This window comes from Haliotis rubra, unplaced genomic scaffold (genome assembly GCF_003918875.1).
Source record: "Haliotis rubra isolate DU_JTF1 unplaced genomic scaffold, ASM391887v1 Scf402, whole genome shotgun sequence".
Lineage (NCBI taxonomy): Eukaryota > Metazoa > Mollusca > Gastropoda > Lepetellida > Haliotidae > Haliotis > Haliotis rubra.
This window is the reverse complement of record NW_025767083.1, coordinates 524,024-808,230: the sequence shown is the minus strand read 5'-3', so window position 1 is coordinate 808,230 and position 284,207 is coordinate 524,024. Positions and strand designations below refer to the sequence as shown.

Sequence of the window (284,207 nt, the reverse complement as noted above, 5' to 3'; positions counted from 1 at the left end):
GCTGGGCCCAAGATCTGTCACAACGATTTGACTCCCTCACTCACCCTGTGTCTGACATTTATCGCCTGACAGATTGACAGGACACTTGCAGGATCCATCCGGTTGTGGAATCACCCCGTGTTTACAGGAGGCACCGCTTCCGTCTGCAACACGGAGACATTTCCCATTGTTATTTGTAAATCGTTGTCCACAGTATACCAGACGAATGTGACAAGTAGGAACAACAGGAGAGTATATAGAATTTAAACTATTGACACATTTCCCACTGAATCATGTTCAGACCCGCAGCTTGCAGCAGTTGTCATCCAATCAGCATGTAAGTTATGCAGGACATCTCAACACCAGGCGGACATGGTCTAATACTTAGATCAGCTGACGGGAAAGTATTTACAGTGGTAATCGTTCAACTGTTTTTGCTATAACTGCATTGCGAGTTATTCCACGGTAGTTGATTGGTGAACTACGAAATGTCGTTAGTTTCAATAAACTGACAAAAAGAAGACCATGCCCCAAACAGACTATGTTTTTTTGATTGGCTGTTGATATACGTGGCTTCAATTGCAATGTGGTGATTTCCTGTCGAGGTAAGAGCTCCATTTGCGCAATTATAGACAGTCAATTATTAAATGTATTAGATATATTTGACATACTTTCCTCAGATGAATTCTCTACAAAGAAGATGACATGGTTCGCCTTATGTTTTGAATAGGTAGTCTCAGATATGGTTAATTAGATCTGTGTCACAACGAATTGACTCCCTCACTCACCCTGTGTCTGACATTTATCGCCTGACAGATTGACAGGACACTTGCACGATCCATCCGGTTGTGGAATCACCCCGTGTTTACAGGAGGCACCGCTTCCGTCTGCAACACGGAGACATTTCCCATTGTTATTTGTAATTCGTTGTCCACAGTATACCAGACGTATGCACTGTGACAAGTAGGAACAACGGGAAAAGTATATAGATTTTAAACTATTGACACATTTCCCACTGAATCTTGTTTGCAAGCTATTCGGACCCGCAGCTTGCAGCAGTTGTCATCCAATCAGCATGTAAGTTATGCAGGGCATTTCAACACCAGGCGGACATGGTCTAATACATAGATCAGCTGATGGGAAAGTATTTACAGTGGTAATCGTTCAACAGGTTTTTCTATAACTACATTGCGAGTTATTCCATGGTAGTTGACTGGCGAACAACGAAATGTCGTTAATTTCAATAAAGTAACAAAAAGAAGACCATGCCCCATACAGAGTAGTGTATCTAAAGTGACTTGGGGCGGTGGGGTAGCCTAGTGGTTAAAGCGTTGGCTCGTCACGCCGAAGACCCGGGTTCGAATCCCCACATGGGTAAAATGTGTGAAGCCCATTTCTGGTGTCCCCCGCCGTGATGTTGCTGGAATATTGCTAACAGCGGCGTATAACCAAACTCATTCAGTCAGACTGTTGGACGGTATTTCAGGAACATCATAGCCTGTTGACAAGAAAACTGGTGGTGGTGGTCATGGGCGGATCCAGGAATTTTGAAGGGGAGAAGGGGTGGGGTGGGGGTTTCAAACCCTGAACCACCTTTGGTTCCGCCAACGCAAAATAAAATCTTCAATGTGGTCTTAAGTCATGTTCAAAAGGGGAATATAACATTTATCTCTGATGAAGACACTGAACCGCCAGAACAAGGTATACAGTAATTTAATAGTAAAATACATGAATTTAACATACTGTAGACTTACATTTTACTCGCGAGATCATTGGATTGGGTTGCAAATCAAACCTGACAATATCATATTCATGTGTACCGCAACGTTAGGAAAGATAGGATATTTGACTTACGAAATACCCACAAATCACAGTAAAGATCAACTTGAACAGGTCTATCGTGTATATTGTTTACCTTGAGAAGCAGCCAGCTGAAGGGAGGCAGCGATGACAATAAGGATAAAGAGTCTCATGATTATGGTGTCTACACCAGAGGATGTATGTAACCTGTACATATATACCCAGTTGAGCTCGACATGAGTAAGCCCATGACAATGCTCGGATACAACCTTCATTTCGTCTTTCAAAAACAGCAAATTACTTCAAAACAAGCCTACAATTGACGTGGGTTCTCAGTATTGTGTTGTCCTTCTGATCCACACAAAATCAGCGTTAAAATTGGCACGTTAGTAACTCTTTAAACAAAACAAGGAGAACAACATTGTTTTTCTGTTATTGAAAACAGATGTGATTTGCATTTACGCTGTTTGTTTGTGGTTTGTTTGTTGTACGGATGGTGACGTGAAGGTGACAAATACTGTCACAATGCAGACATTCCAGGGCTTGTTGCTGTGTTGAGGTCAAATGTGGCAAATAAGGTAGGGTCGTTAATTGATATGAACTCATGACGAGACACCGTGAAGGTAAGACAGAGAGACTGTATTGACGATTTCGAATTCCCCCATTACACATTAACACAATAAATACGTCTCTGAATGATCTTTACATTTCTGACTTGATGTCTAGCCTGATTAAGAAAGTAACCGAGGCGGGTTATTCTCTGGTTTGACCGGTTTCATTTTTAAATATTTTCTAAGATCCGAAGGGTGAAATCTATATTTTGTCCAAGAAACAAAACAGAAGAATATAGGAACGACTTGAAATATTCTGTCGAAGAAATTAGAAAAGAATAAGTTTGTCTTTTAATTTACAAATCATTTGAATAGTGACGTCAAAATGCATCAGATTAAATGTTTGCAACATTGGCTTCAATTGGGTTTTCAGCCAACGATCACCGTTTGCTGCCAGGGATACAGCGGTGGATAACAGGTAGACAGATCACTGAGATTATACTCAAATGATCCACTGTATATTCCATTTTTCTTTATTATCTTAAATAATAATGTTTGTTAATAATTCAGAAAAAAGGTGTTTGTTACATGAGTTAACAAAACAACATAATGTAAATATTAATGTATTGGGCATATTTATTCTAACACCATTCATAACGTAAAATGAATGGGATAGAGCTCGAGGCTTACAATGTAAAGCGAACAAGGAAGTTTACTACTAAAGCTTTGTTTACGTGTATACAGACAATACCATTCATAGTTTCCATGCAGGGACGCCAACAGCAGTGAGATAGTTACATGCACGCTGTCACGTAGTACACGCAGCGACTACTTCACGACATCGTCACTCGATAACATCATATGTTTTCTGTCTCATAAGACATGAGTAGTTTATTTGGGTCGAGTATCGTGTCAGCGGCTCAGCATTCGACCTATGAATGAATAGGTGATTTTGAAATCAGCAATAGACAAAGCACCTGACATGCTTGAAACGTCTTTGTTCAATGTGGATATATTCAAGCACGTTTACAATAGAACACTTAGGGTCTTTCCTTCCCATAATAAATGTTACATCCACACGGATCATGAAATAGACACATCTAACACACCGAGGACACCATCAAAGTTTATCAGATATGCAAACATCGTAATAGAGTTATAACTATAAAACTACCTGATAAATGAATGTGTCCACCAAGGTTTCATGTTTGGCTGGACAAAAAATGGATTTTCTGTAGTGATGTATTCAACGTTTAGAATTGTTTGATCAAATTACATTTTCAGGGTATACTTCATTTTGTCATATACAACAAGGTGATAGTTACATATTACAAGGTAACATTCATTGACAGGGTAACAGTTATTGACAATTGGGTGACTGTAACTGACAACATCGTGAAAGTCACTAACAGTTGGGTGATAGTTATTGGTAGTTGAGAGACAGTAACATAAAGCAGGCTGACAGCCACAAACAATAGTTAAAGTCAGTTATAGAATAGTTATAAGACAGGGTGACAGTGATAGCAATAGGGTGACAGTGATACACTATCAGACACAGATACAAACACACACACACACACACACACACACATTCACACACACACACACACACACACACACACACACACACATTACAGCGTGTAAAACCTGTCGAACGCAATTTGTGGGACAAAGAAAACTACAAGTGTCTGCCTGAGTATTGTCACTTGTTTGATGTTCAGCTGAAAATATCTTAGCAATGCTATGCTACGTGTTGGCAATGCTATGTCAACAAAATAACTGTACAGCCTTACTGTACTTTACAGCATACAGAATACTGCCACATGGGGTTTTAAGGGGGGGTTTGTTTCCAAAAATATAATTTTATTGAAAACATATACATCATCTGTAAGTTATCGCATATTACACAACCGCCAAGGACGTCTTAAACATTATACTTTTGAAATTCAATAATCATACTTTATCGGCACAAATTTACCTTTCCAAAATGTAGTGGGCATGTGGATGCAAATTCATTTCTGACCCCAGTCTTTACTTAACCAAATTATTTTAACACGAAATTACCTTGCCACAGATTACTTTCTTACAAACTGTTGCAGCGATGGTTGGTTAAATAGACAATGTTATTATTTCTATTTCCAAATACGTAAACATAAAGTCGGTATACTTTCTTCACCCCTCAGTGTACAATTCTGTATCAGTATCTTGTATTCTTGTTCCAGATTCCAGAAACACGTTGTTCCGGATGCTACTCAGATAACAATTTGACATTGTTACAACGTTATGCTTTCGCTGTCATAAGGTTATTCTGTGGACTCCCATTTACGTTGTGAGAACGTTGTGGCCTGACGTTGTGATACGTCATTTTTACGTCGCCACAAAGTTAAGGTTATTTGATGCTAACGCATTTCGCGTTGTCTTAACGTTCTATTTAACGTTAAAATTTGAATAGTTTTACATGAGAAACAAAACAGAAATTCACTTCAATGTTTATTCTCCAATTTGCATGTTGTTTTGGTCGCGTGTCTTCTGAAGCTGTAGCTGAATAGTGAAGAATCAAAAAGTGAATCTCAAAGTGAAACGTTTTCCAGAAAACTCTATCCTGATATGTTATAAGAAACGTTGTTATAACGTTCTGAGGATCCCAAAGCATAACGTTTCCTCAACGTCAATTTGCAACGTTGCTATTACGTTGTGACATAACGTTATGAAATGACGTAATACTAACTTTGTGACAGCGTTGTATCATGACGTTACCAATCTACAACCTCCTCACAACGTCGCGAAACGTTGTGTGTTAGCTGGGTCGAAAAACCTACCCTGATTAACCATCGATCCCGGGGCAACATCACGATACACTGGCTGCTCACACATTAGGACATTAGTTCATGCTAATAGGTCACCCTTGAATACATAAAAATGTTACAACTCTATTATTAAGCATCATATTTCTTTTACACAGCCATGACTTTGAACATTTATTTTAACGCAGTTTATATTTCCATCTGAGGCCCGATTAGGCACAAAAACGTTAAGACAAGAACGTTAAGACATTCCATTGAGGTAGGCTCCGAGATGTTGCTGAGCTGAACGTGTTGTATTGTCGTCACTGACAAAGAAGTATTTGTTCATGAAATCTATAACACCTGTAATCTAGATCTGCCACTGACAGGTGTTATGATGTATATAGTCGACCAGTGTGTATAGTACAGACGTATCAAGGTACCTTGTACATAAGTGGCTGTTCACATGGCCGAATGTCCACGTCGTCGTATACACACCGTGTCACACAATGCTTGAAGCGTATGTAAGGGCTTGTCCAAACATTTTGAGAAGCATTATTCGATTTATACTGACCGCAACAATGCTAGTAACGTGTGTACAAGACTTACACGGAAAGTCGAGTGTATCCTGTCCCACTAAACAGCGGGCGTCACAAACATGCAAAGGCAAGACTGTTAGATTCAGTGGCTTGGTCAAAACTGAGCGGCTCTTGGAATAATCACTGTCTATGGGTATCCACCGTTTTGGTGATTATAATGTCAAAGTGATCTTGTCTTATCTGGTATCCACCGTTGTACCCCACATGGCACAATGCAAATTTCGGTGATCGTTATTGCTGGAATATTGCTAAAAGCGGCGTAAATCAATCACTCACTTGATCAAACTTCCCGAACAATACCCATGGGCTCCATCTGCATCACTGAGACCTTTGCTTCCTACTGAATCTCTTACACGTTGGCACGTAACTGATAGATTGTTCAATGCAGCGCTGAATTAAACTCAATCACATTATATTGGTTTACATTCAACTGACGTTAAACGGTAGTATATATACGTATCCATCATGAGGTTCTACCTATGTCCTCTTCATCAGTTCGTTCAGCAGCAGATGGTGATTGTACTGATGGGAATATTTGATCTAGATCTCTGTAAACAAACACACGTGTATAACTTGCTTGTGTATATAACGTCATATGACCCTGTGTAACGTCCTATGCGTCTACCTGCCGTAAAGACAGGGACAATGCAGGCAGCACGTCTATTATCTCTCTATGTGTACGTGCTATACGGATATGGACACATATATGGTAGGACTCAAATTGTCCGATATTTGTACCATCCTTTATCTATTTGTATTGATTTTAGAATAACCAATCTATGTTGCTTGCATGTTTTCATTTCCAGGCCAGGAGAGTCATGTCCGGTATAAAAGAGCGGTACGTCTTTCATATCTATCACTTGTAAATCTACATAATTTGACGATGACGTGTAATGGTATGGTGTTCCTTACCGCCGAGCTAAACGTTTATTTTGCTGTGTAAAAGAATGCCTTAAAGCATTGCTTGGTAAAAGACATAATTATATTTTACATGTGCTCAAATTACATTTAGATGGATCATTCTCCCGAGATTGATGAAATAAACATCATATCAACATGTTTGGCCATATTGGCAATGATTAACTGCATCTAGAGAATATTGAAACTTGTATTCGCACGATTCGCGTAGCTTAAATATGGCTTTTCACCGTTTCATATTGTATTTGGCGTGCATTGGGTCGCGTACATGTGGCAGGATGTCCTGAAACTTGTCGTCTGCTCTTCCATTGATACGAAACGACACTTATTACATCGTGGGTCGGTAATGTAACGAATTCAGATGTGAAAGATTTAAAGATTTAGAGGTGAAGTTACTAGAAGAAGGGGAATGTTGATAAATAATAGATTTACTGGTGCTGGGTGACGCGTGTATGTACGTCGACCGAGTTCATTCTAGGCATGCTCAATTGGGTTGAGGTCTGGCGAGCATGCTAGCCACTGGTTATCTCCCAATTGACAGACGCACATTTGACAGACACCCATTTGACAGACACTGAACTAGAATGTTAATTAGGGTAACACCTACGGGTATAATAGAACAGTCCACTGTCTAGTGAGTAGAGCAGGGTGAGCCTGAAACAGGTTCGTTACTGCGAAGTTTGATTGTGGGCAAATAGAACTTTGTTGTGATTAATGATAAACGATTTCTCTTCCCAAAATTGATTTTACTATCAATTACTATCGAATATAAAAACAGGTTTGTAACTGAGAAGTTTGATTGAGTTTATTGATATAAAGGCCCCCTCCCAATCATAGTATATGTACAACAGAAGTTAACTGAGAAAACGTTTTGTTTGAGAGATATAGACATGTACATATTTGAAAACATTCAGATTTGCAGTAAATGAGACACCTGCATTGCCATGTAAGATACGATTAATACCAATCGGTGTTCTAATTTTAACAATAGTTTCTAAAGATTGTAACAGTTTATGTCTTTGAGTAGTATACAATAGACATTCAAGGAAGTAATGAAAAACATTCTCACACCCATGGCCACATTGACATGATGCGTCATATTTTGAATATTTATTCTAAATAAAACGTAAATAAGTGCACTCGTCATACGTCATAATATTGTGTGCAAAACATATAACTTCTTTATTCCATATGAATAATATTTAGGTTCACATTTGTCTTTATTTGATTCATATGATACAACAGTGTCGCAATTTCTAATAGCTAAGCTAATGTTTTCAATATGATGATGCCGACGCCCGTTAGACTAGAAGGTTAAACCGAAATGTTTATGAAAATAAATTGTGTTTATATTGCAGCAATAAAAATTCAAATAACTGTCTTTTCGTCCATCTTTCAAAATAAATACTATAGCTTCAGTTTGTTCCTGTGTTTTTATTTGGACTATTCCATTATAATGTGTAGGTAACAGATAGTAGATAATCTGTTCACTGAACCGTAAATGGTGTTGGTTTAAGGTGTCTGCAAACTGGCTGTCTGCGTAATGGGAGGACACCTTGCCACTCCATCCGCTGTACACCTTACTGCCTAAGGAACTCCGTGACAATCCTGGCCCTATGAGGCCTAGCTTTGTCGTCTTGCAGTAAAGAGGGTCGACCATAAAAGTCATGCTTAGCTTGCAGGAATGGTACTGCTATAGGAGCTAGAATGTCGTCCCGCTAACGGTGTCCGGTAGGATTACCGTCGACCACGTTCAGTTGAGTTCGTCCAGTGGGTTATCCCTGATGTGACAGATTTAAAGATTTAGAGGTGAAATTACCAGACTGGGAAGGTTGCTAAATAATAGATGAATTGTTGGGCGTTCCAAAGTCTAATGTGAGAAAGCATTGTCAACAAATGTCATAGTGTTCGGCTAGAAACCTCGCGTGACATGCATGAACATCGTTGACAGACCGAGATCGTACCGTTTTGTTTGGAAATACAGAAAGAGGCCTTTGAAAGACAAAACGTATGAGTTTATTATTAGAGATAGAAGTCTCTCACAGATAACACTGGTTGTGAAACGCGTTGTCTAGTGTCGACAAATACGGAATCGACCTGTAAATAGATCCTTGAAGCTACGTGATCACGTGATAATTAGCAATACTAACCTCGTTTTCATATGGTGCAAGGACAACGAAGCAGACTGACCCGAGTGTGTGTGTCAAACCTGGAAGTTAGGTTGATGGTCATGGTGATGGTACTCCGGTTCGTGTTGAGGGCAATATTAATGCACAGAAACATGTAAATCTAACTGAGTCAAAAAAGAAACTTCACAAAATGTAATTTGAAAAATAATGAATATTTTTTCTCTGATGACGATCTTCGCATCGAAGTTTTCTTCATGTGCACGTGTTCGCATTGGCCTCAAGAATTGAAAAAAAACACACACTTTTAAACCACAGTTCTAACGGTACTTGAAATGCCACGATTGTCAAATGTGCAACGTGAACGTGCCGTTGGCATGTTGCAAGCGGGAAGATCAGTTATTGACGTCGCAAGAGCAATGGGATGCAGCCGTCGTACTGTGTATGACTTGCGAGGTCGTCTACAACAAACTGGCACTACTTCTGATCGCCCAAGGTCGGGTCGTCCGCGTGTGACGTCACGAGCAGAAGACCGTCAAATCGTCCTACGTCACCTACGTTACAGATTTCTGCCGGCTACACGAACCACGGCTGAGATGTTTAGAGGTCGACTGTCCTCACAGACCATTCGAAATTGGTTGTGGGCTGCCAATCTCCATTCTCGACGTCCATATCGTGGGCCAATATTGACGCCGTTTCATCAACGTCGTCAACGTCTGCTGTGGGCCCAACGTCACCTCCGATGGACCCAGAGAGACTGGAATCGAGTCGTCTTTAGCGATGAATCCAGGTTTACCCTCAGATTCGCGGACGGCAGGCATAGAGTCTGGAGACGACGTCGTGAACGGTATGACCAATGTTGTGTACAGGACGTCGACAGATTCGGGGGCGGAAGTTGCTTGGTGTGGGGTGCTTTCTGTGGAAACAACCGTTCCCGACTTCTGGTCATCCGTGGAAACCTCACAGCTGCTGCTTACCACGACCAGGTGCTCACCCCTGAACTCGTTCCTTTCATGGCGGCTCATGGCCCAGGTCTACAGTTCCAGCATGATAATGCTCGGCCGCATACCGCGATGTTGACACGAAATTTCCTTCAAAACGCTGGAATCAACGTCATGGACTGGCCATCGAGGTCCCCTGACCTTAATCCAATAGAGCACGTTTGGGATGCACTTGGGAGAAGGCTTCGTGGTCTTAGGAACCAACCTCAGAATTTGCAGGAACTTGGCGCTGCCTTGCAAGAGCAATGGCACAGAATCCCCAACCACGTGTTCACAAGCATCAAGCAGTCGATGAGGAGACGGTGTTTGGCAGTGTTGAATGCGCGGGGTGGCCATACATGATACTGAACTGAGAAATTTCGCATTTTCATTCTTGTGACTTGACATTCTGTATACCCATGTTTTGGAACGGCGGTGTAGCCTAATGGAACTGATTATGGCACGGTCAGTGTATCGAGTACATCACACAGATCTCAGCAATGAAATAATAACAATTTAACCATCTTACCATCTCTTGTTCTTTTATAGTGCCCTGAAGAAAGAATGTGAAGTTTCTTTATATCGCTTACAATTGCTTGTGACCTATTGAAGCCAGATATTTTCCAGACAGTCATTGTTTATTTCAAGATGACATTTCACAGAGCCAATATCGTCAAACGATTCATTAATGCCGTTGAAGGGGTCGTTATCGGCACATACCTGTCATGAGTCTGCTATGTATGTCGTAACCACTAAACAGAATCTAACTGTATTCTTCACGGACTGGTTGTCTTTGCACACACTGAATCCAGACATGTGACCCCATCTACTCCCCCATCACCCCCACCATACCATGTGTCTTAACGACGCCCCGAGGAGAAACATGACATGGTGGATCAACTTCAGGGCCAGGTGGAGGCAGGGGGTATGTTGAGAGTGGTAAGTGTCACTGTCATATGAAAACCCCTTATTGTGTGATTCCAGAGTAGTAGGTTGAAAACCCCTCTTGTGTGATTCTAGAGTAGTGGATTGATAACCCTTATTGTGTGATTCTAGAGTAGTAGGTTGGACTGGTTGAAAACAAAACCTTTATAGTGTGATTCTAGAGTAGTGGGTTGAAAACCTTTTTTGTGTGATTCCAGAGTAGTAGGTTGGAATGTGTGTAAACCTTTATTGTGTGATTCCAGAGTAGTAGGTTGAAAACCAGCTTAGTGTGTTTCTAGAGTAGTAGGTTGGACTGTGTGAAGACCTTTATTGTGTGATTCCAGAGTAGTGGGTTGGACTGAAGGAAAACAAAACCCTTATTGTGTGATTCTAGAGTAGCAGGTTGGACTGAGTGAAAACAAAACCTTTATTGTGTGATTCTAGAGTAGCAGGTTGGACTGTGTGAAAACCTTTATTGTGTGATTCCACCTTTATTGTCTGTTTCTAGAGTACAGACAATAGTAGGTTGAAAACCCATTTAGTGTGTTTCTTGAGTAGTAGGTTTGCCTGTGTGAAGACCTTTATTGTGTGATTCAAGAGTAGTAGGTTTGACTGTGTGAAAACTTTTATTGTGTGATTCAAGAGTAGTAGGTTGGACTGTGTAAAACCTTTATTGTGTGATTCAAGAGTAGTAGGTTGGACTGTGTGAAAACATTTATTGTGTGATTCAACAGTAATAGGTTGGACTGTGTGAAAACCTTTATTGTCTGTTTCTAGAGTAGTAGGTCGTTTGCACCGCGTCAAAAAGCCTTATTGAATTATTCCAGACATTGTTGGAAGATGTATGTTCCATAAACTATGCATAGTAAACGGAGAGTTAGACATCAAACTGACAGGTCGTTGCTACACGCCTGTCTGATTAATACACTGACACAGAGTTCGGAACAGGTGCTTGTGAGACATTCTTATAGTTATACAAGTAGCATTGATACAGATAATACCCTGACATAATACTTTGACGCTGTTTACGAGCAATGTTCGGCAAGTGTCAACACTACAATGTATTGTAGGGCTCGTTGCTAACACCTGTAGTTCAGAAGTCCTAGGTGTATGTCAACTCGGCTGGACATTGGATTAATCCTGTTTACCTCGGCCTTTTCAACAAGTCTGTAAATAACCATTTCTAGTTTTGGATTGCAGTGCCTGTCTGAAGGACCCTCCGCGGCCGTTACACGTCTAGTGTTTAACAAGGAGTTCCGTAATTTAAAGTTCAACGTGGTCGACATTTAACCTATACGACCCTGTGCTTTACCCACATACTACCATTGGTACATAGTACATAACACTATATGGAAGACCTCTTCAAACTAGCGTTCGCAAATACAACAATTTTCATGTTTATTGAACGCTAAGTCGCATATATGGCTAAATGTTTCACCTATACCGATCATGGTATCACTCATGTCAAGCAAGGTGTTCACCTATGTCATATATTCCACCTAACACGATTATCAATCTACAACACTGATTACAACACAAAAACTACGTATGGGTGAATATTGCTGGGTGTGACATTAAACAACAACCAAACCGAACCATCCTGGCTTCAACCACATTACAAACCCAACCAAATACATTCAAAAGCCAAAATCATCGGCCGTAGACGATGTCGCAGCTTCCCCCAATGTTTTCTATGCACTCTGTATGTTGTACTGTCGTTAGTGTATAGTGATGCAGAGTTCATACAGCGTCTTTACAGTGTGATGATAAAAATTGGCTGGACAGTTAAAATCTACTAACATGAACAGGTTCGTTCACCAAAGGTCTTGGTGAAATACTTCCTGTTAAAGAACGTGCTAGGCTGGTACTTGATTTTTCTCAGTGTCAACGCGTACCGATGGTCGACTGGGGAATTAGCTCAGGATTGTACGTACAATACGTTGACAAAGACGAAGGAATAGTTGAGTTCAAACTTCTTTAGTTGGCTATACAGAACATGATAAACAAGTATACAAGAATGAGGTGAGCGGGGTTGCAGAAAGTGGCAGTGTGGTACAGGGTGGCTGACAAGAGAATGTACGCTGCGACAGTGATAAGGATTAAGTATGCAGGTTAGCGTCATATAAATAATTACAATTAAGTCTCATGTGGCTTTCCAATAGTTTTTTGGCTTTTAGAAATATTTGGACGATGGCTGTCCGGAGTTAGACGTTATGACAATAGTAATTAACTGTCATATGCGGTTTTCGTATGTGGGTTGCCTCTACATCTCCAAGATATTTTTATTGCCTGAAAACACGTTTAACTTCTATTCACAACATATAAAAGCACGAACGGTGAAATCACACCCTTGTATTCTTACAACAAAGGTTACGGTTTGTAGAAATGAACTGGAAATAGTTCTTATACGAAAATTCTATACTCCCCATCAAAAGTTTAGACTCACTAGTGTATATATAGCCACTTACTTAAGTCAACTGATCTAAACTAGATTTTGCAAAATATTCTATACAGTTTAAGGGTACTGTTTACACATGAACTGATGCATTGTAAAACAAATTCGTAACGTTGAACAGATCATTTTCATGAGTTCAATAAATGATGAAACTTCGTGAAAATTAGTGAATTCTCAACAAAACTTCACACCAAAACGCAGCTGTTCACATGCGCGATATTTGCACATGCTTTTCAGCAGTTTGGTTCATGATCTTCATGCAAGTCATCTGCATAAGGTTTGCAGTTGGTTCCCCCAAGTTAGTGGACAAATTCATTTTCAACGTAACCACATATTTATACTTAACATATAGTGAGTGCTTTAAGTGAGTCTAAACGTTTGATGGGTAGTATAGTTACGGTGACCGTTACTGTTGTAAACTGATGCCGCTAGCAAATGCAGTTGTTTAATTTTTCAGCGAGAGAAGAAATTTAATTCAAGATGAAAAAAACAACATAAGAGGTTTAACGTAAGAAATATACAAAGCATAATTTCCATTAAAGCTCTTCTGGGTGTGAACAGAGACTAGAACGTGGCAGAGAGTTTTGAGTACGGCACCGAATCCAAAAATGGCGGCGTGATCGGCCATTGCACACGGGTATAGGCTCCCTTGTTTACTGACGACCAACAGCGATAAAGTACAGCAGTCTATGAAACGCATTTGTAATGTATTGATGACATTTGTCTTTATGATCACATTCACAGAGTAAATAACACGACTCGAAATTCATTTGGTGAAAATATCACTGCAAATTATAAGCAGGTTGGCAGATTCGATATACCAATATCTTACATTTGGATCTCAATATGAACCCCTTCAATTTCCGGAGTTGCATGCTCTGAGTATCTAGTGATTTAATATCCGGTGCAGACCCCAGGGGTATAATTCATAGTCCTATTAACTCAATAAGCCCGAGAGTCACCTCACTACTCAACACCTGGAACCCCTCGCTGATTGTCCACTTGCTGTGCCCAGACTAATTAGTGCTAATCACACCTTATTTCCCTGGCAAGTTTCGGGGATGACAGGAAACTGTCTAGTCGTACAAACAAGTCCTGATGGTTAATTGTGTCGTAAAGATATATATTGGAAGAAAGCAGGTGTGAATACATATCGTGTATTGCAAAGTTTTATGCAATGTTAATGCAAGCTTCTCTTGTAGACCTTGGTGGCTTGTACATTTATATTTTATCACAATATGCGTGTATTCTTTGTATGTAAGAGATGAGACACAGGTAAACAAATTCTCCCTCTCATATCATTGTGTGAGGTTTAATTTTACAAAACATCTATGACAATGACATACTGTAAAGAAGAATTTACTTACATACTTTATCATCTTCGACGAAATTAGCGTTTTTGCCGATAGATTTCTAGTGTATACGAATTATTTTAATGAAAGTACTATTACGCTAGTCCGTGACTAACATAGAGCATATTCATAGCTTGGCACTTTGTTTCATCTAGATTTAATGCAGAAAACATACGTGGCCATACAAACATACATATAAAAAAATGTGTACTACATATTCCTTGCATAGAAATTAAAAAAAGAGAGTGACGTGATAGGGCGTCATCAAATTTCCCGAATAGAACGTTCGGTATCTCAACTGTTCAATATAGTGGCTGGTCATATGTTATCTGTGACCAATCGTATCATGAGATACCTATCACAGAGGACAGGACAGGTGATGGGGCGTGGGCGAAATTTCTGAAGAGCACGTTTGATTATTGGCTATATCCTTGACCAGTCGATATGCTGGGTTTCGGCTTTATCAACTCCAGCTATCATGTAACAGTTTGTGTATTGTAAACATACACACTGGTAACGAGGTATGAAATATACACATGAGACATATAGGAGTAGACACTTTGGCGAGTTCATTTGTACTTATTTTAGTGTTTTTCGATACGTAAAACAAAGCGATTGAAATCCAACTATTGAGTGGAGATAGTATATATTTTCATATAGATTTTACGCACACAACTAGTACATAAAACATAATGGTCTGCTGTACATATAAATATAATCTTCACCTTGATAGGAATGAATATCCAAACTAAAGTACACGTATTACAGAATTCACGAAATGACACTATACTGAATTATTATAGTGTATAAACTTGCAGTTGAACACACACACACAAAATAGTTATGAAGATGGGCGTACCTATATTTATACTGAATGCAAACGAGGTTCATAAGATAACAGATGTGCCTGCATGCATAAACATTAGGGGCGTGACTCCATAAAGCAAGTTATCCAATGATCACAGCGCATCTGTTTATTTTACACTTGTCACGGGACAAACCTTTCAACAAGGACGTAACTACATATGCATTCTACCGGAAGCTGTTATTTCAAGGTCGAAAGAGGTGTTCAATTATCTCATTACTCTTATCTGATTGAATGATTATACTCATGTGTATCGATACCGTAGCTGATATACTATCCAGCTTTTATTGACGATGTATCGATAGAGACTGAGTTAATTGATACACGTGATAATTACACCGGATTTGATAATTACAGAGATCAAATACAAATGTTTTACACAATGCTCATGTAAATTGCATAGAAAACTGACAATTCAAATCAACATGAAACTTTCAACAGCTTGAACAAAAATGCTTGAAATACCTTTGAATGGTTTACATGTTTACACTTATGATATTACTGCTGTCTATGTGTGAGAATGTTTTGAATTACCAACTTACTGTGTATTGTAACAAACGTAGTAAAATATTTCATTGTTGTAATAACACTGACATGTATTATATTCGATGTAAAAACGCGATATTCGATCAGGTAACATTATCAATATTAGATTATGGAAAATAACTAGTTACAATTCTGTAAGCTTCAAATTAGTAAGTTAAATTATGTATAATCTATTCGAGCTTGGATGTATAATTATTTGTGTTTATACACTATGTTTCATTATATGAAACATGACAACGTAATAATATCTAAAATATAAATTCAAACTACATGTATTCTATTGTGTTTGAATTCTTTGTATGTCCTTGAAATTTCGTATATTGTTTCCTATTAATAAGGAAGTATTTTAGTATGAAGAATACCAGACACTTACCTCTGTAAAAACATCATAATCCCCTTTCTCGCCGACATGTGTTCATTTGCCGAACGCTGTACAAGCCTATGATAATGATTAGCAATTGTTATCAAAACACTTTAAATACTTCTTCTGATTGATACTAAAGGTGGGATCTCTCGTAAGAAAAGCTAATATTTGCTCAGTACTACTAAATTGGTTGAAATAATAGGTACAGTGCGATTTTTAAAAGTACAGCACACACGTGCGCCTCTCGCTGAATAAGAGGTGCTTTCTGTTGACGAATATATGTGGCTCTCGCTGTGAGAAACTGCCATTTACCTGCCCCATCAACACGTCATTCGCTGTGAGCAGCTGATTTTTCCCCATATATGCGATTCTCGGCCTTAATGAGTTAATGGTTGGATGTTGTCAGTGCAAGACGAATCAACACCCTCCTACTTTTTGGATAATTGTGGAAAGTGTTTTGTCGTTTTTCTTATTTTATTCAGGTTGTTCTGGAGAAAGTGACACGTATAGGGTGTGGTCAAGCGAGCTGTGTGGAGGGAAGTACAACATAGGAATACATCGTCTCTAACGATGGCGTTGGTCTGGTGGAGGGCGTCAGACAGTGAGTGGGCCAGGTTTACGTCGCGTTTAGCAAATTGAATATACCAGCAATAGTGCGACGGGGGACACCAGAAATGGGCTGCACACATTGTACCCATGTGCTGAATCGAACCTGGTTCTGCGGCGTGACTAGTGAACGATTTAACCACAAGGCTACCCTACCGGCTATCTGGTCGAGGGATGATCAGTCGGCAACATGAGAATGAATAACATGGATATATCATACTGGCAGTTTGTGGACAGCGACTGACTAAGGCATGGGCAGCTTGTTGGTTCCGTCTTCATAACTGAAATAACATACTCAATTGTAATTCCCTATGTTTGATATAGCCACATTGTCTGTCGTCGTATTTCTTTTAAAATTTCAATAATTTGATGAGGTTAAACTCACAGGAAATGTTTTATTATTCCATAGATGTTATATCTTATTAATTACGCGTGAAGAACATGTAGACAGAACCCGGACGACAAGAAGACATCCTTTGCCATCTGCACATCTCCCTCCTGTCAGACCCAGTGTGAGACCCAGTGTCTTTTTTATATTTTCACAATGTGCAATTTAGTGAATCTCGACGTACATTGGTCGATCGTATATTTGTACATTTTTATGGGCCTACTTCCGGCATACTTTAGAGTTATCGTTCCTGACAAGGACACTGACGCGCGCCAAAACTAGGTCACAGTCCGTTTCAGTAAAAGGTTGACAAACGCTCATAATTGTGTACTGCTTTCTTAAAAGAAGGCTCACCATTCTTGCGCTTTAAAACACATATTTTTACCTTGCAGATTTTCACTGTTTTATGAGTTAACCTAAAAATATTTGACAGATTATTGCGCTTTTGTATCCAACCACAGTCATCCACTTTCTGGCACGAGTTGATCTATGACTGAATATTGAATATGTGATTGTTGTCGTTAAATAAACTGAATCTGTACAAGGGGGTGTGGTTAATAAAATCGCTATCAAACGAACTTGGAAACTGTGGAAATGTGTTGTTTTTCATACCGTTTTCTATAGTACTATATTGTGGTTCGTATGCGATTCCATTAGGCTTGAGCAGTTTGGTTTCATCCGCGCATTAATGCAGATCAGCTGATTTAGTTGTAAACACTTAAAGAAGAAGATACCGTTTTGAGTTCATAAATATTGGTTTACGGTTTAATTACAGAGTGGATGAATTAAAGCTCGGGACAGTGAACATTAATTTCACTCGGGACATATATCCGGTAAACACTCGTACCTCGTGGGTTATTCACCATAGGTCTGTATGGACAAACGATTCCCCTATATGTGTTGATTGTTAGTTACGAAACCAATTAAATACAGAAACCACATTCTCATGGCATCAATAAGTAAAAAAAAGCACAAATATCATCAATAATTTACATTCTTCCTTCCTTTACACTTCTTAATTTTGGACTTCAAAATGGGTTTACGCAGCATTCAGATTGCTAAAATCAACAACGGAAAATCTGGCACCAATATCAGGTGAGAAACGTTCTACGTTTAACAACTGTGACGTACAACTTGGCAGTTCCTGGGTTCGAATCCGACAATCGCCCTTACTCTGATCTTTAATGTGTCCTAGGTATACATTATATGCGTCACTTCGAGCCTTCCTTCAGCTGTCACGCTGCAGGTCATCACAAGTTGTTTGTTGTTCATAATCTCAGTCATAAGTATTCCAGTCTGTACCAGACAACCGAGTGATTGACATTATGAGCATCTATGTAGACAAGTTGGATACGAAAACAAGCATCGACCACCAAATCCCTCTGTCACTGCTTTCGACAAGCATGGGTTGCGGAAAAGGTAAACGATCTTAAAAGGCACTTGTCATCGGAATAACGGATGTGTATGACGCACAAGACACTTTTAAAGCTCTTTTTCATATGAAGAGACACCGTCTTCTATTCATTATGTAAGCATGTGTATTAGCTACAAAAACACCTTTTACTCTGTCTTTAAACCTGTGAAACATTACAATGTGTTATCCTCCCTGTGAGAATGGTGGAATGGTGGATATGGTCACTTGTTCTTGCTGGGCTGGCTGGCTGGTGGTGTTTCCTGGTGGAAACGTGGGAAAATGTATTTACAGTCGGTGTTTCACCTGTAACACACCTAGTTCGCAACCCAATTAACCACCGACACGGATTTTGTTCTTGTTCGAATCATCCATCGGTAACAGACCTTTCTTGATCCAATCATCGGTAACAAACCTTGTTCTTGACACAATCATCCATCGGTAACTGTATGTTCTCTATATCATTCTGTATGATTTTCGAGAATAAACAATTCTTCGTCGGTAACACACCTTGTTCTTGATCCTATCACCTATCGGTAACGCACCTTGTTCTCGACCCAATCATCCATCGGTAACACACCTTGTTCTGACCCAATCATCCATCAGGAACACACCTTGTTCTGACCCAATAATCCATCAGGAACATACCTTGTTCATGACCCAATCGACCATCGGTAACATACCTTGTTCTTGACCCAATCGACCATCGGTAACACACCTTGTTCTGACCCAATCATCCATCAGGAACATACCTTGTTCATGACCCAATCGACCAACGGTAACACACCTCGTTATTGACCCAATCATCCATAGGTAATACACCTTGTCAGAATCTTAACAATGCATTAACCTAGAAAGCTCGCATATGCAAAACAAATCAGCATGAATCCAACAAAGAAAACAAGAATTGTCATGCAATTAACAATTGTATTATAGCATTAACAACATTTACAATGCAGTAGAACAACGGCGATACAAAACTCGACACCAGGATAGAGATACGTCGAAATATTTGTATTTTCGTGTTGATGTCACAAGAAATACATGTTTATGGATTTTGTAATGTTGTTTGACCCCATTGCTGATTTCGCACAGAAATGCAAAGCAACTAGTTTCTTGTACTTAACTTATCAGTCTAAATAATGCTAAAACATCATAGCCTGTCATCCTCCAGAGGAGACCGTAGACATAATTCGAGCATAACTGGAGTAGAGGAATTAGGAGCTATACTGAGTAATGTGACGTGTGTTAGACTCAGTGTTATCCATATTGCAATCATATCACAACGGGGAATAGATTCATCACATAAAATGTTTATAAAGTGTTACTGACCTTATGATAACGATATTTTGCAGATGTCGCTCTATGCAAATTATCATTTAGTATGGCCTCATATAAAACGCTTTCAAAATGATGAAGGATCACAGAGTACATGAATCATTATACGGATGTGTATCAAATGGAAGGAAAGGCTTCACTGTGCAACCTTCGGGTGGTGAACCTTGTGGAACTGACACATACGGACATTAACAGTGTACAAGGCTAGTTACTAACAGGAATGTCAAACAAAGAGTTGATAAGCATATATATTTGTTACCAGATGACGTTGCAAAAGATACCTACAAAGTACAAGCTTTCTAAAGGAAAACAACGATACTATATTCCTAAAAGTTATCATACAAATACACGCTAACACATGTGAAACAAATACAGTATTGAAAATAATGGTAGGATGTGTACAAACAAGGTAATGCACAACGCGTACACTAGCTGCTTAAACACAAAGCTCCACCCATCGACAACAACATCGTTTACACACAGTTTGAGGTTCGATTCCTGTCTTCCTGTCGATTCGGGTCTTCCGCTGTCATATTCTCTCGGTTAGCAGCAATATCTATTGACGTCATATAACACAGACAAAGTAATTAATGGGCAAGCTGGCGGAACGACAGGGAAGCCAGGAAAAACAGGGGGGAGTTTAAACACGGTGTTCGAAAGGTACACCAACTTCGAGAAACCCATACAAGTAACCCATATCGTCTCGTGTTCAACGTCCAATGGAAGCTAGCTGCTGACTATTATGGTCAACCAAAGAGGTATGGATGTTGCGATGAAGAATGTACTCACATATAGAACGCTCTTTGCCTGACGAACTCAGACTGTGACAGACTGCGTTTGGATTACCCCCGTTGTTTCTCGTATGACGCCACATGCGGATAATGGATACTGACATGAGACTCAGAGGAAGGATGACGGTGACGAGAGCAGGGAGAACTATGAACTAGAAGTTCTGTGTATCTGTAGTCATGGAACTCATGGACACGTCAAATGAGGGAAGGGGAAAGCGTTCAGGCAATAACGTCAGTCGGTAGCTTAGTGTAGTCACTAGCCAGGACACAAGCAGGAAGACTACGATTGTGCATCGTTTGTGGTATGTCTAAGAGTATAGGATGGCAGACAGCCATGTGGAGGCAGAACAGCGTCGTGGCGAGCGTGAGAGAAGATTCAGCATACAGAATAAACAGGAGGAGTCGCAGGCCGAGGAGGAGTCCTTCCAGACTGTCGGTGGCAGGAAACGAGTACTGGACTACTGCAATAGTGAGAAAAGCAGACCAAAAAGTGCACCAGCAACTGCCTGGTTCGTGGGGAGTTGTTTTGAGCCTTCCCCAGTGACGTCGATTTTGAGATCAACACCATCAAGACAACATTTCCTAACATCGTCACAGCTTCAAGGAACGCGAGTACAATCACCAAAGTTTCCATAACGTAAAAAGTGGAGTCAGCTGTTTTGTTGCACGCACTGCTCTCCGTTGACGCTTTAGTAATGTTAACACCGCAGTTAACCATTACCTGCACAGGTAATCTTTCTGAGGAATTGCCGTCGACCATGGTAGAGATATTCGCCATGCTGCAGTGGTGTGAACGGATTTTCCTGAAGTGGAGAAGATCTGAACATGCGCTGCAGTCAATGTTTTTAAGAATTGAATGTCACTTTGTTTGTTTGCACTGAAAAATGAACGATGTCAAAGCGTTGTTCAAACTCGAGCGAGTTTACGGAAATTTTAAAATTAGGTCGCACTGGCTGGGAAATGTTGTCGGACGCGTTGTCGGTAAGATTGTTGCAAAACTGTGCTCAGTTGGTGCTATGTATAAATTGAAAAAGAGTGTGAATGCAAATGATATATATCGTTTACGTCAAGCTGGACAGCGAGTATCCTGGGGAAAACCCGGAAAGTAGTTCCGGCAAAAGTTCACATGACCCAGATCGGCTCGAAAACGTTCACACACGTATGAACGATGTTTACACACGTATGAACGGTTTGAAGGGTTCAAGGGAAATGAACCTTGAAATTTAGATCACATGACCGCTCTCTCAACCAACCAACGTTCGGGAATCTGTGTAAACTTCAAAGTACGAAATTATTATTCGATGATTGGATTAGTTTGGTGTATCTAACCAATGACAAAAAAAGGTAAACGCCTTTTATTCCTGGACATTTTTCTGACCAATGGACAATGCGGCTGACCAAAAACTCTGTACTCAATACGATATGTTGGTAACACCATCACACGGGGTTACAGCATGTACTCGGTAATAAGCAGCAGAATAAATAGCGATGTCTTTTTTGTGGCGTCATGGTAACCGATGACTTTTATTTATTATACACAGTGGTATTATATATTTCATCATCAATTAAATTACCTTAACAAGACGAGATCGTTCAGAAATGAACAGTAATGGCGCTTGTTGAGCACACGAAAAATACCGCTACGTGTGTATATGTTTTAAAAATACAATTATGTTTTAAACCTTTTAAACAATGTATGTAACAAATACTGCGCAACTGCTGATGGGATTTAAGTCATATTATCTTAAAAAATACATGTAAATGGATTTGTAAACATTCAAACATGTGGTTGCAAATTCATTTCTTACGTCTGTCTCCTTGCACAGATTGATTTCTGCACTACATTGCCCAGTTCATGATTACCTTTTCCAAAGTGTTGCAGGAATGGGCAATCGTTAAATAGGCATAAACATATTGATCAATAATTGTGTCATTTTCGATGAGATGAAAACAGACTTTCTCTGCCCGCCAGCCTGCACTCATACAGTTGGTGTTTTAACATTTCTCTTGCGATAAGACACAGTCTTTGTGTGGACTGCTTTTGCACAACGTAAATAAAACCCGAATCTATAATGCCATTTCTAGAAAGTGCTTAAATGCCACAGTTGTTATATTTTGAAGTACATTTTCTAAGTAAAGGACACAAACTAGTAGTTACTGAGAACGTGTAATCACAAATACAACGTTGCATTTTACCGCTTTCTAAAAAGACATTGTGGACTCCTAGCATTGGAGTACCTCAGAGACGTACCCACGTGTGATCTGGACTACCAGCTGTGAGTCTTACCTGTTTTGTGGGAGCTGCGATGGCGGAGTGGGTTAGATCGCTGACTTTGTGTGCTGGTGACCATGTGCCTCGTTCTGAAAGTGTGGCTTCGATTCATGGATGGATCTCAGCCCCATAATCATACTAGATTCTCTACGTTACTGAGAAAGTGCCATCCCAAGTATTCCATATGCTGCATGAAAGAACGGATAAGCCTTATCTTAACACTATCTGTACTACAAGCACTTTTGTGAGTGTACCTATTTGTGTTTTATGTTAAAACAATTTCACTTATATATCCGATGTTAAATACAATGTAATTTAATGACGATGACGTCTTTGGGCTACTGGGGCGGTGGGGTAGCCTAGTGGTTAAAGCGTTGGCTCGTCACGCTGAAGACCCGGGTTCGAATTCCCACATGGGCACAATGTGTGAAGCCCATTTCTGGTGTTCCCTGCCGCGATATTGCTGGAATATTGCTACAAGCGGCGTAAAACCCAGCTCACTCACTCCCTTTTGTGAACGTATGTCCGAAACGTTGTCATAAAGATGCGAAATACAATCGATCCCTGTCGAACAGGGCCGGTTGTCTGAGGAGACGAAACAGATGGCTGACTGTTACATGTGTAGATCGATGAGCGAAATATCAGCGAAGAAACACCCCAAAACACTCACTCACCCCTCACATTGTAGTAACGTAGTTGTAATGTTGTATTTTTACGTCACGGTTACGGGATAAAGGTTCGGCATCATTCCTCCAGCCCCCGTCCCCCTAGCCCCCGGTTGTTACAAGCCACTAATTAGTACCTCTAGCCCCCTGTTGTTACAAGCCACTAATTAGTAAAACTATACTCACTCAGTCTAAATGAAGGTTCAGGCTCATAACGCCGACCTTTCGATGAAACTTTACGGTTGAGTGAAATATAAAGGTCGACGTCCTGAGACTAGTTTCATTTTGCCAATTAATAAAGGGTTACGAGGACAATGAAGGATCAACGAGTTGTTAGAGGAGGATAATCCGAATTATTCGGATGAGAGCGCACCTAATGAGAAGATGACAGCAGTTTAGATTTTTATCACTTTATTTCCATACTTGAAACACTCACTTCAGGCGTGAATGCCACCCTTCAAGGTGGTTGTTGGTTCTTGGCCCATCTGAGTTGTGGTGGTTCCATTGCGTCATGTGCAGATCTTCCTCCGACCAGAAGTTGGTCACCTGGATCTTCTGTGGATCAAAATGATGACCCCTGGTCGCGGCTGCATCGACAAGTAGTCTAGCGTCTCCTTCCCCAACAAAAAAGCAAAGAATTATTAACCATTTGGGTCCAACAAACAAACAAGGAATCATTAACCATATGGTTCCAAACTTTTCCATTTATTAAGCAGCTTACTGAAACACTGTTATAAAATGCGACAACAATGTGGCAATTGATTTATACATATATAAGAATTTATGCTCTTACCTTAATATCACTCGTGACAGTGTGATGATTGCGTTCATCTTTCACCATTCTGACGATGTCATTCGTTGTTGATGCAGTGGATTTGCAGTCTTTTGCAGTACATATCCAAGGTATCCAGTCTCGTTTTCTCTTGCTGACTCAGTACGTGAACCCCCCAACAACCAAGTAACGACTGCCGCGAGCTGTAGGGATGAATATCTGTGAATCCATTGACCATTCCATAGACATTTATACCAAAGATATGAACAGTGTTCAATATTGGCACTCTGCTAAGTGTTATTTTAAACTTTTCAATCATTTGGAAGTTACATGTGCGACGAGTTCACCTTATCAAAACATCTAGAGTAGATTATCTGCAAAGCTAATTAAGCCTAAACAGAACCTAAACTTCAAAGGAAACCGCAGGTCGACGTCCTGAGACCAGTGGAAAATCGAAAGGTCGGCGTCCTGAGACTAGTGGAAAATCGAAAGGTCGGCGTCCTGAGACGACACCTAAATGATCCTGGTTCCCGGAGTGTGATGCGCTGCCGTACGCTTGTACGTAGTTCTGTATACCCCACTGCCACTGTCCTCAGTCCTCTGAATAGTTGTATCTGTACTCATGTTTCTTGTTCACGATGATGGGGATCATATCTATCTTATGAAGCTACGTGACCCTGTTGCTAGGGACGCTTTTCGTTTTGGCACCTTAATACTAATGAAAGGCGGAAACAGCTCTACATATCTCATACATTGGACAGATCATTGTCTTCATGGAAGCTGTCATAATGCAAGATTGTGGTGTAGAAAAGATCCAATTATTTGTGTTCTTTGACTCCCCTATCTGTACGGGTGAGAGATGATACTCTGACAATTACGGTTTAACAAATGATGAATGTATAGGAAGTAAAACATCTCCAGAACTAATTAACTACTGGCTTCCCTTAACTTGTTATCTTATCACTGTTGTTGATTCGCATGTACTTATAATAGCTGATAGTATCTGTTTTCTAGGTTTTCATTCACCTGACGAAGGAGTAGGAATATACTTAGAAACGTCGTTTTCCTTAAATATATACAGAAGTTGACATCCAAAAATGTTCGCCTTTAAAGCATCTCTGAATTGCTTTTCTGACGAACTCAAGCTGAGTTTAATAAAACAATACTATTCATTGGACTATACTAGTCAAGTCAACTGTACGACGTGCACATGATGGTCGCAACAACGTTTCAAAAACCGAGAGCAATAGTTTTGCACGTTTTCACATCGTAATTATGAAACGTAGTTAGAACGTTGTGAAATAACGTTACAAATGTAAAATTAATAACACCGCCATGCACCTTACACAACATCGTTACCAATCTACAACCTCACCTCGTCGGTAAAATGCAGTCAGCTGTTTTATAGCCCCAAAGACTGTTATTCATACTTATGTTACTTCATACTGATTCCTAAGTCCAGTACATGGTGTAATTGTTCAATGAGGGGGGAACGTTATTTATATTGATTCTAAATTCTGTTCAGTTTGGGCAACTGACAAGGAGTGTTCGTTAGCTGGGACATTGGCCACAGTTCAGTTTGAGAGAACAGCTGACAAGCAGTGTTCTTTAGCTGGGACACTGGCCACAGTTCAGTTTGACAAGCAGTGTTCTTTAGCTGGGAGAGCAGCTGACAAGCAGTGTTCTTTAGCTGGGACATTGGCCACAGTTCAGTTTGAGAGAACAGCTTACAAGCAGTGTTCTTTAGCTGGGACATTGGCCACAGTTCAGTTTGAGAGAACAGCTGACAAGCAGTGTTCTTTAGCTGGGACATTGGCCACAATTCAGTTTGAGAGAGCAGATGACAAACAGTGTTCTTTAGCTGGGACATTGGCCACAGTTCAGTTTGAGAGAGCAGCTGACAAGCAGTGTTCTTTAGCTGGGACATTGGCCACAGTTCAGTTTGAGAGAACAGCTGACAAGCAGTGTTCTTTTGCTGGGACATTGGCCACAGTTCAGTTTGAGAGAACAGCTGACAAGCAGTGTTCTTTTGCTGGGACATTGGCCACAGTTGAGTTTGAGAGAGCAACTGACAAGCAGTGTTCTTTAGCTGGGACATTGGCCACAGTTCAGTCTGAGAGAGCAGCAGTGTTCTTTAGCTGGGACATTGGCCACAGTTCAGTTTGAGAGAGCAGCTGACAAGAAGTGTTCTTTAGCTGGGACATTGGCCACAGTTCAGTTTGAGAGAGCAGCAGTGTTCTTTAGCTGGGACATTGGCCACAGTTCAGTCTGAGAGAACAGCTGACAAGAAGTGTTCTTTAGCTGGGACATTGGCCACAGTTCAGTTTGAGAGATCAGCTGACAAGCAGTGTTCTTTAGCTGGGACATTGGCCCCAGTTCAGTTTGAGAGAACAGCTGGCAAGCAGTGTTCTTTAGCTGGGACATTGGCCACAGTTCCGTTTGAGAGAACAGCTGACAAGCAGTGTCCTTTAGCTGGGACATTGGCCACAGTTCAGTTTGAGAGAACAGCTGACAAACAGTGTTCTTCAGCTGAGAAACCGCCCTTAGATCAGTAACATCGTCGAAATATTTGACTGTTCAGAAAACAATGAACCAATCAAAAATCGTTATCGTAGATACGAAATGAGACAATACAAGAAACAGCTGGGCTACTCCACACATACCAATCCCATCATCCACGTGACACGTGGGTAATCTCTTTGGTCAGGTGAACAAGTCGTCCCATCCAACACCATACGTGTCTCTTTACGTGACAGTTACAGTTGTCAACATGTTAAGGTAGTGCCGCTGTTTGAGGCTTTGAATGTAAATGTGATTAAGATTGTTAAATCTAAACATATAAAAAGCCCAAGGATCTCACTATATTCTTCATGAACAGGAACGAGTTTGCATGGATAGACAACTTCTTTATTGCATGGATGCAACGTTTCGGTGAAGATGCTAACACCGCCATCAAGCAAGTGATGAACATGTAGAAGATAAAATGCATCTACACCAAAATGTATTAAAGCGTTATAGCGTAATTATGTCCTTTCGTAGATCAACAGGCTGAATGTGCGTGTCCATCACAACTACCGTAATGTCGTCAGCGCCCTACGCGTCAATGACAAGGAGCAAATATTATCCCCTCCGAAACCGATTCTACAGGGCACAAAAGGCAGAATGTCAATGATAAGATTAGTATATATTTTCAAGAAAACGTTTAAGCATCTAGAAGCACTATATATATAATTTGACACAGAAGTCTATCAATCAGATTATATCCCATTGAAGTCCATAAACCAGATTATTTACCACTAAAGTTTATAAACCAGATTATTTCCCTCTGAAGTCAATAAACCAGATTATTTACCACTGAAGTCTATAAACCAGATTATTTCCCACTGAAGTCTATAAACCAGATTATTTCCCACTGAAGTCTATAAACCAGATTATTTCCCACTGAAGTCTATAAACCAGATTATTTCCCACTGAAGTTTATAAACCAGTTGTCCCTGACCACGTAACCCTTGAAAAGCCGTGGTTACCAATGATGAAAAAAACATAAAGAAGGAAAGAGATTAGTATGTGAACCGATCACTGAATATCAGTGATAGACCGGGTAGTCAGGAAGCGGGTACATCCCTCACGCACAATGTGTATACAAATGTCCGCTTGTATCCCTTCTCCCAGAACAGTATTTCTGACATACACCCGCGGTCTGAACTGGACATGACGGTTTTCTAACTTGACTGATACTAAAAGTAATTGTATAATATCCAACCTGACTTACTTGTGTGTTGTGACGTCTACCGTGAACCTTTAAACAGAAGTCATAAAATTCTGGATATAGTCATAGGAAATAGATGCAAATAGCAGAGTTCATTGTACGACCCAGACTATAACCTGAGCATGTTTCTGACAATACCAAGCATCACCCATCACAAACACATTTAGATGCAGCTGAATTGTTCATCAGAAGAAACATTATAGGGGCGGATACAGCTTTTTGAGAAAGGGAGGGGGTGGGGTGCACACTATTGAGAAACGGAGGGGTGCACACTGCATTTTCCCTCGAGTTTCAATTGTCATTTAAGAAACTTTCAGCACAGAAGGGGGGATGCGCACCCCTGCACCACCCCGCCTCCTTCTCTCTCTCTCTCTCTGGAATTTCACCGAGCGCCTCTTTAATCACTGACTCGGCAAGTTTGGAGACACGGCAACAACAAACTATAGGATACAGGTCTAGAGGAGTAATGTGGACATCCGTTCAGAAACCATACATGGATCAGTAAAAAAGATCATTCGATTTTCTAATTGAACCAATAAGTCAACCCAGAAATGCTAAGCTAAAAGAATTCAGAGTGAAACTAACAAACGATAAAAAATTGTTTTGCATTTAGGAAATGTATTTAAAAATGAACTTGTTTGAACTTCACTTATCAAAATGAATTTCAATTAAACTGGCAGTCTAAGATATCACAGCAGTGGCGATGAGGGAAAGTCGGTTATACAAATATTCTGTCAGCAGTGGTCAGTTGGTGACAATAGCTTATAAAACACACAAAGACATTGAAGAAAGAAATGTTTCATTCATTGACATCCTAGTTATCTTGTCAGTTGTCTTATATCGACCAGTTAGCCATCTGGTCATGTAATATAACCAATGTAACCAAACCCATCTGGACCTGCTATAATATCCCGTCAGTGTTCGTCAACTGTTTCCATTGTTATTTATGTACATGGCGTCAGGATATTCAATTTAATATTTACTTTACACCAGTCTGATTTTTATAAATACCTATAGCGAGTGACACAAGTAGAGTATTTTCTGAAGATGAAGATGTTTTCTCCGAAGTACCTGTCCGCGTCATCACTCCTTGTGTTATTTCTCTGTATCCTGGTCGCTCACTGCCGAGGTAAGTTCACACTCCAAAATTTCCTATAATTCTGGAAATAGACTCGGCTAATTTTAGGATTAATATTCCTCCAACAATTAGGCACGAAATGCTAACTATGTTCAGTAATCCATACATACAATATTCACAGCTATAGTTTCCCTTTATACCAAAAGGATTTCTTTTTTAGTAAGATTTAAGGGCTGTGGTGTAGCATAGTGGTTAAAGCGTTTGCTTGTCAGGTCGGATACCCGGGTTCAGTTCCCCACATGGGTACAATGTGTGAAGCCCATTTATGGTGTTCCAAGCCGTGTTGGAGCGGTGGGGTAGCCTAGTGGTTAAAGCTTTCGCTCGTCACGCAGAAGACCCGGGTTCGAGTCTTCACATGGGTACAATATGTGAAGCCCATTTCTGGTGTCCCCCGCCGTGATATTGCCGGAATATTGCTAAAAGCGGGGTAAAACTAAACTCAGGTTCAGGTTCAGGTCCAAGCCGTGTTATTGCTGAAATATTGCTAAAAGTACTCACTACTCAAGACTGGGTATTATTTTGCACTGATATGTTTTATTTGTTTGATGTATTATTTTCTCTGATTATGCATCATATAGAACATTTAAGCGTATTTATGCATGATTACTTCTAATACCACGTGTTAATTTATTCGATATCAGGACACAGACAGCCAGTGTGTGTGAATGCATCTCACTACATTACCGGTTGTAGGTTGTTTATATTTTTAGGTTTATCTTTATATTTTATCTGGGAGCACATGGTATCAGTAATAGCAAATAAGGTCATATAATCTAGTTTTCCTTTCCCCGTTCGAATCCTTGTTTCAGTACCTAGAATGACATTGCACTTTTGCTTACTCGGCTCATACTGACACTGTATTTCCTTGTTTTTACATACAATGCGTTCAGTTATGCACGCATAATTATTTTGAAGAATTTACATTATATTTCCCCCATATATTTTGGGAGAATGAGAAGTATTTTATGGAGATTGTTTGCAGTATGTTTGAAAGCAACATGTATCATTTTTCCTTCAGGGCTATCCAGGAGCAAGAGAGCGGTAAGGCCTCATTCTGGTAGTTCATATGCTCATGTATAAGGTATATTCATTATCTACAGCAATGTAAAACAACAGATGACAATATAGCTTCATACTACGATTGCTTAAGTATAACCAAGTTTTATCAGCCCCTGAAATCATATCAATAATAAAAATCATCGCTTCTGAATCAGAACAAAGACTAGAAAGATTCAACATGTAACAGCCATTCCATATATTAAAAACAAAGGAGAAGACGGTAAACTCAATTTGGTAGTGGTACGTCATATGTGTAGGTGTAGACGTGTAGGGGAGAAATTCAAGTCTGGCGTCCTCGCCGTAATATTGGGGTATATAATACGAGAGGCGGCAAAAGCCTCACTCACTTGTAGTTTTTTTTGGTACAGATATGGAAAGTAGTTTTGTTAATATGATTTACACAGACATGTGACCCCATCTACACGGCACTCTCCACCGACCACAGCATGTGCCTCGACGGCGCTGCCAACTCCACCCCAGCTCCCTTCAGCGCAGAGGAGGCGAAGGTTCTCGTTGATCAACATAATGCTTTCAGGGCCCAAGAAGCAAACGCTGCAGGGATGATGAAAGTGGTGAGTCAGGGCTTTGGTTGATCTTGTGGACACGTGGCGTCTTCAGACAACGATATGTCGGTATTATCGTGAGTTGGAATTATGATGATTTGACAAACCTGATTAATATAACATGATAAGTATTCAAGGTAAAATGATAAGTTGACATGTCAGTTATGTTAAGCATACTACAGGTTTAGAGGTGGGAGGTTATCTGAGGCTTTGTAATAGAGTTGTGTCCCTTTTACACGCCAGAATCCTGTGATCTGGAACTAGAAAGCCCTGGTATCCACTGCAGTTACGTTGTTGAAGTAGCTTCGTCATAGGATAACTTCTGCTGCTGAACAGCTGTCAAGATACACACTACAGTTCTCGAGTAGGCTAATATACAGCTGTTTATTTAATGCAAATGTTACATCAATATCCAAAAGCAAGCTTTAAGGAATTTTTTAAAAACTCCGAAACCCAAACCTTTAAAAATCATTTAATAGTTTTACACTAGCTGATGAATAACCAATCAAATAGTCAGAGAGGGATTTTTGAATTTGCAATTGCTTGTATTTATTAGGCTGGTTCAATCATACCTTTGGTTTATGACAAATTGAATTCTAACATCGTTCTTAGGGATTCCAAGTCGGCACCAATGGCGTCCCTTGGTGATTTGTTTCTATGTAGATACCAATCCTAATTTCTAGTCGGATTTGGGAGATCAAAAGCACGGAATCACACCGAGAAGTTCGACCCTTTGCAGACATGGAAGACGCATCGAAAACAAAATAATTTCCGATGCAATTTCCGATTTCGACCATTTTTTGCAAGTGAAGAATTTTCGGGTGCCACTGGGTAGAAGCAGCTTTTTGCAAATACATATTAACGATAGCTATCCATAAACCCATAAAGGCAGAACCGGAGAGCATCACGCGATTTGTCACTAATGTTGTCAACCCTGCAGGTATGGGACGCTGACATCGCCGCCGTGGCACAGAAATGGGCTGAGCAGTGTGGACTGACAGGGCCGCACGAATCTGTCTCCAACAAGCGATCTGTACCAAGTAATATCTTCAACTTATGTTCTTTACATGTTTGCGTGATTGATTAATGTTTAAAACGGCGTAAATCCCAAACCACATTATCATAAGAAAATATGTGATTAATTGCCCAGATCTAGCTATCAATGTACTGGCATGGGTAGCGTATTGTTACCGGATTCTTTACGTTGACTGTGTGTACTGCAAGTCACCAAACCGTATGATGAATATACGTATCAGTCATCTTGACCTCAGTCCTTCTTCACTAGCACTCATTGTAGCACTAAGTCCTTGTTCACTAACACTTTGTGTATCCTAACACTCACCACATCCCTATGTCCTTGTTAGCTAACACTAAGTGTATCACAAAGTTCGTGTTAGCTAAAACTCAGGGCATTACTAAGCCCTTGTTTGCTAACACTTACCATATCACTAAGTTTCTGTTAGCTATTCAATGACTCCTTCATCGTATGTATCAGCCTGTGGTTCTACTTCCAGGTCTTCACGGTATCATCATGGGCCAGAATGCTGCCACATTGCCCATACCCTGGTATTCTTACAAAGATGCTACTGACCTCTGGCACGCTGAAATAAAGGACTTCAAATATGGAACCGGATCTATCAATGGAGGCGTCATTGGCCATTACACACAGGTTAGTACACTACAATGTAGTTTCTCTGATCTCAATCCGATTATCAGCAATATCCGACATACGTCTCCAGTGATGTCGAGTGCGAGAGTATCAGGGATGACAGAGAGTGCTGGTCTGGTGGCCAGACTCTCTCGTGGGTTAGTTATTGGCAACATCTCCTCGCGTAACTCCAAAGATACTCTCACAGGGGTTTACGCGACGTAGAAATGTGTGTCCAGTACGCACAAATGTAGAGAATGGACACAGAAAAAACACTTCACTACGTCCAGAAGGACGCACAATATCATCCATTGTACCGGCAACACACCTACGACTTGGCTAAGTGTTTGGTTGTATCTCTCTCAGCAATATGTGTATCGTTTCATACATCAGTCCACTAAAGGACACGGGGCGTCCTAAAGTAATTATCAATAGGTACAGTTGTCTACATATTTACTTCACAGGACCCTCGTTTTGCCGTTAAAACTAGTAAGACACACCCCAACCCCTCCCCCGGATTTGTGAGTCGAGGTTAAACACGGTTCTGATCTTCACCATTTTCATATTTTTCCAATACATCGCACAAGTCGGCCCAGTATATAGCATACTTTTATTACACAACAAAAGACGTCTAACATTTAGAGAAATAGAATCCATGTTCAATCTTCACAAAAATGAAATGATGCCCTTCGTGGTCTAAATGTAATGGAACATGAACTAACCTCTTGTCCTATATGATATACACATCACACAGATGTATGTTGACGATGAAGGGACGTGCTACGATGGATGGAGAGCCTGTTCTATATGATATGCACATCACACAGATGTATGTTAACGATGAAGGGACGTGCTATGATGGGTGGAGAGCCTGTCCTATATACACCAACTGATTGAGATTGTCTCTGAGCTTTCGACAAACTATGCCCACAGAATGCACAGTATGGCAACATCATATACCAATATAATTATAACCCTTCCCGTGATTAGTATGCAATTGGTTATAAGTTTAAACATCTGCATATATCCAATCATGGGACATTTAAAGTGATGGAACGAGCTGTCAGTGTTGACAATACCCACTCAACTTCACACACTTGAGGAATGGTACACCACAGTTCACTGACTGTCAAGACCAGGGCCTAGATTTTCGAAGCTCTCTTAGCGCTAAGACAGTCGCAAGTGCCATACATTAACATTAACTTACGACTATCTTAGCGCTAAGAGAGCTTCGAAAATCTAGGCCCTGGGCCCCGTTCCTAAAAGCGATCGTAGCGCTACGACAGTTGTAAGTCTATGTTAAAGTATGGGAGTTACGATCACCTTAGCGCTACGATCGCTTTGAGAAACGGGGCCCAGGACCTGTCTCCGTTGTAAAACCGAAGTATTACAGGTAGAATAGGACACCCTGACACCTTTCGTAGACACCCGGTGTCATCATTGTTTTAGAGCAACCTATTCATATAATATTTACCTCGGTTTTGTTTAAACGTCTGATGGAGTATATTCTTCGTCAGATAATCTATCAAATCCATTCTGTGGCATTGATGTGTGATGGAGTGTACATTCGACTAACGAATAGCATTGACTGACTGAGGTTCAGACTTCGGTGTAAACGTTATGCAAATGAACATGTAATCACAAAACTGTGTCTCTTTCTCTTGATGTGACCGATGTAGCCTGTCTTGTGTACAGGTGATGCTTGAGGACGTGGCACGTATAGGATGTGGCAGAGCCAACTGCACCGTGGGCGATGGCGTCTCGGCGAAGGTCGTATGCAACTATGCAGGAGGGTATGTTTAGACTGATGCATTGAAACAAACACTGAGGTTGCTGCATAGAGCATCAACTCAGGACATTCACATGTTTCGAAGTAGGAGGCCAGTTCGTTCACAGATTACAGATCTAATATAGGATATCAATAGGTAATTTTCCATAATTTGATAAAACATGAGGCAAAACATATTGCCAGCATTTTCTTGAACACAGTATATGTATCAGAAAGGTCCTGTACCCTCCCAGAATATCCCAACGCCAAGCCGTATAACGTTTATGCCCCTTAGGAATTATATATAATCTAATAGCAGTACTCGAACTGAAATGTACGTATTCTATGCTCCCGAAGATATCAAGTTCACTGCACGCCATCACCAGTGGTAAAACAATATGGACGAACCAATCAAATTCTCGGTAATATCGTTGCTAAATCATGTATCTTTTTGGTAGACAAACGTCGTCGGACATGCAACAGCCGTACACCTTTTGTGCTAATGACACCTGCAAGACGGACTGTTTGGCAAGAGATGCTGCCGGCCTTTGTGGTAAGCGAAACTGCTATCATTTGTTCTCACAACACACTTTGTGAAACATGATGCTTTTGAAACAAAGGCATTGAGACTGTATGGCCAACGCAATGTTCGGGTCATCATCAGTCTCACAGGCGGTATGTCCCTTATATCGATCATTGTTTTTTTCAAAATCAGTTGTTAATACACGATAACATTTACATTTGACTTTGTTCGCGCTGTTTACTGATACGCTGCTACATGTGAGAGTATCGTCTTCAGACTGCGGGGGCAAGGTGTGCCTGAATGGAGGAGTACTGGACAAAGCGACCTGCACCTGTACCTGCCCAGACTTCATATCCGGAGACTCGTGTGAGACAGGTGAGATAACAAGACAGGTCAACCTCCTAATGAAATGTTACCAAATGTTAAGTGACGTACTTCACCACTTTATTACGTGTCTCTCTGATATGTAGCTGAAATCAAGCTGGTCGTGCCATACAAGAATTAATCGCTGTCTCCCTGATGTGTCTCTGAGACTGAAATAAACTTTTGTCTGTCTGTCTGTCTGTGTAATTTAAATGCAGCTATAATTTTAGTGTTAATGTACACCAACAATGGTTCATCGTCTCTCTGATGTGTAATGAAATGAAAGCAAGGTCTCTGTATAAACACTCGATGATTGCAGTTGCCTGTGGATCAGTGAAAGACAAGAGCTACTGTACCGACAACACGCCAATATGCATTCTACCGACAACACGAAATGCCAATATGCATTCTACATCACCAACTGCCCAGGCATGTGCACATGCAAGTTACGGACACCTGGTACGTGTACAGTCTATGTTACAGGTGTACAGTCTATGTTACAGGTGTACAGCTCATGTGATGGACTTAGTTTGGATTACTTTGCAAATCGGAGTGTAACACGACGCAGCAGATATGGACGTGTGTTTGATATATGGTATCTATTTACAGCGTGTTCCAAGGTGTGTGAAAATGGGGGGACACAGAACACCCTCTCCTGCACCTGCAACTGCCTGGACGGCTGGACTGGCGACGTGTGCGAGGTTTCAGGTAGAGTCAATTTGTCAACAGTACAGCTGCTTAACTCTCTTGTAAATATTCAAGATTCTCAAATCTTATATATGTTTGTTTCCATATACTCCTAAGGTACTAAGAACATTGCAATAAACAAGCGGTATGTTTTATTGCATTGGACGTTAATTCCTTGTATGTACACAGAGCGTTGCCTCATCTCCTGACAAGGGCGTAACGAATGTACCATTATCTGGCCTCCGTCTTTACAAGCCTGGTCCCTGCCTGTATTTGCGTAGCGACACATTCAGGGTATATAGTGAAATAATTTTTCAATTTTAGTCCTCTGTCATGTTTTGAGATTAGACCAATAAAACGAATGTCTCTGCTGCTTGGCCGACAGTAAGCTACTGTGTGGGTTACGTAGCGTCATTGATGCTGGCATAACCGCAGCGTCGTCGGCAGTGAATAAGTCTCAAAGGTGATTACATTTATATCATTTTCATTTCAGCTGCAACAACAAGTACGACCACGACCACGACCCCAACCACAACAAGTATTACAACTACACCCACTACCACACCTACAACTACAGCTACCTCTGCAACAACAACCCCTACAACCAGTACAACTACAATAACTACAACTGCAACTACAACTGCACCCACTACAAGTATAACTACAACTATCCTCTACAACTACGAGTACAGCAGCGAAGTCAACAACAGCCCCAGCCACAAGCACCACTACAACACCTCCAACGACTGCTAGTACAACTACCACTACTACTACCACCACAACTCCAACGACAACAACGCCTACAACGACAACAACTCCAACGACGACTACACCTACTACGACCACTACATCAACAACAACTACCACAACTACGACTACGACGACTACAACGACGACTACAACAACTACAACACCATCTGGTATGATATATAAGTTAGCCATGTTTATCTAATAATCGTGAATATGTTTCTCCTTAAAAGTTAACTTATGTACATATACCCTACATATAACATTTATCATTCCAAAATTACAGTCGACTGTTCCACTAGGTACTAGTGCAGTAACGTGGACTTCTGAATATCCTTCAAACCAACTTTGTCACAGGGGAGGGAGTGAAAATGGTACTGTTCCCGGGATCCGTGAAACTCGGTTTCGGTTTCAAAATAAAGACTCGTAGCTTGCGAGATGGACTTAGGATGGGGTGGGATATCACAGAATTCAAAACAAAGTAATTTAAGGCCCCGTCATTCTGCTACAGATGTGCGTACCTGAGCTGAGAAAAAAGCCTGGGATCCCATATGTGCTCCTATTACGTGTCTTAGTGTGCAGGAACATGCACTAACTAATTAATTCCCTAACGTAATAAGCGTCAGTGGCGTCTTTCCTCCCTCATGTCGTGAGTGAGTGAGTGAGTGAGTATGGGTTTACGCCACTTTTAGCAATATTCCAGCAATGTCACGACGGGGGACACCAGAACTGGGCTTCACGCATTGTACCATTGTGGATAATCGAACCCGGGTCTTCAGCGTGACGAGGGAACGGTGTAACCTCGAGGTTCTCTCCAGGTGATGTTAATCAATGCCCACACACTAACTATAACACTGTTTATCTTCCCCCTGTCAGCCTCTGACTGCTACACCAAGGAAGGTGGCACAGCCGTGTACAGCGGCACCGTGTCCACCACCAGGAGTAACTACCCTTGCCAACCATGGAGCAGCCAGACCCCCAACCAACACAACTACATTGACGCGTACTTTAGCGTTGCGTCCGGCGGCGTGACGGTAAACCAGGCGGACTCGGGCAACTACTGTAGGGATCCTTCAGGGGGGAGGGTCCAGCCAGATGGAAGACTGTGGTGCTACGTCGCTGATCCCAGTGGTCCCCGATGGGATTACTGTGATGTCCCAGAGTGTCCCTGTGACGACCCACCCGAGGTGCCTAACGCTGAGGTGACGGTATCTGGCGACACTGCAACCTACACGTGCAAGGCAGGCATGGCGAGCACTGGAGGGTACATCCGTGTGTCGAAGTGCCAAAGCAGTACCTGGTCGCCAACCAACATTGAGTGTACTGATGGTGAGATACATCATACATGTCTTCACAGTTCACTTCCTTATCATGTTGATAGCGTCTAAACATCTGGTCATTGACATTTCTGAACACGACTAGTCTAACCAGATAACATATTTTAAACATTAGGATTGCCAATTTGTCACTCGCAAATGCTCTTTGAGCTGTTTCCTCATGTTTTATGTGAACGTCTTCTGCCGATTATGCCGACTGGTGCAAAGACGTTGACATTAGAATTATTTCTCCGGAAGGTATTTAGCTATTCAGGTGTGTTCGTGTGTTTTTATAGAACCAGGCCAGACAGATCATGTCAGCAAACACGCAAATAACATTGTCTTCTTGAAACAGCTCCCTGATTCTTAAATTCAGTACAGACATACAGAAAGAAACAATGATGGTTCAGTGTTTTCCTATTTTCGTATTTGCTAAACATGTTTTCACTCAAGGTGTAATAAATATTTTGTAAAGATAAAAGTTCCAGTAAAATACAATGGTTCTAATTCCAGCTTCGTCCTATTCATGTTTCGTGTTTATCAACTTTGGAAATGCTAACACCTTGGGATGACCTCCGAGAAGAATCTGACAGGTCATGGTACAACTGAAATACCCTCAAAACGGTTTTAAACCTAACTCACTCACTCACTCACTCTTCAATCTCATTCCAGTGTCCACCTGTTATGCAAGGCAAGGCGGCACTGCTGTGTACACCGGCTCTCAGTCAACTACCGTAAATGGCTACACATGTCAAGCCTGGTCCAGCCAGTCTCCCCACAGACACAACTACTTCGATGCCTACTTTGGCATCGCAAACGGATATGACGCCACTCCCACCAAGATCGAGAACAGCAACTACTGCCGAGATCCGTCATACGGAAGAACTCGCCCTACTGGTAGACTCTGGTGTTATGTTGGCGACAGCGCTTCCCCGAGGTGGGACTATTGTGACGTTCCTGCATGTTGAGTAATGTACAACAGGACTTAATAAAAGAATAAATATCTGATTGTCTTTTCGTGACTCTGTAAGTTGTTATAGGTGAGGTGAGGTGAAATTGGGTTTTACGTCGTACTTGAGAATATTTCGCTCATATGACGACGTGCATGCGTGTGTATGTGTATGTGGGGCTGCTTGAACTAGCCCAGACTTAAGCTGGTTTTATAGTGCTAGCCCACTGAGATACCATGCCGCAGTGAAGCATGAATACCCCACTCAGACACATTATACTGACTCCCAGCCGACCAGTCCTTGTTGTACCCATTAATGCCGAGCGCCAGGCAGGGATCAATAAGTACCCTATTTTAACGTCTTATGACGTATGACGCGGTCGGGGATCGAACCCGCGACCTTCCGCTCTCCGGGCGGACGCTCTAACCACTACACCACGGAGGCGGTCTAGTTGTTATAGAGAGACAGTGTCTGTAGAGAGAAGGCGTCTATATGTTAACGCAGTCTCCTTTAGCCATCGGCCAGTTTGCACTTCTGAAGACATGGTGCCTGTATTGAGAAGCATCACTACAGTCTTCTTGAGACCTCAATGTGTTAGTTGTTCAAAACATAGTGTCTGTATAGGGAGCCTGGCCATCATCTAGCACTGTCTCCATGGGACCTCTTTGTGTTATGAAGACACATTGTCTGTTTCTATGTTGAGGTATACAACATTATTCCACCCAATACACGTTTAGTGACCCGCAGGTTTGTTCAAGGAATTAATGAAGTAACCCTCAAGATAGCATCAAGAAATATTTTCGCCTAATTTATCCTTTTAATGAAAGAGACCATCAAAACACATGCATAATATACATCGTCTGCTGGATATTCCCTGTAGTCTGCAGTTCTTGCAAGAAATCTTCCAGTAGAACAGATTTATGTTATAACTTTACAATACATTCCCAACATGTGACAAAAAGCGTGACCCTCAAATATGTTACGTGTTGCACCACGTATCATTAACGTTTTCTCTATTTAAATATGACTGTGGTGTTTATTCTGCTGATACTGGGTGAGGTGAGGTGAAATGGGGTTTATCGTCGCACTTAAGAATATTTCGCTCATATGACGACGTGCATGCGTGTGTATGTATGACAGCTTCCATTGTACTAGCCCAGACTTAAGCTACTTTTATAGTGCTAGGTCACTGAGATACCATGCCGCAGTTAAACATGAATACCCCACTCAGACACATTATACTGACACCGAGCCGACCAGTCCTTGTTGTACCCATTAATGCCGAGCGCCAGGCAGGGACCAACAAGTACCATATTTTAACGTCTTATGACGTATGACGCGGTCGGGGATCGAACCCGCGACCTTCCGCTCTCCGGGCGGACGCTCTAGACCTACTACACCACGGAGGCGGTCTCCTTTAGCCATCGGCCAGTTTGTACTTCTGAAGACATGGTGCCTGTATTGAGAAGCATCACTACAGTCTTCTTGAGACCTCAATGTGTTAGTTGTTCAAAACATAGTGTCTGTATAGGGAGCCTGGCCATCATCTAGCACTGTCTCCATGGGACCTCTTTGTGTTATGAAGACACATTGTCTGTGTCTATGTTGAGGTATACAACATTATTCCACCCAATACACGTTTAGTGACCCGCAGGTTTGTTCAAGGAGTTAATGAAGTAACGCTCAAGATAGCATCAAGAAATATTTTCGCCTAATTTATCCTTTTAATGAAAGAGACCATCAAAACACATGCATAATATACATCGTCTGCTGGATATTCCCCTGTAGTCTGCAGTTCTTGCAAGAAATCTTCCAGTAGAACAGATTTATGTTATAGCTTTACAATACATTCCCAACACGTGACAAAAAGCGTGACCCTCAAATATTTTACGTGTTGCACCACGCTTCATTAACGCTTTCTCTATCTAAATATGACTGTGGTGTTTATTCTGCTGATACTGGGTGAGGTGAGGTGAAATGGGGTTTAACGTCGCACTTAAGAATATTTCGCTCATATGACGACATGCGTGTGTATGTATGACTGCTTGCATTGTACTAGCCCAGACTTAAGCTACTTTTATAGTGCTAGCTCACTGAGATACCATGCCGCAGTGAAGCATGAATACCCCACTCAGACACATTATACTGACACCGAGCCGACCAGTCCTTGTTGTACCCATTAATGCCGAGCGCCAGGCAGGGACCAACAAGTACCATATTTTAACGTCTTATGACGTATGACGCGGTCGGGGATCGAACCCGCGACCTTCCGCTCTCCGGGCGGACGCTCTTACCACCCTACACCACGGAGGCGGTCGATTTGGCACTGGGAGTTCTTGTTATCACTCTTTTCCAACGCAGATATAATACGCTGTATTCATGACCGTGTGCTTTGCAATGTCAGTCACCACCTTTCTGTGACTGTTTGAAACTATCCCAGTCAGTATTTCACACTTCAGTAGATGATAAATTACATATCATCAATTTGGTCTGTGTGTACTACTGATGAGGATAAAGAGCGCGTAACTTTCGGCGTCTCAAATATATATATATAACCTGGGTCTGACCTTGAGTTGCTGTCATCTATCTTACAGATCATCTGATACCTCATGTCTTGGTCGACTATATACTCTGAAGGTCGCTGATGGCGATGTGGTGATAACGTCGACGGACAGGTCGATGTGATGTCTGCTTTGCTGATATGCGTTAGTGCAAACTGCCGTTGGTGAATCAAAATAAACACCTGTGCGCATCCGCTGTACTTACGAACACACACATATATAAATATATGTGTGTGTGAGTATGTGTGTGTGTGTGTGTGTGTGTGTGTTTTGCAGGAAACAAGTATAATCAGTGATTATGTATAACCACTGTCACGAAACTCTAAGATGTCAGTGACTTTGACACAGATCAAACAGTTGAACTTGAGAGTTTGTGGTGTCCAAGGATTTGCGAGATGCAACTGTGCTGGGACCAAACGGTGTCAAACCAACCGCTGCAAATGTTTCAAAGCAAAGCTGGAGTGCAATTCCAGATGTCACTCAAGTCTGCCACGTACAAACAAACACTCCTAAATGTCCATATTTACGAGTATGATGTAATGTTAAATACTGCCAAGTGTGGAATGTTAAATGAAAACTGTTTCCGTGACCAACATGATCTATGTATCGTTCCACAGTCTCTCTGGGCCAATGACTCTTGTCTTGTAAATTAAGATTAAACCTAATCAACATGGTTCTTCTTTGTTACAGTATTATTTCATATAAGGGATCATTGTACAATATAAACACAAGGAGTTATACCCAAGAATATGCTTTCAGTAAACAAGTATAATTTTCATTTCAGCGATTATCTCTAATTACTGAAAATTTCAGTCATTAGACATAACCACTGCATGAAACAGGCATTAGACATAATCATTGATTATATACTCAGCAGCAAAATACCAACGTCGGTACGAATTCAAAATTCGATAGGCACTGTAATCAAATCATTACAGAAATGGACATAATAAACGGATCAAAAACATTTTTTGTGTACAATATCTTGACACATCAATGAATAACTCAGCACAATAACCCACCACGAGCGGAACTAACTGCAGCACAGCTTCTATGCATGGAGTGCACCAATCGATTGATGAAGGCCATTGGCACCTGGAACTACACTCTGAGAAAGGCCTGGCGCAATATATCGGCTGTGTTCGGCCTTGGTATGACATTATTCAGTCTCCGCTGAATTTCATCCCAAAGATTTTCAATCTGACTCTCATCTGTGAACAGAACAGTTCTCTATTGCCTGTATCGGTGTATTGGTGTTGTAGGGCAAACTGTAGACGTTCACGCCGATGACGAGGGGTGAGGATAGGTCCACCGTAAGGTCTACGGTAATGGAGGTTCCCGCTGTTAGGACGTCGGCGTACTGTATCAGTACTGGTTGGTCTTTCGTGTGTTCCCAATGTCTGGCGTGCTGTTTCGGATGCCTGCATGAAGGGATTCTGTACATGCTGTCACACAACATGACGGTCTTGTCGTCTTGTGGTCACCCTTGGTCTGCAAGTACGGGGTCGATCATTTGTGGTCTTGGTGGCCCGGAAACGTTGCTTCAGCCTGTAGATGGTCCGAACGTTCTCCTGGAAGTGACTGACAACGGCTTGTGCAGTGTGGCTAGCTTCAAGTCTTCCTAGCGCCTGGTTCCTCTGAGCTGTCCTGAGTCGCGGCATCCTGCTGACGTTGTAATGTGAATGTTTCAACCAGGTTTGGGGGTGCGTTTTCTAGGGCAGCATGAGTTGCATGAACAACATGGAGAACACCGTACCATCTCCGAGATCAGGGTGCGTTTTCGAGACCATTTTCTGGGTTCCATTCGGAAGGAATGTCTTTGCTTAGGTAAAGTTGTCAAAATATACAGTCAAAACATTAAATGAGTTTACAGTAATCCGTTTCTGCGAAGGAAAATTCCAAACTGACGTTTCTTTTGCTGCTTTGTATACTTGTTTCCTGTAACATATATACATATATAAGTAATTTGTGCAGGTGTATAAGCAATGAATATATATAAAATATGAGTCCAGATATTTCTTCTTGCCAAAGCTCCTATATCAGGACAAGATCTTTCGCTGTTCAACGGCTCGACAGGTGCACAATGAGTGACTCAACTTTCATTTCACATGTGTACAGGCAGACACAAAGCTGCTGGTGGCATGAAATGGCATGGAGCTGGCGCCAGTCAAACAACAGAGGATCGATGTGTGACTGGTACATATAGATATAACGACAATGGCAGATGGATGTTTGTACTTACGTATCATGAAAACATGCCATACCTTCCATGCGCCTTTGCTTACAAACATTCTTTTAGGCTTTTGCAATCTTGGTACTGGCTAGTGTATGAATGTGCGTGAAAATCGTTTTCCAGTTCCTTGTTTTGAAAAAGAGTCTCTTTCGCACGTGTTAAACGCTATTTATCTTCAACCGTTTGACATTATGTTTTACTGACGTTCCTCTAAACACACCGGTACCAAAAAGGAAAGCATTTCTGGTGGCATGCAACACCCCGCGCAAGGCAAAATTACAAACAAAAGTAGTCATACGTATTTATTTTACACATACGTCAATACAGAGTAGGGATCAGCAGTGAGGATGATGAGTATTTCATACACCAAGACCAATCCTGGAAATCCTGGCACTGGGCAAAGTGCTGCAGTAATAAAGGTATTAGAGTTTGCACCAGCCAGGTGTCCACGTGTTGCCGTATTTTCTGGGATCGCTGTTAGGGTTCGTAGCAGGGTAGTTAGGAGCGACCATCTGCTTCTTGTACTCCAGAAGGCGAGATTTCAGCTTGGCGACAACGTCTGGTAGCTTGGAGGCGAGGTCATGTCTCTCTGTGGGGTCATCTGAAGGATAAAACAGTGGAGACAAGGTCAAGGTTAACTTGTAGGATGTTTGATACCGCAATCAGCAAACATTACAGATATTTGATTGTATTGTGTATGCAGTCGATAAAACCAGTGGTTAAAAGGATGAATATCGTCCAACCTTTCGGACACTAAGACACCCAGTGTAATCACCAAACACATTAACTCAGCTCCTGCGACGTGCAGTTTGTTCGTTCGTTCATAACTTCAATCACTGAATTTTCACCACACTCCTTACACTTAAGGTTCTGCAGTAAGTTCATATTTAAATACATACCCATCACGTTAAAAAGTTGCAGTTTATCTGGGTTGAGATCATATATAGTTGTTTCATAAATATCATCGGCCGTGTTGTTCATAGGTCGATGCCAGCCATCTTGTGTTCCCGGGAAACCCATTAGCAGCTTGTAATCACCAATCCTGAAACAAAATATATAATAGCCTTGTTTGTCGTATCTAGATTCACTAACCGAGTAAGTAAATTCCACATGCTCTGGACAGCGAGCGTTTATCATATTTGTCAGTGACATACATCGAAGAACTAAGGCTAAGTGTGATGCCTTCAGTCACTTCCCTCGTTAGCACCACAGCAAAAACAAATATGTTTATAGAGATAACGGGGTGAAAATAATCACAGGATCAGTGAAGTAGAATTCAAAATGCTTTCAAAGCTTTTTATCTTTGTGTGTCAGCTTAATGTGGGAGGAAGTCCCGGAGCATGTGGTTGACAAACCTAGACACTTAATAATCAGGATGAATCTCCAACCACGATCAAGGGATACTGCCCCAGGGTTTGCACAATTCAGCGACATGACCATCCTTGATCTTGACTGTAAAGTAACTATGGTGATATTCATGTAGTTATATCCACTGCAATATCTATCTACACATCTCGTTGTCATATTTCTTTTGTTTGAACAGTACATATAGATGTACTCACTGATACATCAGTTCTTGGCAGGCATACTTCTGTGAATATTTACTTTTTAGGCACAATGTGTAAATACCAGTAGAGCAGGACAAGCTTATCCTTACCTAGAACGCCTCGTGTCATCGATTATTCTAGCGGTCCATTCATATAATTTCTACAGATATTTGTCCCTTACACTAAATGGGTTCTAAATATGGATTGTCAAGACTGGGTATCTCACTCATAAGTATTTCGCAGTTTCGGACAGGAATGACAATAGGAACATATAGTAACAGTGACGCTTTTAGCATCGACTTCAATAGCACGAAGGACAAACATGATTTCCTGGAAAGTATTGTTTCAAAATTATTTGACTTTATTAAGTAATAAATGCTTTTTTTTGCATTTTTTGCATTTTTTGGCAGTATAGATAAGGGAGCGTATAATCGCATTCACAAGGGATATATATATAAATCCCTTGTCTATACTGCCAAAAAATGCCCAAAATGCCAAAAAAAGCATTTATTACTTAATCGCCGGGTATGACGACCACACATATTATAATGACACCTCTGTATCAAGGCCAATATAGCAGCGGTTGTGTTCACTGAAACACAAGCACTGAAGGTTTCTTGACCGAGACACATGGAGAACGTAGTACACCATACGTATAATTTGCGGTGGATATTTGACTTGCCTGTGCTTGTGTTTCTTCCGCATGTCTGCGATGGAGCAGGACACGTTCACGTCTTCCCAACACCCCAATATCGTCATTGGATAGCATGGTCGACGCTGGACATTTCGGACATATTTTACGATTGTGAAGAATCTTATTGCTCTTGATTACCTAATAGCGGCCTGGCCTTCCTTCGGTATGATAAGGTCGTACAGATTGTAGATGAACTCGGTTCTCTTTGACGGGAGGCCATTCCTGATAGAGTCCCACTGATCTATTCCATCTCTGTTGGTCACTGCAGCATATTGACCAAATTATAGTTATAACACGACGGATCATCATGATAATAGGTATATAATAATTAAAGATGTTGTAACAGAAGACGTACACTGACGCGACGTATGAAAAACAATGACACTCAAGATATGCCATTTATGAAGAGCATTTATGTTTCCAATAACCGAATTGTCCTTACACCACGCCCATTAACGGGCAACTTTTTTAATTGGATAATAACTGAATGGGTGGAGCCGGAGTTGCATTATTTCTCTGAATGACGTCACTGTTAACTGAGGGGCGTTATCCTTGCCGGCATGTATAAATATTTAAAATAATTTGCTTTCACGGGGATCTTCACTTTAAAAACGATGCGCTAAAACGGTGTGCACCCTTTGCGCAAACCCGTTTCATTGTCTACATCGATTGATACGCACAAACGTCAACATACACTGGAAGGCATTACAGTCATACATTATATAATATATTAATTCAACAAACCTACCTGGCGTTCCTCCAGCCGCTGAAACCAAAGTCGGCAGCCAGTCTACGGCGTGGATCATTCTGGAGAGAAAGATATGGGTTCGAAGAATGGAAGTAAAATGAAGGACAAGGAATATTGTAGTACCTGTAATTTTTAGCATGAATACAGAACTGCGGTCTCTTTCTGTGTTCGTATCCACACATACAAAATTAAGCATCTCACCTATCTTTGCGTATCCGATTTGCAAGTGCAGAAGATAGTGTAGAAGATAATATGTCCGTCACGGGAATTGTGGGTACCTAATGTTCTCTTTACTTGGGCTATTTATGTATATCTGGTGTACACGGGATAAAGAGAGGAGGACGTGTTACATTTGTCTTTTTCCCATTGTACTGCATAGTAATTCAGCTGTTTATACGATCTTACCCATCATACGTGTAGCCTGTCTTCTGAAGTCCCGCCCCTGCCATTAACGCCGTCACCCTCGTACCCCCCTCCCACAGAGAGTGTTTGCCTCCTCTCAGGGGCCAGTTGTTGCCGTGGCTGAATATCTCACCTCCGTTCTGCAACAACACACATCGAGGATACATCAACAAGTAGATATTGTACGTTCCTTTGCTGCTTGTGCACTCACACAATATTCCAGTTATATGAAGGTGGTCCAAAGTAATCAAGAGTGGATTGGATATCATAAGCAGTGAACTATTCTCTCTGGATACGATGACAGCCATCAATAAAGTCAATAAGCCTACCCACCTGATCAGTCGCCTCTGACGACAACCATGGGTTGCTTATAAGACTCATTCTAACATGAAAACAGCAAAACACCCAAACACAGTCACGTACATCAGCTGTAAGCAGGAACAGCGTGTTGTCGTACAGTCCCTTCTCCTTCAAGGCGTCGGTCACGTTCCCTATAGCTTCATCAAGGGCGTTCACCATCCCTGTAAGGTTGGCAAACATGCGTAATGATAAGTCAATATGTATGGCTGATCACCACTAAACACTACTCATATAGAACATTTAATCTGAACGTTCACGATACAGTGTCCTACTAACGTACTGGACATACAAATGAACTTTTACTGATTGCTCTTTTGTCACAACACGCATCTTTACTATTTAAGGGCGTCCGCCGCCATATAGCTGGAATATTGCTGAGTGCGGCGTAAAACTAAACTCACTCACTCACTCACTTTTAAGGGCGTGGGTCTACTTCTTGTAAATGTTTCCACCTTTACTCACCGTCGAAGATCCGCCTTCCTGTATTCACAACATGTGGGAACTTGTCTTCATATATCTTGGGAACCTGAATCACAACCCAATAACTTTGCTGTTGCATAAGACAAACAGAATTGGTCCCCATAACCGTCCTTTGTTTAAATACCCTCCATATCAACATGTCCATCATATAGATACGAACTCAAACAGCCAAAGAGAAAAGAAACTCTCATCATCACAGCTCATACATTCCTAATACAACTGGCTTTGCTTTCAGTAATAAACTTGGTTTTGTCGGTCATTTCATTCTTTTTATAGATTCTTCTCTTCAAGCAGTGTTTTACTATGACTCACTCAAGGGAGACAATCCAATAGTCAGAAAGGTTAAGGCAACCATGGATGAAAACATGACTGACCTCTGTGGGGAAGTGGACGTTCTGGAAGGGCAGATACAGGAACAGCGGCTGCTCCTTGTTGTGAGCGTTTATCACATTGACGATCTTCTGTGTGAACACCCACTGGAAACCAACAAGAAACAAAATATATATGTATGTATGTATGTGTGTGTGTGTGTGTGTGTGTGTGTGTGTGTGTGTGTGTGTGTGTGTGTGTGTGTGTGTGTGTGTGTGTGTGTGTGTATGTGTGTGTATGTGTGTATGTGTGTATGTGTGTGTGTATGTATGTATGTGTATGTATATTGGGTGTATGTGGGGGTTGGGTGGGTGGCGGGGGGATGGATGGATGGATGGAATTTCCAGTCCAAATATCAACCTTACTAAACCTTCAAATAACCTGCAAACACAGCAGTGTCTCACCGCAGAATATTGTCCCTCGTAATCCCATTCCGCTTCTTGATTGTTCCTGAAGTCTAGAAACCCGGCTGAAACATACATGTGGAACAATTAGAAGATAAAGCTACTCTGTTTTAAATTTTGCGGTCCTTTATCGTTGATTTAAGACCGCTAAATTAAACATTTAGTAGTCTTTATCTTCATTCTAGCACGACTGATAAGCGTTCTAAAACCGCGCAAGAACACAAGGCGTGAAGGGGCTTTTCCTGGAAATCGCTTGGAATCGTCCCGTTGAGGGACAGGTTGTGTAATGAACAAAATAAGACATTTTCAACAACATAAATGCTTTATTTCAGGAACCAGTATGCTTGAATTTGTAAGAAGTAGCACACACAAATGAAAAAAAATACAGTTTATACTGTGAGCAAGTACAATTATTTGATTTTTCTAAAGTGAATTATTGATCTCCCCTACTGTATGACAATCGACTCGCCCCAATTCAAGCCGTGAACTCGCTAAGTTTAGTCGCCGCTAACTTTATTCACGGAAATAATTGTTGATAACCACCCTACTATTCCCAATTTGGAAAAGACCTGACATGCCACGTTTTGTGTGGGATACATGGACAGTGGAAGTGGAAGGACTGGGCATTACGGCCGGGACGGAAGCGGTCAGGTTTGGACGTGTGGGCCGACGTGTGTTGTCGACGTCATGCCCGCTAGATCTGTACCCGGTTTGAATATACTGACGCTTTTGCGCTGCTGACGGATTTTCCAGCTTCGTAGTTTCTTCACTGGGATACTTCTTCAAACCATTCGCTTTTTACTTCAAAAACACCAAAGATGCTGCCGAGATAGAAATTGCCGATGTCCGACATGTTTGTTTACAAACAATAGGGTCAACGAGTTCGTTGTATTCATACGCGGTGAATCGTTCACTTTAATTAGCGGTCTTTAACTGCTATTTAAGTACGGTTTTGATGAGCTCTCAGCCAATCAGAATCGAGTATCACACCATGTCGTGCTAGAATTATGCAATTATGCATGTCACATTGCTGATTTATAAACACTGCAGGACAAATGCGCAGCTATTAGAGGCGAATGTACAAGAAACGCAGTTCAATGATTATTTTCAATAGATATGTTGCTCTCAGGTTTGGAAGTCGTATTGTACTTTATGTGAGGTCGGTCATATTGGTTACAATTTCTTAAATAACAGTATATGTTTACATTAAAGTAAATGCTGTTGAGTGACCTTGAATGTAATAGTAATATACTTCTCAGGACATGTTAATGAAGACAAGCATCGGACGACTGTGTACTGTAATACCCACCACTGTGATAGGTTAAGTACAGTCACATAAACAACGGGCGTTGTGTAGTAGAGTGTTTGGATTATATGTACACTATAACTAGGAATTCCCTCTGTTCGCATGAGTGAGTGAGTGTATTACACTGCTATGAATATGTTTTTTCTAATACGACGACGCTACAAGAAAGGCAAATGGCAAAGACCTGACAGATCCCTGTCCAGTTTGCGGTGAATCAGGACCTAATGAACCTGGAAGTACATCCGTATAGTACGTTAGACAACTGTAGTATGGTGTTGTACAGGACTCTAAAACGTGGATTTAATAAAGGTATTCAAACTATCCTAAAATAAACGAGAGAATTCCTACTTTTACTTTCAGTATTTCTCGTGTAGCTGGATGAACTTTGTACTCACACATATTATGCATATAATAGTCTTCCTCTGAGTTATAGTAGCCGAAGAACGAGTCGAAGCCCCGGAAGGTTGGTGTGCATGCCCAGTCACAGAACCCAAGGTGCCACCTGAAGGTACACAGTCATCAGTCTCTGGCAGGACAGGTGAGTGCATCTGTACTCAGCACGCTGACCTGCTTCATGTTAAATGCGAACCAACGTTCATTTATGAATGTTGCTGAAGCTAAGTTGAAAGTAGGTCCCAGTTTAAAACTAAAGAGGGCAAAGCTTGATGGAGACTCTTTCGTGTTTTGTTTTAATAGATTCACTGATGAGCATTGTTGTTATGTCGCTGTTAACAATATCGGGACACCATAAACGAGCAAAACACATTGTGGTCATGTGATAGTTGTGTGGACTTTAACAACAGGTCTACTGTAACTCCCTGTAGTAAAGGAACAGATGAGGACTAGTTCTGTTGCACGTACTTGCCCACCATGTGCGTGGCGTATCCCAGTCTCTTCATCTCCTGGGGAATGATGGTGTAGTTCAGGGGCAGGCATACCGACTGCCCGGCTTGTATGACGTCATGCTGTAAATAGAGAACATGATATGAGTTTGGTTTTGTTTCGGCTCACTTCTATTCATCAGGTTTTCTCGGTGACAAGTGAGAGGAATCTATGTTGAAGGTACAATCTTCAGTTAAGTGGTTCACAAGACTATCATTAAACACCTCGGTATGGCAACGGTCGTGACATTAACTTCTTTATTTTCTAAATATATTGTAATATTCACATATCTGAGTATATCCAGAGTGGTCTGCTCCTGTACAGTGGGGAATCCAAGTGAGATTAGGTCAATACCTGGCTGTCCGCGCAAGACGAGATTATTTACAGACAGTGCCCATCTGCTGTTCCAGATATCAGGTAACGGAAATTGTCGAGCTGACTATGATCCTCTTTGCCAGATAGAAACTTAAGACATTTGATTCTGCATAGCAATGCCTAGATCCAAACTGGACGAAAGGTTTATATATCTAATACTATGGAATCCTAGAATGGACATTGTCTCTTTCTCGCCCATGCCAATATTTACGAAATCGCCACAATGCGACAACAAGACTTTCAGGCCATTTGTCGGACTGCAGCATTGACGAATAACATTGTTTATTCTACAATACCCTTACAGCCCAGATTTATTACTTCTGTACTGTTCATATCCACACCTTAAGAGGTGTAGATATCCCCTACAGGTGTGCAGTGGATATTTTATGTCCATTTCAGAATATTGCCTGTTATGTCAACAGACATAAACTACCGGGCAAAAGAAAGCTATCACTTTTAAAGTAATTATATAAAAAAACAAAAATGCTTGTACAGGTTTGAACCCAAGTAGAAAACATTCGCCAAACCGCAACATAGTCCCGTTAACAACGCAACTGACTGAAAATTTCGTACGAGTTGTGAATCTTCCAAAACGTGTAATTGTGGTAGAGTGGTCAAAATGCACATGCATAATTGTGGAATAAATACCGATGATGCACAGAGGAAGCATGTAGTAACCCGAAAAAAAAACACCCCGACGATTATGAGGAACATGAAGTTAGAAACGGATTGGGGATTGGGGATTGGGGATGGGTGTATCGAGTCCCGAATTTGAAAAGAAATATTCAGATTCGGGATTCGAATCCCGAATATGAAAAATATTCAGATTCGGGATTCAAATCCTGAAACACGAATGTTAAAAACCCCTCAGATTTGAGATTCAAATATAAAAAAAACTGTAGTTTGGTTGTTTATGTTTTAAGTTAACCAGGTATACAACAAGCACCTAGTACATTAGAAGGGGGGCAATAATGAATATTGACATTGTTCGTCTTTCTTCTATCGTCATCGAGGGCTGACGCCTGCAAGCAGGGAAGAGCTTCAGGACAGTTCACTATCTCCGAGAGTGCACGGCAACGTCGAGGATAGATACGTTCCGAATTCCAAATGTGTAAAAGAAATGCTTAATAAGAGTTGAAATACCGAATGCCGAGTGCCGTATCTGCTAAATAAAAAGAAATTCTGGATTCGAATCCCGATTATCGAAAAACAAATCAGATTCGGGATTTGAATCCCAAATGTGAACAAAAAATTCAGATTCGGCATTCGAATCCCGAATGAGAAACAAAATTCAGTCCCCAATCCCGAATCCGTTTCTAACTTCATCTTCCTACGACTATGCCAAGATTTACGCGATCGCAACGTGACTGGGCGATCGGTATGGCCAATATCGGGGCTTCACATAGTCAGCTGGCAACAACCTTCAACTGCAGCCAGGCCACCATCAGCAAATTGATAAACCACTAGTGGTGTTCCGATTAATTGAAATAATCGAAGATTGGTCGCAGTGACCAAGCAACCAAGCAATCGATCACATTTTCTCATAATCGAACATAAACGATTTTGGAACTACTGTTTTAGTCTTTGAAATACTTGACAATGGAACATATCTTAGAAGTTGTCAGGGCCTGGAAACATGTTTATTTCTTAGAAAACTCACTTCACTAACTGAAAAGCCATGACTGAATATTTCTCTAAGACTCCAGGAAGTTTATGTTCATAATATATTAGTCATCACTTTAAAGTAACAAGTTTCATCATGTTATACTTTTCTGCAGTAACAACCTGGATAAGAAAATCTGAAAAATGACGCTAACCAATGTTTTTCGATGATTGTTCGTTGGTAATGAAGCAATCATCGATTGTGGGATTTCAACCAATTCCCAACACTATAAACCACTAATAACAAACAGACCAGACGAAAGACGCCCAAGATTGGGAAGAACAAGAGTCACGACACAGGCCGAAGACCGCTACATCCGGCAAATCCACCTCTGGAACACATTCGTGACGGTACCGAACAGTCCCGAACAGCCCCAGCTACCGAACAATCCTTCGACGATTTTGTATGGCTGGTATACCAGCCTACCGCCCCTTCCGTGAAAGGGCCTTGACACGTCTACACCGTCAACGCAGACAGCAATGGGCATGAACTTTACGGCAGTAGCAGCGACGTGACTGGGAGAGAGTTGTCTTTAGAGAGGAAAGTCGATTCAGTCTGTTCTGAAACGATGGCAGAGTTCGAGAACTGTTCAAGAATAACTGCACAACGTTAACGTCAAGGCATTGCCTTGGCCAGGGCGTTCTCAAGACATGAACCCCATTGAACATCTGTGTGATTATCTTGATCGTCAGATGAGACAGCGTGTATCACCTCCAGCGAACTGCCTCTTTCTTAGTGAATTGTGGGAAAGGCAAGAGTAGCATACAATGAATGTTCAGTCAAATTATTGGAAAATACTTTCTGTTTGTAAAAGTTTTAAATTTCACATAGGTCTTTGTTTCTATTTTTATTTCGTGAAGTCAATGATAACTTTGTTTTTTCCCGGTAGTTTAGACACTCGCTTCCGTTATCAGTTTCTGGCATTACGGAGAAGATATATCGGCCAGATAGAGATACAGTCAAGGCAACAAGACTTCGATATATCGGTCAAGGTTTGTTAAGGTGATGTTAAAGTTTGAGGGTATAAAATGTACTGTTATGTTTCAATTCTATCCCTTCCCGAGCAGGGCACGATGAGGTTACCTCGAGGTTACACCGTTCCCTCATCACGCCGAAGACCCGGGTTCGATTACCCACAATGGTACAATGTGTGAAGCCCAGTTCTGGTGTCCCCCGCCGTGACATTGCTGGAATATTGCTAAAAGTGGCGTAAAGCTAAACTCATTCACTCACTCACTACACAAGTACTTACCTGAAGGCCAGATTTGAAGGGATAGACACCTGACATAAAGGCACTCCGGGATCTGAAAAGTATTGACAACATGGCGAGATTTTAACATTTGTGAACGTCATCACAGAAGAACATGAACAGCCAATCTGGAAGAAATTATTTTGTAAGATCTTATAGGATAGATTGATACATATCATGACTGTACAATAAACATTGAACAGAACAAATCTAAATATTATGCAATGTCAGATTTCACTCACGGACTGCATAGCGGCTGCACGTAGTGTCTGTCCAGTATCACGCCTTCTCGCGCCATTTTGTCCATATTAGGTGTCAACATTTCGCTGTTCCGAAACCCAACATCATTCCAACCTTAAAATATCAATCGAGTCAGAACATGCATACACAGGAAATACTGCTTTATTATCACAACTGTTCTTAACAATGAAACCAATCAATTTTAGAATCACTATTGGTGGTAACATAACCAAAGGGATTTGAACCATGTCACACAACGTTTTGGATCCCCAAAGGGTGCAACTTTGCACAGCGAAATACGTTGACGACTATCTTCACCCTAACCCTTACAAACCAATTTGACATGAATATATATACAGTGACACCCTAACAACGTTTACATTGTACATTGTATAACATCTACACCAGGCCAAGATCTTTGCAGTTAGATCAAAGAAGGTATGTCAACAAAGCCTCATGTCATGTAGAACTTCCACACCAACACGCAAAGGACAAAACTAGTCTGAAGTGATTTTAGTTTGTCAATCAATCTTTTAACCACAAATCAACAAGCATTCATGTTTAATACTAAATTACCTAGATCATCTGCAACGATGAATACAATATTTGGACGCTGTGAGAGGGCGCTACCGATGAGGGAAACGAGGAGGAAGGTCTTAGCCGTTGTCGCCATGATAGTGTTGTCCATACACCTCTAGTATCGAGTACAAAATGCTTAGAAATCCTGAGATATACGTACACACATTATGAAATACCACGTCTTGACCTTGTGATCTTCTTCAGCTGATAACACCCAGAAGGAATTCTACAACAGGCTGACACTGTAGACGCTGATAATATTATAGGGTCAATAATAGAATACGGGAATATAGGGCACAATGTACATAGTCTGCTGAGTATGATTAAAATGCAGTAACTATATTTGTCTTTTGCACCCACTGACACGGTATTCGGTAATTCAGGGCCACCCGTACGAAATAAATAAACGGGTGGGCCTTGTGAACCAGGTATAACGTGTGTGTGTGTGTGTGTCTATAAATACGTTGGGGGTGGTGGGGGTGGGGGTGTGTGTCCGGTCGTTTCACCCCAAGTCGTTTCATCCCAATTCCAGTCTAGGTCAATCCATCACACATTAGGGGTTGTTTCACCCCAACTAAGTGTGTACACATGGAGAATGGTATTAATGCTTTAATCTGTTAATCCTAATAAGGTAATGTTTCACACCAATCAGGTAAATGCTACTGTGTTTGTTTTGAGATGGCATCGGACTCAAGCTTATATCTCATCTCATCTCATCACGCTTAAAATTTGAATGAACATTTAAATAAGTCGACATTGAGTTAGACATTACACTTGCATTTGTGCCATGGCGACTGCATGTTTGGAAATCTGCCTCAGCTGCAAGAAGAGAGTAAGACCGCATCAAGATGGATTGCAGTGTGAAACTTGTCATCGACATCAACAGGGAATATGTAGCACAGGTAATACTTAGTCGTAACAACTGTTTGATGAGAATCTTGCATGCATGTTAGTACGCAGCGCTTGATAAATAATGTTTAGTTGATACCTTTTAAATATCCAATCAGTAAATGTAATCGGTAAATAGTTATTATTCAATAAAATGAATATTTACTTGTCTATATTGTCTGTATAGGAATACTTTCAACCAACAGGAAAATCAAGACCTGATTACCGGATAATGCGTAGTGAAGCAAATAACAGCTGGATTTGTGATGCGTGTTGCAAGCCGGTATGGAGAGTTCCTTCGCCAGACCCGCAGCAGAGAGTACACGAAGCTTAATATTGGAAGAAGAGATGGATACCCAAAGGGCTGAGGTACAAAGACCTTCAGTTTACCTTATTATGAAAAGATGGATATTATGAAAGGAAAACACCTGATGTTTGCATGTGTTACTTATTGACAGGTTGATGAGAGCATGACAGAGATCTCAAGAGATACCGATGAACATGAAACATCTGCTGCAACTGACCCATCAGCTTCTCTGAATGACTCGTTTCACATCAGCCACTACAGACATCCAGGAGGTCATTGAGAAGGAAGTGTTTTTGAAAAGATTTCAAATAAACTTTATGTCACATATATACCAACGTTAAATGGATATTGAAATATTGTCTTTACATGTTTTAGTCCATTACCAGAGCCACTGATGACGGAAACATTCATTAAAACTCCAGAAGGAGTGACGTTTGCTGTTGTTGCAAACGGTACCAGGAGGGAAGGTGCAACACTTGTGTCCTTGGATGGATATGCCTATATGGTGAAGGTATGTCCATCTTAAATTGAAGTTCTTGCGTGTGAACATTTCTATTTGCAGGTTATAGAAAATTATGTAAGTAAATAGAAATATGATGTTTTTGGCAGAGAAAAGAACAAAGATCTTATGGACGTGCAGCATTAAGAACAACACGGACAGGTGCTATGCATCTGTTTCACAGAGTAGCGATGTCTTTGAAGCAAGAGGGGAACCCACTCACCAGTCTGACTCCGGTGTTTGGAAGAAACTCGGATACTTATGCTGCGATAAGTAGATATTTCTGTAAAGAAAGTATACATATACAACTCTTACCACGAGACAATAGAAAGAAATTCAAGAAGATATCGTCATACTGTCGAGAAGCACATGCAGACAGAGAGACACATAGACACTTGCTATCCTCCGACATAGACACACACACACCACAAACAGATAGTGGGATATACACGAGCGGGTGTGTGTGTGTGTCTGTGTGCATGTGCTTCTACTACAGTATGTCGGGTTTATAATACTAGCCCACTCGCAAAACATGGATAAAGCACTCAAACACGGTATACTGACACCGAGCCGACCAGTGTAACATGGATACCCCATTCAGACAAGGTATTGTGACCCAGAGCCAGGGTTAAAACAAGCACCATTTGCTGACGTCCTTGTCTATGGTGCGTCCTCCGGTGGTCGACCCCCGACATTCCACTGTCAGGTAGACTACACCACACAGCTGGACCGAGATAAGGTGACAATGGGGTCAAAGTGTCCAGGAAATGGAGTCAGGGTTAAACACCGTTGTACATTCCAGGAGATAAGACGGGCATAGAACACGTGATACAGTCATTGTGAGAACAGGATCATAACATTCATTTTATTTTTACATTTACAGATACGTGACAGATAGATGTAACTATTAAACACAATAATTGAACACAGACTGAAAGGTTCTTCATTAGAGACTCAATGTTTAGCCATGCAGACCTGTACACATATCATACTCTTACTACATCATATCACGCGTTCAGGGCAAAACACAAAGATGGAGCCTTTAAATAGGGATTAATATATGAGAATGTGAATGATATTAGTTAAGCCGACTGTGGGCTGTAACTAAGCGCCGGTAACAGATAAAATGTAGCTATCATGGGTCAGAACGTATCATCAAGTACACCTGTACTCTGCACGGGACCAAAAGCTGGATAGTACATGGTTGAAAGAAAGGGACATACAATAGGAAGTACATCATGCTATGACCGGATTTGCGTACGTTTCCGGATAGTTTCTAAATTTGGGCGCTTTTTTATAGGAAGCTGCACCTTTGAAAGCATATGCTCATCGTATATTGCCGCATGCAAAAGCACCGTTTTCTTGTATGCTTGGACCGGATTTCAGACGTTTCCAAGTATCACTTCAAAACTTGATACCTCAGTATAACGTATGATCAGTTCAGTATCAGTTGTAGTGTCTTTATTCATAAAGTTCATATTGACTTAAAGAAAAAACGATGCATAAATGTCGGTATGAAACGGTGATTGAGTATACTATTAAACGTGACAGCGACAAATGAACTACGTCTATGGCAAGAAAGAATAGTGTACTTATGAAGCCTTGGTGCATTCCAGTCAGAATACATCTGTGAATACACAAGCAACGGAGCATATTTTGAACATAGATACGTTTATGAAAACTCTGGGATACAGTTAATAGCGACATTTCTCAGTTACAAAGTACCTGATATACTGTTGTAAAAATGGTTGTCCGCCCTGGGGCAATGGAATCAAACGCTTCTAAAAAAACATGGACAAAGTGAAAATTGCCGCGTGAGAGTGGACGCCAGCAGTGAGGATGATGAGTATTTCATACACCAAGACCCATCCTGGAAATCCTGGAACTGGGCAAAGTGCTGCAGTAATACAGGTATTAGAGTTTGCACCAGCCAGGTGTCCACGCGTTGCCGTATTTTCTGGGATCGCTGTTAGGGTCTTTAGGAGGGTAGTTAGGGGCGACCATCTGCTTCTTGTACTCCAGAAGGCGAGACTTCAGCTTGGCGACAACGTCTGGTAGCTTGGAGGCGAGGTCATGTCTCTCTGTGGGGTCATCTGAAGGAGAAAACAGTGGTGACAAGGTCATGGTTAACTTGTTGGATGTTTCATACGGTAACCGATATCTGCAGCATAGCAGATATTTGGTTGCAGTATGTATGACACAAACCAGTGGTTAATAGAATGACAATCCCACCTTTCGGGACACGGTGACACACATTCTGACGCCACCCAGTGTGACCACCCAATCCACTAGCTCGGACGTTATTTACACAGTTTGCCTTTATCTATTGTAACTGTTAATCTCAATCGGGAGGTAAGTATTGGTTGTAAGGAACCTGTTCTGCCTCGGACCACACAATATTCACGGTTACTGAAGGTCTCTCATGACCACTGCTACCTGTTTCTACGCGGAATGTGTATTGTGTTACTTGCATGGTAACGAGCGTATGTGGTCTATGAACGTAACTCAAAATGTCCAGCTATGTCAAGGTCCATATAACCCGCATCAGTTCTGGACCAGGCGAGCCAGTGACTAAAACAGAAGCAGCGGTCAACGTCACTGGGTACGAAAAAACACAATGAAATACGTCATACTGCCTAAAAGGGCTATCCAATGAACTTCGTATGATCACAAATTTGTGTTTCTTGCTTCCAAAGGGTGAAGACAAAGGTAAATGATGCTGACATATGCAACTAGATGTTGTTGCTATAGCTCGTGATACCAATTGTATTTAATTTAGTTTAAGCTCATCAGGCTACAATGTTCAAGAAAGACACGCTTGTCATAAGAGACAACTTCATGAATCTGGTAGCCTGTCTCAGAGTCCCTGAACCGCTTTATTTTCCCTTCTGCCTTGCTCTTTCTGCAATGCTAAAACTCTAAATGAAGCGAGTCTAGATTTCTTCAGGTACTCAATCTCCCTTTACACTGGGGCTCCTCTTCAATTCAAAATGAATTGTTTGTTTTCAAGGATTAAAATTATATATTCATGGACTAAGGCTTAATCGACGAACTGGGCGGTCACACTTGTTTGTTTAGTTCATTCAGCGTTAACATAGCGTGGACTCTAGTTCATAACACCAGTCGGGCGGTGGGGTAGCCTAGTGGTTAAAGCGTTGGCTCGTCACGCCGAAGACCCGGGTTCGAATCTCCACATGGGTACATTGTGTGAAGCCCATTTCTGGTGTCCCCCGCCGTGATGTTGCTGGAATATTGCTAAATGCGGCGTAAACCCAAACTCACTCACTCACTCATAACATCAGTCACTAGATTTCCAGCACGACTTCCTTACACTCAAGGTTCTGCAGTAAGTTCATAATTAAATACATACCCATCACGTTAAAAAGTTGCAGTTTATCTGGGTTGAGATCATATATAGTTGTTTCATAAATATCATCTTCGGTGTTGTTCATAGGTCGATGCCAGCCATCTTGTGTCCCCGGGAAACCCATCAGCAGCTTGTAATCACCCATCCTGCAACAAAATATACAGGAGATCCTTTTCGTGTCGGATTTAGCTTCACTCAAATTTCACATGCTCTTGAGTATGGATAGTGAGCATCGATCTTATTTGTCAGTGACGTATATCGAAGAGCTCAGGCCTCTTCAAAGTCGTTCCTCGTCAATAACCACACCAAAACACAGTTTTTAATAAAGAGAATATGATGTTTTATCTTATTCTAAGTGATTTTCGATTATCGTGAAGCACAAAAATGGGGACGTATAATCACATGAAAAAAAAGATATAAATGTTTATTCGCCATTTGTTTATATAACCACACCTCCTCTGTATCACGGCCAATATAGCAACGGTTGTGTTCATTGAGAGACAGGCACTGAAGGTTCTTGACCGACACATATCGAGACAGGTGGAGAACGTATTATTTATGCTTATAATTTGCGGTGGATATTTGACTTGCTTCTGCATGTGTTTGTGCAGCATGTCACTGATGGGGCGGAACACGTCACGTCTTCCCAACACCCCAATATCGCCATTCAATAGCATGGTTGACGCTGGACATTTCAGATATATCTTATGATTGTGAAGAATCTTATTGCTCTTGATTACCTAATGCCGGCCTGGCCTTCCTCCGGTATGATGAGGTCGTCCAGATTGTAGATGAACTCGGTTCTCTTTGACGGGACACCATTCCTGATAGAGTCCCACTGATCTATTCCATCCCTGTCGGTCACTGCAGCATATAAACCACAATACAGTTGCCATAGCAACTCATCATGGGAACAGGTAAATAATAATATTAAGGTGTTATAACTACCACACAGAACACGTACCTGACACGACGTAAGAAATGCATTAACGCCCATGTCATACTTTATTAAGAAGCATTCATGTTCCCAACAACCGAATTGTGTTTAAACCACGCCCACTAACGGATACATTTCATCTGATAAGGTGGCAACTGAATGGTTTGGACATGTGTTGTATTATTTTTCTGAACTACGTTAAAACCGGTATACACCCTTTGCGTAAATCCTATTCAGTGTGTACACCCATAGATACGTACATAGGTCGACATACATTAGAAGGTATTGCAGTCATTTATTACGTAATACGTTAATTCAATAAACCTACCCGGCGTTCCCCCTGCCGCGGAAACCAAAGTCGGCAGCCAGTCTACGGCATGGATCATTCTGGAGAGAAAGATATATTTTTGAAGACTGCCAGTGAAAATAAGTGCAGATGAGTGTCGGGTCTGTAGGGTTTTGCAGGAATACGAAACTGTGGTTTCTTTTTTTCGTATCCACAGATACGAAATTAAACATTTCACCTGTCTTTGCATGTTTCACCTATCTTTGCGACTTGAAACTGCTGAAGATAATGAATTAAACATTCAGTGTCCAAAATAGGTTTTGTGTTTACCTGACCACACTTCTGATGATGATGATGATGATGATTTGGGTATTTAAGGAGCGTTTTCCGACACAATGCGTATTGATTACCAGGGGAATTCATTTGTCTGATGTGCACGTGGTAATGAAAGGACGTATTAATTTTGTATTGTTCCCATTTTACTCCATAGAAATTCAGCTGTTCTTCTTGTATTAAGTGCTTAATGACGGAGGTACGTTCCTTGTGCATAAGGAAAGTCCGCGGCGGTTATCGTCATGGTAACGAAGCAGATTTGGAAACTTTTGGAAACCTGGTTTAACAGCATCAACCTATAACATATAGGGGGAATGTGTGACCTTCGAGCATTAACAAATGAATACTTTTCATATTTGTCATATTTCCAAATGAGCGGGGTGTACCGGATGGGAATTACGATGTACTTAAACACAGTTTCTATATTGCGTTTATACGATCTTACCCATCATACGTGTAGCCTGTCTTGTGGAGTCCCGCTCCTGACATGAACGCCGTCACCCTCGTACCCCCCTCCCACAGAGAGTGTTTGCCTCCTCTCAGGGGCCAGTTGTTGCCGTGGCTGAATATCTCACCTCCGTTCTGCAACAACACACATCAAGGATACATCAACAAGTAGATATTTGTACGTTTCTTTGCTGCTTAACATTGCACTCACAATATTCCATTCATATGAATGGTCTGAAGTATTCGAGTATGAATTAGACAATCAAGTGATATACATCATAAGCTGTGTGCTATCTTCTTTGGATACGACGACAGTCATCAACCAAGCCAGTAATTCTGACCATCCGATCAGTCGCCTATCGCGACTCATTCTAACACGCATCTTCACGTCGTTATCAGCATGAAAACAGTAAAACACAGTCACGTACATCAGCTGTAAGCAGGAACAACGTGTTGTCATACAGTCCTTTCTCCTTCAAGGCGTCGGTCACGTTCCCTATAGCTTCATCAAGGGCGTTCACCATCCCTGTAAGGTTGGTAATTGTTCACATAATGCGTTATGATAAGTCAATATGCATGGCTGATCACCATCAAACACTGCTCATATGGAACATTAATATTATTTAATTTGAACGTTCACGATACAGTGTCCTATCAACGTACTGGACATACAAATGACCTTTTATTGATTACTCTATGAGTGTCCTTCCACTTTATGTTTCCACCTTTACTCACCGTCGAAGATCCGCCTTCCTGTATTCACAACATGTGGGAACCTGTCTTCATATACCTTGGGAACCTGAATCACAACCCATTAAACGTACCGTTCCGTGAGAGAAACAAACTTGATCCCTGTCACCGTCCTTTGTTAAAATACCCTCCATATCAACATGTCCATGTTATAGATAGGAATTCAAACTGCCACAAAGAAAAACACTCTCATCATTACTGTTTGTTAATGATGTGATATATACACATGCTTATGTATTCTTACAAGTGGCTTTGCTTTCGGCAAAATGTATATTGATCCGTGCATAAAATAAGCACCACCTGTATTTTTGCCAATTAATTTTGTCTGAAATAAAGGCTAAACTCTTTCTAAACAATAACCTTTATAATTTGATAGAGCAAGCATTTAACATTTCAAAACGAAAACATCATTGAAATTACCATGTACTTTAATTAGGATAATTGCCTATATAAAACAGGTGTTTTTCTGTCCTAAAACACGTTAACATATTTTGAAAAGTGAAAGTAATAATTGATTGTTATGTGGCCTATAAATTCGTTATTTATTCTGAATGGATGAAAGTTTGTAAACTAAGATTTAGGAAAAGTTACAGTCAAACTAAATAAAATGTTAAAATGCAGTAACAGTTGCTTTACAAACAAAACAAACATGTTTTAGCTGTAATTATCAGTATCCGACAAGGAGAAGTGTTTATTCAATACAAATAAACTCAAAATCATGAAAGATTTATTCCAAAATCTTATTAATGTTGCCTTTTTCAGTTGTCAGTTAGCAGTCTGAATTGTTGGAAAAAGGTCTGAATCTTTGACATTCGGGTTCTTCCTGATTATGCATAATTAAAGCTTACTTGATGTGTAAATGTCATCTTGGTATATAACAGAATTGTTAGTTTTAGTCAAAACTTAATTTAATTGTGTAATTTGAGCAGGAGGGGAATAGTTATTTTGGGTAAAAATTCACTCCCATCACATTTTCATCAACATATTCTTTCATAAAGAATAGAAAAGATTATGGTATTTGTAAAACTGTCAATGGATAAAGCTTCTTTAACTATAGGTTGATTAAATTGATGGCTATACCCTAACTTTTCTGTAGCATCACATCTTATTTTCAAAATAGGGTGGTGCTTGATTAATGCACAGGTGCATATATACTTTGTTTAAATGTATGCGTTATTTTCAAACAGTGTTTTACTATGACTCACTGAAGGGAGACAATCCAGTAGTCAGAAAGGTTAAAGCAACCATAGATGAAAACATGACTGACCTCTGTGGGGAAGTGGACGTTCTGGAAGGGCAGATACAGGAACAGCGGCTGGTCCTTGTTGTGAGCGTTTATCACATTGACGATCTTCTGTGTGAACACCCACTGGAAACCAACAAGAAACAAAATGTATGTATGTATGTATGTATGTATGTATGTATGTGTGTGTGTGTGTGTGTGTGTATGTATGTATGTATGTATGTATGTATGTATGTGTGTATGTATGTATGTATGTATGTATGTATGTATGTATGTATGTATGTATGTATGTATGTATGTATGTATGTATGTGTGAATGTATGTATGTATGTATATTGGGTGTATGTGGGGGTGGGGTGGGTGGCGGGATGGATGGATGGTTGGATGGAATTTCCAGTCCAAATATCAACCTTACTGATCCATCAAATAACCTGCACAGGCAGCAGTGTCTCACCGCAGAGTATTGTCCCTCGTAATCCCATTCCGCTTCTTGATTGTTCCTGAAGTCTAGAAACCCGGCTGAAACATACACGTGGAACAATTATGCATGTCAGTGAGTGTTGCACATTGCTGATTTATAAACACTGCAGGACAAGTACAAGAAACGCACTGGGGTAATGATTTTCAATAAATATGTTGCTCACGGGTCAGGAAATTGTATGTACTTTGTGTAAGGTCGGTCATTTTGGTGACATTTTTTAAATAACAGTATATGCTTACATTAAAGTAAATGTTGAGTGACCTTGAAAGAAATAGTTACAATCGTAAGACTGCGTACTGATATACCCACCACTGTGATAGGTTAAGTACAGTCACATTAACAACGGGCGTTGTGTAGTAGAGTGTTTGGATTGTATGTACATTATAGCTAGGAATACCCTCTGTTCATGAGTGAGTGAGTGTATTACACTGCTGTGAATATGTTTTACTAATATGGCGACGCTACAAGTGAGAGGAAAGTGCGCGTTTGCAGATTTAGGGAAAACTAACAAAATGGCAAAGACCTGACAGATCCCTGTCCAGTTTGCGGTGAATCAGGGACCTAATGAACCTGGAAGTACATCCGTATAGTACGTTAGACAACTGTAGTATGGTGTTGTACAGGGCTCTAAAACGTGGATTTAATAAAGGTATTAAAACTATCCTAAAATAAACGAAAGTATTCCTACTTTTACTTTCAGTATTTCTCGTGTAGCTGGATGAACTTTGTACTCACACATATTATGCATATAATAGTCTTCCTCTGAGTTATAGTAGCCGAAGAACGAGTCGAAGCCCCGGAAGGTTGGTGTGCATGCCCAGTCACAGAACCCCAGGTGCCACCTGAAGGTACATTGTCATCAGTCTCTGGCAGGACAGGTGAGTGCATCTGTACTCAGCACGCTGACCTGCTTCATGTTAAATGCGAACCAACGTTCATTTATGAATGTTGCTGAAGATAAGTTGAAAGTAGGTCCCAGTTTAAAGTTTAACAAAGAAATGCTTGATGGAGACTCTTTTCTTTTGTTTCAATAAATTCACACATTCATTCAGTTGCAGAAATATGCATGATGAGTGAGCATTATTTTACGCCTGTTAACAATAGTCCGGCAATATCGCGACACCACACCAAAATCATTAACATGCGGTCATGTGTTCGTCTTGTGAGCTTCAACAACAGGTCTCCCCAACTTCCTGTACTAAAGGTACAGATGAGGACTAGTTCTGATGCACTTACTTGCCCACTATGTGCGTGGCGTATCCCAGTCTCTTCATCTCCTGGGGAATGATGGTGTAGTTCAGGGGCAGACATACAGACTGTCGAGCTCCTATGACCTGATGCTGAAAATAGAGAAGATGGTATGAGTTTGTTTTCTTTCGGCTCACATCTATTCATCAGGTTTTCTCAATCACAAGTGAGAGGAATCTATGTTGAAAGTACATTCTTTAGTTAAGTGGTTTACAAGACTACCATTAAGCAACCCAGTATGCTGACGGTCTTGAAATTAATTTCTTTTATTTTCTGAATATATTGCATGTAATGTTGACATATCTGAGTATATCCAGAGTTGTCTGCTCCTGTGCAGAATAGGTCAATACCTGGCCTGTCCGCTCAAGACAAGAATATTCATAGATAAAGCCCATCTGCTGTTCCATTATAGTAGGTACCGGAAATTGCTGAGTTGACTATGATCCTCTGTTTGCCAGACAGGCACTTGAGATATTTGATTCTGCATAGCAATGCCGAGATTCAATCTGGACGAGAGGTTTCTATATTTAATACTATGGAATCCTCTAATGGACATTGTCGCGTTCTCACGCATGAAAAGACTCTCAAAATTAAAGAAAGCGCGACAATGCGACAACGCGACTTTTTGGCCATTTGCCTCACTGTCGCACTTTCGCACTGACGATCTCTGAATAACATTGTTTATTCTAAAATGCCCTTACAGCTCAGATTTATAACTTCTGTACTTCATACATATGCATATTTTACTTGGTGTAGGTACTCCTCGGGGAATACAATAAATATTTTATGTCTGTTTCAGCAGTTATGTGACATGGACACACGCTTCCGTTTGGGTGTGAAGCGCTTTTCACCGGTTTCCAACAATTGGAAAATTGCTGGTGCGACGTAAAGCAATATCCATCCGTTTCTGGGCACACTTCCAGATGACGACCACACATGGGTACGGTCAAGACAGCACGACTTCGATATATCGGTCAGACAGAGATACAGACAAGCCAACAAGACTTCGATATATCGGTCAGATATGGTTACTGTCAAGACAGAAAGACGTCGATATATCGGTCAGATATGGTAACTGTCAAGACAGAAAGACGTCGATATATCGGTCAGATATGGTTACTGTCAAGACAGAAAGACGTCGATATATCGGTCAGATATGGTTACTGTCACGACAAGAAGACTTCGATATATCGGTCAGATATGGTTACTGTCAAGACAAGACGGCGATATATCAGACAGATAGGGATACAGTCATTCGATATATCGGTCAGATATGGTTACTGTCAAGACAAGACGGCGATATATCAGACAGATAGGGATACAGTCAAGACAACAAGACTTCGATATATCAGACAGATATATCGGTCAGATAGGGATACAGTCAAGACAACAAGACCTCGATATATCGGTCAGATAGGGATACAGTCAAGACAACAAGACCTCGATATATCAGTCCGACAGAGATACAGTCAAGACAACAAGACTTCGATATAATCGGTCAGATAGGGATACAGTCAAGACAACAAGACCTCGATATATCGGTCAGATAGGGATACAGTAAAGACAACAAGACTTCGATATATCGGTCAGATAGAGATACAGTTAAGACAACAAGACCTCGATATATCGGTCAGATAGGGATACAGTCAAGACAACAAGACTTCGATATATCGGTCAGATAGAGATACGGTCAAGACAGCAAGACTTCGATGTATATTGGTCTGATAGAGATACGGTCCAGACAACAACACTTCGATATATCGGTCAGATAGAGATACGATCAAGACAGCAAGACTTCGATACATCGGTCTGACAAGGTTACTGTCAAGATGATGTTAAGGTTTGAGACTGTAAAATGTACTGTTGAATTTGAAGCCTGTACCTTCACGACTAGGATACGGTGAGGGAGCATTGAGGTTAAAGCGTCCGCTCATGAACCCAGCTTCGATTCCCCGCTAAACTAAGCTAAACTCACTCACTCACTCACTACACGAGTACTTACCTGAAGGCCAGATTTGAAGGGATAGACACCTGACATAAAGGCACTCCGGGATCTGAAAAGTATTGACAACATGGCGAGTTTTGAACATTTGTGAAGGTCATCACAGAAGAACATGTACAACCGATCTGAAGGAAATTATTTTTTAAGATCTCATAAGATTGAGTGCTAAATATCATAACTGTAGAATAAACATTGACAGAACAAATACAAATATTATGCAATGTCAGATTTCACTCACGGACTGCATAGCGGCTGCACGTAGTGTCTGTCCAGTATCACGCCTTCTCGCGCCATTTTGTCCATATTAGGTGTCAACATCTCGCTGTTCCGAAACCCAACATCATTCCAACCTTAAAATATCAGTCGAGTCAGTACATGTATACACAGGAAATACTGCTTTATTATCACAACCAATTTTAGAATCACTACCATGGCCAAAGGGATTTGAACCAAGCCACATAACCTTTTGGATCCCAAATGGGTGCATCTTTGCGCAGCGAAATACGGTTTCCTTGATGACTGGCTTCACCCTCCCTTTTACTGAGCTACTGTACATGAATGCATGAAGTGACAACATAACAACATTTACATTGTACATTTTATAAAATATAGGTTAGGCCAAGATCTTAGCAGGTAGATCAAAGAAGTATGTCAACACCAATACACATCAGGTAAAACTAATCTGAGGTGAGTTAGTTTGTCCATCAATCTTTTAACCACAAATCAACAAACATTCCTATTAAATACCAAATTACCTAGATCATCTGCAACGATGAATACAATATTGGGACGCTGTGAGAGGGCGCCACCGATGAGGGAGACGAGGAGGAAGGTCGTTGCCGTTGTCGCCATGATAGTGTTGTCCATACACCTCTAGTATCGAGTACAAAATGCTTAGAAATCCTGAGATATACGTACACACATTATGAAATACCACGTCTTGACCGTGTGATCTTCTTCAGCTGATAACACCAAGAGGGAATTCTACAACAGGCTGACACTGTAGACGCTGATAATATTATAGGGTCAATAATAGGATACGGGAATATAGGGTACCCCCTGAACCAAAACACTTCGTTAATGTATAAGGGCCACGTCAGGGCTACTCCTGCGAAATAAAGTCTTGTGACACAGGGCAACACGTAACGTGTACACTTACACTCTGTTTCACAAGGCATGCACACACACCACCACCACAAACAAATAGTGGGATATACAGAGAGAGGTGTGTCTGTGTGTGTGTGTTTGTGTGTGTGTGTGTGTGTGTTTTCTTTCTGTAGACCCACTGGAATAACATAGATACCCGATACTCCGAGCTGACCAGTGTAAGATAGATACCCAACTCAGATACAGTATACTGACACCGAGCTGACCAGTGTAACACAGATACCCCACTCAGACACAGTATACTGACACCGAGCTGACCAGTGTAACACAGATACCCCACTCAGACACAGTATACTGACACCGAGCTGACCAGTGTAACATAGATACCCCACTCAGATACAGTATACTGACACCGAGCTGACCAGTGTAACATAGATACCCCACCACTCGGACGCAGTATACGGACACCGAGCTGACCAGTGTAATACAGATACCCCACTCAGACACAGTATACTGACACCGAGCTGACCAGTGTAACATAGATACCCCACTCAGATACAGTATACTGACACCGAGCTGACCAGTGTAACATAGATACCCCACTCGGACACAGTATACTGACACCGAGCTGACCAGTGTAACATAGATACCCCACTCAGATACAGTATACTGACACCGAGCTGACCAGTGTAACATAGATACCCCACTCGGACGCAGTATACTGACACCGAGCTGACCAGTGTAACACAGATACCCCACTCGGACACAGTATACTGACACCGAGCTGACCAGTGTAACACAGATACCCCACTCAGACACAGTATACTGACACCGAGCTGACCAGTGTAACACAGATACCCCCACCACTCAGACACAGTATACTGACACCGAGCTGACCAGTGTAACACAGATACCCCACTCTCGACACGGTATACTGACACCGAGCTGACCAGTGTAACATAGATACTCCACTCGGACGCAGTATACTGACACCGAGCTGACCAGTGTAACATAGATACCCCACTCCAGATACAGTATACTGGCACCCAGCTGACCAGTGTAACATAGATACTCCACTCGGACGCAGTATACTGACACCGAGGCTGACCAGTGTAACACAGATACCCCACTCGGACACAGTATACTGACACCGAGCTGACCAGTGTAACACAGATACCCCACTCAGACACAGTATACTGACACCGAGCTGACCAGTGTAACACAGATACCCCACTCAGACACAGTATACTGACACCGAGCTGACCAGTGTAACACAGATACCCCACTCGGACACAGTATACTGACACCGAGCTGACCAGTGTAACATAGATACCCCACTCAGATACAGTATACTGACACCGAGCTGACCAGTGTAACATAGATACCCCACTCGGACGCAGTATACTGACACCGAGCTGACCAGTGTAACACAGATACCCCACTCAGACACAGTATACTGACACCGAGCTGACCAGTGTAACATAGATACCCCACTCAGATACAGTATACTGACACCGAGCTGACCAGTGTAACATAGATACCCCACTCGGACACAGTATACTGACACCGAGCTGACCAGTGTAACATAGATACCCCACTCAGACACAGTATACTGACACCGAGCTGACCAGTGTAACATAGATACCCCACTCGGACGCAGTATACTGACACCGAGCTGACCAGTGTAACACAGATACCCCACTCAGACACAGTATACTGACACCGAGCTGACCAGTGTAACACAGATACCCCACTCAGATACAGCTGACTGACCAGTGTAACACAGATACCCCACTCAGACACAGTATACTGACACCGAGCTGACCAGTGTAACACAGATACCCCACTCAGACACAGTATACTGACACCGAGCTGACCAGTGTAACACAGATACCCCACTCAGACACAGTATACTGACACCGAGCTGACCAGTGTAACACAGATACCCCACTCAGACACAGTATACTGACACCGAGCTGACCAGTGTAACACAGATACCCCACTGACACCGAGCTGACCAGTGTAACACAGATACCCCACTCAGACACAGTATACTGACACACCGAGCTGACCAGTGTAACACACAGATACCTGACCACTCTCAGACACATTATACTGACCCCACCGACACAGCTACTGACACAGCTGACCAGTGTAACACAGATACCCCACTCAGACACAGTATACTGACACCGAGCTGACCAGTGTAACACAGATACCCCACTCAGACACAGTATACTGACACCGAGCTGACCAGTGTAACACATATACCCCACTCAGACACAGTATACTGACACTGAGCTGACCAGTGTCAGTATGTCGGGTTTATAATACTAGCCCACTCGAATAACATGGATAAAGCACTCAAACAGGGTATACTGACTCCGAGCCGACCAGTGTAACATAGATACCCCACTCGGACAAGGTATTATGACTCATAGCCAGGGTTAAAACAAGCACCATTTGCTGACGTCCTTGTCTATGGTGCGTCCTCCGGTGGTCGACCCCCGACATTCCACTGTCAGGTAGAGGCTGTGTGTACTACACCACACAGCTGGACCGAGATAAGGTGACAATGGGGCCAAAGTGTCCAGGAAAGGTTGTCAGGGTTAAACACCGTTGTGCATTCCAGGAGATAAGAGGGGCATAGAACACGTGATACAGTTATTGTGAGAACAGGATCATAACATTCATTTTGTCAGTATTTACAGATACGTGACAGAAAGATACAACTATTAAACATTATAGCAGACACCGAGACACAGACTGAAAGGTTCTTCATTAGAGACCCAGTGTTTAGACATGCAGACCTGCACAACATCTCACAACTTACCACACCATGTAAGAATCTACAACACGCGTTCAAGCAAAACACAAAGACAGAGCTTTAATATAGGCTATAAATATGCGAGAATCAATCGACAGAAGGCGACAGGTGACTGTGGGCTGTAACGTGGCGAGGTTGCAGATACAACTATACTTTGAGGACCGCAGCTGTCTGGGTCACAACGCATCACGAAGTACAGCTGTACTCAACACACGGCCAAAAGCCGGATAGTACACCATTGAAAGATACGCAAATACGATAGGAAATACATGCTATGACCAGATTTGCGTACGTTTCCTGATATTTCCTTTAAGTGCATTATATATATGAATCGCACCTTTGAAATCATATGCTCATCGTATATTGCCGTATGCACAGCAGCCTTTAACATGTCTGCTATGACCGGACTTGCAGACATTTCCAAGTATGAATTCAAAAGTTGATAACTTTAACAAATGCTCAATGGTACAGAGTTTCCAACACACTCCTTTCAGTTGTAAAAAGTGCTCTTATGTCTGAATCTATACTAATTTACTAGGTTTGAAATATGAAAATTTCCTTAAGTGGGGAAAGTTTTGTAAATTTGTAAATTTTGGAATGTTTCCATGCCTTAGAAATATATTCGCCATTCTTAACATCGAGGGTATGTATTTACCAGTTTTATGTGTTCACATTATAGGCACTAAAACAAAATGATCGCTATGGGTTATGCTGGGATCACATTGTTCTATTTTCACAAATACTCACGCCTTTGACAGGAAGCATCACATGACCTGACTATGCTTCAACCAAAACGTGCCTGGCTAAGCATAATAGTGTTATGCAAGCGGACACGTTTCTACAAGGTCACAAAGCAAGCTTAATGACTAGTACTTCCCTTCAACCAATTATCAGCTCTTTCGACAAATGTGAGAAGCTAAAAAGGGCTTCAGACATTTTAGCCGTTAAGTGTTTGCATAAATGTTGTAAGGCTGGGATTTGATTTTCTGTCGTGTATAACAGGTAACTTATAGTTTATCGAACTGCGCTATTAAGGAAACATTGAGATGAGATAAACATTTAGTAAGCACCAAAACAATGAAGAGTAGAATGAACATGTCAACTTAGTGTCAATAGTCCGTTTGAATAAAAATGTTGCTTAAGAAACGAGGGCAGTGGGGTAGCCTAGAGGTTAACGCGTTCGTGCGTCACGCCGAAGATCCGGGTTCGATTCCCCACATGGGCAAAATGTGTGAAGCCCATTTCTGGTGTCCCCCGCCGTCTGGAATATTGCTGAAAGCGGCGTAAAACCAAACTCACGAACGAACGATCATTATTTTGTTGTCACTTTTCGCTATTTCTTACGAGGGAGAACCACTTGCTCTTAGAACAGCCAGGTAATCAACAAGCTTGTGTAATGACTGTTTCTTAAACAACCTTTTCATTCTTGTCCAAACCTATCTTTTGAGACAAATCATCAGAGTTTTCATATGACTTTGCAAAATTTGGTTTTGTTGCTATTATAAGATTTTGTGTTAGAGGGCAATTCATGGGTCTCAAATGAAACGGTCTATAGAGCTCGCTTTTCGGCATGTTCACACATGAAAATGAGTGATGTATGGAAGTCAAACTATCAGACATTATTTATTTGGAGTTATAAAGCTACTCGCTGTCCAAAACGTTTGCTTCTGTACAAACAACCCGTACATTCTAGTGTCATTATTTGTGAGTGTGTGTGTGTGTGTGTGGGGAGCGATTTGCATGTACGTTTCCCTTCCTTGCACTGAATCATCTTTGAAAATTTGACGAAAAATCAATGTCAGAACCTTATTTCAGCGTGTACGATTTCCGGTAAAGATCACGAAAAAAACATACACATTTGTCAATTTTATTTGCGATTGCACTTCGTGACTCGACGTGAGCCAGGTAACTAAGCCAGAAGCCGATATAAAATATCCAGGCAAGATAACTGAAGTCAGAATTGTTATACATTGCTTAAACTGCATGGAATGAGAGATCAGTTATGAAATGAAAGTAAACTGAACAAGACCATACGGAGTCATTTTACACGTCAAACACCACTCATTTACAGAATGGCGAACTCTTGTACGACCGTTATAAAACACAAGTTAGAGTTTGCACCAGCCAGGTGTCCAAGCGTTGCCAAACTTCCTGGGGTCACTCTTTGGGTCACGATTGGGGTAGTTGGCAGGGACCATCTGTTTCCGGTACTCTAGTAGACGAGACTTGAGCTTAGCAGCAACGTCTGGTAGCTGGACAGACAGGTCACGTCTTTCTGTGGGATCCGCTGGACAGAGGAAAAATCACATGGGTAGGTCAAGTGATTGACATAGCGAGCATCAGCCAAGTCAGTGACCCTGATCACCCGATCAGTTAGTTGCCTCTTACGAAATGCATGTGTTGTTGCAAACCTGTTTTGACCCGGATCTTCAAAGGTATACATATTTTCATAACGTTAGTTTTGTAATATACTGAACATCATTGAAAACGCATCACCTGTAAATTTTGAAATATGGTAATAGGACTGTTTTGAGAGTGAAAATGAACGTTGGAAATGTTGTTAATAACACAAAAGACAATAAATAATGGTGTACAGTAAAGAACGGATTGCCCGAACACATCATGGAACACATCACGTGACAACAACAAAATTCATGCACAACACACACGAAAAGCGCACATTGCATGCGTAAAACATGCTGATTAGGGGTATAAATGACCGTCGGCAAAAAACCGTTCTCATTTTAGCTGTACCTCCGCAAGTAAAGTTTATTTTGCAATGCCATGATTATCACCAGAGGAACGAGAACGGGCGTTGGGCATGTTGCATGTTGGCACATCAAGCAGGATTATTGCCAGACGATTTGGCTGCCATCATTCCACCATCATAAGACTTGCCAACAGGTACCAACAAACAGGAACTACCAGGGACCGCCAACGTCCTGGCCAGGCGCGTGTTACCACCCCCTCGCCATGATCGAGACATTGTTCGGCGCCATATTCGGGCCAGAACCGCCAACGCTGTCCAAGGCCGACGTGGTTTGATCAGTGCTTCCACCGTCCGAAGCCGTCTCCGTGCGGCAGGATTACGGTGTCGACGCCCTTATGTTGGACCCATCCTGACTGATAGACATCGCCGTGAACTCCGACGATGGGCTGAACAGCATCGTTTGTGGTTGTTACGACTTTGGCATGGTGTTCTCCGACCGACGAGTCACGTTTTCACTTGCGAAATGATGACGGGCGTCTACGGGTATGGCGTCGACGGGGAGAACGTTACCATCAGGACTGTGTTGTGCAAACAGATCGGTGGGGTGGAGACAGCATTATGGTGTGTGTGTGTGTGTCAGTTATCATCACAAATCCGCTCTGGTAGTTTGTCGTGGCAGAGTGAATGCCCTTCACTACCGTGACACCATTCTTCAGAACAACGTCGTTCCCTTCTTTAACCAACATCAAGATCTGCACTCATTCCAGCAGGCCAATGCTCGAGCGCACTCTGCACGTGTTGCAACACAGTTTCTGGCAAACAACAACACTCCTCTACTTGCCTGCTTTGTCACCAGATTTGTCTCCCATTGAACATTTGTGGGATTACATAGGCCAACGCCTCTCACGTCGCCCACAGATCAACAACCTTGGGGAGCTTGAGAATGCCTTGCAACAAGAGTGGAATGCATTGCCTCAAAACATTATTCAGAGACTTATCAGTTCCATGAGGAGACGTTGCACAGCTTGTGTTGCTGCTAATGGTGGTCATACACGTTACTGACTTTCATGGTCAGCTGAATTAAAACTTCACTGTTTTGCTGGGTTGGTTCTTGTTTTTTATCTTTACCAATCATTGGACTACAAAAGTATGTAAAATTTACACCGATTGTTCATTTTTGCTCTTGGAAATCCAAACTAATACAGGTGGTGGGTTTTCAATGATGTTCAGTATATTTATATTACACGAAATCGTTCAAATGGATATTTGACTGTCATCAATTGTGTAGATAAGTATTTTCTCTTACTGTAACATAACGTTGTGAGAACAGATACGCACCTATGACATCAAATAACTGTACTTTTTCAGGGTCAAGGTCGTATACTGTCTGTTCGTAGATGTCATCTTTAGTGTTGTTCATGGGACGATGCCAGCCATCTTGCTGTCCAGGGTAACCAAGCAACAATTTGTAATTGTCCATCCTGAAAAGGCACATGATGCAAACTATAGAACTACTGCAAGATATTTTCTATGACATAAAATGTTAGCGAATAAATTGAAAATCTGCATGCCTTTCGTCACATTGCCTTTCGTGCCTTTTTGGACATTTTCTCTTCTCTTAAGGCTGCAGATGTATCGTGGGGTCCGGTTGCTTAAAGGGGGAAGACTCCTAACTGGGGACTATTGATGTAATACACCGAAGAGTAACTCCTTTGAGTGGCATATTTAGAAGCTGGTGAATCAGATATAGACAAACGTTATGGATGAACAACTTCTTTATTCGGGAAATGCGACGTTTCGATACAGAATCTTGTATCGCTTTCAAGCATGTATGCATGTGTCGAAACGCCGCATCTCCCGAAAAAAGAAGTTCTTCATCTGTAAAGATTGTCCTTATCTACACCGAAGAGCTCAGACACTATAGCTTTCAGCAGCGAAACGCTTAGCAAGCACTCGAAGAATGGTCGTATTTTAAAAATATAACTTGATTTAGAAGAAGGAATATACACCTGCGGATCTTTCACTAGTCATCTTACCTTTGAAAATCAATAAATATGCTTTCCTTTAGATTTTATTGCTTACAAATACTATCTTTAGTCCTTCAGTTTATGCAAGATCTACTTACTTCCTGTGATATGTATCAAGCCCTTACCTAATGCCAGCCTGACCTTCCAGCGGAATGACAAGATAGTCCAGATTGTAGATGAACTCCGTTCTCTTTGACGGGAGACCATTCCTGATTGAGTCCCACTGATCTATTCCATCTCTGTCGGTCACTGCAGCATATAAACCACAATACAATTGCCCTGACACGACGGCTCATCATGGGGGCATCGGAGAGGTTTTTAGTGGATAGGAACTTGACGATTAGGTAGCACCAGTACAGATTCAAAGGACACGCATTGGGGTGTGACCTGTGGACGTGACTTGATGCTCGCTTCCTGGCAGCAGGTACACACAAGGTAATGTTGACACGGCACATACAGTCCTGTAAGTCCTGTCCAGAACCTGTCTAACTATCGGCAGGGCTAACAGTGCTTTTCTATCAAGTGTGAGGATGTTTAAGCTTCCAATACTCGGAACCATCCTAAAGTGTAGAAACTTGTTAGAGTTGTGTGGTAATAATGAAGGAATGGGAAACACATGATCGCCAGCGACCTTGACGGACGATAGGGAAGATGGGAAAATCTGGAAGTGACATTTTTATATCAGTAGTGGTTTTAAGTTTTACAAAACTACACATGTTTGTGTAGGGTGTTTGCTGTCCAGCAATTATCTTTTTAATAATGATTGTAATAAAACTTAATTAGATTTCGTCTTCCCCTATTTTATTTGAAGAGTGCACAGTATTTCATGACACGTACCCGGCGTTCCCCCGGCGGCAGAAACCAAAGTGGGCAGCCAGTCTACAGCGTGGATCATCCTATATAGGAAGTGGCATAGTTGATTTGAGAAAAGGAAGTCAAGCAATATTTTCTAAAATGACCTGAATCTTTTGTTCATCCAGAGCTTTAAGCCGTAAGTATTACTTAAACATCCATAATGCTACTAAAACTGTCATCTTATCAAGAGTATTTGACTTTCTGCTTAGACAGATTTAACATTGCACATTTCAGGATCAACCATCAACATACATTACATCGACTAGCAACATGCATGACGTCAACCGGAAAGATAGATGACGTCAACCAGCAACATACATGACATCAACCAGCAATATACATGACATCAACCAGCAATATACATGACATCAACCAGCAACATACATGACGTCAACCAGCAACATATATGACGTCAACCAGCAATATACATGACATCGACCAGCAACATACATGACATCGACCAGCAATATACATGACATCGACTAGCAATACACATGACATCGACCAGCAACATACATGACATCGACCAGCAACATCCATAACATAGACCAGCAACATGCATGCCATCGACCAGCAACATTCATGACAGACCAGCAACATACATGACATCGACCAGGAACATACATGGCATCAACCAGCAACATACATGACATCGACCATCGACATTTCAAGTTTAAGCATTATATGCTGTATAAAATCGATGCGTAACATCGACCAGCAACCATGTAGATATCATTCATGGCCAACAACGTATGCATGGATTAAACCAGGAATTGTGTCCAAACATTGTTCCCCTGTTAAACAGGGTGCTCGGCGTGACGAACACATCAACTAACTCTCTGATTTCTAAATCTTGTTGTGACACCTGCGAAGCTCTCTTACCCATCATACGTGTAGCCTGTCTTCTGGAGTCCCGTCCCCGACATGAACGCCGTCACCCTCGTACCCCCTCCCACAGAGAGTGTTTGCCTCCTCTCAGGGGCCAGTTGTTGCCGTGGCTGAATATCTCACCTCCGTTCTGCAACAACACGCGTCCAAGCTTACACACTTACAACATCAATAACAACATGTACAGTATGTCATAGTGAATATGGCAGCTATAGATAATAGTTCGCTCATTCATTAGTAGCCTGAATATAAACATCTTGTTGCCTATGTTATGTCGACTATTTACTGGGTTTAACGTTTGGCGGTTTAATCAAATACTGTGAGAGTCTCTACACTAGCAGGAGACTGTCCTAACATTCTGTTTCGTGTGGTTGTAACTCTTGACTACCTCTTGTAAGATATCCATGTATCTATATGTAAAATGTTTCAACATATATCGGGCGGTGGGGTAGCCTAATCGTTAAAGTGTTGGCTCGTCAGGCCGAAGACCCGGGTTCGAATCCCGACATGGGTACAATGCGTGGAGCCCATTTCTGGTGTCCCCCACCGTGATGTTGCTGGAATATTGCTAAAAGCGGCGTAAAACCAAACTCAGTCAGTCAGTCAGTCAGTCAGTCAGTCAGTCAACATATATCTGTATAATTTCATTTTATTGGTTTTAATAACTCTCTCAGCATTAGAGGCCTTGGTTTCATTCAATGTAAAAAGTTGGGCTATATTGTGCTCTGAACCACCTATTCTTAAATTCGGGATCCATGTTGGATTGAGAAATACCAGGCCGACGATCTTGTGTCTTCCATAACTCATTCAATGCTTTCACCACTTCAAGACCTTATTTAGACATGAGTGGAAGTACCCACAAATAGCATGAAAATAGATCTATGATGACTATTAAATGCTACACACCATCGTTGTACTTTGCCAGTGAAACCATATCCATGAGATCTGATTGCCAGTGGCTTTCAAGACTTTCGACCACATAATCATTTCTTGGAAACGTTCTCCTAGCTTGGTGAGTCATGGTATTGGTGTCTTGACCTTTCAACCATTTCTTAATTCTATGTTAACCAATTTTAAACTGACTCTCAGCTTTCACAGCTTGGTATAACATCTTGGGTCCAGCATAACAAAACAATTCAAAGACAATATTTACAACAAATAACCTTCAGAATGGGTCAGGATATATTTTGTCGATATAACGATCTAAGGAGCCCCTTGAGGTATTATCAGTGTACTTCACATCAACTGTGTTAGGAAGTTAACAATAGTCTGGCTGCAGACAGTGACCCCAACATGAATTTTATCTCTCTACTGATGTAACACTTTCAAAGCTGGACATGGCCGAGACAGCTACTTGTCCAGCCACTTGACTCTTCATCCTACTTTAGTTATTCAGTGTAGTGACCACCAGTCCTCAACTGCATATTATTTCCTGTCTTTAATTCCGGTCAGACACTTCTCATCCTACATAACGGAAGCTGCCCACTTGTGAGTTGTTCCTTGTATGAAATCGCGAGTAGTTAAGAATGAGATCTGCAAAGGTTTGATTTAACAAAATGCGCTCTGATATTGCACATTGAACAAGACTGGCTTTTGACCTAATAAATAGCATCTTTAGCACCTAATATTCATAGTGTAATAGTAATTCTACGTTGATCAAACTCATACCACTCTTATTCATAAAATAACTGAATAATAATCACAGACCACTAAGGTCAACCTAAAGGTCACACACCTGGGAGGGGGTGGGGCTTAAGGGTCCAAAACTCACTGTCCAAATCGATTAGGTCACAAAAAGGTCACACACTTGTGTGATGACGTCATAAAACAAAATGGCCGTCTTTTTCTCTATTTACTCAGGTATACAACATATCGAGTTTTTGCCAAAGACAAACATAATCATACCCTGCACAGGGAAACCGTGCTATGGCCAACATAATGCACAAATGCAAAAGTTCACAGAAACATGTACGTTTTGGATTGGAACCAGTCTAAAATTGCCGGAAGAATAGCAAAGAACATGTTGCGTTTATAACACTAAATATTACGCATACAAGCTGTAGAAATGCCTTCATATGGCACCGTACATTGTCGCTGCTGTTTGTCTATAAAAACTGCTGGACTATACAGGTTACTGCGGTAATTAACACACACGTAATGACGTACATCAGCTGTAAGCAGGAACAGCGTGTTGTCGTACAGTCCCTTCTCCTTCAAGGCGTCGGTCACGTTCCCTATAGCTTCATCAAGGGCGTTCACCATCCCTGTAAGGTTGGCAAATATTGACATCATGCAGCACGTGAATGAATATCAACGGTGTTTATGTCTCATGAACCTGAATCACTGCACAATGCTAAACAAACAGGAAATCTACAGGTTTCTGATACACGGTCATGTTAAATCCTCTCATCTGAAAGATTTCTGAGTAGATATATGCAAAGCACCCCATCTCATGGTCATGTTTACTCTTATAAAGACTTCCACTTCCTATCTTGTCTGTTCCACTGTATGTAATGCATACCCCGTGGTCACCTATTCGTCCCTCTTCTTTTTGTGAACAACTTAAGAGAAATTAGCCTGTATGATAATTGTTACTATGTATGTGTATGCCACATTGCCTGATTTTAAATCTGTTGTCACTTTTCCAATTTGTATATAATAATGTAAGAAATATATATTTTAATACACCCCTTTAAACGTTGTCCTTAAGATAGATTTGTGTATGTGTGCTGCCTTGATTTCGTCGCTATATGGCTGAAATAATGCAGATGCGACGTAAAACTTAAACTCACTCACTTGCTGTTCCCTATTCAGTTAAGTCAATTGTGTTCAACCATTTAAGTCTGGCCATAGTCCTGCGAGTTGGCTTTAACGACACTGAATCGTACATCTTGTTTCATTTCACAGCGTGCAGGCTTACTTCAGTGGTGGGGAAGGACTAAAGGTCACGGTGAAACCTACGAGCTCGAATATGGTGCTGTCACCAGGGACCATGACAACGGTCTCCTGGTACGTGTAAGGGATGTAACTCTACGTGGAGAGATGCAGCATGGTGGATGACAATGCGACTCAAGCAGTCTTATCATAGACTAGGTTATCATATCTTGTCTGGTGACATGTCTTCACGAGCTTGTACTCACCACTGAATACACGCCTTCCTCTATTCACAACATGTGGGAACCTATCTTCATATACCTTGGGTACCTGCAATTCAGAGTGCTGAATGTGAGCTGAACATACATGCAGGTAAATAAATCTGTATCCGATAACAGGTGAATAACATCTGTATACAGTTGTCATCTGAATAACATCTGTATACAGTAGTCATCTGAATAACATCTGTATACAGTAGTCATTTGAATAACATCTGTATACAGGAGTCATCTGAATAACATCTGTATACAGTAGTCATCTGAATAACATCTGTATACAGGAGTCATCTGAATAACATCTGTATACAGTAGTCATCCGAATAACATCTATATACAGTAGTCATCTGAATAACATCTGTATACAGTAGTCATCTGAATAACATCTGTATACAGTAGTCATCTGAATAACATCTGTATACAGTAGTCATCTGAATATACAGTAGTCATCTGAATAACATCTGTATACAGTAGTCATCTGTCATCTGAATAACATCTGTATACAGTAGTCATCCGAATAACATCTATATACAGTAGTCATCTGAATAACATCTGTATACAGTAGTCATCTGAATAACATCTATATACAGTAGTCATCTGAATAACATCTGTATACAGTAGTCATCCGAATAACATCTGTCATCCGACATACAGTAGTCATCTGAATAACATCTGTATACAGTAGTCATCTGAATAACATCTGTATACAGTAGTCATCTGAATAACATCTGTATACAGTAGTCATCTGAATAACATCTGTATACAGTAGTCATCTGAATAACATCTATATACAGTAGTCATCTGAATAACATCTGTATACAGTAGTCATCTGAATAACATCTACCTATGTCTATTACATAACAGGTAAATAACTTCTATGTCAAATAACAAAGGATTAACTCTTTTATGACAGCTGGATGTGTTGGCTTTACAAAGCATCTGAATACCGTTTACATGTCTATGTGAAATATCTGAGTGGTAACATAATTGTACTTCTTTTTCGTATAACAGGCGAATGACACATAAATTATATTATAACGACACCAGTAACACAGAGTATGTGAATGAAAACAATCCTATTATACAACCTAATCTATTTGGATTCCCCCAATATAGGCAGCCTATTATCTACAAGCTTGATCAACGCTTCTGGGCAAAGGAAGGTCTTCACTTGCAATTGGGATTTGACAACAATAACAAAAAGTAGGTTGAAAACACAAGGTCCAAAACACAACCATAACATCCGCATAACATGTGTCACCATTTTCACTGTTTCTCTGTTTTAGCCATCATAACGCACGGCTGTTTTCGCAGTGCACGTCACCTGCTCCCTGTCAACAGGTTTTGTACATACAACGGAAGTCTCACCTCTGTAGGGGAGTGAACGTTCTGGAATGGCAGGTACAGGAACAGCGGCTGGTCCTTGTCGTGGGCGCTGATAACATCCAGGATCTTCTCTGTGAAAACCCACTGGATCGCCACAGGAAACAAAACAAAAACAATAACCACCACGTGCACAGGCCTTGATCGCCGAAACATGTTATATATGCGCCTATCAAACCCTCGGATCCCCCCTGATACGAATCGGGTCTTATATTGATCAGTACTGGCCAAATGCAGGTATGTTCCCTGTTCACTTTCTAGCACCATTTCATTGTCAGAAGGTGGACACAGTGACAGAAGCATCTGTTGTGTGATGTTTTTTTGATGTGAAACATTGATAGACCTCATCCTTCGTATTACTAACATAAAGTGTTAAAACTGATGTCACCAAGGTATCTCTTTGTTTTACTGAAAGGTTTACGTAAAATTGTCTCACCGCAGAATATTGTCCTTGGTAGTCCCATTCCGCTTCTTTATTGTTCCTGAAGTCTAAAAACCCGGCTGAAACATACATACATACAAATACTTGTATAGCGCCAATATCCGTAAACCGCTCAAAGGCGCTTTGGCTCTAAGATGGTTTAGATATCACATAGAGTTCAAGTGCTTCAGCAAAGAGACACGTCTTTAGATTTGATTTAAAAACAGCTAAATCTGGTTGTGTTCTGAGGTGAGATGGAAGATTGTTCCAGAGATGAGGGCCAGTCGTCTCGAGTGACCTGTCACCATATGTTTTTGTCCTAGTCACAGGAATTGTCAAAAGACACTGGTCATTTGATCGGAGTGAACGTACAGTAGTATAACGGTGGAATAGATCACAGAGGTACTGAGGAGCTAGACCATGTAAACTTTTGAAAACAAGGAGTAGAGTTTTGTTTTATGCGGTAGTGGACGGGAAGCCATATGCAAGTAACTTTGTAAAGATGTTGGCTTGTTCATTTGATTGTCGATGGAAGTGTGAAAAAATAGGAATAAGTTGATTTCAGATTTGCCAATTCTTTCCATAATTGATTTGATCGTTTCGAAGGAAGCCTACATGCCAAGTAGGCCAAACTAATGACTGGATAGACAAGTGTGTTTCCGGATCAAGTGCGATTCCAGTCGTGCAAGTCCCGAATACAAGTCCCCATCACACCAATACCTGGACTCACCCCTGCGAGTGAGTGAATATGAATACAGTTTTCGATTTATCATTTCAAGTTGTTTTATGTCCATTAGTTGTATGTGCTTGGATTACTTATCAAAGCAGTTGGTCTGTTTAGGATGGACATGTTATTTCATTCCCGCCTCTCGATTTTAATACAAAAGCCCTCGGCTTCCTATTTGATTTCTTCCAAAGCATTTGCACACGTTTCTGATCAAACTGCTTACAACTCTGCACTGGACAAGACACTCAGCCTAGCTCAGGTTAGATATTTACTTTATATTTACCTAAAGAGAATTCTAACCTATCCATTAAATATGTTATAAATAATATAAAGTTTAATATTAATATTTCTATCAAGAATGGTCGCCACCGTCCATCTATTTCACCCGATCCAATTACTCAAATAACTGTTCCCGCTACTGCGAGTGAGTGAGTTACCTGGGTTAAACGTAGTATTTCAATAACATCACGATGCGTAAGCATAATTTGGGAGTACAACCCGAAGTGAGGCGAGTCGTGTACCACCCGAAGTGATGCGAGTCGTGTACCACCCGAAGTGATGCGAGTCGTGTACCACTTGGGCAAATTTCAGGTGCACGGGTACGATGCTGGCAAGAATTGAAACATAATCGAGGCGAACCCTCGATCTTATCTCTGGCGTGCCGAGATGACGCAACACAGCACACCGATTTAAACGCCCTTGGCGACAGGGCACCTGCTGAAACTACTTGATCTTTGTGGCTTTAGTGCATCTTTGTACTTACAAATGTTATGCCTGTAATAGTCCTCCATTGCATTATAGTATCCGAAGAAAGTATCGAAGCCTCTATAGGTCGGTGTGCAGCCCCAGTCGCAGAAACCAAGATGCCATCTGAAGTGAATGAGAGGTTAGTCATTATCATGGAACTCTTGGAAAGACTGAGAAACATGGACGTAACTCAAGCTTCTAAAATGGTTATGGGGCAAATATGCTTCAGTCCCTTTAAACGTAAAATTATTCAAAACTCGTTTGACATGTTGTCTGGTGAGGTGTTAGGATGGTGTACTCACTTGCCAACCATATGAGTGGCGTAGCCGAGATTCTTCAGCTCTTGTGGAAGGAGGGTGTAGTTTAGAGGGAAACAAACAGACTGTGAGGCGCCAATGACTTGATGCTGTAAAGGGAGGTTACTCTTACCACACGTGCATGAGGTTGTGTCACATGTTTTAATATTGGTTTCCTTTTCAATGGCTTACCACAGGTGAACAAATCTAGCTCAAACCATTGCTGAGTCTTGACGGTATATGGTTTAGGGCTGTGTCTCGTCTGGATGGGGATGAAGATTGGTCCTTGGTAAAATGTGTGAATGCATGTGCATGTGGTGGACTAGAAAACGAGTAGTTTAGTTGGAAACACACACAGCCTGGTTCTGATCTATAACCTGGTGCTGCAAAGGGAGATAACCCTCAGTCTAAGAGGCAATGTGGCATTGTGCAACGTTGTTTGTAACAGATTTTTATATAATTATCACTGCTGAACAGCCACAATGACACTTTCTATCAGCTGCTCATAAACACGTATTTTCGCTTACGAAATACTATGGCTTGTTTAAAATCAGCGTCTACGCGCCGTCGGCATGCTGAAAACATGCTGGCGCCTAGCAAAATTACATCAAAACACAACATCATCTCTGGGAGACGTTTTCTACAGCTGGGCGATACTCATGACTTGCCACGACTCCGTCAACCGCGTGTCACGACGTCACGTCAACGAGAATAACCAATTTGGAAGGTGCACCAACGAAATTAAAAGCTGTTAAGCTGTCAGCTTATTCCTTTCCTTAATTATTGGCAGAATACAACCGCTTGAAGGAGCCCAACGTTAACATTCGGTCCCGACGTCCAGCAATATGTCCTATGTTGCTTCCAGGACACCGTTAGGCACCACTAGCGTGTTGAAGACAGCGTCTAAGGTTGAGTAGAAAGGATTGGGACAGTGTACTAAATGGGTCCCGGTTTCGTCTGGACCGCTGCGGTGGCCGTTGTTGGGTCTACAGGCGTCCAGGAGAACGTTTACGTATCATGAAGTTTTATGGAATGACATCAAAACTCATGGCGAAACACAACTCATCTCTGTAAATGGTAATTTGCTTACGGTACTAGAGGGACATGGATTGTCTTCCCTTTATGCAAATGTGAGGACATAACGTCACGTTGCCGGAAATACCACGCGGCATTTTATACCCGTTAACAAGTTGTACTTGCTTCAAGACACATTTTGGGGTGGCATGACATTGTTTAACTGCCATGCTTTTTCTCGAGAATTCTTTTCAAATCTCTTTTCAGTTATCTGATGTTTACAGTGCACCCTCGCTATCTCCCCTTTCTTAACACACAATCATGGTGGTCACAGCCGCTACTGGTATCAAAGGTTGATATGTTCCGATAAACCTCTCTCAGAGTGCGTCGCTCTGTCTCCGGCCACCAGTATAGGTTTTGTCAATAAAGATTCGTAGCACCTACCTCACTCACTAGCTCCATCGTCCTCCCAGTACTTACCTGGAGACCAGATTTGAAGGGATAAACTCCGGACATAAAGGCACTTCGGGATCTGAAACATACGACACTCGTCATGAACCATCAGTTGTTATTAATGACTAGTTCTTTGTACTGCGAAGTAGGTGTTATGGTTTTGAAGGTCACCATCTGCGATTTGAAAGAATCGCATGCAATTTAATATACTAACTTTGAATAAACCTTATAACTCTAGGTTAAAGTGGGTAGAGTGTTTGAATATTCTTATATGTTTGAGTCACTCACGGACTACATAGTGGCTGCACGTAGTTCCTGTCCAGTATCACGCCTTCTCGCGCCATTTTGTCTATATTAGGTGTCAGCATGTCACCGTTCCGGAAGCCAACATCGTTCCAGCCTGCAACAACCAACATGTTCTTACAAACCTTAACTTTGATTAGCTATGTCAGTTCACTGCCGAAAGAAACGTTAACCCTTAAAAAATGAAATATCAAGTATTTAAAAACACAAATACACACTAGACCAAGACAAAACATATATCGTCCTAGAACAACAATGTTCCATGCAGAAAAGGTGACAAGCTACATGCCTTGGGGCACATGGTTACTCGACTGACAGCTCAGCGTTACATAGACGTCATTCTTCATCCAAATGTTCCATCATGTCTACATATTTGACGGGGATGTCATGGATCGTGTATAACAGCGACCACACACTTCAGACAACCAACAAGAACTGATCCAGGCACTCCAAGACGATTATCGACATATACCACGTGGCCTCATTAAAAGACTGACTTTGTCTTTTCGCTACAGAGGTTTTGCGTGTATGGTCGGAGTGGGTGGCCATGCACGATATAAATGTGATGTACCATTGACCTTGATCAATTTGTGCACTATTTCCATTAAACTGACAGCTTGTGTTTGATACCCTAACTTGGACAACTGTCATGCCAAGACCGTTGTTGTAGGACTGTACTCATGAATACCTTCTTACAGATTTCATTGTGATTTTGATCTTTCAAATGCATTTTACATCATGCATCTATCTTAAATGGGGATTTTTATAAATTAGACTAAAGTAAATCGATTTATGTTGTCAGTTTAACACGTAACATATGTCATATTTATTATTACACTTTTTTAGTAAAGTACAGATTCTAGTACTTTTTTGGGTTGAGTCCCATCCGGGGTTCGAACCACACCCTCAGAGTTAGGCACCTAATCGCCAGGACACAAAGTCAGCCGCTTCCAAGGCACCACGGCTTCAAAGGCCTTAGCCGCTCCCAAGCCACGGTGGCTGAGCTGGTAAGGCGGCTGAGGGTGTTAGTTCGAATCCCGGATGGGACTCAACCCAACAAAAGTACTAGAATCTGTACTGTACTAAGAAAGTGTAATATAACATATGTTACATTTGACCAGTTTCTATATGACATTGTGTACTCAGTTTTACACGACAGTTTGTATTACACTGGTCAGGAGATTGTACTGCTCGTTGAATACTTTGACTACATGATTACTGTCATACGACGGCGGCAGTACTCAACAAGTTACATTCTCCTCAATGCATTCCACAAGCATTACTCCTCCTGCAGCACGGATTATAAATTCACCAATACAGAATAACATTCCGACACCAATGACGTGAATCAGGCAGGTCTCATGGCCATTAGTCGCCTTGAGACATACATACAGCTAGAAATATCACGTCCAAATCATGCGGGTGACGTAATAGGATTTGTGACCAACAATGCACTTGAACAATCGCACAGAGGCCGATCGCGAGATTATTGAACCACTGCACTTTCAGACTGCCAGGGTGCATCTACAGATAAAGGGCAACCTCTGACTGCAACATTCTGTTCACCAAACACCGATACCGTGGTCAGTGTGAGCGGAGTGTGTTTCATTGCTTACAATTTGGCAATAAAAACTGGTCAGTGTTGTTGGGTTTTGACTTCCTAAAAGGGATATAATTTGGTGGAACGGACGGAGAACTTTAAAAGGATGTGGTTCACACATAGCGGCTTGTTCAGGGATACACATAAGAATAACGACTTCCCAAACGTTTTCCTTTCCTCATTTTCCTTATTAATCGAACCATGAAACATGCGATGAGACCGTTAAATGGAAGCAGTGGGAAAAAAAAGAAAATATGCACTTGAAACTTGGAATTTGCCAAACGTTATCAAAACGCCCCTAACCTGAGGGAGTATCGGCAATATTGCAGCCACATAGCGATACCTAACCTGAGTGAGATTCGGCAATATTGCAGCCACATAGCGATACCTAACCTGAGTGAGATTCGGCAATATTGCAGCCACATAACGATACCTAACCTGAAAACAATCGCCGAAACATTGCAAACTTAAGGTCCCAAAATCCATATCCAGTCCATCACCATTGAGTAACCATGACTCGTCGGTTTCAAATTCTACCATCACCTATGTGTGTGTACAGTATACATTCTATTGCCACTAAGTTTATGTTAAGTTAAACACACATACTAATCGAAGATACAGATACAAAGAACTTGTCACGAACATGTTTCCGATTGATAAACTTTTTACCTAGATCATCCGCGACGATGAATACGATATTGGGTCGCTCTGTGAGGACAACGCCGATGAAAGCGAAGATGAAGGCTGCCACTGTTGTCGACATTATGGTGAGTTCACCTTCACCGTCCAGGTCTCAAATGAATATGTCTTCAAGCTTTTGCAAATTATCTCGGTGTCGTGTGATGTGGTGCTATCGGGGCAGACACCGTATGAAGTGTATGTTGTAGGTGATAAATCAGCTGATATATACTGACAACCTTGACACGGTTGATATTAAACAAAGATAACACAAGTTGTTATCATCGCTGAAAGGGGAATATACAGGTCGTAGTTAAACTGACATTCGTAATTCCGATTTTAATAAACCAGATTGTAGATGATGAAATTATGATTATCTCAGAAAAATACGATTATCTGTATGTTGCCACTGAGACCGAAAGATCAGTTCAATTTGTTATCGTCCCTAACACCAACACTGAATGACTGTCATGCTTTGTAAAGTCGAAACTTCGATGTCCACACGACCAGCATTGTGTCAAGGTACACTCCTCAGAGGGGTACACAAAGTCCGTGGTCTAGACCATCACTTGTCCGACTTCCATTTTTATGTGGAAGCCGTGGTGGCTGAGCTGGTTAGGCATCTGACTTTTGTGCTGGTGATTAGGTTTCTAAATCTGAGGGTGTGGGTTCGAATCCCGGATGGGACTCAACCCAACAAAAGCACTAGACTCTGTACCTTACTAAGAAAGTGTAATAATAAATGTAACATATGCACTTCAAAATGTCAGTTGTGTCACAGCTTTTAATGGCACAGGGAGGGAGTTCCAAAGCACAGGTGCAGAGTAAGAGAAGGAGCGTATCCAAAGGATTTCAGTTTGTAGGAAGGGATGACCGGTAGAATTTATGTGTTTGAGCACAAGTTGCTACATCTGTCAACAATTGTGCAGATAAGTATTTCCTCTTACTGTAACATAACGTTGTGAGAACAGATACGCACCTATTACATCAAATAACTGTACTTTTCAGGGTCAAGGTCATATACTGTCTGTTCGTGGATGTCATCATTAGTGTTGTTAATGTGGCGGTGCCAGCCATCTTGCTGTCCAGGGTAACCAAGCAACAATTTGTAATTATCCATCCTGAAAAGGCACATGATGCAAACTATAGAACTACTGCAAGATATTTCTATGACATAAAATGTTAGGGAATAAATAGAGAATCTGCATGCCTTTCGTCACATTGCCTTTCGTGCCATTTTTTGGACAGTTTCTCTTCTCTTAAGGCTGCAGACGTATCGTGGGGTCCGGTTGCTTGAAGGAGGAAGACTCCTAACTGGGGACTATTGTTTTAATACACCGAGGAGCTCACACACTATAGCTCTCAAGAAATGTAACTTGATTAAGAAGTCATTATATATATATATATATAATAATAATAATAATAAGTCTATTTGTATAGCGCCGTATATATATATATATATATATATATATCTGCGGATCTTCCTTCAGTCACTTTAACTTTGAAAATCAATAAATCTGATTTCCTTTCAATTATAATTGTTTAAAAATACCTTCTTTAGTGCTTAAAGTTATGTAAGATTTACTTACTTCCTGCGGAATGACAAAATAGTCCAGATTGTAGATGAATTCGGTCCTCTTTGACGGGAGACCATACCTGATAGAGTCCCACTGATCTATTCCATCTCTGTCGGTCACTGCAGCATATAAACCACAATACAATTGCCCTAACACTACAGCTCATCATGGGGGCATCGGAGAGGTTTTTAGTGGACAGGAAACTTGGCGATTAGATTGCACCAGTACAGATTTAAAGGACACCCATTGGGATGTGACCTGTGGACGTGACCTGATGCTCGATTCCTGGCAGCAGGTACACACAAGGTAATGTTGACACGGCACATACAGTCCTGTTAGTCCTGTTCAGAACCTGTCTAACTACCGGCAGGGCTAACAGTGCTTTTCTATCAAGTGTGAGGATGTTTAAGCTTCCAATACTCGGAAGCATCCTAAAATGTAGAAACGTGTTAGAGTTGTGTGGTAATAATGAAGGAATGGGAAACACATGATCGCCAGCGACCTTGACGGACGATAGGGAAGATGGGAAAATCCATTGTGACATTTTTATATCAGTAGTGGTTTTAAGTTTTATATTTCCCCTGCTATAAATACGGGCATGGAAAACTGCTCTCCATTCGTTTTCAGTGCGACCACTGGGGAGTCATCCATGCCGAAAGCCAAGGAGAAGGGTGGCAAGAGAGGGAGATCCCCCACACCAGAACCATCACAAGATATAGATCCCATGCATATTCCTGAGCATGATGCAGAAGATGATGGAGAGTTCGACATTGCTGCTGTTGTTGATACTGGTGCTGCTGCTGCTGCTCCAACCAAGAAACCCTGAGTCTACGTTAAGCTAAACGACACCGAAGAAGAGCTGATGGTTGAGTTTGTCAAGGCCAATGAGTGTCTCTACAACAAGAAGCTCCGATCCTGAACAGACAAGCACCTCAGAGCAAAACTGTGGGCTGACCAGGCCGGGCGTATGAGGGAAAGAGAAGAGGAATTAAGCCAGTGATTCCACAGCGTCCGGACGAGACTGGGGAAACTAAGACGTTGGAAATCCGGGCAAGCGAACATGCAGCTGTCTGACAGGGATAGCCTGATATATCGGGTTTCAACTTCCTCTGCCCACACATTGTCGAGGTGCAAAGGCGGAACGTTGTCTCCCTCAAGGCTAAGATTGCTGCTGCTGCTGGTTCAGGGGCGTCCACCCCTACTGAGCAACCACCCCTGCCTTCAACATCGCAAGAGATGGAGGAGATCCACATTGACATAGAGCTGCCACCCATTGACATGTCCATGCCAGTCACCAACACCGTTCCTCCAACGCCTCCTACACCAGTATCTACCTCAACTGTAACTGAAAGCAGTCGAAAGAAACGGAAGTCGGGTGGATCGGATATGTCATACTTTGACGAGAGGGCCGACAGATTACTAACAGCAGCAGAGCAGCTGGTGGACCAGAAGAAAGAAGTACTGTCAATCCACGACGCAGAGAGGGCGTCCTTCGCAAAGTGGGTGGCATCTATCCTCAAGACCTTGCCTAAACCGATAATGCAGGTAATGGATGGCTGCTCTGACAGAGCTGAAGCCCTGGAAAGACAGCAGCAACCACCCCCCTCTACATCATCAGCAGTATCAGCAGCATCAGCAACACTGGCAGCAGCAATAACAACAGTACTGGCAGCCACCACCGTCGCAGTGGCCCACACAGGTCTCCAGTCCACCAATGTCTGTGTGGGGGTGCCCAACAGTGCCCTCAACCCTCGACGTCGTCAGAAGCAGAGCAGCAAGAACAGCAGCAGAGTGAACCCCAACAGCAGCCCAGACCTGTGAGTTGCCCCCCGGTGACGTGTACCTCATCGCCAGCATCGACCCCAGCCGGGAGAGACAACGCAAGTGGGAGTGAGCCCAATCTGTCGAACATTTCCAGTGTGCTACGGCGGTTCGAGGAATACGTAGGTGAAGATTCATCTGGGCCAAGCTCTGCTGAACCCCAGCACCATGCCATGGACGTTTAAAAACTATGCGTTAGTTGTGTAAATAGTGTTACTACTTTTTCATTGTTCGCTGTTACTTTCAGGAATTAAAATGTCTTAAATTATTCAGTACTTGTGGATTCTACATGGACGTCGACGCCTGGATATTTTTACCCCAAACATGAGATACTTACCGTTATTCTTCCCAGAGTGCTAGAGTTGCACTATTTCAGTCATATAAAAACAATCAGGAGTTTTACCCGAAGCATGAGGTACTGCGGAGCTATTCTTCCAAGAGTGCTAGAGTGGCACTCTCTCCGGCCACCACATTGGTAATAAGTGTATGCATCCCCACAGGGGTTACATCTTGCAACCCCTTGAAAATGCATGTCACGCTTGAAACTTGGAATGAAAACATGACACAGTAAACATTCAACATAATTTAATAACAGAAAGAGTCCACGCATCAATAACTAAAAAGTGATCAGTGTTACAATATTAAAAAACAAGAATAGAAAATAAAGAAGAAGCCATGGAATGAAGTCGGACTGAGAGAAATACAGAGATCATACTTTCAGTCATGTCACTGCTTCGCAAATAAAATTTACAGTACAGCTGCATCTCCCTCTTCATGTTACTCCCGGAGTACAGTACATGTCACTTGTTAGCACAACGGAAGTAGTGTCCAGCCACCTGTCGCTGTTCACGTTCACATTACACAACACACAGTTAGTCCAATGTGACTTCAGTTGAAGATGTAAGGGCAACTTCACACTTGGGTCTGTCTTATGATGTAGGGTTGCCAAGCGACTTTTCCAACTTCACTGTTGAAGTAGAGCTTGAGGTGCTCCCGCTGTTTCTTGGCTTCTATAGTGTCTCTGTTGGGACCCACCACATTTGCCAAATCATGCATGTTGGCCGTCTCAGGCCACTTCCCCCCGGATGATGTTGTGGTTGTGATCTTCGTCATCTTTGTCGAAAACTGCATCCTGAATGCCAGTGTACCTCATCCTCAGTATGTTGTGAAGACAGACATCAGCTCCAACCATACTTCTGACGACATCTGGTCCCTGGTACAGTGTACCTCATCCTCAGTATGTTGTGAAGACAGACAGCAGCTCCAACCATACTTCTGACGACATCTGGTCCCTGGTACAGTGTACCTCGTCCTCAGTATGTTGTGAAGACAGACAGCAGCTCCAACCATACTTCTGACGACATCTGGTCCCTGGTACAGTGTACCTCGTCCTCAGTATGTTGTGAAGACAGACAGCAGCTCCAACCATACTTCCTGACGACATCTGGTTGTGAAGACAGACAGCATCTTCAACCATACTTCTGACGCATCTGGTCCCTGGTAGTGTACCTCGTCCTCAGTACAGACAGCAGTCCTCACGTATGTTGTGAAGACACGCAGTAGCTTCAACCATACTTCTGACGACATCTGGTCCCTGGTACAGTGTATCTCGTCCTCAGTATGTTGTAAAGACAGACAGCAGCTTCAACCATACTTCTGACGACATCTGGTCCCTGGTACAGTGTACCTCATCCTCAGTATGTTGTGAAGACACACAGCAGCTCCAACCATACTTCTGACGACATCTGGTCCCTGGTACAGTGAACGTCGTCCTCAGTATGTTGTGAAGACAGACAGCAGCTCCAACCATACTTCTGACGACATCTGGTCCCTGGTACAGGATTTAGTGCGGCCCTGAAATTGATGTCCTTCTTTGTGTTAGTCGAGGAGCCAAGACCATCTGCAACTCGTCCAAGAGGTTAGGTGGCACCAGGAGATAGTTGAAGAGGGACTGTTGAAGAGCTCCTCCATCAGATTGTCATAGTTACCAAGACCAATTCTTTGCTCCACTCTCAGCCATGGACGCACCCGGAACCGTTTGGAAGTGCATGTCCTTCATCTTGTTCGTCTTCTGTTGTTGATGGCAATATTCGTTGCAATTCATTGTATTCAAGTAGCAGCAGCAGCAGGTGAAGCAGTTATCTAACGTCTTTTCCATGTGCAGGAGTTCCAATTTTTCCATGTTCCCAGAAGGCTTTTCCATGGTGGAATGAGCTTCCATGGTCGAAATAGCGTTTTTATAGGCGGACTCCTTTAAACTTTACCAAAATTTCCGCAGAAATGACGCGTTCATTCCGAAATCGAACGTGATTTACGTGGTGTATACACACTTATTCTGCCCTGAACGCAAATATTCCGTGCTTATTCCGCATGTTTCCGCAGTGCTTCCAAAGTACTTCCCCACCATCTGGATTAGTACCGTAACCTGACGTAGCTATTCCTTGCATGTTCCACGGTTTTCGAGTGTGTTCTGCAAATTGTCCGGAGGTTTTCCGTTGGAATCTGTACTCGTTCCTAGGTATTCCATAGTTTCTCCTTGGAATTTTCCGTCGTTTTGCCATATGTGTTCCGAAGAATCCGTAAATGTTCCGAAGGAGTATCAGTTTCCATTTTTCCGTGGCATTTTGTCCAATTTTCCGGGCAAAACTACCGAAACTCGTCCATAGACTCCATTCCACGCACGTCCGCGAAGTTCCTTCCATGCCTCAGCCCAGTGAAGTGCGGGTATTACCTGGCGGAAACCAAAGTGAGCAGCCAGTCTACAGCATGGATCATCCTATACAGGAAGTGGCATAGCTTGCCAAAGGATTGTACAAAAAGAAACACAGAGCAGTGAATGTTATGGATGGGATAGACACAGCACTCGTTACAGCCAGCATATGGGACTTGGTGCGACCAGCATCAGTTTGTTATCAACTATCATAGCCACACTCGTCGTCCTGGGGTTAGAAATAGGAGCCGGATTATCGCGGCTGGCGGGAATAGCTTTTCATTTCATTTCACATCAGCTGCAACATAAAGGGCTGAAGCACGAAGAGATTAGGGTTTTAGCAGAAGCCAAGTTGAACACGATCGATGATCATGTATCAACAGCACTCCCAGACAGCAAGATCAGGGAGGAAGAGTTCCGTTTGGTCTTAGCAGAAATCGCCAAATACCACAGAATGAAACAAAAGATTCGAACCAAGTTCGCAAGACGAGGGACATCGGGGAACAGGAGAAAAACAAGCTTATAGAGCAGGGCGTACAACAGGCCCGGCAAGCATTCCTTTCCAAAATCAAAGAGATAATAGGAGAATCACGCTAAACTGTTTCCTCGATATCAATGTATACTAAGCAGCAAAGGAAACGTCAGTTTGGAATTTTCTGTAATGATTTGATCTAATTTTGATTTCGTACTGGAGTTTTTTGGGCTTCTGAGTATAAATCTATAAAAAATCCGATGCTTTTATTGTAGCCGGTTAAACCGTTAAGGTGGTCGGATACCAAGCTATGGTGTCGAACTTGCCCATGTCTCTCGTTATCCAGCTAATTTTTCGTTCCCAGTCTATGAATGATTCCGCATAGTGAGACTTCTCTTTTAACACCAGCTCCAATCTTTCGTTTGCCCAAACAACGGTCCCATCTTTAAGCACAACTCTACTGGATCTTTGTCCTGCCCACTTACGCCAACCCAGAATGTCTGTCTTCTCTTCCAATTATGACCGGCAGGGGCGGTAGTTCACAAAAAAATATCGCAATATTGCACCTGTCATCGGACTGTCATTCTCTATACTACTCCTGACCAAGCAGAAGAGGTTTGCATGTAATGTTTCCCTTCTGTTCTGAATCATCCTTGTAAATTTGACGAAAAATCAACGACATAAGCTTAACTATTTGAAATCTGAGAACAAATTTTCGAAAATAATAAACTGTTTGTTCCCGAGAGACAGAATACAGACCCCCACCCCCACTCAGCCAGATGCGTCGTCTGCTACTGGGCCCGGCCCAGAGCCCCCCACATCAAGGAACGAGAAGCGTGGACCCAGTCTACACCCTAGGCCCTATGGGCAAGAAGGACAAGAGGAGATACGGGTGTAGCCAGGACCCAGATGGAAGTGTCCACACCATCAATCATCACTCATTTGTATTCTGGAATGTCGACGGACTCTCCTAAATCTTCGGATACCGACTTTGTGAGCTATCTTGAAAGCTTCGATGTAATTGGTATGTGTGAGACCTGGTATACAAAAGATCATGGTATGTTTTCGTATGAGTTTATGTGCAACGCCGCTTTGAGCTTTGTGTTTCGCATGACTGTCCGATGATTGTTTCCTGTTTTCCTGAGCTATACATAACATACGAGGGGAGGTCAAAAAGTTTCGAGAACTCACAACCTAAAGTTGTGAAACAGCTATGCCGCTAGTAGTATTGCATACACTGATCATTCATGAGATACCTATGAAAGTTTCAACATCTCGCAACAAACAGTATTAATATTGTGATAACTGGAAGAGAGATACTCTACTGATATCATGGAGAATTCTAAAACTGAGTACAGAGCTCTAGTTCATGTCCTCACACTAGAAGGCACCAACTCAAGCAGAATCCACGAGTACAGTCCTGGCCTGGCATCCAGTGATTATAACCTGTTTCAACATTTGAAGTCTCATCGCATGGAAGACATATGCGAGTTATACACTCAAGGCTACAACAGAAGCTTGGTTTAGGGACCAGTCAAAAGACTTCTATTTCCAGGGCATTGCCAGCTTGCAGCATAAATGGGTAAAGTGTACTGAACTGAAGAGAAACTATAGTGAAAAATACGAAAAGTGCTCAGACTGTTGATTGTATATCAAGTTCTCAACACTGTTGGACCTCCCCTCGTATGTTCTCATACGAACTTACACATTACCAGTTGTCTCTGTTACACTCACTATACAGGAAGCTACAACAGGAAGTTATTAACACGTCATTATATACCGCGTCATTATATAAGTAGAGAAGAAAGGCCTCACTCTCTGTGACGAAGGCATTGTTTACATTCTCCTCCCTAATGGATACTTCTGGGAGGTTTGTTTTCTGTGGTCCACGCCTCTGCCACATGTTTCCCCGACCGACCCACCACAGAAATACCGAGCTGTTTATCAATTTTAATTTCACCGATTAAGCATTATGAAATGTTTGGTGGACAAAATGTTCCCACTTTCCCGCGATATTTGGCTGAAGAGATACCTATTGCCTAAGAGGTTGACAACAGTTTTACCTGCTTGGGTCCAAATCGCATCAGACAACCTTGCCCGAAAAGCCAACAAGGCCTTTATGGTCTCGAGTACACATAACACAAACGACTCAGGGTACGTTTCTACTTTCGGCGTGTACGATTTCCGGAAAAGATCACGAAAAAAACAAACACATTTGTCAATTTTATTTGCGATTGCACTGTAACTCGACGTGAGCCAGGTAACTAAGCCAGAAGCCGATATAAAATATCCAGGCAAGATAACTGAAGTCAGAGTTGTTATACATTGCTTGAACTGCATGGAATGAGAGATCAGTTATGAAATGAAAGAAAACTGAACAGGACCATACGGACTCATTTTACACGTCAAACATCTCTCATTTTCTGAATGACGAACTCTTGTACGACCGTTATAAAACACGAGTTAGAGTTTGCACCAGCCAGGTGTCCAAGCGTTGCCAAAGTTCCTGGGGTCACTCTCTGGGTCACCTTTTGGGTAGTTGGCAGGGACCATCTGTTTCCGGTACTCTAGAAGACGAGACTTGAGCTTAGCAGCAACGTCTGGTAGTTGGGCAGACAGGTCATGTCTTTCTGTGGGGTCCGCTGGACAGAGGAAAGTCATTGGTAAGTACATGTTTAGGTCAAGTTATTGACATAGCGAGCATCAGCCAAAACAGCGAACCTGATCAACCGATCCCGTTAGTTGCCTCTTACGAAATGCATTTGTTGTTGCAGACCAGTTTTGACCCGGATCTTCGAAGGTATACATATTTTCATAACGTCATTCTTTTTAATGTTCATATAACACGAAATCGTTCAAATGGAAATTTTGATTGTCACCAGGTGTGTGGATAAGTATTTCCTCTTACTGTAACATAACGTTGTGAGACCAGATACGCACCTATTACATCAAACAGCCTTACTGTTTCAGGGTCAAAGTCATATACTCTCTGTTCGTATATGTCATTTTTAGTGTTGTTCATTGGACGATGCCAGCCATCTTGCTGTCCAGGGTAACCAAGCAACAATTTGTAATTGCCCATCCTGAAAAGGCACATGATACAAACTATAGAAGTACTGAACAACGAGGAGAGTTCTATGGATATACAACTTCTTAATATAATATGAGTGACGCTTCGGTGTAGCTACTAACACCATTGTCAAGCAAGTGATGTACAATACTAGAGGCAAGGTCGCAAGGAAACGTCGCTCATATTATATTAAGAAGTTATATACCCATAAAACTCTCCTCGTTGTTCACCACACCAACTTCTAAATGCCACTCAAACAAGTTATAGAAGTACTGAAAGATATTTCTATGACATAAAATGTTAGGGACTCAATTGAGAATCTGCAAGCTTTTGGTCACATTACCGATCGTGCCTTTTTTGGACATTTTCTCCTCTCTTAAACCTGTAGACGTATCATGGATCCGGTTGCTTGAAGGAGGAAGACTCCTTATTGGGGACTATTGATTTAATACAACATGGAACTCAGGCACTTTATCTCTTAAAAAATATAACTTTATTTAGAAGTCGTAATATACATCTGCGGATCTTTCTCAGACACTATACCTCTCAGTAGCGAAACGCTTAGCCAGCATTCAAAGAATGTTTCCAATGGTTGTATTTAAAAAATATAACTTGATTTAGAAGTCATTATATACATGTGCAGGTCTTTCTTTAGTCACTTTAACTTTTAAAATCAATAAATATGCTATCCTTTCAATTATAATTGCCTAAAATTACCTTCTTTAGTCCTTCAGTTTATGCAAGCTCTACTTACTTCCTGTGATGTGTACCAAGCCCTTACCTAATGCCAGCCTGACCTTCCAGCGGAATGACACGATAGTCCAGATTGTAGATGAACTCGGTTCTCTTTGATGGAAGGCCATTCCTGATAGAGTCCCACTGATCTATTCCATCTCTGTTGGTCACTGCAACATATTGACCAAAATGCATTTGCCATAGCACAACGGCTCATCATGGGGACATCGGAGAGGTTTTTAGTGGATAGGAACTTGACGATTAGGTAACACCAGTACAGATTCAAAGGACACCCATTGGGATGTGACCTGTGGACGTGACCTGATGCTCGATTCCTGGCAGCAGGTACACACAAGGTAATGTTGACACGGCACATACAGTCCTGTAAGTCCTGTTCAGAACCTGTCTAACTACCGGCAGGAATAACAGTGCTTTTCTATCAAGTGTGGGGATGTTTACGCTTCCAATACTGGGAACCATCCTAAAATGAATGAATGAATGAATGAATGAATACTCTTTATTTCCCCCAATGATTTGGAGAGTACATTAGATTGTTGGTACGTTAACGCTTCACAAGATGTAGTGAATACTCGGAACCATCCTAAAATGTAGAAACTTGCAAGAGTTGATGGTAATGATGAGCACATGGGAAACACTTCACCGCCAGCGACCTTGACGGGGTAAGATGGAAAATCCAGAAGTGACATTTTTGTATGAGTAGTGGCACATGTTTATTGTCAACAATTATCTTTTACATAATGCTTGTTATCAAACTTAACATTTCGTCTTCCCCTATTTTATTTGAAGAGTGTTTCAAGACACTTACCTGGTGTTCCCCCGGCGGCGGAAACCAAAGTGGGCAGCCAGTCTACAGCGTGGATCATACTGAACAGGAAGTGGCATAGTTTGGAGGAGGTCAATCATTCTTCTGATATGACATGAATCTTTTGTTCATCAAGAGCTTTCAATTTTAAGCATTACTTTAGATCCATGATACTACTAAAACGGTATGCTGTATAAATTCGATACATAACGTCGACCGGCATCCATGTTGACCCCATTCATGGCCAGCAACATAAGCTTGGATTACACCAGGAATTGAGTCCAGACATTGTTTCCCTGTTAGACAGGGTGCTCGGCGTGACGAACACATCAACTAACTCTCTGATTTCTAAATCTTGCTGTGACATTTGAGAATCTCTCTTACCCATCATACGTGTAGCCTGTCTTCTGGAGTCCCGCACCCGACATGAACGCCGTCCCCCTCGTACCCCCCTCCCACAGAGAGTGTTTGCCTCCTCTCAAGGGCCAGTTGTTGCCGTGGCTGAATATCTCACCTCCGTTCTGCAACAACAAGCGCCCAAACTTCAACACTTACAACATCAATAACAAAATGTAGAGATATCAAATCCTTTATAAATGCCCTAAAGTTATCCTGCCTCAGAAGGTATGTAAAGAAAACGTCAACGCACAATCCAGGTTTATTCCCATTCAACAAAATATTTCTTCTTGATGCACATATTCACAGTCATGCAGGGATTGATAACCCATTTGGGAATGATGTTTTATCTATTTGGAGTAAGTATTATAAACAACAATATAAGATAAATACTTGTCAACCAGAAGAGATTTTGGCTGAACCATTGTGGTTGAATCACCAATTTAGAAATAGATATATTTTTATATAAGTTTGGTTTAACAGAGGTATTCTACAATAAGAGACATACGGGGTGAAAATTGTTTTTGTCTTTCAATGAAAAAAAGAAGCTTTACTGCATCAGAGGAACAATTTTAGAGAACAATAAAATCATTTTAAATATCCCCAAATCGTGGGAAAATACTCTTTTATCTGATCCCGTAGGTACTCAAAACCTTTCACTAAACTCAACTCTTCAAGACCTACTTTCTCAAATGAAGGGATGTAGAATTTTCTATGACAAAGTTATAGAAAATGACACTCCACCTACAGTTTGTCTGAAATGGCAGAATGAACTAAATACAGACATTTCATGGAACATTTTGTGTGTTTTGGATTTTCAGTATAGATTTATAAACAGAGCAATACTAGAAAAGAGTTGTTGCAAATGAAGATAATTGAAACAAATATACTATCCCAAAAAAGAAAGGCATAGGCTTTTTGTATTTTTTAAAATCTATCAATTACCAATTCTGTTCAAACAATCGTCAAAATATGTAACAAAAGTGTTGATAAAATGATTTTACACTATTGCACAAGTGAAAAATCGACTTCGCCTGAAAATGTTGATTTTGATGAGATTTCTTACAAGAATTAAGAAAGCATGGGCACAACGCAACAGAAATCACCTTCCAGTTGAAATTGTGCAGCAAAGAGCATGCACTGTCTGGCTATAAAAATCCAGATTACTTTCTGAAATCGGCATTCGTTGTGAAGGAGTTTCAAGGTCAAATCACTACGCCACGTCTTGACGCTGCGACACGGAACATCGCCATTGAAGAAATGCACGCTGGAGATTACCAATCTTCTGTTGCCAGCCGTCTGAATGTTAGTCTGAGCACGATATCACGGCTTGCAGCTCGTTACAACCAAACAGGTATAACAAATGACCGTCCCCGTACAGGCAGACCTCGAGTCACCACTACAGCCCAAGATCGGTACAATCGGGTACTATTTTTGCGTGATCGTACTGCCACGGATGAAAGCACCGCAGCCAGGGTGCCTGGACTGTCAAACTGTACAGAACAGGTTGAGAGAGTTTGGACTGAGAGCCAGGAGACCCGACGTCGGGACCATGCTACGTGGTCACCATCGCGCTCAGCGTCTCCGTTATTTAAAATGATCCACTTGGTTGTATAGACATTACCTTCTTCTAAACTGATGTAAAAATTCATGTACCAAAGTCTATTTGTGGACGAGTTATACATGTTTGAAAATACAACATTTTCGCAACAGATTTCTGGGTTATGCGTTTCTTTTTAGGAATAGTTAGATTTGCTCTTTTCGTCAATCTGAACCAGAAAGCTTCCAACATGTATTCATAAAATGTAATCTTGTACAGGAATTTTGGAGAAAAGTTGAAAACTTTATTAATCCTACACATTGTGATGTTCCCATTTCTGATCAATACATCCTCTTTTTGCAACAGTTCAGTTAGTCTACTACTTGCAATACACATTATCCTGTTGGCCCAAAAAAATGTATTCATACTTCAAGTATAAAACAGAATAAACTATCCATTGATTGTTTTGCTAATATCGTCAAGGATGCGTACAAAGTAGAAATAATTATTGCTTGTAAGAACAATGTTTTGCCTAAATTTCATTCCAGATGGAAACCCCTGAACAACGTATTATAGATATAAGTATACACCTGACATGTCCATCATTTTATGAGCGCTTCATTGTATATGTTCTGAAAAACAATGATCAATGTAATCAACTGTACACCTGCTGAACTGAAATGAATAAAAAGATTTTGAGAAAAAAACAAAAACAAAATGAACACTAGGTCATACATTGTAGAGAATATGGCAGCTATGGCATAATAGTTCACTCAATTCTGGTAGTCTGAAAATAGACTTCTTGTTGCTAATGTTCTGTCGACTATCGAAATATTGTCTTTGTTGTTATAACTGAATGTAATTTATCACTTATCTTATTTGCAAGGCAGTTTTGTCTAAACCAGTGTGCTTATAAATTGTTATACTTACATCGTCTAGGAGTTATTGTGTAAGATTTAACTGACACATGCTGATAGATATATCGAGTTTTGCCAAACAAGGAATAGCAAGCCAAACATGTTCGTAGTGCGTATATAACGCTTGACGTAAGGTATATACGGGGTAGATTTCAAATGACACCGTACACTGTCGCTATGTTTATCTGGTCTATATATGGTTACAGTTCACATTGCTGGACTATACAGGTTACTGCGGTAATTAACACACGTAATGACGTACATCAGCTGTAAGCAGGAACAGCGTGTTGTCGTACAGTCCTTTCTCCTTCAAGGCGTCGGTCACGTTCCCTATAGCTTCATCCAGGGCGTTCACCATCCCTGTAAGGTTGGCAAATATTGATATGATGCAGCACGTGAATGATTAACAATGGTGTTTATGCCTCGTGAACCTGAATCACTGCACAATGCTAAACAAACGGGAAATCTGCAGGTTCCTGATGTTAAATCCTCTCCTCTGAAAGGTTTGTGAGTAGATACATGCAGAGCACCCCATCTCATGGTCATGTTTACTCTTATAAAGATTTCAACTTCCTATCTTGTCTGTTACGCTGTATGTAATGCATACGCCGCGGTCACCTTTTCGGCCCGCTTCTTTTAGTGAACAACTTAATCATAATTGTAACCATGTATGTGTATGCCACATTGCCTGATTTTTAATATGTTGTCACATTTCCAATTTGTAAATAATACTGTAAGAAATATATATTTTAATAAACCCTTTTAAACTTTGTCAATACTATGGACCTGTGTATGTGTGCTGCCTTGATCTCGTTGCTATATGGCTGAAATAATGCAGATGCGTCGTAAACCTTTAACTCACTCACTTGCTCTTCCCTATTCTGTCAAGTCAGTTGTGTTCAACCATATCAGTCTGGCCATAATCATGCGAGTTGGCTTTAACGACACTGAATTGGTATATATTGGTACATTTCACAGCATGCAGGCTTACTTCAGTGGGGGCAAGGACTAAAAGGTCACAATGGCATCTAGAAGCTCGAATATGCTGCTGTCACCACGGACAAGACAAGAGTCTCCTGGTACGTGTAAGGGATGTAACTGTACGTGGAGAGATGCAACATGGTGGATGACAATGCGACTCAAGCAGTCTTATAACTAGGTTATCATATGTTGTCTGGTGTCTTCACGAGCTTCTACTCACCACTGAATACACGCCTTCCTCTATTCACAACATGTGGGAACCTATCTTCATATACCTTGGGTACCTGCAATTCAGAGTGTACTGAATGTGAGATGAACATACATGCATGTAAATACAATCTGTATCCGATAACAGGTGAATAATATAAGTGAGTGTCGTGTGTAGATATCTGAATAATATCTACATTTCTCTATTACGTAACAGGTGAACAACATCTACATCAAATAACAAACGATGACCTCTGATGAATGTGTTTGGTTTCACATAACATCTGAATACCGTTTACATATCAATCGGAAATATCTGAGGAATAGCATATTTTACTTCTTTTTCGTATAAGAGACGAATAACACATACAATTATACTATAATAACAAGAGAAACAGTAAAATCGTGTATGTCTATAAACAATATTATGATTCATCTTTATTCACTTGGATTCCCCCAAAATAGACAACCTATTATCTACAAGCTTGATCAACACTTCTGGGCAAAGGAAGGTTTTCACTTGTGATTTGGATTTGACAACAATAACAAAAAGTAGGTTGAAAAGACAAGGTTCAAAACACAACCATAACATCCGCATAACATGTGTCACCATTTTCACTCTGTTTTAGCCATCATAAAGCACGGGTGTTTTCTCAGTGCACATCACCTTCTCCCTCATCAACAGTCTCACCTCTGTAGGGGCGTGAACGTTCTGGAATGGCAGGTACAGGAACAGCGGCTGGTCCTTGTCATGGGCGCTGATGACATCCAGGATCTTCTCTGTGAAAACCCACTGGATCGCGATAGGAAACAAAACCAAAAAACAAAACCAAAAATCGCCACGTGCACAGACCTTGATCGCCGACACATGTCATATATATGAGCCTATTACACATTCGCATCTTTACTGATATGAATTGAGTGTGATATTGATCAGTACTGGCCTAATGCAGGTATGTTCCCTTTCCCCTCTCTAGCACCATTTCATTGTCAGAAGGTGGACACAGTGACAGACGCATCTGTTGTGTGCTGTTTTGTGATGTGAAACATTGATAGACCTCATCCTTCGTATTACTAACATAAAGTGTTAAAACTGTTGTCACCAAGGTATCATTTTGCTTTACTGAAAGGTTCACGTAAAATTGTCTCACCGCAGAATATTGTCCTTGGTAGTCCCATTCCGCTTCTTTATTGTTTCTGAAGTCTAAAAACCCGGCTGAAACATATGCGAGTAACCTTGTAAAGATGTTGGCTTGTTCATTTGATTGTCGACAGAAGTGTGCAAAAAGTAAGCATAAGTTGATTTCAGATTTACCAATTCTTTGCATAACTGATTTGATCGTTTCGAAGGAAGCCTACATGCAGAGATGGCTACACCAATGACAGAGGATCAAGTTGGATTCCATGTCTGACACATGCTGGATGTACCTGTGTCAGTCTCTCATGTGGTTTGATTATATCCTAACTCAGGAAGAATGCTCGCCACCCTCCATCCATCTCATCCAATTACTCAAATAACTGAACCCGCTCCTGTGAGTTAGTGAGTGACCTGGGTTAAACGTAGTATTTCAATAACATCACGATGTGTAGTCATAATTTGAGAGTACAGCCTGAAGTGATGCGAGTCGTGTACCACTTGGCAAATACCAGGTGCACGGGTACGATGCTGACAATGCTGATATCTCTGGGTGCCGATGACGCACAGCACAGCGGTTTGAGCGCCTTTGACGACAGGGCACCTGCTGTAACAACTTGATCTTTGTGGCTTTAGCGCATCTTTGTACTTACTTGTATTATGAAAGTAATGGTCCTCCATTGCATTATAATATCCGAAGAAAGTATCGAAGCCTCTATAGGTCGGAGTGCAGTCCCAGTCACAGAAACCAAGATGCCATCTGAAGTGAATGAGGGCTTAGTCATTATCCAGTCTAAGTATTATTCGTTACACTGCTATGGAGAGTCTAACAAGCCCTAGTAGAAGGTCGCGTCAGCTAACCTTTTGAACTGACCAATCAGAACACAGCTTACCAAATCGCGAAAGTTGATTTGCACATACCGTTTGAAATTTTACCTCGAAAACATTTGTACTCAACGATTCCGAATGCTATTTTCCGCACGATCGCCTCCGAGTGATACACATGGAAGACGCCATTATTAACAACTATGAGAAAATAGTCGCTGAAAATAGCTTTATTGTCAATATTCCGGGATGTCACCTTGCGGAAATGTAACCTGATAGTAACCATGTCAAAAGAGTCGTTTGCTGAGAGATCAGTGTCAACGACCGGGAAAGAGAAAATCCAAAACCACTTCACACAGAAACTCAAACTTTATTCTGAAAGAATTCAAAAGATTAAACTTTAGTCTAGTTATTGGTGATTTTGAAAGGTAACCGTAAGTCTCCCCGAATCCTAAATAGTAGCCGCTGTTTGATTGGTTAATTCCGTTCGGCCTGTCTCGTGTTTGATTGGACGGTCATAGGTTGTTCAAAGGTTATCTATGGCGGCCCTCTACTAGGTTTTGTTAGACTCAGTATAGCAGTGTAACCAAGTTTACTTGGCATTATCAGATTGCTGGATATGTCATGGAACTCATGGTGAGTAAAGACTGAGAAATATGGACGGAACCCTTCATAAAAGGTTATGCGACAAATATGCTTCAGGCCCTTTAAACGTAAAAACTATTCATAACTCGTTTGACATGTTGTCTGGGGACGGGTTAGGATGGTGTACTCACTTGCCAACGATGTGAGTGGCGTAGCCGAGTTTCTTCAGCTCTTGTGGAAGGAGGGTGTAGTTTAGGGGAAAACAAACAGCCTGTGGATTTTGAATGACTTGATGCTGTAAAGGGAGGTTACTCTTACCACACGTACATGAGGTTGTGTCACATGTTTTAATATTGGTTTCCATGTCAATGGCTTACCACAGGTGAACAAATCTAGCTCAAACCATTGCTGTGTCTTGACGGGATATGGTTTAGGACTGTGTCTTGTCTGGATGGGGATGAAGATTGGTTCTGGGTAAAATGTGTGAATGCATGTGCATGTGGTGGACTAGAAAACGAGTACTTCATCACAACACGGTCATGCTGTTTGTGGGCGGTGGGGTAGCCTAGTGGTTAAAGCGTTGGCTTGTCATGCCGAAGACCCGGGTTCGAATGCCCACATGGGTACAATGTGTGAAGCCAATTTCTGGTGTTCACCGCCGTGATGTTGCTAGAATATTGCTAAAAGCGGCGTAAAACCAAACTCAGTCAGTCAGTCAGTCTTGAGGTAACAGTGTGTAGTTAAGTGGAAGACACACAGCCTGATTCTGACCTATCACTTGGTGGTGCAAATTTAGATAACTCTCAATCTACGTGTAGATTTGGTGGTTTTGCAGTGTTATATAATGACTCCTGAACCGCGCACACTGACTATATATATATATCAGCTGCTTATAAAACACATTTATGTTTAACTGTACATAAACGCTAATGTAATGGCTTGCTTAAAATGTGCGTCTACGCCTTGGGTGTGCTGAAAACAAGAACGGCATCAGTGAAATTGAAAACTGTGAGGGGAACAGATAATAAATTTCTTTGTTAAGAGCAGTTAGTGGTAGAATGCAAGCTTATGAATGAGCACAACATCACGCCCTAACGTCCAGCAATATGTCAAATTTTTTGCTTCCACATCACCGTTAGGCTAACCTGGCGTGTTGTAGACAGCGTCTAGTAGACAGCGTCTAAGGTTCAGGACAAAAGACTGGGACAGTGTACTGTTCACAGATGAGTCCATGGTTCATCTGGACAGCTCTAGTGGTCGCTGAATGGTCTACAGGCGTCCCGAAGAATGTTCACGCGGCCACGTCAGTGTCGGGTCATGAAGTGTTGATGAATGGGAAGACATCAAAGCTCATGGAGGATCATTATTTATCACTGTAAATGGATTGTCTCCTCTTTATGCCAATAGAGGGACGTCACACTGCGGCTGAGTATTTCACGCCAACATGTAATTGTTACACGTGCTGCTAAACACTTTTTGAGCATGCGCGACATTATTTAACTGCCATGATCGGTTGTTTCTTCAGGATACTTGCAAGAGCTGTTTTCAGTTATCTGGTGTCTACTAAGCACAGCTCCTATCGCCCCTTAATTAACACAGATTTGGTATTTGATATATTACGCCACCTTTCTGTCATTGTGTGTCGCTGTCTCCTATTACAAGGATAGATTTTATCAATGAATGTTTGTGATATAGCATTGAGCTTACGAATGATAAATATGTTACCAATATACACTATGTACAGTTACATGTCCAGTTGCGTCCCTTAGTCGTGATATGATCTGCTAGTCGTGGGTTCGAACTACACATAGATGCCAATTAGGATGTAACCTGAATACAATATGCACGTATAACATAAAGACTGTTTACAGAGGCGTCACAACTAACTCCATCGTCCTCCCAGTACGTACCTGGAGACCAGATTTGAAGGGATAAACTCCAGACATAAAGGCACTCCGGGATCTGAAACATACGACACTCGTAATGAATAATAACGCTCGTTATTTGTTGTCAGATATTATTTCTTTGTACAACGAAATATAAACCCAAATAGTTTGAAGTGGGTAGAGTGTGTCGATATTTGAAGTCACTTACGGACTGCATAGTGGCTGCACGTAGTTCCTGTCCAGTATCACGCCTTCTCGCGCCATTTTGTCTATATTAGGTGTCAGCATGTCACCATTCCGGAAGCCAACATCGTTCCAGCCTGCAAAAACCAACATGTTCTTACAAACCTGAAATTTAGCTATGTAAACTCACGGTGCGCGAAAGGAAAGTTGACACTTTAAAAATGAAATTACAAGCATTTAAAAACACAAATACATACTAAACGAAGACAAACATCATCGTCCTAGAAAACCAATGTTCTATGCAGAAGAAATTACACGTCACATGCCTTGGGACACATGGTTACTCGACTGACAGCTCAGCGTTACATGGACGACATTCTTCGTCCAAGTGTCCCATCATTGCTAAAACCTCTGGGTTGTCATGGATCTCTTATAACAGACAATCAACACGAACTGATCGAAGTCCTCCACGACGAATGGTTACGTATACCACGTGACTTTGTAAGAAGACTGACCTTTTCTTTTCGCCGTAGAGGTTTTGCGTGTATGGTCGGAGTGGGTGGCCATGCACGATATAAATCTGATGTACTATTGACCTTGAGCAAAAGCGTGTTTTTGATACCCAACTTGGGCAACTGTCATGCCAAGACCGTTGTTGTAGGACTGTACTCATGATTAACTATAGATTTCGTTGTGATCTTGATTTGTTAAATACATTTTACATCATGCATCTATCATAGGTGGTTGTAAAATTAGACTTATATACATGTAAACCGATTTCTTTTGTTACTTTTACACGACAGTTACGTTTGTGTGACTATGGTCAGGAAATGGTACAGGAATCGAAGTTCTTTGGCTACATGATTACTGTCATAAGACGACATAATTCAACGAGTTACACAAACCTTAATGCATTCCACAACCATTAGTCCTCTTGGAGCATGGGTTTTAAATTCACCAATAAAGAATAATATTCTGGCACCAATGACGTGAATCGGGAAGGTCTTTCGGACATTCGTCGTCCTAAGACATACACACAGTTAAAAACATCACGAGAACACTATGCAGATGACGAAATACTATTAGTCATCAACACTTGTACTTGAACAATTGCACAGTGACCCAGTGTGAACTGAACCAGTGCGCTTTAAGACTGCCACGGTGCATTGACAGATAAAGGGCAGCCTCTGCCTGCAACCTGCTGTTCACCAGACACCGATACCGTGGTCAATGTGAGCGGCGTGTGTTTTATTCCTTACTTTGGGCGCTGCAACAATGCAATTTAACAAATGAATAAAAACTGACCAGAGCTGTTTTTCTTCTTTCCAGAAAGGATATATGCTCTATAAACCTTTGAAATGGTCGGAAAATTTTTAAAGGATGTGGTACACACATAGTGTCTGGTACGGGAACATACATAAGAATAACGTTGTTACGTCCAACTTATATTCCTAGTTAATCGAAGCAAGAAACCAATGATCTGGAACCAGTGGAAAAACACAAAGTATGCACTTAAAGCTTGGAATTTTCCAAACGTTATCAAAATGCACCTACAATGAAACCAATCGCCCAATCACTGTCAAAAGGTTAAAAGAAATACTTATCCAGTCAATCTCCATTGAATAACTATGACTTGTCTGTTATATTTTCCACCATCAGATATGGGTGTGTCCAATACACTTTATATAGCCACAAAGTCCATGTTTAGCTAAACATACAAACTAAACGAAGATATTAAGGTAACTGTTACAAACAACGTGTAAGGTTTTCGATTTATAGACTTTACCTAGATCATCCGCGACGATGAATACGATATTGGGTCGCTCTGCGAGGACAACGCCGATGAAGGCGAAGACGAGGGCTGCGACTGTAGTCGACATTATCGTGAGTTCATCTTCACCATCCAGGTCTCAAATGAACATGTCTTCAAGCGTTTGGGTGTCGTGTGATGTGGATCAGACAGACATGAGGTGTACGTTGTACATGTAGGAAAGAAATCAGCTGATATATACTGACAGCCTTGACAAAGGTCAAATGCACAAAGATAACACAAGTTGTTATCATCGTTTAAGGGGAATATACAAGTCGTACAACTGATATTGGTAACTCCGATTTTAATACGAGTCTGGATGATGTAATCGAATGCTGCTTTTCTAAGGAAAATAGGATTTATCTATATTTTGCCACTGAGACTAAAAGATCAATTCAATTTGTTATTGTCCCTAACACCAACACAGACTGACTGTTCTTGCTTTGTTGAGTCAGTGGATGACCTCTAAGGTATAGAAACTTCGATATCCACACGACCACCCTGGCAGCATTTCCCCACTTTCTAACTGGCATTGTGCCAAGGTACACTCCTCAAAGGGGTGGTCTGGACCACCAATTGTCCAACTTCCATTTTTTGTGGAAGCCACGGTGAGGGGGTTAGGCGTCTGACTTTTGTGTTGGCGATTGGGTTCCCGACTCTGAGAACGAGCGGTATAAAAATGATTTCAGTTTGTAGGATGGGATGACCAGTATAATTCCGATTTCATCATCTACAATCTGGTTTATTAAAATCGGAATTACCAATGTCAGTTTAACTACGACCTGTATATTCCTCTTTCAGCGATGGTAACAACATGTGTTATCTTTGTGTATATCAACCGTGTCAAGGTTGTCAGTATATATCAGCTGATTTCTCACCTACAACATACACTTCATACTGTGTCTGCCCCGAAAGCACCACATCACACGACACCGAGGTAGTTTGCAAACGCTTGAAGACATATTCATTTGAGACCGGGATGGTGAAGGTGAACTCACGATAATGTTGACAACAGTGGCAGCCTTCATCTTCGCCTTCATCGGCGTTGTCCTCGCAGAGCGACCCAATATCGTATTCATCGTCGCGGATGATCTAGGTAAAACGTCTATCAATCGGAAACATGTTTGTGACAAGTTCTTTGTAACTGTATCTTCGATTAGTATGTATGTTTAACTTAACATAAACTTTCGAGCAATACAAGGTATACTGTACACACCCATATCTGATGATGGACAATAAAACAGACAAGGCATGGTTATTCAATCGATATGGATTGGATTTGATTTCGTTTACATTTGGGGGCATGGTGGGCGAGGTGTCTAAGGTGCCAGGTTAGTGATCCAGCCAGCTTGAGGTGACGGAATCGAGCCCTCCTGTGATCGGGTGTAAAAACCTTGGAGTCAACTTTGTGTGCAGACTCGTTCAGTGGTGTAACAACCCCTAGTGTACAGTACACAGCCCTGTGCACTTAAACTAACCCACGAATCCGTTGGTATCTGACCAGATGGTGGCCACATGATACGCGCAAACTCCTTTTTGCAGGGACAGCAACGTGCAGTAAACTTGGACAAAGAACTGTGACTATGTGTCCCAGTCCACCCAGCTGTAAATGGGTACCTCGTAAGGATGAGAAAGCCACAATAACTCGGTGCGCCTAGTGGCCGCAAGAGTTGTATGATCACCGGGGAGTTGAGATTGATAATACGATGTTTTGTTGAGATTGACATCCAGTGATCAAGGGGGAAAACTATCAGCGTTTTGTGCATGTACTAGATTCATGGATATGTGCGCTATATAATTATCCTATAATAAATAATAATTATAATAATAATAATAACATTAAATTTGATGAGTTTCGGCGACTGTTTTCAGGTTTTGATAATATTTGGGATCTTTTGGTAAGTTTTATGTGTTTACTTTCATTTTCTTTCACTGCCTTTCTGTACTTTCTTACGCTGAGTTTGACTGGAGTAACTCTACATGACTTCATAATAAATAGATTTTGTGGGTTAACAGTCTCAACGTCCACTTCTGGGTTATGTTAACTAGGAAAATGAGTTGGCAGCAACACCGTTTTGGACCACGTCTTTCTGATGTATATCCCTGCACCCGCCGCTATGTATGTACCATACCATTTCAAGGTCCTGGGCCGATTCTCAATATGACAGAGATGACTGCCCTTCTAGAAAGAAAACAAATCAACACTGACCAGCATTCATTGCCAAACTGCATTGTTGCAGCGGCCAAAGTAAGCAATAAAACACACGCCGCTCACGCTGGCTGTAGTTATCTAATCGGTGTCTGGTGAACTGCAGGTTGCAGACAGAGGCTGTCCTTTATCTGTCGGCGCACCCTGGCAGTCTTAAAGCAGACAGGTTCACTAACCCCGACCATTGTGCGATTGTTCAAGTGCAGGTCCACTGTTGGTGACAAATCCCATTTCCACGCCCGCATAAGTTGGTCGTAATATTTCTAGCTGTATGTATGTCTCAAGACGACGAATTGCCCTGAGACCTTCCTGATTGACGTCATTGGTGTCGGAATGTTATTCTTTATTGGTGAACTTAAATCCGTGCTGAAGGAGGAGTAATGCTTGTGGAATGCATTTTGGATAATATAACTTGTTGAGTTATGCCGCCGTCGTATGACAGTAATCATCTAATCAAAATATTCTTTTGGTACCATTTCCTGACCAGAGAAACACCAAGGTAACTGTCGTGTAAAACTGACAAAAGAAATCGCTGTATATTAGTCTTGTTTAAAAACTATCTAAGATAGATGCATGGTGTAAAATGCCTTGATAAGATCAAGAAATCTGCAGTTAATCATGAGTACAGTCCTACAGCACGGTCTTGGCATGACAGTTGTCCAATTTGGGATATCAAAAACATGCTTTCAACTTAGTGAAAATGGAGCACAATTTACTGAAGGTCACACTTATACATGTATCGTGTATGGCCACCCACTCCGACCATACACGCATGCGCAGAACCTCTACGTTGAAAAGAAAAAGTCTTCTGATGAGGTCACACGGTTTAAGTCGCCAATTGTCTTGAAAGGCCTGGATCAGTTCTTGTTGGTTGCCTGGAGTATGTGGTCTCTGTCATACAAGATCCATCACATCCCAGTGGATGTAGAAATGATGGGACATTTGGATGAAGAATGTCGTCCATATAACGTTGAGCTGTCAGTCGAGTAACCATGTGCTCCAAGGCATGTAGCTTGTAACCTTTTCTGCATAGAACATTGTTGTTCTAGGACGATATATGTTTTGTCTTTTAAATACTTGCCATTAAATTTTAAAGTGTTATAGTTTCTTTCGGCTGTGAGTTTACATAGTTGATGTAGCATGTACTGTATAGAACACTGTTGTCCTAGGACGATGTGTTTTGTCTTGGTCTAGTCTGTATTTGTGTTTTTAAATACTTGATATTTCATTTTTAAGGGTTAACGTTTCTTTCGGCAGTGAACTGACATAGCTAATCAAAGTTAAGGTTTGTAAGAACATGTTGGTTGTTGCAGGCTGGAACGATGTTGGCTTCCGGAACGGTGACATGCTGACACCTAATATAGACAAAATGGCGCGAGACGGCGTGATACTGGACAGGAACTACGTGCAGCCACTATGTAGTCCGTAAGTGACTCAAACTTCAAATATCGAAACACTCTACCTACTTACGTTTTTTTGAAAGTTAGTATAATAAAAATATTAGTGCGATTCTTTCCAATCCAGATAGATAAACCAAAACATACACTTCGTTGTACAAAGAAATAGTCATTAACAACAAATAACAATTCATTACGAGTGTCATAATTATGTTTCAGATCCCGGAGTGCCTTTATGTCTGCAGTTTATCCCTTCAAATCTGGTCTCCAGGTAAGTACTGGGAGGACGATGGAGTTAGTAAGTGGGGTAGGTGTGACGCCTCTGTAAACAGTCTTTATGTTATAGTGCAGCGTGCATGTTGCAATGGGGGAACGCGTAAAGGATTTAGGTTACTTACATACTTATGTATGTGTTGTTCGAATCAACGACTAGCTGATCAAGGGACTCAAATGGACCTGTAACTATGTTTTATTAAAATTGTAATTGCTACAACACATTCACATTTGTCTTATCAATGTTATATAAAAAAAAATCATTGACAAAACCTATGCTGGTTGCAGGAGACAGGGCGACTCTTTGAAGGGAGTTTATCGTAACGCAGGTATTATCAATGCCAATATCGGTTGTGTTCAGCATTTGTGCTGATAGAGGGGAGAAAGTGGTTGTGCAGTGAGAGCACCACATAAGTGGAAACAAGAGTGGAAGACTTGTGGAGAGAGACACAGCCAACCATGGCTGATCAGCAATGTCTACCTCGTGCACGTGGATTCACAGATACCACCCAGAACTAATCCTAATTCTTGTCCAGTTGAGACACAACCGCGGTGTCGGCTACATTTACTAATCTACAATCTAAAAAAGGACAACACGATGAACGTGTAATAAAACCCCATGCACATATGGTACGAGTAATCTCCCTTTACAGCATCAAGTCATTGGCGCCGCACAGGCTGTTTGTTTCCCCCTAAACTACACCCTTCTTCCACAAGAGCTGAAGAAACTCGGCTACGCCACTCATATCGTTGGCAAGTGAGTACAGCATCCTAACACCTCACCAGACAACATGTCAAACGAGTTATGAGTACGTTTAAAGGGTCTTATGCATAAGTGTCGCATAACCTTGAGATATGTCCATAGCCCTCATTTGTTACTCACCGATGACAACGAGGTGTAGTGATGATGTCCACGGAATATCCAACAAGCTGATAACGACTAACCCCTCATACACTTCAGATGGCATCTTGGTTTCTGTGACTGGGACTGCACTCCGACCTATAGAGGCTTCGATACTTTCTTCGGATATTATGATGCAAAAGAGGACTATTACTGGCATAATACTTGTAAGTACTAAAAATAAACGGATGCACTAAATCCACCTCAAAATGGTGTGTGTGTGTGTGTGTGTGTGTGTGTGTGTGTGTGTGTGTGTGTGTGTGTTGCGTGCGTGCGTGTGTGTATGTGTGTGTGTGCGTGCGTGCGTGCGTGCGTGCGTTCGTGCGTGTGTTTGTGTGTGTGTGTGTCTGTGTGGTCAAAGACAATCACTTCGCTGTGCTGCATTGCGTCACCTCGGCGCGACGTAGGCATTAGATCGTGGGCTCGTGTGTTGCAGGGGTGAGTCAATAAGAATGACAAGCTGCGGCTGTGTTTGGGAGGTGACTTTTATTCCAGTATCAATTTGTGATTTGATCAGTCAATCAACCACCCTGTAAGAAAATATAACGAAGAATGATACAATTACCTAAACACGCAACACCTTCAGTTTCACATTACAAATTCCGAATATGTTATTGTTACTATTATTATTACTAGTACGTAAAACACTACATAGTTGTTATAATGATCATATAAACGATCAACCTAAATAGTCTTATGTGTGATAATTAAATACATGACATAAAACAATGCTTACATACCCTGTGAGTGACACCGGGTGTATCTATAAACCCATGTTTACATACCCTGTGAGTGACACCGGGTGTATCTATAAAACAATGTTTACATACCCTGTGAGTGACACCGGGTGTATCTATAAAACAATGTTTACATACCCTGTGAGTGACACCGGGTGTATCTATAAAACAATGTTTACATACATACCCTGTGAGTGACACCGGGTGTATCGGTTTACATACCCTGTGAGGTATCTATAAAACAATGTTTACATACCCTGTGAGTGACACCGGGTGTATCTATAAAACCAATGTTTACATACCCTGTGAGTGACACCGGGTGTATCTATAAAACAATGTTTACATACCCTGTGAGTGACACCGGGTGTATCTATAAAACCAATGTTTACATACCCTGTGAGTGACTGTGTTTAGTGAGTGACACCGGGTGTATCTATAAAACAATGTTTACATACCCTGTGAGTGACACCGGGTGTATCTATAAACACATGTTTACATACCCTGTGAGTGACACCGGGTGTATCTATAAACCAAAAACAATGTTTACATACCCTGTGAGTGACACCGGGTGTATCTATAAACCAATGTTTTTATCTATAAAACAATGTTTACATACCCTGTGAGTGACACCGGGTGTATCTATAAACCCATGTTTAAACCGGGTGTATCTATAAAACAATGTTTACATACCCTGTGAGTGACACCGGGTGTATCTATAAAACAATGTTTACATACCCTGTGAGTGACACCGGGTGTATCTATAAAACAATGTTTACATACCCTGTGAGTGACACCGGGTGTATCTATAAACCAATGTTTACATACCCTGTGAGTGACACCGGGTGTATCTATAAAACAATGTTTACATACCCTGTGAGTGATAAAACAATGTTTACATACCCTGTGAGTGACACCGGGTGTATCTATAAAACAATGTTTACATACCCTACACCGGGTATCTATAAACCAATGTTTACATACCCTGTGAGTGACACCGGGTGTATCTATAAACTATATGTTTACATACCCTGTGAGTGACACCGGTGTGAGTGACACCGGGTGTATCTATAAAACATACCCTGTTTACTATACCCTGTGAGTGACACCGGGTGTAGGAGTGATCTATAAAACAATGTTTACATACCCTGTGAGTGACACCGGGTGTATCTATAAAACAATGTTTACATACCCTGTGAGTGACACCGGGTGTATCTATAAAACAATGTTTACATACCCTGTGAGTGACACCGGGTGTATCTATAAAACAATGTTTACATACCCTGTGAGTGACACCGGGTGTATCTATAAAACAATGTTTACATACCCTGTGAGTGACACCGGAGTGACACCGGTGTATCTATAAAACAATGTTTACATACCCTGTGAGTGACACCGGGTGTATCTATAAAACAATGTTTACATACCCTGTGAGTGACACCGGGTGTATCTATAAACCAATGTTTACATACCCTGTGAGTGACACCGGGTGTATCTATAAACCAATGTTTACATACCCTGTGAGTGACACCGGGTGTATCTATAAACCAATGTTTACATACCCTGTGAGTGACACCGGGTGTATCTATAAACCCACACTACTGTTCTGGATTATGACATTCCTAAAACAAATAATAAGGACAATATCTTATTATGGCGACATTACATTGTAGGAAGTCAACTTCTTACTCAGCAATACATTCAAACAACCAATCAAACACATACATACATTTAGACATTTCATACTGATAAATTGACCCGTGAAGATCCAGGGTAGAATAGGTCTTCAGCAACCCATTCTTGTCATGAAAGGCGACTATGCTTGTCGTAAGAGGCGACTAACGGGATTGGGTGGTCAGGCTCGCTGACTTGGTTGACACATGTCATCGGTTCCCAATTGCGCAGATCGATGCTCATGCTGTTGATCACTGGATTGTCTGGATTGTCAGACTCGATTATTTACAGACCTTCGCCATATAGCTGGAATATTGCTGAGTGCGGCGTGAAACAAAACTCGCTCACTAACTCATACTGATAAATTAATAGGTATATTGGCTACTTGATATAAAATATTAATATTTACAATACTTTATATTATTTATAACATATTCAATGGATACGTTGTAATTCTATTTAGGTAGATATAAAGTAGATATCTAACCTGAGCTAGGTTGAGTGGCTTGTCCAGTGCATAGTTGTAAGTAGTAGGACCAGAAAAGTGTGCAAGTGCTATGGAGGAAAACTGTAGTTGATTGATATTAATCAAATACCGGTAGTAAGCAGATGGCTGTTGTATCAAAAACTAGATTGTTGAGGCGGGAATGAAATAGCCTGTCCAGACTGCTTTGATAAGTAATCCAAGCACATACAACTAATGAACATAAAACAACTTGAACTGATAATCTAAAACTTTATTCCTAAACAATATAAACACAATATCCTGTTACATTTCTATGTGCACATGGGTTTTGCCCAAGTGGTATACGACCATCATCACTTCAGGCTGTACTACCAAGTGGTACACGACCATCATCACTTCAGGCTGTACTACCAAGTGGTACACGACCATCATCACTTCAGGCTGTACTACCAAGTGGTACACGACCATCATCACTTCAGGCTGTACTACCAAGTGGTACACGACCATCATCACTTCAGGCTGTACTACCAAGTGGTACACGACCATCATCACTTCAGGCTGTACTACCAAGTGGTACACGACCATCATCACTTCAGGCTGTACTACCAAGTGGTACACGACCATCATCACTTCGGGCTGTACTACCAAGTCATGCTCACACTAGTGAAATACTGTTCAACGCAGCGTCTAACCCAGGTCACTCACTCACTCACTCACCTCACTCACTCACTTACTCACTCGCAGGGGTGAGTCCAGGTATTTGAGAAGTGGGGTCTGGCGTGATGGTCTGAGGGTGGGGCAGGATGTTACCATGCCATATGAGAGACTGACACAGGTACACACATCATGTGTCGGACGTGGATTCCGGGCTTGCACGACTGGAATCCCTCTTCATCAGATACACACTTGTCTGTCAAGTCATGAGTGGGATGGACATTACCTTTACTATACCGCATATACTGCACATAGGCTGCCTTCGAAACGTTCAAATCTATGATATAGCAAATTGGTAAAACCCTCGTCGAAAATCAAATGTACAAGCCAACATTTCTACATGCTCACTTGCTGTGTCGTGTTTCAGCCGGGTTTTTAGACTTCAGGAACAATAAAGAAGCAGAATGGGACTACCAAGGAAATTACTCTGCGGTGAGACAATTTTACATACCTTAGGTGAACCTTTCAGTAAAACAAAAGGATACCTCGGTGACGTTAGTCTTAAGGCCTTATGTTAGTGATACGTAGGATCAAAAGGATACCTCGGTGACGTTAGTCTTAAGGCCTTATGTTAGTGATACGTAGGATCAAAAGGATACCTCGGTGACGTCAGTCTTAAGGCCTTATGTTAGTGATACGTAGGATCAAAAGGATACCTCGGTGACGTCAGTCTTAAGGCCTTATGTTAGTGATACGTAGGATCAAAAGGATACCTCGGTGACGTCAGTCTTAAGACCTTATGTTAGTGATACGTAGGATCAAAAGGATACCTCGGTGACGTCAGTCTTAAGACCTTATGTTAGTTATACGTAGGATCAAAAGGATACCTCGGTGACGTTAGTCTTAAGACCTTATGTATGTGATACGTAGGATCAAAAGGATACCTCGGTGACGTCAGTCTTAAGGCCTTATGTTAGTATTACGTAGGATATCAAAACATCGCAGTACAAATGCTGCTGTCACTGTGTCCACCGTCTCATCATGTCATGTTTGGTGCAAGAAAAGAAACATGGGATATTTATGTATTTGGCCAATACTATATGTTGTATCAGCAGAGAGACGAAGATTTAACAGGCTAATATGGCGTGTTTAAGAGATATGCATTGTCGGTAGTTATTTTGGTTTTTATTTTTATTTTTTTGTTCCCTGTCACGATCCAGTGGGTTTTCACAGAGAAGATCCTGGATGTCATCAGTGCCCACGACAAGGACCAGCCACTGTTCCTGTACCTGCCATTCCAGAACGTTCACGCCCCTACAGAGGTGAGACTTCCGTAGTATGTACAAAACCTGTTGACGAGAGAACAGGCATCATCAGTCCTACCCCTCAGATAGTTTGTGTAGATATGTAAATGATATTCATATTCTATGTAAAACAAAAATGTCATCTGTATGACAACAGAGTTATTCATGTGTTATTGACTATAGATGACTACAGAACTATGCAGATATTATTCAGATAACTACACGATACTACAAACCGAAGCATGAGTCTCATTAACCTATTCAGACAATGACCGATCCGAATTTTGTCGTGTGAAAGTGAAAGTAGACATCATAAACAACTATGGTTTCACTGAATTCCAATTCCTTGTTTTATAAGAAAAGGCAGCATGACCTTAACTAAGACGTCACAAACTGCCCCTGTTTGATGAGGTCGTAAAATGATTCTCAATGCATCTGGCACACTGGTTACACCTGTTACGTGGGAATTTTTTGCGCTTATTCAGTGTAGTTCTGTAACGCACAATGTGATTGATATAATATCAAGTCCGTACCAGACCGTCAAACCTTTCTAGCGGGAGAGCCACGTTTTGAGATTCCACGATTTCCAGGTTTCCTTCTGTCAGAGCTCGCTGTACGACAGACCACGCTGCACGACGTGTTTGCAAGGGTTAGAATGAGTGTAGTGTTGCAATATACAAGTGCTTAGATGTATCAAATAATACTGATTAATATTAATGTATCCAGCTAAATGAATTGGTCTGGACTAGTTATTGTACTAAGTTGCGCAATAGGACGGGACCCAGTCAACAGGAAACGAGACTGTTGTGTAATCAATGTTTTGACTTGTATTATTCACCTGTTATCGGATACAGATTGTATTTACCTGCATGTATGTTCAGCTCACATTTAGTACACTCTTAACTGCAGGTACCCAAGATATATGAAGATAGGTTCCCACATGTTGTGAACGCCGGAAGGCGTGTATTCAGTGGTGAGTACCAGCCTTGTAAAGACATGTCACCAGACATGTTCAAGCCAATTAAACCAAGACTTTTGCCAGACTGATAGCTTGTTCACAATTGATTTAACTGAATCGAGAGCAGCAAGTGAGTGAGTTAAAGTTTTACGTCGCATCGGCAATAATTTCAGCCATATAGCGACGAGATCAAGGCAGCGCACATTCACAAATCTATCTTAATGACAAAGTTAAAGGGGGTTTATTAAAATATATATTTCTTACAGTATTATTTACAAATAGGAAAAGTGACAACAGATTTAATATGAGGCAGTTTGGCATACACATATACTTATGGTGATCATGGTGTATGCATTACATTCAGTGGAACAGACAATACAGGAAGTCGAAGTCTTTATAAGAGTAAACATGACCATGAGATGGGGTGCTTTGCATGTATCTACTCACAAACCTTTCAGATGAGAGGATTTAACATGACCGTGTATCAGAAACGTTCAGATTTCATAAATTACAAGCGAGTCCTGTAATTCCGCGCGTCCGGTAATTCTGCGCAATAGCGTACTTCCGTATCAAGGTTAACATCTTCTGATACCACATTTACGCTTGAAATAGGGACATTTCTACAGGAGACTGGCTTTTAATCACTAAAGGTAAGTAAATAACAGTAACTGACAGATAAATTGACAGTTTTATGAAAATTCGTTTGCTTCAGACTTTTAAACCTTTTTCTTCATTATTCATAATTGGATTTAATATGAAACACTCTTTCTTACATTGATGAAGTGATTTTTGAAAATAATCTGGCCCTAATACGCTTCCATACTTCGGGTCTCTAACTGGATGTTATGCGCATCAGTTGCTGCGCAGAATTACCGGACAGCAAGTGTTGTCGTCAGAACGCCGGTAAGGTCAACCGTAGGGCATAATGCAACGTTAGAATCTTATACTCGTCAATATAACTTATATTTCCAGGTAAATATGATGCATACCAGCATGTTAAGAGACTTTAGTTGCCGTGTTGCGATCCATGTGCTTAGGTGCGCGGAATTACCGGTCGGCATTGTATTATTTGTTTAGCATTGTGCAGTGATTCAGGTTCATGAGACAAAAACACAATTGTTAATTATTCACGTGCTGCATGATATCAATATTTGCCATCCTTACAGGGATGGTGAACGCCCTGGATGAAGCTATAGGGAACGTGACCGACGCCTTGAAGGAGAAGGGACTGTACGACAACACGTTGTTCCTGCTGACAGCTGATGTACGTCATTACGTGTGTTAATTAATGCAGTAACCTGTATAGTCCAGCAATGTGAACTGTAACCATACATAGACCAGATAAACATAGCGACGGGGTACGGTGCCATTAATAAACTCGCAATACTAACAGAGTTTGGCCCGCTGCTGTTCTGACATTTTCAGACTGGTTAAATCAAAAACGTATATATTTGCGAAAGAAAAAAACCCATCCACGTCACAATAACCTTTACATTTAACCACCACGTTGAAGCAAGTGGGGTTTGACTGTGCATTGCCACGGTGACTGATTATATTTTGACAGACAAGATAGGAAGATTGGCAATAATTTGGTTGGAGCAGGACAACTGCCGCCCGGACTATTGCCACCCAGTTATTTTACTATAATAGTGAGGACAACTGCCACCCAGAACTTTATGTAAGTGCATTTGCGAAAATGAATGCAGGTTGTCAATAAACACAAATTTAGATGATGAAAAAATGTTTTCTTCGTATATTCATATTCTGACTTTGAGCAACTTTTAACTTTGATGAAATTTTGAATGTGTGTGGACGTTCTGCGCAGTGTAGCCCACAACATTATTAATTATTAATATACGATATTAATATAGCGCACATAGCCAGGCAACTAGTGCTTGGTCAAGGCGCTGGTATTTATTCCGTCGATCATTGGATGTCAATCTCAACGGTACATCGTGTAATCTCAAGTCCCTGTTTGTAATGAGCTCCTCCAGATGAACTTTAAGAAATGTGTTATGTGTACATGACGAAAAATGTACTTGTGCATTTATTTGCAAGTGCTGTGAGTGCAAAGATGCTAAGTGCAATGTTATAGGTATTATGAAAGTAATAGTATATGCATCATATGCAGTTCTGTTTCATGTAATGCCATTTCGGTAATGCTTGGTCTAAATTCTAGATTGTAGTTGATGTACAAGATTTGTCTTGTGTTGCTGGAAGTTGGTCATATGGAAGAATCTGGTATTAGTTATGGAATACCATGTCAAACCCAAGAAAAGTTGGAAAAGAAATAAAAAACAATTTTTTTATGTTTTGGTATGCCTGTCAGCATACATCGGTACATCGGTTACATCTTACACATTTACTCCTGGACGGTGTCAGTATTAACAGGTTATAAGCACTCATAAGACTGACTTGACATTTCAGTATTAGTATCAGAGGTGAGTGAACTATTATCTGTAGCTGCCATATTCACTATGACATATACTGAACGTTGTTATTGATGTTGTAAGTGTTGAAGCTTGGACGCTTGTTGCAGAACGGAGGTGAGATATTCAGCTACGGCAACAACTGGCCCCTGAGAGGAGGCAAACACTCTCTGTGGGAGGGGGGTACGAGGGTGACGGCGTTCATGGCAGGGGCGGGACTCCAGAAGACAGGCTACACGTATGATGGGTACGATAGTTTCTCCGGTGACACCCGTGTCATAGCAAGTGTTTTGAAATCAGAGAGTTAGTTGATGTGTTCGTCACGCCGAGCACCCTGTCTAACAGGGGAACAATGTTTGGACTGAATTCCTGGTGTAGTTCATGCATATGTTGCTGGCAATGAATACTATCAACATGGTTGCTGGTCGATGTATGATGAAGGGCTGATTTCATGTACAGTACAATCAGAAATTATTGAGAATTTAAATATTGTAAAAAAAAATTAAACTGTTCACTCATTACTCACGGATTAAATGTGAATATTAGCAGAACATAATTCCAGATTCAAAGACAGGTGAACAGTTGGTATTTTGTCAAGTCACCATGGGCAGCAATGCAGGATTCAATGTGGCGGGGCATACTACTGATCAAAGAAGTTAGAAAGTCGTGGTCCATGCTGTCCAAATATCGGACCACCTCTTCTTTCATTTCAGCCATATTTGTCAGATTTTTCTGATTGACACTTTCCTTCATATGTCCCCAAACATTTTCTATCGGATTTAGGTCAGGGCTATAGCTTGGCCAATCTAATAATGTCATACTTTGGGTCCGAAACCAGGCCTGTGAATGCTTTGAACGATGTTTTGGGTCGTTGTCCTGCTGGAAAATCCATAATGTCCATAGAACACGTGAGCAGATGGAAGTACATGTCCCTCGAAAATATGTGTGTACCGCTCACTGTTCATATTACCTTCAAATACACAGAGAGGCGTTGCCCCTAACACAGATATGCCACCCCACACGTTAAATTTCGGACTGTACTTTGGGCACTGATACACAGGTTTTTCAGTTTGTTTGGTCCAGAATTTCAGTGTATTAGGAAACAGCCACACAGAACTTTCATCTGAGAAAATCACATTGTCCCAGTTAAAATTTCTATGCTGTAAGCACCATTTCAACCTTCGCTCCTTTTGTTCAGGTTTCATGATCGGTGATGGAATTCCTCGACTTTTCTGCCAATCCATTGCATGCAGCTCAGTTCTAATTGTCTCCTTACAGACAGCCAAAGTTCCACTATCAATCATATCCAGCCTTAAGTTTTCTTAACTCCTTCGTTTGTTTCTAGAAATAAGAATACCAAGCCGCCTCCTGTCACCGACAACCATTTTCTGGGCCTACTTGCGCCTCCCTGGTGCTCAATGCCATATCCATTTGCAGTATTTTTCAAAACACGATAAAGAGTGGACAAAAGGATGCCTGTTCTACTTGAAATCACTTTAGCTGATCTGATGTCCTTGTTATAATACTCTAAAATCAACTTCCTCTTCTCTAAATCATCCATAGTGAGGATCACTGAAAATGACGTCTGCTAGCATGTAAACAAAGGGGGATAACTTTTCACAAACTAATGAAAAAGGATTAACGGAGTTGTCTCTCTTGAATGAAACCAAGCACTTGATAGCTGGTCAAGGTTGTTTATACTAGAAATCCAATTAAACATATTTCTAAAATTCTCAATAATTTCTGGTCATACGATATGTTGCTGGTTGATGTCATGTATTTGCTGGTTGACGTCATGTATATTGATTGTCGACGTCATGCATGTTGCTGGTTGATGTCATGTATGCTGCTGGTTAATGGTATGCATGTTGCTGGTCTATGTCATATATTTTGCTTGTCGATGTCATGCATGTTGTTGGTCGATGTCATGTATGATGAAGGGTTGGTTTCACGTATGTTGCTGGTTGATGTCATGTATGTTGCTGGTCGATGTTATGTATATTACTGGTCTATGTTATGTATATTGCTGGTTGACGTCATGTATATTGCTGGTTGACGTCATGATTGTTGCTACTCGTGGTTGATGCGATGTATGTTGCTGGTCGATGCCATGTATGTCGCTGGTCGATTCCATGTATATTGCTGGTCGATGCCATGTGTATTGCTGGTCCATGTTATGTATATTGCTGGTCGATGTCATGTATGTTGCTGGTTGGTGTCATGTATGTTGCTGGTTGATGTCATGTATGTTTTGCTGGTTGATGTCATGTATGTAGCTGGTTGACGTCATGTATGTTTCTAGTTGATGTCATGTATGTTGCTGGTTGACGTCATGTATGCTGCTGGTCGATGTCATGTATATTGCTGGTCGATGTCATGTATGTTGCTGGTTGATGTCATGTATGTTTCTGGTCGATGTCATGTATATTGCTGGTCGATGTCATGTATATTGCTGGTTGATGTCATGTATGTTTCTGGTTGACGCCATGTATGTTGCTGGTTGATGTCATGTATGTTGCTGGTCGATTTCATGCGTGTTGATGGTTGATCCTGAAATGTGTAATGTTGTTCTGCAGAAAGTCAAATACTCTTGATAAGATGACAGTTTTAGTAGCATTATGGATGTTTAAGTAATACTTACAGATTAAAGGTCTGGATGAACAAAAGATTCAGGTCGTCAAACAATCTTGCTTTACTTCTTTTTTTTCAAATCAATTATGCCACTGTTTGCATAGGATGATCCACGCTGTAGACTGGCTGCCCACTTTGGTTTCCGCCGCCGGGGGAACGCCGGGTAAGTGTCCTGAAATACTGTGCAAATAAAATAGGGAATCACGAAATGTAAAGTTTAAATACAAGGATTAATACTGTTGAATCTGTACTGGTGCTACCTAATCGTCAAGATTCCTGTCCACTAAAAACCTCTCCGATGTCCCCATGATGAGCCGTCGTGCTATGGCAACTGCATTGCGGTTTATATGCTGCAGTGACCGACAGAGATGGAATAGATCAGTGGGACTCTATCAGGAATGGCCTTCCATCAAAGAGAACCGAGTTCATCTACAATCTGGACTATCTTGTCATTCCGCTGGAAGGTCAGGCTGGCATTAGGTAAGGGCTTGAAACACATCACAGGAAGTAAATAGATCTTACATAAACTGAAGGACTAAAGATAGTATTTTTAAGCAATTATAATTTAAAGGAAAGTATATTGGTAAGATGACTAGTGAAAGATCCGCAGGTGTATATAACTACTTCTTAATCAAGTTATATTTTTAAAATACAGCCATTGAAAGTATTCTTTGAGTGCTTGCTGAGCGTTTCGCTGCTGAGAGCTATAGCGTCTTAGTTCCTCGGTGTTTTAAAACAATAGTCCCCAGTTAAGAGTCTTCCTTCAAGCAACCGGACCCCACGATACGTCTGCAGCCTTTAAGAGAAGAGAAAATGTCCAAAGAAAGGCACTAAAGGCAATGTGACGAAAGGCATGCAGATTCTCTAATTATTGCCAAACATTTTCTGTCATAGAAATATTTTGCAGCAGCTCTATAGCTTGTATCATGTGCCTTTTCAGGATGGACAATTACAAATTGTTGCTTGGTTACCCTGGACAGCAAGATGGCTGGCATCGTCCCATGAACAACACAAATGATGATATCTACGAACAGATAGTATATGACCTTGACCCTGACAAAGTACAGTTATTTGATGTAATAGGTGCGTATCTGTTCTCACAACGTTATGTTACAGTAAGAGAAAATACTTATCTACACAAGTGATGACAGATGTGAGGTGGTGAGGTGAAATTGGGTTTAACGTCGTGCTTGAGAATATTTCGCTCATATGACGACGTGCATGCGTGTGTATGTGTATGTGCGGCTGCTTGTACTAGCCCAGACTTAAGCTGGTTTTACAGTGCTAGCCCACTGAGATACCATGCCGCAGTGAAGCATGAATACCCCACTCAGACACATTATACTGACTCCGAGCCGACCAGTCCTTGTTCTACCCATTAATACCGAGCGCCAGGCAGGGACCAACAAGTACCATATTTTAACGTCTTTTGGTATGACGCGGTCGGGGATCGAACCCGCGACCTTCCGCTCTCCGGGCGGACGCTCTAACCACTACACCACGGAGGCGGTCCGATGATGACAGATTAACAATATCTATTTTGAAGGATTTCGTATAATTTAAGCTTTTAAAAAAGGTCTGGACGTCATGGAAATTGATGTAACCTTGAAGACCCGGGTCCGACCTGGTCTGCAACAACACATGCATTTCGGTAAGAGTCAAATAACGGGATCGGGTGATCAGGGTCGCTGACTTGGCTGATGCTCGCTATGTCAATCACTTGACCTACCAATGTGATTTTTCGTCTGTCCAGCGGACCCCACAGAAAGACATGACCTGTCTGCCCAACTACCAGACGTTGCTGCTAAGCTCAAGTCTCGTCTACTAGAGTACCGGAAACAGATGGTCCCTGCCAACTCCCCCAAAGCTGACCCAAAGAGTGACCCCAGGAAGTTTGGCAACGTTTGGACACCTGGCTGGTGCAAGCAATGACTTGTGTTTTATAACGGTCGTACAAGAGTTCGTCATTCTGAACATGAGAGATGTTTGACGTATAAAATAATTCCGTATGGTCCTGTTAAAAGTTATTTTCAGTTTACTTTCATTTTCGAAATAACTAATCTCTCATTACATGCAGTTCAAGCAATGTATAACAACTCTGACTTCAGTTATCTTTCCTGGATATTATATATCGGCTTCTGGCTTAGTTACCTGGCTCACGCCGAGCCACAGTGCAATCGCAAATAAAAATGACAAATATATTAGGGTTTTTCGTGATCTTTTCCTGAATTTGTACTCGCTGAAAGTAGAAACGTACCCTGAGACGTTTGTGTTATGTGTATTTGCGACCATAAAGGCCTTGTTGGCGAGGTACTGCTGGACCTTGTCTTGGGTACCTGTGTCATATTGCTTCCTGAAACACGAACTGGTGTTAGGTAGAGTCTTTGACATTAAGAACATAGCCATCATCTACTTGGAATTACGGATCATCTGTCCAGAGTGAGCTAATTTTGTAATATTCTAACCTGATGAATGGGCCAGATAACTCTATATGAAAACAACTGCTACTAGGTGATTGTTTATATTGCCCACGTTACGTGAACCAGATGCGGTCAGACCCGTGTGTATCCGGGTTAGAATTGGTGATCAGCAATCCATGATTGTCGCAAGAGGAAACTATTGGGATTGGATGGTCAGATTCGCTGGATTGAAGCATGCCATCGTATCCATATTGCGCCAGATTTACAGACCGGCGTTATACAACAAACAGGACAAAACGATACTGCCAGCGTGTTGAAGAGATTGGTGATATTTTACGTCAGCTTCTGCACGTTCTATGCTATTTCTCTTTGTAAGAACACGACTTGAGCATCCTTGCTCTGAGTTAAAAAGATAAGTTCAGTTCAGCCTGGCCCCACTCACCCCTCAAACCAGTGGTTGATATTATAACGCGTTGCCATGACATGCGTATGATCCACTAAGCCGCATAATCCAATCAAATGTTGTTATCTCACATCAATGTCAGCCTACAGGTTTATTACACCTGATTCCGTAGTTTAACAAACACATTTCGTCAGTGCAGACAGAATCATCTGACATCTGTGATTCGTTAAATGTTTGTGTTTTACAAATGTACATCCATCCAGTAAAAAAAGCCGATCATGGTTAGAGCTGTATTTTCAACACAGTGACTTATGCTACACTAACAACATCTCACTACACAAAGTCATGCAAAATATTTTTTATTTTTTATTTTTTATTTTTTTATTTTGCTACTTTACAGTTTGTTTGTTTTTGGGGTTTTTTATATTTTATTCAGCCGCGGTAACCAATACTCTATATAAAATTCTCACTATACCAATATCAAAGTTTCTATGAAGCTTTTCATTATATACTAGTGTCCAAAAGAAACGATACCACGTGTTTCAAAGATCACTAAATGAAAACAAAACAACATAGACATTTCAAATTGATATCTTTCATTAGATAAATGATTTTACGGCATGTGTACAAAAAGTCATGGCAACCAAAGATTTACAATCATTAACACAGGGCTTTAAACGAAGTGTGGTGCCCAAAATTGAAATTTCATTTTAGCACAGTGGAGGAGGCTAGTGAGGGTAGTCTCTGAAAACAGTCTTAACGCCACTTTAGTACCGGGTATGTCCACCAGCAGCTGCGATACATGCCATGACACGCCTCTGAGCTGATGACGTCAAACGTCGGATGACGTTAGGGGCGATTCGTTGCCACTCATCCTGGAGACAATGTTCCAATTGTTGGAGGTTGGCTGGGGGCGCAGGGCGTTTTTTGATTTTCCGATTGAGGTGATCCCATATGTGCTCAATGGGATTCAAATCCGGTGAACACGTTGGCCATGGCAAAACCTGTATGTTGGCGTTGGCAAGGGAAGTTTTGGGTCAATCTTGCCGTATGAGGCCTAGCGTTATCGTGCTGGAACACGATTCCTCCTGGATGCTGTTGGGCGAATGGCTGCACGACTGGTCGTAAAACCTCATCCTGGTAACGCTGTGCATTCAGGTTCCTCCGAATAATGACGAGCCTTTTCACATCACCGCAGATACTTCCCCACATCATTACACCTCCGCCTCCAAATGCATGGACGTGCTGGATGCAGTTCGGCGCCAAACGTTCACGAACTCTTCGGTATACTCGCTGCCGACCATCGTTCTTGTAAAGGCAAAACCGGCTTCGTCCGAAAACAAGACACGTGCCCAGTTTCGACGTTGCCACCGCCGAACACACCTGGCCCATATCAATCGGTTGACTCTGTTTTGACGTGTCAGGTAGACTCCGCGGTAGGGGCGACGTGCACGGATACCATGTGCCTGCAGTCTCCTGTAGACGGTTTGTCGACTGATCCGGTGTCCCAGTCCCGTCGCCGCCGTTAACGTCGCAGGAACGAAGCGGTTACGTAGGTGAAGTAACCGGATGTGGTTGTCTTGAATAGGCGTGGTCACCCGGGGTCTCCCGCTTCTCGGCCTGTCTGTTGTTCGGCCTGTTTGACGCAACCGTCGCATTAACCTGGTAACGATTATGCGCGCGCATCCCAAACGTTCTTGCTACAGCGGCGTGTGATGCTCCCTGTCGGACCATTCCAACGGCTCTTTCTCTCTCGATCGCTGTCAAACGTGCCATTTCCTTTGTGTGCTTTTTACTGCTGTGGGCACAACGTGTCAGACCAGCGGTTTTATACAGTTCATCTGCACGTGCATTTCGTGCTACACGACTTAACGTCATTTTGAGTATTAGTGCGATTGCTTCTTAAGTGAATAAATGTTACCGGTTTTTTCGATCGAATACGTTTGCTTAGGAACGTGGGATACACAGAAATATGTTTTTTTCTCCAAAAAGTATCATTAATTTAAAAATATTGAAAAAAATATTTGGTATCGTTTCTTTTGGACATGAGTTTAGATTTGTAATATGCTCTAGAATTATATATAGGCAAAGTTTGTGTATGTTGAATCACTCATGATAGATTTACAATAGAAAATATAATTGGTAAAAGTTTAAGGCTATAAACCAGTAGTCCCTGACCACGTGGACTTGTATTTTTTTATGTCATGCAAAATATTGTCTCCAGAAAGTTTGTGGATTTTAGTATTGTTTAACGCAATAGGTCAGCTATAGGGCGACGGTCAGTAAATAATCTGCTACTAGAATAGGATAAGGAAAAGGATTTGGGTGCAAACCTTGGTTGCCCTCTCCATTTTTCAGGAGACTAGCCTTATATAACACAAATGAAATTTAGATAAAAGACCACAGATAAAGCTCACCACAGATGCCCTAACACGCCACATGAAGAAAGATGTTGTAGTTTCTATCGTTCATATTAACAGAAAACACGCACTCAAACGCAACCGTGTAGGCTCACGCGAATCTCAATTTTGTTGTGAGTATAAAAGGAAATCACGTGCTCCCTAGGCGCAGTTAGAGTTTTGACTGATCTCTGAGGTAGGTGCGAATGTGTTTTTACCGTCATATTATCACAACACGGAATACAAATTCGTGACAATGACAACGCCGGTTCAGGTACACTGCCATTTCATGTAACATGCTACTAGCATTCAACTGTTGCTGTGACATGCATCATATCGACCCTGTTTAGTGGGAAAGATTTCCGCCCGTAACCCCCGTATTTTTTGCAATCATTCTATGCCTAAGAATATAGGTCTATGGTTTTTATAAAAAAAAAGCCTAAAACTAGCCTAAACCCTAAACCCTCGAAATATCCTAATAAATAGAATACATTTCTAGCGGGGTTACAGGCGGAACTCTTACCGCTCGATCATTTTTTTTTACTTACAAGATAATCCATCCAGTAAGTGAAAGCATGATTACCTACTGAACCTAGGGGCTCGAACTCGCATTCTCCTTGCCATACAATGTTGCCTCCCGATTTCTATAGGTCGCCCATTACGACGTTCATAAGACTCTGGGGGCATCTGGGATGGTTGCACTGATTTGTTCGGAAGAGAGTAATTCTGGATTGGGGAAACAATCTATTTTTGTGATTGTCTTCAAACCATTTTTTATAGTTTATTACACAGGAGCTATTGCTTCACCCCCATCAAGTTAATTATATAATTTTGAAGTGGATGTGCCATTTAAGGAGTACATCATATTTCTGTGACTTATACCGTATGTGCCCATGGCGCGTGTCCAGGGGATTCCATGAGTCTGAAGTATGTAGTAGGTGTCGCCTCTCTATGCACGACATGGAGTGGGTATTTCTGACGAATGTGTAGATGTTGGTGTTCACGACGAATAGACGGACGTCCATCTGTGTGCACGGCGAACATGTATGTAGTGGGCATGTATAAGGTATGGAAGGTACTCACCTTTATGCACGACACGTACAAAATGTGTATGACAAACGTAGTTTTTCATCCATTCATGACGTATGTAGAATTCCTGCATGTGGCAAGTAGTCTTAGTAGTATATTTTAATTGTCTACTTCTGTGTAGATATTGATTTCCGCCCGATACTTGAAGATATGATGAAAATGAATAAAATATTCCTCTATCTGACTAGAAATCACGGGTATATGTGAACGTATTACATTGAATCTGAACGTATGTAAACTCGTTTCAATGATTTGCCAAACACTTCATCAATCTGCCAATTTTGGTCATCCATCCAAGGATTCCCCGCAACCAAAGTTGCTAAACTTCCACTGATTTTTGATCAGACAACCACGAGAATTCCTTGTCAGGCAACGAGAATTGCTTTTAGCAATAGGTATTTTCTGTACAAGTAGAGCTTATGACAAATTCTAACCGTGAAGACCCGGGGTAGAATAGGTCTTCAGCAACCCATGCTTGCCACAAAAGGCGACTATGCTTGTCGTAAGAGGCGACGAACGGGATCGGGTGGTCAGGCTCGCTGACTTGGTTGACACATGTCATCGGTTCCCAATTGCGCTGATCGATGCTCATGCTGTTGATCACTGGACTGTCTGGTCCAGACTCGATTATTTACACACCGCCGCCATATAGCTGGAATATTGCTGAGTGCGGCGTAAAACTAAATTCACTCACTATGACAAATTCATTTATACTACCCATCAAAACTTTAGACTCAATACCAGTGTAAATGTAGCCACTTACTTCAGTCATCCATTCTAAACTAGATTTTGCTAAATATTCCATACTGTTTAAAGGTACTGTTTAAACATGGACTGATGTATTGTAAAACAAATTAGTAACGTTGTAAAGATTGTCATGAGTTCAATAAATGATGAAACTCGGTGAAAATTAGCGAATTCTCAACAAAACTTTACTCCAAAACGCAGCTGTTCACGTGCACTATATTTGCACATGCTTTTCAGCAATTTGATGCATGATCCTCGTGCAATGCATCTGCGTAAGGTTTGGAGTTGGTTACCCTAAGTTAGAGGAGAAATTTATTTTCGATGTAACTATATCGATGTGTCTATACATAACATAGTGAGTGCTTTAAGTGAATCTAAACTTATGATGGCTAGTATATTAAAAACTCATTTTCTCCCTGATTACCTGTATTGTATGCTTTGATCACTGTACTGAAGGAGGGGCCGTGGGGTAGCCTAGTGGTTAAAGTGTTAGCACGTCACGCTGAAGACCCAGGTTCGATTCCCTACATAGGTTCAATGCGTGAAGCCCTATTTCTGGTGTCCAACGCTGGACGTATTGCTAAAAGTGGCGTAAAACTAAACCCACTCCTTTCTGTATTGAAGGATGGCCACTTATGTGTATATTTCTAAATGTGTCTACAGTTATACATTTTCACTTTCATCCATATTTGTCCACTTTGTGTACTTCTGACTGTTTAGGGGTTAAGGCGTTCGTTCGTCACGCCGAAGACCCGGGTTCGACTCCCCACATGAGCACAATGTGTGAAGCTTATTTCTGGTGTCCCCGTCGTTATATTGCTGGCATATTGCTAAAAGCGGCGTAAAAATCAACTCACTGTTTATCCAGTTGACCTGACCCTGTTTCGTGTGAGCCTGATTTTCAGAAGGTATGTCAGTTTACCTCTATACTAGTCAAACAGCTACACGAATCATGAGGGGTAGGGGAACCGCTGGAGTTGGTGTACATCTCAATACGCCAGATCTATATTATGTAAATATGTGGAAGTTGTCAGCAGATATATCACGAGGTTTGTTATCTGAACGGATTTTCATCAATGAATTAAATGCAGACAATATTTCTATTTCCTTATTTCAGAACCACGGATCTCGTTTATTTGTGTGGTTTGTTCCAGCCTTGTCTGGCGAGGATGACACGGACGATGTCCGACGCTGTGGCACTCGGCTTGCTCCTTGCCCTGCTGCCGGCTGTAACGCCGTACTACCAACTCGGTAGGCACACTACACACATCAGACTTGTCATAATGGTGAAACACCCATGCAGCAAAAGTAGAGGAAGCTGTTTGTCAGAGCTTAACGGAAGCAACATTCACTTATAAAGAGGATCAATGCACATGGATAGACAACTTAGTTATTAAAATAGATGCGACGTTCGACTTGTTATGCTTGCAGGCTTGTACTTGAATTTGAGCTAGACCTGTTTTAGTTGAATTTGAATATGTCCGTGTGACTTGCGGCCATGTCCACGATGGCCACTCTGGCCTTGCTAACTCAATAACAGTTGAGTCGTCGCCGTCCACTCACTCACTCACTCAATGCTGTATTCTATTTGTAGAGAACTGCACGCTGTCCTGCAGGCCACCCCGTATTCTGCTGCGACTGTCATGTCGCTGTTTAAGTAAGGATGCAGCTTGACGTACGCTTATAGATTCTTTATACACCGGTTCACTGTTGCCAGCCATCGACGCTTGTAAGAATGGCCAGGGAAGGGCCCCTTGCTCAAAAGGATCTCGGTGCTACGACTTTAGCACAAAGGGGAAAAGTATGGGCGTCACGATCGCCTTAACGCTAAGATCGACCGGGGCTCAGACGGACGTAATGTATGTCATTATATCCGGTTGTGGTACATTGCTGATGTCATCAGCCATCGGGTGGTCTGGCCAAGGCATGATTTACACGCTACACATACATAGCTGAAACACTGCTGTATCATGTCCCATATTTCTACATTGAAAGCAATTTTATGTGCTGCTCGTGTATGTGCGGATTAATATACTTGCATCTTGTTAAATACTTTGTACGTACACACATGTACCCGTGAATATCCGGGTTAGAATATTGATCATCAGCAACCCACGCTTGTAAGAAGCCACTAACAGGTTCGGGTGGTCAGGATCTTTGACCTGGTTGACACGTCATCGTATCCCAACTGCGTAGATCGATGCTCATGATGTTAATCACTGGATTATCTGGTCAGACTATATTATTTACAGACCGCCGCCATATAGCTGGAATATTGCTGGGTGCGGCGTAAAACCAAACTCACTCACTCGCTCCAATAATTCATTCCCAACCTTTCATGTCCAGTATGGTAGGTATACTGTGACATTGTGTATAGCGAGTACAAAATACTCTTAAACCTTCAGTTCTAAAACCTGCTATCAGCTAAACACTTTACATGTAATTCTAACCAGTAACTATCAGGTGGGCCATATTCAAATCCGTTTTGGAATATTTAGCCTTGTTCTGTGGTAGGTGTGGAGGATGGGTTTCACTGTATTGCATGTATATTTCTCAACGTACTGTTTGACAAGGTGTGGAGGATGGGTTTCACTTTATTGCATGTATATTTATCAACGTACTTTTTGGTAAGGTGTGGAGGATGGGTTTCACTGTATTGCATGTATATTTATCAACGTACTTTTTGGTAAGGTGTGGAGGATGGGTTTCACTGTATTGCATGTATATTTATCAACGTACTTTTGGTAAGGCATTATATTGGATAGCTTTTGTGTATCCAATACTGGTTAATCTGGACATTGGATTATCCGGACTACCGCGTGCTGAACTGGGTTAATTGATTGGATCATTCCATCAGATCCTATCCGTGACACAAGAGATGTTCATGATCGCGGAATGTACGACGACGGGGGCGGTACGACGACGCCCAATCCTGAGGAAACAACCCCCAATACTGAGGAAACAACCCCCAATACTAAGGAAACAACCCCCAATACTGAGGAGACAACCCCCAATACTGAGAAAACCACCCGTTACCAGGAAACACAGGAAACAACGCCCAAAGGCACCCAGGAAACGACCCCTGATGCAGACAAGACCACGCCTGATGAGTCGACCAACCCCCCAACAACTCCAGACGAGGGAGAGGAAACCACACGGTCTACAACTACAAAACCAAAACAGGTTCGTCGATCATTTTCCTATTTTGTGTTGATTCCCAAGTTCTCAAGTTGGGTTAGCCAATTCAACCATCGGGAATATGGAAAGTTACTAAGGTAATTATGAAAACCATGATCTAAGCTGAAAATCATTAGTCTAACTGGGACATAGCTGAGGCAACTTTCGTGATATAAGCTGGTAAACATGTGATCCAGGACGTGAACCAACCGTGATCAGTTTCCTTGTCTGTGCATGAAGACCTTGGGCCTTCCCTCAATATAAGTTTAGCTAAATGTGTGAACTGCTTGTTGCGTTCCTTGGACCTTGGACCCTGGACCCGTAACGTCACGACAGGCAACTATGGCTAGGGTATTGGACACTTGCACTCGCGAGCGGACCGACAGATTGCCGCGAAATCCGAATATAAACGTTTAGGCAATTGTGTCCAAGTACATTTAGTTACGCAACTGTCTACGCAAATCACAGAACGACCTAAAAGATTTAACGTAACATGTTGGACATAAGGTTTTCCCCGATTGACGTTAAGAAAGACTTCATAAGAAGTTATCAAGAATTGTTTTTGGCATTGTACATATACTGCGTTAGGAAAACAAATGTATTTAGCGATCCTTGGCTGGGCAAATAGTGATCAGTCCTCATACAAACATATTTCCCTTCACAAACAATCGTCGTTAACCAATGTCCCCACAACCTACCGCTGCGAGTTGGGTTGTTTCTTTCGAAATCTCTTCAGTTGTACAATTGCATGAAACTTGCAGCCGGAAACATTGACACCGAACGTGGACAAAGCGTTGACATCACTTGATTATTATGGGGCAATCCTAATGCGTGTAAGATGCTTTCAGTTACTGAGATTATTTATCCTGTCGCCTTTGAATATGACCTGTATGGATATTGCTTTTGTTTCTATAACGTGGTGAATGATATCCTGCTCCAGGAGTGTGACCCAAGGTACAAGAAGTTCTCCAAAACCCACACCATGTGCCTCCAAGACAAGGGTAAGGACGTTCCTCTGACCACCGAGTGGAAGCGGAAAATTTTACATTTGCACAGCCAGTGTCGCCAGGAAGTCGTCCCTCCAGCACCAATAATGCAGAAGGTGGTAAGTAACGCAGCATACACTGGTTCCGATGGTGCTCATGATCAGTCGACCTTCTATCGATGGATCCGTGAAGGTCCGGGTTAGAATTGATCTTTAGTAACCCATGCTTGTAAGAGGCGACTAACGGGATCGGGTGGTCAGGCTCGCTGGCTTGGTTGACATGTCACCGGTACCCAATTGCGTAGATCGATGCTCATGCTGTTCATCACTTTATTATCTGGTCCAGACTCGATTATGTACTGGCCGCCGCCATATAGTTTGAATAATGAGTGCGGCGTAAAACTAAACTCACTCTCTATCCGATGGAGATGTACTGACTGTTTAAATCGCACTGGGGCAGTTGCCAAAATTAGCTGGTTTATCAATTTACTTTTAGAGGTTTATCTTCAACTAACAATCAGGTCACTGCTTTATTGAACTTGTTTCAGAAGCACTGAACTAAATCTAAATGTGAATCGTATATATCTTCCGCCTCAGTTTGAATAACTGCTAACATGGGGTTCAATCTAACACATTCCTTTTGGTTTTAAAGACACCAAAATAATGTGGGTATCCTCGCACTGTACACGCAGTTTTCGTGCTTTAAACGAATGAACAATTTTTACGATTAGGACGCCACCTTCCCCGCAGACCGCCTCCTCCACCATTCCCCGCTTACTACCACCTCCCCCGACCGCCGCTTACTACCGCCGACCGCCGACCGCCGCTTACGCCACCTTCCCGACCGCCGCTTACCGCCTCCTCCCCGACCGCCGACCGCCGCTTACTTCCTTACTTCCCGACCGCCGCTCGCCGCTTACTTCCTCCCCGACCGCCGACCGCCGCTTACTTCCACCCTCTTCCGACCGCCGACCGCCGCTTACTTCCACCTCCCCGACCCGCCGACCGCCGCTTACTTCCACCTCCCCCGACCGCCGCTTACTTCCACCTCCCCCGACTGCCGCTTACTTCCACCTCCCCGACCGCCGCTTACTTCCACCTCCGCCGACCGCCGCTTACTTCCACCTCCCCCGACCGCCGACTGCCGCTTACTTCCACCTCCCCCGACCACTGATTACAATGCCTTAAAGCTTCATGCTGGGAGACAGGGATGGACCTGATTGAATGACGCAGGTGTTATTCCTGTAGGCTTTACTTGAAGGCGCTAACATGCCGTCGTCCAACAGCTGCTCCATGTGGCAGTAGATCCCGACACTCAATTTGAAAATTTACAGATCAGACTGGTTAGTCAGGCTGAATGTTGCACCCCCACCAGTGCTTACATCGCCCACTGGTTTGCGTGATTATGTGTCCGAGAAGTGCTGGTTCTGAGTAAACACCCTACTACACGGATGACAATGTAACGTATGTTTAGATATGGGATGAGGAGCTCGGCAAGATTGCAGGGAAGTGGGCAAGACAGTGTCTTCTGGCGCATGACAAAGGCCCCGACAGGCAAGCCATAGGTAAGCACGATACTGAAGCATTGGTTCATGGGCGAGGTGCCTCGAGGTGTTCTTACAAAACAATCCTACCAGAAACCGCTACTGCAAGCCCTGGATGTGAAAAATGTGTGGATTTGAAAGAGTAGTGACAGATCAGTGGACCATCAACACGGGTAAGTAATGCGTGAGCGACTTATGAACACAGTTCAGGGGACCTTGCAGGCGTTTTTACCCGTGAAGATCCGGTTAGAATTGATCTTCAGTAAGCCATGCTTATCAAAAGGCGACTAACTATATCGGGTGGTCAAGCTCGCTGACTTGGTTGACGCATGTCATCGTATCCCAATTGCGTAGATCGATGCTCATGCTGTTAATCACTAGATTGTCTGGTCCAGACTCGATTGTTTACAGACCGCCGCCATATAGCTGGAACAATGAGTGCGGCGTAAAACTGAACTCGCTCACTTAAAGGTGTTTCAGCGATCTGACCTCTCAGCCGCACCAAAAATCGTAGATCGATGCTCTATCACTGGATTGTCTGGTCCAGTCTAGATATTTTACATACCGGCGTCATAGAGTTGAGGGTGGTTTCGAACCCCGGACCCAGCTCGACACAATGTACTACAATTTGTACTCTGAGAAAAATGTATTATTGTCAATGTTTATACATTTCCTGTGAAGTTTTAAAATCTGCCCATGGATACATGTGCAGTCGCTGATTCAAAACACCATGTGGTCGTTCTCAGAAGCGAGTGGGCCTTTACTAGCGATGCATTGTCTTTACTGTTGTGACAACATTTTCTTACAAATTCTGACACCATGTTTGTATCGTAACACATGCACTTTAGTGCCATTAATTGTTCTTTAGGGATACCAGACTACTACATTGGTCAGAGTGTGGCCCGTCAGAGTGGCAAGTTCAACTTCACCAGAGTCATCCTTGTCTGGGTGGAGGAGCTTAAAAGCTTCAAATACGGAACTGGCTCTATCAATGGCAAGTTCGTGGGACATTACACACAGGTACATAGTTATTTATATGGTTCAAATTCCAACAGCCAACCGTTTGCAGCATCTGATTTAGTGACTGCTTCACCGCGTTAGGTGATAATTGTCGACCAATACACCCTCAATCATTGTTGGTTAGAAGTTGTTTCAGTTCGAAATGCAACGGTACTGGTAAACATAAAGCTTTTCTATTGCAATGACGTTCTCTAACTCCTGCTATTTGAAACATGTTTCTTATATTACGAAACCGGTTGGGAAACAATCCCGAGTGTACATTTGCCATGGAATGTTATTTGTGATAAATTGAAAAGCCAATATTGAAATGAGTTTCACGTCACCGACCATGTCATGTTTGTGGATGGAATGATGACCGATCAGATGGTTTGTGTACATGCAGATGGTTTGTGTACATGCAGATGGTTTGTGTACATGCAGATGGTTTGTGTACATGCAGATGGTTTGTGTACATGCAGATGGTGTTTGGGAAGACTGTAAGGATGGGATGCGGACAGGCTGAATGTAGTAAACATGGATACTACGTCTGTAACTATGCAAAGGGGTAAGTTCCTTCAGCCAATGGACCCGTGAAGATCCGGGCGAGATTTGTTCTTCAGCAACCTTGGCTTCTAACAGGTGACTAACGGAATCAGGTGGTCAGACTCGCAGACTTGGTTTATACGTTATCGTATCCAAATTGCATAGATCGATGCTCATGCTGTTGATCACTGGATTGTCTGGTCTAGACTCGATTATTTACAGACCACCGCCATGTAGCTAAAATATTGCTGCGTGGCGTTAAACATCCAACATACCTTCACTCGATGTGAAATTGTCCTGGTTGCTCCGGATACCTTGTTAGTCATCTGTGACCAGAAGACTCTGGAGGTCTGGTGTTGTATGGCTGATTCTACCTATTCCAGACAGACCAACGTTCACACGCCGTATTGCACCGGGGTGAAATGTGGAACCTGTGGTAACATCGACAAGGGAACAGGGTTGTGTGGTGAGTAGAAAACTACCTGTGGGAACGGTACATTGATGTTAGAAATGCTTCATGATCAATGAAGTTGATGAGGCGCGATGATTAGACGCCTGCACAGTGCCAAGACGGTACAAACCTTACCAGCAAGAAGTCCTTATGTAATTCCCTGTCGACGTCCAGTGGACCATTGAAACTGAACCTTTACCTACTTGGTGATAGTTTTGACACCTTAGGTTTACAAAACTTACAAAATGCCATACATGCGTTGTAGTTGGGCTGGATTGATTTCTTGGAACTCGTATCTTTACCTCACTTCTATTTTGCTGTAGTTTGCCCTTGATTTAACCTTCAACTTGACCCAACTGGCTCTTCTAATCAGCTCTGAGCCTGTGTCAAAATGTGATTTATATTTGGTTTGTGAGCACAATGGCGCTTTCCCTTAGTACTTTGAATTCAAGGTAGATGAGAAATGTCCCATGTAATGGCCGAGCAAATATTTGAAATCCATGAAATATGGAAACTCGAGTGTACGACATCCTGACTCCATCTTTTAGGATTGGTGTTCGTGTTATCGGCCACTGGTTAGATGGTACAGCCTGGTATTTTGGGTCTCTGTATAAAGCTGGAATATTGCTGACTGCAGCGTAAACGTCCACTCACAGACCGTTGAAGATACGTGTTGCTGTCTAAACTAATTTCCTCATAACTGACCATGTGTTGCAGATTGTGGGGGTCTGGTGTGTCGGTGGGGAGGGCGACTAAATGCGGCTAGCTGTACCTGCGACTGTAAACAGGGAACAAAGGGCAAGAACTGTGAAACAAGTGAGGAGCGTTACCTCTGCGACATGCTCGATGTGTGTGCACTGCACGTCATGCGAGACTCGGTTGTTTGGGTGAAAATCTAAACATTTTCCAATAACATTCGTATCTATTTTGACGGTTATGACCATCACAAACTGCTTTCATTATAGTGTCTATTCTAAAACATCTGAATTACTCATTTTGTTCTCGCAGTGATTTTTAACTTAGATTTCGTTTGATATCACATGGACATACCGTGATGGCCATCTCATCATGGGATCAATCAAATTTACTGTTAGACTAGGACCCGTAAATATTTTTCAACCCTATCAGTTTTGAAAACTCTCGAGATAAGTCATATTGTACTTAAAATAATTACAACGTAATTGCTACACAGCAGTTAAACACACCTTGTATTTCATGACTACAGCCATTCAATATTTCAGTTGGTGTTCCTTTACTTCATTTGAGCAGTATATCAATCTTTGCTCAGTGAACCCGTGAAGGTCCGGGTTAGAATTAATCTTCAGTAACCCATTTTTGTGGTAAGAGGCGACGAACGGGATCGGGTGGTCAGGCTCGCTGACTTGGTTGACATGTCATCGGTTCCCAATTGCGCAGATCGATGCTCATGCTGTTGATCACTAGATTGTCTGGTCCAGACTCAATTATTTAGACCACCGCCATATAGCTGTAATATTGCTGAGTGCGGCGTAAACCGCAACTCGCTCACTTTGCTCAGTGAAAGTACAAGGTTGAATCAACGTGACTATACATTATTAAACGGAAATGTCATCCGTATGTCATGCCTCTCGTTACAGTTGTGTGTCCTGCCAAGGAGGGGGCTGGGCTGTTCAAACCCCAACTGCAAGACATTCCCGCTGTCTTGTCCTATAACATGTGGCCTCTGTCCAGGTAAGACACTTTTGGACAAAGTATATAAAACATCCTTGTAAAAGGCTTCATTTCAGTGAATACATTATGTACAAGTTGAGAAACAAGTTTGTACCAAGTGTTTGTACAAGCAATTTATTTATGTAATGTATACAACTTCACGACAGATAACACTGTTAGAATCTTTAGCACTGTATATTCTATCGTGCACACAAATCAGACAGCTGAATGGTAACATCTAAGGGAGACAACTGGCAATTTTACGATTGTTTCATTTATTTTGGTGATGGGGAAACTTAATCATTGTATAGAGGGGTACACAAAGTCCGCAGTCTAGACTAGTTATCCAAGTACCATTTTTGTGGAAGCCGCGGTGGCTCAGCGGTCTAGGCGTCTGACTTTGTGTGCTGGCGATTAGGCGCCTGACTGAGGTTGTAGGTTCGAATCTCTGATGGGACTCAACCCCAAAAGTACTAGAATCTGTACTTTACTAAGAAAATGTAATCCCAAATATAACATATGTTACATGGTGTAGTCCGTTTGACTGAATTTGAGACAGATGAATTGCTCACTAACACAAAATCTAACAATTGCAACAAAACCAAATTTTGCACAGTCACATGAAATCAACAAACGCCGATTTGTCTCATAATTTTGGACACCCGAATAATATTCTTTAACAAACGATCATTATTTTGTTGTCACTTACCGCTATTTCTTACGAGAGAGGACCAATTGCTGGTAGAACAGCCAGGTGTGAGAGTTGTACGTGTGAAATTGAAATTTCACTGCACGCGCTTGTTGATTACCTGGCTGGTTCTACCAGAAAGTGGCAAGTATACATTGTGACTCGAATTTGAATGTATCTGCAGTTGAGGACAAGTGTACTACATCACGTCATGCCATGTCTATAAAAAAAGTTGAGAAACAAGTTTTTACCATGTGTGTGTACAAGCAATTAATGTAATGTATACAAATTCAAGGAAGTTCCGACAGATATCTGTTAGAATCTTATAACTATTATATTATGATATATTGACTTGACCTCGCACTCGCACTCGCACTCGCACTACTCTCACTCGCACTCGCACTCGCACTCTGGACTGGAGGCCTTTGATACAGAATAAAGAATCTTGAATCTTTCAGGACCCCCTACACAGACACCGACGAAACCCACTGGGCCAACAACTGCACGATCAACAGGTGTTCGGCCTACAACAACCCCAGCGCCAGAAAAGGTCGGACAAATGAGTGTGACGTAATTAGTAAACTCACTTCTCGCAGGTGTGACATCTCCTTTGGAATACTGTGTGACGGTCTTCGGAGTTTATTGGAAATAGCGTCTGAGTTGGTAGTTCAATCCCGGTCCGGAAGACTCTAAGATGTTAGTTGATGTTACATTGCTTGGTGCTCGACATTATGAGGGAAGATAAAGGCTGCGAGTCGTTACACTGCAAGTGTGATTTCATGTTTGGGATCTCAGTGGGCTTGAACCTTTGAACTGACAGTGAGGACCGCTATGCGTCATATATACAACAGATATCACAAAAAAATACGTTTGAATTTGGCAACCATTCTTTGCCAGTCGCTCTAAGATACCTTGGTGTTAAAGGCATTAACTCGATGGGCATGCTAACAATGTCATCAAGAAGCAAACTGGAATCGAATCTCGACCGTTTTGAAAACACTATCACACTTTGGATGCACAATGCCGTTTAGGAAGATATCAATTATCATATACACTGAGAAAGTGTAATCCGAAGTATGGCACACGTTACTATAATAGTTTCCGCGCTATTCGCTCATAATTAAGGTGCAGAAAACCGCCCACTGAACACCGAGCAGCGTGATATGCTCTGCAGAGAGGGCGATTGTATTCATTCTATTGCAATAACAGCCTGTCACTTATGATAAATGAAACTTACTGCTTTATCTGAAGTTCCTAATCACGGACCCGTGAAGGTCCGGGCTAGAAGGAACTTTTAGTAACCCATGCTTGTAAGAGGCGACTAACGGGATCTGGTGGTCAGGCTCGCTGGCTTGGTTGACGCATGTCATTGGTTTCAAATTGCGCAGATCGAGATCGAATAGCTGGAATATTGCTGAGTGCGGCGTAAAACTAAACTCACTCACTCCTATTGTCCGTTCGGCTCAAAAGCGGACCGATGAATTGCAATCTAACTCGAAAACTAATAAACATAAAATACTCAATGAAACGCTGATCATAATCAAAACATACCCACTGAGGTTTTTGCAGAATTTTTGTCCTGAAAATAATAAAGTTGTTTCTTAAACTATCATTAAAATATTGACACAGTTCACTATTTGTTACGAGGGAGGAGTGCAGATCGAGAAAGGGACAGCCAGGTGTTCGAGAACGGATGGAGACGGCACAGCACAGGTTAATGAATAAATAACTTTGTCTGTGAACATGCTTCTCGAACACCTGGCTGTCCCTTTCTCTGCACTCCTCCCTCGTAACAAATAGTGAACTGTGTCAATATTTTAATGATAGTTTAAGAAACAACTTTATTATTTTCAGGACAAAAATTCTGCAAAAACCTCAGTGGGTATGTTTTGATTATGATCAGCGTTTCATTGAGTATTTTATGTTTATTAGTTTTCGAGTTAGATTGCAATTCATCGGTCCGCTTTTGAGCCAAACGGACTGTAATCACGGCTTCAAAGTTTCCCTAATGTTTGCCAATAGACAAAAGCCAGTGTCATTCAATTTTCCAACAGCCTTGCGACCCTCGCTACAAGAAGTTCTCCAGCACTCACACCATGTGTGGCAAGGACATCGGCGTGGACGCCCCTCTCACCAGTGAGCGGAAGCAGAAGATTGTAGATCTCCACAACCAATGGCGCAGTAAGGTGGCTCCGCCAGCCCCAGCCATGCAGAAAGTGGTGGGTGGAATTATTGAATAAGCTGAACACTTGGGGTTATTATAGAGTGTGATCAGTCTTTACAAGATAATCCTTACCTATTCATGTGACCTACCTATTCGTGATCAGTATAAACCTGAAACATTGATCTGTACGTTGTCTATCATACAATTACTCCTTTGAACAAGAGTATGAATCACCCAAGACTGAATACGTTCCTATACAGGATATACGTTCTGATTCTAAGGTTTAACTGTACGTTGGTGGCCCCGCCGTAATATTGCTGGAATAGTGTTAAAAGCGGCGTAAAACTAAACTCGCTCACCCACTCACTAAGTGTTGGTGGAAAGTTTTAGTGTTTATAACACGCCTAAATGCTAAATAAATGAACTGTCACAAGTGGCACTATCACTGCAGTTCGCTGTTCAGACTTGCCTTCCTTTAGAACGCCAAGATCCTATGATCGTTGGTCCGATTTCTAATTCGCTCAAATTATCATGCTTGGTTTGTCTGACATTATGACTAACATCATGGGTCCCGTTATACAAAACTATTCCTGTTCTAGGAAAACCAAGTTCTAACGAAAGTCAGCTTCTTTATTGCAATGAGTGCGACGTTTCGGTGTAGGTACTAACACCGTTATCAAGCAAGTGATCATTACATCACTTGCTTGATATTACGTCACTTGCTTGATAACGGTGTTAGTACCTACACCGAAACGTCGCACTCATTGCAATAAAGAAGTGGACTATCCATAGAACATGGTTTTTCCTTCATCTGTACAACTTCTAAAATGCCTCTCGAAGGTATTCCTGTTCTAGATATTCTGTACTTTAACATGAATTTACATAGCCTGGTGAAACTGGCCCCAGCCCTTCAGATGCGTGTAACCTTCATAAGCCAGCACGACTGACGGTTTCAGATCTGGGATGACGAGTTGGCGGCCATAGCGGGAAAGTGGGCAAGGCGGTGTGTACTGGGTCATGACAAAGGCTCGGAGAGGAAAGCAATAGGTTAGTCTCCCTGTTCAAGATACATGTGTATAGGTGCTTACAGTACAGTATATGCTGACATCTCGAGAACAATACCACGTTGACAATCACTTACTCGCTGAATACCTGCCTACTGACTGACTGGAGATGGTTTCCGGACAGCGTGTGGTACCATGTCGTCCAACTTATATATCTTGTTTCAAAGATATATAATGCTGTACCACATGCTATATTTGGGATTACACTTCCTCAGTAAAGTATAGATTCTAGTACTTTGTTGGGAGAGTCCCATGCTGGATTCGAACGTACACCCTTGGTCAGGCACCTTTGGGTTCAAGCGGGAACGATGAATGATTAAAATGATTACCTAACACAATCTGAAATCTGACGTTTGATGATCGATCGCAGAAAAAGTAGTTTAAGAAATTATCATGTAATATTCAGTTTTCACGCTTCACACCGGGGTGATACATGGCTGGTGGAACAACGCGGGGCCGTTTTTCAGGTGCAACTCAGCACAGAAACATACCAGTCAGGAGACGGCAGACGCTGTTCCACCAACTGTTTCTCTCCCCTTGGTGTGAAGCGTAAAAATAGCTCAAGGTTAAACGATAGTTTCTTAAACATCTTTTTACTTGATTGATCATAAAACGTCAGATTTCAGATCATGTTGGGTACAGAGGTTTCAGGACCATGTCTTATTTATGTTTTGTGCACTTATCCCTATTTCAAGTTATTTAATCATTTATGTATATCGTTCTCATTTGAACCCAAACGGACTGTAATTGCCAGCACAGTCGGCCGTCTAACTCATTCAGCCACCGCGGCTGCCAGACTAGAATGTGTACGTGACTGAGAAAGTGTAATCCCAAATATAGCATGTTACATTTGACCACTTTCTGAATGGTTTTGTGTATTCATATTTAATGCATATTTGGACGAAACAAACTGTTAAGGAGATTAAGATGGGACGGGAAACACCGGTTAATGTTTATTGCGTTTCGAAAAACCGTGTACGCTGCCTTTTGATTGAAATACTCCTTCCATACATATTTCATCACGGGAAAACTGTTGTGTGGCCGTATCCGACCTGGTTTAGATGTCACAAGAAGCCTCTCGCAATTTAGTATATAATTTATTCCCTAATGTCTGGTTTCAACAAATCAAAACCGGCGAGTTGTGAGACTTGTCAAAGATGAAAGATCGACCTTAAAGTGTTACTCTTCAGGAATGCCACTGTATAACATCGGCCAGAATCTGGCCCGTCGGAGCGGCGAGTTCAACTTCACCAAAGCCTTCCTAGCCTGGGTGAATGAGATCAAGGACTACAAGTATGGGAATGGTTCCATCAACGGCGGAGTAGTTGGTCACTACACACAGGTAGGTGCTGGTCATCATCTCCTGACATTGAGGCCAAATTGCTGTATGATCCAGTATGACATGAAACTTTCGTATTTAGTTGCTACAGTTGGCTGGAAGCAGTGTGGGAAATAGTTTCCAAATTGTGCTTACCAGTCGGGCTAGTTATGCCTGAAAGTTACTAGCCCACAAGATAATTCACTAGCCCGAAATCTGAATGTAGACACGGTTTCATCATTAAGCTTCACTGATATAATGAACAGTATTCTCAGGCAGTAATCTTGCATGATTTAGAAGACTTAGTGTATTGCAACTTAACAAGTCGGAGAGAGCGATATATTTACAAAATGACCCCATGAAAGTCCACTATCCAGTCGGGCCAGTGACTGGAGAGATTTACTGGCTCGTCTGGATTTTTACTAGCAACGGGCTAGCGGGTCAGTGGCTATTTCGTACACTGGCTGGAAGTGGTGTTCAAGCTGAATAAATGCCAGAATTGCAAAGCTCTGTTCAGAGCAGATATGGCTTGATTCAGGTTTGTACAATAGCCTAGTCACGTTTTTCTAGCCTCACCCAAAGTTCAGCCTGGGAGTTGTCCATGTTCCAGTTAATGGTGACTTCCTATTGTTAGAGGCATACGTGTTTCATGGAAGATTGGCGACGATGGTAAGGTTTAATTGATGTTCCAGGTGGTGTATGGGAAGACAGTCCGTATTGGCTGTGGCCAGGCCGCATGTGGTGAACATCGGTACTATGTGTGCAACTATGCTTCAGGGTGAGCCCTCGTGGTCTTATTTTTATTTATGTTTTTTAATTTTTACCTCTGTTTAGAGTTTCATTTTAAACTGCTTAGTAACACTAGAACAAAAAAAACGTTTGACTAAAATGGACAACAAAAATTAAGAGCCCAGTTCTTTCAAATTAGTATAGTTTGACATTTGCTGGTTATATTGGCCTATCGGGTGTTCTGTGCATTCGCCTTAGTTGTATACAATAGTGTGTGCTGGGTTGTTCCAGACAAACGAACTTCCACACACCCTACTGTACTGGGGAAAAGTGCCCAACCTGCGGCGGCGACTTCAAGAAGGCAGGACTCTGTGGTGAGTATCTGGGTTCAGGAAGTCGTTGATGGATAATATACGGGTTTCCTTGGCAATAATAACATCATGCTCGCCTAGATTCTGTGTTTGTTTGGGGTAAATTGATGTAATGGTCATGTGTGTTTTAGTTGGCACCACAGCCATGTGTCGCTGGAATGTGGACATTTGTTCTCGTGACACTATGGCAACGTCAAAGATGTGTGGATAGACTGCATGTATCCCTGTGCTTCAGACTGCGGAGGGCGTATATGCCAGTGGCGAGGACTTCTTCAGCCGAGCACCTGTTCCTGTAGCTGCCCGAAAAGGACTTCTGGAAGTAGTTGCGAGAAACGTGAGTAAATGATTCATACATTTTGTTGCAGGCATTGAAATCCCTGAACACTTATCAAACAAGTTATGTAGCGATTCAGGAAAATGGTCCGTCATCAATGGATCTCGAACAGTACGATAACGTCACAAATGCAGAATGCCCATGTCTCAGGTATTTTCAAAATCTGTATTTGTGTAATCCAGTGTAGTTAAATGAGGTACCACATAAATCCTATGTGACGTAATGCTAATCATGTTACGCGTTAACCTGGCATGTCTCTATATACTCAAGACAAAGCTGGTGATGGGTATGTTGTCTAGGTAGGGAATCCATGGTAAATACCACAAAGCTCACATGATCCCAGATTTGTCGGAAACGACACATGTGTGTCCATATATACAGTTCAGTAAAATAATAAACACAACTTTCAAATCCCACTTCACCTTTCATACCCAATTTTCAACAGTTGATTGTCCATTGACGGAACCGACGCGGTGTTCAAATCCAAACTGCCGATTCTTCCCGCTAACTTGTCCGATATCATGTGGCGTGTGCCCCAAACCACCAGGTAGGTTGTAACAAAATGTATGTCACTACTACTGAGAGGTATACGTCTTCAACGTGAGGTTTCTGCTGCAACATAGAATGCTTTCGCTACATGACCATAATTTAGTCGCTGCAGAATTTCTGCATTACGTCAGATGGTAGGGAATCCTTGCATGTGATAGACCTCCGTGTACACATTTGTTTTCATTATGCCAAAATCACAGCATGAATTAGTCTAAACGGGTTTTTTGCATCTACGTCTACCAAAGAACAAACGACTACTCCAACGACTACTTCAACGACAACAACGCCTGCTTGCACCCTGAAATGTCCAAAGAACAGTATCCTGGATTCCAAGAAATGCGAGTGCAAGTGTACACCCGGATGGTATGGAGAACAATGTGGTAAGTATGTTTCTGGCAGAATGGTATCGAGAACAATGTGGTAAGTATGTTTCTGGCAGAATGGAATTTGCAAAAGGAATATTGATTGGTGAAACTGGATGTCGTTCTGGTCACAAGTGCTGATGTTTAAAGAATGTCCGTGTGTATAAATCATCAAAGACAGTGTTTCGATAACCTATATTGGTTCCTTCGGTGGGCGGGCTGGAATGGTAGTTCATAAAGGAATAGCGCTCTCTTTAATCTCTATTTCGCATTTCAGATTGCAACCTTAAGTGTGCAAATGGAGGTATCTTGGACAAGCTGACGTGTTCGTGTCGTTGCGTCGCTGGCTATAGGGGAGCCGACTGCAGCAAACTGCCCTGCAAGCCTGAAGACTGCGTCAATGGGACATTGGACAAGGCAACTTGTGCCTGCAAATGTCTGCCAAACTGGCGTGGCCCCAAGTGCGGTAAGTATTACTGTGTTAATCCAATAAGCCAGGGGCAGGGCAGGGCAGGGGACACGGGGAGGGCAGGGCAGGGCAGGGCACACGGGTTCGGGTGAGGCAAGCAACTAACCCTATTAATTTTCGTTACTTTTAGACTGTGATCTTGCTTGTAAGAATGGAGGTGCCTTGGACGGGGCGATTTGTCAATGTCAGTGCGCCGGTGGCTACAGAGGTAAAGATTGTAGCAAGCCCCCCTGCAAGACCGACTGCGTCAGTGGAAAGATCAACCAGGAGACCTGTGCTTGCGAGTGTCAAAAAGGCTGGAGCGGCCCTACCTGTGGTAAGATATATATGCTCAAAGGCAAACGTACAAAGGTACTAAATCAGTGTTGGCCCGTCACACGTCAATTACCTTTTCAGGGTGTGTTGCTCAAGATTGACATGGTGTGTTAAACTTGATATATTTAATGTTGCAGAAATGGGACATGGTGAGGGGAAATTTGAGCGGCGTACTGTTTAAACACATACCTGCTGTTTCAGACTGCAGCTTGAAGTGCGCCAACGGCGGTACGGTGAACGGAGCGCGATGTTTCTGCAGCTGTGCAGGTGGCTTCAGGGGCCTTGACTGCAGTAAACCCCCGTGCCAGACCAAGTGTATCAATGGCAAGGTCAACCAGGGGAACTGTGCATGCGAGTGTACAGAGGGCTGGAGCGGTTCCTCTTGTGGTAAGTAGGCTTGGTACTTCCATACATTTATGTTCATCAGAGGATCGTTGTCTCAATTCGACTGGGTAACGGCAGTGGCAGGATGGGCCATATACTGGATGCCATCTTGGCGACTGTAGAGACTCGGTGACATTGTTTGCATGTACCAATTTAACAGGAATTGGCAGGATGGGCCATATACTGGATGCCATCTTGGCGACTGTAGAGACTCGGTGACATTGTTTGCATGTACCAATTTAACAGGAATTGGTTGTTTGTACAAAATCCTGTCGCCATGCAAATGAGTATCTATCCATACATTTGGCACTTAAAAGATGCTACAGTACTGCAGGTGAATATTTGCATTTAAAGTTCCTTATAATGCTCAACAAAACCATATTACTTCATTCTTGCCGAAGGAGGAAGTGACACTCTTGGTCCAGACCCACCTAGCATTCATAGCGTTACGTACGAGCTGCCATAAGTTCCGTTTATCTTACGAATGTCGTAGTGCTACTAACCCTTTGTGGATCCGGCCCCGGGGTTAGGTCAGTTTACGGTAAGCTTCCGTTAAGACATGGTCTAACTTGCATAATGCATGTCTTCATGAGCATCGATCTACGCCATTGATACAATGTCAGTCACTGGATTATCTGGTCCAGACCGTTTGTTTAGAGGCCGCTGTCAAACAGCTGGAATATGGCGTATGATGAAGAAATCACTCCCAGCACATTCTTTGAAGATCCTTCTCAAATGGCGGGGGTACTTGGCTGATCGGGTGTCACTGTACCTTGTCATTGCGATAGATGCTCATCCAGCACTGACAAGACACTTGTGCTTGGTCAAGACATGGCATGCCTGTGTCTGGAGCTATAGGCTAAGACTGCCAGTGTCTACATATGCCTAACTGCGAGTAATAAGTAGAAACGCTTATCCCGTTCAGAACACAGATTTCTATATTTCAAGCCAGGGCGGTGGGGTAGCCTCATGGTTATAGCGTCACGCAGATGACCCGGGTTCGATTCCTTACATGGGTACAATGTGTGAAGCCCATTTCTGGTCTCCTTCGCCATGATATTGCTGGAGTGTCACTCGCTCATTATTTTAAGGCATACTAATGTTGATGTACCCGACTTTCAGATTGCAGCCTTAAATGCAAAAATGAAGGAAAGCTGGATGCAGATAAATGTCTGTGCACCTGCGTCAACGGTTACAAAGGCTCAGACTGCAGCAAGCCTCCCTGTAGAACAGTCTGTGTCAACGGGCAGGTCAACCAGGAGAACTGTGCCTGTGTGTGTGCCAAAGGCTGGACTGGTCCCAAGTGCAGTAAGTACCACTCCCAGTCTTGGTTACTTCGTATAGATCTGAAAACGTATGTACAAGTAAGCCTTGTGCACTGACGTTAGTGGAGAGGGAATAGTCTATTTACATGTGATTTTTAACGTTCTTTAGTGCGATGATACATGGTACGTGGCGACAGTAAATAGCGCATGCCGTAAATCTGTTTGCTTCTGAAACACCAGATACTTAGCATCCCGTGCATGTAAACTGATATCTCAGAACTGCGGATTGTGTGGATCTACATACGTTTTGTCATTCCGTAGATTGCAGCCTCACATGTTCAAATGGGGGAACTCTGGACAAAGACAAGTGTCAGTGTGCATGCGCGGGGGGATACCGTGGTGCAGATTGTACTAAACTTCCATGTAAAACCGAGTGTGTGAACGGGAAGGTCAGCCAGGAGAATTGTGCCTGTGAATGTACGGATGACTGGAGAGGCCCCAAGTGTGGTGAGTCTAATATCGCCTCGACCGTCATCGGGTGGATAGTTTGAGGGAGATACCCATCAGTCTGGTTCCTTGATGTTCTGTAGAATTTCCAGTAATACTGTGAAGAAATATTCTTACCATATGTAGGTCCATACACATGAAGGAAGTAACCATTAACCAATAGTGAAATCGTCGACTATAACTTTTAATGATACACGACATTTTTACGTGTTCACTCTATCTGACCGTGAAGGTCCGGGTTAGAACTTTCGGCAACCCGTGCTTGTAAGAGGCGACTAACGGGATCAGGAGGTCAGGCTCACTGACTTGGTTGACGCATGTCACCGGTTCCCAATTGCGCAGATTGATGCTCATGCTGTTGATCACTTGATTATCTGGTCCAGACTCGATTATTTACAGGCCGCCGCCATATAGTTGAAATAATGCTGAGTACGGGGTAAAACTACACTCGCTCACTCACTTTGTAAACATTCGGTCATCAAGTACCCGGGTAAAACTCACTACATAGGTATACTACTAAACTCGTTTCTGGTTTACCCTGTACCGCCAGGCAGTTGCGACTTAATCTTTTAATCTGTTTTAGACTGTAATCTGAAATGCCAGAATGGAGGAAAACTGGATGAAGATAAGTGTCAGTGCACCTGTACCGGGGGATACCGGGGTGCTGTGTGCAGCCTTCCACCGTGTACCACCGAGTGTGTCAACGGCAAGGTCAACCAGGAGAACTGTGCTTGTGTGTGTAGCACAGGCTGGAGTGGATTCAAGTGCGGTACGTTATTCGTTCTCAAATAAAATCACGTTTCATTTTCAAATTCCCAACATGTCAAGTTCAAATGCTAATTTATTTTTTTTAAATCACATTTGACGAGCACACTGTTCTCAAGTATATGGCTTATGGTCTGTGGGTATAGAAACACTGGCAATTTCTGGGTTTTTTTAGGTTTTAAGAATCATTTGAAAACACAATTATAAGGAAATAATACTCAATCTGATAGAAATTCCAGTAAGAAATGTAACCGTTGGGATATTTTATCGTCATTTATCAATGTTGATGTGAAGTTTACACGACATTGTCTAGGTGACAAATTTCAAGGACTCTTCATACAATCGGGGTGTATAAATATTTCATACATATTGACAACGTGCATAAAAACAGTACCCCAACAGATCACGTTGGAAAAAAAACTACCCCCTCCCATAACCACACGCCATTAACGTAGTCACGGTCGTATTTTAATCATTACACATGTTAGTACCTGCAATTTGACATATGCATATGGAAACGGACATGTTTCTGCATTCTTTCAGACTGTAAACTCAAGTGCTTGAATGGAGGTTCCTTGCAGTCGTCCACGTGTAAGTGCACGTGTGTTGGTGGTTACCGTGGTGCAGACTGTAGTCTGCCGCCATGCAACACGGCCTGTGTCAACGGGAAGGTCAACCAGAAGGACTGTGCTTGCGAGTGTTCAGAAGGCTGGGTGGGATCCAAATGCGGTGAGTTGTAATCAGTCTCGATGTTCTACCGAAATAGATCAAACAATTGACAACGGTACTCATCGATACAATTTAGAGGAGATTCAACGGTCATGTCGCAAGCTCCATCACAGAAACTTGCAAGGAACAAAGGTTTTAAGTGTCGAGTAAACAATGGACTGGAGGGATACCATGAAACTGAGCTGTCACTGTAGCCAACATCAACCATTGCCCAATTCATGAAATGAGATGCAACTCATTCATTTATACTGCGCTAAGTTCCACATTATGCTATACATTATGCTATACATTATGCTATACATGATGCGACCATGTACGGCTGGTTCAAAGTGACAAACAGAACCAATAAAGTGACTTGAGGTTTGGATTTAAAACTGTGAAGCAATAATTGCCAAAAACGATTGCAGTATGCATTCTGTATTAAATGGTAATATTCAAGCATATATATTATCCAAAAGCAGTTAACGATAATTAACTTTGTGGGAGTTGTTTTGCAGTGCATACTGAACACCATGCCATTTAAAACAAACTCAAAACAATATCCCAGTAAACATTCAAGTTTCACCAACTTTGGGAAGTTGTCACTGTTCCTATACTGTTACCTGGAGTCATCACCTTTTAGATAGGATGTCATGGGTACAGAGTCGTACCCCTCATCCTCGACAGATACCCGTAGTCGTCTGTTCCAGACCGCCTCCGTGGTGTAGTGGTTAGAGCGTCCGCCCGGAGAGCGGTAGGTCGCGGGTTCGATCCCCGACCACGTCATACCAAAAGATGTTAATATGGTACTTGTTGGTCCCTGCCTGGCGCTCAGCATTAATGGGTACATCAAGGACTGGTCGACTCGGAGTCAGTATGTGTCTGAGTGGGGTATTCATGCTTCACTGCGGCATGGTATCTCAGTGGGCTAGCACTATAAAACCAGCTTCAGTCTGGGCTAGTACAAGCAGCCGCACATACACATGCACACGCATGCACGTCGTCATATGAGCGAAATATTCTCAAGCACGACGTTAAACCCAATTTCACCTCACCTCTTCTGTTCGAATCCCACCTTGACTGGGCTCGTCTGCGATTTCACTACTGCGTTACAGAAAGTTACTTTGGTTGTCTTGGTGGCGGGTACACCTTCATATGCTGAAAAGAAGGATCCCCTTTGTTTCAGACTGCAGTCGTACATGCTCGAATGGAGGAGCCTTAGACAAGGAGAAGTGTGCGTGTACATGTGCGGGTGGCTACCGAGGAGCAGATTGTACATTACCGCCTTGTAAGACGGTCTGTGTCAACGGGAAGGTCAACCAGAAGAACTGTGCCTGTGATTGTACCGAAGGATGGACTGGTCCCAAGTGTGGTAAGGTCTTAGTTCCGTATCACCTTGCGATGTTTAAGGGGACTTTGTATCTACATTTGCGTGAACTGAACGTGTCTACGATTTTGTGGACTAAAGGATCGACATTCTTAGCGCCTGTTCTTAGCACTCAAACTTATACATTCATGTTTAAACCACTGTTACAGTGCATTACAAAGCGGTCAAATGTCGCAGTATGCATTGTTGCATACGCTCTTGCTACAGTCTCTCTACAGCCTTGGCCTGAATGTGAACCTTTACTGCTCAACATAAGCTATTCCCGTCGAGGGGTTTTGAAATACTGCGCGTCTGCGACCTGTCCATGCTGGCTTGACCCGTGAAGATCTGGGGTAGAATAGGTCTTCAGCAACCCATGTGCTTGCCATAAAAGGCGACTATGCTTGTCGTAAGAGGCGACTAACGGGATCGGGTGGTCAGTTTCGCTGACTTGGTTGACACATGTCATTGGTTCCCAAGTGCGCAGATCGATGCTCATGCTGTTCATCACTGGATTGTCTGGTCCAGACTCGATTATTTACAGACCGCCGCCATATTGTTGAAATAATGCCGAGTGCGGCGTAAAACTAAACTCACTCACTCGCTCCATGCTGGCTTTCGTCCACGTTTAGAACTTGAGCACCTACCTATCGGTTTAGCTGAGGAAGTTAACTGTTGGAGATGGTGTTTCTTTCCCTAAGAAAGATGATGGAATTCAGTGTTCAGTGCATGTTATGTTCCATATGTTAAATTCAGACAAGCAAGTCTATTTTCACCTGCTGGATTATGTTGTCTTTCAATTTAAAATCAAATACTATTCCAACAAATCGTTGCAATAATTCTTTTTCAGATTGCAATCGTAAATGCGCCAATGGGGGTACCTTAGACAAGGAGAAATGCGAGTGCACATGTACCGGTGGCTACCGAGGAGCTGACTGTAGTCTTCTTCCATGTAAGACGATCTGTATTAACGGGAAAGTCAACCAGAACAACTGCGCTTGCGAGTGTACAGAAGGCTGGAGGGGTGCCAAGTGTGGTGAGTTGTCAGATCCTCCATGCTGTGTAAGATCTTTAATGGTCCCGGGTCGGTGGGGTAGCCCAGTGGTTAAAACGTTAGAGGGTACAATGTGTGAAGACCATTTCTGGTGTCCCCCGCCATGGTATTCCATAATGTTGCTAAAAGCGGTCACAACAATGCTGGTTCACTTTAATGGAAACTGTATGGGTGTCTGTTGCGTGTACACAAGATTAATTTAGCAAACATGCATCTTTGAAACTGAACATTTAGTACAGTTTATCATGACGCAAGAGCTAAGCCAATGCGCAAAAGCGTAGGTGTCAATGATTTATTACATTTAGTATCCTCTACGTATTTTAAAATAGATTGCGGTCGGAAGTGCAGCAATAATGGCACCTTAAATGTCGACAAATGTGAATGCACGTGCGCTGGTGGTCACCGTGGTACAGACTGTAGCAAGCCTCCATGTACCACGGAATGTGTCAATGGCAAGGTCAACCAGGCAAACTGTGCCTGCGAGTGTGCAGCCGGGTGGCGTGGTCCCAAATGTGGTAAGGTACCTTTGTTCCGTTCCTACTTGTAATATCCAACTGTCAGAACATAGCAAGTGTTGTAGGTGATTTTTAATTTGGTTTGAATAGAAATAAATAGTTTCTACATATCAGAATAGGAATATTAACATGGCGTTTACTAGAAAACAGCTTTTGGTAAATTTGACTTTAATATCATGTCTGCCACACCAGCAATTTGTTCACGGAAATAAGTACTGTTCACTTTCAGTCTGATCTGTGATCGACGAGTCATAAACCTTGGCTCATCCATACATGGATACAGGGTTTGATAACCATTCTGGGTATCCCTTGCCCTTATCGTGATAGCATTGCTAGTAAAACTACTGTCTGATATTCTTGCTTCGGGTAGAAACTGACCGTATCTTTTTGTAAAAGTAAAACCACAATCACTTAAATCTTCGTTTCAAGACTGCAACCTTAACTGTGCCAACGGAGGAACCCTGGACAACATCAACTGTCGATGCACCTGTGCTGGCGGGTACCGTGGTTCCGACTGTAGCAAGCCTCCGTGCAAAACCGAGTGTGTCAACGGGAAGGTCAACCAGGAGAACTGTGCCTGCGAGTGCACAAAGGGATGGAATGGTCCCAAGTGTGGTGAGTTGATCCAGTTTGTAAGAGTTAATCGGAAGGTCCACCTTTTGAAAAGATACTCTACATGGGTGCTTATTAAAATCATCGCCTTGGACATCATCCTGTAACTGGCATTTATAGTCATGATATCACATGTCATCCTGCAATGGAGTGGCTTATCTGTGCCAGAAGACATTTTTCCAATGTTATTACTGTTAAAAGCCACACCGGGTGGATGACAACTTCAGTGGCCAGAGTTCGGTCATATCCTTACTTCCAGACACGAGTCACTGTTTATATTGCTCATATTGCAGCAGACTCGTGAAGATCCGGGGTAGAATAGGTCTTCAGCAACCCATTGTCATAAAAGGCGACTATGCTTGTCGTAAAAGGCGACTAACGGGATCGAAAGGTCAGGCTCGCTGACTTGGTTGACTCATGTCATCGGTTCCCAATTGCGCAGATCGATGCTCATGCTGTTGATCACTGGATTGTCTGGTCCAGACTCGATTATTTACAGACCGCCGCCATATAGCTGGAATATTGCTGAGTGCGGCGTAAATCTCACTCACTCATATTGCAGCATACCTACAGTGTTCTGATCTGATTCGGCAGCGCATGCGTAACATGAACAAGTACGCCAGTGTCGATGATTAACAGCTGCGATATTTGTATTGCAGATTGTGATTTGAAGTGTGATAATGGAGGCACTTTGAACAAAGAGACCTGTAAATGTACATGTGCCGGCGGATACCGAGGTGCAGACTGTACACAAGATCCATGCAAGACGGAATGTGTGAACGGGGATGTCAACCAGGCGAACTGTGCCTGCGAATGCACGAAAGGCTGGACTGGTCCTAAATGCGGTAAGACGAATAACGCTTACGTGTGCGCATGCATTGATGTTGGTCTGCTTGTGCGTGCCTTTTTGTAATGACCGGTTCGGCCTTCTGCATTCTTCTTCATAGAGATCGTCCATATTGGGGTACATATTATGCATTTTCCTGCTGAAAAATGTCCTGTGACAGTTGTATCAATGTTTTTTGAATAAAAAGATTGAACAATAAATAAACTCTTTTATTTATTATACGGCCCCTGCCTCACGGAGTTACCTCCCTTAGCGCATGCGCACCAACTGGGTAGGCTCCTAGACCCGTATCATCATTCCTTCTGCTGTCACTGCCATGAACAGACGTATGTAATACTTCATGAGCCGGACGCAGCTGAACTTTCTGACGAACCAGAAATTGAATATGTCTCAAACACCACCTGTATGTATGGTCTTTATTTGCTTATGAAAGGAACAGTAAAGCTTTACAGTTGGTTGTTTCATAATTGTGACTTTGTATTAATTCTAATACGCGAACTTTCCCGTGGTTTACGCACGTGTTGCTCTGCCATGGCGGGAAGTTTAGCGTGCCATGTGGTCGTAATATTGAGTATTAAAACCAACTATTACTTTCCGTGGTAACCTTCACGTATTTTTCAATGTTTTCTACGTGTTTATATGCTGCTGGCCGCTGTTAGCTACATGCTTGCGTGTTTGCTTTCAGGCCTTTTCATCCTGTTCGGTCTGTGGACAAAGTATTCCACGGGCCGACGGGCATGAGACAATCGTTGCCTGTCTCGAGAAGACGGGACACGATGCGGAATCTTGTCCAATATGTCTTGGGTTTTCCCCCCGGGCCCAAAAGAGGAGGGCGGCGGATACGCTCTTCTACCGGGAGATGCGTGAGGCGGGTGGGGAACTGACGCAGGTCCCCCCGTCTAAGGCTAAAAAGCCGTCAAAAAAGGAAAAAAAATCCGTGGCCAAACCCCCTCTCCCGCCAGTACTGGTGGCTTTGACATGTCGATAATGGAAACCTTGTTTCAGCAGCATATGGACTCTGTGAAGTCCCTCGTTCGTGAGTCAGTTGGAGGTCTCCGCCAGGAGTTCCTCGCTCACTCCGGACGGGGGGCGGAGAGTCAGGGGGTGGGATCGCCGGGCTCGGCTCGATCCCTCAGCCTTGAGGCGTCTGTTGACCCGTTGCCTCTGGCTTCGGGTCCGGACGCCTCGGCTGCCCCGGAGGGGGAGGTGCTCCCAGTCCCCCTCTCGGAGTTGGCGCAGGGACCGTTGAGTATTCCTGGTGTTCCAGTCCCTGCGCACTCCCGCCCCATGAGAGCGGAGGCACCAGTTCTGCCTGGCCTGCCTCCAGCGTCTCGGGACCGGGGTCCATGCACGCCTGCTGGCGCCGACGTGGAGCAGTCTGTCTGCTCTTCCCTTTCTGTGCTTCCTAGCGTTAGGCAGCCCACCGGGTCGGGGTTAGGGTCCTCTTTCGGAGGAGACCCAGCCTCTGACTCAGGCTCGGGCGCCGAGGCAATGGAGCTTGGGGAGGTAGAGGAGCATGACGGAGGCTTCCGTTTTGCTTCGGCTCTGCGGGAGGTCCGGCAAAGAATTGCCGAGGGCCTACCCCAAGCCGCGGTGCCTGTGGGTTGCGTGGACTCGGCTGAGTTCCGCTTGCCTGGCGAGGCGTTTGCCCCTCGGCAACCCTCGCAGACGCAGCTCCGCATTTTGCCTTCGTTGGTCTCAGACGTGGTTGATCCCCTCTTGTCTGGTGCCCGAGTCCGGTTCGACTTGCCGGATCTCGTGCGGCGCTACCAGCTTGGGGAGGACTCCCTGTTTGTAGTTCCCATCGTTGACGAGTCCGTGTTCACTTCCGTCGCCCTGGGGGGAGGCTCGGCTTCCTCCGGAGCAGCTCCGGCTGCTCGGCAAAGGCGCCTCACTCCACCTTTTGCCCTCGCGGGCGCCCCCCTGCGGCACGCGTACCGGACCTACGAGGAGGTCTACCGGAACGCAATGCAGCAGGTCAGGGTGGTCCACGAGGCCTACCTCTCCTCTATTCAGAGGTCGGCCCTGGAGGCGGAGGGCATGCTGGCGACGTTTCGCGCATGTCGTGCTGCTCCGTCAGCTCACCGGAAGTGCAGGCCCACCTGCCGCGCGACTCTTTGCGGTCTGCAGCGTCGACGGTGATGTGCGCAGTCATGGGGATGCGCAAGCTGTGGCTGTCGACGTCTAGGTACTCGGCAGCGACGCAGCAGACCTTGCTGGCCCTCCCTTTCCGTCTGGGAGCGACCCTCTTTCCAGGGGCCCAGCAGGTCATACGGGAGGCTGCTGCTGCAGCTACCTCCTTCAAGGATTCTAAGGCCTTGTTGGAGCACCCGCGGGTGTCTCGCTCACGCGCTCCCGTTCCACCTTCCTCCGCCGGGGCTGCAGCCTACGCCGAGTCTGCCGGCTGGCCGGCGCTTGGTAGGGGTAGGCGGAGGAACAGGTCCGCCAAGGGTAGGGGCAAGGAGCAGTCCTCGACTAGCTCCCAGCCTTTTCGCGGGCGCGGGAGGTCTGCCCCGACCTCCCGTTAACCCATCAGGCTGCCGCTCAAGCCGTGTGTCACACCCAGTCAGCTCCGCTACTAGGGTCCACGCCGCGCGCTCCTACCCCATATCCCAGTGGGAGGCCGCCTCTCTATTCCTGCCGGAATGAGAGAAGGCTACCAACAACGCTTGGGTGCTGGCCACGGTCAGCATAGGCCATTTACCACTGTGGAAGCGAGGTCCGCCCGACTTCACCGGCATACGTCACACTCCGGTGCCGTCATGTCAGGCCAGGGCGGACATATTGCGCGACGAAGTTCAGGCTCTGCTGGACAAGTCCGCAATCGGCGCATTCCACCGGAGAGGAACAGGCGGGATTTTACTCCACGTACTTCCTCGTCGAAGAAAGGCGGCGGGTTCCATCCTATTCTCAACCTCAAGGGGTTGAATCGCATGCTAAAGTACCATCCTTCAAGATGGAGACACTGCGCTCGGTGATCTCATCTGTTCAGCCCGGCGATTGGCTCACGTCAATCGACCTAAAGGATCGCGTATCTGCATGTACCAATACATCCATCGTTCAAGCAGTACCTTCGGTTCTCTTCACGGCGGGATGTGTTACCAATTCAGGGTGCTCCCCTTCGGCATATCGACTGCCCCAAGGGTGTTCACCAAGCTCATGTTAGTCCCAGCTACCCTAGCTCGTTCGCAAGGAAGGCGTTGTTACCCTTACCTAGACGACTGGTTGCTCGGAGCACTAACTCAGCCAGCGAGTCAAGATGCTACTCACACAGTGATAGACATTCTAACTCGACTGGGGTGGATCATCAACCTCAAGAAATCCGACCTGGTACCCACCCAGGACTTGGTTTTTCTTGGAGCGCGATTCCAAACGAACAAGGATCTCGTTTCCTTGTCGCCCGACCGGATCACCAGAGTTCGGGAGATGGTATCTTCATTCCTCTCCCAGCCCCAGGCACCAGCACGGACTTGGCTCCGTCTACTGGGCCATATGGCGGCGACAATCTCTGTAGTGTGGCGGGCGCGGTTGAGGATGCGTCCTATACAGCAAGCTTTGGCTCGGCTGTGGACTCACACGGAGGATCTGGAGTGCAGTCTCACAGTCCCCGAGTGGTTGACACCTCTTCTTCAGTGGTGGACAAATGTCGTGAATCTCACCAGGGGGATCCCCTTGGAAATCCCGACGCCAGCTCTCACAGTTCAGACCGATGCGTCCCTCACGGGCTGGGGGGGTGTTCTGGGCAGTCTGTCGGCATCCGGACTCTGGTCCGAAGCCGAAGCCCACCTTCACATCAACGTGTTGGAACTGAGAGCTGTGCGGTTGGTATTCCAGCGCTTCAGAGAGCATGTCCGTGGCCAGGTAGTCCGTCTTCAGTTGGACAACCAGACGGCCATGTCGCATACATCCTGAAGCAGGAGGCACGGTGTCCCCAGCGCCTCCTCCGGGAGGCGTGGGACTTTCTCCTCTGGTGCGACCAGTACGATTGTCAGGTACTCCGTTTATCTCCCGGGGCTGGAGAACGTGCGAGCAGATGCGCTCTCTCGCCGGATCCTGGCCCCGCACGAGTGGATGCTCGACAGGCAGATTTTCACAGTAATCTCCCAGTTGTACGGGTCGTTCCAGGTGGATCTGTTTGCGTCCGGCGGGACGCATCAGACACCCATGTTCTGCTCTCGGATACCGGACCCAGGGGCGTTGGCTGCTGACGCCTTCCTGCTGGATTGGACGGGCAAAGTGCTCTGGGCGTTCCCGCCGTTACCACTCATTCCCCGTGTCCTTTCACAGCTGTCCACCCAGCCAGCTCGGCTACTTGTGCTACTGGCACCGCTTTGGCCGTCACAGAGCTGGTTTCCGGTAATTCTCAGGTTTCTGGCTCAGCCTCCTGTTCTATTACCTTTACGACCGGACATTCTCACTCAGAACGGAGCGCCTCACCCAAATCCACGGATTCAGTGGGTGGCTTGGCCTCTGTCAGGTCTAGCCTCCAGGCACGCGGAATTCCTGCAGCAGTTGCAGACACAATTCTGGCTTCGAGGCGGGATTCGACAAACGTTCAGTACGAGGATAGGTGGTCCCGCTATGCTCGCTGGTGTTCAGATAGGGGCATTGCAGATCCCTTTTCTGTGGATTTAGTCCGAGTATTGGAGTTTTTGCAAGCTCGTTTGGAAGAAGGCCTGGCGGCTTCGACCATTCGTGGCTACTCCACCGCTATTTCCACTTTTCACACCCCTGTCGATGGTGCTCTTCTGGGGCAGCACCCTCTCATACAGCGCTTTCTTGCTGGCGCGGAACGGATTCGACCTGCGCTATGCGAACCAGTCCACCTTGGGATTTGTCAATTGTGCTAGATTGGCTGTCCGGTCCTACTTTCTCACACCTATCGGCTATTTCCATTCAGTTAACTTGGAAAGCTGTGTTTTTGGTGGCGGTAACATCTGGACGTAGGGTCGGCGATTTACATGCTATGTCGTCCGACCCGGCGCTGACTGTTTCACACGGATCGTGTCAGTATTCGCCTCCCAGATGCTTACCGACCGAAGGTCGATCACGCTTTCCATGTGACAGCTCCTATCGAACTTCCTACTCTTACCCAGCCTTCCACATCGGGGACCACTCCTACGAGCACTCACCCGTTGGATGTCCGTAAGACGCTCAAAGTCTATATCAAACGAACGCAGGGGATCCGTACGGGTACCCAGCTGTTCTGTTACGGTGGCGGGAAGGCTGGTCTGCCAGCGAGCAAACAGACTTTGTCTCGCTGGCTCGTTTCGTGTATTTGTGCCGCTTATCAGGCTAAGGGCAAGCTTCCCCCTGAGGGGTTGAAGGCTCACTCGGTCAGGGCAGTAGCCGCATCAAAAGCTTTTGCATCGGCACTCCCCATTGAAGAGATCTGCTCTGCCGCTATTTGGAGCCGGCCAAGCACGTTTATACGGCATTATCAGCTCGATACGCATTCCCGTAATCGTGCGAGCTTTGGCCGTACTGTTCTCTCCAGTGGACAGTGTCCTGCCACCCTGACCGAGTGAGTCTTGGTTTATTGGTTTGTTTTGACGCTGCTGTACAATATTTGTATTATTGACATGTCTGCTACTGTGAGCTCACTCAGAGAACATGTACCCCCTTTCGATTCTCTTAGGAGTTATTTGTCGATTGTGAGCGGTATTGCATTCCCCCCTACGGTGCTCACTAATAGACACTTCGTGGGTGGGGCTTTATTGACATTCACACTATGTGCGTTGTCTCATTATGCTAAATGGAGGTCGTCTTTGAGTACAATTCCTCCCTGTCAGTTCCCCTCCCATAATGCCTCTCGCGGAAGCGCAACTGGGACACGTGACAGGTGAGTGTTATGGCGTCTGTTCAATTTTTTTCCATGATACGATCGCTATATTTGTGTGTGCTTGGACAGAATTCCCTCCTCCCTGGCCTCCGGTCTTTGGGAGTCTGTGTTTATGCATAATATGTACCCCAAGGACGATCTCTATGAAGAAGAATTAACCAAACCTGAAGAGGTTTTCAATTCTTCGAAGAGAGTCCTGCATGTCCTTTCAGGTTTAGCCTAATTTCATGCACGTGTCTGGGTACAATAGGATATTAATTGCTTTAAATGATTTTACTTCAACCATTTCGGTATGGTTACCGAACTGCATGGTCAATCAGGCTGTTTTCATGCCACTTGTGTATTCCAGTAGTATTGAAACAAGAGACGCCGAACATACATAGATTATATGTAAATTGTGAAAAGCAGAAGCTACCGGTAGAGCAGGACAATTAACCTTTCGCCTTGTGTCGGTGATAGTATATTTATAAATATTTTGCGTTTCACCACAACGGAATCGGTTTCTGCAGATGTGAGATTTATTTTCTGGCACTGACAAATCTATTTAAATGGTATTACAGACTGTCAGCTGACATGCAAAAACAATGGGACGTTGGACAGCACCAAATGTGAATGCACATGTGCGGGTGGTCACCGCGGCGCCGACTGCAGCAAGCCTCCATGTACCACCGTCTGTGTCAACGGCCAAGTGAACCAGGAGAACTGTGCCTGTCAGTGCTACGAAGGCTGGAGCGGACCTAAATGTGGTAGGTAATTCTTCGGTCCTGCCGACACAATTCAAAACACGGAGACCGCCTCCGTGGTGTAATGGTTAGAGCGTTTGCTGAGAGCGAATAGTTGGTACGACGAAACCGGGCAGAATAATCTTACTACGTGTGTGTGTGTGTGTGGGGGTGGGGGTGGGGGTGGGTTGCGTCCACTGTTTGGGGAATAGAGCTGTACTCCTTTTAAATTCATTACAGTTCAGTCGATTGATATCCTTCATAAACGAGAACGAGACTAATTTCACCGCTTGCATTAGTCACACCTTATACTGCATACCTCCACTGAGGAATTGGTGCATGTCTGCCACTGCAGCTTTCAGTGGCCCATCAAACTGGGGAATCAGTCTCAAGCATCCTTTACTTGTAAGATGCAACTAAGTGATAAGTGTCGCTTGCATCATTGTCTGCTTAACTCTGCGTGATCGACGTTGATCCCGCTTTTGTGAATAGTTTGGCCCAAACTCATTGGCAATGCTGGCCCAAACCCATTGGCGATGCTGGCTGGCATTAAACCTAATATCCTTAAATCACTAGATTCTACAGAAACAGTTGTAACTAGCATGTAACATTAGTATACGATATTCTAATTGCTCCAGACTGTAGCCTGAAATGCCAGAATAAAGGAACCTTGGACAAAGCTACCTGCAAATGTGCATGTACCGGTGGTTACCGTGGTGCAGACTGCAGCAAGCCTCCTTGTACAACGCCATGTACCAACGGGAAAGTCAGCCAAGAGAACTGCGCATGTGTGTGTAACGAAGGATGGACTGGCCCAATGTGTGGTGCGTGTATTAACGTTACATTATATTTAAATAATGTATATAGTATATGTTATGTCTACATTATGTCTAAAAATATACATTGGCGAATGATCGATAATTGAAACTGTTAACCGTTTTCATCTCTTGCTTTCAGATTGTAATCTGAAATGCCAGAATGGAGGAAAACTGGATGAAGACACGTGTCAGTGCACCTGTACCGGGGGATACCGGGGTGCTGTGTGCAGCCTTCCACCGTGTACCACCGAGTGTGTCAACGGCAAGGTCAACCAGGAGAACTGTGCCTGCGAGTGCACAAAGGGATGGAGTGGACCCAAGTGTGGTACGTTAAAATGCTAATTGTGCTGATCATTCTCATGCTTAGATATGTATTAAGTTCGAACTTCAGTTGGGTTATACATGTACCAATACAACCGATAAGTATATTAGCGCAATGCCTTGAGAGATAGACCGCCTCCGTGGTGTAGTGGTTACAGCGTCCGCCCGGAGAGCGGAAGGTTGCTGGTTCGATCCCCGGCCGCGTCATACCAAAAGACGTTAAAATATGTACTTGTTGGTCCCTGCCTGGCGCTCGGCATTAATCGGTACAACAGGCCTGGTCGGCTCGGAGTCGGTATAATGTGTCTGAGTGGGGTATTCATGCTTAACTGCGGCATGGTATCTCTGTGAGCTAGCACTATAAAACCAGCTGAAGTCTTGGCTAGTACACGCGCATGCATGCACGTCGTCATATGAGCGAAATATTAAGTACGACGTTAAACCCCAGTTCACCTCACCCGCCTCAAGAGTTAAAACTGGGCACTGGGATAGCCTCGTGGTTAATGCGTATGCTCGTCATTCCGAAGTTCCTGATTCGCACCCCACAGACGTACTATATGTGACTCGCACAGTTTTTGCCGGCGTAAAAAAAACCTTTCTCGGTCCAAACTGGTAGCTATTTGCAAAAACTAATCTTGTGTATTTCGAACGATTTCACTGCTCGCATTTTAGACTGCAGTCTTCAATGTGCCAACGATGGAACCTTGGATAAAGACAAATGTACCTGTACCTGCACGGGTGGCTATCGGGGGGCCGACTGTACGCAACCCCCATGCAAGACGGAGTGCGTCAATGGGAAGGTCAGCCAGACAAACTGTGCTTGCGTATGTACCAAAGGATGGTATGGTCCAAAATGCGGTAAGTTTGTTGATGGGCACTTCAAAACCTTTTCATAGTTCCCGGATGTGGGTTCAAATCCCGGATTGGGCTCAACACCACCAAAAGTACTAGAATCTGAACTTTACTAAGAAAGTGTAATCCCAAATATAACATGTTACATTTGACCACTTTCTAAATGGCATTGTATATTTCATAGTTCCACAGAAGAATATTCTGTAAGACATTGAGTGTTCTTAGTTGGTGAGGTGACTACTCGATAACGTTTTTGTAAATATTCAATATTGTCCATGTTCAGATTGCAGTCTCGTATGTCAAAATGGAGGCACGTTAAACACCGAGAACTGCCAGTGCGCGTGTACGGGTGGTTACCGTGGAAACGATTGTAGTCTTCCGCCATGCAAGACAGAATGTGTCAATGGTAAAGTGAACCAGAAGAACTGTCTATGCGAGTGTACAGAAGGCTGGAAGGGTCCGAAATGCGGTTAGTTTTTAACGTTTATGTATTCATGTTTTGACGCTTTCCTTCTGGCGATTTCAAACCCATTTATACAGCTGATTCTTTAATATATCATTTGAATTAATCACCATTTGAATGGGTCCTCGTTGAACGTAACGTAGTGGCCAGTGGGATGTCGGAAGGTCAGCGGTAAGTTACCCGTCCCGTATTGTACGAAATACAATTGCACTTGTTTAACCCTGTCGGCCTCTCCATTTTAATGACGAAACAAGTCGTTTACTTGTGTTCAATCCCCATGCTGGTGATTTCTAAACTGAAACTAGGGTGAACCCATACACCGGTTACAACTGTAACTGTACATCGGTAAATGACAAAATGAAGACATTATTCTGACGCAGAGTGAAGAGCGACAGTAGAATAAGCAACAAGTTTTCATGTGAAATCTCGCATCAATAATGAACATTCAGCGTATGTTTGACAACGTCCTGTTCAGACTGGCTACAAAAGCGCTCCATACTGTACGAGTGATGTTTAACTCCTGTATTTTGCTTATCGAAAAGTTTTGGTCGCACAGCACCTGTTTTCCCCGTTTAAATTTAGTAGCTGGTTGAGATTTGTACTACCTTTTTGATATTCTAAAGTGACAATGTTTTCGACTAAAACGTCCCTTTTTGTATTATACTATCAAACATATTTGGTTTGAACAAACCAACCCTAATTGTGACTTAACTAATTCCTATAACAATGACTTGTCATCGTGGGGCTACTTACAACAGTTCTGCACTAGTCCATGACCTTATAGTGCCTTTTACCACATGTCGTCTCTTGGGTGAGTCGTTTATCTTTGACAAGTGTTATATTGTGAAACTGAACACGTACTAAACTGTTCCAGATTGCAACCTCAAATGTGAGAATGGCGGTACCTTGGACGCAGACAAGTGCGCGTGCACTTGCGTGGATGGCTATAGAGGAAATGATTGTAGCAAGCCCCCGTGTACGACAAAATGTGTTAATGGAAAGGTGGATCAGGAGACGTGTGTTTGCAAGTGCTCAGAAGGCTGGGCTGGACAACATTGTGGTGAGTTCATTTACATTCGACAAGCAATACCAGAGGGTACTTAACGTGTAGGTCCTCAATAGGCATAAAATATGTTATACATGTATGTACTGAATCTTAAATTGTCATCTGCATTTAGATTGCGGTAGGCAGTGCGGCAATAATGGCACCTTGAATGCGGACAAATGTGAATGCACGTGCGTTGGTGGTCACCGGGGTCTAAACTGCACCAAGCCTCCATGTACCACGGAATGTGTCAATGGCAAGGTCAGCCAGGCAAACTGTGCCTGCGAGTGTACAGCCGGGTGGAGTGGTCCCAAGTGTGGTGAGTGTACAAGTTTTTCGAGTTCGGACTTTCAGCTTAACCATAACCATATTATCTTCAGGTTTTAACTGCTTCCAGTGTGGCTGACGTATTATATACATACGCTCTTATGCATAAAACGTGTGCCTGCGAGTGTACAGCTGGATGGAGCGTTCCCAAGTGTGGCGTGTATAACGAGGATTCGGGGCGGTGGGGTAGCCTAGTGGTTAAAGCGTTGGCTCTTCACGCCGAAGACCCGGGTTCGAATCCCCACATGGGTACAATGTGTGAAGCCGATTTCTGGTGTCCCCCGTCGTGATGTTGCTGGAATATTGCTAAAAGCGGAGTAAAACCAAACCCTGTCAGTCAGTATAACGAGGATTCATTCGATTATACAAGTATTTAGTTGAAATACGTTTTTGAACATCGATTTTAATTCAGTGCCTAAACGCATGAGAAAATGTGAATTTGTTAGCGAATAGTCTTAACTTCATCAGAACCTGACGCAGAGGTGACTATTAGTATTATAGCATCGCCTTTGACGGTGCAGCAAACACTTGATCAGTTTTAGATGACGTATGTAATCAAGCACGTTATACTAGAGATTAAACTCACTCACTCTGGTTCTAAACCCACTCTGTGATACTGGTCACACAAACCTGATGTGACTCAACCCCTAAAAATATTAGAATCTGTACACATAAATTATAACCCAAATATAACATGTTATATTTTGCCTCCTAAATGGCATTTTGTCATTAATGACTTATGTAATCAGTAAATACGAAAGTTAAAGTATCTTTCCGAAGATTGCAAGCTGAGTTGTGCCAATGGAGGAGCCTTGGACGAAGAGAAGTGTGCGTGTACATGTGCGGGTGGCTACCGAGGAGGTGATTGTACACTACCACCTTGTAAGACGGTCTGTGTCAACGGGAAGGTCAACCAAAAGGACTGTGCCTGTGATTGTACCGAAGGGTGGACTGGTCCCAAGTGTGGTAAGGCAAATGTCATTACATCTCATGTTCGGTATACCTAATTTGTCAGACAAAGCATACTGAATTGGTTGCGTTAAAGTGCTACAACATTAGTCTGGGAAAGTGTTTTCAGGGACGAGGCAGGTTGTACGTTTATTAAATGAAAAACGTTAGATCTACATTTCCCCTTTCATCGAGATAATAAATGAAGAGAACATGGCACACAAGTCTGTCATGCTTGCCAGAAGAGTATTCCTCCATTCACCCACCCAAACAATCACCTAACAACCATGACAAAGGACAGTGATCACCTGAATGTGAGAAATGAGTCGATAACGCCTACATGGCTCAACATATAGAAGATTGATCTACACGACAGGATAAAATACCTTGTACAGCTATTTTAAGAAATTTGGGATAAAGTCCATATTTGCCACCTCAGCGGTCTTGTAAACAAGACATCATTCTGATGTTTCACGCTAGTTAATCTGCCTGGTGTTTGGCATTAGAGGATAAAACTAAGGTTTGATCGTGTTGGAATCGGTACACTGTCATTGTTGCGCGTCGTCTTTTGAATCTCGGCGGTCAGAAACTATATAATCGGCATTTGACTTGCACGCATGCATTTCACTACAATGCAGTCACTGTAATGGCAATGTTAAAACCTTATTTCATCTCTTATGGTAGATGACGATCCCATTCACACATTCCTAATGAAGACTGAAAGTGGGCCAACCCTCCACTAGGCTTCTGCATGCAATGGAGAATCGTGATGTTTTCCCATCACTGATAAATGAGAACATGACAGATACGTGTGTGTGTATATAGTGGGGAATGTGTAACTATTCAAGACTATTGATGAATGCAAACACGTTGAATTTACTATCGTTACAGATTGTGATCTCAAATGCGCCAATAACGGCACCTTGAACAAGGACACCTGTAAATGCACCTGTGTTGGTGGCTACCGAGGAGTTGACTGTGCACAAGCTCCCTGCAAGACAGCATGCGTCAATGGGAACGTCAACCAGAAGACGTGTGCCTGTGAATGCACGGAAGGCTGGACTGGGCCCAAGTGTGGTACGTAGTCTGAATTTTAATGTAATGTGTCTTACATGAAAATATTTCTCCAAACGCTCGAGTTGTTACGGTTAATAAATTGCCGTGACAAAGGGTTTAAGAATCCCCTTTGAACCAGCAAAATATAACAGACAAGTCTAAAATATTCAATAATATATTGAGCAAACAATGAGCAAGCTACAATGAATCACAATACAGATTTCTAGTACAATGCAATTGAGTCACAAATCTAAAGTAATGGGTCACATATAAATATTAACTCTCTAGAGTCGTGGTAACCACAGTGAGATCAGATATTCTAAATGGAGCTTGTTTACAAATGAGAGCAGTCAGGCACGAAGTGTCAGGGTCAGACGATGTCGATGTGACGAAGGACGAAGGCAAACAACGATGGGCAACTCCAGTGATATCGAAAGTGCCGTGTAATTCCGTGTCAGTCCTTGCGTGTCACCCCACACAAACAGCCAGCCTTTTATATATACTGACAGATTCTCGAACTTTCCAGCAAAGCATGTCTGTATCATTAACCACTTTGATCTTTCTTGAAACGTGTTGAACATACGACATGACGATGTCAACACATAAACATCCGGTCAAGGAGGTAACTCTCTGAGCGCTATCATAAAGGCGTGCCGCTAAAATACTGTTGCCACTGAACATATGACTCGAAATGTGACCCACAACCAACACTCAAAACTTTAAACTCATAATTATTATTATTATCACCCTACCAATGTTATTACAAATTACAAAAACTCTCGTAACAATGTGAACAGCCTAGCCCTATAAAATCTAAATTGGGGAACCAAATGTAGCATTTAAGATCTTCGAGACTGATTTAATTCCAGAATCACAACTAAAATTTAAGAACTAGATCTATTTACCTGGTCCCAAGTGTGGTATGCATCGTTTACAAAAGCTTTTACTTAATATATTTGAATTAGAAAATGTTACCTCTGAAATTTACTGTGCACACCTTTCTTTTCAGACTGCCAACTTGCTTGCAAGAACGGTGGAGCCTTGGACAAAACAAAGTGTGAATGTGCATGTGCTGGCGGATACAGGGTGCCGACTGCAGCAAACCTCCCTGCCAAACGGTCTGTGTGAATGGGAAGGTCAACCAAGAGAACTGTGCGTGTGAGTGTACAGACGGTTGGAGCGGCCCCACTTGTGGTAAGTAAGAACAAATCAGTTTGAATCGCATAATGTGCCTATACATATTTCGGAACGGCGGTGTAACCTAGTGGTTAAAGCGTTGGTTCGTGGAAGACAGGATTTGGGCTTCACGCATTGCACCCAGGTGGAGAATCTATTTCCAGCGTCCCCGCCGTGATATTGCTGGAATATTGCTAACAGTGGCATAAAACCATACTCACTCATTCACTCTTCAAGGCGAATATTTAACTACTTAAATAGTGTAGTACGCCAGAGCTCAATATACAGTCTCACCTCTCCCACAAAAATGCACACAAACCTAATTCTTGTACCTTAGACGAACCTTATCTTTGCCTCCAGCTTGCAGCTTAAAATGCGCCAATGGAGGAGTGCTAGACAAGGACAAGTGTACATGTACTTGTGCTGGTGGTTATCGAGGCGCCGACTGCACAAAGCCACCATGTAAGACGGAGTGTGCCAACGGGAAGGTCAGCCAGGCTACCTGTCTGTGTGAATGTAGTCAAGGCTGGACTGGAGCCAAGTGTGGTAAGTCGAATGGACCGTGTGTTCAAAGAAAGTGTACAGCTGATCCATTATCATCATTGCAAGCATATTCTAACATGATCCAAGGGAGAACGTGGAAGGTGTATTGTACTTTGCCACAATAACAAGTGCTGTCCGAAGGGGGTGGTACCGTGCAGATGCGGGTTACAATTAGTCTCAGTAATCCATGCTTGTCGAAAGAGGCGACTGACTGGTTCGGGTGGTCAGTCTTGCTGACTTGGTTGACACATCATCGTATCCCAATTGCGTAGATTGATGCTCATGCTGTTCGTCTCTGGATTGTCTGGTCCAGACTTGATTATTTACAGACCGCCAAAATATTGTGTGCCGAGTTAAACAATAAGGTAGAAGTGCACGCGCGTTTGTAGAAGTACAGTCGTTTGAAAGCATCCCGTGTCCGGCAGCTATCGAGTGGTTATTTAGTGATAATTTCCATCTTGACCACGAGTGTCGAGCTAAATAATTGCTCAAGTATCATTTTTTAACTATACAGATTGCAATCTAAGATGTTCTAACGGGGGAACCTTGGACGAAGACAAATGTGAATGTGGATGTACCGGCGGCTTCCGAGGGGCTGACTGTAGTCTCCCTCCATGCAAGACGGAGTGTGTCAATGGCAAGGTCAACCAAAAGAACTGCGCATGTGAATGCACAGCAGGGTGGACTGGATCTTCTTGTGGTAACCAGATGAATTACATAGATCACCTTGTTCCCGTCTCTGTAAGATGAATGGTTGATACGCCCTCGCATACTGACTGGTTCCACCGTTGCCACATATTAGCTTGGCAGTGAGGCTGCCTGGTAATTATACTCCCGCTACGAAGTAACGGGGGTATATAGCGCTCATTCTGTCCGTCCGTCTCGAAACTTTGTCCGGAGCATATTTCTTAAAGTTTACATGCCAGGTTCATCAAACTTCACACATGTTAATCATTACCCATGGAAACATGACTTAGTGCCAAATGTGTTCGATTATTTTGGCCTGAGCATATCTCTTAAAGTTTACATGCTAGGTACATGCAAAATGTATTTGATGGTTACCTCACCACGGCATATCATCGAAACTATACATGCTAGGTTCACCAAGTTAATCATGACCCACAGATATGCCATGTGCTATAAAATAGCATCTACATCTATGTCCACTTCATTGTGTGCAACATGAGACAATCAAGTTCAATTGTATGTCACAAAAAAATCCATAAATTATAACCGTAATCAGTACATGCCAAAACTATTATCTAACATGTATATACAGATTAGTAGAGTCAAAGAGAAAGTGAGCTGCTGATCCTTGTCACATTATATATATCAATATCAGTCATTTCCATGTCCCAAAGTGGGAAGCGGGGGTATGTGAGCTGTGCTCACTTCTACACTTGTTAGTGTTCGTACCAAAGGTCTGGGTTCGATTCTTTCTTTTATGCAATGTGTAATGGTAACTTCTTTACCCTTTCCGTGATATTGATAGAATATTGCATAAAAGTTAACTTCACTCGAAACCTATAACCATGCAATATCTGGCAGTACAACGACTCTGCTTTCAGCAAAGATTCCTTTATTGACAGTTTTATCGCTTTTACCGACTGACCAAGGCAGAGCAAATCCGGACTCTTGCACTTTGTCTAAAAAGGCATGAATTCTGTGTCATCCTATTGTGCAGTTGTGATATTCCAAGCATTCACATATTCTGATCAAATGTCAAAAACTCAGAATCGTTATCAGAACACAAACCTTTACTAACTATGCATCGACATGTTCAGCTGTTCATATCTTCAAGGATAACTTAACACACTCGCCGATTTACGACTGTTATTGCCATTACGAAACCAGCCTCAAAGTATATTACACTTTCTGCTTCAGATTGCAGTCTTAAATGTGAAAATGGGGGTGCGCTTGACCAGGAGAAATGTGAGTGTAGTTGTTCAGGTATTACCGCGGTAATGACGATTGTGGCTGCTGCCATGCAAGACGGAATGTGTCAACGGCAAGGTCAACCAGAAGAACTGCGTATGTGACTGTTCACAAGGCTGGAGCGGTTCAGTCATTTCCAATGTCCCAAAAGTGGGAAGCGGGGGTATGTGAGCTGTGCTCACTTCTACACTGATTAGTGTTCGTACTCAAAAGGTCTGAGTTCGATTCTTTCTTTTATACAATGTGTAATGGTAACTTCTTTACCCTTTCCGTGATATTGATAGAATATTGCATAAAAGTTACTTCCTTAATTTCGAAACCTATAACAATGCAATATCTGGTAGTATTAACGACTCTGCTTTCAACAAAGATTCCTTTATTGACAGTTTATCGCTTTTACTGACTTTATTCAAGGGACAGAACAAATCCGACTTACACTTTGTCTAAAAGGCAGGAATTGTGTGTCATCCTATTGTGCAGTTGTGATATTCCAAACATTTACATATTCACGATCAAATGTCAAAAATCAGAATCGTTATCAAGAACACAAACCTTTACTAACTATGCATCGACATGTTCAGCTGTTCATATCTTCAAAGGAAAACTTAACACACTCGCCGATTTACGACTGTTATTGCCATTATGAAACCAGCCTCAAAGTATATTACGCTTTCGTTTCAGATTGCAGTCTTAAATGTGAAAATGGGTGCCAGCGCTTGACCAGAGAGCAATGTCAGTGTAGTTGTTCAGGTGGCTACTGCGGTAATGATTGTGGGCTACCACTATGCAAGACAGAATAAGTCAACGGCAAGGTCAACCAGAAGAACTGGCGTATGTGACTGTTCACAGAGCTGGAGCGGTTCAAAGTGCGGTCAGTGTTCTGCAGTGTTAAGTTTACAGTGATGCTGTTGTCTTTCTTTGCTTAGCGGATGTATTTGAATATATCCGTTCGAATTTTGTGTTTCATTTGCAGCAAAAATACTCGTGACAACCCCATAGTGACCTAACTTTGATTGCTGTGATGTAAAGCCCATTTTTATACATTTTCATTTGATATGTCTGCTTGTTTTATTGTCCTTTTGTATACAGGCATTTATACACTATCAATGTATTTAGTATGAATGAATTATACACAGTCACAATCCTTGCAACTCGCTGTCACTTTAAAACCCCGACTCGGGGCGGTGGATAGCCCAGTGGTTAAAGCGTTGGCTCGTCACGCCGAAGACCCGGTTCGAATCCCCACATGGGTACAATGTGTGAAGCCCATTTCTGGTGTCCCCCGCCGTGATGTTGCTGGAATATTGCTAAAACAGCGGCGTAAAACCAAACTCAGTCAGTCAGTAAAACCCTGACTCACAATCAGTTAGCATGTTAAGTTTGTAGCTGGACAAATTATTAGAGGCCAAGCTTCACATGCTACCAATTGATCACAAATTGACACAGGTTTCGCTAATACAAATGTTCAACATAATTCAGTAGCACATTGCCTAAGTTCCTAACCGGGCCATGTTACCAGTGATGTCACTGAATGGTTTAAAATTTCAGACTGCAGTCTTAAATGTAGCAATGGAGGTACACTTGACAAGGCCAAATGTGAATGCACGTGTGCTGGTGGATACAGAGGTGCGGACTGCACCAAGCCTCCATGTACCACCGTCTGTGTTAACGGCAAGGTCAACCAGGAGAACTGTGCCTGCGAGTGTAGCACCGGCTGGACTGGTCCCAAGTGTGGTGAGAGTATGACGACCAAACGTTAGGTCATACAAGTATTAAATTCAAATTATCCTCCTTTTGTAACAGATTGCTAAGTGTTTTTAACTTGGACAATCGGCGATAGAATGGAATCCACTGTTGTCCAAACATAAGATAAATCCCAAGTTGGAGCTTAGCATGACAGACGTAAAAGCATAACTCGTTTCAGTATTCCAAATGTGTAACGCCCAACGGTGTCGTTAATAGAAATAATTACTTTCTTCGAAATGGGATGTTTTCTCTGCCCTATACTAAGAAGCTTGGTTCACTGGATTATGTACTACATAAAATGTGGCGTTTCAGACTGCAGTCCTCAAATGTCAAAATGGCGGCACGCTTGATAAGGACAAGTGTACTTGTACATGCGCCGGTGGCTACCGTGGTGAGGATTGCAGCAAGAATCCATGTACCACACCCTGCGTCAACGGGAAGGTCAACCAGGAGAACTGTGCATGCGTGTGCAACAAAGGCTGGAGTGGACCCAAGTGTGGTAGGCTTACTGTAGCATATTTTCTGTACGCCTATTAGGTATCTGAATATGTAAGTTGTACCAGGATTGAGAACCAATGTTTCTGAAAACATTGTCATGTCCGTATTCATAAGACATTCTTCTTAAAATGGAAGATCGTACTATTCCAGACATATCATGAAGGCATATGTTTGAATCGCATGCAAGTGCACGCAAACGAGCACGGTTCGTATGCTTTATTTCTTAGTTTATCACTGGAAATACATTGTCAGTCGGATGAAGCAACTGCACTGGGTCTGTCATGTCATCTGACACTTTAGAAAACGATTGTACTTGTAGTTTAGGGTAAAGTTCCCAAACAGTCACGAAACATTTTCTGTCAGACTAAACTTTCTGTGTGATATTTAGATTGCGGTAGGCAGTGCGGCAATAATGGCACCCTTGAATGCGGACAAATGTGAATGCACGTGCGTTGGTGGTCACCGGGGTCTAAACTGCACCAAGCCTCCATGTACCACTGGAATGTGTCAATGGCAAGGTCAACCAGGCAAACTGTGCCTGTGAGTGTACAGCCGGGTGGAGTGGTCCCAAGTGTGGTGAGTATTGAATACATACCATGGATATCAATGTCTCTTGTATTCCTCAGGATTAATTGTGTGTTAGAATAGGTAATGTATAAAATCAACCATGGTCATAATAGTACTGCAGATGTTATCCTGCTCTACAATGCATTTATGATATACTAATGACTAACTGAAGAAATGCAGATTGTTGCATCTCTAGTAGTTAAAAGCCAACTGATTTAACATTTTGTGTACATAACATGTAATGAAAAATGAACTCTCCTACATGGAGACTTCTATGAACAATTTATCTAACACTAAGATGTCTTTAGCCACAAGGATACATTTTATTGTGCTCTTAAATGTCCTGATTTTCAAGATTGCAAGCTGTCATGTGCAAATGGAGGAACGCTGGACAGCGCCAAATGTGAATGTGCATGTGCTGGTGGCTACCGAGGAGCCGATTGTAGTCTGCCGCCATGTAATACAGCCTGTGTCAACGGAAAGGTCAACCAGAAAAATTGTGCTTGCGAATGTACAGAAGGATGGGTCGGACCCAAGTGTGGTAGGTTTCATTTTAAATGTCTGTATTGGAACCTAGATGTTAGTAGGTGGATGGTCACTGGATGTTCTCAACTGGTTCACTGGATGTTTTCAATACCAAAACATTTCGACCTGACGCCAGTATGTATGTATGTATGTATGTCTGTATTGGTAGTGCCACCGCCTATAGGAATCCATGTGCTCATACTGGATTATATTATACATGTACAACCAGTTCAGTTGTTTTGAACCCATTAAAATGTTTTCGTATTTTATTTGCAGATTGTGATCTCAAATGCGCCAATAACGGCACCTTGAACAAGGACACCTGTAAATGCACCTGTGCTGGTGGCTACCGAGGAGCTGACTGTGCACAAGCTCCCTGCAAGACAGCATGTGTCAATGGGAACGTCAACCAGAAGACGTGTGCCTGTGAATGCACGGAAGGATGGACTGGTCCCAAGTGTGGTACGTAGTTTGAATTTTAATGTAATTTATCTAGAATGAAAATATATCCCGAATAGATTGCGTACACATGAACTGCACAGATGTTGAAATCGATATTATTTTTACATATTTGAGAACCCGTCTCCGTTCACATTTTAGATTTTCCTAAGCATGTTCACTTATCAGTATCTGTTTTAAGAGCTATCAATTGATTCAACGTTAGATTGCCAGTTGGTGTGCAAGAACAATGGAAGCTTGGACAGTGCCAAATGTGAATGCACGTGTGTTGGGGCCTGCTACCGTGGTGCCGATTGTAGCAAACCCCATGCAAGACGGAATGTGTTAATGGTAAGGTCAACCAAGAGAACTGTGTTTGCGAGTGTTCCGACGGCTGGAGCGGTACTAAGTGCGGTGAGTACCATACGTTATGACGCTATGTAAAAATGTGATGTTAATGCGTGAAACATGGTCTGTTTAACAGAACGGACCTGAATATTTTAAGATTTGAAAAGGAACATATGGGAAGCGATAAATATTTCCTTTTCATTACAAATGTGTTCAGACAATTAGAAAAAAACGATGGCATATCTTCCGTTTCGTCCATATTCAGTAATTCATTAGTTATTTATCAAAGAAACTAATATGATTACATAGTCTCCTGGTTACAGACTGCAGTTTGAAATGTGCGAATGGAGGTACGCTGGATAAGGAGAAATGTACGTGCCCATGCACTGGGGGAATACCGAGGTAACGACTGTGCCCTTCCTCCATGCAAGACTGAATGTGTCAATGGCAAGGTCAATCCAGAAGAACTGCCTCTGTGAATGTACAGAAGGCTGGACTGGCGCCAAGTGGTGGTAATTGAGTGTTGCGCACTTTGCATAATGATTTCCTATTGTTTTGGCATGTTCGGCTTATTTCTGATTGTAACGAAAGGGCAAGCTTAATTGCGAACATGTTGTAGATTATTCATTGGTAACATGCCAATAAACAACCCGCTTTTCAACCTGGAATATTAAGACCTAAGATTATTGGAAAAGACAATTTAATCAGTTTCTTACATGTGGCTCAAGCTTTCACTATTGTACTCATTTTGACTTGCGGGTTTTCGAATTTGGAGATGGAGGGTGAACACGTCCTGATGGATGAAAGTATCGTGCACATGAAATAGTCCAGATGTCTGGCAATCCTTTTTAAGTCGGGGAGGTGTGGTAGCCTAGTGGTTAAAGAGTTGGCCTGTCACGCCGTAGACCTGCGGGTTCGAATCCCACATGGGCACATTGTGTAAAGCCCCATTTGTTGTCCCCCACCGTGATATTGCTGAATATTGCTAAAAGCGGAGTAAAACCATACTCACTCTCTCTTATTTAAGTCATATTTGAGACACGCGCCTCCATTTAAATTTGTTTTGTTTTCATAAAGATTGCAGTCTCAAATGTGCTAATGGGGGCACTTTGGACACGGCCAAATGTGAATGCACGTGTGCTGGTGGCTACAGGGGTGCCGACTGCACCAAGCCCCCGTGCAAGACGGAATGTGTGAACGGGAAGGTCAACCAGGAGAACTGTGCCTGCGTGTGTACGGAAGGATGGAGAGGCCCAAAGTGTGGTGAGTTGTGAAGAACGGTTTCATTCAAAACACTTGCATGCTTCAGCTAAACAAGTTTGCTATCTGATACAGGTAATTGCAGTTTACCCAAGGATATTTTCAATTTAATGTCGCACATTGTAGTATTGTGACTGCATGACCATAGATTACCTAATTCATTTGATAAAAATTTGTTTGACGTTGACGACCCTTTGACCTTCCTACCATTTGTCCAGTTACATTAGGGGTGCCTAGTGGTTAAAGCGTTGGCTCGTCACGCCGTAGACCCGGGTTCGAATCCCCACATGGGTACAATGTGTGAAGCCCATTTCTGGTGTCCCCCGCCGTGATGTTGCTGGAATATTGCTAAAAGCGGCGTAAAACCAAAGTCAGTCAGTCCAGTTACATCATGTTCAGATCTTTCAGATTACCCTTTTCTACACAAAAGCCGACTCTATCGATAATCTTCTGGTAATCTGGTTTCGCAAATGTCGGACATCTTCACCATTGTCACCCATCGGTTCAGACTAGTTAAAGCCGGTCAATGTCCAAAGAACAAATAGAAATTAATACCAGGCAATAACATCAAATCAGTGAAGCTGTGAGTATCATATTTGATCATCTCCTCTTTGTGTTTTGTAGGCAGAATATGGTAAAATGGTTAAATCTCCATACCCGTGTTCATGGCATATATGCTCACTCAGCTACTATGTTTGGAATGTTTCATTTCAGATTGTAGTCGTAAATGTAGCAATGGAGGAACCCTGGATGAGAAAACGTGCCAGTGCTCTTGTGTGGGTGGTTACCGTGGTGACGATTGTAGTCTGCCCCCATGTACCACGGTATGTGTCAATGGCAAGGTTAACCAGAAGAACTGCGTGTGCGAGTGTACAGAAGGCTGGAACGGTCCCAAGTGTGGTAAGTATAGTGTATAATGTATATTCTGAAATGTTTCAATGTTGTATTCAGTGTTTTTAAATGGTTGCTTCACACACCTAAATCACTAAATACCGCCTTTACTTTCTTGGAACATTATAGAAATTGTTGGAATGAAAATTTGCAGTTATAAAACCGAGGTATTACTTTTGGTAACGTTTCAGATTGCAGTCTTAAATGTAGCAATGGAGGTACACTTGACAAGGCCAAATGTGAATGCAAGTGTGCTGGTGGATACAGAGGTGCGGACTGCACCAAGCCTCCATGTACCACCGTCTGTGTTAACGGCAAAGTCAACCAGGAGAACTGTGCCTGCGAGGTGTAGCACCGGCTGGACTGGACCCAAGTGTGGTGAGTGGTCGACCACATGTATTAAATTAAAATTCACCTTTTGTAACACTGATTGCTAAGCGCTTTTTACTTGAATCGGTGCTAAATAGTGCTGCAAAGACAATAGACGCCAGAATGGAATCTTGTCTTGTCCAAACATTAGATAAATCCCAAGTAGAGCAGTGCGTGACAACCATGCTAACATTACTTGTTCCAGTATTCATAATGTGTAACGCCAAGCTTCGTCTTTAATAGAAATCCTTACTTCTTTCAAAAAGGCATATTTTCTCTGCCCAATACTAACCAACTTGGTTCACTCGATTATGTACTACATAAAATCTGGCGTTTCAGACTGCAGCCTCAAATGTCAGAATGGCGGCACGCTTGATAAGGACAAGTGTACTTGTACATGCGCCGGTGGCTACCGTGGCGCGGATTGCAGCAAGAATCCATGTACCACACCCTGCGTCAACGGGAAGGTCAACCAGGAGAACTGTGCATGCGTGTGCAACAAAGGTTGGAGTGGACCAAAGTGTGGTACGTCGTGTCCGTTTGAGTCAATCTCCCCAATGAATTGCACCCTAACTAAAAAATAATTGTAAATGACTTAAACCAACGCCAAATGAAATAGGAAAATCACGCCAAATTTGCAGAATTGTGATAATTTGTCCACAAAATACAGTTTAAAAAAGCAGCATTGGTTTCATCCGATGTTTCAAGATTTGTGACAAGGGTGTAGCAACAGCTCAGATAACATCCAGGCACACTTGTTACGTGACTGTTTATCCTACTGATTGAGCGATTGATGACTCTCACACAATGAAGTTTACTTCTGATGTTAAAGCTTTAATTTACAAGGTCTACGACTTCAAGTTGACTAACGGGATCGGGTGGTCAGTCTCGCTGACACACGTCACTGACACACGTCACTGTATCCCAATTGCGTAGATGCTGTTAACTGGATTATCTGGTACAGATTCGATTATTTACAGACAACAGGATATAGCTGGAATGTTGCTGAATGCGGCGTGTTTGAGTCACTAGCACAGTCCTGTACAGATGGATAAATCACAAGGGATAAGAGATACGGAATCGTATGCTATGATTGTATTTGTTACATCGATTGTGTATGTTCCTGTTGCTGGGAGTGCTGCTGTGGAATGTCTGGCAACAAACTCGTATTTACAACGTGACTTGCATCAGTGGCGACTTACCCGTTTCGTCAACACCTGGTATAATGAGTGATGTGTAATCAGTTCATAACATTTATAAAATTGTTCAGTGCGAATTTTACAGTGAAATCCTATTCTGTCGATAATTGGGATGTATTTATCTGTAGTAGACTTACATCAACGCCAGTTTGTAAGGTGTGAGTTAATTAGGGGATATTTCTGTCATTGACCCAATTATATTCACAAAGCACATGTAGGAAGCATGCTTACAAACTGGTTCTTGAAACACTTTAATATTAGTACTTACGAAGACTGGTCTTTCAAGAATAAGCCAGCAATAATGGTGATAGCACTAGATATGAAACATTCAGGCACTATTTATGTACATTCTGTTGTAATATTTAGATTGCGGCCGGCAGTGCGGCAATAATGGCACCTTGAATGCGGACAAATGTGAATGCACGTGCGTTGGTGGTCACCGGGGTCTAAACTGCACCAAGCCTCCATGTACCACGGAATGTGTCAATGGCAAGGTCAACCAGGCAAACTGTGCCTGTGAGTGTACAGCCGGGTGGAGTGGTCCCAAATGTGGTGAGTATTGAATACATACCACGGATATCAATGTCTCGTGCATTCCTCGGGATTCATTTGGGTTAGAATAGGTAGTGTGTAAAATCTCCATGATCATAATGGTAGTAGCAATGTTGTCCCGCTGTAGGCGTATTGATGGTGATAAACTAATGAATGAAGAATTGCACATGGTTGCATCTATAGAACTTAATAGCTAATTACTATAGTATTGATAAAAGTTCGTGGTCCTTAACATCTGTACATAAAAAGTGATTAGAAATGGCGACCCCTATTAACAATTTAACTAATGCTAATATGTATCTAAATTACTGTCGGGAATAAAAAACACCTGTATTTAGGCTCTTACTCTGTATCTTTACACAATTGCAAATAGCATATGTCGAAATAACCCAAATCGGCCTAACTGGGCGTTCAGATGCGTAGTAGGATATCCAGAAAAGCATGTTTACTACCAAAATCTGGCAAAGCCATCGTATTAAATGTGTTAACATATGTAGGTGGCATGACCACCCGAAGATCGACAGGACTGGATATTATTTGTAATTGTTATGACATGCCGTGTACTTCACCAGTTTAATTCCCCTAAAGGATTATAATATCTTGGCTGATATCAGTATCCCCCAGCCCGACCCCAACCAGTCTACGAGTGGACCCTGGTTTTGATTTTGAGACGTCCCCCTCCTACCGGTTTGTTTTATAGTGATAGTGAGACTCCATGGTAGATACATCCTTAATAGTTTCCATCACGCAGAAGGCCCGGGTTCGATTCCCCACATGGGTACAATGTGTGAAGCCCATTTCTGGTGTCCCCCAGCAGCGTAAAACCATACTCACTCGCCCAATACTTTCAGTATTAAAGTTATCTCTTACGTCAGCTATCGTTTACAATGAAGTTCAGTCTAACGTGTTATATTTGGGATTACACTTTCTTAGTAAAGTACAAATTCTAGTACTTTTTGAGTTGAGCCCCATCCGGGATTCGAACTCACACCCTCAGAGTCAGGCACCGCATTGCTCAATTCTGCACTCATCTCTCCTCGGTAAAGTCCTTTTTTCACTTTTCCTATCTCCCTACCACTGACTGTAGTTAGGCCGAACTTAGTCTAACAGATATTTCACTTTCACATATTAACTGCCTAAATTGTAGATATAAATGCGAAAAAAAAGGTGGTTTTTTTTCTACTTCCAACAGTCCTTTGGCCACGATTTTATACTGTTAAATGTCCTGATTTTCAAGATTGCAAGCTGTCATGTGCAAATGGAGGAACGCTGGACAGCGCCAAATGTGAATGTGCATGTGCTGGCGGCTACCGAGGAGCCGATTGTAGTCTGCCGCCATGTAATACAGCCTGTGTCAACGGAAAGGTCAACCAGAAAAATTGTGCTTGTGAATGTACAAAAGGATGGGTCGGACCCAAGTGTGGTAGGTTTCATTTTAAATGTCTGTATTGGAACCTAGATGTTAGTAGGTTGATGGTCACTGGATGTTTTCAACTGGTTCACTGGATGTTTTCAATACCAAAACATTTCGACCTGACGCCAGCGAAAAATGTTTCTACCTTCCTTGCTTATAGGACCCCAATGTGCTCATCCTTGGATTATATTGTACATGTATAACCAATTGAGTTCTTTCTTATTTACAGATTGTGATCTCAAATGCGCCAATAACGGCACCTTAAACAAGGACACCTGTAAATGCACCTGTGCTGGTGGCTACCGAGGAGCTGACTGTGCACAAGCTCCCCTGCAAGACAGCATGTGTCAATGGGAACGTCAACCAGAAGACGTGTGCCTGTGAATGCACGGAAGGTTGGACTGGTCCCAAGTGTGGTATGTAGTCTGAATTTTAATGTAATGTGTCTTGAATGAAATTGTATGCCCAAAAGAGAGCGTGTACACATGAACTGCATAGATGTTGAATCAAAATAATTTTGCTTTTGTAAATGTCTTAGGTTTTGGTCTTCGGAAGATATGCTTCATATTTAAATCGGTTGTGTACAAGACTTGTAGTTAAGATATCATTAAATGTTAGTGCTCATGTACGTTTCTGAGGGACATCTGTTCAAATAATCACTCATATTTGTGAAATGTATCAAACGGTGGTTATAAAATACACAACTGACAAGGTGAATACGAAAGTGTTTTTAGTGTTGCTCTCATGTACGTATCAACCGTCAGCGCATGCGTACTCTTGTACTCAGCAGACCTTTCATACTGACGGCACTATTCGTTACAGACTGCAAACTGAAATGTGCAAACGGAGGAAAATTGGACAGTGCCAAATGCGAATGCACGTGTGTTGGTGGTTACCGTGGTGCGGACTGCACCAAACCCCCATGTACGACGGCCTGTGTTAACGGGAAGGTCAACCAGGCGAACTGTGCCTGCGAGTGCACAGAAGGCTGGAGTGGTCCCAAGTGTGGTGAGTTGATAGTTTGTAAGTTTCCTATTAATATGGTTGTGGTTAACCTGAAAATCACGTCCTCGGATTTTAACCACAGCTTCCAGCATGACTTTAGGCCCAAAGGCTGCAAATGTGAATGTGATCGCGAGTCATCACTTCGTTCCAATGTTAACTGCATCACATTAATGTTTACGCAATCTTTCCGAACAGAAACTTTTGTGCTAATTATGAACCATGAAGCAAATTTTGAAGTCAAACTTAACTATGTGAAAGACATGCTATGCTATGGATGTTAAACTTTTCATCCTCAAAAGCTATTATATTCTGTAACTATTGCAGATTGCAGTTTGAAATGTGGCAATGGAGGAACCTTGGATAAAGCCAAATGTCAGTGCACCTGTACTGGTGGCTACAGAGGAGCTGACTGTAGTCTGTCTCCGTGTAAAACGGCCTGTGTCAATGGCAAGGTCAACCAAAAAACCTGCGCTTGTGAATGTTCCGAGGGTTGGACCGGTCCCAAGTGTGGTGAGTGATGGAATAGCCTTATGTCTTATCTGGGTGAATCTGTAGAAACTGCAGTTCTTCTTCATAGAGATCGTCCTTGGGGTACATATTATGCATTTCCCGGCTGAAAAATGTCCTGTGACAGTTGTATCAATGTTTTTTGAATAAAAAGATTGAACAATAAATAAACTTTTATTTATTATACGGCCCCTACCTCACGGAGTTACCTCCCGTTGCGCATGCGCACCAACTGGGTAGGCTCCTAGACCCGTATCATCATTCCTTCTGCTGTCACTGCCATGAACAGACGTTAAAATTCATGAGCCGTACAGAGCTGAACTTTCTGAAGAAACAGAAAACGACTGTGTCTGAGACACCACCTGTATGTATGGTATTTATTTGCCTATGAAAAGGAACAGTAAAGCTTTACAGTTGGTTGTTTCATAATTGTGACTTTGTATTATATTATATTACGCGAACTTTCTGCCATGGCGGGAAGTTTAGCGTGCCATGTGGTCGTAATATTGCGTATTGAACCAACTATTACCTTCCGTGGTAGCCTTCACGTATTTTTCAATGTTTTCTACGTGTATATATATGCTGCTGGTCCGCCGTTAGCTACATGCTTGCGTGTTTGCTTTCAGGCCTTTTCATCCTGTTCAGTCTGTGGACAGAGTATTCCACGGGCCGACAGGCATGACATGTGCGTCGCCTGTCTAGAGAAGACTGGCCATGACGCGGACACATGTCCGATATGTCTTGGGTTTTCCCCCCGGGCCCAAAAGCGGAGGGCGGCGGACACGCTATTATACAAAGAAATGCGAGAGGCGGATGGGGAACTGACGCAGGTCCCCCCGTCTAAGTCTAAGCGTAAGGGAAAAAAATCCCGAAGCCAAACCCCCTCTCCCGCTTCTACTGGTGGGTTTGATATGACACTAATGGACAAATTGTTTCAGCAGCATATGGACTCTGTGAAGTCCCTCGTTCGTGAGTCTGTTGGAGGTCTCCGGCAGGAGTTCCTCGGTCACTCCGGACGGGGGGCGGAGAGTCAGGGGGTGGGATCGCCGGGCTCGGCTCGATCCCTCAGCCTTGAGGCGTCTGTAGACCCGTTGCCTCTGGCTTCGGGTCCGGATGCCTCGGCTGCCCCGAAGGGGGAGGTGCTCCCAGTCCCCCTCTCGGAGTTGGCACAGGGACCGTTGAGTATTCCTGGTGTTCCGGTCCCTGCGCACTCCCGCCCCATGAGAGCGGAGGCACCAGTTCTGCCTGGTCTGCCTCCAGCAGCGTCGGGACCGGGTCCGTGCACGCTTCCAGGCGCCGGCGTGGAGCGCTCTGTCTGCTCTTCCCTCTCTGTGCTTCCTAGCGCTAGGCGCCCACGGGTCGGGGTAAGGGTCCTCTTTCGGAGGAGACCCAGCCTCTGACTCGGGCTCGGGCGCCGAGTCAATGGAGCTTGGGGAGGTAGAGGAGCATGACGGAGGTTTCCGTTTTGCTTCGGCTCTGAGGGAGGTCCAGCAAAGAATTGCCGAGGGCCTACCCCAAGCCGCGGTGCCTGTTGGCCGCTCGGACTTGGCTGAGTTCCGCTTGCCAGGCGAGGCGTTTGCCCCTCGGCAGCCCTCGCAGACGCAGCTCCGCATTCTGCCTTCGTTGGTTCAGGACGTGGTCGAGCCCCTCTTGTCTGGTACCCGTGTTCGGTTCGACTTGCCGGACTTAGTACGGAGGTACCAACTTGGGGAGGACTCCCTGTTCGTTGTTCCCATCGTTGACGAGTGCGTGTTCACTTCCGTCGCCCTGGGAGGAGGCTTGGCTTCCTCCGGAGCAGCTCCGGCTGCTCGGCAAGGGCGCCTCACTCCACCGTTTGCCCTCGCGGGCTGCTCCCTGCGGCACACGTACCGGACCTACGAGGAGGTGTACCGGAACGCGATGCAGCAGGTCAGGGTGATGGTCCATGAGGCCTACCTCTCCTCGATTCAGAGGTCGGCCCTGGAGGTGGAGGGGCATGCTGGGACTTAGCAAGGACTCTAAGGCCTTGTTGGAGCACCCGCGGGTGTCTCGCCCCCGCGCTCCCGTTCTACCTTCCTCCGCCGGGGTGCAGCCTACACCCGAGTCTGCCGGCTGGCTTCGGCCGCTTGGTAGGGGTAGGCGGAGGAGCAGGTCCGCCAAGAGTAGGGGCAAGGAGCAGTCCTCGACTAGCTCCCAGCCTTTTCACGGGCGCGGGAGGTCTGACCCGACCTCCCGTTAACCCATCAGGCTGCCGCTCAAGCCGTGTGTCACACCCAGTCAGCTCCGCTGCTCGGGACAACGCATCGGCTCCTACCCCATATCCCAGTGGGAGGCCGCTCTCTCTATTCCTGGCGGAATGGGAGAAGGCTACCAACAATGCTTAGGGGTGCTGGCCACGGTCAGCATTGGCCATTTACCACTGTGGAAGCGAGTCGGTCCGCCTGACTTCACCGCATACGCCGCCCTCACGTGCCGTCATGTCAGGCAAGGGCGGACATATTGCGCCGACGAAGTTCAGGCTCTGCTGGACAAGTCCTGCAATCGAGCGATTCCACCGGGAGATGAACAGGCGGATTTTACTCCATCGCATTTCCTCGTCCCGAAGAAAGATGGCGGGTTCCGTCCCCATTCTCAACCTCAAGGGGTTGAATCGCATGCTAGAAGTACCATCCTTCAAGATGGAGACACTGCGCTCGGTGATCTCATCTGTTCAGCCCGGCGATTGGCTCACGTCAATCGACCTAAAGGATGCGTATCTGCATGTGCCCATACATCCCTCGTTCAAGCAGTACCTTCGGTTCTCTTACGACGGGATGTGTTACCAATTCAGGGTGCTCCCCTTCGGCATATCGACTGCCCCAAGGGTGTTCACCAAGCTCATGTTAGTCCCAGCTACCCTCGCTCGCTCGCAAGGAAGGCGTTGTTACCCTTACCTCGACGACTGGTTGCTCGGAGCACTAACACAGCCAGCGAGTCTAGATGCTACTCACACAGTGATAGACTAGATGGTTTTTCTTGGAGCGCGATTCCAAACGAACAAGGATCTCGTTTCCTTGTCGCCCGACCAGATCACCAGAGTTTGGGAGATGGTATCTTCGTTCCTCTCCCAGCCCCAGGCACCAGCACGGACTTGGCTCCGTCTACTGAGCCATATGGCGGCGACGATCTCTGTAGTGTGGCGGGCGCGGTTGAGGATGCGTCCTATACAGCAAGCTTTGGCTCGGCTGTGGACTCACACGGAGGATCTGGAGCGCAGTCTCACAGTCCCCGAGTGGTTGACACCTCACCTTCAGTGGTGGACAAATGTCGGGAATCTCACCAGGGGGATCCCTTGGAAATCCCGACGCCAGCTCTCACAGTTCAGACCGATGCGTCCCTCACGGGCTGGGGGGGTGTTCTGGGCAGTCTGTCGGCGTCCGGACTCTGGTCCGAAGCCAAAGCCCACCTTCACATCAACGTGTTGGAACTGAGAGCTGTGCGGTTGGTATTCGAGCGCTTCAGAGAGCATGTCCGTGGCCAGGTAGTCCGTCTTCAGTTGGACAACCAGACGGCCATGTCGTACATCCTGAAGCAGGGAGGCACGGTGTCCCCAGCGCTCCTCCGGGAGGCGGGACTTTCTCCTCTGGTGCGATCAGTACGACTGTCAGGTACTCCTGTTTATCTCCCCGGGCTGGAGAACGTCGCGAGCAGATCGCGCCTTCGCCGGATCCTGGCCCCGCGAGAGCATGGATGCTCGACAGGCAGATTTTCAGAGTAATCTCCCCAGTTGTACGGGTCATTCCAGGTGGATCTGTTTGCGTCCGGGGGACGCATCAGACACCCATGTTCTGCTCTCGGATACCGGACCCAGGGCGTTGGCTGCCGACTTCCTGCTGGATTGGACTGGGCAAAGTGCTCTGGGCGTTCCCGCCGTTACCACTCATTCCCCGTGTCCTTTCACAGCTGTCCACCCAGCCAGCTCGGCTACTTGTGCTACTGGCACCGCTTTGGCCGTCACAGAGCTGGTTTCCGGTAATTCTCAGGTTTCTGGCTCAGCCTCCTGTTCTATTACCTTTACGACCGGACATTCTCACTCAGAACGGAGCGCCCCACCCAAATCCACGGATTCAGTGGGTGGCTTGGCCTCTGTCAGGTCTAACCTCGAGACACGCGGAATTCCTGCAGCAGTTGCAGACACAATTCTGGCTTCGGTGCGGATTCGACAAACGTTCAGTCACGAGGATAGGTGGTCCCGCTATGCGCGCTGGTGTTCAGATAGGGGCATTGCAGATCCCTTTTCTGCGGATTTAGTCCGAGTATTGGAGTTTTTGCAAGCTCGTTTGGAAGAAGGCCTGGCGGCTTCGACCATTCGTGGCTACTCCACCGCTATTTCCACTTTTCACACCCCTGTCGATGGTGCTCTTCTTCACAGCGCTTTCTTGCTGGCGCGGAACGGATTCGACCTGCGCTCAGGCGAACCAGTCCACCTTGGGATTTGTCAATTGTGCTAGATTGGCTGTCCGGTCCTACTTTCTCACACCTATCGGCTATTTCCATTCAGTTGTTAACTTGGAAAGCTGTTTTTCTGGTGGCGGTAACATCTGGACGTAGGGCGGCGATTTACATGCTATTTCGTCCGACCCGGCGCTGACTGTTTCACACGGATCGTGTCAGTATTCGCCTCCCAGATACTTACCGACCGAAGGTCGATCACGCTTTCCATGTGACAGCTCCTATCGAACTTCCTACTCTTACCCAGCCTTCCACATCGGGGACCACTCCTACGAGCACTCACCCGTTGGATGTCCGTAAGACGCTCAAAGTCTATATCAAACGAACGCAGGGAATCCGTACGGGTACCCAGCTGTTCTGTTACGGTGGCGGGAAGGCTGGTGTGCCAGCGAGCAGGCAGACTTTGTCTCGCTGGCTAGTTTCGTGTATTTGTGCCGCTTATCAGGCTAAGGGCAAGCCTCCCCCTGAGGGGTTGAAGGCTCACTCGGTCAGGGCAGTAGCCGCATCAAAAGCTTTGCATCGGCACTCCCATTGAAGAGATCTGCTCTGCCGCTATTTGGAGCCAGCCAAGCACGTTTATACGGCACTATCAGCTCGATACGCATTCCCGTAATCGTGCGAGCTTTGGCCGTACGGTTCTCTCCAGTGGACAGTGTCCTGCCACCCTGACCGAGTGAGTCTTGGTTTATTGGTTTGGTTTTTGACGCTGCTGTACAATAATTGCGTATTATTGACATATCTGCTACTGTGAGCTAACTACATGTACCCCCTTTCGATTCTCTCAGGAGTTATTTGTCGAATGTGAGCGGTATTTACATTCCCCCCTACGGTGCTCACTAATGGACACATGGTGGGTGGGTCTTTGACATTCGCACCACGTGCGTTGTCTCACTATGCTAAATGGAGGTCGTCTTTGAGTACACTTCCTCCCTGTCAGTTCCCCTCCCATGATGCCTCTCGCGGAAGCGAAACTAGGACAAGTGACAGGTGAGTGTTATGGCGTCTGTTCAAATTTTTTTCCATGATACGATCGCTATATTTTGTGTGTGCTTGGACAGAATTCCCTCCTCCCTGGCCTCCGGTCTTTGGGAGTCTGTGTTCATGCATAATATGTACCCCAAGGACGATCTCTATGAAGAAGAATTAACCAAACCTGAAGAGGTTTTCATTTCTTCGAAGAGAGTCGTCCTTGGGGTAGGGCCCTCCCGCCTCCCCGCAATTCTGTTCACTGATATATTCAGCAGAAGGAATGATGATACGGGTCTAGGAGCCTACCCAGTTGGTGCGCATGCGCAACGGGAGGTAACTCCGTGAGGTAGGGGCCGTATAATAAATAAAAGAGTTTATTTATTGTTCAATCTTTTTATTCAAAAAACATTGATACAACTGTCACAGGACATTTTTCAGCCGGAAAATGCATATGTACCCCAAGGACGACTCTCTTCGAAGAATTGAAAACCTCTTCAGGTTTGTTTAATTTCAAGTGCATATTTGTCACATAACACTGGCCCCATTCAATGTTTCAGATTGCAAGCTTAAGTGTGCCAATGGCGGTAAACTGGATTCGGGCACCTGCTCGTGTTCTTGTGTTGGTGGCTATCGTGGTGCTGGCTGTGGCAAGGCACCTTGCACGACGGCTTGCGTTAACGGCAACGTTGACCAGAAAGACTGTGCATGTGTGTGTACAAAGGGCTGGACTGGCCCCAAATGCGGTAAGGTGGAGTTGTTCATGTTTCGTTAACAGAACAAGTTTACGCCGCACACACCAATATTCTATTTCGTGGTTGTTTGTCTGGTCCAGGCTCGATTATTTACAATTAGATGCTCATGACGTTGATCACTTATCTACACAATTGGGATACGATGACGTGTCAAGCAAGTCAGCGAGCCTGATCACCCGATCCCGTTAGTCGCCACTTACAAGCATGGGTTGCTGAAGACCAATTATAACCCGGGTACGGTAACGGTAGAAACCTGACAGTCGGGTTCCATGGCTTGCTTCGTCACATGTCTCCGACGGCGTGCAGTGCTCAAAATATCACCGGATTGTTTGGTCCAAACTCTAGCTTCCGTTGTGTCAAGTGTCTTTGAGAGCCGGAGAAGATACGTTTTATGTTATCGTTTTCTGAATCTACCATTTTGTCGTGTCTAATTTCTGGTTTCCCAAATACGTGTCCGTGACTGGATTGGGTGATCCCCCTGACTTGATTCCGTTTCATCAGATCAAATATTCACTGGATTACTCAATCTCAGTTGATCCGTAGTGGTTAGAGCTCCGCCCGGAGAATCGCGGGTCTGATCCCCGACCGCGTCATACCAAAACGACGTTATGGTATTGTTGGTCCCTGCCTGGCGCTCGGCATTAATGGGTACAACAAGGACTGGTCGGCTCGAGTCAGTATAGCTTCACTGCGGCATGGTATCTCAGTGGGCTAGCACTATAAAACCAGCTTAAGTCTGGGCTAGTACAAGCAGCCGCATACACGCATATATATGAGCGAAATATTCTCAGATGACGTAAAACCCAATTTCACCTCACCTCACCTCCAATCTCAGTTGTTTATAGACGGCTTTCCAGGCTAGTGCAGCGGGCATTTTGCAGATACAGTGATGGGTAATTGTTTATATTTCTCGTTCTAGATGAAATCGACCAATTTCTGTATTTACTATAGACATACTGCCGAGTGCAAAAATGGAATACACTTCATCTTTTCATTTTTGTTTAGACAATACAGGATTCTAAGCATATTCTTAGACTACGTCTGTTACTGAAGTCGGTATGTCCGGAGTTTATATTTAGCTCATGGAGTGGTTTTTGAAGCGCCACGATGGCAGCAAACATTGCACGTGTCTGAATGAAACCCACTCGTACAGACATTTCTCAAGGTCATGTATTATGTGATAATCATTCCAGACTGTAGTCGACAGTGTGCAAATGGAGGCACTCTGGATGAAGCTAAGTGTCAGTGCGCATGTGCCGGCGGCTACCGTGGTCCAGACTGTAGTCTTCCTCCGTGCAAGACAGAATGTAAGAATGGCAAGGTCAACCAGAAGAACTGTGTGTGCGAGTGTACAGAGGGATGGAGCGGTCCTAAGTGTGGTAAGAATTGGATTACTACTCAATAAAACGTTTGTTTCTTCTCGTGAAGGTCCGGGTTAGAATATTGATCTTCAGTAACCCAGGCTTGTCGCAAGCGGCAACTAACGGAATCGGGTGGTCAGGCTCGCTGACTTGGTTGACACATGTCATCGGTTCCCAAGTGCGCAGATCGATGCTCATGCTGTTCATCACTGGATTGTCTGGTCCAGACTCGATTATTTACAGACCGCCGCCATATAGCTGGAATATTGCTGAGTGCGGCGTAAAAGTAAACTCACTCCTCTGTCGGCACCAGAAATTATTTATCTTTATTACAATGACTGACAGACTGCCAACTGAAGTGTCCTTATGGTAGCGCACTGCACATGTCTTCGTGCGTTATTCAGGTATATTTTGCTTTACAGCCTTTTAACTTTGTGCGCATTATACAAATGGTTGGAATGAAATCTGTTTCAAGTATGAAACCGACGTCCTATGTTTGGTAACGTTTCAGATTGCAGTCTCAAATGTGCTAATGGAGGAACTCTCGACAAGGCTAAATGTGAATGCACGTGTGCTGGCGGATACAGAGGTGCGGACTGCACCAAGCCTCCATGCAAGACAGAATGTGTCAATGGCAAGGTCAACCAGGCAAACTGTGCCTGCGAGTGTCAGGAAGGATATGTTGGTCCCAAGTGTGGTGAGTATTGTTTGAGGTTTTGTTGCTCATTTGAATTGATAGGGGAACCGGGGCGGTGGGGTAGCCTAGTGGTTAAAGCGTTCGCTCGTCACGCCGAGGACCCCGGTTCGATTCCCCACATGGATACATGTATGAAGACATTTCTGGTGTCCCCCTCCGTGATATTGCTGGAACATTGCTAAAGGCATAAAACTAAACTAAACCTCTTTTAATATAAACATTAAACGAAGATACTTTCAATGGCGAAATAGACGCCAAATGATACGTCTGTCATTATGGAATATCGGGTGCGAATAGCTTGTTTCAGATTGCCTACTTATGTTGCAGACTGCAACCTCAAGTGTGCAAATGGGGGTAAACTGGATCCAAGCACCTGCAAGTGCGCGTGTACCGGCGGGTATCGCGGCGCCGACTGTAACCTCCCTCCTTGTAAGACAGAATGTGTCAATGGCAATGTCAACCAGAAGAACTGCGCTTGCGATTGTAACTTCGGTTGGAAGGGACCAAAGTGCGGTAGGTGACAGCATATTGCCTGTCCATCTGTAAAGTTCATTACTGTAGAGAATTCATACTATTTGGGAATGTTATTGGAGTCACTCTCTACGTCTGAAGGCTTGACCTGATTCATTGTCCACTGACTTATAAATCAATGCCACTACAGTAAAGGATTTCAGTGTAGGACGGTGTGGAAACGTTTAGAGCTGTTCAGCTACTTCTGAAACAACAGGGCCCCGTTCCTCAAAGCGATCGTATCGCTACGACTGTCGTAACTCCCATACTTTAACATAGACTTACGACTGTCGTAGCGCCACGATCGCTTTGAGGAACGGGGCCCTGTATTCGTGTTGCAAAACTAAATTAACCCTATTATACCATGAATATACCGATATCATGTTCTGAGCTTGTTGCTATACTGACATTCAGATTTTTGTACTTGGTGTTACTGTAAAACGGATATACTGCAAATTCATACTGGTCTTCAGATTGCAAGCGGCAATGTAGAAACGGAGGAGTCCTGAATCCGGCAACATGTGACTGCGCATGCGTGAACGGCTATCGTGGCTCCCTGTGTGGCCTTGACCCCTGTACCACCAAGTGCGTCAATGGCAAGGTCAATCAGAAGAACTGCAAGTGTGAATGTTTGGAAGGCTGGAGCGGTCTATCTTGTGGTAAGTGGTTGAATAACGTTAGTTTATACAACTGCCATGCGTAGTTAGGTTAGAGCAAGATCCAGCCACCTCGTGTTAGCATAAATGTTAATACACAATCATCGGACAGGGCTTCCTGTGTTCGCAGATGAAACAATCTTCATACTGTAAAAAATACTCCACAAATTCCTAATGCCCAACACCTGCCTTTTGAAACAAATGTGGCACTAGAAATTGCCTTCCACTATTTTGCAACCATCGAGCTAAAGAATTTGATCACCATCTCCAGACTGTCAGCGAATGACAATAGGTCATGCCCTGGAATATCAAGGATGAACATGGCATCCTGCTATCATGAGGTGCTTGGCTCTCCGGACACAAATGGTGAAAAAGTGACTTTTGACAGGCTGTTTAGGATATATTTGGAAGAATTAAGTTCCTTCCCACTCATCCCCTACACGCAATTATATATCGTTGTTTATGCAGAGAGGCGGTGGGGTAGCCTAGTGGTTAAAGCGTTGGCTCGTCACGCCGAAGACCCGGGTTCGAATCCCCACATGGGTACAATGTGTGAAGCCCATTTCTGGTGTCCCCCGCCGTGATGTTGCTGGAATATTGCTAAAAGCGGCGTAAAGCCAAACTCAGTCAGTCAGTGTTTATTCAGCTTGTCGACCTCATTCTCGTCAATTGTTTTCAGATTCTCTCGTATATTAGACATGCGTCCTGACAACAGTGTTCAAAGGGTCAGTAACGTGGAGTTGCGTCCCTTGTATATTTAAATGTGGTTAAGGGCGGTGGGGTAGCCTAATGGTTAAAGCGTTGGTTCGTCACGCCGAACACCCGGGTTCGAATCCCCACATGGATACATTGTGTGAAGCCCATTTCTGGTGTCCTGGAATATTGCTAAAAGCGGCGTAAAATCAAAGTCAGTCAGTCAGTTAAATGTGGTTAAACATTGCCGGAGCTGTGAGAGGGCGACACGACACAACTTGTGTCCTGTTAAAATGACATCTTAACATGCGCTCTCAGAAAATATTTTGTGCTTAGAATGCGGACTGAAGTGTAACAATGGTGGCACCCTGCTAAAGCGGTACTGTCGATGCCTTTGCGCCAATGGCTACCGTGGCGACTCCTGCAGCGACCCCCCATGTACGACGGAGTGTGTGCGCGGCCGGGTGAACAAGCGCACCTGTGAATGCGTTTGCAGAAAATATTGGTCTGGACCCAAATGTGGTAGGTATATCGCTAAGATACTAGTAACAGTGAACGTATATAACGAACAAATACGAACAGCCTTATTTCTATTGTTTTCGGTAAGAGGGGAAGGGTTACGGCCAATTCCTGTACAGTTTAATCGATATGTCAATAATGATGTATACGTAGAAGTAATGTTGACTTAAACGTCTTATAGCCATAGTTTACTGTACATATTTACCTCAACATTTTCAACTATTCATGTCGTCCAATGGATACGAGGCCATCATATCCATTCGTTCTCTTTCAAGCTTTCCAGGAGCTATAGTCCGTTTGCAGTGAAAACGTACCGATGAATTTCACTTCAAACAAAAAAGTAAATTAATGAACTAAAGTGAAAATAAGATTGCGAATCCTCATAATTTTACCTTGACAATTGAACATTTAAATCAGAATTTAATTCATCTTGGGATACAATTTGTTTGACAAAAGACAAATAGATTCAAATCGCTATTATTGGTTTGTATTACAAGGGGGTAAGCGTAGTAGTTGAAACAGTGAAACAAATACACGTGCGGTAAGTGATGAGCGTTAACTTAGACCAACCCTACTTATTCTCGGTTTTTCTAATGCTGCATACTCCCTTGCAACACAAACCAATTACAGCTGTTTGAAACCATGATTGTTTGTTAAACAATTTTTATCCTAAGTTGAATAAAATTCTGAGATTTAAATGTGTAGAACGTCGTCTTAAACGTAATATCGCGTACAGTTGACATTGTGTATCTGGCTCTATTTTCAGACTGTAACCTTCATTGCCAGAATGGTGGCATCCTGGACTCAAAGACTTGTTCCTGCAAGTGCGTCAATGCCTACCGTGGTGCCGCCTGTGGTCTGCCGCCGTGCAAAAGCCCGTGTGTCAACGGAAAACACAACCCCAAGAGCTGTGCCTGCGAATGTTCCGAAGGGTGGAGTGGCTCGAAATGCGGTGAGGACAAAACCACTGAGCAGCTGCAGCATGGTCACGGTTCTAATTAATTCCCAGTTAGATTTTGTTCAAACGTAATTGCCACTGGCCCTGTAAAATATGCATACTTTGTGTCCCATTTCTTTGAGACCCCACTTTGGGACGGGTTTGTTGAAAAAGACAGGAAGGCCAAATACAAACAATTCTGGAACACTTGTTTTCATTAACAATATTTTTCACATGGTTGGTTTTGTCTGTTACATTTCATAAGCACTACAAGCTCGTTTCAAGTCATGATTGAATTTATCTTGAGGATTCCAAGAAATTTGTTCCCAACATACTAGTCATCCTTTTAAAGATGTGAAATTTTGCCAAAAAAACCCCTAAAAGAACTACATGTTTTTTTCCTTATTTTTATGTGCATTAACAAATTTCATAAATGACGCTAACCAATTATTTTCGATGATTGATCGGTAGTAATGAACCAATCATCAATTATGAGATTTGAACCAATTCTCAACACTACTGTCTTCTAATTATCATTAAGCTTCGGCTGAATAGAATATTTTTGGTTTGTTTGAGCTTTCACAATGGCAAATTTAAACTTGGCAGATAAATTCGTTTCAGCATTATCCCTCATTACATGACTCCTACTTAGGTTTTGCATAATACGCTCAGAAGCACACCCCATGTTACTGCAACTTAGTCTGAAAACACCCATGTCTCTCCTGGCGGTAATAATGAACATTGTCGACCCGTGAAGGTCCGGGTTAGAATTGATCTTCAGTAACCCATGCTTGTCGTAAGCCATCGGGTGGTCAGGCCCGCTGACTTGGTTGACACATGTCATCGGTTCCCAATTGTGCAGATCGATGCTCATGATAATCACTGGATTGTCTGGTCCAGACTCGATTATTTACAGACCGCCGCCATAAAGCTGGAATGTTGCCGAGTGCGGCGTAAAACTTCACTCACTCACTCATGAACATTGTCTCCACAGACTGTAATCTCACATGTGAGAATGGCGGGATACTGGACGGTAACCGGTGCGAGTGTACTTGTGTCAATAAGTACCGCGGCAAGACGTGCATCAAACCCCCGTGTAAGACTCCATGTGTTGAAGGACGCGTCAACCAGGACAACTGTGCCTGTGAATGTCACCTGGGCTGGAGCGGCGCCAAGTGTGGTAAGTCTGGGCTATAAATCAGTATTCCCTTCAGCTGGTCGGCCAGTACCTCCCAGACCTGTCAATATCAGGGTTAGTATTTATCTTCGGCAACCCATGCTTGTCTTGAGAGGCGACTAACCGGATCGGGTGGTCACTATCGCTGACTTGGTTGACACATGTCATCGTATCACAATTGCGTACATCAATGCTCATGCTGTTGATCACGAGAGTGTCTGGTCCAGACTCGATTATTTACAGAGCGCCGCCACATAGCTGGATTACTGTTGGGTACCGGCTTAAACAACCAACACTTTGTATCTGTATGTCATCCTGGTCAAACCCAATGTAATAGATACAAATACAAGGGTGGTCTAGTGGTTTGCTTGTCGGTCTGTGAGAACCAGTTCAGGCTATGGGGACCCATGTCCAGTTTGGGGTTCATCCTGACGCTTGGTGTTAGTGAGGATACTTGTTATCTCCATGTATCCTGGATAGTTAAAGAATCGACTATAGTACTGTCGGAAATAGAAAAAAAACTGTTTTTAGGCTGTTACCCTGTATCCCTAAAATTGACACAATTGCAAATAGCATATGTCGAAATAACCCACTTCGGCCTAACTGGGCGTTCAGTGGGATGCGTAATACGATATCCAGAAAAGCATGTTTACTCGTAAAAATACGAATAGCTGCTGAAAACAATAGATCAGACTATAGATGGCAATTAGGTCGCTCAGCCAGGTATGACGACGGACCGTCGACTCACCTGGCATGAAATGCATGTGCTGCCTACAGGCACAAGGGGTCATCTCAAAGATATTTTGTGCTTTTTCATGTGTGTTGACTATGTCTCATCTATTGATTAACATCTTACGTGTCTTTCTTTCATAAAGTTTATGTTGAGATATGTAAGAGTATGATACCCGAAAACCATAGAAACGCATCGTAGTATATAGGTGGCATGACCACCCGAAGATCGACAGGACTGGATATTATTTGTAAATTGTTATGACGTGCCGTTTACCTCCCCAATAATATTGCCCTAAAGGATTATCTTATCTTAGCTGATATCTCTATCCCCAAGCCCCACCCCAGGTTTTGCTTTTGAGGCGACCCCTCCTGTTTCTTTTTATAGTGACAGTGAGACTGCATGGTCGCTACATCCTTAATAGTTTCGGCATAAAGTTATTATTTTTTTACGTCAGCTATCGTTTATAATGAATCTACGACTAATTTCAAATCGGGCATTTAAAAAGTGTCCTTTGTAATATAATATCGTCGCACACTAATTTGCATAAAGCCATGGTCTGTTCCAAATAAGTCTTTTTGGACTTAGAAAAACCCCGCATTGCTCATTTCTGCACTAATTTCCCCTCAGTAAAGTCCCTTTTCTCCGTTTCCTATGTCTCTACCACTGAGACTGTAGTTAGGCCGAACTTAGTTTAACAGATATTTCACACTTTCACATATCAACTACATATTTTGTAGAGATAACTGAGAAAATAGTTTTTTTTCTATTTCCGACAGTACTATAGTTTCAGATTGTTTATCGATCCTATAATTGACAAGTTTACTTCCACATTACATGTCAGACGTAAGAACAAGGATACAGCCGAATTATTTTCCCTTGTAGATTGTAAACAGCTGTGCAACAACAACGGGACTCTGGACGTGTCCAATTGCAAGTGCGCATGTTCCGGGGCGTTCTACGGGAAGAGCTGTTGTAAGCGTCGCAAATCAAATGTTGAACTTTGTGCAATGTTAGCTATTCATGGTCCTGAGCACATCTCCTTGCATCTGTAATTGAGGTCAATGAACCTGTTCATCAACTAAGATGCTGTCATAATCGAATTGCCGACCGAAGTGAAACATAACGGAATATAACTTCTAACTCAGGAGGGTTGTTCTCAGGTGTACCTCTGATATTTCTCCCTGAGAGTTGACAACCTCTAGTACGTCATGCCTTTCTAAAAGATGACTGTAAAGCGTTTGTCGTCACGTCGATGACCCGGATAGGTACAATGTGTGAATCCCATTTCTGGTGCCATCCGCCATAACATTGAAGGAATATAAGAATAAGTGGTGTAAACCATGCTCGCTCGTAGGTGCCTGATATTGTCATGAACGGCTTAATGAAACTTGGTGTTACTAATTATCCATGACATTTATTCATCTCCGATTGGTTTTCGTCCGAATGAGCTTTACAAACAGCTGCAACAATGTTGACCACGGCGTACAAATCACTTTTACTGATGATTCTTTTTCAGCAAAATGCCGACGGAAATGTGAAACCCCGCAAGTCCTGTCACCAGCTTCCTGTTCATGTCAAGGTGACATTTGATAACGTTGTCGGAACATCAGTCATTTCATCAGTGCTTATAAGCTTTGTGGAGGGGTATGTGCAATACAGATAGGTTAAACGGGATTGGATACTTGCCTCCGGGACGGTAGGGACGACTATGCCCCAGTATGATTGTTGTAAAAGCTAACATATAGGGTTGATAAATTAGGCGTCAAGTTTCCATGACAAGGTGGAACGGTTTTCAAATCAAGATGTTTCTGGGCCAAATCGAATATTTATGGGACGTTTTGCAGCTGAGATTGCTCAGTGTGGCATAGCACAGTGTTGCTGAATATTGCAAATATTTAGTCCCCTCTAGTTGCCTCAAGTAGCCTCCTTGCCCCTTTACTGGGTTTGTTTGAAGCCTATTCTTAGCTCACCTAAATTAAAATATAAAGAGTCTCATGGCCTGAATTTATCTTTGCGCGTAGTTAGTGACGAGTGGATGTATATTCCATATTTAGCGTGATTCGTGTTTTGGGTCCTTTTTTCACCCTTGCACGTTGGTCGTAAATTCTTTTCTCGCAATATATGTAGTAACACCTTAAGCCATACAGCTGAAACTAATTGTTAATAACCGACTAGACCGTCCTGTTTTCAGCTTTGCCTCCCTGCACAAAAACCTGTTCTAGTCAAACGGTGCTCTACAAACGAACCTGCTCCTGTGTACCGAACACTGGTAGGTGAAACGTCTACTTGAGTTGGGGTGGTGGGGAAGCATGTTTGTTACAGCGTCCACTGAGATGGATTCCTTACATGGGTACAATGCGTTAAGCCCACTTCTGGTTTTCCCAGGGGTGGTGCATAGGTGCTCTTGCAAATAATCACTGGTTTGCTTGGTCCAGACTTGATTACAAACTATATATAGCCGACGAGTTCGGTTGTCAGGAGCTAAACATTATCAGCAGGAAACAGCTACCATTACGATTCCTTTCAGGCAAACTTAATCATTCGTAGTTTGAGTACTGCTCACCTCACCTCATAACATTATTTTCACACATGCAGTGAACTGCGCCCAGTTCGACGGCCCCAAATGTAAGAAAGTAGTTGAAGGCAAGTTCTGTGGTACCCCTGCTTCTGATGCTGACTGCCCTCAGGGATGTGGACTCTGTGGTGAGTATGGCAACTTTCAAAACAAGTGTCGGGGCAGGGATACAATTTCACGCTACACCAAGTGGGTTTGTCTTGCATGGCTCAAGGGAGGTGAATTGGATTTCGATGTGGCGCAATACAATAATGTACATACAATCAACATTCAACTGGAAACTTGTATCGAGCGTTAACAGTAAACTGTACGCATTGTCATTTGTAGAGTTGACTAGAATATCAATTGTGTTTTACAGAGCGGGACTTCACTCCGCCGCCAAAGGATGACAAGCCCAAAGCACATATAGACGACGAGGAAGAAAATCCCTTTGGTAAGTAACACCAAGGCATCCTAACGATCTATTGCTCCGACCCTTAGTTGCTTCAGGTCATATACAAAAGCTGATTAGGATATCTCCACACTAAATTATTGCAGAGTTGCCATAAGGATGCAAAGTTTTCTTTAACAAGGATCCACTGCTCATAATTATATTCCTGCTGCGTTGGTCGTTGCTCTAATATCGATCACCAGATGGTCTTGTCCAGTCATTTACAGACATGTGCCAAGCATCTGGAACATTTAAACCGCATGAAATAGACCGGGAATTTTATGTGTTCTTTTGCACCTTGCAGCAAGTGGGTGTGGTAAGGCACCGGAAGTAGCCAATTCGAAGCACGTCCAGGATGGTGATGGATCCGTCATGACTGTTATCATCTACTCGTGCCTTGATGGCTTCACTGGAACCGGGGAAGGCATTACCCAGTGCCAGGAGGACGGTACCTGGTCGGATTTTGAGTTCACCTGTACAAGTAAGTGTAAGACTCTTGCTATTTAGCCGAGAGTGTATTGAATTTATTCCCGATTAGAAGTTGCGTATATAGGTTTCTATATTCAGTACTTATACGCTACTGTCCATGACCGCATATGTAATAGTAACATGGAGATCGTAATTCCATCAAATTTGTTGCATATAACTTTTTTCTTTAGCCGGGAATTTATTCAACCTGTTTCCTGTCACCCATATACTCTTGTACATATTTTGAATGCTTCCACTTTGCCAAATTGATTGCTTCACATAAATACCTAAACTGATTATAATAACAGGTTAAAACCTCCATTTAGATAGAATTAAATGTCATAAGAACTCTCACTTACCAATGCTAAATGCAGTGTAAAACCCTATTCGCCTGCAGATTATCTGTGTAAAGCGCTTTTCTCAGGATGAACAGAGCATCGACGCTCTAGTTATCCCCTTGTTTGCATGCTACAAGTTTGCTCGCTTTCTGCTTGATCTAGCCAAGGCTAAGAGGAGTATTGCTGGATGCGGACCCCCACCTGAACTGGACGGAATGACGGTGACGTTCAACACCACCTCCTCAGTCGGCGCGACCGCTATGTACGAGTGCCTCAAGGGATACATGGGATCAGGATTTGGTCTGTCAGAGTGTTCACATGACCATCAGTGGACGCGACCAACACTTACATGCTCCGGTGAGATCACGACCAGACATTGCCCTGATCTATAATTACTACTGCACGATATTGAAGGTTTTGCGAAAAGTGTCCAGCTGCTCGCTTTGAAAAGTGTATGTCTGCAAAAAGTTAACGAGGAAAGAATGAAAATTTCCAAAGGGTAGCAAAGACCGTTCACTGCCTGCTCCTGGAACACTACTGAATTGAAGACACACGTTTCCATGGCAATTGGCAATCATTATTTACGAGCAAGATGTTAAGATATATCCATTTGAACGAGTCCATACTAACAATTTTAACGCCAGCATACAGTAAAAAGCTAGGTAATGATAGAAATTAAAGACTTAAGTCTATAACTATATATCTAATTCACATTCATATGTTTGTACTTGCAGCCAAATCAAGTAACTGGATACAAATGGGGCAAGCACTGCAATCCCACAATCCACAGTTCTACTCAGTCGTACATGACCTATTCTGGGAGTCGTGTTCACCAACTATGACGGTCTCGGTGACCTTGGGACAAGACAAGATGCTGTTCTATCTTCACAACGTCGGATGGGACGGGTCTGACATATGGGGGCAGTCGGTTCTCAGGCTGACCAAGCAAGACTGGGATACGTTCTCCTTAAAACCAAAGCGCGAGTACAACATCTTCCTCACTAACTCGGACTGGACCATCCTTGTCGTCGGCGATGACGGAGTATACGAGAGGAAGACTCGACGTTCTATCCTAGATTGGTCCTATAAGAATGATTCCTGTCTGCTGCACGTTGGTTCTGATTCGGATGCAGTTCTGGCAGGACTTCTGGATGGAAACGGCCTACATCAAAGGGACATAACTCACGTTGATGGAGAACTATTTGCTACTCAAAGTCAAAGTGTATCAGATTTCAAAGGTCGAGAAACAGGTTGGTATACCAAGAAAGAATTATCAAACGGTGTTCAAAAAGTAATCCGTTGGCATCCAAACAAAAAGACAGCGACTGCCAGCATTGATGACGAGACGCCGCAATGGTGCCTGGACACGTGTTGGCACGAAGTATCCTTGACCAAAGACACGACTCGGCTAATCAACGGGATCATGGCTGGACACAATGCCCTCATAAAAGTAGGCAAGCTATTAGGTACAGCTCGAGACATCATTGTCTATGAAGGTCATGTGACTGCAACCCTCATGGAGTATTGGTCCCCCTCTGACCAATCAGCATTCTCGGAACATTCTGAACAAGTATGGCAATCCGTTTCTTCCCAAGGGGAAGTAACCTCGTGCAGACACAAACAGGAAACATCAACGGTCACATCCTACACAAAAGAGAATCTCCCAAGTCGGTGGTTCCTTGACAGTCGGCCATGGAGAAAGGTTTTATCTGTTGATTCTAAAGGAATAGTCATTTCGGGCTCCAAATTGGATCTCGCTGTCAGCCTCAAAGCCAGCAAAGAACTGAGACTGGGCATCCGTCTCACCAGTGGCCTCCTCCACTACATGACTGTCGACACAGTGGTTTTGCGGGATTCAGGCGATGTTGCTGCGGAGGTCACAAACCATCCGGGTCTCGAATTGGACAAGGATTCAAAGTTCAGTCTGTATTCTAACTGCCGCACATGGTCAGCTATTATTACGACAGAAGGACAGTACAAAGTGTACGAGTACACCTTGGGCAACGTAGGCAAACACATTGTAAGGACGGATGTCGTCAGTATAGAATGGTTTGTGTACTGATCTTTCACCTTGGTGTCGGTTGCAAAATTTTACGTAATAAAATGGTCCATGGTTTCTGTTTCTTTCGTTTGTCAATGAATTAGAATATAACTTGTCACCCATGGCCACACGTTCACTCACCTCGTCCGGACGAAAAACCTGGTTCCACAGGGGTTCCAATCACTGAACAATATTTTTTTTAAACTCAACTTTTGCAGTGGTATGTTTTTATGTTATGATTAACAAATATTTCAAATTTGAACGAAGTGTATTTTATGTAATGAGTGTAGCTGCAGAACTTCTCTAAAATATTCATTTCTTCACCGATTTCGTTCAAATTTGAAATGTTAATATACGATTGCAAAAATCTAGAGTGTTTTTTAAATTACTGTTCAAACAGTGATTCGAACCCCTGTGCCTGGTTCGATTCCCGGTGCCCCGTTCCCACCTCGATGCTGTAATATTGCTCAATGCGGCTTAAAACAACACATGCACAATGCTACTCAACGTTGATAAGGATATTTGTATCTAAATGAAATTGCCCATTATCGTATCAAGTATACATTTCAGTAAAACATGATTATCCTCATGGAATGTTGTTCATGTGAAAAAGGCCTTGGCCAGCAGATAAGTGTGTAAAGCTACGGTAACCGCACGCACGCACGCACGCACGCACGCACTCACGCACGCACGCACGCACGCACGCCCGTCCGTCCGTCCGTCCGTGTTGGTGGTAGCCGTTATCAAGCAAGTGATAAATATAATGTATTAAAGTTGTTCTTATCTTAATGTCCCTCGAAACGCTTGTGAGTATCTAGCCGGGACCCGATAGTTTAGACCGCCATGGGTCCCCTGCCGCGATATTGCTGGAATATTGCTACAAGCTGCGTAAAACCAAACTCACTACAGTCCGTTTGAGTCAGAAACGGACCGATGAATTGCAAATTTTATCATTGTACAAAATTGCCACAGAAATATAAATAGTACACATGTTTATCATTTACTAATACCCAACAGCTTTCTTATATTTGAAACTATCATTGAAAACGCAAAAGTTGTTATCTGTTGCGCCGGGATGAAACCGCAGAAACGGAACAGCCAGTCATGGCGGGGGACATCTCAAAATCTATTCCGGGACACCTGTCGGTTCCTCATCTGTCGTAGTGTCATAGTCAGGACTTAAAGGGATGACAAGTGGTGCCACAGTTGCCTGTTGTAAGCCATCCCGAGACCAGTAACCTTGTTCAATGACGTTAGCTACCTTGTTGACACAGTTTTGCCAAGTTTCAGTCGTGATTTTGTTAAGGGATTCCTTAACCAAAACCTCTACGTCACGTAATCTAAAAGTTGTGTTTGATCTGGCAACATCTCCTGTGACAATACCCCATATCATTTCAGTGGGGTTAAGGTCACAGTGATAGGGTGGAAGTCGCAGACTATCGTGACCCTTACTTTTTATGTAACTGTCAACTTTGTAGAAAGGTTCACCTTTGTGGGTTTTATGATCTCATATAGCTGAGGCTTCGTTGCCTTTTGAAGGCCGTGCGATCTGAAATTTGTCGAGCCATGATATCATATCACCTTTTCGACTGTTCGATGTCGGGGCTTTACTGTCGGGGTCCTGCACGCTGTGGTATGGGGCATTGTCCATTACGATAAAAGACTTCTCTGGTAGAGCTGGTACCAACTTGTTTTTAACCCAATCGAGGAAAACCGCACCATTCATCTCGGAATGGTTGTCTGTTATCTGTGGACTTTGCCCTGAATACCAAGTAGCAGCCTTGGAGAAAGCCTTTGCTGGAGCAACTAGCATGGAGAATGATTAGTCTCTTTTCCCTAGATACAGCTTTCTACCTGACCCCTTATCACCACCATCGGGTACCCACTGACTACTGGCTGTGTGCGAGGCATTGACCCAGGTCTCGTCCAAGTACATTGGCTCGAACCCTTCCTCGCGCTTCTTCTTTATAACCCTGAGAAAATTATTTCTCAAGCGAACAATATCAGGGCGTTCACAGAGTACTGACCTATTCTCCCCCGAAATTTTCTTATAACAATACCCGTAAGAGTCGCCAGAGTGTGTACTTTGATACTCTGAGGTGTTCTTGCTTCAAATGCTTTTTCAGCGACATGTATTTGTTTTCGGAATAGAGCTTGTTGATAGACAGCCTTACAAGGTTTTTTTGAAAGTTGTCCAAATGTTTTAATTTGTGTGATTTTGACACGACCCCTACCTGCTTCGCATCACCCTCACAATGTTTGTGTTCCAGAACATTTGTCAGTACCCTTGCTGATACTCCTAAAGCTTTTGCTGCCCGCTTACGGTTTTATTAATGGCATAAACTGGTTTGCCCCTTTCGGTTTCAGCACGGAAAAATCGTACACTTTTATCATCAACTGTTTCACGTCAGCATTCAACTTCATTTTCCATCGGGCATGTGTATCCCGTGCATGACGAGATAGTGGCTGTTCCGTTTCTGCGGTTTCATCCCGCCGCGACACATAACAACTTTTGCGTTGTCAATGGTGATAGTTTCTTAAACAACCTTTTTGGTGGAGTCCGGAAAATTTTCAAATATTAGAAAGCTGTATTTATTAGTAAATGATAAACATGTGTACTATTTATATTTCTGTGGCAATTTTGTACAATGATCAAATCATTCATCAGTCCGTTTCTGACTCAAACGGACTGTAGGCCGTAATGAATTGGCTGATAAACGACCGACGCGGCCTTTAGAAATTCTTTTTACAAGTATTGGCCAAGTTGATATTCCTGTTTGGCATGATTGAATGCTCTAGAATGACGACTACATGGATCAGTTGTACTTCCGATATGAAGCACTGGTTTGTCCAACTCGATTATTTGCAGGCCGCTCTGACATCGTGCATTCCTGGTATCTGGAGATAATATTGTCGCATCCACACCATGATGTCTTTTCACACACCGACATACTCGCCTACACCTTGATTTGATTCCAAATTCAGTGTATTTGTGACACTGCCGTCAGTTTTGTCTGTTTTTCTTTCAGGGAAACGATCGCAACAAAGCACATTCGTGACACACGATACATTTTAATGCATATGCAATACAAGTATTTATAAATAAGGTCAACGTTATCATTCGCCGCTTGTTCAGAGGAATATGGTTCAGAATAATTCTCGACAGTCTGTGTCACGATGCTAGTAAATGACTCGCGTGTGTGTCGTGAGCCCACAGCGTGGATCTGTTCCAATAGCGATTACATGCTGCTGTCAGAGCTGTAAAATTGCTGCGAGGAGTAATCGCTGAACACAGTATGCGCCATACAATGTCATTGTGTACACCTTGCACCTTTCGTTTTCAATATTGGTGAATAGATGGGTCTATTGCTGTGGTGAAATGGTGCTCTTTTCCTATATCCCTCTCCAACACAACTGATGTGGAAACTGGTTTTGTCCGTCCATCCGATTCCAGAGCACAACTCTAACCAAGAGTCAGCGCAGACAAGCTTGCGGTTGTAACTTTACTTGTTTTTCCCACATTTTTTTAAAATGAAGTTTATCATTGTTTAGTCACAGAACTGAATGAAGTGGTTTAATTTCCAGAGCAGAGGTTACACGTCTTTACAAAACTCGCTACCCACATTCATCATTTCATGTAGACAACCTATGCGATGAATTGTTTACGGAAGTTATTTCACACTTGAATGTTTTTCCTGTGTTTGGACACAGGTTACAGTATGTCTTGTATTCACTCTTCCACAAGGGACCACCTCCGTGATGTAGTGGTTAGAGCGTCCGCCCGGAGGGCGCGGGTTCAATCCCACCCGCTTCATACTAAAAGATATTAAAATATGGTACTTGTTGGTCCCTGCCTGGCGCTCGTCGATAATGGGTACAACAAGGACTGGTCGACTTGGAGTCGGTATGTGTCTGAGTGGGGTATTCATGCTTCACTGCGGCATGGTATCTCGGTGAGCTAGCACTATAAAACCAGCTTCAGTCTGGGCTAGTACAAGCAGCCGCACATGCGCATGCTCGTCGTCAAATGAGCGAAATGTTCTCAAGCACGACGTTAAACCCCATTTCATCTCGCTTCCACAAGAAAGTGGGCAAACCAGTTAGTATTTACTTTTGATATTTTTACCCCAGCTTAATATCGCAGCTTGTTCCTCTTCATCTAATTCATATGCAAATCAGTGTTTAATTTTCCTTTGTTTAAACTGTGAGTACAGATATTCTTGTCTTCGGAGACCACCTAACGTCACTGAACGTAAGCTACACATACCTACGAGCCTGTCAGACACGATCAAACGTGGGGACTGGCCCAGATCGTGAGGAGCGAACGGAAGACGCAGCGACTCTTGGCCTTGTCTGCGACAGCAACACCACCGACTACTTACTCTTGGAAACTTGAGTAGATCAGATGGATATCTAGAAGTTCGGACGGAAAAAAATACAATGTCAAGACAATTATTCAAAAAACACGCAAACATTCCATCATGCTCTAAGATTAGGTGTGAGAGCCTTGAGCATGTACAAGTTGCGTGGATATGTGCAGTATATAAATATCCTATTATCCATCATAATCGGGTATTTTTGACATTGCTAGCATCTTTATAACCACCCAGCTTAGAGTTCCAGGTTCCCGAACAAAACGCACGTCCTGTATATGTATAGTTCTACTGCTTCTACCACTGAACATGCTTGTCCAACGGATAAAATATCGTCTTATACATATTACACATTAATTACGAAACGATTCACGAAAACATGGTCTTTGTTACATGTGTGCTAAAACTGCAGATGTTGGATGCATTTGGGGTGTTTTTGTTCAATTTTGTCAGTCGTTTTATTCAATTCAGTTCAGCAGGTGTTCATTGTGTAGCATCAATGTTTAAAGTCAGTGGTCACACAGCACAATTGAAGCGTAGTACTACGTAAAATAATTGACGTTTTTGTTCATTTTAATTATCGCAACGTCATCGTACGGCAGTCATATTTAATTGATCTGCTTGTAATCGGAACTCTTAACCAAGGACATGGACGGGACGACAAACGTTGCATCAATGACAACGATTCTTTTCCTCATCATTAATGTGTGTAATTACCTCACCAAAACACTGGGAACACTTCGTGAAATTAGAAACAAACATTCATCTCATAAATGGGATGTGGTATCAACATTTTCACTGATGGACGAGTTGTCCGAGGAGCTGTAATCAACCGTGCAGAGTTGCGTCCCTTGGATGCAACAGCCACTCGTGGTCGATGATATTGCGTTTATCAGCATCGATGCTGTGTTCGTGGTTTTCACTATCTATATAAACGCCTAACACCTGCAACAGTTAGGCGTTTTCTCACAGTAAGTTGACCTTCCATCAGACAAAGCTACTCCAAGCGATCATATACAGCTTGGTTCCCTGGGTCTGGCTGTCATATACTCCATTCTCGCCATGTTTCGTGCGCACGTAAAATCCATAGACCGAGTTCATGATTTCATGGCGACGAAATAACCTCAAGTCTTAGGAGAAAAAACGTTCATGACAATCTTTCTTCATCCGATTTTATTGATTTTGGTCGCTATATCATGATATACGAGTTAAAGGACAGATAAAACGGGTAAAAAGCAATGAAATACACATTTTTGAGTGAAATAGGGCTAATCTTTCTCTTTATAATTATTGTCAGTACAACCCATTGACAGAAACACTAGGCTAATCTGGTTTCTCAAGTGAACATAATTTACAGAAAAAAAGGTTAATAAAATTACGTTAATAAAATCTGAAGAATAGGATGGGCCCAGAGACTTTCCTCCTTCACAGACCCGAAACTGCAGTAATCTAAACCTGCCCAAAAATAAAATAGCCTTGCATGGGCTGTGGTGGACATAATTTGTATGACCGACGACCGTTTTTTATTGTTGTTTTTTTTGTTTATTTGTATGGGTTTAATTCGTTTGTTTTTAACCTTTGTTTGTTTTGTTTTTATAGGGGGTGGGGGTTTGTTTGTTTATTTTATTTATTTATGTATTTTGGGGTGGGGTGGGGTGGTGGAGGATGGAATTCTCTAATCACGAGTTCCAATTAATTTTGTGTTATGAGCGTCGTGTATGGCTTTTGGTGTCATATAATAAACACGACTGACGACGAATGTGCTGCTGCTCCCTCCGTTTTATTACTGACTGACTGCTTGCTTCATTGCTTTTTGTACAGTGTTGAAGGCGCACAGGTGCCGTTGTTTGCCCGAGGTCTCTTCCCCCCGCCACGCAGTTTCAAGCCACGCGGCCTCAGTCGACCTTACCCACTAACGCGGACGAGCGTATAAACTAATATGGGTTGTTTTGTGCATCGTGAGTTCCGTACAACTGCATTAGGTGGACCGGCTTCATACGTTACGGATTTTAGGATACCAGTGAAATCTAACTTTTCGGATTTCGGATAGCTTCGGATCTTCCGGATTTCTAGACCGAAGACATTTATTTTCGGATCTAGTGAAATTTTCGGACTCAATCATTGTTTGTGGCTCACGCGTGAAGCTAACGAGCACCGGAATGTATTACGATATCCCGTAACTGATGTATATAACCCGCTACATATAAATTAACTCGTCAACACACGTGGCGATCAAAATCCGAAGCTTACACCATGTACAGCAGTTATCCGTGAATGTGCCGTTAATTTTCGGATCGGATAAGTGGATCCGAATTTACGGGCACATCGCGGCTGACGCGTATGAAATAATAGATAGTCCTAACAACCGGCCACACTAACAGGTAGGACTTGCCTTCACTGCATCGCGAAACGTCCACAGGCCCGATATCCAGGAATTGTGTTTACGCCGCGTGCGGACATTGCGAAGTTGAGCTGAAGTCAGCTTATTTGTCGGTTGAACGATGGCTGCTGCCACGTAGGACGTGCAGATGCGTTCAATCGGCCGATCTTGACTTTTGCGACCTTATCACCTGCTATTAGTTCCTCTGGGAACGAAGACAACTGACTAAATGGGGAGGGGCGTTTGTCGTTGTTTGTGCTCTGTATTACACTGTTTTCCGTTTTCAAATACAATTAAATTTGATCAAGCATGCTCTAACGTAAATTAAATTTGCGAGGTATTTGAATCTATATGTCCTCGAATAAAGGGGCTGATTTATATGTGTAGGATAATTCTGCGTGTCATTTTATCATGTTTTGCGTTATTTGCCTTTTTCAAAATTTAATGTAATTTGGGTAAAGGATTTGTAAATGTAAGTATGCCCTAAAATAGTAAATCCTGATAGGTGGATTTTCGTTCCATTTGACACTCAGAATATGCATAGTTAGTAGTTTGGTTTGTTTTCGACAATACTCGCACCAGTATCGATCTTGTTAAATTCGCAGTGTCTTAAATTAGTCGATAGGTCACATACAGACCGCCGTTGTAAAGCTGGAATGCTGCTTATTGCAAAACAATGCTTGTATTTTGTCCAGTGTGGGAAAATGATAAATCGTTTCTTGGTATTTTTTATTATTAAGTTTGATTTACTAAATAAATAAATATAATCTAGTTTGATGCATCTTTAACCTCTGTCCAGCTTCCTCTAATTTAGAGAAAGCTGGACAGAAGTTAAAGATGCATCAAACTAGAGGCTCTAAATAAACCCGTGAAGGTCCGGGTTAGAATGAGCCTTCAGTAACCCATGCTTGTCGTAAGAGGCGCCTAACGACTGACTGACTGAGTTTGGTTTTACGCCGCTTTTAGCAATATTCCAGCAACATCAGGGCGGGGGACACCAGAAATGGGCTTCACACTTTGTACCCATGTGGGGATTCGAACCCGGGTCTTCGGCGTGACGAGCCAACGCTTTAACCACTAGGCTACCCCACCGCCCCAGGCGCCTAACGGGATCGGGTGGTAAGGCTCGCTGGCTTGGTTGACACATGTCATCGATTCCCAATTGCGCAGATCGATGCTCATGCCGTTGATCACTGGATTGTCTGGTCCAGACTCGATTATTTACAGACCGCCGCCATATATCTGGAATGTTGCTGAGTGCGGCGTAAAACTAAACTCACGCATATTTGGGATTACACTTTGTTAGTGAAGTACAAATCCTAGTACCTTTTGAGTTGAGTCCCATCCGGGATTCGAACTCACACCCTCAGAGTCGGGCACCTAATCGCCAGCACACAAAGTCAGCCGCCTAACCCGCTCAGCTACCGCGACTTCGACCGAAATGGATGTCGGACAACTGGTAGTCCAGACTGCGGACTTTGTGTACCCCTCTGATGTGTTAATTGGCACGGCTCCCACGGCCGAAAACTATGATTACACAATGCCATTTCGAAAGTGGTCAAATGTAACATATGTTAGATTTGAGTGTCATTCCAAATATAACATGTTACATTTGACCACTTTCTAAATGGCATTGTGTAATCACTCTACATAATGGCCTAGTTAGTTCAAGAATAAGTCCTTATTAAAAAAAACCCCTTAGCGTCTCCTTATAAAAATGAACTATGAAGGCAACGACATTCATCTAGTAGTATGTTTTCAAGCCTTGTGACAAGTCATTCAGTATGAAGTTGACCGGTACTTGAACCAACGTACGTCTTTGCTTGAACACGCTGTGTCCGGACTAAAAACAGTCAATCCTAAGCTGGGACCCGTCTCTCCATTTAATGAAAACGTTTGCGCACCCGGGTTAAGATGGGAACCAGTTCAACCGAATCCTTGCCCCGGATATTGACGTTTTGTGTTATGTCGCAAAGTATTTCTTCGCGGTATTTGTACTAATTTTGACATATTATTTTGACATATGTCATCTCACGAAGCTCCAAACATTACAATAATATGTTTGTTATCGATATAATATAACTTTAGTATTTACTTTAACAAAAAATGTTCATTTAGACGAAACCAGTCACTAAATTGTTTTGGTTAGTTTCCAAGATGGATGCCAAGGAACACAAGTTGAAATACGATTGAAGGAATATGTATTCAGCCGTGTGAATGTTTTTCGAGCTTAGTGCCGTGTGGAAATGTAAGAATATGTTCATGTTGTAATTTTCCTCGCTTGTGTTTAAACGAAAATCGTGACTGTTTGAAAACGCTCATCACAGAAAATGTTTGATAAAACTGTTCCGTTTTCGATCACACGATAGCCTAACAGCGTCTACCACAATCAGAGACCATATGGTCTCTGCCACAGTAGACCAGTGTTCTTTCCATCACAAATGTGGCATTTGTGCTGCGTAATTTTTCTGACGTAGGGTTAGCTCATGGCATTGTTTGAATTAGGTGCTATATTCTTCATGGCGAGGGTATACTATGTCTTCATCAACCCCAAATTTATAGCAGAAATAGCCCAATTTTGTCGGTTTACGGCTTCAGCCGACAGGTTTTGTGTTAACCATAATGTATTTTACTGAACAACACTAAAGGAGTAATTGTCAAACAAACAGCAGCAGTAATAATGGAACCGATAAAGATAATATAGCAGCAAACACCCTTATTACTATTTTGTATCGACGTCCCATAAACTACAAAATTGATATAAAATGACATTGACAACAGACTTTGACATTAAACATGTTAAAGGGACACAACACTCCAACTCTCAGTCATCCATCCAGTACTGTGTTATGTATTCCACATATACACCAGATGTCAATTAGCATGAGCGACTCAACAAACTGAGATTCAATACAGCAAGGGAGAACCTCATTCAGTCATTGTCAGTGAAAGGGAATCCCTTGAATCCTCACCTATGATTCTTACTGAAACCTTACCACATCATATGTGATGACGTCATCAATATGTGCCTCTAGTCAGTCACGGCAGCCAGTAAAATAAGTCTCAAACATATGCCTTCATGTTCATTATTTCTTATTATTTAGTTAGTTGCTCAGTGAGATCATGATCAGTTAAATACAACAGATTTTGGCCCAGCAACAGAGGACCTCATTGACAAGGGCGAATCCCCTTATGTCCTCACAGAAGATGCCTATTAAAACCTTTCACCATGCTAATTCAGGGCTCGAAAAATTTTAAAATCTGCACTCGCCTTATAAGGCGAAAAATATGAACTTTCCACTCGTCGTTCTAGAATTGCACTAGCCCTAAGATCATGCATCACAATGAATATAAATTTTAATTATTTTATTTCAAAATGTTTGTTTGGAATAAAACTAAAATAAACATTACTTACTTTGTCTTCCATACAAAATCTTTGACAAAATTGAATTCTTTCACCATTTAAGATAGCTGGAAAAAAAATGGAAAAAGAAAAATGTTACTTTTGGGTCTGAAAACGTACTCGTCCTCTAGGACGAGCAAATTATGTTTTTCACTTGCCTGAAACAAATTTTAATAGTCAATACCAGCGGATGTGTCAAATTTTCGAGCTCTGTATTTTGTGTACAATGGTGCATGTGCAATTTTGTGATGCATTATGCAGCAATTTATTGCATGTGGGTATTATTTTTGCAACATCTGAAATATTTTCTAACAGTTTGAACTGTGGAACTCATGGGTGACATGCATAAAAACTGATATTTTATCTAGAACAGATGAAGAAATACAATAACGATTGTACTTGTGGTTTAACTGAGCCAAGAGGACAGTCAACCTGTCTAGCACCCGACTTGTGATTCAAACTTGATATAATATTTTACAATGTGAAGGATAGATAATTCACATAATAAGTTTGCAGAGTGTTTGCATGTAGTACTTGTATATGGTTTAGCTGTACCCATTCTATCTAGCAGTGATGAATGACTGATCAGTGAAAGTCGACTGCACATTCCCCGTGAGGATGCAGTGTTACGTCCCCTTCTGCCTACACATTTGTTTGTTATACAAGGAGACATGAGAGTCATGTGTACCTCTGACAGAATGGATCTCTGCTCATATCTCAAACAATGGTTTGTCAAAACTGTTTACAGGTGACCGCTGTAGTCCAGCGGATCAAGTATCTTTCCAGTGAGCAGAGGGTTCAATCCACGGATTTAAATATGTTACCTCTTGTTACCCTGTCTTGTGTTCGACATTAAGGGGATAAGGCAAGGTCCTGTGATCTCGGAGTCAGTATGCTGCGACAGAGTGGAATACCAATATTAAAACTCCTACATGATATCCCAATAAGATATTACTATTAAAACAATCTCAACAATCACAACACAAACTTGGTTTTTATCAATGAGTGTTGATATATTTGATATCAAAGACAGACATCAAAGGTGAGATATATCATCTAAAATCATTCGTTTGAAATTTGAATGCCAACTGGTCCAGATTCTATTTCTAAGTTTTAAGTATACAGCACTATGTGGGTTTCACCAAAGAGTGAGTGAGTGAGTTTAGTTTTACGCCGCTCTCAGCAATATTCCAGCTATATGGCGGCGTTCTGTAAATAATCGAGTCTGGACAAGACAATCCAGTGATCAACAGCATGAGCATCGATCTGCGCAATTGGGAACCGATGACATGTGTCAACCAAGTCAGCAAGTCTGACCACCCGATCCTGTTAGTCGCCTGTTACGACAAGCATGGGTTATTGAAGATCAATATTCTAACCCGGATCTTCACGGTCGTTTCACCAAAGATGAGACTGTTGAAGACAAGCATCACTTTGGTCCTTCTTCCACGTTAAGCTGACACCTAGTGACATTGTGATTGACTGGGAAACTGTAGTGTTACAAGGGTTAAGTCACTAACTTAAAATGAAATGTTGCTGTTTCTGTTTCAGTGTGTGGTGATGTGGCAGCAGTGTCCAGCCATCAAGGCACATCTGTGTGATACGTAATCAAGTCGAATCCAGAGGATAATTAAGATGTCACAAAATGGAATGCCACAAGATCTCCACCACTACACTCCTCAACATCCCCTGCCTGCCCCCATACAAGAGATGCCCCGGGGGGAGACCGTGTGCCAGTACTGTGGGGTCAGCTACCTCATACACAATGAAATCAAAGGTAATGGGATGAGTGATGCCACGTGGAACAAGCAGAACCATAATCACTTATGTGACAGTATCACACCAAAAACGACCGCCTCCGTGGTGTAGTGGTTAGAGCGTCCGCCCGGTGATCGGAAGGTCGCGGGTTCGATCCCCGACCGCGTCATACCAAAAGAGGTTAAAATATGGTACTTGTTGGTCCCTGCCAGGCTCTCGGCATTAATGGGTACAACAAGGACTGGTCGGCTCGAGTCAGTATAATGTGTCTGAGTGGGGTATTCATGCTTCACTGCGGCATGGTATCTCAGGTGAGCTAGCACTATAAAACCAGCTTAAGTCTGGGCTAGTACAAGCAGCCGCACATACACATACACACGCATGCACGTCGTCATATGAGCGCAATATTCTCAAGCATGACGTTAAACCCAATTTCACTTCACCTCACCTCACACCAAAACATCAAGATTGGTGCAATATCTGAAGGACATTCTTGTGTTTGTACTTGCAAAAATGACATGATTTAGCTAGAAGAGCTCCCTCACTCACTTTTAAATTTTGGGTGGCTCAGTCTAAGGAGCTCTGCAGAGTTGTGTCCCCTGGGGTGCCAGAAATCTGTGCCTGTAGGTTTGAATCCAGGTAAACCCCAGTTAATATGATTGTTTGTTTGTCATCACCTCACCAGGCATGCTTGTGGGTTTCACCAAAGTAGTAAACAGCTGAGACCAGCACACAAACGTCCCTCCCACGTGCAGCTGACGAGGCAACATTACACCCAACTTAATTACTCTTTGTCTCAGGGAAGTTAACTGTGATGTATTTTGCAATTACTCAGAATGACATCAGCTCAAAAAGCTACATTATTCAGTGATTTAGTTTGTGTATTCTATAATGGCTGAATGAGCTCTGTTGGACCAGTAAGAAAAGCATCATGTTAGACTGATCAGTAGAGATTGCTGAGTATAAGTCTAAAGTAGGTGCGTAGTAAGCCATGTTTTTCCTGTAAGGCCGATATGTTGCAAAGCTTTATATTTAGATGGTATTGAGGGCTTGCCCAGCCTTTTTAGCAACAATCATGTGTAAGCTCGGGCTTTTTTTTATTATGGTAGCTACGCCCCTGGTCTAAAGTAGTAAATCACAATCGTAAGATTTGCTGTGAGATTCTGTGATACTACTGAATGTTTGGGCACAGGTACCGCAATTTGCCACCCAAAGCTGCATATTTCGGGCATGTGAGAATCCTGCAAACACAGGTTCCCCCAGCTGTGTTTCTAGGTTTGACAGCACCATATCCATGCTGGCTGGTTTCTCTAAAGTTGTAACATCTAAATCCTGCATCACTGTAGCCTGACACGTGTGCAATATGGTGTTGAACCCAACTAACTCACTACTGAATGTCAGATTGGTTCTTCCTCTGTCCCAGCACTGCAAGAAAAGCTGGCAGCTGCAGAGGAAGAGTTGCAGCATCTCCGTGGGGGACCGCAGCGAGAGGAGGAACTGACCAGTCAGCTGAATCAACAGCGTGACATCATCACGCTGCTCAAGGCGGAAGCTTCTCATAAGGATGAGTGGTAGGTCTGCTACACATCCAGTACAACAACAGGGATTCTCTGTACATCTCGTCTCACCAGATTGTTTATGTCTTGTCAGAATGTTCCTGTCAGCCAATGTTTGGCGGAACCAGTAGGTTGTTTTGTAGTCATCAAATTTGTTATTGTCTCTATTTAAAATAGGCCTGCATTTACAGAACATGTTTGCTTGCCGTGGTTCATTCTGACAAGTAATCAGTTTCTCTTGACATGTGGTTCCTGTAATGCGGGGCACAGGTGGCCTAGTGTCTGGTTAGAGTTATGTCCCTTATGTCCCTTATTGTAGGTATGCTACAAACCAAGGCTCATGAAATCAGTTCTCAAATTTGCTGAGATTCTGTTTCTGGGTTTGTCATGTATTCTTGTGGGTAAAACATCTGCTTCACTTTGAGCATTTCAATCTCAATAAATGGTGTTAATCTCACTGCTTGTGTTGACAGCATCTCAGGACTGCAGAATGTAATTCAGTCAAGTGGGGAGAAGCTGAATGTCATCCAGCAGGGGCAGAATGACATAAGTCAGACTGCAGAGAAACTCAGGTAAGTCAGACTGCAGAGAAACTCAGGTATGTTAGACTGCAGAGAAACTCAGGTAAGTCAGACTGTAGAGAAACTGAGGTATATTACAGTTAGACTGCAGAGAAACTCAGGTATGTTAGACTGCAGAGAAACAGGTATATTACTGTATCAGACTGCATTGAGATTACTGTTAGACTGCAGAGAAACTGAGGTATATTAGACTGCAGAGAAACTGAGGTATATTACTGTTAGACTGCAGAGAAACTCAGGTATATTAGACTGCAGAGAAACTGAGGTAGATTACTGTTAGACTGAAGAGAAACTCAGGTATGTTAGACTGCCAGAGAAGCTCAGGTAAGTCAGACTGCAGAGAAACCTCAGGTATGTTAGACTCAGGTATGTCAGGCACCAGGTATGTCAGACTGCAGAGAAACTCAGGTATGTCAGACTGCAGAGAAACTCAATCTCAGTTATATCAGTGCCACACGGTAGTGCTGAACTGTATATCACCATGGATCACTAAATTGTGTCATCAAAGATGGTGGATAGGTCCCAGAAACAGCCTGATTATATCAGTGTTCTAGTGCCTACTGGTGGAACAGACCCCTGTGATTCACAACTATTTTCATTTGTTAAACCTCAAATTCTAGAACCAAAGTATTCCTGTATTATTCAATATTCCATGCCCAGTAAACCTCATTTTAATCAAGTAACAATTTTCTGTACATAGCACTGAAATCTGAAGATAATGATACGTGTTTATTATACACAATAATGATTAGCTCAAAGTCACTTTTGGAAAATTTTCAGGAAGCATAATAAGGATCTTTGTGATCAGCTGCAAAAACATCCTCGTCACTGAAACAACATCGAACAGAGTTAACGTCCCTCAAGGACCAGGCAAACAAACAGAAGACTGACAGCAGCGAACTCATCAAGAAGCTGTCCACACAGATCCTGCAAGCATGGCAAGCCTATGCTAAAAGTAGGTCCAACAAGCCACTTGTCAGCCAGCCCTGTCTATGTATTAGAGTGAGTCAGCGAGTTTAGGTTTACACCGCACTCAGCAATATTCCAGCAATTTGGCAGTGGTCTGTAAATAATTGAGTCTGGATCAGACAGTCCAGTGATCAACAGCATGAGCATCGATCTATGCAACTGGGAACTGATGACATGTGTCAACCAAGTCAGCGAGTCTGACCACCCAATCCCGTTAGTTGCCTCTTACAACAAGCTTGGGTTACTGAAGATGAAATTCTAACCCGGATCATCATTGGTACTCTAAACTAGACTGGTGTTAAGTTTCAAATATATATGCTCTGAATCTTTATAAGGTAGCTTTATTTTATTGTGGCCTAAGCCAGATAAGTGAAGAAACAACTATATGTTATTATTACCCAACAAAGAATGGACAGCATCAGAAGTGCAGAGTGAATAATGCCCCTTTCAGCTGTTGAGAGAATAGGTACATCGCAGGCCCTTTAGATGGAATAGTTTCCGTATATCACCGTAGATAAGCCGAAATTTTGAGGACCAAAAAGTAAGAAGGGGGTGATCTTATCTGCAGGTTACACTTTCGTCAAATTCACTATATAGGTACAGTCTTGATAGACTGTCATGGATGCTCAGTGGTTGCAACATTTGTGTAACTTCTCTTCTTCAGAGAACAGATTCATTTATGTGTTTGATACTGACTCGGATTGACGGTCTAACATTGTTAAAACCTGCGATATATTTTCTCTGTTTTATCAAATATCTTCTCTTACTTGTTGGCTGTACTAGTCTAAAAGAGGAAAATAAAGTAAAAGATCTAGCTGCCCTAGCTGGCTAATACTGTTGAAACATATTTCATACACTTCTGGACTGTATGTAAAAAGTAAATGTAAAACTGTACAATCTGACTTATGATATTTATATCACAACTTATCTTATTCTCATGTCTGTAGTGGGGGTGGTTGGGTAGCCTAGTGGTTAAAGCATTGGCTCATCACACAGAAGACCCGGGTTTGATCCCCGGCATGGGTTCAATGTGTGAAGCCCATTTCTGGTGTCCCTTGCTGTGATATTGCTGGAATATTGCCCTAAAGCAGTGTAAATCCATACTCACTCACACACTCATGTCTGTAGTTACTGTGTTTGCAGATAGCTTCCTGAATCAGTAAAGGTTTTGACCAGTATTATATAGTAAAATGTGTATATCATGTAAAGTGGTGAATGTGTGTAAGCAGGCGGTGCGGAGATGGAGTCACGCCTGGGGGTCCTGGAGATGGAGAACAGTGTCCTCACTCAGTCCTCCAAGACATTGAAGTCAGAACTTGCTGAACATAAGGTCAAGGCTGATAGACTGACCACAATCCAAGCAGAGTGCGACCAGCTGAAGGAGTCAGTGTCAAGTAAGTATCTCTTGAAGAATTACTGCATCACCCTCTCTTGCTCATTATGACTCTGTAGTATTCATACAAGACAAACATTTATGAGACAGGTGGCCCAATGGTGTATGTCATGGCTGGTCATCATCGTCTCCCTTTGATACCAGGATCTGTAGGTTTGAATCTCTACTACCATTAGTATGATCCGTGGTCTGAGAGTGATTTTGCTCTGGTTTTATACCTTTAGCAATATTCCAGCAATATCACGACTGGGAAGATCAGAAATGGGCTTCACACATTGTACCCATGTGGGAAATGGAACCCACAAACCATGTCTTCAGCATGACAAGCGAAAGCTGTAACCACTGTTCATTCATCTCATGAAGACTTGGTCTGTCAACTCCTTCAGTATTAAAGTCTGCAGACCTTCACTTCGGTGCCTCTACTTACATTTACCAAGTGCTAAAACCTTTCATAGAGGTGGTAACTTTCTCATGTATTCTGAGGCCTGAGGCTTAAAATATTAGATTTATTTATCTCCTACAGAAAGTAAGTAAATATTTCTTGAAACGTTTGTTTGGAGACATTTCACAGAGCAGGAAGCATCTCTACTGACAATGTGCTGAAATAATCATGAATATGTGTATTCATGTATAGTAACTGTGTTCATGTATAGTAACTGTGTGTTCATGTGTAGTAACTGTGTTCATGTATATTAACTGTGTGCATTATGTGTAGACTGTGTGTTCATGTGTAGTAACTGTGTGTTCATGTGTAGTAACTGTGTTCATGTATAGTAACTGTGTGTTCATGTATAGTAACTGTGTTCATGTATAGTAACTGTGTGTTCATGTGTAGTAACAGTGTGTTCATGTGTAGTAACTGTGTGTTCATGTATAGTAACTGTGCTAATGTGTAGTAACTGTGTGTTCATGTGTAGTAACTGTGTGTTCATGTGTAGTAACTGTTCATGTGTAGTAACTGTGTGTTCATGTATAGTAACTGTGTGTTCATGTATAGTAACTGTGTGTTCATGTATAGTAACTGTGCTAATGTGTAGTAACTGTGTGTTAATGTAGCAACTTTATGGCTTCATCTCGAATGAAGATGACAACATGGCTACGGGTGTGACACTTTATTCCATGACTGGGTATTATTTCATTATTTCTTAGCACACCCTGAAAAACACAATGACATTGAATAAGATAATAAATGTAATCAGAGCATGATAATTCATTTGGCGTGCAAACAAACGAATGGATAACACATACATCATATGCATCATTAAATGAAGACGGTAGATATAGAATCACTGCATGGTGTTATAATACTGGCCTTGCGACACAGTGAAACATCTGACTACACAGTGCTGACAAGTAAGATACAACCTGAATTACAGTTGTCCAGATATGTAGTAGTAGGTATAGAATATATGAAATATACACACATCTTACTGTGTGTAAAATGTCATCAATATTTAGTTGTATATATTTACATGATGAAAATATGCAAACATACCAGCAGTATGGCCCCTAGTTGTAGGTCACATTATCAACGACTACATGGAGATGGCTACAGTGACTTGACTCCAACTTTAGCCTACAAATATGGAAATAATTCAAAACTAACTTCCCAGCACAATGTCCTTACACATGTAGATATTATCATCAAATCAGAATTACTGTAAGCATATATTTACAGATCAGGCATAGCACACAGTAAAATACCAAACATCCTAATACTATCATAAATACACATACATACACAACACATGCATGGTAAAAGCTTCATAAATGTAGCAATCAAAATACTCATTCAAAGACCTGCCTGTCCAGGAGATTTTGCCATTTACTAAATCTCTCACAAATGTACAAATTACCTTTAATATTTAGCATACATAATATAATGTTTATATAACCTTATTTATGAAAAGATATACACATATGTGTTTATGTATTTAATTAAACAAACATACCTTGACAGTAGTGAAGTAATTGAAAATAATAAACTTGCTGCAGTCTGTTGGTGACTTGTCTGTTTAGTGACTGAGGTGCAAGTGAGGGTTAAAAAGCATGCAAGCTAAGAACAATAGGGTCAGCCACTCAACCAGAACATTTGCCCTGGTTTAAACAAAAGGAAGTGATAGGTTAGTGACTGACCCAAACATAACCAAGTTAAAATATTTAAGGTGTAGTATCACCTCTTAATTAAAATCTGTCACCCATGTAATGCTAACTAATATCAATAGCTAATAACTAATAACTGATACTAACACAAATAACAATACTGTATACACTGTATACCAATAACTAGTACTAATACTAACACAAATACCAATACTATATACACTATATACCAATAACTAGTACTAATACTAACACAAATACCAATACTATATACACTGTATACCAATAACTAGTACTAATACTATCACAAATACCAATACTATATTCACTATATACTAATAACTAGTACTTATACTAACACAAATATCAATACTATATACACTGTATACCAATAACTAGTACTAATACTAACACAAATACCAATACTATGTACACTGTATACCAATAACTAGTACTAATACTAACACCAATACCAATACTATATACACTGTATACCAATAACTAGTACTAATACTAACACAAATACCAATACTATATTCACTATATACTAATAACTAGTACCAATACTAACACAAATATCAATACTATGTACACTGTATACCAATAACTAGTACGAATACTAACACAAATACTAATGCCACTATTATCACTAATACTAATTACTGTGGTGTACAGTGGTGTACAGTGTAACACAAATACTAATGCCACTATTATCATTAATAATAATTACAGTGGTGTACAGTGTATAGTTTATTTGACAGGAACACAAATATATGTGACTGCCACATTATTGTATAATAACTGTGTGTTAATGTGTAGTTACTGTGTTAATGTGTAGTAACTGTGTGTTAATGTGTAGTAACTGTGTTCAATGTGTAGTAACTGTGTGTTCATGTGTAGTAACTGTGTGTTAATGTGTAGTATCTGTGTGTTAATGTGTAGTAACTGTGTGTTAATGTGTAGTAACTGTGTGTTAATGTGTAGTAACTGTGTGTTAATGTGTAGTTACTGTGTTCATGTGTAGTAACTGTGTGTTAATGTGTAGTAACTGTGTGTTAATGTGTAGTAACTGTGTGTTAATGTGTAGTTACCGTGTTCATGTGTAGTAACTGTGTGTTAATGTGTAGTAACAGTGTGTTAATGTGTAGTAACTGTGTGTTAATGTGTAGTAACTGTGTGTTAATGTATAGTAACTGTGTGTTAATGTGTAGTAACTGTGTGTTAATGTGTAGTAACTGTGTTAATGTGTAGTAACTGTGTGTTAATGTGTAGTAACTGTGTTAATGTGTAGTAACTGTGTTAATGTGTAGTAACTGTGCTAATGTGTAGTAACTGTGTTAATGTGTAGTAACTGTGTTTTCATGTATAGTAACTGTGTTAATGTGTAGTAACTGTGTGTTTATGTGTAGTAACTGTGTGTTAATGTGTAGTAACAGTGTGTTAATGTGTAGTACCTGTGTGTTAATGTGTAGTAACTGTGTTAATGTGTAGTAACTGTGTTAATGTGTAGTAACTGTGTTAATGTGTAGTAGCTGTGTGTTCATGTGTAATAACTGTGTTAATGTGTAGTAACTGTGTTAATGTGTAGTAACTGTGTGTTAATGTGTAATAACTGTGTTAATGTGTAGTAACTGTGTTAATGTGTAGTAACTGTGTGTTAATGTTTAGTAAATGTGTGTTAATGTGTAGTATCTGTGTGTTAATGTGTAGTAACTGTGTTAATGTGTAGTAACTGTGTGTTAATGTGTAGTAACTGTGTTAATGTGTAGTAACTGTGTGTTAATGTGTAGTAACTGTGTGTTAATGTAGTAACTGTGTGTTAATGTGTAGTAACTGTGTTAATGTGTAGTAACTGTGTTAATGTGTAGTAACTGTGTTAATGTGTAGTAACTGTGTGTTAATGTGTAGTAACTGTGTTCATGTGTAGTAACTGTGTTAATGTGTAGTAACTGTGTGTTAATGTGTAGTAACTGTGTTAATGTGTAGTAACTGTGTGTTAATGTGTAGTAACTGTGTGTTAATGTATAGTAACTGTGTGTTAATGTGTAGTAACTGTGTTAATGTGTAGTAACTGTGTTAATGTGTAGTAACTGTGTTAATGTGTAGTAACTGTGTTCATGTGTAGTAACTGTGTTCATGTGTAGTAACTGTGTTAATGTGTAGTATCTGTGTTAATGTGTAGTAACTGTGTGTTAATGTGTAGTAACTGTGTTAATGTGTAGTAACTGTGTTAATGTGTAGTAACTGTGTTTTAATGTGTAGTAACTGTGTGTTAATATGTAGTAACTGTGTGTTCCTGCAGAGTTGTCCAGTGAGGTGTCCAGTCTGACGTCCACAAACAGACAGCTCAGTATGGAGGCTCAACAGTTCCAGGAGCAGCTCAGGTGAGTCCCTCTGAACTCAGAACTCTCAGATCTAGGAACACACAAGACTGAGCAGAGTTGCCTCCCTTAGCCCTAATTACTTCTGTTGGTTACTATATAGCTTAAAATTGGTGTTCACCAAGCTATGCTTGTTGTGAGGTGAGGCAGTGTATCAGGTGGTCAGGCACAGATGATTCCTGTCAGTGTATCCTGATAGCATTGATAAATACTCATGGTGTTTGTCTGTCTGTCTGTCTGTCTGTCTGTCTGTGTCTGTCTGGGTCCCGATTCAGGTATTTACAGACGAATGTCATACAGTTGGCATATTACTGAGTAAAATCTTAAACAGCAAACACACAAATGAGTGAGTGAGTGAGTTAATGTTTAACATCACATCGGCCATATTTCAGCCATACCGTGACGAAACAGACTAATGAAACAAACAATAAGGATATTTGTGAAGAAACTATCCTGTCATGTCTGTCAGTGTTTCACTCTTGACATGCTATTGTAAGGGAGGTAACTCTAGCATGAATGAATAGTTCTGAAATTTCAGGCTGGTCTGTAAATCAAAGTAAATTAGGTCTTATTACAAGCTCAAGAAAAAATTCTCTACCCACATATGCTGAAACATTTGATGACATAATACTGTGATGTTATGTTCAGTAGTGAAACACCATACAATTTTGTGTTTATATTTGACAAGCCAACTTAACTTGGTTCCTTTGGTTATCTCCCTTGATGTTCTCAGTATTTGAGTGTTTGGTTGTGTTCCAGGCTGAAGACGAAGGAGTCAGAGGACCATCTGACTCAGAGTCGGAGGCGAGACCAGCACCTGGAGTCATCACTTAGTCAGTGAGTCACACAATCACCAGTTACCTGATTTGTATCGGATTCCACTTCATACAAGGCAGAATCAAGAAGTACCTCTCCCTCACCATCTCTCTCAATCTCATATCTGTCACCTCTAGGATATTTTAATGAATCATTTGGAAAGATTGACACACATATTTTCCAGATTGTCACATATCTGTCTCACTTCTATGTTTATTTTGTTTCTTACAATTAAGATTCACTTGTGAAACAGTCTTTTATTGTGAGTGACACACATTAAGTATAACATCTTGTGATCACATGTGATTCCCACATTGGTCTCCAATGTTTAACATCTTGTTCCCCATCTTTCAGATGTGGTCACCACATTGCACATCTTGTTCCCCATGTTTCATGATATGGCCCCCACATTGCACATCTTGTTCCCCATGTTTCATGATATGGCCCCACATTGCACATTGAACATCTTGTTCCCCATGTTTCATGATATGGCCCCCACATTGCACATCTTGTTCCCCATGTTTCATGATATGGCCCCCACATTGCACATCTTGTTCCCCATGTTTCATGATATGGCCCCCACATTGCACATCTTGTTCCCCATGTTTCATGATATGGTCCCCACATTGCACATCTTGTTCCCCATGTTTCATGATATGGCCCCACATTGAACATCTTGTTCCCTTGTTTCATGATATGGTCCCCACACTCAACATCTTGTTCCCCCATGTTTCATGATATGGTCCCCACACTCAACATCTTGTTTCCCCATGTTTTATGATATGGTCCCCACACTGAACATCTTGTTCCCCATGTTTTATGATATGGCCCCCACACTTGAACATCTTGTTTCCCATGTTTTATGATATGGTCCCCAGACTGAACATCATGTTCCCCATGTTTCATGATATGGTCCCCACACTGAACATCTTGTTCCCCATGTTTCATGATATGGTCCCCCGTGTTTCACTGAACATCTTGTTCCCCATGTTTCATGATATGGACCCCACACTGAACATCTTGTTCCCCATGTTTCATGATATGGTCCCCACACTGAACATCTTGTTCCCCATGTTTCATGATATGGTCCCCACATTGCACATCTTGTTCCCCATGTTTCATGATATGGCCCCCACATTGCACATCTTGTTCCCCATGTTTCATGATATGGTCCCCACATTGCACATCTTGTTCCCCATGTTTCATGATATGGTCCCCACATTGCACATCTTGTTCCCCGATGTTTCATGATATGGCCCCCACACTGAACATCTTGTTCCCCATGTTTCATGATATGGTCCCCACATTGCACATCTTGTTCCCCATGTTTCATGATATGGTCCCCACATTGCACATCTTGTTCCCCGTGTTTCATGATATGGTCCCCACATTGCACATCTTGTTCCCCGTGTTTCATGATATGGTCCCCACATTGCACATCTTGTTCCCCATGTTTCATGATATGGCCCCCACACTGAACATCTTGTTCCCCATGTTTCATGATTCGGATCCCCATTTTTAAAAGATTCTTCCTTACACTTCACTCCCTGATTCATAATGTTTCAGAGTGACCCAGGACCTGCAGGAGAAGATAGCGGACCTGGCAGCCTGCAAGAAGAAGCTGAAGGACATGGAGAATAGATTTGTGGAGCATCATCGCAAGGAGGAAGAGTTCAACTCCAGAACCGCTGCAACCATCAGTATGTCCAGGTCATATTCTGTCTCTCTCCCTACACAGGTGCTACTCCTCTGTGTCCATGTCCTTCAATGGAAATCCAGGGGATAAACCCAATATATTGCAGAATCTGAACCATATCGCGATAATCGTATCGCCAGATACTGTACCGGTATATACCGGTTTACCGGTAATATTGCACAGCCCTATTAGTTTATACACTGTTAACAGCTGAACTGTTGTGTGACATGGCACAGACTATATAGATTTCTGATGTACTGAATTAGACAAGTTCACAAATCCTATTGTCTCATGTATTCATCTGTTATCATGGCTGGGTTTGATTGTATTAATTATGCATTTTCAAATTAGCATTTTTTTAGTATGTTATGGGTGTAAATTTTAATGCCAATTCTTTCTGATCAGAAAATACAAAATCCTTCTAATTCTGTAAAATACATTCTGGGAAATATAAATATTTATAGTTAATTTTACAAAGGACATTTTACCAAGTGCCATGTTCGGAACATTTAGGAAAGCATTTCATCCAGACATATATTTCATGTCCTCTTGTTTCAGATGAGAGCAAGGAACTGAAGGAAGCTCTGACTCGTCTCCGTGGAGACATGGAGGCACTTAAAGCCGAGAGGTCAGTAATGTCGTACTTTATAACCGGGTCATTGTGTTACGTGATATTAATGCAGTGAATACCTCTCATGTGGTGTGACTTATTACACGCACTAACTCATTCAGTAACTCATCTGACTTGCATAAAATGAAACATTTTGTGGTAATAAGCTCATGTTGATGTTGTTGTTGCTGTGCAGGGAGCTGATGATCACATCGCACCACAATCGGATCGAACAACTGAGGGAGAGCTTCAAGAATAAGTTGGCAGAATCAGAACACTGGCCAGAGAAAGTGAGACTTTTTTGGGTGAAATATGGATTAAATATTTAGATGTTATTTTACTCAAGTGATCCTGGGTTATGGAAATTTTGAGTGCTGACTGATAAAAAAATCTGCCCATAAAGCTTGTATCATTTACTGTGTCTGAGAATACTGTACTGTTTTAACATGAATGTTTGTCTTGGTCTGTAGATGTGTATGGGATGTGTGTTTTAACATTGTGTGTGTCTGAGATGTGTGCCTTAACATTGTGTGTGTCTTAACACTGTGTCTGAGATGTGTGCCTTAACATTGTGTGTCTTAACACTGTGTCTGAGATGTGTGCCTTAACATGTGTGTGTCTTAATGCTGTCTGAGATGTGTGCCTTAACATTGTGTGTCTTAATACTGTGTCTGAGATGTGTGCCTCAACATTGTGTCTTAACACTGTGTCTGAGATGTGTGCTTAACATTGTGTGTCTTAACAGCTGTGTCTGAGATGTGTGTCTTAACATTGTGTGTCTTAACACTGTGTCTGAGATGTGTCTTAAAATTGTGTGTCTGAGGTGTGTGTCTTAACGTTGTGTGTGTCTGAGATGTGTGTCTTTACATTGCGTGTCTGAACACTGTGTCTGAGGTGTGTCTTAACTTTGTGTGTGTCTGAGATGTGTGCCTTAACATTGTGAGTGTCTTAACACTTAGTCTGAAGTGTGTCTTAACATTGTGTGTGTCTAAGATGTGTGTTAAATATTGTGTGTCTGAGATGTGTGTCTTAACATTGTGTGTCTGAGATGTGTGTCTTAACATTCTGTGTGTTTGAGATGTTTGTCTTAACATTCTGTGTCTGATGTGTGTTAACATTGTGTGTGTCTGACGTGTGTGTTAACATTGTGTTTGTCTGAGATGTGTGTCTTAACATTGTGTGTGTCTGAGATGTGTGTCTTACCATTGTGTGTGTCTGAGATGTGTGTCTGACATTGTGTGTCTGAGATGTGTGTTTAACATTGTGTGTGTCTGAGATGTGTGCCTGAATATGTGTGACATTGTCTGAGATGTGTGCCATAACATTGTCTATGTCTGAGATGTGTGTCTTAGCATTGTGTGTCTGAGATGTGTGCCTTGTCATTGTGTATGTCTTAACACTGTGTGTGATCTGTTTGTCTTAACATTGTGAGTGTCTGAGATGTGTGTCTTAACATTATGTGTGTCTGAGATGTGTGTTTTAACATTGTGTGTCTGAGATGTACGTCTGACATTGTGTGTCTGAGTTGTGTGTTTAACATTGTGTGTGTCTGAGATGTGTGTGTTAACATTGTGTGTGTGTCTGAGTCGTGTGTTTAACATTGTATGTGTCTGAGATATGTGTCTGAACATTGTGTGTGTCTGAAATGTGTGTGTTAACATTGTGTGTGTATGAAACTTGTTGTGTGTATCATCAGCTGGAGCAAGCCCTGAAGTCCGAGCGTGAGAAACACCAGGTGGAGATGACTGTCTTCTCACAGAACCTCAAGGAGGACTTTGTGTCGGTAAGAACACTGCTCGTATAATATCATAGTGTGCTTGACACAAGTGTAATTACGAGGCATCCATCTTTTAGCATCCAGGTCCCAAGGGAGTTTCCGCTGTTGTTTATAACATTAACTTACAAATGTCGCAGCACAACGGTTGTATAGTGGAACAATTTTGAACATCCATTAAAGATGAACCCCAATTAACCTTTCTACAGTTTGAATTTGTTTATATATTTTACTTTTATTTTATATTTTTCAGGAACTTCAAGTAGAGAAAGATAAGTATGACAAGCTGTTGGAGAAATATCAGTCTGAGAGTCGTGGCAAGAACTCAGAGGTGAGATCATGCACTGTACACACAGCCATTGCATTTAACTGATCAACAGTATGAGACTGATCAAACATTGGTGTGATTATTTGTAAATCGTTGACACTAGTTGGTCTAGATTTCAGACAAGATGTCCTGACACCAGAGGACGTAACTCAGGTTAGATGGTCGAGCTTTATGGGTGTGGAAATAGACACTTGCCCTTTCTTTTCTTTTGTGTGTGCTGGCGAGAAGGCGAAATAGCTTGTTTAAATCTCTGTATATAAACCTTCATCCTCCATCTCAAGTGTTCACCTAAAAGACAGGACCAATTTCTAAATATAATAATGTAATCTGTTGCCTCACTAGCTCCACAAGTAAAGGAAACCTGTTTGATGTATTGACTCAGATTGAGGCATGGGATTTTAGCCACTTGTCTAAAGACCAAGTGAAGGAAAATGTTGTTTTCAATCTGAACCATTCAGCTAATGATGCTACACATAATAAAACTGAAATTATGCCAAGAGCCAAGGTCAGGCTAAAATCTTGTCACAGACTGAAATTGTTGTTCTGACCTTGATGGCAGTATTTTGTCCTTCCCTAAATTTCTCCTGGATTTGTCCACTGGCTGCTTAAACCAGAATTTGGCTGGCATAGCTTTCACTGTGTCAGACTTGATGAGGCAACACAGCTGTTGGGGATCAGGTAAATGATGCAGAAGTCAGGTTTAACAGGGGAGACAACTGCTGTGTTTTGGCCCATCAAACAGAACCATAATCTTACATGTATTGTCAACATGAGACAAGACAAGTACCACAATTCATTATAAAAACACAAAATAACCCAGTGTTGATGAATGGTGATGAATCGTCTTTGTCAGGTTGAGCGGCGTCTGACAGAACAGCGTAACCAGTACGAGAGAGACTTGACCAACATGAGGATCAAAATGGATTCAGAGGTGAAACTTCTTAGAGAGGAATTGGAACGTGCGAAGGAGACCGAGCAGGATCTGAGGAAGGAGGTGGCGAGTCTCAAGGCCATCATAGCCAACCTGGAGAACAGACTTGGTGAGGGAGATAGTTTCATGCTGCATGTTGTGATGGCCAAGAGTTGCAACTTCATCTCGGGTCATGTCAGGCAAACATTGTAATCATGTTGCTACCTATCAGATCTAGTCACAGGAAGTACAGTCGAAGTATAATCAATGTTGTGTGACTTTCATTTACTTATTATTTCTGGTGTCCCCTGCCTTGATATTGCTGGAATATTGCTAAAAGTGGCGTAAAACCATACTCACTCACTTATTATCACTTATTAGGTATCAACAACAGTTCAATCAGAATATCACCATTCCAGTCACAAGTTTCAGGATCTATGCTCACTGATGTTCTGGTTCAGAGTACCAGTACTACCATCTTACAGCTGGAGAACAACAAAGCAAAATCTTTAGCAAAGTACTGTTTCTGCTGTCAAATTCATAGAAAAGAAAGTTGATTTTAGGGCAACATGTTGTGCTATGTTCAGTGGTAACTCTTGTCATTGTTAGCTCTAAGATTGTTTGTACATAATCAGATATAACTCAAGTAGTTGTTTGTTGAACACAGAAATAACCACACAGTTTTGAAAGTGTAGCCAAACCTCCTAAACTGATTAAAGTTTGTGAATGTGGCACCAGGCTTGCTGAGTGAGGGCAGCGTGGAGGAGATGCAGACACTGAAGGAGACGCTGTCACAGATGCGTCTCGACCTAGACCAGCAGAAGGAACATATCCGAGGCACAGAGGCCAGACTGGCAGAGGCCATGGAGGAGGTGAGACAAGGGGAAGGGAAGGGTAAAATACAAGGGGGTGGGGTGGAAGAAGGGAGGGGTAAAACACAAGGGGTGGGGAGTTGGAAGAAGGGAAGGGTAAAACACAAGGGTGGGGAGGTGGAGGAAGGGAAGGGTAAACACAAGGGGTGGGGGTTGGAAGAAGGGATGTGTAAACACAAGGGAGAGAAGGGGGTAACACAAGGGTGGAGGAGGGTGGAAGAAGGGAGTAAAACAAGGGGAGGGGAAGAAGGGAGGGTAAACACAAGGGGGGAGTTGGAAGAAGGGAAGGGTAAAACACAAGGGGGGGAGAGGGTAAAACACAAAATGTGGGGTGTGAATTATTTGAAGTGTTGGATGTTGCCATCCCTTGTGTTGGACTAAACCTGTACCTTGATTTGATTTAAATTTCTATATCTGTAATTTCATTAGCCTTGTGTTAGACTGAAGCTGCTTGAGTTGAGCTTTGTGTTGGACTCACTGTACAGCTGGACTGAACATTGTGTTGGACTAAACCTGTACATTAAGCTGGACTGAACATGAACCTTGTGTTGGACTAAACCTGTACATTGAGCTGGACTGAATGCGAACCTTGAGCTGGACTGAACCTGTACATTGAGTTGGACTGAACGCAAACCTTGTGTTGGACTGAACCTGTACATTGAATTTGACTGAACCTGTACATTGAGTTTGACTGAACACAAACATTACATTGGACTGAACCTGTACACCGAGTTGGACTTAATGTGAACCTTGACCTGGACTGAACCCAAACCTTACATTAGACTGAACCTGTACATTGAGTTGGACTGAATGCGAACCTTGTGTTGGACTAAACGTGTACCTTGATTTGATTTATACTTCTATATCTGTAATTTCATTAGCCTTGTGTTATACTGAAGCTGCTTGAGTTGACTGAACATGAACCTTGTGTTGGACTAAACCTGTACATTGAGCTGGACTGAACATGAACCTTGTGTTGGACTGAACCTGTACACTGAGTTGGACTTAATGTGAAACTTGACTTGGACTGAACGCAAACCTTATGTTGGACTGAACGCAAACCTTGTGTTGGACTGAACCTGTACATTGAATTGGACTGAATGCGAACCTTGTGTTGGACTGTACCAAGAACCTTGTGTTGGACTGAATGCAAACCTTACAATAGACTGAACCTGTACATTGAGTTGGACTGAATCAAGAACCTTGTGTTGGACTGTACCAAGAACCTTGTGTTGGACTGAACCTGTACATTGAGTTGGACTGAACGAGAACCTTGTGTGGACTGACTGTGAACCTTGTGCTGGACTGTATGTGAACCTTGTGTTGGGCTGAACCTGTACATTGAAGTTGGACTGAATGCGAACTTTGTGTGGACTGAATGTGAACCTTGTGCTGGACTGTATGTAAACCTTGTGTTGGACTGAACCTGTACATTGAAGTTGGACTGAATGCGAACTTTGTGTTTGGACTGAATATGAACCTTGTGCTGGACTGTATGTGAACCTTGTGTTGGACTGAACCTGTACATTGAAGTTGGACTGAATGTGAACTTTGAACTTTGTGTGGACTGAATGTGAACCTTGTGCTGGACTGTATGTGAACCTTGTGTTGGACTGAACCTGTACATTGAAGTTGGACTGAATGTGAACTTTGTGTGTTGGACTGAATGTGAACCTTGTGCTGGACTGTATGTGAACCTTGTGTTGGACTGAACCTGTACATGTGAAGTTGGACTGAATGTGAACCTTGTGTGGACTGAATGTGAACCTTGTGTTTGGACTGTATGTGAACCTTGTGTTGGACTGAACCTGTACATGAGTTGGACTGAATGCGAACTTTGTGTGGACTGAATGTGAACCTTGTGTGGACTGAATGTGAACCTTGTGCTACACTAAACATGTATCTTGTGTTCCTGCTTCAGAACCTGTTCCTGCAGGAGACCGTGAGGAAGGAGTGTGAGGAGAGGTTCGAGCTGACCGAGGCTCTCAGTGAAGCCAAGCGGGAGCTGCTGGAACTGAAGAGACCAGCAGGTAACATCCAGTCATAATCCTCAAGGTCCTGGTTATCAGTACAGTGTCTCAATGAAAAATCTGGGTTAGAATTGATCTTCAGCAACCCATGCTTGACATAAGAGGGGACTAGCGGGATCGGGTGGTCAGGCTCGCTGACCTGGTTGGTACATGTCATCATTATTTTCCCAATTTCGTAAATCAATGCTCATAAAGTCAATCAGTGGATTGTCTGGTTCAGACTCATTTTTTACAGACTGCCTCCATATAGCTTGAATTATTCCTGTGTGAGGCGTTGAACAATAAACAAACAAAACTTAATGAAAACACCTGCATGAAAGTGTTGTATATATTGCCTATAGTCAACCCTAAAAAAAAACATGCATCCCAAGGTGGGACATTGCCCTGCATGCATCCCAAGGAGGGACACCACCCTTCATGCGTCCTAATCAGGGACACCACACTTCATGCGTCCTAATTACGGAAACCACACTTCATGCGTCCCAAGAAGGGACACCTTCTCCATGTATCCCGAGGTGGGATAGGTCTGCCGAAATGCCATACAGCGAAGGCAACCTTCATGAACACCTAACCAGAAGAAGAACCCTCAATATTTGGCTGTCATAATTGTCCATGATGCCAACATTAGAATAAAGTGCTCATGATCAGCACATTATTTATTGATGGTTAATGAAAGTGTTTGTAGTGAAAGAACACATGATCTTCATGTGGCAAGTGATGTTCTGCTTTGAATAATCCTCAAGGTCCTGGTTATCAGTACAGTGTCTCAATGAAAAATCTGGGTTAGAATTGATCTTCAGCAACCCATGCTTGACATAAGAGGGGACTAGCGGGATCGGGTGGTCAGGCTCGCTGACCTGGTTGGTACATGTCATCATTATTTTCCCAATTTCGTAAATCAATGCTCATAAAGTCAATCAGTGGATTGTCTGGTTCAGACTAGGGCTTCCACGGGTACTCGAGTACCCGAGGACGAGTCGGGTCTAGCTGGACTCGAGTCTATTTTCAAGGACTCGAGGACTCGAAAAGGGAAGATAACTCGGATTATTTGACGTTGACAGACTGTCTGCCATGTGCTAAGCATGAACGGCCATTAACGTCTAATATTAAGATAAGATATAACTTTATTATCCCGGAGGAAATTCTTATACATCCAAACTGTCTCAAAATGAATATATATACAGTTCACAAAAATGTACACAATAATTACATGCTCAAATCGAATGCTATTTATAAATAAAACTGACATGATATAATTCAATTAACCACATAGGTAAAGAGGCTGAATAATTCTAGTTCTAATCACATGATGGTGATTCAAAATATGTGTTGCATTCACGAATACTTGATGGTATGAAAGACTGTCTAGCTCTGTTTGTTTTGAGGGAAGGTAATCGTCAGCAGCGTCCAGAAGGAAGTAGTTCAAAATGGTGAGATCAAATATATCAACTATCAAATCTAATTTTAGCTCCCTTTTGACAATCTAAGCGCTCATAGATAAAGGGAGTATACTTGAAAGACACTCCAGAAATTTTGCAAAGCAGTATTAACAATTTTGAAAAGTTTGTTTTTGTTGCGATGAGACAGATCCCCATACCAACATAGAAAATTGTAGGTCAACACACTTTGAATAAAGGTTTGATCAAAAACTGCCAATACGGTTTTGTCAATGTCTTGACGATAATAATGTTCAGAATCAGAAATTAGGCCAGTAACAGTGGCATCATCTCCAAATTTCACAGTGAACAAGTCATATATTGACAAGTAACAGTCATTGGTATACAAAACGAAGAGTACGGATGAAGGAACACAGCCATGTGGATCTCCAGTAGAGGTTGAGAGCAAAGAAGATTGATGGCCATTGACACTGACATACTGAGTTCTATGTACCCTGAATTCTTTAACCCATCTGATAATGTTTTTATTAACACCTAGATTAAATAGTTTACTCCTCACACGGTGTGGCTGTATGGTATTAGTTGCTACAAGTCTGCAGATGAGAGTAAATATAATAAATCGTTTGAGTTTTCACTTCTTAAAATGATTAGGTAACTATCTTGACAATTGATAGACATGGAGAAAGATAAAAAATCAAATGTATGGGCGTATCTTGATCTGGATAGTAAAAGAGCAAAATAACCAAATGCCGCCTGTGCGGTATCTCACTGCGTTTTGCAGGCAGTACAAGAAGTACGAAGAAAAAAACATTTGTCAAGTAAACATCCAAATACTGATTCAGACCAATAGGAAATGTTAGTCACATGACGATATGAAGTCGGAATGAAGTAAGTGTTCACTTGTGTGATCGGAACACATGTCATGCCGGTTACGCTATCGTTTGCTTGAAAGGTATGAATTTCGAGTACTCGGGTCCGAGTCGAGTCTCACCCCTCGAGTACTCGAGTCCCAAAAAATGGACTTGTTGAAGCCCTAGTTCAGACTCATTTTTTACAGACTGCCTCCATATAGCTTGAATTATTCCTGTGTGAGGCGTTGAACAATAAACAAACAAAACTTAATGAAAACACCTGCATGAAAGTGTTGTATATATTGCCTATAGTCAACCCTAAAAAAACCCATGCATCCCAAGGTGGGACATTGCCCTGCATGCGTCCCAAGGAGGGACACCACCCTTCATGCGTCCTAATCAGGGACACCACACTTCATGCGTCCCAAGGAGGGACACCTTCTCCATGTATCCCGAGGTGGGATAGGTCTGCCGAAATGCCATACAGCGAAGGCAACCTTCATGAACACCTAACCAGAAGAAGAACCCTCAATATTTGGCTGTCATATTTGTCTGTCATATTTGTCCATGATCCCTACATTAGAATACAGTGCTCATGATCAGCACATTATTTATTGATGGTTAATGAAAGTGTTTGTAGTGAAAGAACACATGATATTCATGTGGCAAGTGATGTTCTGCTTTGAATGTATGTGGCTACAATTGTAGATGATGATGATCCAAAATGCATATCAGATGAATAACAATTTGTGAAAATATGCCTCTTTTGGACTATAGAGATCTTGGAGAATGGAAATTGTGCATTTTCTTTTGGTCTTTATCTACAAACATACCTAAACTGATTCAATTTTCACAGAAACTCAGTTTGAGAATTTTGACTTTGCCTATTATATCAAACAGAAGATATATGTATAATTACTTTTGGAGCATAAAATATTTAACTTAAGAAAGTCGCTGTTTGTGGCTTGCAATATCTAGCCAGATTAACAGTACAATGCAGTATTTATAATTTCTAGTGTTGCAATATCAATGTTTTATCTTCTGAAGGTGGGTACCCGGCATCTGCAGGGTCACAACGCAGTGCTTACAATGGCAACATCTCACGGGAAACCTGGCAGTGTCATCAGCCTCACATCCGTCCCGAGTCAGCCGGTGTCTGCCCGCACCAACACAACGCCACCTAGTGACCAACCACCTACAAACAACATCGGTTACCATGGCGAGTCAGCCAAGCCTCCGGGTAAGATTCGAGGCGGGAGTGTTGCTGAGAACAGGAGAAGGATTGCCAGTATCCTGGGGAAAAAGATGATGACTGCCAACCAGCGAAGATGCCAATTTATTTGAGGACGCAGTTAAAATAAACTTTGAAGATCTGCCATGCCTTATATGGTCTGCCAAGCATTATGCAGTCTGACATGCCTTATATGGTCTCTGCCATGCCTTATATGGTCTGTGCCATGCCTTATATGGTCTGTGCCATGCCTTATATGGTCTGCTATGAATGAATGGTCTGCCATGCTTATATGGCCTGCCAATCATTATGCAGTCTGCCATGCATGATATGGTATGCCATACTGTACATGGTCTGCCATCACCTGCCATGCTATGTTTGGATTGCAATGCTCTTAGAATGAATCATTGAACTGTTTCCAATGTGTCCCATTTTCTGGATTCTGAATTATCAGTTCAGTTTTGCTCAATATGGTATCCATGTTTAGGATATGACTGTGATAGTGTGCCTTCATTGACATACAGTACAGGAATAGAAGCAGTTCCTCATTCAAAATTATCTTAAGGGCATCAAGTATTTCTGAATGAATGAAGTCTGTTATAGCATACATTTGTCAATGGGGTTGGCACATCACCGACTTACTGTTCAGAGGGACAATTGGTGTTATCTGGGGATGAGCCCAAACTGAAACAGATACTGTTTGAATTGATATTTGTCCAGAGTTACTTTTAACACACTCTGAGAGACATTCAAGATTATGTGGAGAAAAGTAGGGACGGTAGCACTGAATCAATGGTATAGGTACAACACTCATTGGAATTTGTATCAGTCGAGACTGACTCGAGGACTCTGAATCTACACTGATCTGGAAGAGTCTGTACTGACCTGTGCTTTAAGTCTGCGCTAGATGGACTTTGTTAGAAACTACTTTGAACAGGACTTCCTCTACACCGATCTGCATTCTGATTGAATCCCAGTCTAGAAATACTCAAGGTTTACAGACTCCAGTTTAAGGCTCGTTCAACAATTGACAGTATTCATTATTCCATCAAAATCGTATTTCACTGCAGTATTAGCAATTTACCTCTATATAAGTGTATAACTTTTGTATGTCATCAGTTAGATATGAATGTAAGTATAATCAGCGTATACATGTCTTACACCGTCCAACAGATGGATCAGTTAGTGATATATACCAAGCCAATGAAAAATCATGTTTCATTGTTATGTTATCATATATGTGTGTGACATTCCTGCATCTAGATCCACCTCCCCTGTAGACACCTGGTGTCCTGTCCTCCTCACTCACTCACTGACTGACTCACTCACTGACTGACTCACTCACTCACAGTGGCAACCAAGTGATTGGGATATTACCCGTTCTGGATTAAACAATTAGGATTAGGGAGATATGTATTTTGTGTGGATATAGGTACATAGATATAGACATTTCAGACAGTAATTGTCCGGAAAGCTGTGTTTCTGGATTGTAGGTGTTTCACAGAACATGGCAATACCTGTTATTACAGTGATAGTGATCAGAACATTTTCCATGTTTCACTATACTGTTCTCAGTGTGATACATTCTGAATTCTTAATTCAGTGCAATTTTGCATAACTTTTTTCTTTTTAAGTTTGCATAAATTTCTTTCTTTATCTATCGTTATTATTAGGGCTTGAAACTACTTGAATATCAGGTGTCAGGTGAAATAGAAACATCTCATTCAATCAATACATTATTACAAATAAACTGGCGTGTGGACATAAATATTCTATAATATATCTTATATGTTCCCCAGAAATTACAGATATCGAACATAAAGGAACAGTTCTGTGTTTGAAACAATGACATTAAGAATATGAATCAATAATGAACTACATAACAAGAATCGATACCAGAAAGTGTGTTTTGCGTATCATATTCTTGCTGTTATTGATGCACTTTATGGTTGAATCATACCATCCACAGGAATTAATTACCTTTACTGAATTAATTTAAAGTGTTTGCACAAAGAAGTCAAGTTAACACATATCCCACACATCACAAGTGGACAGCATTTCTGTAGTGGCCAAAATGTATCCTGCCCTAAACTAGAGCTTGTGTGATACTCATGTCTTCCCTGGTGTGATTTCCCCAGTCCTTCCACCATTCCCTTGTCATAAATCATGAATATATATTTTGTTGGATAGAGATTTTACATTTTTTAAGTCTGTATGTTTCCATGAAACCAAAATGTCCGAAAATGTTGAGGTTGTTAATCTTCCTGTTGTTTGTTGAATGTTTACCCATGTATATGAGCCAAACTGATGCGAAAATAAACCTAAAATAGTCAACAAGTACTGAATGCTTTTGTGATTCATTTCAATGTTCGTATTGGGGTTCTGATGTTCATTATTGACAATAGAGAACCGGGGCTCGTTCCTTAAAGCGATACTAGCACTAAGATGATCCTAACTCCCATACTTTAACCTTGGTTTACGATGGTCGTAGCCCTAAAAGCGGTTTGTGGATCGGGTCGAGGTTCCTTCACCCCCAGACCGCCTCCGTGGTGTAGTGGTTAGACCGTCAGCCCAGAGAGCGGAATGTCGCGGGTTCGATCCCCAAACGCCAAAACCAAAACACGTTAAAATATGGTACTTGTTGTTCCCTGCCTGGCGCTCGGCATTAATGGGTACAACAAGGACTGGTCGGCTCGGAGTCAGTAAAATGTGTCTGAGTGGGGCATTCATGCTTCACTGCGGCATGGTATCTCAGTGGGCGAGCACTATAAAACCAGCTTCAGTCTGGGTTAGTACAAGCAGCCGCACATACACATACACTTACACACGCATGCACGTCGTCATATATGAGTGAAATATTCGCCAGTGCGACGTTAAACCCCAGTTCACCTCACCTCACCTCACCTCACCTCCTTCACCTCACCCCCAAAGTCGCACCCTGTAATATGTGATCTGCATGTGCACTAGCAGAACAATTATGTGTTGTAATTACATGGTGTGTAAACTCAGTGTAGCAGAATCACTTCAGTCTCCTTCCCGTGAAAATCCGGGTTAAAATTGATCTTCAGCAACCCATGCTTGTCGTAAGTGGCAGCTAACGGTTGACGCATGTCATCGTATCCCAATTGCATAGATCGATGCGCATGCTGTTGATCAATGGATTGCCTGGTCCACACTCGATTACTTTCAGACCGCCGCCATATAGCTGGAATGTTGCTGAGTGCGGCGTTAAACAACCAACCAACCAACTTCAGACCCCAGGCTTACAATACATTAACCTTTTGAATGAAACGTTATCCCTCTAAATTAAATATTCATCATTGCCTTCGTTCTATCGGATTTATCTGGTTTGAGTCCGCCATTTTGAAATCGGCCATGTCTGCGCAGGTAGCAGTGGATGTATCAGGGTAACTGAGACAGATATTTCATTGTTTCCCCATCAACATGGAGCTGCACTCAAACGTTGACTTCGTCGGTTTGATTTGTGTTCTTCTCGTATGGAGCACAACAAATGGTAAGTGTGTTTTAAGCGTCTATAAGAACCGGGAATTTAATGAGATTTTTAATCATAGGAAAGTTTAAAAAGTGAATTTGCAATAATGTTCTCCTCCGCGATATTATGCTGATCTGCTGCAACAAATTCCACCTTGATGTCATAATAGAGGAAAACAAAATACTTTCCACATTTAAAACGAATAAATACTGACTTCGGACTAATTGTTTTATGTTCTCTCTCACAAGTTAAGGATCAATAAATATAGATGTTATTGTCTGTCGTCATACGACAGATCAGTTTTGACAAAATGCCTAGGAGGCACACAGTACGGATTGGGAACAAAAGGCCTAATGCCCTAACAAACCCTAAATATTGAACGTGGTCGCACTGGTCAGTGCAATCAATGCAATTGTTTATTTTCATATTCACAGTATCATGCAAGCTTTCTGTTGTTTTCGGGGACAGTGGGGAGCGCCCGCTCTTCACGCCGAGGAAACGAGTTCGATTTCCCACTTGGGCACAATGTTTGAAATGTGTGATATTGCTGGAATATTGCTAAACAACGCTGTTGTTTTCCAAGCAGTATTTGTGATAAGTTTGGGCATGCGTCTTCTGCAATGTGATGGCAGCCCAGGAGCTGAATGCCTTGTTTCAGACCTGTAGAACTCACCGAGAGAAAGCCAGTATGTTCAATGTGTGTCCATCTGAGATTTGCAGAGTTTGGAATAGGTTTCTGGACACTTAATGTTCATGATCGGCACCGCTCAGAACGACAGGTCGGTAACGGGTATTATCTCAGCCACATAACGCCCAGACCAAGTCTGCATACATGGACATTTTAAGTACTAAGCTTAAGTAAGTTGTGTTGAGTTGGGCTTTATGTCACATCGGCATTATTCCAGCCAGATATCGACGAGATCAAGTCTGTATTCGGTATACAGAAACCCGGCTTTGACACCACCAGCCCTAGCAGCCAATCAAGTCGTTGTTCACTTGCGCCAAGCCGTTAGAGTTCAAGTGACCGGGATCGTTTGCATGCTCGCTAGGCGCCAAATGCCAATGTTTAACTTCGACTGATTTGTGATCTGAGGCCTAGGACCACACGCCACCACATTTTGACATTTGGTGGAAATCCGATGGTGTCATGCAAAGTGAGTCCAGATTCACTCTGGACGTTTTGGCTAGGCGTGAACACCTATGGAGGCCACCTCATGAGCGTTATGCGAGCGTTAACTTAAGGCAACATGACAGCTTTTCGACTGGGGTGATTGTAACGTCCAGAACTCTACTGCATATTGTCCATGGAAGGGTGACAGTGTTACCGAGACAACATCCCTGTAAAAGGGATGGATTCGACTCCTTCGAATTGTCGTTGGGACAATGATGTTCGAATTAGTCCGTCCGTTTCTTAGCCATTCACTGAAATCAGTAAGGTCCTGCTTTGTTTTCTGTAATTATTTGTGTACGCTTTTGGAAAGTATATATGCGATTAGCTGTATAGTATATGCCTTCTAACAGATTGTTTGGCGAGATCTATAACGGATGTTTGACGGTTGTTTACGCCTCTTATCACAGATATACCCCATAGAGATCCCCAGGGCATACAATTGTGATGACTTTGGCTGCCATACGTCTAACTTCGGGGGGCGGTGGGGTAGCCTAGTGGTTAAAGTGTTGGCTCGTCACGCCGAAGACCCGGGTTCGATTCCCAACATGGGCACAATTGCTGGAATATTGCCAAAAGCGGCGTAAAACTAAACTCAGTCAGTCAGTCTAACATCGGCTTACTTAACATCAATCCACTTATTCATTTAACGCCACCTCTTCATCAATTGGACTTCGGATGTAACCATGACAACTAAGTGGTTATTTTGTAATAAACGTAATTGCTTTGTTTTACTTCAATGGTTTTAAACCAGGAACCCATGGTTACCAGCTCGTTCACCACAAACGCACCTGCTGAAGCTGATGTTACACTAAGACGTGAAAAGTCACTCTCTTCAAATTATTGATGTGTTACTATGGAAACGAAGTATTCATTTCCTTTTGATAATTCTTTCATAAGTTGACAATGGAAACTGGAGTATGCTAACAATCAATAGTGCACAGACAGAGAGCTGATGGGTGCTGGCCTCGGTCACAATTCCCTACCCGTTTTCTCTCTTGTTTTGTACTTAATCTTGGAATGATGTAATGATTTATGTCACTTTCCGCACATCAGTGTGTATGTACGTGTCCATGTGTGTGTATGTATATGTTTGTGTGTGTCTGTGTGTATGTATATGTTTGTGTGTATGTGTGTGTTTGCGTGTGTATGTTTGTGTGTTGCAGTGTGTGTATGTGTATATGTTTGAGTGTCCGTGAGTGTAATTTGTGTGAGCGTATATGTTTGTGTGTGTGTGAGAGTTGTGGTTCGTGAATCAATGTGTACAGTTGTGTTTGTGATCAGTGTTTGCCAACGTCAGTGATGTCTTCAAATTGTCATTTGGACGCATGTTGTCCTCGTCATGTGACAGAATATATCTGAGTAGTGCATTGAACAACACACAGCATTCGGGCCTTGAATCTGCATTCACTAGGACAACTGCTGTGTGTTTTTCAGACACTATGTTGGCCCTTAAAAAATGTCCATTCTATTTTTAGCGAGACCGCAGCCTCTCCCGCTCTCACTTTTTGAGTTCCCCTCATGACCCTCGGGTCTTACCATTTTCATGCCTTTGAGAAAAAAAGGAAATATATATACTTGAAGTATTTTACTATATATGATGCATACAAATCATCTGGCAAAACGAGAAGAAACAAAGAAATGAATTTTTTTCAGCATGCTTATTTATCACTATATTGTGTATGAAAATTGAATAGATGAAAATTCAATTGAACACAACTCCAAGGTATCATATGAACAGTTATTGTATTGGATAGTATTCCGATCTGACATATCACCAGCTATATTGAAAACCATTCTTATGTGTCATACCGGAAGCTTTTTATTCTGAACACAAGCCCACCATGGATGAGGTGTGAATATGTTTCAGCCGACGAGGGACTTCTGATGCTCGCGCGGGCTGGGGGACGATACGACCCCTTGCAGCTGTGGTTCAGCTCCCCCAGGGACCTGTGGGCGGTCAACCAATGCGTCATGGACGAGAAAGACAGCTTCCGTAATCACAGCATCAAAGGCAACTTCCGTAGCCCCACCATAGACAACCTGACATCCTACACAACCGTCGAGGTAAGACTGGATGCCAGTACATGTTTTAAGCCACACTCGACTTTATTCAAGATATATCACCGCTGCATGTTATAAATGGACCAGTGGTTATTGTTATTATCAATTACACCTTCGTCAACCGACTCGCTGATCCCGAGCGCCAGATCCATTAAGTAGACTTAATCCAGGAGAATGTTGACCCTTGAGAGCACTTCAAACAAACAATCCCAAGAATATGTAGAGCTCTAGAGTTGTTTTCCCCCCTGATTCACAACTGATTAAAGTTTCCTTCCAGTGTTGAACGTTCCCCTCCATTGATTAAAGTTTCCTTCCAGTGTTGAACGTTCACCTCCATTGATTAAAGTTTCCTCCATGTGATTAAATTAAAGTTTCCTTCCAGTGTTGAACGTTCCCTCAGTTAATTAAAGTTTCCTTCCAGTGTTGAACGTTCCCTCAGTTAATTAAAGTTTCCTTCCAGTGTTGAACGTTCCCTCAGTTAATTAAAGTTTCCTCCAGTGTTGAACGTTCCCCTCCATTGATTAAAGTTTCCTTCCAGTGTTGAACGTTCCCCTCAGTTAATTAAAGTTTCCTTCCAGTGTTGAACGTTACCCTCCATTGATTAAAGTTCCCTTCCAGTGCTGAACGTTCCCTCAATTGATTAAAGTTCCTTTCCAGTGTTGAACGTCCCCCAGTTGTGTTAAAGTTCCCTTAGATCCAGTGTTGAAGGATCCTTACCAAAATTGAAATTTCCCTTCCAGTGTTGAACGTTCACCTCCATTGATTAAAGTTTCCTTCCAGTGTTGAACGTTCCCCAATTGATTAAAGTTTCCTTCCAGTGTTGAACGTTCCCCAATTGATTAAAGTTTCCTTCCAGTGTTGAACGTTCCCCAATTGATTAAAGTTTCCTTCCAGTGTTGAACGTTCCCCAATTGATTAAAGTTTCCTTCCAGGGTTGAACGTTCCCTAATTGATTAAAGTTTCCTTCCAGTGTTGAACGTTCCCCAATTGATTAAAGTTTCCTTCCAGTGTTGAAAGATCCTCTCCAAGAACAAAATATTATCACTCGCTACAAATTATTCATAATTTCAAGTACGCGAAGCATGTCAGTTATAATCTCAATAATTATCTTTCGTTCGGTGCTATGGCAAACCTAGTACCATTTTTTCAATACGTTTTTCCAACGTCTTCGTGAATCCAAACTTACAGAGATATCTGTCGGAGATACACTACCTGGCCATAAGTATTCGTGATTTTGGAATTGACGTTGTTTTTGTCGGGCAACATTGGGAAATATTACAAACAAATTTAACTCGAACATTCAGTGAGAGAACTGTCGGAAGAAAATTAAATTTCGAAGGATATAAACGACGGATTGCCAAAAAATCAGTGTCAATTCGGAAAGTTAACTTGAAAAAACGCAGATTGTGGTGTCGGGAACGAAGGAATTTCACAGTTGATAATAACTGAAGTAAATTCATTTTTCTGACGAAAGTCAGGTTGTTATTGGAGGTGACAAGCGTGTGTATGTGTGGAGAAAGGGCGAAGTAAACCGGCCGCATTTAGTGTGTCGGCCCTCGCAACGTAAAGTGTCTTTGATGATATGAGGGGGGGAGGGGGGGTCACCTTCAAGAGGATTGGAACTCTTACCCCAGTAAATGGTAACATCAAAGCTGCAAAGTATATAGACATCCTTGAAAACAATCTTTGGCCAGTTATAGCCCGTCATTATTCTTACAAAACAAGAATATAAACAAGCGGGTAAGTTTTGAAATAATTTGGTCATGTTTTTGTCTTATCAATATTCATCTGCTCAGCTTGAACTGGTGCTGTACAATGTATTTGGGGACGAGCTGCTCAACGTGAATGGGTGCCAGATGGTAAACGGTTCAAGGTAGGTGGGATTCAGCATACGTTTACTCACGCTATTTTCAGTAATATTACCCACTGTACGACTGTTACAGGCTGATACTCTGAACGTTGCCTAACAGCTTATAGTGCCGCCAGAAGCGCACCTGAGCCTATCAGGTATCTTTAATTGGCCTATTGGTATCCGCAGATCCTACAAACAAGTAGAAAGTACTGAGTTTTGACTGACTGAGTTTGGTTTTACGCCGGTTTTAGCAATATTCCAGCAACATCACGGCGGGGGACACCAGAAATAGGCTTCACACATTGTACCCATGTGGGGATTCGAACCCGGGTCTTCGGCGTGTCGAGCCAACGCTTTAACCACTAGGCTACCCCACCGCCCCTAGTAAGTAAACAAAAATTTAGAAATAACCAAACATTATATTCTGTAAAATAAAGAAAGTCTCTACATCTTCATTCCCACCTGGGGCGATGGGATAGCCTAGTGGTTAAAGCGTCTCAGTCAGTCAGTCAGTCATTCCCACCTATTGGCCAAAACATGTCATAAAACTGTCAAAAAGAAAACATGGCAATATATTCGGATAAGGGCATTTCACACAAATGCAAAGCCCTAATGTGAAAAAGCGATCACCATGTATATAACTCTGGGCAACGATTTACCAGAAGATCCGCACATACTCAGGGTTCAAGGGGACGCAACGGTGTTTTACACGGTAGCTGGCCCCCTGATTCTGTATGCAACAGGAGATGTTGCTTTTTCTCACCTCTTTGCAACATACATATAATAAATTGATAAAGCACCACCTGATTCAAATCCAATTCTGAAAAACATTGACTCACTCTGATGGCCCCTTTCAAACACTTTCGGGATTACCTTGGCTGCCAGTTGGGAGCTAAAGACCCTTTAGTTCAAACCCTGAATAAACTGTTCCATTCACAATACCAGACATGGTAGACAAATATGTGAGCGTGCGTGTGTGCATGCGCGTGTGTGTAAAAAGAGAGTTAATGATGAACGGACGTGAAAAGATGGTGGCGTCCGACAAATTACGAAAATTAAGATATATCCTCCATAACATGTTAAAATTCAGAATCTCAATTATTCATTGATCATGTTTGCTGGTTGTCCTTATTGGTTGTACTTATAATGTAGTGTTATTTCTTTCATTATTTTAGCATAATACTAAAAATCTGTATATTTACCTTGGACATTATTCTGTTTACAGGGCACTGCAATGTAATGACAAAACATTTGGCAGGGTGACTGGAAGCCAACTAGACAGGTGCGCTCACATGTTGGTGTTGCATTAGTTGGATGAGGCGAGGTCAACTATATTTCTGATAACCTTTTGAGAAGGAAGGAATGTCAAGTCGATGATTAAACTAACTCTGAAGACTGATAATAAATATGCCTCATAATATCTAATGTGTTTGACGTCGGTGATTAAACCAGGTTTGTATGGATGGTAACACACTGTGCTCGTTGCCTCTGTAGATGTTAATGTGTTTGACGTCGGTGATTAAACCAGGCTTGTATGGATGGTAACACACTGTGCTCGTTGCCTCTGAAGATGTTAATGTGTTTGACGTCGGTGATTAAACCAGGTTTGTATGGATGGTAACACACTGTTCTCATTGCCTCTGAAGATGTTAATGTGTTTGACGTCGGTGATTAAACCAGGTTTGTATGGATGGTAACACACTGTTCTCATTGCCCCTGTAGATGTAAATGTGTTTGACGTCGGTGATTAAACCAGGTTTGTATGGATGGTAACACGCTCTGCCCATTGCCTCTGTAGATGTAAATGTGTTTGACGTCGGTGATGTGAACCAGGTTTGTATGAATGGTAACACGCTCTGCCCATTGCGTCTGTAGATGTAAATGTGTTTGACGTCGGTGATGTGAACCAGGTTTGTATGAATGGTAACACGCTCTGCCCATTGCGTCTGTAGATGTAAATGTGTTTGACGTCGGTGATTAAACCAGGATTGTATGGACGGCAACACACTGTGCCCATTGCCTCTGTAGATGTAAATGTGTTTGACGTCGGTGATTAAACCAGGATTGTATGGATGGTAACACACTGTGCTCGTTGCCTCTGTAGATGTAAATGTGTTTGACGTCGGTGATTAAACCAGTTTGTATTGATGGTAACACACTGTGCTTGTTGCCTCTGTTGATGTAAATGTGTTTGACGTCGGTGATGTGAACAAGGTTTGTATGGATGGTAACACACTGTGCTCGTTGCCTCTGTTGATGTAAATGTGTTTGACGTCGGTGATTAAACCAGTTTGTATGGATGGCAACACACTGTGCTCATTGCCTCTGAAGATGTTAATGTGTTTGACGTCGGTGATTAAACCAGGTTTATATAGATGTGCCTCTGTTGATGTAAATGTGTTTGACGTCGGTGATTAAACCAGTTTGTATGGATGTTAACACACTGTGCTCGTTGCCTCTGTAGATGTTAATGTGTTTGACGTCGGTGATTACACCAGGTTTGTATGGATGGCAACACACTGTGCTCGTTGCCTCTGAAGATGTTAATGTGTTTGACGTCGGTGATTACACCAGGTTTGTATGGATGGCAACACACTGTGCTCATTGCCTCTGAAGATATTAATGTGTTTGACGTCGGTGATTAAACCAGGTTTGTATGGATGGTAACACACTGTGCTCATTGCCTCTGTAGATGTAAATGTGTTTGACGTCGGTGATCAAACCAGGGTTGTATGGATGGTAACACACTGTGCTCGTTGCCTCTGTAGATGTAAATATGTTTGACGTCGGTGATTAAACCAGGTTTATATGGATGTGCCTCTGTAGATGTAAATGCTGCATTTGTTTTATCAGAATGGGAGGGTTTGTGCTGAAGACAGAGACCGAGGGCAAGATGCTGACGATGATGTACGACAGCACCTACTACTTCGACGAAGCATCCACAAGAGAGCGGATATTGCTTCCAACTCCGGGTAAAAAAATCAACCCGCCAAAACAGGTATATCTGACGTGTCATTCCTTTCTAGCTTGCCCCCAGGTCTGCAGAAAGGGGGTGGACGAGGGTGTGTGGAAACAATAATCACATACAAAGGTCTAAACTTGGATAGAATTTGTTGGGTGCAACGACAAACAGGAATAGATACAGATTGCTGGGTGCAAGGACAAACAGGTACAGAATTGGCACTCGTAAAGATCAGGGTTAGAATATTGATCTTCAGTAACCCATGCTTGTCGTAAGAGGCGACTAATGGGATCAGGTGGTCAGGCTCACTGACTTGTTCGACGCTATAATTGTATCCCAATTGCGTACATCAAAGCTCATGCTGTTGATCACTGAATTGTCTGGTCCAGACTCGATTATTTACACACCGCCGCCGCCATATATCTGGAATGTGCAACAACAAACAAACAAACACAGATATCTACGACGTCATAGATAATGCAAACAGCATACCTTATGTAGACGTCTACGTTATTCTCAATTCTCTTGATGGAAACATGATAATTCGTTTAACATTGCATCGCCATGGCCGATTTCTGACACATTTACAATAACTATTTTTGCAAATTTAGTTTGGTTGAATTTAAAAAATTGAAAAGTTTCATTCTCAGATTGGTTCGAACCTTAATATCCAAACAAAGGAATATGCATGAAATTTTGCATGCACCCTGTCCTAAATAACATATATCTGTTTAACCACATAGAATAACTGTTAAACCCGATGATCATCCGTGGTCTTTCACAAATCCATGACCGTACGATTTGAATATGGGCCACTCTGCCTCCCACCTCCTCTGCCGTCCCTCCCCGCCCGTCTCTGCTTGACTAAGGGTGTTTACAACGACGTCCAGTTCCCAGTTAACTACAACAGCTGAACAACGGTGGTGATGACGGAAATGGGTGAGTTCGATGACGGTATAGGAGATGACAATGGCGTTGGAGAAGGCATCTTTTGAGAAATCACAATAGCAAAAGGGGAGACGTTTACGACAACGATTGTTGATAGTTGCGATGATGACTGTAACACTGCTTCTATTCAACAGGCTACGAGGGTTGTTTCAGTCAGGAACCGGGCCCAGGGAGCCGCGACTGCACGTCAGTTGAGACATGTCTGAAGACCTGTACAACATTTGCGTCGATCTCGGTAGTATAACACTCATCCTATGTATTTTGGCTAAGAAATGTTCCACTTTACTTGAGCAAACAAATACTATCGCTTAAAATATAGTCGTCATACACAGAGAGAATTAGAGAAACACAATTATTATTCAAGCTCCATTTGAAGATGTATTAATTTTAGAATTAACTTTCTACTAAATGATTCTAAGGCCGATTTTGTATATTGTATTTTGTGATTAACCACAATACTTGAGTTAGAAGTGGCCGTCACCGAGATAAGAAACCTCAGTAACCAGTCATAAAAGCAGAGAAAATAGAGAAAATCCTGCTTCTTCAAATATCTGAACATGGATTTTGGAATTTGAATTACATTCAGAATACGAAGTACGAGTGCTTGACGACATTCGAAGACAAGCACCCAGTCGATGACCGGAAGTGCAGCTCTTTATGCACACACAACAAGAACCAGACATGTGGAGGGGACAATGTCACAAGCGTGTATGACGTCAGAAGTAAGTCTAGCAATTATTAGCCGAGTGTCCAAATGTCAGATGTTATGAATATAAAGTTAATTTATGCTGGCCTTGTACAACTCGGGAACATACGAAGGTGTACAATTGCCGCTAACAGTTTTGCAAACAATTTTACGTTAGAATTTGCGCATGGATATAATATAAGAGTTAAATTCCTCGTATACCGCAAGTATCATACGGAGACAGTTATCCCTTTTCTGTTATAATCTATGACCAAGAATCAACCGCTTCCAAGTGGGGTAGTCTAGTGGTTAAAGCGTTGGCTCGTCACGAAGACCCGGGTTCGAATCCCCACATGGGTACAACATGTGAAGCCCATTTCTGGTGTCCCCCGCCGTGATGTTGCTGGAATATTGCTAAAAGCGGCGCAAAGCCAAACTCAGTCAGTCAGTCCAAGTTTAGGTTTTAAGTTCAGATCGAATGACACGACATGAAAAAAGTCCATTGAAATGACAATTTATCAGTTAGAGGAACTTCGTCAATTGGCTTAAGCGATATCAGCAATATCTGACTTTTCTTATTCGGTACCGCCCTATCTGAAATGCCACTGGCAAACACTGTGAGCACATGTACAAGACCTTACTCCCCCATTTTAACTCTCAGGAAAACATCCTTTCCGTCTTGAAGTTCATTCTGATTCCCCGTTAAATCCCTCATTTTAGACACACCGAACGATGCTGCTAATTATAGATCTGTACAGAAGTCCCGTCAAGGGGAGTAATTCTGATTTCTTGCGGAGTTCAAACTTATGTGTTATGTTCAGATATACGGAAGGTGGAGACCGTGACGTCACTTCCGCACTAAAGCTTCAGTTAAGGTGCGTTCTCGCGGTGCGACTTGTAGTAACAACCTGTAGCCTACGACTAAGTCACTTGTAGTAACAACAAAGATCGTAACGACTGTAACGACTCGCATCTTGCGAGATTCTCGCGTATGACTCGACAACATGGTTTGGTCGAGTGAAGAAGTGAGTTTAGTTTTACGCCGCTTTTAGCATTACTCCAGCAACATCACGGCGGGGGACACCAGAAATTGGCTTCACACATTGTGCCCATGTGGGGAATCGAACCCGGATCTTCAGCGTGACAAGCGAACGTCTTAACCACTAGGCTACCCCACCGCCACTCGAATGAAGAAGAAATGTTAACCTTAATGTTAGTCTCCATATCGCAGTCACTAAAACAGAAGACGAGAAAGCCTGACATCATGTCAACATAAACAAGACGGACGTCAGTGTAAGGTGGAGGGCGGTGGGGTAGCCTAGTTGTTAAAGCGTTCGCTCGTCACGCCGAAGGCCCGGGTTTGATTCCCCGAATGAGCACAATGTGTGAAGCCCATTTCTGGGTTCCCCCGCCGTGATACGAGGGACAGTCAAAAAGTAGTGAGCCTGACCTAGTAAATGATACAACTGCAGCTGTTTTTATGTTTTATTTTTCTACATATTATCTGTCAACCTCAAGCAAATTGGTTTTGCTACGTTCCAGCCTTACGATCCCCATTTTGTTTGAAATTTTATCTTGGTACCCCCCAAAAGCGCCAAATCTGCAATAAATGCACCACAAACTTCAGGTAACAAAATATGCAAGAAACATTTTGTGTGTTTGAGATAGGTAGACGTCCGCTAGAATCAAACTTAGATATTAAAGTGGATAAAAAAGCAATTTGAAAAGACAATCGCTTGTTAAAGTGATTCCCCTTTCATGTTTACTGAAACAGCTAGTTTTGGAGACACTACCCACCCCCGTTCAGATGACGAATTCATAAGGACATAACTTATTCTAATGTTTTCACTTTTTCACACATGATGCTTAAGGCTCAAAGTAAATACTGAATGGTCACACAAGTGTCAACTCTCAGTATATTGTAAACAGGGCCAGCTTGAATATCTGGACACAATGTTTTTGAAAGACTAAAATGGGTGTGTCCTTAAAAAAAACAGCCCTGTCTAAGCATAAATCAAGCAATCCAAATCTTTGAATGTTGATTATGACGGGAAGTCATCCAATACTATACTAACATATTTTATATGATATTATCTGAGGGCATACCATTATCCAAGAGGTACTAAATGACGGATCGTTTTTCATTTTCTGCATTTTTTCTAGAAATATTATACCCCAATGTGTTGTGATGACTAATATCTCGTTAATCACATTACCCACATATGTGAATTTTTTTATACGACTTTGCTAATGATTCCTACAAACTAAAATGGAAGCTTTTCAAACATTGGACATCGAGAATATAGTTAGGCTACGTACTTTTTGACCGACCCTCGTATTGCTGGAATATTGCTAAAAGCGACGTAAAAACTAAACTCACTCACTCACTCTAAGGTCGACACAGATCTAAGCGATTTAATTGGTCGGGAGCTTGCGACTTGAAGTAGGAATTACGACAAATCCTATATCTTACATCTCGGCTGCGACTAGTTGTATGAGATTTCAAATCGTTACGATTTGTGTGTTCTCACGTTGCAACTGTGTTGCATGCCACCGCGAGAACGCACCTTCAAGTATCGCTATATAAGAGTTATCCGACATGGCCCGAGGACGCCAGCAAACACATATTGTCGGGTTTGTGTGCTATCTTACTGATGACCTGACTCCTCTCCTCGTAGATTACCAGACGTTCAGGAAGTTTTCGGAAAGTGCCTATGCAGGGACGATGGAAATTGCCAAAGCAGTCGTCAATGACAGCAATAACAGCATCGTGGTAAATGAAGTATCTCATGCCAGTGAACAATGCATGCCTGAATATGGGGAATACACGTTTTAGGGGCACGAACTGTATGTATGTATGTATGTATGCATGCATGCGCGGATCCAGTGCGGGGGTGCGCACCCCCACCAAGAGCGTTCCAAATGTACTACATGTTTTATGCCCAGGGTTCCGAGGATTGGGGTGCACCCCCCCCAAACGAAAATCCTGTATCCGCCCCTGTGTATGTATGTGTGTGTGTGTGCGTGCGTGCGTGCGTGCGTGAGTGCGTATGTATATGTAGACGTGTGTCCGTGTACTGTATATATGTATGTGTGTATCTATGCGTGCGTGTGCGTGTTGGCACGTGTCGGAGTTTATGTGTGTCTGTGCGTTGGTGTGTTTGTGAGTGTGGATGTTTAAGACGATGTTTCAGGAGCTAACAAACCACTATCAGGCGTCCCGTCTTTGTTAATGGTCTACGTTCACAGATATATAATTACACAATGGTTTTATCATATTTCCAAGGTATCATTACCGAAGACGTCGTACATCACGAGCATCCAGGTAACCGAAGACACGGAATGCAGTCTCACCAACACCTTCTTCAACGTCTCTGGTCCCGGATACAACGTCGTCTTCTATGAGAATTGTACAGGCTTGGGCAACATATCGCGGGTACGTTAAACATCGACAGTTGAGGACCTGCATGAGGGAGTGTCGCCACAGGAGGGAATGAGTTTAGTTTTACGCCGCATTTAGCAATATTTCAGCAATATCACGGCGAGGCACACCTGAACTTGGCTTCAAACACTGTAACCAGGTGTGGAATCGAGGTCGCAATAGGACCATGCTCATGCAAGGTAATAGCTTGAGAGACGGGGCGATACTGTGAGAGAGTGAATGTTGCGTAAAGCCGCAATCTTCCACCTGTAATTGGTACAGACAAACACTGACGACTATGAGCTTGAGTAACGGTCCATGGCACCACTGTCACTGAGACTGAAACCCGGAGGCCCATAAAGACGGCCTCACAACAAGAATAGGGAATACAGACCCAGAAATCCACTAGGAATATGCGCCTGAATAAGTGAGCTAGTGGGTAGACGGGCGTTAGACCTGTTGAGTGAGTGGAATGTATGTTTTACATTTGTTTGTAATCTGGGTACAAGACAAAGACTGAGTGATTGTGTTGACGGTGCGTGGTGTGCTTCATAAGAGACTGGTCACATCACACATTGTAACAACAGAGGTGTCGCTATGGACATTGTACCTATTACTACCTAAACTAAACAAGGGCCTACTGAACCAAAAACTGGCTTACCTGATACCATTTCTGTTTAGACTGTACACGGAAGAGATGAGGCGTGGGAGGTCGGTCCCATCTTGACTTCCTGTATTACGATCGAGCCCATCCCACATAACTGCACTTTCCACAGGTCGGAGTTCCTGTTCTACGGCTCTTCAGGTAAGAACAGCATCGCCACTTTCGTATCATATGAGTTACCATGTCTCATAACGTCGGAGGGTTGAACCAGAACCAGGGTTGAGCCAGCAGAATGTACCAGAATACTGTACCAAAGCATGTATCGGAACTATCCACCAGAAAAATATACCAACAGAAGACACCACGGCAATGTACCAGAAGAATTCACCAGAATTATATACCAGGAAAAGGCAACAGAAGAATGAATTCTGGAAATGCACCAGAAAACACAAAAGAATTCACCAGAAATATATACCACAAACATGCACAGAAGAATTTAGCTGGAAATGCACCAGAAGAATGATCCAAAAGAAAGTTCCTGAAGAATCCACCTGAATTTTGTACCAGAAGAATGCATCAAAGAAATACCAGGAGAATGCACTAGAATTAGGACCCCGAATGATGTTGACGTTGTGGCGATGTCCTAACTATCTGTTCCGGGTTTAGCCGTGCGTTTCTCGCCGAGAAACATCTTTAAGGGACAAATCTCCAAGTAAATTATTTTATCGTCATGTTTATCACTCTTTTACAATTTAAGAAAAACATCGGATGGGAAGTGTCGTTCATCGCAGTATTACAGGTTGACACATTGACGATAATGTCTTGTTGATACTTAACGCCAATATGTATATAATGCCACGCCACCTCGCTGTTTTGGGTACAATATTATTTACCAGCTGGGTACACTGTGTATATCTATATCTACCCGTTACACACAAGATACATCACACTACATACGCCCGGGAACATTTATTGACGTAAAATTTCAGAGTTATGCCCCTTGCATTACCATCTTATAAGCTCTGCTCGGCTCGCCAGGTTACATTTGATAGGTTACCAGGTCAGTTTTACGCCGCATTTGGTAATTTGAGAGTCCAACTTCGGGGTAATATAATCATTTAACTACCATATTCGCATTGGTGAGAGAATCACACTTTCACATTATGGTATTGTATTCCTTATGTGTCATTGGGGATGATGGAAAATATTCATTCAGTAATCAATCATTATCCTGTCTTAATAAGAGGAAATGTCTTAAAACCGCCTATGTCCAAGTATTTTTTTAATATGTAAGACACGCTAACTCCTATAAACTACAAGTAACCCTACTCATTTACTACAAATAAGAATTATATACTAAAAACAACGCCGATTTGAAGACGACTTATACTCTTTCGGAATATTTAAACCGGCTTCCATCAAGGAAGTCTGTGATAGTCAGTCGCCGACCATGTTTAAGAAGTATCGAGGCGGATCCAGGAATTTTCAAAAAGGGGCTTCATGACTACATCAGGCGGATCCAGGAATTCTTAACGGGTAGACGCTGACCTAACTTTAGTGTTCCAAAAATTGAGTTTACACCAAGACATCCTCTAATGTATCGTGCAGCTTTGTCTTACTTAAGAGCATAACCAAGAGTATCAATTCTAGGAATGAACACTGTAGCAAAAGAACTATAACGGGCATTTCGCGACTATTTTATGTCGTCTGCTCATTACCTTTTTCCGCTACACTACAGTGTTTTACTTGTTACTATTCCATTCAAACACTGTTCCGGCATATGTAGCAGAGTTTCTGAAGAAGGTTGTGAAGAAAGTGTGTTAACATGACTTCTTTTGACGGGTGGATTTCCCCACCAGTGGATTTCTCCGTATGTCGGCGTTAACCCTGAAATAGAGGAGGTACGAAGAAACCTCCTTGAGGCTCAGCACTCTGTCACAACAGCAAAATATATGTGGTTTGTTCATGAATGGCTCACAAGACCTACCCGTCCCTCAACCATCGAACACATTCCAGCTTTGCCATCTGACGTGTACTTAGTTCTCGACGTCACTGTACGCTTTGTGCAATCAAACGTACACGCAAATAGAGAGTAGTTTTGAGATAGGGAATATTTCAGCCTTACATGTGGCCCAGTACAATTTGTATATAACATATATGAATAGGTATTACATATTTCTATTGCCGGTGTGTAGTAAGTAAGGAGCATTCTGAACAGTCGTGACAATGATCTACGTTCATATGGACATCTTGCAACAGCGATGATTCGTTTTAGAAACATACAAATTAAATAAACACAGCGTGTGGCTTGTCCTTCATTGGAATGAAACAAAATGCACGTTTTCAGAGAAACATTGTTACAACAGCATCCAGGCCTTCTGGGAATATCCAAGGTCAGACCCTTAGAGTGAGATGTTGAGTGCACGAGGCCACAGCACCACGCAATCAGTGCAGTGTGATTATTGGTCTTATTTGTAACGAGTCTTTCCGTTTCGGAAACATTTTTAAAATATATTAAACCAGCATTTCATTGCCACGATAAATGCAGTAGATTAGTAGTGAGTCCGAGGCATCTCCTATAGCCTGGTTGATTGAATATGTGCCGGGAGAGTGTTAGGTCGGTTGTTCGAACCTCTGGCGTGTGGTTATCCTGCAATGCGTCTGAGAGCAATATCCGTATTAATCTGGGGCATTGTGTTACAGTGGGATAGTGGCCGCCTCCGTGGTGTAGTGGTTAGAGCGTCCGCCCGGAGTGCGGAAGGTCGCGGGTTCGATCCCCGACCGCGTCAAAAGACGTTAAAATATGGTACTTGTTGGTCCCTGCCTGGCGCTCGGCATTAATGGGAACAACAAGGACTGGTCGGCTCGGAGTCAGAATAATGTGTCTGAGTGGGGTATTCATGCTTCACTGCGGCATGGTATCTCAGTGAGCTAGCACTATAAAACCAGCTTCAGTCTGGGCTAGTACAAGCAGCCGCACATACACATACACACGCATGCACGTCGTCATATGAGCGAAATATTCTCAAGCACGACGTTAAACTCAATTTCACCTCACCTCACCTCCAGTGGGATAGTACAAGCATGCACGTATGCATAATGTAAGTGCACTTTTCTTCAAAGTTAAACCACGTTCATCCCCACCTAACAGTCTGGGATTCTATTTCCACAGGTGTGTTCGACGTAGGTCGAGGCTATATCGGCATCAGAGGAACATGGTCCAATGAAGGTGAGATTTCTAGTGAATGTTTATTCAGTGGTAATGTCAACATCTCAAGTTTGCCATACAATTGTTACTGATTCAGTGAAACAAGCTTATTCGGCCAATGCTGTTGTTACTGACCTCCTACTTTCTGACGAGCCATACAAGAAGGTTGGTTGTTAATCTAACTCTCATTCTAATTACACAGGATTTTGCTCATTCGTGATTTTGTTTAGTGAAACACACATGGGCGCCTGTCATTACATTGCGTACTGCTGTGAGACAATAGTTGTGGGTAGTACACAACAGTAGTCACCCTGGTGTTCGTCTAAAACCTCTCAAGCTACATCGTAGAGTCCTTTACCGTCCCCATATCCCTCTCATACCCCTGTGTCCTCCCGTAAGAACTACATCCCATAAGAACTACAACTTAAAACAACACATTTTTGCTGCGGCAGTTCATGTTGGTTTTGATAGTAAATAGTTTCCCTTCACAAAATGTAAATGCAGTCTTCAGTTATGATTGAACAAGTTCTGCATCGAGGTGTTTGACATTTTGTTACACTGACTGATAAACCTTTTTTCATAGTATCACTTTCATACAAAATTGGAAGAATTGCTTAAAATAGGCATAATTGTACAATTATTAGGCTTGTAGGTACAAACAAATGGAAGAATGTCCACTCAATGTGTCTTGAGTACACCAGTGCTTAAGATAATACTTAACCTTTAGCTTCTATAGTCTTGGATTAAAACGTTGCAATACTATTTCCCTGAACTGTGGACAAAGAATACACCAAGGATGCCACGTTATTGAAAGAGCCGCTTTGCTATTTGCCATGCAATGTTTATAACGTCATTACGCTGCATAATTATTACAATAATTGTGTTCATTGAAGCATATGATGGATCTAAACTCACTGCAGAATACCAGGATATGTACGTCCTAACAGCAGCAGTTTGAGACGCTTAAACAGGTATCTCCCACACTGTTGCAATAATCTGAAACGTCAACACTTGCAAGTAGTTTAATAGGTCTGGAATATCTGATAGAAGAATTCCATAGGGGTACATGTCAAAATAGTGACGAAAACATAATGAAATGATCCCTGTTTGAGAATAGGATAAGCTTGTCCTACCCTACCGTCAATCACACATGGCTGCCAGCTGCATCACTGCTGTGAGTTTAAGACAGGTTACAGTTATTCATAAATGAGCTCTTTGCGTATGGAATGGCACGTTAAGATAACAGTTACAATTTAATAGATGTACACTTCCCTGTAACCATGCTGTTGACCTGGTGTAGATACGTTACGTTGCTTAGAAACCATATTTGTCCTGATACTCGAGCAATTTGTTGATTTTCGTTTAGCCATTTTTCCGTTTTCCTAGGTGACCAAAGATAGAACTGTTTTATTAAAGATATATATGCATTATTCCGATTGTTAAGTCACATGGTAAATCGATCAACACCATTTTCATACTACAAGCGGTATTATATTTTTTCATCATATTTTAATCAATACTCATTATAAAGTAGGGAACCTGAATTTACAATTTGGATAGGAAGTATAAGCGTTAACATATTTCCAAAGACAGACATCTTATGAACACACCACCATTTCTCTTTACCACCCCCCTAAACACAACGCATGGGATGCACGTGCACAACGCAGTAGCCCCATGCACGTGCATGGGGTGTCATTCTTGATTTTGACGGTTTTCAAGAAGGTCGATAAATCACGGTAAACCATTACTTTTGACAATCATCTTGCATCACACAGTCGTTAGTGTTTGTTTCTAGCCGTTTCTTTTCTTTGAAAATGAAAATCGTACACATGCAAATTTCACGCCATACACCAAACGTCTGTCAAGAGCGATTACTGTACAAACAACTATGGTCATAAGGAAGTGCAAGTGGTGATGCACTCTCAAAACATTCATTATTATCATATCAACATTGATTGACTCCGATATATCTCCCAATTCTTTCAATCGTAAATTAAAAATTAGCCCACTGAGATACCATGCCGCAGTTAAGCATGAATACCCCACTCACACACATTATACTGACTCCGAGCCGACCAGTCCTTGTTGTACCCATTAATGCTGAGCGCCAGGCAGGGAACAACAAGTACCATATTTTAACGTCTTTTGGTATGATACGGTCGGGAAATGAGGTCAAACGAAATACACAAACTACAGTCTACAGAGAGACACACAATCGACAGCTATTTCTCTTTCAAAATCAAAACCATTTTGGTAATTTTCTCGAATGTGATTCAAAATGACGACAGGCCAGGTGTGGAGTAACAGCAGGCCAAACAATAACTTTACACAAGCAAACATGGAATAACACAGTGCTGAACATAACATAACATCATTATTTATCATAAAATATATGACAAGCACAGAATAACCATAGAGGAACAGTGTATGAGTGAGTGAGTTGGGTTTTACGCCGCTTTTAGCAATGTTCCAGCAATATCACGGAGGGGGGCACCAGATAAGGGAACATAATGACATCAGGCATAACATAACTATCGTCAGGCTAAGGTTTAAAAGCATAAAGCTTTGGTTACATAACATCATGACATACGAACCGGAAAAAAGAACCGGAGAACGTACCATATCTATTTTCAGTCACAACAACGACGACCACCGCAACAACTACTGAAACACCAGTCGTCACTACAGGAGACACCACTATATCACAGATGTCGTCTGCACAGACCGGAAGTGTACGTGATTCAACTGTTGAAGAGAGTACCACAGGCACGTCACAGCATGGCACTAACTCATTGGGAACAGACATGCCCATGACGTCACACCACAACAGCTTCTCAACGTCAGGCAGCCAAGAGGAGATAACCCCTGACGGTAGTGTAACATATCCTGTATGCATGTTTGTTTCACAAATGAATGTACATCTCGTCAGCTGGGGTAATTCCCATTCCATGAACTAAAACGGAAACAGTTACATCCTTAGCAATGCTTTGTAGGCCAGGCTTGTCAGATACATTAACATGAACTTACTATCTCCGCTAAGAGAGCTTCTAGGCCCAGGCTTGCAGAGAACATGAACTGCTTTCCCATACTAGGCCGTATTGTCGCACGTGCTCACTGGGCAATTGTCAGGGGCCCAGTACGAACATAACGTCCCCATGGTAATGTATGTTGTGACTTATAAAGTATATAAATACAATGAAACCTGCCAACACCGGCACCAGTCTAATCGGCACTGTCAAAACCGTCAAAAAATTTTGGTCCCGCCATTTTACAACAACATTGTGATCATTAAAACATTGTCTAATCCGGCACCTGTCTGTTCCGTATTCCGGCACGACTTTCCGGTCCCAACAAGCAATTTTAATTGTAATTAACACTGTCTAAACCGGTACTAAGCTAATTAACTGTTTCACTGTTTTGTCCGGGGTGCATGATGCTGTTACAACGGCAGTGTTTCTATATGCAATTCCATATATTTTCATGGACTTCAACTACGACTTTAAATAGAAATGTCACTGTAACAAAAAGGATAGAAAGGTCTTAACGCTGTTAGACTTCCGCCCACAAACATCTACATATAACTGACAGTATGGACCGGCATTGTATTGAACATAAAAATACCCGACATCGTCTCCATGTTTTTCATGTTTGTTGGTGTCCCGTTCAGTGAGACGCGGCAATATTCAAGCTTTGAACGAATCTGGACAAAATCCAGTGATCAACAGCATGAGCATCGATCTGCGCAATTGGGAACCGATAACATGTGTCAACCAAGTCAGCGGGCCTGACCACCCGATCCCGTTAGTCGCCTTTTACGACAAGCATGGGTTACTGAAGGCCAATTCTAACCCGTGACCTTCACGGGTTGTCCCGTTCAGACCCATTGCCGTTTCCTATAAGATCACTCATTACACACACCGCCTTGTGTTATAGTTACAAGACCAGTTACAACAGATTCCTCTTCGGACGCGACTTCCTCCACTGGGTCTACAACTACACAGGCGTCCGCTGCAACAACGTTCACTGACCTGGACAACAACGCCACCAGTCCGGCCCCCGCCATGACGAAAGCCTGCACATGCCTGTGTAAATCCAAACCCCTCAAGAAAAACCAGACCAAGGTACGCCATGATGTCCGAGACTGTTTTGGATATACTGTGGTTTACGTGTTTACAAACAAATACGGCCTGTCATGGCACCATAAACTCTTATCCTGCTAGCTCGTGTATTATATTTGTTATTTTTCTCTTTCATTACACAGCTATTAGTACAATGGGGCGCTATATGCTTTCAGTTAGCCTGCCATTTCAAACCAATCAGGGGACGGGGGGATAGCCTAGTGGTTAAAGCGTTCGTTCCTCACGACGAAGACCCGGGCTGGATTTTCCCATGGGTACTATGTGTGAATTTCTGGTGGAACCCGCCGTGATATTACTGGAATACTGCTAAACGATGCGTGAAACTAAACTCACTCACCCACTCAACCAATGTGATTAAGCAAACAAATTTTAATTCTTCTGGAAATAACAAATCCTAATTTTTCAAATTGTATTCCCAAATATTTAAACATGATTACGGACCTTGCAACATCTAGGGTTAAAGGTTGTCACGAATCTTTTTAAGGCATATTGTGTGAGTTTAGTTTTACGCCGCACTCAGCAATATTCCAGCTATATGGCGGCGGTCTGTAAATAATCGAGTCTGGACCAGACAATCCAGTGATCAACAGCATGAGCATCGATCTGCGAAATTGGGAACCGATGACACGTGTCAACCAAGTCAGCCAGCCTGACCACCCGATCCCGTTAGTCGCCTCTTACGACAAGCATGGCTTACTGAAGATCAAGATTCTAATTTCTAGCCCGGACCTTCACGGGTTAAGGCCTATTGAACAACGGTGGCAACGATGATACCCGGGACTCGTTCCACATACCACCGCAGCGTTAACAGAATCACAACGCACATACTTAAACAATAAATGACAGTCGTAACGTTACGATAGCATATGATGGATAGAATATAAAGAAAGTGTCACGAGCTGGGAAGGATCGGCCGATATTAACAAAGGGAGAGAACTGTGCCATTTTCCTTGTTGTAGGTGATGGCCGCTAAGGAGAAAGCAATCAAGATAAAAAAGGAACTGAAGGTCGACACCATGAACCTCTCCTCATCAGTGAGGAAGAAGGTCAGCGCTCCCGACTCCAGAACAACGGCCGCAGTCGGGGGCTACCTCGGAATCTGCCTCCTCACCATCGCCCTGGGCTCACTCATCCTCGCGGACATCACCTCCATCACCAGACACATCCAACTACTACGAAGAAACATCAGTGGCCCGCCGGCGGTCAAGAAAATGAAGTAGTTATGGATGTGGGTTGGGACAGGGTTGTGTGAAGGGCGAGGTTATTGTGGCGTACACGTATATAACTCAAGGGTTTGCTATAATGCTCTACTACTCAAACGACAATCTCGTTCAATATGGTATTTTTGTAATCAGGTAATTAAGTGCAACTAAACTGGAAAACGATGATTTTTATCAGAGTAGATAGAGGACATATTGTTTGGAAGATCGTAAAGTACTGAAGATTAATTACGGGGAGATTGACTGACGTAGAGGTTATTATGCCAATCATATTTATTTATGATATGGAACAAAATATCAGCATTAAATATTAAGAAATATGTTGCACAAAATGAAATTGGGTTTCTGTTTGCGGAACGTTAGCCCGTCCTACATTTTTGAAGTTCGATCAATTTATAATGAAAAAAGTACCTAAAAAAGAACCATATCACTTTAAAAATCATGACTGTTTGAGTGGCATTCTAGAAGTTGTAAGCAATAGGAACCACAAGTCTTTATGGATGATCAACAAGTCTTTATCAATTTATGATCAAAAAGAACCTAAAAAAGAACCATTCACTTGTAAAATCAACATCGACGTTGTCAATAGGTATCTTTATGATGATCAACTAATCTGTTGTTTGTCAAGCATGACGTGGTGAATGAGTACAGCGCCCATGAAGAAGTTCATCATCCATACAGACTTGTCATTACTACTTGAATCATGTGTTAACGCCTGCCTAGTCGGAATTTAAATGTCCATTACTATTTTTGATTTTGTGGGATTTCGTTTAGATTGTTTTTGCATTGCTTTGATTTCTTCGCATTGTATATTTTGATTTATTGTATGTATTTTACGCGTTTAAACATGTAAATCCACAGATAGAAAAGAATCAGTCTCGACTGTAAAAGACAAAATGCTGGTAAAAGGCTATGAAGCAATGTTTGGATAGGACGTGTGGATGGATCTGTTCGTAAATAACAGAGATTAATGTTTTGCTGAGGACAGTTATGAATGAATTAAGGTTTGATGTGTGTTTTATTAATTGTATCGTTGTATTTTGAGCGTACTCAGTCTCGGATGACCTGTATGATATATATTCTCATTTGTACCGCGGCACCGTGGAATTATGTAAGACCCTTGTTTGTGTTTCTCTCTTTGAACACTGTGTTTCTCTCTTTGAACACATACGGTTAAGAGGGAAAACCATACCAACTCAAGATATCTCTGCCAAGACCAGAGTGGATGAATGACTTCGACTTGATCATGAGTATGGTTTATTATGAATCTTTATCAAATACGGGTGGGGGTGGGGGGGTGTTTTAGCCTAGTGGTTAAGACGCTGAAGACCCGGGTTCGATTCCCCACATGGGTACAATGTGTGAAGCCCATTTTTCTGGTGTCCCCACCGTCATATTGCTGGAATATTGCTAAAAGCGGCGTAAAACCATACTCACTCACTCACCCACTCATTATCAAATACGGATAATACCAAGTTTTGGCTATTCCAGATGGGTTATACATTAAACAGTCCGTACTTTACGAGATAACACAGAAGTATTCTATAAAACGTTTACCGTCGTGTGACGTATCCTTTGTTTGAGACTTGACTCAATTCTATGCATTTTGTCATGTTAATTCATGTCTAATGAGTTTTGCTACCCGTAGCATTCACTGTCATGTATTGTCGCAAGCTGAAACAAGGCATCCATATTATTAACGGGCACAATATCTAAAAGCTTTGCACAGTACTTGATTTGATGGATGTGATGACAAGACACTATTTAGACACTATGTTGTTGTCATGAATGCATGACACCTTTTTGTGGAAACACCTCCTTTGTTTTGGGTACAGACGTTTCAGAGATACGTGTTGTGTCCTTCCATCGGATGAATACTGAGTAAGTTAGTATACAACATACAAGGTAGGGTATGTTTAAACCATATACAAGACCGGATATATGTACAATGATAGCACTGTAATAACGAGGCTAATGAGATTATGAGACGTCAATTAAATACACTGAAAGACAAGTGATGGGGCTAGTGATAACTATAAGGTTCTATACCTTGGTCAAGTCCAGGAAATACAAAGCAAGATTGTCCAAACCATCATCTGTCTCTGATGAAAGAGGATACGTCAGGAGACTATTAACATCCACAGAAAGATCAGCCATTAACATAAACGAACCCATCTACCTACATATCCTCCGATGTGCTTGAATCATACCATCAGCCATACACTTACAACGTTGGTTTCGTCAGTATTCTTATTACACCATCAGCCATACACTGACATCGTTGTTTTCGTCAGTATTCTTATTACACCAAGCCCCATCACAGCACTCCAGTTGTACTGAACTGGCTTCCTTCCGGCTAATTTCACTGGCTTCTTCATTATATTGTTATCATTAACCCTGCCTCATGTACACGTATCATCAGACATTGATACATTAGATCTATGGACTTAGTCAACATTCATCTGACGTAGGTGAAAGAAGTGAGTCATTACAAAGTATTAACGATGTTGAGTCTTTGAAGGGCATTTAGAAGTGATACACATAAAGACAAGCGTTTGTTTATGGATGACAACTTCTTTATTGGGAAGGGTCACGACGTTTCGAAGTATGTTCTTACTCCTTCATCAGGTGAATGAAACAATTAGGAACAAACAGCTATATATGTACATGTTGCAACAACAACAGTATAACAAAGGAAGCCAGTAGTTAATAGGTGGATGGAAAAGTGGAAGCCAGGGATTGTTAATCCAGACATGATTGATAAGGAAGACAAATAAAAGCCATCGGGGTTATAATTAGCACTAACTGGGTGGATGGAAAAGTGGAAGCCAGGGATTGTTAATCCAGACATGATTGATAAGGAAGACAAATAAAAGCCATCGGGGTTATAATTAGCACTAACTGGGTGGATGGAAAAGTGGAAGCCAGGGATTGTTAATCCAGACATGATTGATAAGGAAGACAAATAAAAGCCATCGGGGTTATAATTAGCACTAACTGGGTGGATGGACAAAGGGAGACAGGGATTGTTAATCCAGGCATGATTGATAAGGAAGACAAATAAAAGCCATCGGGGTTATAATTAGCACTAACTGGGTGGATGGACAAAGGGAGACAGGGATTGTTAATCCAGGCATGATTGATAAGGAAGACAAATAAAAGCCATCGTGGGTTATAATTAGCACTAACTGGGTGGATGGACAAAGGGAGACAGGGATTGTTAATCCAGGCATGATTGATAAGAAGACAAATAAAAGCCATCAGGGGTTATAATTAGCACTAACTGGGTGGATGGACAAAGGGAGACAGGGATTGTTAATCCAGGCATGATTGATAAGGAAGACAAATAAAAGCCATCGGGTTATAATTAGCACTAACTGGGTGGATGGACAAAGGGAGACAGGGATTGTTAATCCAGACATGATTGATAAGGAAGACAAATAAAAGCCATCGGGGTTATAATTAGCACTAACTGGGTGGATGGACAAAGGGAGACAGGGATTGTTAATCCAGGCATGATTGATAAGGAAGACAAATAAAAGCCATCAGGGTTATAATTAGCACTAACTGGGTGGATGGAAAAGTGGAAGCCAGGGATTGTTAATCCAGACATGATTGATAAGGAAGACAAATAAAAGCCATCGGGGTTATAATTAGCACTAACTGGGTGGATGGAAAAGTGGGAAGCCAGGGATTGTTAATCCAGACATGATTGATAAGGAAGACAAATAAAAAGCCATCGGGGTTATAATTAGCACTAACTGGGTGGATGGACAAAGGAGACAGGGATTGTTAATCCAGGCATGATTGATAAGGAAGACAAATAAAAGCCATCAGGGGTTATAATTAGCACTAACTGGGTGGATGGACAAAGGGAGACAGGGATTGTTAATCCAGGCATGATTGATAAGGAAGACAAATAAAAGCCATCGGGGTTATAATTAGCACTAACTGGGTGGATGGACAAAGGGAGACAGGGATTGTTAATCCAGGCATGATTGATAAGGAAGACAAATAAAAGCCATCGGGGTTATAATTAGCACTAACTGGGTGGATGGACAAAGGGAGACAGGGATTGTTAATCCAGGCATGATTGATAAGGAAGACAAATAAAAGCCATCAGGGGTTATAATTAGCACTAACTGGGTGGATGGACAAAGGGAGACAGGGATTGTTAATCCAGACATGATTGATAAGGAAGACAAATAAAAGCCATCGGGGGTATAATTAGCACTAACTGGGTGGATGGACAAAGGGAGACAGGGATTGTTAATCCAGGCATGATTGATAAGGAAGACAAATAAAAGCCATCGGGGTTATAATTAGCACTAACTGGGTGGATGGACAAAGGGAGACAGGGATTGTTAATCCAGGCATGATTGATAAGGAAGACAAATAAAAGCCATCGGGGTTATAATTAGCACTAACTGGGTGGATGGACAAAGGGAGACAGGGATTGTTAATCCAGGCTTAGTTGATGAGGTAACAATAGTGGCATATAACAGGGTGGTAAGAAAACAAATGGAAGCCAGGCCTAATAGCAATAAATACAAGGACAAAGAGACCAGCAGTGATGGTAAACTAAATTAATAAGTCCCAAGCGCTAGGCTCTATACGACATCAACATAGAGATGATGCAGTAAGATCCGTCAACAAGTACAACAAGACTATAAGCAGAAGTGTTAAAACTAACAACCACCTGACGTTCCTACTCCGGTGTCTTTACCTACTCCGATGTCTTTATTTAGGATGTTGTAAATGTGTCATGTTTTCGTGTTCTTCCAACTTCCGAATGCTGGAAAGACTTTATTGTGTTGCCCTATTTTTAATGACTACATAACTGTTGTGTGCTCTTTGTTATCGACATCTCTACGACGCCACTTGTAATGACAGTTTAAAAATAAAATATACATCTCTTAGTTGTTTGATATGAAGTTAATGTATCTTCCTCCTTTTCAAAGACAGTGTACATATTTATTGATGGATCCCTCAGTTATCACCAGTCTTTATCCAAACACAATATATTGTCAATTGACAAAAATACATTAATGACTTTACTACCTACTGAAAGTGAAATAATCGAAGCACGCACCGTGAACCGTTATTGATCCAGCTTGACGCTTCATCGCCAGGCAATAATCACTGTCATCTGCCGACACGAAGGCGATATTATACTGAAAATCTGTGATGACACGGGATGTTGACGAATAGGATAAGCACGTCATCTGCAATCAGGAGGAGCGTCGAGACATCACTGGAGCGAGGGACTTCCGACTCTACAATGGCTGACCACGAGATCGACTTCAGCAATGTTGATCCGATTTTCTTCTTTGGAGTTCAGGACGGATCGGTTCACAGTTTCGGATTTTATTACTAATAACATGGTCATGTGAAGCAAAAGTACTAGAATCTGTACTTTACTAAGAAAGTTTAATCCCAAATATAACATGTGTTACATGTGAAACATAGTTCAGTAAATGGTTTCACCGCTGATTTCTCTTTACTCCAAATGTAATCTGTTTTTGTCGTAACATCGAGAAACTTTTTTGTGGCGTATACATTTCATGTTAACAAACATACCATCGTGTGTTATACAATATACTGTTCTATATAGCCTAGTATATATGAAACGCCAACACCGGGGCCCAGTCTTCAAGGACGTAAAACAACTATAGCGGCGATCCCCACTCAAGCAATTTGCATACAAAGTTGCCTATCACCCCAAAGCAATACTCCTGCCTTAAGACGGCGGTCTGTGAACAAACCAGACAATCAAGTGATTAACCAGAAATACAGTGGAACTATAGCGCAATTCCTGATGTTGAAATACACAAATGTCAGTTAACTCTCGCTGCAAGGGCAGAGAAAAAAATCATATAACAATATGCCACACAGAGAAGCAGATAACGTGCCAGACAATCCAGAAATCGCAATGAGCTTAGGAAGAGTCTCGGGGCCCCAGTTCAGCTCAGTTTAACACGTCAACGATAGAAACTAACAATTTTCGATTAGGTCACTGAACGGGTTCCACTTGGGTATAAAAGGCGAAACACTTACAGACCAACATGTCCTATACAAAATGACACACTCATACAGGTACCAACGTGTTGAAAACAGCCCACTCTCCACTCATACAGGTACAAGCGTGTTGAAAACAGCCCAATCTCCACTAAAAAAGGTACCAGCGTGTTGAAAACAGCCCAATCTCCACTCATACAGGTACCAACGTGTTGAAAACAGCCCAATCTCCACTCATACAGGTACCAGCGTGTTGAAAACAGCCCAATCTACACTCATACAGGTACCAACGTGTTGAAAACAGCCCAATCTCCACTCATACAGGTACCAACGTGTTGAAAACAGCCCAATCTCCACTCATACAGGTACCAACGTGTTGAAAACAGCCCAATCTACACTCATACAGGTACCAACGTGTTGAAAACAGCCCAATCTACACTCATACAGTTACCAACGTGTTGAACACAGCCCAATCTCCACTCATACAGGTACCAACGTGTTGAAAACGGCCCAATCTCCACTCATACAGGTACCAACGTGTTGAAAACAGCCCAATCTCCACTCATACAGGTACCAACGTGTTGAAAACAGCCCAATCTACACTCACACATGTACAAGCGTGTTGAAAACAGCCCAATCTCCACTCATACAGGTACCAGCGTGTTGAAAACAGCCCAATCTCCACTCATACAGGTACCAGCGTGTTGAAAACAGCCCAATCTCCACTCATACAGGTACCAGCGTGTTGAAAACAGCCCAATCTCCACTCATACAGGTACCAGCGTGTTGAAAACAGCCCAATCTCCACTCATACAGGTACCAGCGTGTTGAAAACTGCCCAATCTCCACTCATACAGGTACCAACGTGTTGAAAACGTCCCAATCTCCACTCATACAGTTACCAACGTGTTGAAAACTGCCCAATCTCCACTCATACAGGTACCAACGTGTTGAAAACAGCCCAATCTCCACTCATACAGGTACCAACGTGTTGAAAACAGCCCAATCTACACTCATACAGGTACCAACGTGTTGAAAACAGCCCAATCTACACTCATACAGTTACCAACGTGTTGAAAACAGCCCAATCTCCACTCATACAGGTACCAACGTGTTGAAAACAGCCCAATCTCCACTCATACAGGTACCAACGTGTTGAAAACAGCCCACAGACATACCAATGTGTTCTATAAAGCCTTACTCTGGCCTACATATCTTAATACAGACATACCAATGTGCTCTATAAAGCCTTACTCTGGCCTACATATCTTAATACAGACATACCAATGTGCTCTATAAAGCTTTACTCTGGCCTACATATCTTAATACAGACATACCAATGTGCTCTATAAAGCCTTACTCTGGCCTACATATCTTAATACAGACATACCAATGTGTTCTATAAAGCTTTACTTCGGTATACATATCTTAACACTGACATACCAATGCGTTCTATAAAGCCGTACTCCGGTATGCATATTACGCCGCTTGTAGCAATATTCCAGCAATATCACGGCGGGGGACACCAGAAATGGGCTTCACACATTGCACACATGTTGGGCATCGAACCCGGGGCTTCGGCGTGACGAGGCGAACGCTTCAACTAATAGGTTACCCCAACGCTCCACGTGATTTGTAATTGCCAGGTATCAATCATATTTCTGAAAGCAAACATAAATGTAGATCGTCTATCTATCACTTTGATATTAGTATAGGACTGAGATTGTTGGCCACATTTGGCGCCATACTGATTGGTCAATCTCATCAGCCGTATATTCTGACCTCGGGACTAGATATTGCGAGATGAATAGATTTAGTCTGTTGTTCAGGTATGATGGCTGTGACAATGGACATTGTTACTAAGTGCCGCCATCGATCGTCATTAAAATACTCATCCCCTCCCTGACACCATCCTCCCGACGACATCACCCCGACTTAAAACCATTTCAAGTTTGGTCTGGGTTAAGATCTAAAACCACCCCACAGGAGGTCTCGTCAAGTGTATTCTGATCGAACTTTGACCGATAAGGTAGTGAAGGGTGCGAGGTTCCTTTGGGCTAATCAGACGTGAGCTTTCTCAAATCGCTGTATTCCTCATCGATTCGGAAACTTCTATCTCAGCAAACAGAAGCCCATACAAAACACAACTAAAACCCAATCAGCAAACACCTTAGTGTGTAAACTCCATGACACTGAGGAAGTGCAGTGTGTATGGAACATCCACATGGGTATGACAATATAATGACGCATCATATAGTTATCACAGACAACGTAAACGATAAATCTACTCTATATTCTTGTATAGAAGGCATTTTCTTGTTTGCCAAGCAATCTGTGTTGTTATGATTCCACCGAAGCTTTGTTAGTTCAGAACTACCCGACCAAACATAATTTCACGAGTTCATGCGTTTATTATAACACTGTGTGTGGGTATGTGCTCAGAGATGTGGACTTGCACTGAATAAATAGTGCTGTCTTTTGTGTCTTTGTCAGCCCTCCATTTCAGCATGCTAATCTCATGGCCATGACATCGACATATAGGACAAAGCAGGCAGCTGCAGGCACTGTAGTTCACCTGTATAGTTGTACATACCAGCTTGGGCAACCATATACGATAGGCGTTGTCAGCACTCACTCACTCACTCACTCACATGATGCAGTCTTGTTCAGAAGGCAAGTTATCGTGATAACTTCATAACTGACGAAGTTTCTAAATATTGTCAACATCTGTTTGAATGCATGGGACCAGTTTCATGGCAAATCAACAGTGAGTGAGTCAGTCAGGTTAAAGCCGCTTTCCGCAGTCTTCTAATAACTACGCGGTGTACCAACTTTACGTTGTAGGAAAGCCCGTGGAGGTGCATAACTCAAACATGTACTAGAAAAGGCTATAGACACACAGACATACACACAGGCACACACGCACGCACGCACACACACACACACACACACACACACACACACACACACACACAGACACACACACACACTCAGACACACACACACACTCACACACACACACACACTCAGACACACACACAGACACAGAACAGCAGTACATGCAACATATGCAATGATGATAATTCATAACGATATGCTGTGGTGTCGAGGTTTTCTATACTTGAGACAGAAATGGCCTTTCTCGAAGACAGTTCCTGACAGCTCAGAGACGTTTGGGAAAAGGGACTGTGAATTAATGTCTTACTCGTACATCAGTTGAGACGAGGGGTGTGTGGGTGTGTGTCGGGGTGTGGTGGTGCTATTTACCCCCTAATATCTCAATGAAGGGATTCTATATGGTGTGGGAGGTCAACTTAAAGCCGTCTCCTTGTTTCCCAAGTTACCAACACAAGTATTCGTTATTTACCTTGGTTCAATTTTGACAGGAAGACCCACTGATCTTTAAATGTCCCCGGTAGATCGAACTTATGAGGCATTGTGCAGAGAGCGTGAAATATACCAAATCTAAGACCCATACGTCCTGAACGGATTTGAAGATGATACGAACAAATAACATCCGTGTGTATTGATATTATTGGGGATATATCGGAACCAATCAGTTGCTATGTGGAGTTGTAGGAACATTTGTATACGATAACGCATTTATTCGGTTATCGTGACATTTTTACTAATGCCAACTCTCAGACATGTCAGTCGCACACTTTTCAGTTCAAACCCTACGTCATTATCAGTGTGTTAGTATGTCTGTATGGCGTCATGCTGGCTCCAGCAATATTCCAGCCATATAACGGCGGGAGACACAGGAAGTCGTTCAGACGGTAAAAGCCATAGTCTGGGGTATATATATATATTTGATGAAGTCGACGCCTTAATGGAAAACACAAAGAACTAGCAGAACAAAAGTTAGAACGTTAGGTATTCAGTTTCGATGAGGTAGGTGAGGTGGTAATAATTGTTTATGAATAACTGTTTTGTGTGATTTCGCATGTCTATCGATCAACTGTTCGTTCTACGTGTATGGTCGATTGTTCCTGCTGCCACTCAGTCCGAACTTACAGAACCTTACACATCTCGTCATGCAACCTTTCACACAGCGTAGATGATATCAACATTCCTCCCCGGTGAGCGAGTGAGTGAGTGAGTGAGCATTACAACCACATTGCAAAGATAAGTATCCGCCAATTTAACCGTTTGAAAACCGCTGTTTGATCTTGGGGACATTCGACTAGGTATGAACAGAGTGCTGGATAACGTCCAACTAAAACTAATTCCTTTCCTTGGGCGAATGAAGGTTAACATTGCCATCTCTGAAGTCTTTGAACGGCATTGACAAATATACAGATAACATGGGAAAATGTTCTGGATGTCAACTTCTTTATTATGAGAAACGGACGGTGGGGGCAGCACGACGTTTCGGTCAGTATATCCTTACTCCTTCATCAGGTGAATGTAAAACTAGGTAACAGATAACTATGTATGTGCACGTGAAACAACACCGTGATAAGATAACAATGGTTTGCACTTAACAAGGGAAGCCAGTAGTTAATTAACGCAGACTAATGGTAATGGCGATGAACTCGTAGAAGCCAGAATCAATCCAGACGTAAATCGTCCCAATAGGTGATCAAGCATTGATACGTAATGAATGGGATAACCACACTGATAGGTGATAGCGAGGTTATGGAAGACAGCACAGATCAAAATAGTCCCATGCACGATGAGGGTGTGTTCCCTGGTCACGGTTGATTGCTGGTTGGGATCTTCTGATGTCTATGGCTTCTTGTAGATTCTTTTGACGTCAGTTGTTGTTGGTGGTGGACAGCCCTATACATGTACTCCGAAACGTCAGGTTCCTCATGATAAAAAAGTTGACATCCATAAATTGTCACCTTCTGTCGCCATCTCTGTTCCGAAACATTTAAGATACACCTCTGAACAATACACAACAAATATACCATGAGATGATGGCCTTCTCTGACAGCACAGACTGAGGAAGTTGCCACTCACATTTCATATATAAAGATGGCCATTTATACAATATTATTTACTAAACACTAACTCCCAGGCCTAAACACTAAGGCTGAAAATTAACGAGTGCCTTTCAGAATATATAGCAAGGGGGATTAGGCATATTGCAATAAGAAGTGACTTCATCTATCATATAAGGCCTGGGAAAACAATAAATACTACTGGATTATTCAGCGGGAAATACAGCCATACAATAGGCTGAAGGCAACACTGCCCAGTTAACAGTGGACTGCACAAACCCATCTCGCCCAGGGAGTGTTTAAACGAACCGGAGTAAGGATCACACTGCTACGGTAAGTGTCCTTTTGTCCTGTTGCCAAAGAAAACACACTCCAGCTAGGCTTGGCGAAATGAATTCTGCATTGGTGATGTTACGTTTGATAAATATTTAACAGATCAATTTCGAAGACGTTTCGATTGAAGGGTTAAGTCAGTGCGTGATGTTGGCATTGGTGAATTGCAAAAATGTAAAACGAGAAACTGAAATGAACCCATTATATCCGACTCAGGTGGCATGCACAGTCTGCCCAGTGAATGAGTGAGTGAGTTTGCTTTTTGCTATATTCCAGCAATATCACTAGACACCAGGAATAGGCTTCACTGTACCCATGTGGGGAATCGAACACGGGTCTTCGGCGTCACGAGCAAACGCTTTAACCACTAGGCTACCCCACCGCCCTCTGGCTGCCCAACTTGAACAGTTGGTGGATGTTCCCACCAACGACCCCAAATACCATAACACTTATTGCTATTGCTTGTTGCATTGCTATGATAACTCAATTTGGTATAGGTGCATTTTGAATAATGTCAACCATTTGGTTAATATAGCCTAAATAGACGAAATCAGCCAGACCCACGCATAGGTATTGTCAACGTTTGACTTCACTGTAAAACATGAAGACATGTCATCCGTACCAAAAATATGTTTGCTGGTTCCAGCAAGTGTTCCATTATACTTTCAAACGGTATGAACTGTATAGAACCACGATTCGGTGTAGATTCTTACACCGTTTTTAAGCTAAAGTGCCTACAACCAGGTTATGGTCTCGTGCCCCATCTGGTGAAATTGGTGACCAGGATGGCAATCACTGGATTGTCTGGTCGCGACTCGATTAAATACAGACCGCCCTCATATAACCGAAATACTCCCGGCTATGTCTCCATCCTTGAATACAAAACCCAGCAAGAAAAGCCCTAACCTAATAACCATAATCTCCCCATGGGTTAAACATGTACATGGTAAACAGTCTGTATGTAGTGTGTATCGCCTGGAGACAACACTTGGAACCACCTAATAATCAATGCCGTGGCTATGCAACCAGCAACAGCTAACGTCTCTCTCTGTCATAATTGAACCATTAACAGTCAGGATGTTTAAACAAGAAAAAATTACTACCTGATGATTATAAAATAAAGATGGAATTACTACTCGTACTCTTCTGATTTTTTTCCGAACGTTTCAAATTATCTTCCTAAACAACAAATGTCTCAAAATACATGATTTAATGTATCTAAAACAAACGTTGAATATTAAAATGCATCTTACGAACAATAGATATTTATAGTTTTTTAAAATGTTAATAAAATGAGTTTCTAGGATCAGCTGTCATAGAATATTTTCAGCTTTCAGACCTATAGTTTTAAGACGAACTTCCTGGACAATCAAGCAGAGATACGTAATGTTCTTTAGTTGACACATTTTGTCGATGTACTGAACTCAAGGAGAGATTCGTGATTATTATACTGAAGTATGCTTATCGTCTTATATAAATTCAGTTTGCCTGCATCCATTCCTTATCACGTCAGATTTGTCCACAAGCAATACACGTTGTTCTATATGGGTGGGACATAAAGTAACACATCTAAAGTTTATTTCTTCGTTTATCGTCTGTACCCTCCTTGGGACGGGGAACAGGAGTACGCTTCCAGCACGTATATCAGAAATCTCAAGGCAGGAGATGCTTTCCCTCCCACACCTTGTACCCTACACTCGTCTCTACTAGCCAGTTATTTTGTGGTGGTTGTGAAATTGGGTTTAACGTCGTGCTTGAGAATATTTCGCTAATATGACGACGTGCATGCGTGTGTATGTGTATGTGCGGCTGCTTGTACTAGCCCAGACTGAAGCTGGTTTTATAGTGCTAGCCCACTGAGATACCATGCCGCAGTGAAGCATGAATACCCCACTCAGACACATTATACTGACTCCGAGCCGACCAGTCCTTGTTGTACCCATTAATGCCGAGCGCCAGGCAGGGACCAACAAGTACCATATTTTAACGTCTTTTTGGTATGAAGCAGTCGGGGATCGAACCCGCGACCTTCCGCACTCCGGGCGGACGCTCTAACCACTACACCACGGAGGCGGTCAGTTATTTTGTAAGATTGTGTGCTTGTTTCTTGTGTAACGCTATCCTCTGCAGTATTGCAGCAATATGTCTGCGGCACATGCTTGTAATCGAATACAGACAATACTGTGCTCGTTCCACACCTACACACTGTCACCATGCCTGCCACCCGATCCACTAGTTGCCTCTTACGATGAGCGTAGTTAACCGGGCACCTGTGCAATACGGATTTCCCACGGTAGGACCAACACAGGTGGCTGAGGAGCTATCCTGGCCCTTCTGTCCCACCAGGGTAGGGTTTATGTCAGAGGGACATCTGATACCGTGCTTCTCAAAGTACGGTCGTCTGAGACGCGTTAAAGGAGCATGCTCGGTGACGCATTTCATGATTCCTTTTCTATCACCGGATTGTTTGGATCGATCATGTACTGTCTCTCGTCATATTGCAGGAAGATTGTGGATTGTGAATGTTAAAGAACAAATCAACCTAACAAATATTCCCATTCAAACAGTAAATTCAGTTTGGCAACATTGACAGGAACTACATGAAAGTACTCGGAGAACCATTTTCTTAATAACTGAGTCGTCATACAGTTCATTTGTGTACATGTTTTGAGGATTAGTTGTCATAGTAACCTAGTGTTAAGTATGCTCAAGTTCTTGTGTAAGTAACAGTAGGATTTAACAGTTAAAAAATAATTTTCTTGTCAATTTCAAAACATTGATCACAGTTTTGAATAATTAATGTGGTTAGTGCTGGCGATTGATTTCCAGATCGATGAGTCAATATTTGTATACTTGCGTGAAAGAACTATCTCACACATGCTTTATCCACGTTAAGTAGATGTTTGGCAGCCTGCCTGGGGGGAATGTCAGTAATTGTAGGAATTGAGGATAGTCGATTCCAATTAAAGGGCTACCACGATGGTGGCTGAAAACAGGTCGTACAAAAAGGCAAACGGTCCTGACTGTCCGATGATCGCCTAGGCCCGGTCCTTTCTTCTCGGTTCGGCTGTATCTCCCCGTATTGATTTAGTAGTGACACTACTATTTGTGTTTCTTTCCATATTTTAGAAAAAATACAGTTCTGATTTTTCTCCTGGTCTTTGACAGTCCCAGCCAGCAAGCGCCAGTCGTCCTCTCCGACGTCCGTGCGCCGGGTATATGACACGTGACCCTTTCGAACAACAAAAGTGTTACTTGGTGAGTGAAATACTGGGTGAGGTAGTGAGTTTTGTTTTACGCCGCTTTTAGCGATATTCCAGCAATATCACGGCGGGGACACTATACACGTGCTGGTACTAGGTAGTCAGGTCAAACGTAGTTTCACCAGTAAGTATATATTTAAGGTCGATTTTGAATTTGTACTGGATTGACTTCCGGTGATACTGAGCTAAATATAGTTATGTTATATTCTGTACCCATTATGTCTAGTAAACCCTGGATACCAAAACTTTACAGAATTGCCTAAACGTTTGATCAGGTGACAAGGCGTTTGTGAGAACAACTTTATGTATAGCAACTTCTGGTTATTGCATAGGGCGACGTTTTGTGTCGATGTTTACATTAAAAGATAAAAGTGACTACGACCAAGTGATTAACATTAAAAAGCATGTAGTGGATAACAAATGGTACACACAACTGGCATGGTGGGAAGTGACAACAAATGGCACGAGCCATGAAGCCAATAAACAGGAGGGATATATAGTAAAAGCTTGCTGATATGTCGCTAAGTGATAGAGTCTTTAGCCTAATTAACTCTTCTTGGGCTGATGGAATGTGGTTCCATCTCTGTTGATCAAAGGCGGATTTCGATGGGATAGCGAGGTTATGGAAGACAGCACAGATCAAAATAGTCCCATGCACGATGAGGGTGTGTTCCTGGTCACGGTTGATTGCTGGTTGGGATCTTCTGATGTCTATGGCTTCTTGTAGATTCTTTTGACGTCAGTTGTTGTTGGTGGTGGACAGCCCTATACATGTACTCCGAAACGTCAGGTTCCTCATGATAAAAAAGTTGACATCCATAACTTGTCACCTTCTGTCGCCATCTCTGTTCCGATACATTTAAGATACACCTCTGAACAATACACAACAAATATACCATGAAATGATGACCTTCTCTGACAGCACAGACTGAGGAAGTTGCCACTCACATTCCATATATAAAGATGGCCATTTATACAATATTATTTACTAAACACCAACTCCCAGGCCTAAACACTAAGGCTGAAAATTAACGAGTGCCTTTCAGAATATATAGCAAGGGGGATTAGGCATATTGCAATAAGAAGTGACTTCATCTATCATATAAGGCCTGGGAAAACAATAAATACTACTGGATTATTCAGCGGGAAATACAGCCATACAATAGGCTGAAGGCAACACTGCCCAGTTAACAGTGGACTGCACAAACCCATCTCGCCCAGGGAGTGTTTAAACGAACCGGAGTAAGGATCACACTGCTACGATAAGTGTCCTTTTGTCCTGTTGCCAAAGAAAACACACTCCAGCTAGGCTTGGCGAAATGAATTCTGCATTGGTGATGTTACGTTTGATAAATATTTAACAGATCAATTTCGAAGACGTTTCGATTGAAGGGTTAAGTCAGTGCGTGATGTTGGCATCGGTGAATTGCACAAATGTAAAACGAGAAAATGAAATGAACCCATTATTTCCGACTTAGGTGGCATGCACAGTCTGCCCAGTGAATGAGTGAGTGAGTTTGCTTTTGCTATATTCCAGCAATATCACTAGACACCAGGAATAGGCTTCACTGTACCCATGTGGGGAATCGAACACGGGTCTTCGGCGTCTCGAGCAAACGCTTTAACCATTAGGCTACCCCACCGCCCTCTGGCTGCCCAACTTGAACAGTTGGTGGATGTTACCACCAACGACCCCAAATACCATAACACTTATTGCTATTGCTTGTTGCATTGCTATGATAACTCAATTTGGTATAGGTGCATTTTGAATAATGTCAACCATTTGGTTAATATAGCCTAAATAGACGAAATCAGCCAGACCCACGCATAGGTATTGTCAACGTTTGACTTCACTGTAAAACATGAAGACATGTCATCCGTACCAAAAATATGTTTGCTGGTTCCAGCAAGTGTTCCATTATACTTTCAAACGGTATGAACTGTATAGAACCACGATTCGGTGTAGATTCTTACACCGTTTTTAAGCTAAAGTGCCTACAACCAGGTTATGGTCTCGTGCCCCATCTGGTGAAATTGGTGACCAGGATGGCAATCACTGGATTGTCTGGTCGCGACTCGATTAAATACAGACCGCCCTCATATAACCGAAATACTCCCGGCTATGTCTCCATCCTTGAATACAAAACCCAGCAAGAAAAGCCCTAACCTAATAACCATAATCTCCCCATGGGTTAAACATGTACATGGTAAACAGTCTGTATGTAGTGTGTATCGCCTGGAGACAACACTTGGAACCACCTAATAATCAATGCCGTGGCTATGCAACCAGCAACAGCTAACGTCTCTCTCTGTCATAATTGAACCATTAACAGTCAGGATGTTTAAACAAGAAAAATTACTACCTGATGATTATAAAATAAAGATGGAATTACTACTCGTACTCTTCTGATTTTTTTTTTCGAACGTTTCAAATTATCTTCCTAAACAACAAATGTCTCAAAATACATGATTTAATGTATCTAAAACAAACGTTGAATATTAAAATGCATCTTACGAACAATAGATATTTATAGTTTTTTAAAATGTTAATAAAATGAGTTTCTAGGATCAGCTGTCATAGAATATTTTCAGCTTTCAGACCTATAGTTTTAAGACGAACTTCCTGGACAATCAAGCAGAGATACGTAATGTTCTTTAGTTGACACATTTTGTCGATGTACTGAACTCAAGGAGAGATTCGTGATTATTATACTGAAGTATGCTTATCGTCTTATATAAATTCAGTTTGCCTGCATCCATTCCTTATCACGTCAGATTTGTCCACAAGCAATACACGTTGTTCTATATGGGTGGGACATAAAGTAACACATCTAAAGTTTATTTCTTCGTTTATCGTCTGTACCCTCCTTGGGACGGGGAACAGGAGTACGCTTCCAACACGTATATCAGAAATCTCAAGGCAGGATATCAGAAATCTCAAGGCAGGAGACGCATTACCCTACACCTCGTCTCTACTCGTCCAGTTATTTTGTGGTGGTTGTTTGAAATTGGGTTTAACGTCGTGCTTGAGAATATTTCGCTAATATGACGACGTGCATGCGTGTGTATGTGTATGTGCGGCTGCTTGTACTAGCCCAGACTGAAGCTGGTTTTATAGTGCTAGCCCACTATGATACCATGCCGCAGTGAAGCATGAATACCCCACTCAGACACATTATACTGACTCCGAGCCGACCAGTCCTTGTTGTACCCATTAATGCCGAGCGCCAGGCAGGGACCAACAAGTACCATATTTTAACGTCTTTTGGTATGACGCAGTCGGGGATCGAACCCGCGACCTTCCGCACTCCGGGCGGACGCTCTAACCACTACACCACGGAGGCGGTCAGTTATTTTGTAAGATTGTGTGCTTGTTTCTTGTGTAACGCTATCAACTGCAGTATTGCAGCAATATGTCTGCGGCACATGCTTGTAATCGAATACAGGCAATACTGTGCTCGATCCACACCTTCACAGTGTCACCATGCCTGGCCACCCGATCCACTGGTTGCCTCTTACGATGAACGTTGTTAACCGGGCACCTATGCAATACGGATTTCCCACGGTAGGACCAACACAGGTGGCTGAGGACATCTGATACCGTGCTTCTCAAAGTACGGTCGTCTGAGACGCGTTAAAGGAGCATGCTCGGTGACACATTTCATGATTCCTTTTCTATCACCGGATTGTTTGAATTCGATTATGTACTGTCTCTCGTCATATTGCAGGACGGTTGCGGATTGTGAATGTTAAAGAACAAATCAACCTAACAAATATTCCCATTCAAACAGTAAATTCAGTTTGGCAACATTGACAGGAACTACATGAAAGTACTCGGAGAACCATTTTCTTAATAACTGAGTCGTCATACAGTTCATTTGTGTACATGTTTTGAGGATTAGTTGTCATAGTAACCTAGTGTTAAGTATGCTCAAGTTCTTGTGTAAGTAACAGTAGGATTTAACAGTTAAAAAATAATTTTCTTGTCAATTTCAAAACATTGATCACAGTTTTGAATAATTAATGTGGTTAGTGCTGGCGATTGATTTCCTGATCGATGAGTCAATATTTGTATACTTGCGTGAAAGAACTATCTCACACATGCTTTATCCACGCTAAGTAGATGTTTGGCAGCCTGCCCGGGGGGAATGTCAGTAATTGTAGGAATTGAGGATAGTCGATTCCAATTAAAGGGCTACCACGATGGTGGCTGAAAACAGGTCGTACAAAAAGGCAAACGGTCCTGACTGTCCGATGATCGCCTAGGCCCGGGTCCTTTCTTCTCGGTTCGGCTGTATCTCCCCGTATTGATTTAGTAGTGACACTACTATTTGTGTTTCTTTCCATATTTTAGAAAATACAGTTCTGATTTTTCTCCTGGTCTTTTGACAGTCCCAGCCAGCAAGCGCCAGTCGTCCTCTCCGACGTCCGTGCGCCGGGTATATGACACGTGACCCTTTCGAACAACAAAAGTGTTACTTGGTGAGTGAAATACTGGGTGAGGTAGTGAGTTTTGTTTTACGCCGCTTTTAGCGATATTCCAGCAATATCACGGC

The 284,207-nt window shown here is 42.5% G+C and overlaps 6 protein-coding genes and 1 pseudogene across 6 annotated transcripts; 4 read left to right on the top strand and 3 right to left on the bottom strand.

The window, feature by feature from the left end:
• Positions 1–44,097: 44,097 nt before the first annotated feature.
• Positions 44,098–55,301, bottom strand: LOC124287613 (arylsulfatase B-like). Its single transcript, XM_046724112.1, has 14 exons — positions 55,106–55,301; positions 54,532–54,643; positions 54,293–54,344; positions 50,982–51,085; positions 50,516–50,622; positions 48,815–48,879; positions 48,416–48,517; positions 48,024–48,087; positions 47,625–47,722; positions 47,205–47,341; positions 46,800–46,858; positions 46,190–46,313; positions 44,710–44,852; positions 44,098–44,411 (listed from the first exon to the last, which is right to left on the bottom strand). The coding sequence occupies exons 1-14, from the start codon at positions 55,215–55,217 to the stop codon at positions 44,233–44,235; spliced, it is 1,458 nt and encodes a 485-aa protein (XP_046580068.1). The 5' UTR covers positions 55,218–55,301; the 3' UTR covers positions 44,098–44,232.
• A 4,932-nt stretch (positions 55,302–60,233) lies between these two features.
• Positions 60,234–68,763, bottom strand: LOC124287599 (arylsulfatase B-like; the record flags this gene model as incomplete). Its single annotated transcript, XM_046724084.1, has 13 exons — positions 68,652–68,763; positions 68,135–68,246; positions 67,897–67,948; positions 65,883–65,986; positions 65,382–65,488; positions 64,620–64,684; positions 64,190–64,291; positions 62,908–62,971; positions 62,601–62,698; positions 62,171–62,307; positions 61,435–61,493; positions 60,910–61,033; positions 60,234–60,315 (listed from the first exon to the last, which is right to left on the bottom strand). Coding segments are annotated over exons 1-13 (1,218 nt in total), but the record flags the coding sequence as incomplete, so codon positions are not given.
• A 4,920-nt stretch (positions 68,764–73,683) lies between these two features.
• Positions 73,684–110,946, bottom strand: LOC124287628 (arylsulfatase B-like). The gene is given in 15 exon segments (XM_046724126.1): positions 73,684–74,117; positions 75,879–76,021; positions 76,693–76,816; positions 77,405–77,463; positions 78,305–78,374; positions 78,377–78,440; positions 80,477–80,574; positions 81,451–81,514; positions 82,828–82,929; positions 83,279–83,343; positions 84,754–84,860; positions 85,040–85,143; positions 86,528–86,579; positions 86,789–86,900; positions 110,731–110,946. Coding segments are annotated over 15 exon segments (1,437 nt in total). The 5' UTR covers positions 110,825–110,946; the 3' UTR covers positions 73,684–73,938.
• A 683-nt stretch (positions 110,947–111,629) lies between these two features.
• On the top strand, positions 111,630–128,585 carry LOC124287590 (arylsulfatase B-like). Its single transcript, XM_046724074.1, has 14 exons — positions 111,630–111,850; positions 114,277–114,388; positions 114,580–114,631; positions 115,287–115,390; positions 115,595–115,701; positions 119,490–119,554; positions 120,283–120,384; positions 121,276–121,339; positions 122,491–122,588; positions 123,864–124,000; positions 126,489–126,547; positions 126,741–126,864; positions 127,325–127,467; positions 128,138–128,585. Exons 1-14 carry the CDS (start codon positions 111,757–111,759, stop codon positions 128,314–128,316), a joined length of 1,440 nt encoding a protein of 479 aa, XP_046580030.1. The 5' UTR covers positions 111,630–111,756; the 3' UTR covers positions 128,317–128,585.
• Positions 128,586–134,563: 5,978 nt separating this feature from the next.
• Positions 134,564–205,984, top strand: LOC124287598 (fibrillin-2-like). The gene is made up of 58 exons (XM_046724082.1): positions 134,564–134,693; positions 135,037–135,099; positions 136,300–136,625; positions 145,573–145,737; positions 146,639–146,729; positions 147,937–148,088; positions 148,757–148,842; positions 149,085–149,167; positions 149,400–149,498; positions 149,944–150,045; positions 150,293–150,427; positions 150,687–150,875; positions 151,009–151,194; positions 151,395–151,580; positions 152,700–152,885; positions 153,164–153,349; positions 153,933–154,118; positions 154,658–154,843; positions 156,009–156,194; positions 157,039–157,224; positions 157,572–157,757; positions 158,187–158,372; positions 159,029–159,214; positions 165,619–165,804; positions 166,419–166,604; positions 166,738–166,923; positions 167,592–167,777; positions 168,055–168,240; positions 169,109–169,294; positions 169,413–169,598; positions 170,387–170,572; positions 171,446–171,631; positions 176,813–176,998; positions 180,464–180,649; positions 181,361–181,546; positions 181,729–181,878; positions 182,246–182,431; positions 183,472–183,657; positions 184,895–185,080; positions 185,301–185,453; positions 185,894–186,079; positions 186,401–186,586; positions 192,580–192,765; positions 193,968–194,153; positions 194,647–194,832; positions 195,160–195,345; positions 195,816–196,001; positions 197,028–197,213; positions 197,977–198,162; positions 199,142–199,327; positions 200,940–201,029; positions 201,574–201,636; positions 202,249–202,326; positions 202,653–202,760; positions 202,991–203,065; positions 203,367–203,543; positions 204,031–204,225; positions 204,603–205,984. The coding sequence occupies exons 1-58, from the start codon at positions 134,612–134,614 to the stop codon at positions 205,928–205,930; spliced, it is 10,686 nt and encodes a 3,561-aa protein (XP_046580038.1). The 5' UTR covers positions 134,564–134,611; the 3' UTR covers positions 205,931–205,984.
• LOC124287618 (wnt inhibitory factor 1-like) lies at positions 172,520–175,379 on the top strand. Its single transcript, XM_046724120.1, has 5 exons — positions 172,520–172,530; positions 172,620–172,804; positions 173,147–173,332; positions 173,844–174,029; positions 175,214–175,379. The coding sequence occupies exons 2-5, from the start codon at positions 172,672–172,674 to the stop codon at positions 175,366–175,368; spliced, it is 660 nt and encodes a 219-aa protein (XP_046580076.1). The 5' UTR covers positions 172,520–172,530; positions 172,620–172,671; the 3' UTR covers positions 175,369–175,379.
• Positions 205,985–214,612: 8,628 nt separating the features above from the next.
• LOC124287619 lies at positions 214,613–240,621 on the top strand (annotated as a pseudogene).
• The last annotated feature ends 43,586 nt before the right edge of the window (positions 240,622–284,207 follow it).

Bases quoted from the DNA above. Each gene is read 5' to 3' on its own strand.
- LOC124287598 (XM_046724082.1), top strand. From the start codon at position 134,612: ATGACACGGACGATGTCCGACGCTGTGGCACTCGGCTTGCTCCTTGCC. The intron at 159,215-165,618 runs GTAAGACGAATA...ATGGTATTACAG, and splicing joins CTGGACTGGTCCTAAATGCG to ACTGTCAGCTGACATGCAAA. The intron at 199,328-200,939 runs GTAAGTCTGGGC...TTTCCCTTGTAG, and splicing joins CTGGAGCGGCGCCAAGTGTG to ATTGTAAACAGCTGTGCAAC.
- LOC124287590 (XM_046724074.1), top strand. From the start codon at position 111,757: ATGTTGACAACAGTGGCAGCCTTCATCTTCGCCTTCATCGGCGTTGTC. The intron at 119,555-120,282 runs GTGAGACAATTT...GTCACGATCCAG, and splicing joins ACCAAGGAAATTACTCTGCG to TGGGTTTTCACAGAGAAGAT. The intron at 124,001-126,488 runs GTACGATAGTTT...CTGTTTGCATAG, and splicing joins ACAGGCTACACGTATGATGG to GATGATCCACGCTGTAGACT.
- LOC124287618 (XM_046724120.1), top strand. From the start codon at position 172,672: ATGTGCATGTGCTGGCGGATACAGGGTGCCGACTGCAGCAAACCTCCC. The intron at 173,333-173,843 runs GTAAGTCGAATG...TTAACTATACAG, and splicing joins CTGGACTGGAGCCAAGTGTG to ATTGCAATCTAAGATGTTCT. The intron at 174,030-175,213 runs GTAACCAGATGA...TTTCTGCTTCAG, and splicing joins GTGGACTGGATCTTCTTGTG to ATTGCAGTCTTAAATGTGAA.
- LOC124287613 (XM_046724112.1), bottom strand. From the start codon at position 55,217: ATGGACAACACTATCATGGCGACAACGGCTAAGACCTTCCTCCTCGTT. The intron at 54,644-55,105 runs GTAATTTAGTAT...TGATATTTTAAG, and splicing joins CATCGTTGCAGATGATCTAG to GTTGGAATGATGTTGGGTTT. The intron at 50,623-50,981 runs GTACGTGCAACA...GTGTACCTTCAG, and splicing joins GCCACGCACATGGTGGGCAA to GTGGCACCTTGGGTTCTGTG.